This window comes from Talpa occidentalis, unplaced genomic scaffold, assembly GCF_014898055.3.
Source record: "Talpa occidentalis isolate TD23 unplaced genomic scaffold, MPIMG_talOcc4v2.1 talOcc4.7, whole genome shotgun sequence".
In the NCBI taxonomy this organism is placed as follows: Eukaryota; Metazoa; Chordata; class Mammalia; order Eulipotyphla; family Talpidae; genus Talpa; species Talpa occidentalis.
The window spans coordinates 65,101,370-65,386,323 of NW_023605083.1; the positions used below are offsets into that span (position 1 = coordinate 65,101,370).

General features: G+C 47.6%; 6 protein-coding genes and 1 long non-coding RNA gene across 31 annotated transcripts; 4 read left to right on the top strand and 3 right to left on the bottom strand.

Moving 5' to 3' along the window:
* Positions 1-5,785: 5,785 nt before the first annotated feature.
* On the top strand, positions 5,786-8,912 carry LOC119231432 (alpha-1-acid glycoprotein-like). Its single transcript, XM_054688595.1, has 6 exons — positions 5,786-5,899; positions 6,228-6,370; positions 6,547-6,748; positions 7,323-7,446; positions 7,590-7,693; positions 8,775-8,912. The coding sequence occupies exons 1-6, from the start codon at positions 5,786-5,788 to the stop codon at positions 8,847-8,849; spliced, it is 762 nt and encodes a 253-aa protein (XP_054544570.1). The 3' UTR covers positions 8,850-8,912.
* A 2,756-nt stretch (positions 8,913-11,668) lies between these two features.
* Positions 11,669-61,468, bottom strand: AKNA (AT-hook transcription factor). Of its 2 annotated transcripts, none has more exons than XM_037495414.2 (22): positions 61,430-61,468; positions 45,472-45,856; positions 41,000-42,066; positions 38,945-39,019; positions 33,839-33,995; positions 32,937-33,088; positions 30,970-31,029; positions 28,966-29,093; positions 28,268-28,475; positions 27,381-27,535; positions 27,150-27,302; positions 26,060-26,306; positions 24,984-25,090; positions 24,035-24,246; positions 22,158-22,320; positions 19,118-19,294; positions 18,400-18,515; positions 17,649-17,795; positions 16,089-16,184; positions 14,708-14,824; positions 14,289-14,481; positions 11,669-12,788 (listed from the first exon to the last, which is right to left on the bottom strand). In XM_037495414.2, exons 2-22 carry the CDS (start codon positions 45,737-45,739, stop codon positions 12,527-12,529), a joined length of 4,260 nt encoding a protein of 1,419 aa, XP_037351311.1. In that variant the 5' UTR covers positions 45,740-45,856; positions 61,430-61,468; the 3' UTR covers positions 11,669-12,526. The 2 variants fall into 2 exon arrangements, with proteins under 2 accessions (XP_037351311.1, XP_037351310.1); XM_037495413.2 differs by lacking the exon at positions 61,430-61,468 and adding an exon at positions 51,382-51,571.
* Positions 61,469-65,316: 3,848 nt separating this feature from the next.
* On the bottom strand, positions 65,317-144,515 carry WHRN (whirlin). 5 transcript variants are annotated; one of them, XM_054689386.1, is made up of 13 exons: positions 143,898-144,515; positions 119,687-119,908; positions 113,241-113,366; positions 85,135-85,337; positions 83,992-84,028; positions 82,668-82,877; positions 81,691-81,900; positions 79,051-79,083; positions 71,214-71,285; positions 69,188-69,725; positions 67,101-67,282; positions 66,454-66,576; positions 65,317-66,165 (listed from the first exon to the last, which is right to left on the bottom strand). In XM_054689386.1, exons 1-13 carry the CDS (start codon positions 144,513-144,515, stop codon positions 65,983-65,985), a joined length of 2,757 nt encoding a protein of 918 aa, XP_054545361.1. In that variant the 3' UTR covers positions 65,317-65,982. The 5 variants fall into 5 exon arrangements, with proteins under 5 accessions (XP_054545361.1, XP_054545362.1, XP_054545360.1 ...); XM_054689387.1 differs by having other exon boundaries at positions 67,101-67,279; positions 82,668-82,880; XM_054689385.1 differs by having other exon boundaries at positions 82,668-82,880.
* A 963-nt stretch (positions 144,516-145,478) lies between these two features.
* Positions 145,479-160,663, top strand: LOC119231306 (uncharacterized). Of its 2 annotated transcripts, none has more exons than XR_005121903.2 (3): positions 145,479-145,519; positions 147,299-147,701; positions 160,410-160,663. It is a non-coding gene; the product is annotated as an uncharacterized LOC119231306 (long non-coding RNA). The 2 variants fall into 2 exon arrangements; XR_005121902.2 differs by lacking the exon at positions 160,410-160,663 and adding an exon at positions 159,179-159,813.
* A 20,270-nt stretch (positions 160,664-180,933) lies between these two features.
* On the top strand, positions 180,934-188,791 carry ATP6V1G1 (ATPase H+ transporting V1 subunit G1). Its single transcript, XM_037493655.2, has 3 exons — positions 180,934-181,104; positions 185,473-185,573; positions 187,983-188,791. Exons 1-3 carry the CDS (start codon positions 181,023-181,025, stop codon positions 188,154-188,156), a joined length of 357 nt encoding a protein of 118 aa, XP_037349552.1. The 5' UTR covers positions 180,934-181,022; the 3' UTR covers positions 188,157-188,791.
* Positions 188,792-196,026: 7,235 nt separating this feature from the next.
* Positions 196,027-225,473, top strand: TMEM268 (transmembrane protein 268). Of its 12 annotated transcripts, none has more exons than XM_037492028.2 (10): positions 196,027-196,188; positions 197,739-197,842; positions 204,115-204,303; positions 209,388-209,497; positions 211,977-212,084; positions 213,675-213,824; positions 216,037-216,147; positions 218,415-218,495; positions 219,588-219,776; positions 222,776-225,473. In XM_037492028.2, the coding sequence occupies exons 3-10, from the start codon at positions 204,195-204,197 to the stop codon at positions 222,953-222,955; spliced, it is 1,038 nt and encodes a 345-aa protein (XP_037347925.1). In that variant the 5' UTR covers positions 196,027-196,188; positions 197,739-197,842; positions 204,115-204,194; the 3' UTR covers positions 222,956-225,473. The 12 variants fall into 12 exon arrangements, with proteins under 12 accessions (XP_037347925.1, XP_054544635.1, XP_037347930.1 ...); XM_054688660.1 differs by lacking the exon at positions 196,027-196,188 and adding an exon at positions 196,841-196,871; XM_037492027.2 differs by lacking the exon at positions 196,027-196,188 and adding an exon at positions 196,950-197,009.
* Positions 225,474-226,102: 629 nt separating this feature from the next.
* On the bottom strand, positions 226,103-239,777 carry TEX48 (testis expressed 48). 8 transcript variants are annotated; one of them, XM_054688663.1, is made up of 8 exons: positions 239,693-239,776; positions 238,890-239,204; positions 233,922-234,011; positions 233,601-233,717; positions 231,228-231,341; positions 228,673-228,719; positions 227,082-227,206; positions 226,106-226,282 (listed from the first exon to the last, which is right to left on the bottom strand). In XM_054688663.1, the coding sequence occupies exons 2-8, from the start codon at positions 239,164-239,166 to the stop codon at positions 226,195-226,197; spliced, it is 858 nt and encodes a 285-aa protein (XP_054544638.1). In that variant the 5' UTR covers positions 239,167-239,204; positions 239,693-239,776; the 3' UTR covers positions 226,106-226,194. The 8 variants fall into 8 exon arrangements, with proteins under 8 accessions (XP_054544642.1, XP_054544638.1, XP_054544643.1 ...); XM_054688665.1 differs by having other exon boundaries at positions 226,240-226,496; positions 227,069-227,206; XM_054688664.1 differs by having other exon boundaries at positions 226,240-226,496; positions 239,693-239,774.
* Positions 239,778-284,954: the final 45,177 nt, after the last annotated feature.

The following is a 284,954-nucleotide window of genomic DNA, read 5'->3' on the forward strand; positions in this document are numbered from 1 at the left end:
CCCGGAGCCGTTCGCTCACCGCCGCGGCGAATCCTGCAGGGTTCTCCACAGCTCCCGTTCACGGGGTGTGGTGGCTGAAATAGTTCCTTTCCACGCACAGTCCCGCTTGCTGCGTCCGTTTTTCTTGTTGGCCATTTTGGTTTGTTGTTTCCTCCTCTCTGCCGGTCGGAGAGTGCTGCCTCTGTGGGCGGGGGAGGGGAGCAGGGTTCTGCGCTTCCCTCCCTTCTGGTCCTCTTTTATGGCCACTTTCTTCTTCGGGCAGTTTGCTGGCGTCACCCGTTTATCTTCCGTGTCCCGGTTCTCACTGGGACCTGCCGCTTTTCCTCCCTATTCACTTTTTTTAATGGGAGATCTTACTCGCAGCGTCTCCTCGCCGCCATGTTGCTCCGCCCCCCCCCGTTATATATATTTAAAATACTATGAGAAAATAAGAAATCCAATCCATAATAAATAAAACTAAAGGAACAATAAGGAGTTTTTCCCTTAAGCTTTTGTTCAAAAGTTGAAGCCTTGGGCCTCTCCGGTGGCGCAGTGGTTGAGCGCTGGGTTGCGAAGCTGCCCGCAGCCTCTGCCTGATTGAACTGATTTAATCCTCTGAACAACCCAGTGAACTAGAAGCTATTATTCTCTCCATTTTGCAGGTAGGGAAATTGAGGGGCAGAGTTGCTAAACAACTTGCCCAAAGTCACACAGTCAGTAAGTGGTAGAGCCAGGACAATGTTCGAACCAATCTGACAACCTTCTGGTCAATTTTCTGTCTCTTTCCTGCCAAACTTCTCTTGATATTGTCAGGGTTAGTGGAGATTTGGGCTGGGGGTGAGTGGCTACCCAGAATCTCAATCCACAGAATTAGGAAAACATCCCTGAAATGTAAGAAAATAGAAGATAATTGTCAGGGTAGTGCTGAACACGCTTGGAGGCACAACTTGTATTACCTCTTTGCAGGGAGAGTAAGACCCCAGAGGCAGCCAGAAGGACAGTGAGAATGAGGACTTTGGAGGAACAGTGAGGACAACCTCAGCCAGTGGATGGCGCTCATAGCCACTTTGTTGATACAAAGGGTGGCTTTCTAGACTCCACACCCCTCAAGTCAACTCTAGAGTAGAAGGTGGAGATTTTAAAACTCCACCCGCAAGGGCAGGCTGATGGGGAAAAGGGCAGACCTAAGGCTTTTGACTGTTAAACTGCTGGGGCTTGGGCAGTTGAACCACCGGGGAAGAGGGGTGTCTGAGAGAAGCTGCCAGCTTGCCACTGATGGCTTGGACCTTGGTCTCTGCTCAGCAGAGAGCAGAGAGCATTATGTCCATTTGTGAAGATTCAACGAACTGTAAAGTTCAAATGTGTACATTTTATTTTAACGTCAATGAAGTTGATTTAAAAAAAAAACTCCAAATCAGAAAAAAAAAAAAACCTTGACAAAAAAATCAATAAATAATGATTACGATGTTGCACAAATTTGCAGGTGTTCAAATAAGTCTTTCTTATTGGGGTCTGACACTCAGCATCTGGCCACATGCCAGCCTGTGAATTCTCTCCCTCTCTCCCTCCCTTTTTCTCACTGTGTAAATAAATCCTGTTGTTGTTTCACACTGTGTCTACTTTGGGCTTGTATCTGCAGTTATACACTGGCATTCAGCTGTGGGGTGAGGAAGCACCAACCAGGTCACGCCCCTGCCCCGTTGTGGTCAGTGTCAGGAGGACTGCCTCTGCGAAGAGGCTCTGCGCTTATCACTGCAAGTGCAGCTGCCTTTTTTTTTTTTTTTTTTTTTTTGGTGGGACCCTCGCCAGTGGCCAGGGATTCAGGGATTGAACTGGCTCTGTAGAGGCTGCGGGCAGCCTCGCAGCCCAGCGCACTCAACCGCTGCGCCACCAGGGGAGGCCCTGCAAGTGCAGCCTTCTGTTCTTGTTCTCTCTACTCCCAATTCTCTGGCCACCGAAAGAGGTTTTTTCCTGCACCAAATAATTCTGTCACTGCAGAGAACACCTGGTGTCCTGCAATTCAATTCTGTTCTGACAGTAACTGGAGAAAGGACCAGATCCTGCAAAGGGAAGGCACAATACCACAAGATCACCCCAAGTTTGGAGACCAGTATGAAGTCCAGCTTGTCACTTGTGCTTCTGTGACCTGCTATAAATCAGAGGTGCCCAATCCTTCAGGCTTTGTCATTTGTTAGCACAACTGAAAGAACTCAGGAAAGCTGTTTTCATACAAGATCAACAGTTTATTATAAAACAATTCAGGCCAGGAACAGTCAAGTAGAGGAGGGGCATAAGGCAGGGTATGTAGGAAGGTCTGTGGAGGCCCCAGAACCTGTCCAGGTGTGTCCCTCCCCACTCACATCTACATGGTCCCCAACCTGGACCCTGGAAATTAGGATTTTTATGGAGGCGTCATTACGTAGGCCTGGTTGGTTAAACCATTGGCTGTCGATGATTGAATCAACCTCCCATCCCTCTCCCCTCCCCAGAGGTTGGAGGTGAGACTGAAAGTTGCAACCCTGTAATCACAGGGTGGGTTCCCCTGGTAACCAGTTCCCAATCTGAGGCTGCCCCAAAGCACTGGGCCCCGTCCATGCCCAGCAATAACCTCATTATTACACAAAAAGACACAATAGTTGTAAAGATCCCTAGGATTTTAGTAGCTGTGTGTTGCAAACAATACTAGAGATCAAAGCTATATTTCCCATCACACTCCGCAGCTTGAGGGGTCACTTCTGGAGGCCTGCAGGTTAGGCCAGAGCTAGAGGCTCTGGACAAAAGAAGTTGAGTCCTGCTCTGGGTCGGCCCTTGGCCCACTCACCTCCCCCTAGCATCTCTGCCCACAAGCAAATGGAGGCCCACAGACCAGGGCTCAATACCCAGGGGGTGGCCATCAAAAGCACTTAAATAAAGCCGACTTGAACATTTTTAGTTCTGAAGATTTATTTAATGAATTCAGGCTTGTTCAAATATTTCATAAACGGGAAACTCTTCCCAATGTGAGCAGTAAAGCTCTAGCTTAGCTGCCAACGTCAAGTCATTTTTCTGTCTTCCATCTACCTCCCAACACATTTGAGTGCTTCCCAAGATTTAATGTGGCCAAATGTTCCTCAGCCATCATGTGTAACGCTTGTAAACACTGCCTATGTCTAACTGGGGAGGCCCTCCCCAATCCTATGTTGTAAGAAAGTGGACTTTTGGCATGATTGTGAAACAAGGGTTAATATCGCAAGAGTTTGTTGTCTCTGTTAAGAGAAGCGTGAGAATATTAACATGTCTTTCCTCTTACCTCTAAATCTCCCCAAATCCTCCCCGATCTCTAAAACAGTGTCCACCTCCTGTATCAGCGGTAGGGAACCCACAGAGCCCCAGGACACTTGATACAGTGGTTTGTTTTTTCAGGGGTAAAGTGGACGATGTGACACATGGTTCTCCAGGGGTCTGAATGGTGTTGGCGGTGAGAAAGCATGTTTAAGGTTTTGGGTCACTTAGCACCAGATCCCAAGTGGCAGAAGTGCTCACATGTTATTTAATAAACTGTGTGTGGGTGTGTGTGTTGTTGGGGTGAAGGGAGGTGGACCTTCTCAAGCTCTGGGCTCTGAGTGCGAGCCGCATTTGACCAAGTGTGGCGCTGTCCCCAAACAACCCTCTGCCTTCCTTGAATACACAGCACCTTGGATCTGCCCCCACCCCCACCAGGCCTCACCAGGACCATGGCAAGGGCTTCCAACTGCCTCTCAGATCCACGTTTCTATTTCTACCTTCTCTTATCCTCACTGCAGACATGGAGCCAAGCAGATGCTTCCCCTTCTACCCTACTTAAAACTTACCTATTTCTCCTTGAACACCCAGAGTTCACTGCCAACTCTTCAGCCTGGCACAGACGCTTTGCAGGCTTGAATACTCCAATCTCTCCGACATCAGTGTGGGTCATCCCTGACACCATCACACACTCCAGCTACAGACATTCCCAGTCCTTCCTGCACCTCTTGCTCATTTGCAATCTTTCCTCTCAAAAGACTCTAATTGTTTCTTCAAGAATCAAGTTAGAGTAATGCATATTCAAAAAAGTAACGGAGCTTGCAAAAATAATGAAAAAAAAAAAAAAGACATTCCAGTGTTGATAAGAATGTGGAGAAAGACTTATTTGAACACCTGCAAATTTGTGCAACATCAGAAAACATTATTTATTGATTTATTTGGGCAAGTTTTTTTTTCTGATTTGGAGACTTTTTAAATCAACTTCGTTGAGGTATAAAATAAAATGTACACATTTGAACTTTACAGTTCATCGAATCTTCACAAATAGACATGCAGGTGTAAATGCCATCATAATGAAAATATAGAACAATGCCATCCACTTCAGAAAGTTCCTTTGAGCCTTTTGCAGTCAAATTTGCTCTCCTCACCCCAGGCAACCTCTGACATGATTATCTTTATAGATGAATTGGGACTATTCTATAGCTTCATGTAAATGGAATCATATAGTATGTGCTCTGTGCAGACTGACTTTTGCTCAGCATGTTTTTGATTTATTCATGTTACCTGCATCTCATTGATTCATTCCTTTTCATTGCTGAGTAATATTCCATCGAATGAAAAGCCACCACATACTTTCCTTTTTCCTATTCGTGGATATTTGAATGGTTTCTAGGTTCCTATTTTGAAAAATGCTCAAGTCTTATGAAAGGCATACTCTTCTTCTCTTAAATGGATTGGCAATTTTAAAGGCATGTCATACTCTCTGACATGAGACTTCAAGTGGGGTATCAGTATAAAACGCTACAGACAACTGTAGCTCATAAAGCTGGAAAAGTAAAATAAAAAGCTATAAAGAGAGGATAGAATTAAGTAGGTTAGAATATTTGGGATGTGATAAGGTTTATAAATCCATTAAATGACAGCTACCAACTAGGCTGAACCATGAGAAATTATTCAAAACATGCAATAAATAAGAATACAAAATGGTCAGCATGCCATGAATATGTTCTGAAAATATTTATTTGGATGCATAAAGATTTGACCTTCCCCCTGTGGTGTAGAAATGCAAATGGGCAGTGGAATTATTGATTCCAAAGTAATTACTGAATGCCCACTATGTGCTGGGCACTGTTTCAACATTGGGAACACATTGGGAAGAAGAGAGACAAGCTCCCTACTTGCATGCTGGGGGTGGAGATGCAAGGTTTTAACGTCCTGTTTAGATGTAGGGAGATGGTTCCAGTGATACACTTACTAGACATAGATGTCACCTGAGATGCTCTCCTCTTTCGGAAATGTCCCTGCCTGCAGGGTAGCTGAGACCCCCTGAACTTTGGCTCTTCCATGGTTGCACACTAAGTTGGAGTAGACTCCATATTTGCCCTCACCCTCCAAACTCTCCCCTACCCCACACCCCACATGGATACCACACTAGCCTGGGAACTAAGGTGACTTCAACTTTTGATTGGTGGCTCTATCTGCTCAGGTGTGGGTACTTTGGAAAAGGAAGTGGATGAAAACCTGTGCAATTGCTTTGCAGTTCCTGGATTGAAATCCAGACATGTTAATTGATACCCTCCAGTCCACGCCCACCTTGGCTCTGAATAGACAGACCTTTGTGCCCTAGACACCCCTCCAGGTCAGGGACCCAAATTACACTTGGACTGGGAGACTTTGGAGGATGGAGAAAAGGTTTTGTACAAGGTATTTTCCAAACTGGATTGTGTCCAACAAGGTCCTGAGATCCCGCCCACAGCTCCCTACAAAAGTCCCTGCACCCTCCAGCCGCCAGTGCTGCCTAGCTGCAGGTGCCTCTCATATCAGCATGGTGCTGCCCTGGGCCCTCACTGTCCTGAGCCTCCTTCCTCTGCTGAGTGCCCAGAGCCCAGAATGTGCCAACTTCACGGCGAAGCCCATCACCAATGTCACTTTGGACTGGGTGAGTGCCTGCGCACCATTTGCTGATGGTCTGTGCCCTCTCCTGGGTCCTGGGGTGCAGTTCTGATCCACAGGTAGAAGTTAGAGGCAATTCATGACCCCCAAAATCAGTGGCCCCATTGCAATTTCTTAGGGAACACTGAGCTAAGCACAGAGGGGCCACCCGGGCTGGGTGGGTGGTGTTGCATGGAGCAGGTTCTTGGATATCCATTCCCCACCTGGAGCCCTGTCTTCCTGTTTGCAAAATGGAGGGACATCAGCCTAAGACTCGCCGCAGCTGAGCATCCAGGACTCAGGTCCAGCCTCCATCACCCCTGGCTTCTCCCCAGCTCTCTGGCAAGTGGTTCTATGTTGCCGCGATATTCCGCAAGCCTGAGGTCAATCAGTCAGCTAAAATGGTCCGCTCGGCCTTCTTCTACTTTGCCCCCAACCAGATGGAGGACAAGATATACACCAGAGAGTACCAGACCATGTAAGATTCCCACAGCCCCTCTTCCAGTCCCAGTTGCTGACTTGAACGTTCCTCCCTTTTCCTGCAGGGGGAGGGATGACTGTAATGGCCACCTGACTCTTGCCCCAATGTCTGATGTGCAATGGTCCACTTCTCCCTGACTGTCTTACTGCTTTTCTCCCTGTTGCCTGGCCTAGTGGGGACCACTGCATTTACAACAGTAGCCACTTGATGGTCCAGCGGAAGAATGGGACCGTGGTCAGAGAAGGTAAGGGTCAGGGCGAGGATAGGGGTGGTTTGGAGGGAGGGTGGACCAGTCTAAGAAGGGGCCCCGACAACAAGGTCCTGAAGGCTTTGGGCACAGAGAACACAGGACAGACGCCCATGCTGCACACACCTGTCAGTAATAACTGCACATTTTGAACTCTTGCTGTGTGCCAGGCACTGTTGGAAATTCTTCACAGCAATGAACCCACTGAATTCTCACCTGCAGCCCTAGGAGAACATTACAGTGATCCGACGAGGAATTGGAGATACAGACCTCAAGTGGTTTCCCCTGCACCACACACTTGGAATTAGGGCTAGGATTCAAATCCAGGGCTGACTCCAGACCTGTCTGTCTCTCAACTGCTTTCCCCTTTGGGAGCTAAGGGTGGTGACTTCACCCAGCCCCACTATCACCACCAGAGGGCACCCAGTGGGAGCACAGGAATGCTGACTTAGCTGGCAGGCCTTAGGCCCCTGCTGGGGCCTCACCTCCTCTAGATGGCCAGAGGGCCCTGACAGGTGGTTTCCGGGAGGCTCCTATGATTCCCCATACTACTCAAATGCTCAGGTCAGGCCTGGCACACAGCAGGAGCTGGGCTATGTGGCCAGAGCCTTCAACAATGGGGTCTGTGCCACCCTGGGCACCCCAAGGTGTCCTCGCCTCTGATACATGATTCACTATGACCGCTGGCCCTGATCTCACCAGACACTTTCTCCTCCAGAAAATGGCACAGCATCTTTTGCCTACCTGCTGCTCAGCAAGAACTCCAGGAGCTTCATGTTTTCTGCTCATCCACAAGATAAGCAGAAAATGGCCCTGTCCATCTTTGGTAGGTATTCCTCAAGCTCCCATCCCACACTGGCCTTGGCCCACAACCACCTCTTCCTGGGGTTGGCCCTAAGAACACCTACCCTTCCTGGCCTTCCTCAAGGATCCCAGCACCCTCAGCCAGCCCCTTGCTCCTTCCTGCAGCTGACAAGCCCCAATTGAGCGAGGAGCAGCTGAATGAGTTCCATGAAGTCATGGAGTGCATGGGCATGCACAAGTCAGAGATCATTCCCACAGATGAGAAAAAGGTGAGTGCAAGGAGCACTGACAGTGCTGCCAGGGTAGCCCATTGGCCCAGGGAGGGAAAGCTGGCACCCAGGGTTGCACAGCAAGACCGATGTCCTGCTCTGAAACACCCTCTTGCTGCCGGGACAGTTGATCTTCGCAGAGGCCACAGGGTGGACTAGAATCCAGGAGGGAAAAGGCAGTGGGAACCTGAAAGAATGCTGGATGAGGTGGGGAATGTGAGAGGCTACCAGGAGGGGGCAGCACAGCCAAGGAGCTGCAGTGGGAATTTGGGGAAGAGACTCACACAGGGAATTCTCACTGATGACTGCTGCCACATCCTAGTTTCTCATACTCCTACTGAGGGAATGGAAACTGGTGTTTACCAAACTGCAGCAAATCCAGGTCACCATCCTGACATTTGTTCTGAGTGTTATCTGTGTAACAGTCTCCTTAACATTTTCTTTAATCCTGTGTTTATGTTTTGAACCTGTATAAGGTTTTCCTTGCTCCTATTCAGAACAATACTCTGAAATCACAGCACTGATAAGCAGTTTCCACTTACATGGAACTACTTCATGATTATGAAAATGAGAAGAGCTTCCTCAGCTTTGCCCCTAAGGTCATCTCCCTTGACTGCCGTGGCACCCCTCATCTCCTTGCTCCCAGGAACCCTTGGAAAGGCTTATGAACCCAGGCCCTGGAGTTGGTCGCCTGGCCTGCAGCCTGCCCCTCCACCCACTGGCTGGGAGCCTAGGACAGGCCACGTGGCTGCCCCAACACTCAGTGGCATCATCTGCAAAATGGGGACGTTGTGAGGGATTCAGGAGACAGGGCGAAATGCTTGGCAGTTACATGCTCAGGAAGTGCCAGCCATTCTAAAGGGTTGAGCCCCCATTGTGGAGGTGAAGAAGCTGAGGCTCAGAGAGGGAAAGTGACTCACTCCAGGTCACACAGCAAGGAAGCAGCAAATCCTGGTTTGCCGCCCTGGATGGCCAGTGCCATTGTCCTGAGCTCAGTAACTGCGGCAGGAGTTACTGAGTTACTCCTGCCGCAGCCCCTCGCCTCCCACCTATGGTGTTTCCTTCTCCCACTACCTTCTAGGATCAGTGTGGGCCGCTGGAGAAGCAGCACGAGGAAGAGAGGAAGAAGGAGCAGGAGGGGGCCAAAGAAGAGTGAGCACTGGGTTAGAACATCCGGGAATTTGGGGGTCATTCCCAGCCCCTTGCCCCACTCTTTGTACCTCAGTTCTTTCCTTCAGATGTATCAGTAAAGTCTACATTTGGCAATTGCTGGAGGTCATTTGCGCATTCACTTATACATTCACTTGTTTTTTCATTCATGATGAAGCAGCCCCCAGTTGAGCCTTGGCCGATCATGGGATGAGACCCTTCCCCTGGCTTGTAACGCCCAGCACATGGGGGGGCTGGATGATACACTTGTGCTGTGGGAGCCCAGCTGGACAAGGTTCCTTCTGCGGTGGGGAAATCTTAGAAGGCTTCCTGGAAGGGGCATCTAAATCAGTCTCCTAAGATTAGTGATGCTGGTGTGCATTGTTAGTTTAGCCCTTGAACCAACACAGGTTCTTGTGCCAGGAAGCTGTGAAAAGAATTTGCAGACAAATTAGATAAGGAGAGAAACTTTCAGAAAGTATATTTAAAAGAAAAAAGCAAGGACTGCAGCTTTGCTGAACTTGGGAGGGGCAAAGATGCCCTTGTGGGCCTGTGTCTAGGGGTGTTTAAACCTTTTGTTTCTCTATTCTGACATCTCATCTTCCTACTTCATGATTGGCTCTTTCTCCTAGTGGCCCTAGTCCTGTGGGCAGATGTGCTGATTTTCCTAGCTCTTATCTTAGAGTTTCTCTTTTTACCTCCCCTGTCCAAGGTTTCTTAAAATTTACTACCCTTATCTCAGAAGAGTCTGAGATAGTGCTGTCCCTGAAGCTGGCTCATTAACCCTAACTTGCCCCGGGACTCATTAGGAGCTTAATAATACCTGCTGTTCTTACTATAAGCCAGGTATCTAAGAGAAAAAGTTTAGGGAACGTCTAGGTAGATGCTGAAGTTGATGTGGCTAAGGGATGGCGAGAACTGAAGCACATGGGCCATTTCTGAGGGACCCTACTGCACGCCTCACCTTGGCCATCTGCCTGCCGGGGAAGGCATGGCTGACAGGTGGCTGCTGTGAGCACCTTGACAAGAGTGGGCAGGGGAGATTGGGAGGACTCGGGACCTCATCTTTCTATGAAAGGTTCTCGGGTGTCCACCAGGAAGGAGGGTTAGAGACCTAGGGGTTATGTTGGCCCCGAGAAACCGGGTGACATCCTGCAAATAGGTTTGGAGCCCTTGACATGAGCCATGTGAGGCAAGTCCACGGAGAGGCATAAGCAGTACTGAGCGCCTGAAGCCAGGGATCCAGCAAAGAAGGGGGCCTCCTTCCAGACCCTGGGGTTTTGGGATTTGTGGCTGTGTGAAGGGAGCAGCACCACTGAGGTAAGAACAAACACATTAAGTGAATGTTGGTACTTGGGCAGCTCCACACGTGAGCGGCCTGAGCCACCCAGAGCAACTGGATGATGACTGGCACCAGTGCCCAGTCCCGTGACTCAGGTCAGCACCCTGTGTCTCCCCTATAAGGCCAGGCTGCCCAGACCCAACTCCATACCCTTTGCTCAAAGCTGGGGTGACTGCTCTGTGCAGGGGTAAGGAATACAAGGTACTCAGGCTGTTTTTCCAGCAGCCTCTACAGCTGCCACCTGCGGCCTTGTTTTCCTCCCAGGTCGCATGACCTGCACGTGATACCCTGTTAATGCAAAAAGCACTTGGAGCACGAGCACAGGCATGTGCCCCTATGGTTACCCACACCCAGGCCAGGCTGAGCAGCAGAGGGCACTGGGTGCGTGCATATATAAAACTGGACACCTGGGCCAAGAGGGCGAGGGATAAAAGGGGAGATTTGCAGGGACTCAGTTGCTACCTCTCTGCCTACCTGTCTGGTTCCCTGCTTCAGCTTTAAGGGCCTGTCAAATCTACTGAGGGCTCCAAAATTCTTTTTTCATCTGCCTAAATCAGCAATGAATCTACCCCACCAAGGCATGGGGTATCTTTTCGAAGCTGGGGGCCATGCTGGGCCTCATCTCAGTTCCCCCTTGTGACATCCCCAGAATATGAGCTGAGCCTTTTGGTCCCAGAGAAGGGGCTACACCAGGAGGCTCAGCTCCTACCAGGAATCATCCCCATGAGGGTTTCTTTCAGCAGCTGCCCTGTGCAACTCCGAGAAGTACCAGCTGAAAAGTGTCCTGGGTGGCCGGGTGAATTAGAGGAAAATTAGAGGAGTGGGCATATTAGAGGAAAAGCAGATGGAAAAAAAAGTTGGGGAGAAAAGCTTCATGGAGGTTTGGGAAGAGAAACAAAAAGGAGTGACAGTGAAAAACCTTCCTGGAAGCTTAGAAAGGGAACAGAAGAAAAGAGTTGGGAGAAAAAACTCCATGGAGGTTTAGGAGGAGAAATAAGTCAGAGAAAAAACTTGATGGTTTAGGAAAACTGAAGAAAAAGGAGTTGGGAGGAAAACACTTCATGGAGGTATAGGAAGAGAAACCTGGAACAAGAAGATGGGCTGGGGAGATGCCATGGGCTGTTCTGGAAGACATTCCTGTCAATAAGACCCATACCAGGAGGGTTGGGGTGCAGGCTGTGGGGAGCACGCTGGGTCCAGTGCTCGGTAAAGGCAGCTGTTTGCTGGAAAAGAAGACCTAGGGAGTCCAGGCTTGCGGCTCTGCAAACACTTGCTGTTTCTCATGTCTCTGGTCTCAGTGTGAAGGGTTTTGGTTCTGAGATAGGCAGGACGGGATGCTGGGGAAAGAGAAGCCAGCCGAGGGGGGCAGGCAGGGTCTGGAAAAGAGCCCTCAATGGCTCCCCCTGGTGAGGGCTTGGCTAAGCATCCACCTTCTCCCTGACAGGATTTAGAAACCTAAGTCCATGACACATGCCACAGGTGTGGGCGAGTTTGGGAATGATTTTTTGTAGCCTTTTCTTTATTTCAGATCAACAGTTACTTCATTTGTCCTCATAACGAAAATAGAACTTTAAATGCTTCAAATATACAAACATCACTGATGCACACACATTCTAGAAAATGCTGAGGTCCGTACTGCTAGGGGCTGGGGGAGCAGGAGAAGGCTGGCCTCATGTCCACAGATCGGGTGGCAGGTAGCTGGCCATTCACCAGATTCCACAGGTGTCCCAGGGGCAGGCCTGGGGGCTCAGGATGAGGTACCGAGGGGGACTATGGGGAAGGCCTCTCCCACTGTGGAGAAGCCTGGAGCATATCCTGAGGCCCGATATCCCAGTGGCCTCAAAATGGCCTACAGACCACCAGTCTCCAGGAGAACATTCCCACCGCAGAAACTCTTACTCTGGAGTGGCTGGTCATAGGCAGGGGTTCGGTTTGTGCCAGCGACCCTGGTCTTTCCCTTCTTATCTGACCTCCTGAGGAGGCTCCCAGACCAGGAAAGCTTGCATTAAAAAAACTGTCCATTTGTACATAAAATACACATTATTAGCAGGAGGTGGGCTGTGGAGGAGGACTAGATAAGACTCCCAGATATTGCATCAGGACAGAGGCGGCGATATCCCGGCACCCCCTCCAGGTGCTGGCCCCTGGGAAGTTACTTCCCTTGATAACTGGATGTCCCTCCATTAGGAAAATCGAGACCAGGCAGGACACCCCCTCCTCATGAGGCGTCTGGGGGGCCTTCGGGAGAGGCTCCGGCCAGCTCCTGGCCTGGGGAACAGCAGTGGCCTGCCCAACACCTGGTCATAGGTGCCATCTGAGGCTGCCCCCTCTGAGCCTGTGAATCAGAAGAGGCAGGAGCCGCGCAGGCCGCGGGCAAGCCGCAGGTCTGCAGACAGGGAGCGGCTCATCTTCTTGGTGGTGGAGCGGACACTCTCGGCAGCCTGCACTGCTTGGCTCAGGGCCTTGTTGAGCTCCCTCAGGTCCTCCAGGTCCAGCTGGATGGAGCGCCGGTGAGTCCTGGACGGCCGAGAGGAAGCTGTGGGGGGCCACTCTGCGGCCTGCTGGGCTGAGGGGGCTGAGGTAGATCCAGGGGGCACGAAGTACCTGAGGAGAAGAGCAAGCATGTCCGTCACCATGGAAGGGCTGGGTGGAGCCACAAGCATCACTTTGGAACCTACCCTGTTCCAAGCCAACATGGGCCCCTGACCCCTACCCTGGTCTCAGCTTCTTTATCTCTATAATGGGGAGGAGTAACTGCATTTCTGAGCACCTGACCCAGCACAGGTGCTCAAAGTAGCCAGCTCAATCTACCAGTTTAATGAATATTTATTGACCAAAAACATGTGCCAACCACGGTGTTAGGCCCTGGGGTTATCCTGGTTACCCAACTAACATGCATCCCACCACCCTGTTGGTGCTGCTAATCTGAAAGCCAGACCTTCTGTAGGCCAGGATTACCCCAGGCTCTACAGCAAACCCCCTTCCTCAGGCCGCAATGCATGGGGTCCCATTTGCCAAGGGGAGCACTGAGGAACAGAACAGGGCCCTGCAGGAGTGGGAAAGGCTGACTGCACTCATTCAGGAGAGCAGCAGGTAGAAGGGTGTCCTTTCCAGCCTGGACCTGCAGGAATGAGGGGGTGCTGCCTGAAAGTGCTGGGGAGACTAGCTGACAGCCCATGGCTAGAAAGCCTCTGGGGCAGGGGCTAGAAGACAGATGGCCAGCAGGTGGCAGCACAGGCCAGTTAGCGTTCAAGCACTGCCTCAGCCACTGAGCATGCTCAGTCCTATTGATGGGCAGCTGGAGGAACTTCAGAGTGTTATGCCCCAATTCAAGCAGCATTTGGTGGATCTGGGTTCCTGGCTACATTCTGTGTACTAAGGGCTTTCCATGCACTGTTCCCTTACTCTTTACCACACCCCATTTCCCAGAGGGAAACACAGGCACAGAGGAGCACAGTGACCTGGCCAAGGTTACGTGGCTACCTCAGGCAGGTCTGTGACACCAAAGCCCAGGGCTTTCCCCTCCCCCACAGCCACTGCTGATTGCTGAAGACAGCAATCTGGTAAATTCTGTCCCTGGATCTGAGCCCAGAGGGATATGGAATAGCCTCATGAGAGGTAAAAGATCCCGTGGCCAGTGTGGACACTGAACGTTCTCCTGGGTCACTGAATTCCAGCTTCGCCCCCTCCTCCCCCTGCCCCTGAGAGGAGCACAGGCAGGAGTCCCCACCTCAGATGCCTGAGCCTGCAGAAGCGACTCCTACCTGCTGTGGAGGAAGGCTCATTAACCAGCTGCCTGGTTCACAATACCCACAAAGAAATGGATGATGGTTAGGGACCTAGATCTCCTGAGGCTGACCTCCCAGAGGACAGGGCCCTGACCAACTCCTTCACAGCTAGGCTGAGCACTCTCCCTGACACACAGGGAACATTCAGGGTTTGTTGAGTGACCACCCAGTGTCGGGCTTGAACTGCTCATTATGCACAAGGGGGAAACACGGGAGTACACAGCGCCTGGGTTCTCAGCTGCCTGACACAGGCCTGAATGCTAAGTATCAAGCAATTAAGATGGAGCAGCTGGGAGGCCAGAAGGAAGGTTCTTACATGGTGGCTGATGGGTAGGGCATGACGGGAACTGAGGAGACGTAGGCAAAGGCGGGAGGGGCTGGTGTCGAGGGTGCAGCTGCCAGATACCACAGTCCAGGGGCTGGCCGGGGCGGTGACCCTGCTCGCTTGTTCCTCTGCTTGGGGCTGGATGTTGCAGATGCATTTTTTTTCATGGTGGCCTTCTCTGTCCCTGTCAGGGAGGGACACCAGACAGAATGACCACATGGGAAGATGTCGCAGAGAATAGGAGCCCCCCACCCCGCCCCACCTCCCTGTTACAGCTGGACACGCTGGCCGTGTGGGGTGGGTCTTGCTTTAAGAAACTGTCCGGTTGGCTCTGTTCAGGCTGGTTGGACCTGCCCGGGCCCCGAACTCCGCATACAAGAGAGCTGAGGGAAGAACCGAGTTGTCCCTACCAGAGGTGGCTGAGTCCAGGCTGGCTCCCTCTAAGGGGGACCCAACTAGACCACACAGGGGACATCGCAGGGTATCAGTGAGAGTTGGTGCCAGGGGGTCCCTGGGTGCAGCACCACCTGGAAGAGGAGGGGGAGATGTCAGAAGAGAACTGTCTAAATCTCTGCAGTCCTCTGAGCAGGAAAACTTGAGGCTCCAGGAGGTTGAGGGATTTCCTGGGTCTCGGAGCTGGGCAGCTGCTGTCCTCTGGCTCTGGCCATTGCTCCACAGGGAGACAAGCCCCTTCCCCAGGTGGGAGTGGCCCCCATGCCCCTGCCCTGGGCACCAGGAGTTCCTCAGAGCCTAGGTTAGCAGGAGGAGGGTCGGCATCCTTCTTGTCTTCCTGCACAAATCCTCAGCACCACATCTGGGTGAGTTCCAGGCGGATCTGCTGCTTCAGGCCTCAGCTTGGACACCACTTCCTCTGGAAACCTCCTACCTCATCCTCCCTCACCCTCGGCTGAGTTAGGTGCTGCCAGTCCTGTTCTGTGCTTCTGTGTCTCAAGTGGGCCACTCTGCCTTGTCACTGTAGCTGAGCAGTCCTTTGGGACAGGCCCAGCATGGGAAAAGCCTGGCTAGATGGATGGATGGATGGATGTTGGGACTCAAGCAAGGCAGAATGACACGGTGGTAAGGAGGCAGGGCTCTGGAGTCACAAAGACCTCTAGAGGCAGTCCTGCCTCTATCACTTGTAAGTTGTGTGTCCTTAGGCACAAAATGGGCAAAATAATAAAATGGGTAAAACCTATTTAGAGTTGTGCAGACTGACGTCTGTAAAACCCTTAGCATGATGCTCTGTATACAGTAAGGGCTTAATAAATGATGGTTCTTCATCACTGCCTGAAATGGCCTCAGATCACCTCTAAACCTTCCATTAAATGTGGAGCCTCAGGCTCAGAAGAGAAACTGACCTACGATCCACAGTGGAACCAACCTAGAACTGGGTGTTCCTATTCTCAGGCCGCTGCTCTTCCCACGACTCCTCCTTGTTGGTTTGGGGGAAAGGAGAGGCGTGGAGGGAGGATGGAGGGGAGATGAGACATCATCACCAATGCCAGCCCCCTGTGCCAGCACCCCCTTGTCAGGCTACTTCAGGAACTTCTTAAATTCCATCCATGGGTTCTATGTGTCAAGGCCAAGGAGGTGGCTTCAGGCAACATCACCTGGAGCAACATGTGTGACAGGATATCCTGGGAAGGCTGACAAGTCCAGAAAAATCCACTTCTCGTCTATACCTTTGCCCCACCACTGAGCTCAGGGCTATCCCACGTCTGGCCCAACTGCACCCTCCCTGAGTGAAGGCGGCCTCCCTGTCCTGACCACTTCTCCAGGTACCCCCTTTACCTGCATCCTGGGTCCTAACGGGTCGGCTGTGGGTACAAGAGACTGTGCCACTGCCTCTTGGGACAGTTTTGGGGGTCAGAACATGGTACTCCTGGCCTGGGGAGGAAAACAGAACAGGTAGTGTCAGCCCTCTGCATGGATGCATTGGGGAGGTCTTAGTATAATGCTCTCTTTTCTCCAGATGGTTTTGAGTCATTCATTCTCTCATACACACACACTTGTGCAAATACAAAATGTCAATTGTGCACAAATATGTACATGTGTGTATAACACACACAAATGAAAACCTATTTGTCTTTAAAAAGCTGTCCAGACTCCGATGTCATCTCAGATCCTGCTTAGTTGCCAGCTGCCTAGGTCTTGACACTGAGGAACAATTAATAAATCCGTGCTCAGTTAGGATTTGAAAGACGGCCTGGAAGCACCTGCAAGCAATGAGCAAGTCCGATGGTGGCCCCAACCTGTCTTGCTGGAGGGATGGGAATGGCTAGGGGCTTTGGCATTTCTGCCCTGTGCTCTGGGTGGGGACAGTCAGTGTGGGATTCCAGGATTGGTGGGAGGACTGTGTGGCAACCAACCCTGCTGCATTCTGACCAGTGCCCCGCAGATACAAAGCCCTCCATACTGCCGGGTCCTCACCCAGTCCGCCATGCTGTCTTATCCCTCCCGGAGTCTCAGATGAGACCTTCACAGGGTGGGTTTAGTGCAGCGGTTACTTTGGCAAATGCGTCAAATAAGACCTTCAGAATGTGGCCTGATAATGATCTTTTCTCCTGCGACAGTGCAGGGTTCCCGCCTGGCACTTGGTGTGTTGCACGGGCCCCGTGGGCTGGCTGCTGTCTCAACTTTGCTCCTCGGCCCTGCCAGCTCCAGCAGGGCCAACGTGTGTCTCTGGTTTCCGGCCTTGTCCCCAGCACTTAGCCATGTGGATGTGAGGTTAACTGCCCTCACTCCCAGGGAGGTATGGCTGGGAGTCACGCCTGCAATTTACTTACTCACTATGATCACATGCCCACTATAATTGCTTGTTCGTTGCTGTCCCCTTTGCTAAGCTGTCAGGTTCCTGGAAGTAGGAGCCGTATCCATATTTCTCTTAATGCTGAGGGCTTTGAAATTCTATGTGTCACCTCAAACCTTACTGTGTGCTGGGTGCCCAGTTCATAAGACACAGGGGCCCCCCGGGGAATCGGGCCTGAAGAGGGGGAGGCCAGGAGCAAGTGATACAGATTCCACAGTCACCCTGTAGCTCAGGTCCTGCCACCAGCAGGCGCTTTTTTGACCTCTTTATGATCGACCAGTTGATGTACTAAGTACCCGCACGTGGGCCCCAGAAGGGCAGGCGATGGAAACTCTTTGCCGAATGAATGTTTAGATGAATGAATGCACTGAGATTCATGAAGATTCCATGGAAGCATGGAAGATTCTGATGTCTTTCGTACCACGGAACAGTGGAAAGGATGCTGTTTGAATGGTCCAGGGGCTAATAGAAAAGGCCACTCATGGCAGAACACCAGGGCGCTGGGGCCACCCGTGCCCTCTCTCTCCACCCCCTCTACCCACCTGTGTACTGGCCCAAGAAGGTAACCCTGTCTGGCCGTCCAGCGCTGCCCACTCCTCTCTTTCTGTCCCAAGTTGCCTGTGGACTGTCCTCGGCGGTCCTGCTCTTCTCAGAGAATAGCCGGGGAGAGGCTGGCTCAGATTCAGAACCTAGAGTTGAAATAGGGGGCATAAGTGAGGCTGGGGAGGGGGGCATTGCACAGCTCCGGGAGTCAGCATAGCACAAGTTCAGGCTCTGAGGGTTTTAATCCCAGGCCTACCCTTTAGTAACAACAGCTGACACATTCAGAATCCAGCGGTGGCCAAGCTCTGGCCTATATGCTTTGTGCGTGCCACGTCATGCAGCCTCATGGCAATCCCAGGAGGAGGCTGCTATGACTACTGGCTGGTAGATGTCCCTTCAACTGCTCAGCAGGGAAGCAACTGCAGTCACATAGCCAAGAGGAAGTGGAGCTGGTGCTGAACCCGCTACTGACTCCAGAGCTGTGTTCTTCTGGCAAATCCCTGCACTGTGGGCCTTGGTGTCTGTCTGTAGAATGTGGATCATGTGACCCACCTTGCAGTGAAGACTAAGGGAGGTGATGCAGACACAAAGGCCTCACAGATACAGCGGCTGCTATTGGAAGGGTGCCGGGCTTCGGAGCCCTACAGCTGCCTAAACAGACATAAGCCTTTCCACATTTCCTCCAAGGCTGTTACTGTGGTCCCTGACGACAGGTGTGGCCTCCAGAAACCAGCCCTGGCAGGCACTTACTCAGGGACAGTCGGGGCACATCCCGAGGCATCGAAGAAGACCTGGCTCGCCGCCTTCCTGTAGGGACAGCTTTTTCTGCACCTCCAGGCTCGCCAGACAACCTCTCTGTGGATTTACTAGCAAAAGAGAAAGATGATGTCACTGCAAGAGGCTTCACAGGACCTTTAAAGATGATGAGTGAGAAGGCCAAGCTGGAGTGAAGCTCATAGCATAATGGGGGGCGGGTGGCAGAGAAGCCAAAACCTCAGACTCTGGAGTTGGGAGTCACAGAAAACGACTCTGAGCCTCTCTGATTCCGTTTTCTTGTGTGTTAAATGAAGATGATAGCAACTGCCTCGGAGGGTTGTTGGAGGCATTGAGACTTGTCCAGAAAATGCTTAGCCAAATATCTCCAGAAGTTTGTTGATCGCATGTAATCCCCATGCCTGACTGCAGAGTGCATGGGGGAGAGGGTGAGCATCCTGGAACTTTCCCAGCTCTTCAGAGGGTGGTCAGGTTAGGAACATTCATTGTACCATGCTTCATTAACATGTATTGAATATAGCCTTGGTACATCAGATGTTACACAGTTAAAAAAAAAAAAAAACCCTAAGTGAATGAACTACTGAAGGAGTGAGCATGTGCCCGGCTCCAGGAGTCTGGGGCAAGCCAGAAGCCGCCAAGTCTTCCTCCTGTGCTGCCACCAGGGCACGTGGGTGGGAATCTTGGGGTCACGCACCTGCCATAGTGGGTGCTCCAAGCAGCTGAGGCATCTGCTGGCCGGTCCCGGGCCCGGGTGGGGCGGTCAAAGGTGGACACTGGGCGTGTCGGGCTGCTTTGGGGTGACCAATGCAGACTGTCCTCCAGCCGCAGGCGGAGCCGAGACACCTCCTCTTGCAGTTCTCGGATGGCCTGGCTGCAGTGGGAATGGAGACAGGAACAGATGCCGATAAACAGGGGGGTACCTGATGCAGCAGCTTGAGCCCCTTTCTAGCAGGCACAGGGCCCAACTGCTGTTACTTAATTTCAAAATGCCCGGTGTGTCCACTTTTCTCCCTAGGCATCTCAGCACCTCTCTGAGTTCATGTACTTGCACGCTGAGCAAAGCAGAACTTCCCTTGACTTTCCCATACTAACACAGGGCCTCTGAGCAGCTGTTCTGAAACACTCATGACAAATTCTCAAGCTAGAGATGAGGGTGCAAAATAAAGAGGGCACCGGCTATGATTCTGCTTTAAAGATAGAATTCTTAGCCCCAGGCTACCCTCCCCCCTGCCCCCCTACCATGGTCTGTAAAACTCCGTTAGTCCGGGTATCTTCACTGCCTTCCTCAGCCCCTCCCCTCTGCTCCTGACAGAACAGTCTCCCGACAGCGAGCCACTGGCAGGCAAGGAACAGACTTCCGCATCTCATGCCTCAAGACCTTACCCCTCAGAGAGGCTCCGCACATTATTGAACTGGACTCCAGACTCCACGAGGGAGCAGGAAGGGGCAGGGCATGGAGACAGGACAAGGAGACATCACAGTCATTGCCAACACACACTATGTGTAGGTGGGAAGACACGGGGTGCTATTGGCAAGGTTGTCCTACTCCTGGTGAAATCCCCAAACACAGCCACCCCGATGGCAATGTGTCTCAGCAAGCCACCAGCACCCAGGGAGAAAACACGGTCTGCATTTCTTTCCAACCAGTTGCCAAATCTCTAGCATCTCCACCTGCAGGCATGGCTGATACGGGGCAGACCACCCTGTCCACAACACCCCACCTGCAATCCCCCTACCCACGGAGTGCCAGAGTCTGGGCCCAGCATGGTGTCCTCTGAGCTGATGCAGGCTCTACATCTAGTCCTTCTGGGGAGGGGGTCCCCTTGGGGCTGGTTCTTGCCTCGTGGCCCCTGGGCTTGTGGGAGGCTGTCTCCTGGCACCACCTGCAGCTCTCAGGTGAGTGAGTCAGGGAGCAGGCGACTTCTCTGGCTAAGCCCCAGTGTGGTGTGCTCTGCGCGTCCAAGCGGGTTCCCTTGGCGATCCCCAGGGAGACGCATGTGGGGTTTCCAAGGCACACTTGAGAGTGGAGGATCAGGAGAGGCAGGGCTCCCTTCCCATTAACCCACGCAGGGCTAGGTAGCAGCTTGGCGCTGCATGTGAGCTTCCTGGCCCTGGCCAGAGATCACTCATTAAGGGCCCAGGACTTGGAACAGCCACTTGGGTGGCACTTGCTCCTTCTGGGTGGTTTCTATCAAGAGCTTCATTCTTTGGTGCCAGTTGGGACATAAAATCCATCTTTCCCTACAAACTGGCCACCACGTCCTTTGTGGATTTCTCATCTCCTCATAGCATCCACCTGGCTGGCCAGCCAGAAATCTGAGAAACCTTTCCTTCCATGAACAGTCCCTAAAGCTGAGGAACTCGCAAGTCCTATGGGCCCGAAGCCTAAGTATCTTTTCTCAAATGCATCTGCTCCGGCCTACATTCTCCCCCTCCCAGTGGCCATAGAACTTTTTATAAAACCTGGGGGCTTTGTGGTGGTGCAAGGAATTAAGTCTTAGCACTATGAAGCTATCTGCAGCCACTGCAGCACAAGTTCAATCCCTGGCCAGGGAGCTACCCACATGGTGCAGCAGACCTCTCCTGTCTCGCCCGCTGCTCCTCTTGGCAGGGTATTTCAGTAGATCCACCTGTTCTGCCCCTCACTCCGTTTCTGGTGAATCCTCTCACCCTCCCCTACACCTCTGGCCTACACTATAGCTCTTGTATGCATAAATAAATCTTTAAAAAAAAAAAAAGCCACAAACCTTACCACACCACCACCACCACCCCCCGCCCCCCTGCCTTCACTGTCCTCAGGTGAGTCTTCACGCCTTCATAAATATTCAGCAAGCACCTCTGAGACAAGCCACCTTCCAAACCTCTGACCAGAGTTCAAGGCCCTCCAAGATCTCTCCAGGTCCACTTCCTCCAGGGAGTCCTCCCTGAAACCTCTGAGCTAGATGCCCCTTCTCTGCTCCCAGAGTCCTTTGGGCTTTGCCACTTTGTGCTTGTCACCCTGGGTGTGAGCACCTGTCGCTCTGTTCCTCTTACAAGACAGTGATCCTTACAAGGCAACTAGTGTGTTCCCATGGCCTGGGTACTACAGGCACATTGACGTCACAGGGGACTGCAGTGCATTTATTAAACTCGGCCTTGGAAGCCAAATGCCAGCAGCTCAACCCAGCTCTGCACATGACAAACACCCTCACAACTGCAACAGGCTTAGGAGGCCCAGACTGGTGACTGCAGCGCAGTCATCTTGTGCATTCAGGGACAGACATCCCAATCCTGTAAAAGCACCTGATTACTGGCCACAAGCCACTCAGAAGATGAGGACCAAGCAGCCTATTTTGCCATTTGTGTTCAACCAAGCAAGAAACAACTTCCTTAGAACTATACTTGGATTAAAAAGAGAAGAATTGGAAAAACACAGTTCATATAATGCATGAACTGCAGAAAACATGTCCCTGTGAAAACATTTGCCTGCCCTGTCTTGGAAGGGACATGCAGGGAGCAGGGAGAGGTCTCAGCGCCAAAGGTGAACCTCTAGCTCATTTCTCAGTAACTGGAAAAGTGTCCTCAGAGCCCAGATCAATGAGGCCCCACAGAGGCACCCTGAGCTGGAAGGCAAGATGTGTGGGTTGGTCTGGTGCCACCACCAGATCTGAGTGCCAGCAGGCCCTGCCTCGCTCGGGCACCGCTCTCCTGCCTGGGATGAGCTCGACTCCCTGGCGTCCAAGTATGCGACTTACTCTCGCCCTGATCTGGTGAAGAGGAAGCCAGGAGTGGTCTCTGCTGGTCCATGGGGCAGGGCTGCATGGGCTGGGATGTCTGGGATCGAGGCGGTGGGAGGGCTGACGGTCCTGCTGGCAGGGTGCTGTTCAGAAATCCGCTTTTGTCTCTCAAACTCTGAACCTTGGGACAGTTCGGGAGGCAAAAAGAGAGCCAAGTGAGTTTACAAAAAGAAACACCCTCAAAGCATGAACTATGGACAGTGGCTGGCTGAGGTCACGAAATTCCTTATGAGGTCAAGGACCCATTGACCTCAAAACCAGAAGACATGGATTTTGCTGGAAGCTTAGGGTGTTAAGCAGGGCCTGCAGAACTGCTCCCCGTCCTGGCATCAGACCCAGCACCCCATCCTGAGAGTTCATTGTTTTTTCACTCTCCCCCCATTCCCGACTTGATCCTGCATCTTACTGATCTGTGCTGGGACCAACTCTGATCCTCCCCTGCCTCTGAAATTGCAGTCACACCTTTGCCTTTGTCTATTTCGGGGAGGGCATCCCCAGCTCTTTCAATGGGAGGAGACACCAGAGGTTAAAAATCTGGTTTGGGCACGAAAACCAGTGAGGCCTTGGTACTGCTGAAGCAATAAATCAAGGAACATCCTATAGATACCTGGAACAATCCAAATGAACCGCCCGAAAAGTATGCTGAGTGAAAATACCACTCCCCAAACTTATATATCCTATGACTCCACGGATACAACATTCTTGAAATGACAAAGTTAGAGGTAAAAACAGTGCCGTGTCTCCAGGTGCTGAGGAAGAGTGTAGGTAGTGGGGGGGTACATGGGTACATGTCCAAAAGGCAACAGGAAGGAACCTGCAGTAGAATGTTCTGTCTTGACTGTATCGATGTCGATAACATCTGCCAGATGTTATCAGAACTGGGTGAGGGGGATCTGGAATCTCTGCCTGTGACTTCTCACAACTACATGTGATCTACAGTGATCTCAAGATAAAAACTTTAATCAAAAATATGAGGATGACAAACTAGAAAAAGAGGCAAAGCTAACCTCAGGTGCTAGAAGTCAAGCAGTGAAGGTTCACTGGTCCCCACAGGGGGGTCTGGATGCTATTCATGTAGGGTTTCTGGGCCTGTGTTCACTTTGCAAAAATTCACCGACTTAATGTTCCTGTACATTGGTTTGCTTTACTTCCCTAAAAAGTTCACATTTTTTTAAAGGTGAAAAATGGTATCAGAGTTTATAGACCAGAGGTGTTTGTGATACAATTTTAAGTGGGGACAAAAAGGTTATCAAGCATTCATGTATGATAGGATCCCATCTCTGTTCTAAGATTATGTACATGTACATGACTGGCACACAAAATGGCTCACAGGTATTACACCAAAAGGCCAGTATAGGGCCTCCCCGGTGGCGCAGCGGTTGAGCGCTGGGTTGCGAAGCTGCCCGCAGCCTCTGCGGCACCAGTTCAATCCCTGGCTGCTCCCCGGCCACTGGAGGAGGGTCCCACATGGCGCGCAGACCTCTCCTGCCGCCGCTGCTCCCCTCAGCAGTGTACTTCGGTCCTTCTGCCTGCTCTGCTCCCCGCTCTGGCTCTGGTGGATTCTCTCACCCTCCTGCGCTTCTGACTATACCCAGAGCTTGTATAAATAAATAAATGAATCTTTAAAAAAAAAAAAAAAGGCCAGTATAATCGTTTCCAGTGTATTTTTTCTTTGTTCTCTTTTGTTGACTTTGTAACTTCCAACTTTCCTATAATGAACCTTCTAGTATTTTATATTTAAAGGGTAATGCAAGTTTTTCTGTTGGGTTTTTTTTTTTTTAAACGAATACAATTGGTCACCTAAGGTTCTGGCCAACCCAGAAGTATCCACTCACCCATCTCTGTAGCTAGCGTCGGCTCTGGGGGGAAGCTGGGTGTCTTCTGCGGGAGAGGACTGCCCCGGGCGGAGAGGTGCCTCTGGGCTCGGCTTCTGGGTGTGCTGGGCTCAGTGACTCTTCTGGGGACCCGAGGACCCCTGGTCTGGGGGTGGGAGGCTCTTTCCCGGGGCACAGAATCCGTGAAGGGCTGGGCTAATATCCCTGGGGTGCTGCGGTACCAAGGAGAGACTCATTCAGATCACAGAGAGAGGGGCTATGGCCTCGGAGCCCCTCCACACAGAAGCCAATGAGTTCTTGACCTTTTCGACATCACCCTGTGTGCACGATATTTCTGAGGATGCACCCCACTACACCTGCATTTCTTAAACTGCAGAGCAGTGCACCTGCCCACCCATATCCACAAAATAATAAAGTTCAATTTTGTTTTTAAGGCCTATGAAGAGAAATAGAATTTCTATCCATTCTTCCCAAGCAGCCCTGGGTTGGCACATGGGCTTCCCAAGGGGGCTTTGGAGGTCACCACTTTACATGGTTTCTCTGCCTCCCTTTTCTGTGTTCCCTGCCCCGTCTCCCTTCCCCTTGGGTTCCAGCCCAGCCCCTACCTCAGGTAGCTGCCCAATTGCCCTTTATCCTTGTCTTCTGCTCATCTCACTCCACCCTGCCATAGTTCTTATTCATTCACCATCCACCTGTTCATTTGTCCAAGTATTTATTTCCCAATCTGCTGTTAATTGGCTGGGTGACACTGGGCAAGTCGCTTGCCCTCTCTGAGCCTCCTTTCCCCTCCATCAATAACATGGGGGTGAGGAACCATGGTTGAGGGGATGAAGTGAGGTCTCTGAGAGTGGCCATACCATCACCCCCACTCTGGGGTTCACAGCAGTTGGATCAGCAAGCTATCCCTGGTGTGGGACACTGGGGGACTATAGTAGGGTCCCCAGGGTACCTGATGTGGGAGAGCCGGTGCTCTGGGGTCTGGGTGAGGGGTGACACTCTGCTGGTTTCTGAGCCCACAAAGCCACTGTCTGTCTCCGGGGATGCCATCCAGGTCTCCTGAAAGAGGCAGAGTCCCTTTAAGTCTGAGGAATGTGTACAGGGCATTCTGGGAAGCCCATGGCATCCTGGCCTGGGCCCCACATTCCAGAGCCTCACAGATGGAGTCTGGCCAGCTCCTAACAGCCAGGCCAGGATGTGAGGGTCCTTGGGTCCTCAGGCCCGGGCAGGGCCTCCGCGGCCCAAGGGGACACCCCAGAACATCCTGTGAGGAGTGGGAGCCAGGGTCCTTGGAAGAGAGACAGTTTTCTTGAGCCAGGAATAGACAGAGCAGGAGAAAGCATTCCCGTTACAGGATCAGGATTCTCAAGTCCACATGTCTTCTGGCTTGGGCCTGGAATGTCACGGTCCTATCTGACTACAGAAATGCCAGGCCCAATGAATTGGGAAAATAAAACCCATCATGCATGCACCTCCTACAGCCAGGGTCTAGTGTCAGGCACAAGGAACCCCAACACAGCCACACAGGTGCCTGCTCTCCAGCTCACAGCCCGCTGCAGATTCCTTACAATGGCCCACTAGGACTATAGAGGGTTGTGTGTGAGTATGTGTGTGTGTGTACACACACATGCAGACACACACATTATTCTACAGAAGGCTGCCCAGCACGTCACATTTACACAGTAACTGGTCACCTCTGCATCCATTTAAAAACTACTGCTGTAACAGCACACAGGGCCTGGCGTGGTCAAAAAGACCCCAGCTATGCTATGCAGCTCTAGAAACATAGGCAATTGTTGCTCAGGAGGAACCAGAGCTCCTGGTAGGAGTGGGGAACTAGGGGAAGAGTTACAGCCAAGAGGTGATACTGGGCACAAGTCCTGAATGCTGGGCAGGACTGTGACTGGCAGGGATGGGAGCAGGTGTTTGGAAGGGAATGGCATGAGCAAAGGCCCAGAGGTAGAAAGCTCTGGAAGATGCAGGGAGTGGCCCTGAGGCCCCAAGCCCAGGCCTCCTGCAGACACTTACTTCCAGCTGGGGCCTGCCAGTGTGGTGCAGAGACTTCTGTGGAGGGTGCTCAGAGATGCCACTTCCCTCTAGGCTGGTGAGACTGCTCTTGTGCGACCCTGAGGACTTGGTGCCCTGAGGGTGGGGTGGCCTGCCAGGGCCTGGGGGAGTGGCCTCTGCCTTGCCCAGGCCTGATGGGTGCCGGTCTCTGATGCCAGGTGTGTGGAAACCCAGTGGATTCACAGATGCCATCTGCTCCATGGTCTCCCTGGCAGGGAAGGAGAGACATGTCAACCCTGAGCCCTGGCACAGGCCAAGCAGCCCAGACTTGGGAGCCAAGCAGGGCACAGCACAAGCTTGGGAGTCAGGCTCCCTGGGGGCCCACTCTGATCCTGCCACCCTTTAGCTGTGTGATCCTGGGCAAAGCCCCTCCCCTCTCTGAATCTCACTTTTCTCAACGATAGGATGGGGATGCCAACAAAATTACACCCAGTCACCATGGTGGAAATAGTGTAGAAACAACCAAGCTTTGGGAATTTGCAATAACATCTCTCCTACTTCAGTTATTTCCATAAACTTCCCTCTACTAAGAAAGACCGACACTATTACAAGTAAAGGCTAACTTGGAAAATAAAAGAGGAAAACGTATTTGACATGGATTGTTACTGGTTAAAGGGGCTGCTGAGGGTGTCTTCCCTCAGTGAGTTCATGGTCTAGTTTTCCTGTTTATTTTCTAAGTTCATTTCTACCTGTGATTTGTAATACTGCTCCTCAATTTTAAAATAGTGACGTTAAGTCTTCTGAGTAGAGCAAAATTTATGGAAATGGCGTTAAAAACATAAGAGCACTGAGACTTTCTCCTTGACCTTCTTAGAAGGTCTAAGATGGAAAAGGAGAATTATGCTGCATCTGTCCTGCTGAAAGCCGGGTTCCACATCCCCCGAAGCCATTTCCAGTGCTGTCACAGGTGTACCTTCCTCACCTGGAGAAGCCGAGCTAAGTGGCTGGAAAGCCGTTTCTAAGCTGCAGTGGGCTATCTACACCCAGGACAATTAGCACCCCTGTGATTTGGGAGGTGGTATGGGACAAGGGGAGGGACTCAGCGACATACTCAAGAAGGGGCCCGTGACCTCTCTCAGCCTGCACCACAGGGAGGGCACTGGCCTCGGCTTTCGCTGGAGTGGGAGCTGCTCTGTCCTCCGTGCAGACCTGCTCCTCCTCCTCCAGCCTCATGGCTTCTGGAAGGGACTTCACACTGAGGTACCTGCAGAGGAGCACACAGAGGCTGTGACCTCGGCCCAGGGAGAGCCAGCACCCTGGCCTCACTGCTGGGGACACCCACCGCTCCAGCAGGCCATGGAAGCCTTGCTCCATCTGCAGCTCCTTGCATCTGAGGGGGGCTGGGAGGCCCAGTGTCCTGTCTCCCACCTCACTGCTGGCAGAGCTCATCTCCGGGTTCATGTGTGATGGGCGGGGGTCCGTGCAGGTGGCGTCGGACTGGGGGCCAGAAAGGCAGGGAGACACTCAGCAGATAACTAAACACCATTTTTTAAGCACCTGTTTCATGCTAGGCTCATGCTGGGGGCTGGAGTAAGAAATAGGTTAGACTCCTTAACTCCACCCTCCACCCCACCCACCCAAACTCCACCCGTCCCGAACTCCACCTGTGCAGGATGCCAGGGCTGGGTGGCTTGATGAGCCTTACGGTCACACTTTGCTTAGCAACATGTCGGTCAAGGATGGGCAGCTTAAACCCCACATATGACCGAGGTCCCAGTGGGCTGCACCTTCCAGCCTCAGTGCGTGGGAGGTGCCAGCTAGGTCTGTGCCAGGACACTCTAGGGTGTTCACCTTCACATAATCATCTAACACACTTCTCGGAATGTATTCCTATCACTCAGCAACATGTGACTGTACTGGCTGCCATCAACTGAGCACCTACTATGTGCCAGACACTGCAGACCTCACCTCACAATCTCATCAGCACAACCAGTTAACCCATTCTCCAGACAGGTAACTGAGGATTTATAACACATAATTTGTTCAACTAGACAGAAAACTCCCTGAGGGCAGAAGTTGCCTATTCATTGCTATTTCCCACTGAGTTCCCACCTTCTGTCACGGGTCCTGGCATAGGAAACACACATCATGACTACAAAGTGAAGAAATCAGTGAGTGGAGAAATGACGGAAGGAAGGAGAAGACCAACGTGGTTGGGCAGAGAGGTACCTCAGAGCAGAGGGTCTGGGTGATTGGCGTGGGGCCGTGTGCCGAAGGAGAGGGTGGGCACCTTGGCTGGTAGGGGCAGGGTGTGACTGGGGGGCTCCCCAGAGGCAGGTCTGACCCGGCTCCCTCGGGGGCCTGCTGGCTCTGGTCCATGTGGTCCTGCAGTTCTTCTAGACGAATTCCCAGCTGGAATATCTCTGCCTCCAGCTCCCTGGAATGGGGAAACATCAGCACCAAGAGCCTGGGATGGCAGCCACGTGAGGTAGGTCAGAGAGGCCATGTTTCATAGAGGGGGCCCCAGAGAATGTCCATAGGTGGAGTCCATGAACATCATCATGTAGATTATGCAAGAACTTGAAATAAACAAGATGAAAGTGGATTCCACTGGTAATCAGCAGACCTGAGCCCTGGTCCCCCCAGATTCCACCCCCACACTGCCAACAGGCTATGTACCTGAGCTAATCCCTTTGCCTTCTGCCTCAGTTTCCCTATTCTCCAAGCTCTTCTCTCCAAGGTCACTTTCCATTGCAGAGATTCCAAAGGGACACAAATAGCCTTCCAGTATCCCCGCCCTTGGATATGTTGTTAATTGGGACAGGATTTCTCCCTGGCCCCTAGTGTACAAATTATGAGGACAGAGCATGGCCTCCCCCTACAGGCCTGCCTCATCTGTCCTCCAGGCCTCCCTCCCCAGTGTGTACCTGCCAGGATCAAATTGCCCAGGAGTTCCCGTGGAGCCGGCTGGCTGCTGGGCCAGTTGCTGGTCCTTGCAGGCCTTCAGGTATTCTTCCTCCAGGGCCGCATGGGCAGCCTTTAGCAACTGGAAACCCTGAAACCAGAGCAGACCAAGAGGACCTGAGTACCAGCCCCTGGGGGGTTTCGTCCCTGCAGACACAGTGGACAGAACAGCTTAAGGGGGGCCATGGGGCTCACCCTGGGTCTACAGAGTCCTCGGGGTCCCTGAATAGGGACCCTCTGGGGCCTGCCTGTCCTGGCAGAGCTCTCAGCCATCAGACTGACACAGCAGACACAGCAGACACACAACCCTAGCACCAGCCCCTCCTGGGTAGACCTATAAGAACCCCAATGTTCCATGGCAGTTATAGCATCAAATACTCTCACTATGTCCCCTTAAGGACCTAGTACTTGAGAGATATGGATCCTCATTCTTGATTTGCAAAATTTGGGATTACTAATTCTTACAGACTATCAGCACAGATGATGTTTTCTATCATCGGTAATAACTAGCAGTTATATAGCATGAAGGTTCTGAGCTAAAGCACTTTGCATTATCCATTTAACGTCAACATAGTCATAAAGAGAGGGGGTGATTTATCACCTTCATTTAACGAGGAGGAAACTGAGGCACAGAAAGGTTATTTTAAGTTGGTGATGGTCACACAGTGAGTGAGCAAGTATAGAGGCAGGATCTGAACCCAGGCCCTCTAACTCCAGAGCTCATGGCTTAACTAGACCCCATAGTAAACAAAATAACACCTTACACGTGCCTAAAACCACAGGCGGTGGGGACACTATCCCTGGTTAGCATTTTCCCCACCCGACTCTACGCTGATGGCAGAGTTGAGTCGCCAAACTTCCAACAGTTCCCAACCTCCTTGGATATGGGGGGTTTGGGACAGAGAGGAAGAAAATGAATGGGGTCAATTTTTAAGGTCCTCGGCATCCACTCAGCGAGAAAGTGTAATCCGTATACACTTTGCACTTGGAAATTGTAAGCGATAGGCGCATAACAACATAGGGAAGACTCACACCATAGTCTTTTTGTTACAAACCAGGCTGTTGCCTTTGCCCCTCCAGGCCTCCCTTAGCTCTTCTCCCCACCAGGCTCTGTGCCTTGAGCACCAGCCGGGCTCCCTGCCCACTGGTCTCCCCGGGATCTATCGGGTGGGGTGCCACTGAGAGGGCCCAGGGTCACAGAGGAGAGACCTGTAGGGAGGGAACAGACCCCAGCAGGCGATGGTCTCTGGGCTCCCCTGCTCTTTGTCAGGCTCCCCAGGCTGCCCACACCCCTACTCACGGCCCCTTCCTGCAGCCCCCCACTCCCGGCTTTGAAAGCTCCACCTACTTCCTGGGACCCTGGTGAAGCAGAAACCTAAATTTTATACATGACTTTAGTTACCTAGAAATACCAATGCCGAAAAGGAAATAAGTCAATGTTAGGGTTCCCTCTTGTCCCTGATGTTCAAGTTTTAGACAGTTACTTTTATAATAGAGAAAATATGAAAGAGAAGGGCTCTTTCTGGTTGCCTAGGGACAGGGGTCCCGGCGGAAGCAGTATGAAACAGAGATCACCACCCTGGGCCTGGGAATCAGGCAGCCAAACTGCTGCCGCCTGCTAGTTGTGTGACCTCTGAACCATCTTTCTGGGCTTCAGTTCCATCCCAATTAAATGGGGGTGATGGCTTAACTGCCTCCCTGAGTTTTAATAGTGATACAATGAAATCATGTACCCCCAGGGCTGACCAGTGCCTGGCACCCCATTATCATTACTTAACAGGTGGGAACTATTGGTTTGAAGCATCATTATCATGGAAAGCTAAGCAGGGCTGTTTATTCTAAAAGGAGACACTGTGCCTGGGATTTTTTTGGTCTGTATTGTAGCAAAGGAGGCTTCAGAGACTCCACTACTGGAGACAGAGCAGCTGTCTGGTGGTTACAAGAGCATCTCCTGAAGTGGGCAGTACCTTGAGTTGGTCCCGGGGTGTGAGCCGTCCTGCCTGCATCAGGTCTACAAAAGACTCCACCTGGATGTGGGCGTGGAAAAAACACTCCGTTAATGCAGACACCGGAAGATGAACACTGCAGACTCCCACACTGAGCCACAGTCACATGTTGGCAAGAGGAGCTGGGTTTCACCTCAGGATGTGGGTTTTCTGCCAAGCGTAGGAAGGTGGGTGCCAGAAACCAACTCCACCACCGGCTTTGGCAATTACTGGGAAGAATCAAAGTGGAATCTCCAGGAATTTATCAACAGCAAAGCACAGTTCACTTGTGTGTATAAGACCTATGAGGCAGGATATTTACTGCGGTATAGTAGGGGGGTGGGGTAGTGGACTCTAGGTAACAGTCTAAATGCCGTGCTGTGGAATAGTATGCGGTCACAAAGAGAAGGAAGGCACAGGTGTATGTTCTTATGTATATGCACTTCCAAGACCAACTTTTTGGTGTCAAGTCAAGGTACAGGACAGTGCTTCTAGTATGGTACCATCTGTACAAAATACAGAGGAAATGAAAAAGGAAAAATACAATTTGCTTGTACCGTTGTATTGCTTAATATCACGTTGGTCAATGAGAACAAATGTACAAAGGTGGCCCCAAGAGGCTATACCCTCGAGTCTATTTTATATTTTGTTTATCATGCTAAGTCTTTGAAATCCGGAAAGTGTTTTATACTTACAACACATCACAGGCAGACATGCCATGACAAGTACTCTTAACCACCTTGACCAGACCTTAATTTATAATATACAGAACAGGGAAAATCTCTCCAGTTTCAGGACCAAGAATGGTGGTGATAAAAGGGAACTAAGTACCTGTCCATTCTACCACATGGATGAGTCTGGAAAATATGTGAAATGAATGAAACCAGACACAAAAGGACAAATAATACATGAATCCATTATATGAAAAGTCCAGACTAAGCAAACCCAGAGAGACAAAGGTAGGGGCTGAGGAAAGGGGATTGGAGAGTGATTAATCAGTGGATATGGGGCTTCTTATTAGGTGATGAAAAAGCTTTAAAGTTGATCACGGGGACTGTTGTACCCCCCTGAATATGGTAAAAATCACTGACACACTCTTCAAGACTTTTCTTTCTAAGCTTACACTGTGAAAGGATGAATTATATGGTAGATGAATTTTGACTCAATAAAGCTGTTACCAAAAGAAAGAAGCAAAATCCTGGTGTTTCTCTGCGGGAATATTTTATGGATACGGGACTGCATATGTCACATTTTTGCATTGGCAACTAGGAAGCTCAAAGCCAAACATGCATTGGTAAAGTGCTCGGGGTCCAACAGAACATCTGGCTTACTAACTTCACCCTAAATTCATTTTACTTATTTTTCCTTCCGTACTTCCCCTTTGCTCCAGTTTTCTCACTTCCATTTTCAGGATGTGGTTGTAATGCATGTTTTTTAAGCCACCTTGAAGCTCTTTTGGAATAAAGCCAAATGTGTAGTTATAAACAGACTTGCAAACAATTCAGTTACTTTGGCTCTTTGATGAAAATATAAAGGCCCTTTGAGAGAGAAGGGAGACTTGATTTCTGTCATGAAATGAACTAAGAAAGTGAGGTGACTTATTCTAAAGTGGAAAAGCAGAGTGAAGGTTCTGGTACCATCCAGAACCTTGAAAGAGCTGGATCTTACCCAGGAATCAACCAGAAGACACTCAAGCACAGCTAGAGAATCTGATGGCACACAATACCAACAAGAGGAGGAAACTAGTACTGGGCAACAAGTAGGTGGCTAGAGCTGAGTGGCCTCTGTCACCAGGGAAGAGGCTCATGTTTTCAAGGTTGCCAAGTTAACTCTGACACGGGAGTGACAGACAAGTGAGCCCTACAGAGAGCCTTTCATTTAAGCAGGCTGAGGCAATGCTCTCCCCAGAGAAGTAACATCTCCCCTGGCAAAGGTGGGGGTCCACTCACCTTGGCCAGGAACTGACTGGCCTGAGAAGCTAGTGCTTGGGTACGCTCAGTGAAGGGCTGGTCCTTGGCAATGCCTTGGTTCTCTGGAAGCCACATTGGGGTGGCCACGTTGATGGGTGAGGTGATCAGGTCTCCATGAGCTGATGGACAGCCTGGAATATACAGACAATGAATTTTGGGGCCAACAACAGTCTCCCCGGGGCTGAGACTGAAGCTGAACCATAAAACCACCACCACCACCACCAAGTGGCAGCTTGGTCATTCCACTCCATCATCACGCTGTCCCCAGAAAGTGGCTGGGTAGTATCATCCCCACTTAAAGGGGAGAACAAGGTCACATTTTCCTCGGATCGTACAGCTGGAGCCAAGCCTGGCCAATGGGCTCTAGGCAACGGTTTTGGCTCCAAAACAGAAAGAGGTGGGTTCAAAATCCCAGCCCTGCCCCTGGTAGCAGCATGTGCTCCAGCTCATCCTCATGGCTCCAAGTCTGGGTCCCCTTAACTGTCAATGGGGTAACATCAGAGTATGCTCACCAAGTTGAGGTTTGGAGTCACTGAGATCACGAGTGACAAGGTTGGGCGCAGGACCTGGCCCCATATGGGCTCCACGGTGACAATGCCGTCACACAACTCGCCCAAGTTCACCCAGTTGCTAAGTAACCGAGCCAGGGCTCCACCCAGGCCACTCTGCCTCAAAGCAATGGGGGGGGGGGCGGGGGGAGGGGGAATGGGATGGGACCCTTTCCACATTGCATTTGATCTTTTCAAGTCCAAAGGCAGAGGGAGGGGTCTCACCTCCCTCCCTCTCCTGACCTAAAGCCAGTACCATCAGCAGGGTCAACAAGCACCCCCAGAGCAGACAGAGGCACAAGTGTCCTCCAGCCACCACCTCTCCCTACTCACCTGAGGACTCTGAGGCCTGTGGGGTCTCAGCAGGGCCTGACCACCGCTCCACAGAGTGGGGCTGCGGGATGGTAAAGGACATGACCTTGGTCCCTTGGGGTACAGTGCCCAGGTGGATGCTGTGGCTTGGCTGAGGTGGGTCCGAGTACAGGTTCACCTGTTGGGGAGGGGAGGCAAGGGCAGAGTCAACTGAGAGCCAAATCAGATCTCACCTTCATTCACACCATCATTGAGTCGCTCAACAAACAAGCCTTATAAAAATAAATGCTAACTTTTAGTGGAGCTCTTGGGTAGGGACCAAACATTGGGAGAAGGGTTTACACTCCCTAGTATTCTCTAGCCATACCCAAAGGGAGACAAGGCAGGGACCATTGTCCCCATTTTACAGAAGAGGAAACTGAGATTCAGAGAGGTTAAGTCACTCAAAATCTTCAGTTGATACTTTTTGGGCTGAGGTTTATAAACCTACTTGGACCCCAAATTCTATGGCTTTCTATATTAATTACCATGAAAATAATATAACTTTATAACTCACGTAATAATTCATATTATTATTTACTAATAAAATTATTTCCAGTAATTATCATCTTGATAAAAACAGCACTGAATGGCCATTCGAGTCAAAGAGCAGGAAAGTGAATGAACTAATGTTAGTTGCAGCAGATCCCCCCTCATTCAAGGATGGATTTCCTATGATGAGTAGCCCAGGGCCTGAGAGAGAAGTCTGGAGTCAGGCAGATGACCAAGGAAGACCATTCGAAACTCAGCATTGGGCCATGATCCGGAGCCGGGGCTGGCAAGCTATGGTCTGCTTCTGTGAATAAGGTTTTATTTTACAAGGCCGTGCTCATTTGTTTACATACTGTCCGTGGAGGCTTTCAAGCTCCAACAGCAGGGAGGAGTGGTTACCACAGAGACTGTATGACCTACAAAGCTGAAAATATTCACTCTCTGGCAACCAACAGAGAAAGATTGCTGATCCCTGGCTTCGCCTGTGAGTTCCGCAGAGCCTGGGTCCATTTCCAGGCACTACCACTGCCCACCTTTGAGTCCCAGAGCAGCTGACCAACCTCTTTGTGCATAAAGTGTATTTGATAAACAGCAGCCATCACCTTCAGGTTCATCATCCCTGTCATCACTGTCTCCTTCCTCCCCATCATTATCTCCATCATCAGCAGATTTATTACCATTATCATCATCACCATTGTCATTTGTGTGACCACTGTGGAGACAGGTCCCTGGAACAGCTACCTCTCTCTGGTGCCTCAGTGCCCCTGCCCTTCATGATGTCAGGCATCTTATCTTACTGCCCCTGCTGCTCCCAGGTGAGAGCAGTGGGCAATTTTGGATAAGCCTGGTCGAGGAAGCCCCTTAGTTCTCAGGCAGGCATCCTCTTCCTGCTTAAATTGCTCTTCACGTCCTGATTATGTCAGAAAAATCTCCAAAGTGAGGGACAATGGCCCAGCTTGCCTTGCCCCCCCCCCCCCACCTCTCCCTGCCTCTCTCAGGCCCAGCCTGGAGGAGAACAAAGCTGGATTTTAATAATCCCCTGCCATCTGCTCAGTCCTGCCTGTGGGGGCTTGCCCACCAGCACCCTCTCCTCCCGAGGTGACCCAAATCCTGGGGAGGCCCAGTCACCTGCGTGCTTCCCCTGCTCAGCTCCAACCCTCCCCTAGCTTCAGCCCAACCTGGGGAGCTCCAGGAAGAGACCCCATGTGGCAGGGATCAAAGAGTTTAACTGCAGAGGCTCAGAGCTGGAAACGGGGGAGATAGACAACTGCAAGCCTTCAGGGGACCTGTCTCTGGGCACTGCTAGGGAACCCCCTAGAGGCCAAGAGCCCCCCTTTCAAGCCAGGGTGTCCCACAGAGCTCCCTGGGGCTGGATGAGCTTCTGGGGGGGCGGCGGGTAATCAGGAGTCTGTGAGGGAGGCAGGCCAGTGCCTGGGAAGTACTGGGTTAAGGAGTAACTGCTCTCAGCACAGATGGGTCTCCAGCCTTTGAAATGCTAATGGGCCCTGTGAATGGGGCAGAAGGGGAGGGAGTGAATAGGGAGTGCTCCCCAACTCCTCCAAACACATACTCCCACCTCTCCCCCTCCCCCCAACTCCACCAGGGACGCCTCAGGACCCACTGGTGGCCATCAGAACACATACTTTAGGAAAGGCAGTTTTATGTCATTTCGCTAACTCTGAGGTACGTTCTGGTCTCCTCTGCCCCCCTGGGTCCCCCTGCAGCAGATGGGGGCGAGGGGCTGGGGGAAAGCATGGGCATCAAGGGGGTGAGATCACTGCAAACTCTGGCCAGACACTGCCAGAGCACAGAGCTGCCAGGCAGTGACTCAACCAGCTCTAGCTTCCAGCCCCATGGCCCCCTAGTCCCTCAGCCGGGCCCCTGGCTCGGCCCCCATCCCCAGCTGGGATCCAGTGATGCTCCCAGGCCAGACTGAGACTCCAGGGTTAACCTCCTCAGCTACAGAACCTGGAATCTACTTGTTGAGTGATCTTGAGAAAATTACCGAGCCTCTCTGTGCTTCAGTTTCCCCAAAGCTAAGTTACTTGAGAGCGTGATCAGTGAGTATCACTTATTACTATGGTTATCACCACTACAGCACCATCACTCTGCCTAATCCCTATGCCTCCACCACAGACTGCCCGGGCCCTCCAGGCCCACCCAGGCATGGGAAATGGAGCACCCACTCTGGAATCAGTGGGTTTAATCCCGTAAACTTTTCATCCTTTACCAGTGTGAGATGTTGAGTGAAAGCCATCTGAGTGAGCCTCAGTTTCCCCTTGTTAAGAAGATCAGATGAGGTGACCTGGTAGTACACGCTGCCTGGGGCCTGGCAGCATTTCACTGTCCTCTTCCTGGGGGCTCTGAGCTAAGTGAGGGGTTTAGCAGGCCCCTGGGAGGGGAGGCCACGCCCCTCCAGCTCAGCCTGAGGGAGCAGTAGTGCTGAGCAGGAAGGCTCTAGGTCTCCCAAGTCTTTGGGGTGTGGAGTCTCCAAGGGTCCTGGTTAGAGCGACAAGCCCCAGCCAGCTGAGCCCCGTGTCCTCAGCAGGGTGGATGGTGAGCCCTGCCTGTGCTGTTCCTCTAGGTGGTTGTTAGACGGGGGAGCCAGGAGAGTGTCAGCCTGCTTCTGAAAGAGTCCAGCTGACCTGTGCTCAGCCTTCTTTTGAGAACCCTCAGGCCAGGGGCCAATTGGGAGAGAGTGGCTGACGCTGACCCACTGCAGCCTCCTGTGCTGCACACACACGAGACAGTGGTCTGAGTCTCCACCGTCTCCTTGTGTCACCCTTGCCTGTGCGTGTACTGACACACGGGGGCCCAGTAACCTTCCTATTAAAGCCACTGCTCTCTTCCTATTAAAACTACTGCTCCTAGTATATTTCAGTCTCTCTGCCTGTTCTGTTCCCCACTCTGTCTCTGGTGAATCCTCTCACTCCCCACACCTCTGGCCTGTGCTCCAGTTCTTGTATGTATAAATAAATAAATCTTTAAAAACAAACAAACAAACAAACTACTGCTCCTAGTGTTCCCCGACTCTTAGGAAGCACTTGCCAGGTGCCCGGTATGTACTTTCCTTATACCAATCCGTTCCCTTAAATGGGTAAAGGAGGGAGGGAGGGAGGAGATGGTCTGAGCCTTTGTCTCCCACCAAGACCTTCTACAGCCTCTGACCCCTGGGGTCCCAATCCCACAATCTATAAGAGAGGGAAACTGGGGGCCTGGACCTGCAACCAGCTCCTTTCTTCTCAAACCTAGCAGGAGTCGGCAGCCATGAGGATGTAGTTTCTCCAGAGGTTGTCTCACCAAGCCCCTCTACTGAGTCTCCACCATTGTCTCCTCATGTCTCTCTCTAACCAGGGCGCTGGAGAAACCACACCCCAAAGACTTGGGAGACCTAGAGGCTTCCTGCTCAGCACTGCTGCTTCCTCAGGCACTGTCTCCCAACTCCCCCAGACCCTTCTGCCCCTGACTCAGGCTCAGCAGTAATGGAAGCTGGAAGGCATCAGACATCGGTAGGGTCAGAGGTTTCCAGGAAGAAGGGTAGATTAACCCCCTTTTACATTCGTGCTCAAGGAGGCCAGGCTGGAAGGGACTATCTGCGTCAGAAGCAGGTATGGGGACACAGGACACCATCAGCTCAAAGGCTGAGTCCAGAGAGTCAAGGTCATTACCCAAGGTCACGGAAGGACCTTGTGGTTGAACAAAAACCCCAGGTCTTCAGTGGCGCCAACTGAAGCTGGGATGTGTCATTTCTGGGGCGCCAGCCCCACACCTCCACACACCCGCCCATCTCTCACACAGGAGAACTCCGAGAACGGGGTCCCTACATTTTCTCAGTATGGCTGCACCTAGGGAAGTGGAAGCACCTCAAGATAGCTGGAGCAGGTCCCTGAGAGGAGGCTGAAGGAAAGGGAGGTGCATGCCCCTGCAGCTCAGCCCCTACCCCTCCTCCAGTGCTGCTTGATGGTGCAAGAGGGGGTAGGCGAAGCAGGAAGTCACAGTGGCTGCAACAGGTCCCACTTCCTGCCTCACCTCAGAAAAGGGGAAGGCCCCAAGCATACAATTTATGGCCTCCTCCCAAGTCAGAGTGGGGGCCAGGCCTGGTAGGGGTAGATGGGTGACCCCCCTCACACTACCCCTGCTACACACTCAGTCTTCAGTCAGCAGTAAAGAAGAGCATGTGGGGAAGGTGGTGGGGAAGGAGAAGGGGCTGAGCAGAAAGGCTGTGCTACTCCCTGCAGGCTCAGAGAGCTCAAGGGACTGCCTTAAAGTCACACAACTGGGGAATAATGGAGTCAGCAGTTGAACTATTTGGGTCTAACCCCACATGTGGCTCATCTCGAAGGAGGAAGGTTCTGGTAAAATTCCTGGGCACCCTGGACTCTAGGATTCAAGGACATCGAATTTCATCAATGGTATGGAGACTGAGCCCAGAGAGTCAAGGTCATTACCCAAGGTCACACAGGGACCCTGTGGTTGAACAAAAACCCCAGATCCATAGGAGGCAGTGGCCCCAAGACTTTGGGATGTGTTTCTGGGATCCCAGTCCCGTACTTTTACACTGCCCACTCCCCCCCCTCCTCCCCCGGCCCCGGGTACCTTGGCCCCAAGGCGCAGCTGGTCGATGGTGTTCTCAGCCTCAGCATACTTGGTGAGGAGCTTGTGGTAATCCTCCTGCAGAGAGGGAAAGCAACACAGTCACAAGGCCAAGCTCCTTGCTGGGAGAACGCTTGCAGGGAGCCCATTCCCCAAAGGGGTCTTCTGGGCTCCTCAGATTAAGAGCTAAAGGAAGCAGACCCCTCCATGATCACCTGCAGTGCAGACCCCCATGGCCAAATTCTGGGGTGTCAGAGGACAACTCCTCTACCACCTCCTGCCATCTGGGGACCCTGGGTCAGCTGACCTTGATGCACAACTTCCACCGTGCAGGACCGCAACTATTGTCTGGACTCCGTCCCACTGCTGGCATCTCCCACTGCTCTATACCCAGTGCAAAATGTTCTATAAGCATTTTTTTTAAAGATTTATTTATACAAGAACGGGGTACAGGCCAGATGCATGGGAGGGTGAGAGGATTCACCAGAGACAGAGCAGGGAACAGAACAGGCAGACTGATGAAATACACTGCTGAGGGGAGCAGTGGGAGAGACAGGAGAGGTCTGCTGCACCATGTGGGATTCTCGCCGGCCGACTGGCCGGGATCGAACCAGCGCTGCAGAGGCTGCGGACAGCTTCACAGCACAACTCAACTGCCTGTGCCACCAGGGGAGGCCCCTGTAAGCATTTTTTAACAGCAGCTTGAATGAACAACCTAAGGGTCTCTTGGTAGAAAACTAGAAGGCTTGAAAATCACAGATGTATCTGGTGAAATTCCTACCTGCCTTAAGTAAAACTGAAGAGCTTCATAAAAACAAGTCATTATAGGGGACAAGCAAAAGTAAATGTCCTTAGTCATCTTTGAAGGATGCTAGGGAGCGAAGACATTGCTCTGAAAACTGGTCATTAGGAGAGAAGCAAGCATTTCTCCCGTCTCACCCACTTGAACAAGACCTTGGTAATCAAGTAGGTGATGAGGAGAGGTTTTCTTTATAGAAGATTTTCAGCAAATAAATGCAGAAAAAATGAGAGCATTAGGATACTGGCCTTTTGTTACCCCCATAAAGGGCTGGCTGGAGGGAGATGGCCACATGTGACCCCTCATGTTGCCCATGGGAAACCAGGGGCACCACCAGTGAAGGAACCACCAGTGATGTGCCCTTGCCAACCCCCCAACCCCCCATTAGCTCATCATCTGGAGGGGAAATAAACAGATGGTTACAATGCAAAAAAGCCTCTCACTCTAAACCTGCCCCATGCAGGACAGGAAGGAAGACATGAAGATGCCAGGGGTATAGCAGCAGAGTTCAGAATATGGGAAACTCTGCAGCATGGAACTGGTTTCCTCTGCAAATAAATAAATGACAAGGATGAAAGAGATTTGAAAAAGAAAAAAAAAGTGGGAGAAACTTGAAAGGCACATGGACTGAATGCAAGATAGAAGCCACGTTTGGATCCTGCTTCAAAAAACTGAAACAAACAGGCCATTTATGAGGCGCATGGGAGATCTGAGCACGGACCGGATAGGGGATAATAGTAAGGCGCTGGTGTCCACTTTTGAGGACGATGACGCGATTGTGGTCACGTTAAGACAGACTCCTTATTCCACCAACACTAGAATATTTTGGGGTAAATGATTTACGTGCCTGAAATTTGATTCAAAATATTCCAGCAGGATGAGTGGGAAAGGGGTAGATAAAAAGGGGTAGATAAAAAGGCCATAGATAAAAAGGGGCTGGGTGGTGGGGATGGGTGGTGGAAGTCAGGTGGTGGGTATGCGGTGAGGGGTGGGTTCATCACATTATATTCTCTCTTGAATACGTTCTGGATTTTTTTTCTAGAAGGAGTTAAACAGACATGGACTATCGTTGCAGCTTGAGGGCAATCACTATTCCTTTTGAGCAAAGGGTTTGGGATTATTTTAACCGCTGGGGGTACTACCCGCCTCCACCAGCAGGGGGCTCCTGGCTCAGCCCTAGGGCCCCCCAACCACTGTGGCCTCCAACCTAGGCCAACAGGTGCCTTGATGCGCTGCCTATAGCAATGAGTCACATTCACCTGGAGCTGAAGGACCAGTCTGGTGGCTTGTTCAGGCGTCTGGAATTCCTGGGGTACCTTGGTGACAGGGTGGGCAGGAGGTGGGTCTTTTCCCAGGCAGGTTTCCCCGCTGCTCAAGAGTACCTCCCGCACAATCTCAGCGGGCGATTTGAAGATTAGTGGCTTGGTGGGGCCTTGAGGCCTGCTGTGGCCCCTGGCCTTGGGGGGTCGGTAGCTCTCATCTTTGGGGAACCTCACCCGGGGTCCCACCTTGGATAAATCAGGGAGTGGGTGGTTCAGCCGCCCCCGGCCATACTTGGGGACATCAGAAGCTGAGTGGCTAGCCAGAGTGGTTCCCTGCCTGGGTGGCAGCCTGCCCTGACGAATTTGTCTGGGTCGAGGATGATTCTGAGGGCTGATGGAGCCGGTGAATCGGGAAGGGAGAGGCTTAGGTGATATCCGTGTCCGCTTCCAGGCTTGGTCCCCAGACTGAGGGCAGGAGAGGCTGGTAGTTTCTCTCCTCCATATATCTGCAGGACTCTCGGGACTCTGGGTTGGGGATGCTGAGGAGTCCTGGAATTCCGTGGCAGTTGCCAGAGTAACGCTTCCTCCATTTCTGTCATCTAGGTTTAGGAGGTGGTGACTGGGACTCGGTGGTAAAGTTTCTGCCAGAGCAGCAGGCTGGGGGACATCGGTCTCTTCTTCCCAGGTAGAACCAAGGCTGTCGCAAGGGTTGTCGAGGCTCACAGTTCCACTGCTCCAGGACCTTGCAAAACTGAGGTCAACAGTTGGGTTGACCTCAGAATGTTCTGAAAGTTTGTCTCCATTGGCTTGTTTGCCAGAGGCCACTCGGTCTGTGGTCTGACCCCATCCCACGGTCCTGGGGCTGCCGTTTTCACTGTCCCCCGAGCCAAGGTAAGTCTCATACCCCAACCTGGGGGGGCTACCTCCAGTTTCTTCAGTCTCATTATCTCTGAGGGTCTCAACTGGCTCGTCTTCAGTCATGTCTGGTTGAGGATCCTGCTGAGGGAGCCAGTGGGGAGGCGAGCAGGAACTTCCTGGGCTGTCCACATCCTCTGGTTCGAACTCTGGGAAGACAGTCATAGTTTAGCAGAGACCAGGCCTGGGCTTACTTTGTAACATTACCCAAGTCATTGTACCTCCTGGACTTTCATTCCCTCATCATGTGGTGGTAACAGGAATCCCAGTAACCCCGCCCCGCCCCCCAATTTGGCCAACACCTCCCAGTTGTTTTCAAAGGTTTTTTTTTTTTTTAAAGATTTTATTTCTGTGTATGCATACAAAAACTGGGGGGTAGGACCTCCCTGGTGGCGCAGCGGTTGAGCGCTGGGTTGCGAAGCTGCCCACAGCCTCTGCAGCGCCGGTTCAATCCCCGGTCACCGGGGATATTATTAACAATAATATTTGACTCATGGCACGCAGACTCTCCTGCTGCCCGCTGCTCCCCTCAGCAGTGTATTTCATCAGTTTGCCTGTTCTGCTTCCCGCTCCGGCTCTGGTAAATTCTCTCACCCTCCTGCGTTTCTGACTGTACCCAGTGCTTGTATAAATAAAAATAAATAAATCTTTAAAAACAAAAAATGGGGTGTAGGTCAGAGGTTTTGCGGGGGGTGAAAGGATTCACCAGACACAGAGTGGAGAGCAGAACAGGCAGATCTACTGAAATACACTGCTGAGGGGAGCAGCGGAAAAGACAGAGTCTGCTGTGCCATGTGGGTTAGCTCCCTCACTGGGGACCATACTTGTGCTGCAGTAGCTGCTGATAGCTTGATAGCGCTGAGACTTTAACTTCTGCACCACCACGGAGGCCCTGTTTTCAAAATTCAAACCTCAAACCCAGTTGTCCTATTTCAGCAAATAGCAATATTGTTCCGTCCAGTCTCATAAAGCAAAAACCTGGGAGGCATCCTTGCCCCTTCTCTCCCTAAACCCCATGATTCGATCAGTCACCAAATGCTGTCATGATTGCCTCTTGTAAGAGCTCTCAAACTCACTTGCTCCTCTAAAGTCCAGCATCACCTTTACCCAAGCCCACCTCCTCTTCTGTTTGGATTACTGCAGTAGCCACTTAATCATCAACTCAATGTTCACCCTCATCTGAAAATTCATCAGTATCTTCCTATATTATTTCTAAGACAGCTGAACCTTTGATGTAGTCTGAAGGTTCTCTCTACCTCCGCCCCCTATTAACTCTCCTGATTCATCTCTCTCCTGCAGTTTTTCTCTAGTCTAACTGAGCCACATTTTTCTCCAACCACAGGACTTTTCCACATGCTGATCTCTCTGTCAGGATCCTATCTCCCTCACTTTGTCTACTTCCTCCTATTTGCCCTCCAGGCATTAGCCAGACCCTGACTTCATCAAGGAAGTCTTCCCAGATCTCCCTAATTGAGTCAAATTTTCCCTTTATAAGCTCTCTTAGGGCTGGATACTTTGACTTTGTCATACTTATCACAGCTACAGTTCTCCATTTATTCCATGAATGTTTGTTGCATTCATATTTTTCTCCCCTACTGTGCTGCAAATTCCATGAGGGCTAGCACACCCTCTGTTTTTGTTCACTATTGTATTTGCAAAGTGGGTGCTCAATAATATTTGACTGAATTGGGAAAAAATAAAAAAGGGAAGGGAGCAAGGGAAGACAAGGTTTGCAAAATTCCTAGGAAATGAATAGTTGCTATTATTATTACACAGTTGGGGTTCAAGAAACATGCACCCATTCATCTATTTATTCATCTATATACTCATCCATCCATCATCTACTCACCCATTGATCAAACTCTTTTCAATCGTCCATATATTCAGACCCATCTACCCACCCACTCATCTATCCATCACCCATCCATCCATCCATCCATCTATCTTGCTATTCACCCACCCACTCACCCATCTATCACCCACTCATCCATCTAGCCATCTACCTATGCACCCATCCTTACCTGTTCATCTCCCACTCACCCATCTACCCACCTATCTAAACACCCACTTACCCGTCCATCACTTATTTACCCATCATTCACACACCCACCCATTACCCATTCACCCCTTCATCCATCCATCTATATAGTCAATGTTTATTGAGCACCTACTCTGTCCTAGACTTTGGCGTAGATCCAAAGTTTGATGAGACACAGTCTAAGTAGTGCCAAGCACAAACTCTCTGCTCTGGACAGATGCACCTTTATCATAACCCCTATCTGCTCCCTGCCTCAGCACCTCTACATCTAAGATCACTCAGGGGTTCACAGCAGTTCTGGATCTAGAACCCAGGTCCCAACCATGCAGGGGAGTTTGTCCTTACAACTGGGGGTAATGCTACATGGGGGAAAGAGAGTGGGCTTTGAAGCTAGGGACCCCAGCTCCTCTCTGGGGCCATGGGCTGCCAGCTGCCCCTCTAGCAGTGCTTACTCACACTGGAAGCTGCCTCTCCCAACAGGCAGAGGGTGGTGAGGTGGAAAGGAGACACAGCAGCTCCCTGCCCAGGCTGTGCCAGGCACACAGTAAGGACCCAGGACATGGTAGCTAGTGGCTGTTGCATCACAGGTGGGGTTACCATGAGACCTCAGGAAGTGATGCCTCTGTCCTTTCATCCCAGTGCCTCCCCGTCACCACTCCCTGGAGGAGACCTTAGAAATGGCTCCTGGAAGGGTAGCTGTGGATGAACCTTGCCTTAAATGGATCTGGCCTGAGGACCTTGGGGTCATGGCACAGTTACTACCTGCTGAATGGTCTCCTCAGGCACTTGCCTGAGTCACAGAATCCTAAGACAGTAGCATTTCATTCCTGTCTTCTCAATGGAATTATCACTCTCATCTCAGAGAGGGGGAAACCAAGGTTCAGAGAGAGGGACTTTTGTCTAAATTGGTCTCTATGCAAAGGGAGCCTGTTACTGTAGAACACCAGGGATGCCACCAATCCCTCTGTCAATGGGATTAAGAGGAAATGGGCCCCTCCATTTAAATTACCAAGGATAATAATAAATCAAGTGTGTGGAGACGTACCAGTGGCGTCCGTCTCTGTATTATTTATAATAGCAAAAACTAGAAGTTACCTAAATGCCCCACAGTAAGAGACTAGCCCAACAAATTAGACTATCCACTCCATGGAATTCTCTTCAGGCATCACGAAGGACTTAAAGGCTGTTTGACAAGCTGGGGAAGTGTGTCTATTAAGTTACATTATGCTTGTGTCTATGAAGCTACCAAAAAAGGTTACAATACAGTCTGCAGAATCCTGTTGCACATTTGTGTTCTATTTGTGTGTGTGTGTGTGTGTGCAGATATCTAGAAAACTGTTTTAAATTTTTCCTCTTTTTGCTTAAATTTTCTGTCATGAGCAGTATTTCATTTAAATCTTTGAAAATTTTAAGTTATGAACTTCATTGAGATTTTAATTTAAAAAATTTCTAAATTTCCCTCCCACTTTCCACCTCCCACCAGGAGCTGTTTGGGGGTGCTGGGTGGTAGTCTCACCCTCTCCTGTAGACTCAGACTCGGAATCCTGGTGCCCCTCAGGCTGAGGGTGCTGGTTCCACTCCAGTGACTGCAGGTGCTGCTGGGCCCGGCGAAAATCCTCCAGGAGCTCAGGGCTGCTGGTGTTGGGAAAGGGCCTTTCTTCTCCCCAGCTGCTTGTGCCACAGCCACTGGGATCCTTGTCCTCGTCCACCCAGGCCCAGCGCCGCCGGGGCGCCTTCCCCAGGCCTGGCTCGGCCCAGTGGACTTCTGTCCCCGAGCTGGCCATCGGGCCTGGCCTGCACTTCACCTGGGCCACTTCATCTTCAGGAGAAAGACGCACTGGCCACTGTGAGCACCAGAGTCACCGCTGGTTCCTCTCAGCTCCCGCCATCCTACCTGTGGCCTATGAGGGGCACAATCAAGGGACAATATCAATTCTCATGACCCTCTTTTCTTCAGAACAATAAGTTACCAGCAGAAACTGTGGATTCAGACAGCCCTGGTATAGCTCTGGGCTCCACTCGGTGGAAGTTGTGTGACTTTGGGCAAGTCACTGTCTATTATCTTCGGTAGAATAGATAATTCCCCTCTCTCTCAAAGAGTTTTGGAAAATTACCTGAGGTACGAGGGAAAGAGCCCAGCAGCCAGCACACCGGCAAGTGTTCGAGGGAGCTAGTGTTGGCTACCATGTGCCAGGCTCTGCTTGTGGGCTCCAGGGCACAGGCCCTGCTCCTGTGAGAACAGAGAGCCCAAGAGGAAGCAAACACCAGCACCTGCAAACCAAGGTGAGAAGTGATGGGAAAGCACAGGCCCAAGGGTTGCAGTGCAGACCTCAGACGTGAGCGAAGGTCCCCTGTAGAAACCACGTCCTCTGGGACCCTTCCCTGATCACCCTCATGTGAGTGGGTGATCTAAATGGCACAGTTACTACCTGCTGAATGGTCTCCTCAGGCACTGGCCAGCCCCCATGGGAGTGGGGGGAGGTGAAAGGAGCATTTCAGTATCCAGAAGAACTGGAAACAGGGACTCAAATACATGTACACACACATTCATAGCTGCACACTCACAATGGCCAAAAGTGGAGATGACCCAGAGGCACCAGCGGTGAATGGATAAGGAGTTTGTGGTGGACGCCCACAATGGAGTCATTTTCAGCCGAGAAAAGGAATGATGGGCTGGCGCGTACTGTGACGAGGGGGACCCTCACGACCACCATGCTAAGTGAAAGACCCCAAAGTCCCAAACAGCAAGATCCCATTGATAGGAAATAACAGAGAAATCCAGAGAGAGAGAAAGCAGATGGGTGGGCAATGAGAGCTGGAGCAGGGGGCAGGGAGGGACTGCTTAATGGGCACAGGTTTCCTTTTGGGGTGATAAAAATGTGTTGGAACAAGACAGAGCTGGTCGCTGCATCGCTGCACAGGATTATGAATCTCCTAAATACCATTGAATTGTTCGCTTTAAAAGGTTAATCTTATGTTCTATGAAATGCATCTCCAAAAAAAAGAAAAAAAAAATGAAGAAAAATACTCTGGGCAGGTATACAGCCTGGTGAGGGGGGCGGGAGGTGACACAGAGGTGGCCTCCCAATGGCTGTGGTACTGGGGAGAGGGGCTGGGAACTTTCACACCAGAGTATGGGTAAGGATGGCGGTGGCCAGACCCAGGGGGGCTCTTGGGTCCTGTTCAGGCATTCAAGGAGTATCCCAGGCACAGGAGAGCACTAAGAGGTGTGGTTAGAAGCTCTCTCTGGCTGCTGAGGGAGCGTGAGCCAGGAGAGAGGAGGTGGGCTGCAGAGAGCCCTGTGGCAGGGGAAGGATGCTGGAAAAAGGCTCCTCCCTGCCTGCCTTCTAGCCTTCCCTCCTTTCCCACCCTCCTGCAATAGCCAGCACCCCTAAGTGCCTCCTCAGTGCCAAGCACCAGGCTGAAAGCCACAGCATGGTTCTGCCCTAGGAGACCTCCAGGAGCACAAAGACCTTGCTCTACAGGTGGGAAAAGTGAGGTCCAGGGATGGAAGGGGCCTTGGTCAAAGCCACACAGAAGTCAGGACAACACTGAGGTAAAAAGTCACCTTGCAGCCTGGCTGAGGATCTTCCCTCCTCACTGTGGAGATCACAGAGCAGAACTCTGTCCCTCCCGGGACAGACATGTCTGTGTTTGTCCCTGCAGCCTCGTGAGCGCTTGGGTCTTGGTCAGAACCTTGATTTGCACGGTTGAGAAAAGTCAGCAGGCAGCTATTTCTGGACAGAAAGTTCCCCAGGGAACGGCGTGGTCCAGGAAAGGCCGACTTCTCAAAGGCTGACTTCTCAAAGGACAGGGAATAACATTCTCCCCGCTCTGGCTGCAAGCCCTGCTCCTCGGCTGGGGGCTCCAGGACCTCCATTTTCTCCCCCCCCCCATTAATCTTCCTGGCTCTCCCCAGAATTCTTCCAGATAGCTCTGAGCTGCACCAGAATTCCCACCAGCTCCTGTACCCACTCTGCAGCCTGAGCTAGAAGCTTTCCCTACATGTTCTCCCTCGTTCCAAACAGATAAGTAGAAAACCTTTTTCTAATTAGAAAACTGAGCTCAGCATGGAACAGTGACTTGCTCAAGATCACCCAGCTGGTGAGAGACAGCAGGTTTTAAAAAAACCATTAGGTTTGGTCTAGTGGTCTCCAATTTTTTTATTACTAGTCTCACCAAAAAAATACATTTGTACAACCACCCAAAATATATATTTTTTATGTTTGTACATGTGCATCTTCATGCTAATCCATTACATAATAGAAAAAAATCCAAAATGAGTTCCTTAAAAGTTATGATAAAAATATTTAAAAGAGAAGCTCTAGTCCTTCTTTCCTTTACCCTTTGGGGGACCATCATTCCTGTTAGAAATCCCTGCCAGTGGGTCTTAAACTGGAGAGCTCCAGTGAATCCTCTTAAGAATGCAGATTCCTAGGTTGACCCAAGATCCAGACTCAGCGGCCCTGGGACAGGGCCTAGGAGCCTGCATTTTAAACCAGCACTTTAATGTTGCCTAGGCCTTCTCATGCCTGCTAACATGGCAGGTGTGGTTTGTGCTAAAAGTTGTTGCTCTGCTCTTTCTAAACCTCCACCAAGGATGGGGATGGGGGAGGTGTGTGGTTTTGTGACTTTTTAAAGGGTTTTTTCTGGCTGTGCATCAGAGCAGCGGGCCCAATCACAGAGGCCTCTGGGTGCACAAAGAGGAACGTTCTGTCTCCTGAAATGAGTCAGGCGTCACAGAAATCTTACTGTGACCAGGGGAGCTGCAATTTAGAGACAGCTGCGGTCACAGACTGCAGTTCTGTGCCTGCTCCCCAGGCCCCCGAACCTGGGAGCCTTTCTTGAGCAAGGCTCTGTCTTCCACAAAGCTAAGCCCTCAGTGCCAGGGAGCCCGGGGCCAGTCAGCCAGTCAACAAACAGGCATGTGTGCCAAACATATGCCAAGCTCAGCTGGGCCAAGGACACGCGCTCTCAGGGCTGCCATGAAAGAGAAGCAGGTTGGGTGTCCAGAGACCAGGTTCTGGACTTGATGCTGTTGCTTGTCACAGTGAACCACTGGGCTTAAGTTCTTACTGTAAAATAGAGAAAAGACTACAGGGTAGGGCCCTTTTTGGATGATGTGGGAAGTAGGGGATGGTCTAAATGAACTTTGAGGTTCCTGGCTGGCTTCTGAGGACAACAGCTTCGGAACCAAGATTCCATTTCAGAGGAACAAAGATATATATGCAGCAGATCCTCAAGTAATGTTTTGTTCCAAAGTTGATGAAAAAAGGAAAACCCCAGACAAAGAGATTCAGGGAGGTAGATGGTACAGATGACGGTTTCGAAGAACCTATCGACGATATTAAGTGAGGGTTTATTTCATAGAGTGTCTAGTGGGTGCAAATTAACTTTTCAAAAACCTGTGGTTTCCCGCTCTGTGCAACACACTATACAAGACACAAGAAATGAGTAAAGATGTCGCGAAATTCAAGTGGGGAGACACAATATTGAAGGATTTTGCTGTAGAAGGAAGCATTAAGCTGGGCTTAAGGATGGAGTGTATGGGGAGGAGAATGGCATTCCACGCTGAGGGAACAGCATAGGCAAAGGCACAGAGTTCTGAAAATATGAACAGAACTTGATGGAGAGCTATGGGCTGGGGTCCTTCAATGACAGCCCACGTCAGATTCCATTAGAGCAGCAAGGCTGGGATACATGATGTTCCCAGCATGGATGCTGAGGTCTCAGTCAGGGGAGCCAGGGTCGCACTGAGTCCCCACATGGGCTTAGTGGTCAGACTCAGCCCTGGGGAAACTGACCCCATGAGGAACTACCAACTACTCAAGCCTTCTCTTATACATCGCCCTCTAGCTCCAGCCCCTTGTCCCAGTTCTCTCTGGGACAAGAGGCTACAAAACAAGAGGCTACAAGATTCTTGTCTCTTCCCTCAGTTCCTGAGCTGGTCAGCCACTCCCAGGGGATTTCTCTGCCCACTCAGCAGCTCTGAAACTGGGGGCTCCTCTCTTTGTGCTCAGTCTCCCAGGTCGCCCTCTGCCAGCTGCAACCATGCAGCCCACCTCTGCCTCCACGTATGTTCTGAAGTCCCTTTCCATCCAGGACTATCCAGGATGTCCCTCTGCTCCCAACCTGACCCTAACACTGCCCAGATTTGGAATGAGTCAGAGAGAGCTGGTCAGCTCTCCCAAGACCTTGCAGGCAGGAAAGGAGGCCCAGGAATTTAAACCCTGGGTACATGGACTCTGAAACCAAGTAGATTGATTTGTGAAGCCTGTGGGAGTTTTAAAACAAGATAGAGGTTCTGGGCTGTTCTTGAACTCAGTTCTAAACCAGGCCCCCCCGCCCTGACCAGCAGACAGGGCACAGACCTGATGTTCTGAAGGGAACGGTTCCCCTGGTTGTGCAGAAACTGTTAGGGGGAAAAGGATGTCCCAAAGCAAATTCCATATAGGCTTTGTGGACTCCACCCCCACCCCAGGCCAAAGCCAAAGACACTGGGAACTCCAAATCCCATCACCACCAAAGGGAAGGTGGCTGGGACCTGAGGGTGGGGTTAAGCAGCCAGGTGGATATAAAAGGCAGACACGTGGGCTTTGGGGGGCTCTCCATTTTGGCTCTCGGCCAGCTCGTAGCGTCCGGCCAGCTCTGAGAGTGACTTTGGGTTTCCAGGTCGTCGGATCGGGTAGGACGCATTAAAGACTTTATTTCCCTATTTTCTCCCTGAGTTGTACATTTTCCTTATTTCTTTTTCTCTTGTAAATAAACCTTTTATTAACCCTTTTGCGTGTGTCTGTAGTAGAGTATTCATAAGTCCCTTTAAAGCGCGCGGGTGAGGACCCACAGCCAGGAACCCGTTTAATATCGGGGTTGCTCTATAACAAAACTAGTCTCACAAGGAAGCACAAGCCACTCCCCACCCCAGATGTACTCCTTCCTGCCCCAGCATTAGGGGCCCGAGGAGAAAGGAAAGATACCCCAGTGGCTCTGGACTCGCCCCACCACCTGAATGCTGAGCTGGGTCTGCCAGATGCCCCTGGCTCCCCTCTGTGCCTTCGGAGGCAGAAGGGTCACCCTAGCAGGGACCCCCTCCTGCCTCCAGGTCTGCACCTCATCTTGTTATCTCTGAGGCCCCTTTCAGCCTGTGGGATTAAATCTGTCTGGCAGATGCGGACACCCGGGAACAAGGAGGGGCCCACACTTGTCCAAGTTCACAGAGATTAGAATCAGAGCTGGGACTGGAATCTGAGTTTGGAAAAAATCTCCCTATAACCCGCCCGTGCCCTGGCCGGGCTCTCCGAAGCTGAGAGGAGTAAGCGCAGCTGCAACTTCCTGGCTGGGCTGGTCCAGTCGCTCAGTGCTATCCCAGGGAGGCTGTGACTGGCCAGAGGGCGGCCGGCCTCCCCCACCCGCCTTGCTCCCTTACCTCTCTCCAGCTCCACCGCCATCCGGCTGGCCTGATCAGGGGGCCTGCGTGTGAGGTCTTTGTTCCAAACCTGGGGAGCCCCCTGCCTCCATGGCGCCCTGGCCCGCCTCCAGGCTGCTCTGCCAGCCCGAGTCGCTGCTCACAGACAAGCATCTCTCCCCACCTCTCCCCGCCCCGCTGTGGCTGAGGCGGCCTAGCCTAGGCAGGAAGCGCCCAGCCTGATTTCCTACAAGTGTTTTGTTGAAAGGAGGGGGTATGTCTACCCACAGAGCCGAGTGAGCAGGAGGAGCTTAACCCCTTGCAGGCCCTCTGCAGGCCTGCACTGCCCAGGAAAGGGCTCAGACACTCCCCACGTAGGGACTGGACCATCTCAGACAAAGCATAGATTGGGAAGAATGGAGTCCAGTGAAGGTCAGAGGCTCAACCAAGGTCACACAGTATGTTGAGCCTGGAAGGAGGCCTTCAGCAGCCTCCACCCTCTGGGGGCGGTCTCTAAACTCTAAGCCATGACCTTAGCCTAGGCTCCGTCCCTTACTAGGCCTCACTGCCCATCTGTAGGATGGGGAATGATGGGCACTGGCTAGAAGCTTGCTGGGAGCCCTGTCAGCTCTGATTCTCTGTTCTGTCTGCCAATATGTGACCCAACAGCTGAGGGAGGCTGCAAGGATTCTTGCTGTTCCATCCACTGTGATCTCGCCTCAAGCTGAGTCTGCAGCCAACATGGGATTCTCTAGGCAGCAGGGCGATGGGAAATTGTCTGACCAGGTGAATGGCCCCTGTTGTTCCCAGAGTTCTTCAGTGGCCAAGCTGCCTCTTCCCAGCCTCCCTCATCTTGTTCATTCATTTGACAGACACTTACTGGGAACCCACTATGAGCTGGGGATAATGCAAGGCATGACAGGCCAAGGACCTACTGCACACTACTAGAGACACAGTGAGCAAACAAGGAGAGTTGTGAACAAGATGGAGAAGGCTGGGGTGGAGAGATGACCTTACCCTAGGCTGCTTTTGGTAATGCTGATGCCCAGGGCTCACCCCAAACCAGCAGAAACAGTCTCTGGGCACCAGCAATATTTAAAGTATGCCAGGTAGCTGGATGTGTGGCCCTGGTAAAGAATCCACAGGTCAGAGTAATGGGTTGGGGAGGAGGGTTTGGGGGTGGTTAGGAAGGTCTCCATGAAAATATCTATTGCACAAGAAATCAGAAGCAAGTAAAGGGGAAGACAGGCTGGCAACAGAATATTCTGGCAGGGCTTGTGTAAAGGGCAGGGAGGGAGCCAGCAGGATTTTCCCTAAAACCAAAGTTCCATATGCAAGAGCAGAGTGAGCCAAGTGGGAGAGCAGGGGTGGGGTAGAGGTGTGGGGAGTAAGGGGTGGGGGTTACCATCAGAGGGCAGCACAGGGCCCAGTCACCAGGTGTATGACCCCCAACTCTGGCCCTCCCCAGGGTCCAGAGATTCTGATTCAGAAAACAAAAGGGAAGAGGAAAAACTCAGACTTCTATTTGACCCTAAAACCCTCCTGGTGATCCCGAAAACAGTCAAATTTGGGAACCACCAGTGTAGTAAAGAAAAATGAACCTTAGGGGCAATATACACTCAAGTTCAAAGGCTAGCACCACCTCTTGCTAACCCTGTGACCTTTGAGGCTTCACCTCCCCGAGCCTCAGTTTCTTCATCTGTACAATGGGGACAAGATGAGTAGCCACTCGGAGCCGCTGTGGAGATCCAATAAGGTGAACCCTGCAAAGAGCAGCATGAGGGCCTGGAACACCAATACACGGAGGGGCTTCCCAGGGTCGGCTTGTGAGTATCTGGCAAAGCCAGAGCTACAAGCAGGGGCCCCCATCCCAGTCATTACCCCACCCCTCTACCCCCTTCCCTGCCTTTTACTCATGGGGGTCTCCCCGCAGCCCCTAGCCCCGGGTGGAGCAGCGCCAAGCCCTAATGACGTCCCTTCCCTGCCAGCTCTGGTGACCATGTGGGCCATTGTGTGTGGGGCGGGCTCCCCTGACACCCCGTCACTCACTCATCCTCCCTCCCTGGTCATTAAAACCCAGCCAGCACTTCCATCAAAGCCAGGTGGCTGCCGCTACCAGGCACGCCCCATGGCCTCTGGATAACCCCAAACCCATCTTAGGGGCAGCTGCATAACACCTAGGAAGACAGCCCTCAGTGCACTCTGCTCCATCTCCTTGCCCCCATCCTCCCAGCCTGTGCTGGTGCGGTGTGCCCCCCTACCCCTCCAGGGCATGGCATCTCTACCACAGCCAACTTCCACTGAGCTAAAGCAGTATGGCCAAAACTGAGTTCACACTACCAACACCCTCCAAACTCAGGCCTCCCTAGTTTGGCCCATGTTTCACCCAAGTGTGCCAGCCAGAATGGACCATGATCCTGGACACTTCCTGCTCCCTTGCACCCCATAGCCATCTCTTCTAGTTTAATTGCCTACCTCTCACCCCAGTCTGTGCTACCTCTGTGCCACCTCCCCATGTGGCCTCTTGCAGCAGCCTCTGCTGAAAAGGTCCCAGGACCTTCCACTCCACCCCCACCTCCCCACCAGCACAGCAAAGGGATCGTTTCCAAACACAGTCCCACTGTGCTCAGGACACAGACAGCTGCCAGGTGCTCTGAGAAAGAAGGTGAAGCTGCATGGTCTGCTGGCTACTCCGGCCTCTCCCCCCTCCTCCCTCATTACTTCTCCCTCCTCCCCTTCAGCAGGCTCCTGCACTCAGGCGCCTGCTGTTCCTGGGACAAATGCCCTGCTGTGCTCCCCACATCACAGCACCCTACTTCTCCCTGTTAACTCCCAGGCACCCCACAGATCTCAGCCCCGTGTGCCCACCTTGGGGATACCCCATTTATTATTATACTTAGCATGGGGTTACCTGACCAACATCTGTCTCCCTGACAATTGGAAGCCCTGTGAAGCACCCCCATTCAATCCCCCGTGCCCAACATAGGCCCTGACACAGTTGAAATGTAATAAATGTAAGCTGGTGACCCAGTGAATCTAGTCAGTTGCCCAGGCCTGGCTTGTGGCCCTCACAACAACCACCCAGTGAGGCTGGTGTGACATCTCTGCTTTACAGCTCGGTAAACTGAGGCCTTGAGAGCCCAGACAACGTGTCCATGGTCACAGCTGGAAAGTGCTGACCAAGAGTCAAAGACACAAAGGCCCAGCTCTTTACACCCATGCTTGCCTGCTTGCTGCACACACCTTTGCGGCCTGCGAGTAGCCTTGGCCAGTGGGTCACACAGGTGTGGAAATGAGGACCAGAGATGGGGACGACAACAAAACAGCAAAATAATAATGATGATGATGATAATGATAAATGAAAAAAAAAAAATGAACAAACGAAACCCCAGAAACAGTGGCCCCCACTGCCAGTGTGTGAATGCTCTGCCAGAAAGAGCCTGGTGAGGCTGTGTCTGCCCACCCCCGCCAGGCCAGTTCTCCTCATGTGAGCCCAGCAAGCTCTGCCACATTGCCTCCAGGCCCCTGGGTCCCGATGCTCTAACACCGCACTGGTGACTTCTCATCCACTCTTTCACTGCCCTTTCTCCCCTCCCTTCCTTCCTCCCTCCCCATCGTTCTTGAGTCCCTAATTGCTCAGCGCATTAACCAGACAGGAAGCCAAGTCTGTTTTGCTTCATCTTCCGGCCCAGCCCAGGGCATGGCCCAGGCCCAGGACCGGCATCACTTGTTGATGTCATGAGCCCTGACTGTCACTCCTTCACATGATGTCCTGAGGTTCAGGGACAGAGCGGGGCCAGGCTCCTCAGCCATCCTGAAGGGAGACTGGGGCTAACAGCATCAGGATTCTCGGGGGGCTATGGCTGTTTCATCCTCTGCCCCTCCTTGAGCTGTGACATCTCCCTTCCCAGGGACAGAAATGAAAATCATCCTACGGTCACCCAGCCCTCCTGCATGAGTTGCTGAATTGACACCTACAGTTAAAATCCACATGGCGTGTGGGTGAAGGGATACAGCAGAGGATTTTAAAGAAGCTCAAGAACTTGGGTTCTCTGACTCCACCTGCCCACAAGGCAGAAGTGCCGTGCTGCTGGGAGGCTGCTGGGCGCAGTAATTTAGGGTAGGTGGGCTTTGAGGATAGTCAGAATCTCTTTTGAAAGCTGTGTGGCTTTGGGCAAGTCACCTAACCGCTCTGAACCTTACACTCCTTAGGTGTAAAAGGCGGGGATACTGACTGTACAGAATTCTTGGGGTGATAAACGAGGCTATGTGCCTGAAGTCCTCAGCCCCGCACCCAACCAGCACAGAGCTCATGAATACATGACTTTGGCCCTAGCTGTAAAAAATGCCCATATGGCCTGCTCCCTGCAGGGCTGAGTTTCATTTTCTTGGCTCCGGGGCACTCCTAACATCAGTCACAGCTTTAGCTTTTGGTCCCCTACACAAAAAGAGAGAGTTAGCCCTCCCAAGTGGCGAGAACACTGCCATCTCCCTTGAGGCTCCCCTATGGCCCCCAAGCCCACTCCCTAAACCTAGCTAGAAAATGTGTCCCCACCCTGAATAGGTAAGGAAGGGAAAAAACAACTTTCTCAGTAAACTGAAACATAACTTAGGAGGAGGGTGTGGCCGTATTGAAATACACACACATACACACACACACACTCAAATTCATGTCTCATGAAGAGTCAAACCAAATGTGCTGGGACCAGGAGTGCTAACCACAAAACTCTACTGAGCACCTATTCTGTGTCACAAACCCTGGAAAGGCCTTTCATGCATTTGAATCTCATGATTTCATCCTCACGCCAAGCCAAGGAAGGAAGGTGGGTTTGAACCAAACTGGCAGAATCTAGACAGAAGCTCTGATCACTTCGCAAGTGAACCAACAGTAGGTGTAAGGTTGACAACCTCAGTGCCCAATGACAGTGACCACTGAAATGAAGGATATTTCCACTCAAATATTATGTAGCTATAATCAGTCATCCTGTAGAACATGAAGTGGTGAAATGATGACAGGTTGAATGGACAAGCCAGTTAAAAAATAATATACATCTAGCTTGAGCCATTAAAGACAAAAACCAGTAAAATATGATGGAAGGGAAGGAGGGAGGAAGAGCAGCAAGAAGGGACCGGTGCTCCAAATGTGTACAGTAATTATCACCAGGTAGTAGAGGCATTTCCCTTATGTATATTTTCTAAAAATAACCATTGTTTTAAAAATAAGAGTAAAACAGGGCCTCCCTGGTGGCGCAAGAGTTAAGATGCAACCGATGAAGCAATCCGCAGTCACTGCAGCATGAGTTCGATTACCGGGCCAGCCAGGAAGCAACCCACACGGTACAGCAGACCTCTCCTGACTCGCCCGCTGCTCCCCTCAGCAGTGTACTTCAGTCAGTCTGCCTGTTCTATTCCCCACTCTGTCTCTGGTGAATCCTCTCACTCCCACACCTCTGGTCTGTACCCCAGCTCTTGTATACATAAATAAGTAAATCTTAAAAAAAATCATGAATCTCTTAAAAAAAATAAGAGTAAAACAAACTTATTATCTTAAAAAAATAAAAAAAAAAAGTAGTGCTCCCTGTGTAGTGCTCCCTCTTGTGGAGTCCTGGACACGGCCTGCCTTGCTCTCCCTGTTAGGGGGAAAAGGATGTCCTAAAGCTAATTCCATACAGGCTTTGCATGGAAAGCTAGACCAAAGCCATCAGGACATTGGGAAAGACAAATCCCATCACCACCAAAGGGAAGGTTGCTGGGACCTGAGGGTGGAGTTAAGCAGCCAGGTTTGGTATAAAACCAGACACATGGGCTTGGTGGGGGGGGGGGGGGTGTTCCCTTTTTGGCTCTCTGCCAGCTCGCAGCGCTCGGCCAGCTCTCAGAGTGCTAGGTCGGCAAATCAGGTAGGACACATTAAAGACTTTATTTGCCTCTTTTCTCCCTGAGTTGTACATTTCCTCATTTCCCTTTCCCTTGTAAATAAACCTTTTATTAACCTTTTGTGTGTGCCTATAGTGGAGTATTAATAAGTCCCTTTTAAGCGCACGGGTGAGGACCCACAGCCAGGGAACCCATTTTATATCGGGGCTGCTCCGTAACATCCCCACCTATACAGCTGGGCCCAGAGGCTGAGCTATTTGAGGCTCTTTGTAGCTCAGATGCCCTGACCCACCCCACAGCTATCTTCTTCACTTTATACCTAGACCCTGGTACTAGGTGTTCTTTCCTGCACCTGCAGTCACTGTGCAATAGGCAGGAATATGTGAAATCTCATAATCAGGCATTTAACAGATAAGGAAAGGCCCAGTGGGGTTGCACAACTTGCCTCAAGTCACACCGCACATGAGGGACAGAGTTAGTTCTACCTCCACAAGTAAAGCATTATTCACCAAATGATTCACTGATTTAGGGTGACTGGGTACAGCCTCCTGGACCCAGAGCCCCCCTCCCAGTCCTTGCTCCTTGGCGGTGGTCTCAAGACTCAGAGATGACTGACAGTTGGGTATCCTGCTCTGGCTTTGACCCTCCCCTAGAACAGGTTCAGCAGAGAACTACTGGTAAGGATCTAGAGGCCTGAGGGGGCCACTTGGGGAACAGGGGGTCTCTCCTGGCAATTGAGCTGCAGTTTGGCTGGCATTTGGCAAGGAAGTATAAAGCCAAGACAGGACTGTGGGTCAGGATGGAGAAGAAATCAGGGAATTAAAAACATAGGGGATAGGGGCAGAAAGTCCTGGATCTAGATCTGGTAAGTGACTTTCAACGATTCCAGACTTTAATGCCCAGCCTCAGACTGAGGATAACGCTTTCCTCAGGAATGTGCATGTGAAGTGGCGGGAATAATATTGGCTCACCTCTGCACCTAGGAGGTGCTCAGAAAATGAGGGTGGGGGTTGCTGGTGGCGGGTTCTGTAAGCCTCCTTCTGGCTCCATGATCAGCTAGCACCTCTTCCTAGTTGCCCTGCCCACACGCACACCTCCCCTCCAGATAAATCTTAGAGCATCATTCTGGCCCAGCCTTTCCCTACTTAAAAGTCATTGAGGGGGCCTCCCCTGGTGGTGCAGGTGGTTGAGTGCCGAGCTGTGAAGCTGTCCTCAGCCTCTGTAGCGCCGGTTCGATCCCAGCCAGGCAGCGAGGGCCCCACATGACGCTGCAGACCTTTCCTGCCTTGCCCGCTGCTCCCCTCAGCAGGTATTTTGTCAGTCTGCCTGTTCTGTTCCCTGCTCTGTCTCTGGTGAATCCTCTCACCCCTCCTGCGCATCTGGCTTACCCTGGTTCTTGTGTAAATAAATAAATAAATCTTTAAAAAAAAAAAATCATTGAGAGCTGTCATTTCATTTTTGCCTGGAATTAAAGCTCCAGAATTGTTCCCAAATCAGGGGGCTGCGCATTCCGCCCCTCACACCACAGGCTGGTAAACTCATCTGAGTTTCCTTTCCTTTCCCACAATTCAGGGGAGAGGCACTGGGGTGCAGGACTTCTGGGCTGGCTCCTCTGGGATGCCTTTTATCGTCAGGGGTGATGGACAGAACAAGGCCAGCCTGCCATCCCTGAGAACCCTCATGCACAGCTCTCTTAACAAATGAAAGAAAGTGGGCCTCCCTGGTGGCTCAAGGAGTTAAGCCTCAGCATTATGAAGCTATCCACAGCCACTGCAGCACAACCTCAGCCAGGGAGCTGACCCCCTCAGCAGTGTATTTCAGTCAATCCACCTGTTCTGTTCCCACTCTGTCTCTGGCGAACCCTCTCACGCCTTGCACCTACACCTCTGGCCTGTACCCCAGTCTTGTATGCATAAATAAATCTTTAAAAGAAAATGAAAGAAAGTAAAGACCTGACTGGGAGCACTGACTGATCCCCAGTGGTGCAAATATCCTGCTCCTGGCCCACTTCAAGCCACCAACACGCTAGGACACAGCCCAGCAGGGCCAGAGGTGCACACCGTGAACTCTCACCAGGTAACACACTGCAAATCCCAAAGTAAAGACTGCTAACGTTAGAGATCTGTGTGATCCCTGGGGAGTGATTGAATTTTCCAAGCTTGAGGCTTCAAATTGTAAATAAGGACAACAATTACCCAACCTAGGCAAAGAGGTGTTGACCAACAACAATGCAATGAGCACCTACTGGGCTTGAGGATGCGGGGGTGAATGGTGATGATACAGACAAGAGCTCCTGCCTTTACTCATTGCAGTAAAAGCCCTGGCACAGTAGCCGCCATGTGGGCGCTCGATAACCATAGGCTGTCATTACCAATGGTATTGTGGTTATTCCTTCCTTTCTCCGAGCCTTAGTTTTCTTGTCTCCAAACTTAGAATGCGATCTGAGCAAAACTTTCTATGACTATAAGGCAGTGGCATTGAAGTGGGCATTGCTACGCCCATTTTACAGAGGGGAAAATTGAGGCATGCTGAACTGAAACTGGATTGGGTGCTTAAACCCAGCTCTTCTACTCGGGTTTCCAGATTAGTTCCCTCTGAGGAAACATAAAAAGGTCCTGGCTTTTTGGCTGGTGACAAAGCTGGATGCTATAAAAATACTTTCTTTTCCTCCTCATAGGGGTAAACTGAAATGTCCTTTGCATGCACCAGTTTCCTAAATACCCTCTCTGCATGACAGCCTCGGTGCCAGCACCATTCCCAGGCTCTCTGGAAACCACAACCTTGGTGCCTCTGTCGAGTGTGCAAGGAGGTGGGAGCTGATGAAATCCCCACGCAAGAAACAGCCCAAGTCACATGTTTTAAATGCAAACTGCTAGATTTTGAGAAGCAAAATCCTTCCTGTAGCACAACTGAGACATTCCCTGAAAATGAGCCCAAATAGTCCCCCAAACACCATATGGTTCATCCCCCTATTGATAAAAGACTTCAGCCCCCCTCAATTGGAGAGTTGGAGCAGAAACTGTTTTCTGATGAAACAAACCCAACAGCCAAAAAAGAAAACCCAACTCCAGGGGAGGTGCCTGGAAAATTCTTTTGGGAAGTCCCTGCATGTGTCTAACCTCAGTCTTTCATGCTTCAGTTTCAGCCTTTTCTTCTCATTCTGTTCCAGAGGACGGGAACAATGTCTCCTTTCACTGTACCCTGTCTCAACTTCTCTTCACAAGCCCAAAGCAGGGCAGCTTTGTTATCAGCAACTAATCTTTCCAACTTTCTCACCCAGAAGCAGGATTTCAACGTAGCTATGACCATTCTACCAGTCATTTCTTTCAACAAACGCCGAAGAAAGGAGCAGGGAAGAGTTTCCTCCAAAGTCGGCATCATAAGTAGGCTCGGCCCTGCCAGTGTCAGCCCCATCACAATGTGGTGAGGCCAGTTCTGCGCTTCCCTGCTGTGCACCCTTGGGCAACCCGCGCCCCCTCTCTGGTCCTCAGTCTTCCCATCTGTATACAAAGACGGAACTGGTCTTATTACAGCAAAGTCCGTTCCTTTCCTGCCACCGCTGCAGCTGTCCTTCCCCACGCTGGCCCTAGCTTCCCACCCCTCCCCCTACCAAAAAGAGGAAAAGAAACTTGCGTTTTGCGTCTGGGGAGGGCGCACGGCTCCGAGAGGCTCCAAGTCGTCAGGCTGCGCGGATTGTTGCCGGGTGAGCGAATCTCACACAAATCCCAGGACGGCGAAGTCCCACCTCCCGGGTAACCACAGCTACTCCGGCCACGCCTCCAGTCAAACACAGCCCGAGGCCCCGCCAAGGACCACCCCCGGCTTCCCTGGGGACTCCTCTCCACCCAGCGACCAGCTCCAGCCCCGAGACCGGGAGAAAAAAGCCAACGCCCCCATTGTGTGGAGGTGGAGACTGAGGCTGGAGGGCGAGCAGGGCGGAGCCCCTCGCCGCCGGGGTTTGAGCTGCCCTGCTGGCGGGTCCACTGTTCCTTCCCGTGCCCCGCGGGCCGATCTGTCCACTTCCAGAGCGCGTGGGGCTCCCACGTGTGAGCGAACGAAAGCAACGCCCACCTGGTGGACCGGAACGCATCGGCGTTGTCCACTCGCCTCCCCATTCCCCCGGCGGAGAAACTGAGACCCAGCGCGGGGCTGGGATCAGCCCAGGACCCACCGCGAGCCCCTCCCCACGCCTCACCTGCCGGCGCCGCGCGCGGTGGTTTCCTGGAGTTGAGCGGCAAACAAAGGCCTCCAATCGGCGCTTGGGGCGGGGCGGCGACGCTTTGCCTTAGTCCCCAAGACTGGCCTGTGGCGGGCGGGGCGCCTCGGGAAGTTCCACCAATAGCAGAGAAGAGGTCTCCTGCGGCCCGCCCCCCAAGGATTTAGACCCGACTCCCCGACTGCGACTCTCAAAGCTGAGGCTGCAGCTCTCTGCTCTAGTGCATGCGGTGCAGACTGTTGACTGAGGCCCGGAGTTAGGACACTTGTTAAGTGTCTTAAGACTCTGTGTTAAGTGTTAAGACACCGTGGCACAGAGCCACAGGAAGCAAGAAATCACCAACTTTCATAGCTGAACCGGACCGCTTCATCACTGTAGCAATAAACGCGAGCGCTGAAGCATTAGGCACTGTCGTAAACTCTTAGATTCCATCCTTTCCTATGAAATACGTATTATCATCACTCCCCAAGTTGATTCTAGTCCAACCCACCGTTTGACAAACAGGGACACCCAGGGTCAGAGAGAAACAAGAACTGGTCCAAGTTCCTGCAGTGAATACACAACAAAAATAACCCTTTGTCCACTGACAGTGCAGCGGGCAGGATAGCGAAGGACAGCGGTATAAGGTGTCACACTGGCCAAGGATCTCACCCCAGTTCTGCCATTGGACTTCAGGCAAGGGGGACTCACTACTCCTGGCTCACAGGGTTGTTGAAAGTGGTGAATAGGGGCCTCCCTGGTGGCGCAGGGGGTTGAGATGCAACCTATGAAGCTATCCGCAGCCACTGCAGCACGAGTCAATCTGCCACCAGGGAGCTGCCCACTGGTGCAGCAGACCTCTCCTGTCTCACCCCCTGCTCCCCTCAGCAGTGAATTTTGGTCAGTCTGCCTGTTCTGTTCCCTACTCTCTCTGGTGAATCCTCTCACCCTCCACACCTCTGACCTGTACCCCGGTGCTCGAATGCATAAATAAATGAATCTTAGAAAAAAGAAAGTAGTGAGTAAGCATTGCACTAAGTCCATAAGAAATAAATCATGCCACTAATTCAAAGAGCCCCTCCACAATCCAATTCACAGGGGTTTCATCAGCCTGAGAGAGGAAGTGACTTGCGACCAGACCCTTACCCAGCATGTTACAGCCCAGTTCTTTCTCTTCTTGGAAAAAACCTCTTCCCGGTTCCCCAGGTTGCAGGTTACTCCACACACACACACAACAGTAGTCATAGTAACAGCTTCTATGCAGTAAAGGCCTCCTCTGTGCCAGAGGCACAGCCGGCAATTTAAATTAATACTATGTTACCCATTTAAAGATGGGGAAACTGAAGCTCAGAGAGGTTAAGTGACTTATCAAGGTCACACAGCTAAGGCAGAGTAAAGTGGAATTTGATCCTGGGTGTCGAACTTTGATCTGTGCCCCCTTCTCTATCCTTGTACTCCCCACATTGGGTTACTCTACCCCTTAACCCTCTTCCTACTAAGCAGAAGGGGTTCTGTATTACTTGAAGGCCAACTTGGCACTTGCTTGATTAGTCTAGAAAACCTCACCCTCTTCCTGCCTTCCTCTTCTTTTAGCAGCAGACCCTGAGAATCTCGCTGTGCCACCCCACCCCAGTTCTGATGTTGCCCAGATGTTGGTGCCACAGATCATGTGGCCATGATCAACCTCTGTCACCTCCCTCCCTTAATATTCAAAGCTGTCTTAGCCAAGCTATTGGGTCCCTTCCAGAAACACCAGGACACATGCTTGTCCGGGGTTGTATGTTGCGGACCTCAGACAACTGTGGGTCCAAATTTGACCACCACTTACTAGCTATGCAACTTTGGGCAAGCAATTTTCCCTTATCTGTGCCCACTTGAAAAGGAATTTTTTTTTTTTAGGTTTAAAATTCCACTGGGAGGGGGACCCTCACCCACAATGGGCCAGAATCAGGACCAGGAATTCCAGAAGCAAAACTTCTGGAAATTAATTTTCCTACCTTTTGAGAATACAAACTTGGAGCTCTGGGCAGCACTGCTAGAGCCTTCTGTTCCTTAAGGTTGGACCAAGCAGGGAGATGGCTGGGTCAAGGCAGGTCAATGACCACCTGCCCAAGTTCATAGTCAGTGAGTGACTGGCCTGAAACTCACACAGCAAGCCGGGGTAGAGGAAAACCTCTCTATTCAGAATAGATGCACAAGGATCTGGGCCTGGACAAGGTGTGTCCATAGGGCCACAGGCCTCTTTCGTCCGCACCATCTGCCATCACCCTTGGGCTGCCTCTGAACCTGGGGCCAGAGCTCACACACAGCATCCCAAATTCTTGAGAGGCAAGTAGCACGATCCCCACTGCATCCATTTCTGGTGACTGCTGTAAGGAATTTCCACCAACTCACAGCTGACAACACAAATTTATTCTCCGACAAAGGCAGGTGAGAAGTGCGCAGTCAGTCTTGCCGTGCCTAAGTCAGCAGGGCCGATTTCTCCATTTCCTTGCCGTCTTCAACTTCTAGAGGCCTGGATCTCCTGGCTCGTGGTCCCTGCACTTTCAAAGCCTGGCCCTCCAGCCTCTGCCCCATCCCTACAGCTCTTTTCCTCTTCTGTGTCACCTCTCCTTCCACCTTCCTCTCACCAGGCCCTTTAGGATTACACTGGGCTCTCCACTGGGTTAAACCAGTGTAACCTCCCCACCTAAATGCCTCAGTCATGGCGCAAAGTCCCTTTGCCATAGAAAGAAAGTCACATTCACAGGGTCAGGAATTGGAACCTGGATATTTTGGGGGGGCGGGGGGGAGAGGTCATTGTTCAATTGGCCGCACCCATTTTATGAACTGAGACCTTGAGGCTCAGAAAAGCAAAATCACTTGCCCATGAACATGTGGGATTCTGATGCCAGGAGATGTGGGCCTGGCAAAGCCCTCCTGCAATTAGCTAGGTTATTCCCTGCGGGCAAATTAGGACTGGGAAGGATGCAGAGTCCCCTGGGAGGGGTGGGACACTCAGGGATGTGGCTGCTTCAGAGGTGAAATGGAATCTGGGTTCTGGCCTGTCTTCCCAGGGCTGAAGCGGGATCCTGATGAGAACAGTTAAGAGCTGGAGCTGGTGCAGGTCTGTGGAATCAACTGTCCCCTAACCCACCATGGCAGACCCTGGGACACAGAGCCAGGCAAGGCATTACTCCTCAACCTTGCCTTGCCCCAGAGGAACCGGGGGAAGTAGGAAATTGGCACTGGGTTTGGCACGGAGGCTACGGAGTGGTCTTTTTTGCCACCTTTCTCCTCATCCCCTCCCCATGCTTTTGCTTCAAACACTGACTGCCCTTGCCTCTGAAATAGACTGACCTGTACAGGAGGAGCGGACAGAGATCGGGAAATTATGGCCTCCCCACCAGGCCTTGTTCTGAGAGTGGCAGCAATGAAAGACCTGTCCTCTTGCTCTGAGTGTGGACAACACCAGGCCTAACTCACATGCCAGGAAACACACACACACACACACACACACACACACACACACACACACAGAATCAGTCTCCCTGTGAGCACTTCCCTAAGGAGTCACTGGCATACCAATCCTCACTTCAGAGTCAGCTTCTAAGACAGGCCTATTCTCTGTATCTTAAAATACACAGCACACTGTGCACCCCATCCCACCCCATATCCCCCAACTGTGTGTTCCTATCTGAAAGCATTAACTGTGAAGAACCACTGATAAAGACACTCCAGGATGTGGTGTGGCCCAAGTGAGGTCCCAAACCCTCCAGGCAGCCTTGTGTCCCAGCCTGTACTTGGAGGACAGCAGTAGAGGACACTGGTGTCCAGTGCTCTGTCCTACCCACCCCACGCGGAACCCCTGCCACACATGGAGGTCACACGCACGCTGGCCCCTAACCTTGTTCAGATTTCTTTATTGAAAAATTAAAGTCATAAGCTCTGTATATAAATACACTGACGCTGCTGGTCACCTGCAAGGCCTCTGGGAAAGGTTGGGGTGTGTGGGAAGCTGGGTCCTTGGGAAATAAATATTGTGAGGGGTAAGGAATCAGGAGGAAAGGGAATATGGGGGGATAGTGCTTGATGCTTATTTGTGGCACTAAAGGTCCTGCAAGATGCCCCCCTGATGGGGGCCAGGCCCACGAATTCTTCTGTGACCTCACTCCAGAAAAAGGCTCAGGTATCTGGGATTGGGCAGGTCCTAACAGATGGGTGGGGGGGGGGCACCAATGCCCCCTACATCCAACCTGGGATAACAGGCCCTGGCAGGCCTCAGTAAACATGTCAAGACACAGGTACCCTGTCCTTCATCTTCACACAACCTACAGTAGTATTGAGCGCCTACTGAGTACAGGGCAGCATACAAGATCCAGGCCTGACCCCTGTTTGCTTCTCCCGACTCTCTTCTACAGGTCTGGTCCGTGGGTCGGGAGGGAGTGGGGGTACATCTTCCTGCTACCCTGGCCATGCAGCCCCAGGCCCTCAAGGAGCTTAACGGTGCTAGGAGGGAGGAGGGACTGTGACCAAGGGCCGGGCAGCAGTGGGAGGCCCTCGGGCCTCGGCCCCTAGAGCATCACATTGAACTCGGTGACCAGGAAGTCGATGTAGTTCCGCTCCTTGGTCTTGAAGGCCTCTGCGATGATGCGTGCGGCCTCGCGATGCTCCTTGCCCCGCAGGGTCAGCCCGTTCACCTCCAGGATCACGTGGCCCACCTTGAGTTGCCCACAGTTGTGGGCCGAGCCACCTCGCTGCAGGGGGCGAGACACAGGGCACTTGGGGCATCTCAGGGCGCAGCCAGCTAGGCTCTGACCACCCACTGGTCAGGCCAGGCCTGACACTCCCAAGCAGGCAGCTGCAACCTGAATGTCCATTGCCTTGATCAGGAAAACTGAGGCTAAGCTATAGTAAGGGCGATCTGAGCCCGGGTCCGCCCTTGGGTGCATTGTCACCTCTGGGGCTTGAAAACCCCAGGGATGCTGAGAAAGGGGCCATCGAGGGAAGGGAGGGATGATCAGGCAGGGCCCTAGGGGATGTACCTGGATTGTGACGATCCTAGGCAGGGGCTGGCGGGTGTTGGCACCACCCTCGATGGCCATGCCCAGAGTGGCTGCACTCTTCGTCACGCGGACCAGGGTAGATGTGGGTTCCAGGAGTCCAGGCTGTGGATGTGTGGAAGGAGACACTGACTCAGGCCTTCTCAGCGGCAGGTCTGGCCAGGGGGTGGGATTGGACTGGCCATGACATGCCTCTGGGTCAGAGGGGCTCAGACCCCAACCCCATGTTGGGTGCCTTGAATGGGCCAGGTGCAAAGCTACAGTTGGGATCCTCATCTTGTTCATTCTACAAATCGACCAGCGGCTCAGGAGTTTAAGTGGCTTCTCAAGGTTGCCTGATGGTGGCACCAGGATCTGAATCCAGGCCTGGCTGCCTCAACTACCAGACCACGTTAGAGCAGAACTTAAAGGTTCTCAAGACCAACCTTTAGCACTTGGCTTGCCAGTGTCAGTGGAGAAGGCCTCCAGAATCCTAATGCTGTGGTCTTTCTGGACACGCACGTCTCTTCAGTGATGGGGACTCACTGTGTCTGTGGCCACTCATCAAGCTGAACTATGGTGGGGGGCCTGCCGCTCTCTCTTGGGGGCCTGTCTTTCCCTCAGCTGTTTGCACCCTCCTCTGTGCTCACCGGCTTGGTGGCCCCCTCTGGAGTCCTCTCATTCTGATGTGGTTCCTTGCTGCTCCTGCTCTTGGCGGATGCCATCTGTCTGCCTCGGCCCGGGGCGCTGGCCTCTGCCTCGCCTGCGTCCACACCACTGTCCTCGCTGAGGGTCTGCCCACTGTCTGAGAGTTGGGAGAGCGTAGAGGCTGCTGGAAGATGGCGACAAGAGAAGAATATGGTTTATACAGCTGGAGTCAGGGGGAGCTTCCTGGAGGAGGTGATAGGTACATAGGCGAGACACCCAGGCAGAGATGGAGAAGGAATGAAGGGATCCTGGGGCTGGAGAGCTGAGAGACTTCCCATCACCCTTCCACCTACTGAGACCTGTGCTTGCCAGTGTCAGTGGAGAAGGCCTCCAGAATCCTAATGCAGTGGCCCCAAGGCCACCACTTCCAGGACGTCTACACTGAGTAGCCCAGCATACTGATTAATGGGATAAACCCAGCCCACGGAGGAGGGCTTTTGTTTTTTAATTCACCTAATACTGTCAAATCTTACAGATGGACAAATACATTCAAATTAGGAGATTTCACATAAAAGTTAAATTTCTAATGTCTAGAGAAAAAAAAAATGGGAGGTCTGCCAGGCCAGGTCTGTATCCCTACATGACCAGGATGGGTCCGAGCTGAGTGGTGGGCAGATGCCCTCTGGTTCATGGCTAAACTCAAGCTGCTTCACTATGTGCTTAAGTAATGGCCTGAGTTTGAGGCCCTGGGTAAAGGGCACACACTCGAGTCTGGCAGATTGCTAGACAAGTCAGGTCTGAATCCTTCCTAAACAGCTGTGCACCCCTGGGCAATTTACACAGCCTCTCTGAGCCTCCATGGTCTTGTTCTAACACAGGAACAATGATGCCCAGCCATGAAGACTAACACGCACGATGTCTGGAATGAAGGTGTCCCAAGAACAGAGATAGCTAGGCTGCCTGGGTCCATAATTACTGTCTTGTGCCTCAGTTTCTTCATCTGTGAAAAGGGGGTAATAATAGCACCAGCCTCGTCAGGCTGTTTGGAGGATTAGGTGAGTTACTGACCCAGCCCAAGGAAAGAAGTGTAGGACCCTATTGCTCTGATCAGTGTGTCCAGCCCAGTGCCGGGTCTAGAGGTAGGACCAGGGATTGCGACAACTCAGTTTCTCTCCAAAAGCTGCCTGCTCTCTGTTCAGCTGCCTGCCCTCACTAAGCCACTGGGCACAGGACCCTGTACTCTGCATCCTAGTCTGCCCCCTGCTGGTCACACAGCAGGCACTGTTAACGTCTCCTGTCCTGGCCTCCCCCTCCCTGGCCACAGCAGGGCCTAGTGTATTACTGTGGCCACAAGATGGCAACAGATTCCAGCAAAATGAACCCAATTCACCAGTTAAGAGGAGCGGGAGACCCAGAAGCTGCTGAGGGCACAGGCAGGCTTTCAGGGAGCCTAAGCTGGATCTCCCCCCCTCCCCTCCTCAGCTGGACAGCCATTGGAAACTTGGGGCTACTGCCTCAGGCTGGCTTCCAGGTGTCTCAAAGGTCCATCCTGTCCCTTAATTCTGCAGCTGCTGTGTCAGAAGATCCCAAGGACCCAGAGACTGCAATTTCAACTACCTCCTTTCCTTAGTACCTGAAGGCAGAAATGACAGAAATCATGTTGCCCTCCACAAACTTAATTTTATTGGGAAGACAGTTAGGTGAATGCAGGGTAACCAGGGTTGGGGGTGGGCACTGGAGGAGCGAGCTGGCGGGGCTGCCACTGTGTCCTACCCAGTGACCTGTGTCCTACAATGGGAAAGGAGCCTAGATAGGCACACATCTGTCCAGTCACCTGTCCACAGTCACTGTCCACAGTTGTCCAGCCAGAAAATGGCAGAGCCAGAATTCAAGTCCAACCCTGACTCCAAAGCCCTTCAGTGGGGCTCAGGACCCCGCCCCAGTCACTCCGACTCTGGGCTAGAAGGCCCTTCCTTAGGCAAGCACAGGGTCCCACCTTCACTGTGTCAATGGGTGGATGGACTCAGGGGCCGGGGACCCCAGGGTCTCACAGCTCCCCCTCCAGCCCCCAGCGCCACTGGGTACTCACTGCGTGTCTGGGGCAGTGCCCTCACTTCGTTCACGTCGGGCTCGCTGTCGGGGCGGTGAACCTCCACCATGACAAAGTGCTGGTTTGTGCCAGTCTGGTCTGGGCGGCCAGAGGGGGAGGGTGGTGGAAGGCAGCAGCCTCCAGTCGGCGAGGCCTCAGCAGGGGGGCTTTTCAGGTGCGGGGGTGACTGGACTCTTGGGAAGGGGCCAATGGGGTGCTGGTTGACCAGGGCCAGGTGTGCATCCAGCGGCCTCTTGGAGCCGGAGTTGGCTGGCGAGACAGAGGCGTAGATGGGGGAGGAGGGAGAGTCCTGTGCAGAGGAGGCCCCACAGGCAGGTGGGGTGCCCACTGGAGGGCTGCAGTTCTGGGGTGCAGAGAAGACGATGCCCGAGTGCAAAGACGCGGAAGAAGGCGGCTGGAGGTCTTCTCTCCCCGGCTTCCTGGTCTGGGCGAGCAGGCGGTCATGGCCGGGGCCCAGAGGTGGTGCAGGTGGTGGCTTGAAGCCAGGCAACCCCTCAGAGGTGGACTTGACATCATCCTGCCAAAAGACCCAACAGGAATAGAAGGAGTCTGAGCCCATTGTGGCTGGAAGAGCGGAGACGGCAGCTGAGCAGGCCAGGCCCCAGCTGGAATTCTGTCCTCGCTCCCTTGGCTCTTAGCTGAGCTGCTCTGAATAATGCAGGGCCCGAGTGGAAAACTTCTCCTAGCATCTCAGCCGCTGATAAGCATCTGGATCTTGGCGGGCGTCTCTGGGGAGGGCACCGTTACCTTTGGGAACCGAAGTTCCTGGCATCAGCCAGACTTGTCACGGGGAGCAAGACTTAATTAGAGGTGGGATGCAGAGGATGGAAAAACAAAAGGGAGGCCTTTTGTCTTTGACTTTCCTTTTGGGGGCATTATTTGGGCTTCTTGAGAAGGGGCGTCTAGAAGGAGTGAGAATCAACAGGACAGAGGCCGGGGTGCTGTGTGGCCGTGCACAAGGCACAGCATGTCTCAAGTGTGCCTTTGGGCTCGAGGAAAGCTGTGCCCACCCAGCCCAGCTGATGTGGGAGGGGAGGGTTACAATGCCTTAGCGAAGGACTCTGCAGCTGCTCGGGTGAGTAGCAGCAGCGGACGCTATTCCCCTCAGTCTGAGCCCACATGCAACACCAGCATGGCCCCGATGATGCTGTTTCAAATGCTTTATTTACATGAGCTCTGTTTCCCTTGGCCACAGACTTACAGGATAAATAATCCCATTACCACCCCACTTTATTTTTTAAGATTTATTTTTATTTATTTATGCAAAGAAGAACTTGGGTGTATGCTAGAGGTGCAGAATGTGAGAGGATTCACCAGAGACAGAGTGGGGAACAGAACAGGCAGACTGACTGAAACACACTGCTGAGGGGAGCAGCAGGCGAGACAGGAGAGATCTACTGAACCATGTGGGTCAGCTCCCTAGCCGGGGATTGAGCTCTTGCTGCAGTGCCTGGCGATAGAGTGATAGCACTGAGACTTTAACCCCTGAGCCACCAGGAAGGCCCACCACCCCACTTTATAGTTGGGAAAACCAAGGCACAGAGAGGTTGAGAAACTTGCTCAAAGTCACACAGTTAGTGGGAGAGGTGGGATGTGAACCCAGGCAATGGGGTCCTGAGCCCAGGTCATTCGAATATCACTGGGGTACAAATCACAATGTAGCTGCTCAGGCTGCATTCCTAGCGCCATCCCAAAGCCTCTTAGGGGAGTCTTGCCACGTGCCCCAGATGTCAGCATCAACTGTGAAAACCTCATTCAGATAACATATCAAAAACAAACACCAACCTGGCCAACAGTCAAACAGGTTGACAGCTCCACTTAAGATCTCCAGAACCAGCCATCCTGGCCTCCGCTGGAGACAGCAGTGTCACACCCGTGCACAGGTCTGAGGCCGGGTCTAAGAGCTCACAGGGAGGGTCTCTGGCCCTCCCCAAGGAGCCAGACCTCAGGCTTCAGGTAGACAGCACAGAGCAAAACCCCAGGAAAGGGCCAGAGAGAGTCTTACCAGTGAGACATCTGGGAGGGTGCTGCTATTGCCCTGAACAGCCTCACCAGTCTCCTCCAGGTCCAGAGTATTCTAGAAATGGAGAGGAAAACAATGGGAGGAAATATAAGCTGAGAGGAGAAAAAATGGTTTGCTCTGTAGGGCACCAAAATCTATGGGTCCAGCAACACCTTCACGTGATTTATGTGACTCATGACAAGCCACATTCCAGCAGAATTCACTTAAGGCCATAAAATTCATGTCAATTTTCCTGTTGCCCATTTTGAAATCAGTCTTTCTCTGAGACTGCCTGGGCCTCCCCTGGACTATTTGGTGATACTATGGGGTGTCTCCAGCCTTGTCTGGAAATTCTTTCAACCCCTTCCCCTCCACTGCTCGCTGTCAGAATCCCAGAAAGGTGTGGAATGGCAAGATGCAAATGAGAAGTGGATGGAGAAAGTCTCCTGATTTTAGTGGTTTCCACCCTGAAGAGGGTGGTGAAGGTTTAAATGGGCCTTATTTTGCACAAATGCCCGTTTCTCTCCTCCTTCCCTAACTCACCAGAAGCTTAGTGCTCCCTCAACTGACACTGAGCTGCTACCTCTAGGCCATTTCTGGGAAGCCAAGCAGTACTGCCATCTAAACTGGGCTCTTAAGGGCTCAGTTGCCATTTCTCCCCACCCCATTGAGGCCTGGATCATAAGTTTCCCCGACAAATACCAAGTCTCAAAGACAGCAATCAATACAGACACCCTCAAACCTCTGGATTGACCAGGCACTGGGAACACAGAGGGGGTGAAATACCACCCCTGCTTGCACCAACAAGCAGGAGTCTTTGAAGAGAGTGAGGGAACACAGGCATATAAAGCAAGCAGGGAGGGGTTATCAAGGAAGGCTTCCTGGAGGAGGGGGCACTGTATAAAGCTGAGTTTTATAGGTGAGCTGAGTAAGAGGGAATGATGAATGTATCAGAGGGAAGAGCATGCATAAAACGGGAAGGACAGAGGATGTTTGGGAATCTTCCAGCAGCTCCACGTGAGTCAATCGGGGAGCTTCTTGGACTTGAGCCTGGGGGCAGTGGGTTGCTATGGAGACATGGTCAAATTTCTCTTCAGTGACTATCCCCTTTGCTCACTTCCTTTCCAGCCATGCTGAAGCAATGCAGACATGTCAGGGCCTTTGCACTGACAGTCCCCTTTGCCTAGAATATTCTTCCCCTTGGGCATCCATAAGGCATAGCCTCATGTGCCCTCACCTCCTTCATAACCTTATTCAAAAAACACCCCCTACTCAGACAATCTCCACTCCCCACGCTGTTTTATTTCCCCCCTTTGTATGGATCAATATTCAGAAGACAGGATGTGATCCTTGAAACCTAAGTCAGATAATGCCTCTTCCCAGCTCATAACCCTGCAGGGTCTTTCCATCTTACTTGGAGGGAGTTCCAAATCCTACACTCGTGGCACCTACTGACTGGGCCCTTTCTTACTATTCCTCCAACAGAGGGAGGAATATTCCTGCTGCCCCAGGACCTTTGCACTGACAGCTTCCTGCCTCACAGTGCTCCTCTCTCATTCCCTCACTTCATTTAGTTCTGACCTCAGGAAGGCCTTCCTGGAGCATCCCTGTCTAAAAAAGTATGCAAATACGCATACCCTTCCCACAAACCCACCTCTGGCTACTCCAACCCTACTTCATTTTCTGTATGACTTTCAGCATAGCCTGCCGCGAGATGGGCCTGCTCGCTGTCTTGCTCCCCCTAGGAGAGCCCCATGGACAGGAATTGTGATGGCAGGCCCCTCCTCCAGCCTCAGTGTTCAGGACAGTGGCTGCTAGGTGTTTACTAAGCCAATTCATGAGCCCAGTAGTCTCTCTGGCCTGACAGGGTGAAGGCCTGAGCAGGCAGTCGGGCAAGGTGGCAATGGCAAGGCATCCTGAAAAGCAGGAGAGTTGCTCGGACAAGAGTGAGGCAGCAAGTGGGGTGTGAAGGTGCCCCACAACGCCGTACCCCTAGGGTAGACACCGCCAGGTCACTCCACACTGATTCCGGCTTGAATGTCCTGGAAGCGTGAAGATTGGGAGGCAAGCAGAGGGCATGGGGTCACGAAGGCCTGTCAAGGGAACCCACTGACCAACAAGATGCTGGGTGCTCCTGATCTGGAAACCTTCTGTGCCACCCTCTGCCTCCCATTCCCTCCAACCCTATCTCCTGCAACCAGCCCTGCTTCACGAAAGGACGCTGCCAACAGCCCTAGTCATGCCAAGACAGCAGAGGTCCCCGGAGAGAGGCGCTCTCCCCCACTGACCAATGGCATCAGTCGGGTTTCCTCGAGGTCCTGCCCAGCTCTGCCACTTACAGCTGAGGGATGGTGGGCAAATCTGAGTCTCAGTTTCTTCAGCTGCAAAATGGGATAAGAGCAGTACTTGCCTCATGGGGCTGATGTACTGACCTAGAACCTGGCACAGTCTTTGAAGGGAGTGGCAGGACCTTGCACATGTCAGCAACCGGATGACTGCCAACATGCCAGCCAGTGGAGACACCTCAGTGGGGAAGAAACCGCAGCACTCCCGTACACTCCAAAACCCTCATGAGTCCAGAGCTCCCTGGACATGGTCCAGCTGGCCACACAGACCGCTCAGGTCAGGATGGGTAGTAAGCCGGGGCCGCTTAGTGCAAGCACTTCCCAAGACTGGGCAAAGTTCTGGCCACACCCCAGAGGGGCCTGAGGCCTGGTTGGGGAGGGGAGGCCACAGCGTTCACATGGAGCCACTGCCCCCTGCCCAGGCATTCAACCTGCAGGGACCCTGGAGGCTCCGGTGACAGTCCCTGATGAGACCAAGGTTACTGGATTTTGCCCTGGTCTGGCATGCCAGGAGCTCTCAGTGTTCATTTAGTTGCTCTGCAAGCATTAACCAGGCAGCTTTGGCTGATGAGGAAAACTCACAGGGATACAAAGATGAGCAGGTCCATGTGTCCCCAACATCCAGCAGAAGGCCATGCACACAGCAGCTGCCCACAAACTCCTGTTCAGAATCACTGATGGTGCTGGCAGTTGTAAGAGGGCCCACGGGAGGGGGAGAGGAAGGATCCAGAACCTGGCAACACAAGCACGTCTTTGCTATGCACTATAGGGTGGTAGGACTTTATCTTGGAAAGGAGATCAGAGAACTAAAATCTGGGGATCGAGGGGGCTACTGAGTGTCAGGTCCCTGCCAGGCAAATGCCATGATCATTTTGATTCTCCCAAAGACCTCAGTCAAGAAACACTGACTGTGTTCCCTGGCTCATCTTTTACATTTAAGCTCAGAGAGGGAAGTGACTTGCCCCAAGTCACACAGCCATTCTTCATCCAATCAGGCTTCTTGCCCAGATCAGGGTGACCCCTAAGCCCAAACGGTCCTACCTGGGACCCAGAATTGGATAGGGTCTGGGTACTATAAGAACCAGAGGGTCATGGAATCAAAAGTCTGCTTTTACTGGCATTCCAGAACTGACGGAAGGCTGGGATGGGAGGTGGGGATGGTGAAGGTGGTGCGGGGACAAATATCTAGCTCTGAGAGGGAGGCCTGAAGTGGAGCAAATGGCAGACGGGCCGGAGCCCAGCCCTGCCACACTCCATCTGCTAAATCCAGACGCTCAGGAGCCCCGAGTCCTGAGCCATGTTCCTTGTGCATCTGAAATAGCTGCAGACAGCAGGTTAAGAACCCAGGGGATGTGTCAGCAGAAACCCTCGAGGAGGCTTCGAGAGAAGGACCAAGGTCAGAGCTCACACAGGAGTGGCCCCCATGTCCTGGCCACCCCCACCCTTATCCCTGAGGGCCTCCTCCCCTTGTACCCTTTGAAGTCAGAGCCCAACTGAGGGTTAGTCCTGGAGGTTCAGTGAGTCCTGTAAGGGGGGACCCTTCACCTGCTCCATAGCTGAGATGACCGGGGCTCAGAGAGGGAAGGCCCCCTGCCCAAGGTCACACCACAAGGGCGGGCAGGAAGCTGCCACCATTGTGCGCCCCTCTCTTTCCTCAAGTCTGGGGAGGTTTAGAAACCCCTCTCCTTTCAGAGGAAAGAACCCATTGATGTCTGAGTTGGCTCAGTTAGGACCTGAATATCTCAGGAGTCTGGGGGGACAAAATAAAATGAAATGCTAAGGTGTGGTTTCTGGTGTGGAATTTTGGAAGGCCTCCTGCAGCCCAGGGGAGCAAGCAAGATGGCCCACCTCAGCAAGATAAGGCCCCTTCTCCCTCCCCTCCCCCAAAGCCCAGTTCCCAGGCTGTTCTAGGCCTCCATGCCTTATTCCATAAAGGTGCTATTTTCGGCTCTTTGTTCTTGCTTTTTCATTCCTATGTCAGGACAACAGAATCCCTTCACCACTGCCCTAAATGCACAAGAGGCCGGAAGTTGCCCTTCTGTATGTGGGGAAACTGAGGCATGAGTCACAGAGACTTTTGGAGGGTCACCTTGATTTCTTCCTTGGGGCTGCTGAGAGAAAGCAAGAGGACGTAGGGAGGGAGGTTAGAAACCACAGAGTGAGGATAACAAGAGCGAAAGAGAAGGGAAAGGATCTGGGAGAAAGATGGAAGCAGAGAACAAAGAGAGAGAAGGAAGGATAAGAGCAAGGCCAGGAATGGTGGTGAGGTCACCTCAGGGAAGATGAAGTGATGGGGAGTCAGACTGCAACATGAGCCTGGTAGAGTCCTAACCTTCTGAGGAGCTGCCTGGGGTTCAGCCATAGGAGCCTCAGGAGATCATGGGGTCACCTATGACCTATGACAGCCGTGCTGGGGAGACAGGATGGTCTGAGCCCCAACCTCTGTAGGCACCAGTGTGATATCCTTTCCAGGTTCCCGTATACCCCACACCTGCAAGTCCACTCTGGTTTGCAGTGGATCTTCACACAACCCACAGAAGGTGGGGCAGATCAGCGCAGTGTACAGATGCAGAAAGTGAGGCTCCAAACGCTTAAATCACCTGCCGAAGAAGACATGGCTACTAGCTGGGAGATCCAATCCTGGCCCATGGGACCCCAAATCCTGTGCATGCAAACCCTTCCAGCATAGCCTGCTCATACTAGATGAAGAATTCAAGCAATGTAGGCAGATCTTTCTTTCACTCATCTCTCCAGCTGACATCTTTATTGGGGGAGGGGGGCAGGATATTGTTTGGCAGCCACAAAGCCTACCCAGCGCTGACTCTCTATTATACAAATGGGAAATAAACACAATCAGCTGATGGAGAAGGCTGCAGCTGATTTCCTGTGATCGATTGTGTCTGGCTTGAGGGGAGACGGCTGCAGAATAAGGCAGTTTTAACCTGTGGTGGATAAACGTGCAGCCAGGTCCAGGAATTTGGGCTAAATGGAAAACTGGCTTCATTTAGGGCAACTGTCTGGGGCATCTGGGTCACCAGAGCCTGACACCTGCAGTCTAAATGCCAGGGCAAGAGACATTTTCCAACCGTGTGGGAGGAGAATGTTTAGAAGGTCAGAGCGCTAGAGATAACCAGGAGGGTTGCTAGGGAGTGTGGTTTCAATTCAGTGTCTGCTCCACATTCCCTGGGTCAGCACTGGGACACAGGAGAAAGATGGCGTCCCTGCCTGCACCCCACCAGCTCTCCCTGTTCACTTAGGAAGACACTTTTGAAGGGTTAAAGCGACGCAGCAGGCATTTGATGGCCATAGCAAAGGCCCATGAGCTCTGGAGGGGAGGGTCGCTGGCCGTGAGAAAGACATGTCTTGGGCAGTTGCACAGCAGACTGTCAGGGGCTCCATGTTACTCAGCATTACCACAGCAGAGGCTTGCTAACAAGCAGTGGGAGCGTGGGCCAGAGGCTGGCGTTCAGTGTGAATAAATGTTCCCTGGAGCTCTCTCTCTGAAGGAAGCTGTGGGCCTTGCTCAAGTACTCGGGGAAGGGATGTGAACACAGTTGACTCTCCTGCTGTGCCTTCCTGGCAATACTTTCCAGCATTTCCCAGCCCAGAAGATTTTCAGGGTAGAGGAGATGGAGACTAATGGTGGGAGAAGGGCTTTTCCAAGGACACACTGCCTGGAGGAAAAATATGGAACTCCTGACCCCAAACATGGGGCCAGGTGCCTGACACTCCCACAGGAAGGGCTTCCAAAAGGAGGAGATTTCTGTCCAGCAGCCCCACATGTAGGCAGCTTGGGGTGTCCAGCCTGAGATCTGCTGTGTTATGTGCAGGGAGGGGACAGGCCAGGGCTGACCAGGCAGCAGGAAGAGCTGGTGCCGCAGAGGCCATCATCCCATCTCTTAGCATCTCTCTGCATAGCCTTCCAGGGGATGAACCCGCACATCTCTGTGCATACCCACTCTATCTATTCTCAAAATTTGGGGCATCCTATTAAATTCCACTAAGTTAGACCATGTCAGCCCTATTCCAACCTGCCAGTGGCTCCCAACTCACCCTGAGTCCCCATCAAAGTCCTTAGCATACAGCCTGCCACTGCCTTCCAGCACTCACTCCTCTCTAGCCATGGCCTTTGGGCCTTGGCGCAGACTCTCCAGGCATGCTCTGCCTCAGGACCTTTGCACTTGCTGTTCCCAGTTTGAATGGCTCGATCATAGACAGAGTCTATGGTATCTCCCTGTGGGCACAGCTCTCTTCCTGACTTCTCCCAAGTCTCCACTCAGGTGCCAGTTCTGACCACCCAGATCCTTCCCCACATTCCCCCACTTCTTTATTTTTCGCCTTAGCACTTTTCACTTAACACATGGCGTATTCCAGTTATTTATCTTATATACTATCTGCCATCCCTTTTGTGTCCTAAAGTCCATCGTGGTAAGGATTTCTTTGTTTGCCACTGTATTCCCAGCACCTAGAACTCTACATAGCACATGACGAACATAACACAGAAGGAAGGGAAGGAGGGAAGAGGAGACAGATAGACAGAAGGACAGAGCGGTGATGCTAACGAACAGCTGGTGAGCTCCTTCCAGGAGGAACTGCAACCAGCCTGCTGAGGTCACAGCACCAGCGCAGAGGCAAGCAGGCCTGGGTTTGGATCCTGACTCCACCAGTCACGAGCTGAGCGACCCTGAGTAAGTCACTTCTCTGTCTGAGCTTCAGTTTTCTTCTCTGCAAATTGGGGACCATATTTCACTGGGAGGGTGAAAAGAGAAGTGGAAAGCATGCCACAGCCCCAGGCAGAAGGCTCCACAAAGGCCAGCGACTGTTACTATGGAGAAAGGCTCAGTTTCTTAGTGTGGGCCAGGCCTGTGCTGGCTCTAGGGAGGCAATGGTGACTCCAGAAACTCCAGACACAGTCAATGCCACCAAGAAGTCTGTGGGCAAGGGGCATCATGGTCAGTGTACAGATTATTAGAATATAATGGGGCTGGAACAGTGACTAAGGAAAGCCCAGGGAGCTGGAGGAGCCAGAGACTAAAAGTCATCCCCCTGGAGAGGATCTGGGAAGTCTTCTCGGAAGAGGTGGCATCTAAGCGACGGGCTGAAGTCCACACAGGAAGACAGCCAGGCCTTGTGAAGGAAGAACAACACCCCAGACAGAGTCTATGGTATCTGCAAAGGCCAAGAGGTCTCAACAGCTTCACATCAAAGAACTTATCACCCTCATTTTACAGACCCTAGAGCTGAGCTCAGATAAGTGAAACCACTTTCTGAGATCACAGAGCAAGGGAGTGGCAGAGTTGGGATTTGAACAGAAAACATTCTTACTCCAGAGCCTGAGAAAACCTGGAGAATCGGCCAACAGGAGAGACAGAGAATACCAAGAAGAACCCCATGTCCCCACCAAGGCTGGGTGTGGATGTAAGGGGTGGCAGCCCCCTACCTCCATCCCTGACTAAGTGGAGCCCACATTTCCCACCCGGCAGGAAGGACGGTACCTCCATCAGGTCTATAAGCCACAGCAGCCGCTCCTGGGGAGGAAGGGTGGACAAAAGGCAAAAAGAAAAATGCATCAAATAAATATCAGGGCTGGGGTGGGCACGGCAACCCCCCTCCCCCAACACACACGTGCACGCACACGAAGTCCAAATACACAGTGAGTGCCTGTTCTTTTTACTTTGAATGCTTTGGGCAGGAATAAAGCAGGGATGGGGAGACACCACCCATGGCTAGGACCAGCACTCCTGCATGGAAGGAATCCAGGGGTACCCACAAAAATGTACTTGTCCTTCGGAGGAGCCTTCAGGTTACTTGGGGGTAACCCTGGGACTTTCCAGCAACTGGGGCTGGGGCCATGATTCCCATTTGGTGAATGGAAAAACTGAGGCTCAGAGAAGGGAAGTGACTTGTTCAAGATCACACCTGCTCATGAGAGGCAGAGCCTGAGGGAGGACCCTGTTCAGAAGACCTGGATTTCAGAGAAGCCCAAGTCCTGGGGGCAGGAAGATGAGTCTGGGGAATGGAGCTCTGTGCTGTGCATGTGGAAGGCACCAGGGTGCAAAGAAGATTGAGGGAGAATGTCAGTGTCAGTTCAGTGCTTTCCAGAAGTTTCCAAGCCCTGGATAGGAATGCTCAGGGTGGTTTCCCAATCAGGTTAGGGCAGGGCAGAGGACACACCTGTTTAGGCGTGGACAACATTTCTGGGAGGCTGGCCCCAGTGGAGTCCCTTGGGTCCCCTGGGTGCTCTCTCATTCAGTCCTCACAAGCTGGGGAAAGAGGCATCACTGCCCCAATGCAAGTGGGGAAACTGAGGCACCAAGGGATGATGTGATCTTCTTTTTATACTGCCTCTCCTGTCTGTACAACATTCTCTTAGGATCCCCTCCAGGATTCCCCAGGACTGACCCATTCTCACCTGATGTGCATGTGCTACCTGGCCGGCCAGATTCCCAGAGCGCTGTTCACGTCTCAGAAGCTTGGGGACTCCTCCCATCTGTGCCCTACAACTTCCTACTCAAAGTCATCCCATGACCTTTCTGAGGTCTGCTTTCCTGTGTGACCCATCCACAGAGAGGGGGGTGCCTCCAGCAGTACAGGGTCAAGTGCCAGGGCAGGGACCTAGAAGCAGCCCTCCTTGGGCAGACCCCTGGGCTGGGACTCCTGCCTGGAGCAGGCATCATAGCTACCCTGACAAAAGACCTGTCCTCAGGGCTTCAGGCTGCTGCAGCCAGAGCCAGCAAGCACTTTGGACCACTTTACCCATGTGGAAACCAAGGCCCAGAGAGGCCAGGACTTAAAGCTAGCTCTGTTGTCTCCCAGGTTAGAACACAACCATCCCGCCCCTAGATCTCTCATCTCTGGTCCTAAAGGGACCACCCCAGAATTAGTCTGCAGTACTTGGGGATTCAGAGGTGGCCTGTGGCTTTTTGAAGACTCCCAATAGGCATTTTCAAGACTGATCTCAGTGGAGCGGGAACAGAGAGGAAGAGTCCCTCAGGCCAGGGCCCTGAAGCCAGCTCAGCACTACGGTGCCACACTGAAGTGTGGGCACAGAGCCAACAGTGCCGGGGTGGGGGGGGGCAGCCTTCTTCCTGCCTCAGGTGATGTGCTGTCCCACAGTGTAACATCACCTCCACTCCAGCCACATCTGGAGCCCTAGAAGAATTCACCGCAGCTTCCCAGCTCACCCCAGGAAGGCATAAGGACTCTTGGATAATGAAGGTGACTCAAGATGGTCATAGTAGAAAGTTGAGCAGTTCCCCAGGAGCTCAGCGCCCCAACATTGAAAAATGAGTCACGCTGGGAGGTGGGGTCTGCTTCCTGGTGCCTGGTGGCTCCAAACTCCTCTCTGCCACTAACTAGCTGTGTCTGCAACCAGGGACATCCTTGCACTCCCCGAGCCTGTGCTCTTCCCTGTCCGGCAGGACAGCGGTCTGTTCCAAGTTTAACTGAGATTCCACCATCACAGCTCCCAGTGCAGTATTTGGAAGCAACAGTGCTTAAGAAAAGTGACTCCCCTACTTTTCCACAGGACAGTGGGGATGAGTGATTCCAAGACAGGAAAGGTTCCCCTGACTCTCAAGCTCCGGGCTCTTCCCACTGCAACAATGGTAATAACTGTGCTCTCCCGTGATGGATAACAGGGCAATCCCCTGCCCTTTCCTTGTAGAACTCTTTTGGAACTAATTTGCCCCCAGGCATTCTGGGGGTCTAATGACACCCTGAGAAGGACAGCTGGGGTTGGGAGAGAAGATCTATCTTTTCTGGGGAGCTGGGAGGTCTGAATCACCACGACTACCATAAATGCAGTCAAGGCTTCTCATGGATCCTCCTCTGATTGTCACTATTTTTCCTGTTTGTCTCATTCCCTGTGTTTCTCACTTTTCTCTCCCAGCCCAGCACCCCAGACTGTGAGCATAGGAGGCAGTGTCCCATCTGTCACCCCTTGTCTCCCAAAGCCCCTGCCTGGCATGCAGTAGGCACTTGGCAATTTTTACAGGTGAAAAAACGGAGGCTCAGAAAGCCAGATACAGAGCCCGGAAGTGGTGGTGCTGGGGTTCGGACCCAGATTAGCCTCATTCCAACATCTTAATTCCCCTGCTGGCCTTCAAGCCAAGAACGGGGCAGGAACAGCTCACCCTAGCCGAGCTGATGGTGGTGGAGGTGCCATGGCTGCCGGTGGATGAGCCAGTGTCGCTGTAGGAGACCATGGAGTAGGTGTCCCCCGCCCCGGGGCCTGGGGGCTGCCGTGCCTTCATGGACTCAATCTCCCGCCTCAGCACCAGGTGGTCGAAGCGGTCCAGGTCTTGTGGGGAGATGGTGCCTCTCACCTCAGATAAGAGCGAGAACTGGAGGCCGGGGAGTGAGGGGGGAGCAGGCTGTCAGCAGGTAGCCAATCAGCAGGTGGGTGAACCCCTCTCCCCGCAATGACCGGCATGCTGACTTGACCCCTGGCCTCCCCGTAGCCCCCACCCCAGCTCCCCATGGTCCTAGAAGGTCTGCACCTCTGTCTGGGATGCTGGGCCATATCCTCTGAGAGCTGCCTCCCCCTCACCTCTCAGCACACACATGACTGAGCTCCCTGAATGCCCCACAGAGCCCCTGGCTGTGCCTGCCAGTTCGAAAACCCTTCTGCCCACTTCCCACTAGGTCAGCATTCCTGTCTTCCCAAACTAACCACTCCTTGGATGTGGATTTAATCCCTCCTTCCTTCGTGCTGCTTCTAAACCTGAGACTCCCACCTGGAGCCTGGCTCTGAAAGGCCTCAGCACACTGGCCCCCCAGGGGTCTGTTAAATGACTGACAGGCTCCATCCACATTCATGTATGCCTCCAGGCTGGGGGGGCCTGGGCAGGGCTTGTCAACAGCCACTTGGGTGATTGTAAATATGTTCCCAGCATCGGACGCCACTGTGTTTGGGCCTCTGTCATGCTCATTGACTCTCCCCAAGAGCCTGTGGACTTCCCCAGGGCAGGGGGCTGTCGTGGTCCCCAGCTCAGGGTGAAGTTTAAGCTTGAGCCTTGTGGGTTCTCAGTAAAGGAGTGGGGAACTGACGGAAGCAGGGGAGGATGTGGAGCCTCCCAAAAAGGCCCTGCCCAGGGAGGGGTGCAGGAACCTTGGCATGGGTGTTGAGCAGCTCGAACAGGGCCATGACCAGGGCCTCCACGGAGATGCTGCCGCCGCGGTACTCCTCCAGGTAGTAGGCCATGGTGGCGCGCTCCTGCTCCGTCAGCAGCTGCCGTGCCTGCTCCTCCAGCAGCACACGGGTCTGGTTCCCCAGGCTGCTCAGTGTCACCTGCGAGCCGGCGGGTCCCTTGTAAAATCCCTGCTAAAAGACAGGAAGATGGAGGCCTGGGAGCCAGCGACCACCCTGGAGAGGGATGAGGAGGTCCCCCGAGGCCTGGGCCACCAGGGACAGCTGCAGGAGACCTAACCATGTGTCTCCACATATGTGGCCTTGACGGTTGCCAAGAGCTGTATTTGCTTACCCAGCACATCTACCTGTGTTATTGCCTCAGTTCCTTGTAACCCAGAGTCAAGCACTGTTACTAGGGTTCTCTCATCATTCCTTAGGCGCTGCTATCTTTCTTGGTAAACTAGGGATAATAGTAACTTTATTTCTCAAATAAGCTCAGATCTGTACAAAGACCCTCCTCTCTCCCCCAGCACTGCCTCTGTCTAATCTGCTGTGTCTGAGGCCCCATGGGCTCTCCCCTTTGGTCCCCACTGCCACTCCCTATCACCCATGAAGAGCTGCCAGTTGCTCTCACAAAAACACAAATCACCTGTGTTGCCCCCCAACTAAAAAGCCTTTCAACTGCATCTCATTGTTTTAGGTTAGAAGCCAAGACTCACATGGCCCATATGATCTGGCTGTCCCCCTTGTTATCCTGTTCCCACCCACCCCACTACTGTCAATGCAACCCCCACCACACTCCTTTCTTCCAGCAAGCCAGGCCTCTCCTACCTCAGGGTGCTGGCACTTGCTGGGCCCTCTGACTCGGTCACAGCCCTCCTGCTCCTGTCCTGGCTAACCTCTAGTCCATATCCAGTTCACAGCCCAAATGTTACATCTTTGCCTCAGAGAGCCTCTGCCCTGTCTCTGCACTGAAATTAGGTGTCTATTCTCTCACGGTATCCAGTACCTTGCCTCCATGCCCGGACCACCTTTCGTGATTCTGTAATTGTGTAGGTCTGCTTTGTTTGTGAGTCTCCTTCCCTGGCTGTGACCTCTGTGAGGGCAGGGCCGCCCTGTTCTGCTCATTACATCAACCTCCGATGGGAGGGCGCCCGGTCTTGGTGGCTCTTCTGGGACTGTATGGACCCACCATGAAGAGAGTCAGCAGGCCCCCAGAGGCAACAAGGTCACGCTTGGCCCAGCCCAGAGCACCCTCTGTACGAGCTCTGAAGAATTCCCCCAGGGACAGAGCGCACCCTACCTTGTTTGTCCCTTCTGTCTTAGGAGCCCCAGGAAACCTACAAAGAAAGATAAGCATGTTCAGCCGTGAGTCTGAGCAGTTCAAGCAAACAAGAGTGGGGGAAAGACCAGATTGGAACAAGGCTTTGAGAGAATCTCAGCTCCACTCACTGGGGCTACTCCAGGAAATGAAACCCCAGACAGAGGGGCTTCCCACTTCACGACTAACCATTAACCATGTAGACAGAAGGTCTAAAACCAGGCAAAGAGGTGGGGAAGGGGCATTTTGAGTTGTTTCCAACCACAGGAGCAGGCAGTGAGAGGAGAGCATAAAAGGCAACTGAGATGGGGTCAGGGTCAGGCCAAGCCCAGGAGGGCATGGAGATGCCCAGATGTGACTCCCAGGTGCCCTCAAGCCCTGCCCCATTTTCCTGAAAAGCATAGGCTCAAGCTGCCAGAATTCCTGGTTTTAAAGAAGCAGCCAGAAATCCTGTGTTTTTATGGGAAACCTAATGCCTTTTTAAACGTTGGCAGCTATTTAAAAAATGCATAATACTGTTCAGGTGGAAGGAAGGAAGAAAAATAGGAAGGAAAAGAAGACAAGAGGGTAGGAGAGGAAGAAAGAGGAGGGAGGAGGAAGGGAGAAGGAGAATGAGAACAAGAAACAGCTGCTCTGGGGTGTGTCTGGCCCCAGGAGCCACCAACCAGTCTGAGATTGCTGATGAAAACCCACAGAGGACACCTTACATTATCAGCAACTACACAGCCGCGTGGCCACTCAAATTTACTCTAGGTGTAATCTCCAAGACCCTTTCACAGAACTGGAATGGGGGCAGAGGTCATGCTCTCCAGTTTCCAGATAAAACAAAGGTCAAAGAATTAAGTGACTTAGGAGTTAAGGGCCAATAAGTTAAAAACTTTGCCTGCTGGCAAAGAAGAAACGTGTTGGAGCAGGCAGTTCAGCTTTCTATGGGAAACTGAGGCAAAGACAGGAGAAGGGATGTGTGCAAGGTCATGTGTGCAAATGAAAGGGACCCTGGTGCTGGGCCCCCAGGCTCTAAAAGCCAGTGGAATCTTTACAGATGAGGACATGGTGGAGGGACAGAGAGGGCCATGGCTGGTTTTCAGAAATGACCCTGGGGCTCAGCAAGTAGTGTAGCCAGACCCTGCTGAGTTCATGGCAGCATCCCCAATCCGGGAACTGGCAATCCACTTGGTCTCATCCACAGTGGTACGGGCGTGGGGCAGCCTCCCGACATCCTTCACCGTCAGGATGAGGTGCTGGGATGACTTGAGCAGCTTGACGGCCTCATCATGCAGGATGTTGAGAAAGCTCCGTCCATTCACCTCTAGAATTTGGTCCCCAACCTGCCAAGACCACCACACAATACAGTTACCTGGATGCCAACTCATGTCCAAGACTCATGCTTCAGAGCCCTGATTCCAGTTCTCTTCCTGGCCAGCCTTCCAAGGAGGTCACCAAGACTCAGAGAGGTTATGTGGATGCCTGAGGGTCACACAGCAAGTCAGCAGCAGAGCCAGCCTTCCAATCCTGAGCTCATGTTCCTGTGACTATAACGGCCACCTTCCCTCCACCTAGCAATGACTTTGAGGGGTGGTCTCTAAGGAGATTCCCAAGGATCCCCTTGTCTGTTAAATAACTCATATCTGAGACTGGGGCAGGAGTTGGGGGAGGAAATGAGGGTAAGGGGAGGTAAGAAGCATAAAGACATGTCCATTCTGTTCCTTCTATGTTGTAGATACTTTTACCTCAAGCATGCATCTTTACATTTTTAAAATGTAAGCAACATATTCATTTCCTCAAGAAAAAGGGAATAAACAAGAAAAGTATCCTCCCTTTAAAGCAATAATATACAGCTTGAATTCTTGCAAGCAAGTGGTTTTATTTTATAACATAATAACACTTTTTTAAATGTGAGGATAAAAAATAGAGGGGGGAAACTAGACTCCCAATAACAATCAATATGTGACAAAAGCAGGAGAGGCTGGAGGAGAGGCTGAGGGTGAGATGGGGCATGTTCCTCTTCCTTCCACATGGGGCAGGAGACAGGCCCAGGGCCAGGGAGGGAATGCCCAGAGTCACAGCCACCTTGGCCTTCAAGGGCAGCCTTTTAATGATCATTCCCAACTGCTTTCTTCCTCCCCAGTTCCCCAGCCAGTGGGTGCACAGACTCAGCCCCCCAGGGGGGAACTTTCCAAATGAAAATTTCAGAATGGTGGGCCAAATGGGAATGTGGAAGAAAAGGAGGAGAAAAGATGTGGAAGAAAAGGAGGAGAAAAAATCAGTTCCTGATTTTTCTTTAACACCTCACCTGCCATTGGGGAGATTCCAGTACAGAAAGGGGTTTAAAAATTCCAGCTTCCCATCTCCCCCTGCACCAGCTTTGAGGGGCTCAGAGAAGGCCTGCTATTTCTGTACCCCCACCAAGCACTCGGCACTTTTACTGCACACCCACTAGGTCAGCCGACCACGCTGCCCCCAAGCTGCTCGGAGTGTAAGGTGGGCCCGCTTTTACACTATAATTGGTTTTCTCATCCATACTGTGTCCTCAGGGTCCAGCACACAGCAGGCATTCAAAAAAATTCACAAATGAAAGAAAAGCCAGGTGTCTATCTCTAGCTCCAGCCCCGTCTCTGCCATAGCCCAGTGGGGACTGGCACACACACTGGCCTGGAGTCCCCACTTTGAGCCACTATTGACCAGCTGCTTACATTATCAGCAACTACGCAGCCGCGTGGCCACTCAAATTTACCCTAGGTGTAATCTCCAAGACCCTTTCACAGATCTGGAATGGGGGCAGAGGTCATGCTCTCCAGTTTCCAGATAAAACAAAGGTCAAAGAATTAAGTACTAGGTAGGTGCACTAGGTACCTAGATCGTCCCTTTACATATTTTGTTTATTTAATGTCCTCAACATTCTATAAAGTAGGAGCACTGCTGTCCCATCTCACCAGGGAGAAAAGAAAGGCTCAGAGAGGTTGGCAAATAGCTGGTGGTCACAGAGCCCGAGAAGAGGACAGCTAGGATGCAGCCCCAGGTCAGGCTGGCCTCAAGGCAGAAGCGCTGCAGTCGGGAGCTCTGCCTGGGAACACAAGGTATCACTTAGAATCTGTTGGTTCAAAGCCACTGAGCTGCTGTGCCCCCAGTCCTGCCTGCAGCACCCAGATCGGAAGGCCCGCCCCCCAAATCAACTCTGCCTTTATTCTCCCAAGTAGATCCTTCTGTGAGTCCCACACAAGTTGACCACCCCCGCCACAGCCTGGTTCTAGAACCAGCACCTGCCTCTGGTGCCTGAACATCTACACTGGCCACAGACCTAGCACCCGATTAATTTTTCCTCATCGTTATGCTTTCATGACATCCCTCTCTAATGTAAAACCTCCAACGACATCACCACCACAACCACTACCACCCCTCACTGCCCAATCCAGGAGGCAGCAAAGCACTATGGTTAAGAGTTTCAAAGACTGCCAGACCCAAGTTCAAGTCTGGTTCTGCTACTTCCGTGCTGTGTGACCTCAAGAGAATCCCCCAATAGCTTTTGTGCCTCAGTTTCCTTAGGTGTAAAGTAAAAGGGGCTGCTAGCTAGGATTGTCCTTGTCCAAATTTCTCCAGTCAGTGGCATGTTCTCCAATGGCATTCCCTTTACCTGTGCCACCATCTCATCTATCATCCTTTCTCTGTCTGCATCTTTGAGACCCTAGTGAAGAAATGGGGTTCCTGAAAAGGTAAGCAGCTCCAGCTGTTCTTGGCAAGAAACCAAAAGGAAATTCAAAATCTGGCTCAGGGGTTGGCACACAGCAAGTGCTCAGTTAATGCTGATCCCTGAAGGGGTGGGCTGTGCCACTTGCCCTCGCCTCAGACCCCCCTCCCGCCCACCCTCCTGGCTGGCTTCCCAGAGGCCAGAAAGCAGAGCTGTGACAAAGGAGCGCCTCCCCATGCTCTGGACTTTCTGACACCAGAGAAGAATGCCTGTCCGCAGGGCCTGGGCACCCAAGCCATTAAATGGCCTCCCCGGGCAGTGACTCCCTCCTGCCCTCTGCCCAGTGGAGTCCTCCCTACTGCCACGTGCCCAGCTGCCACCCACAGCCCTGGACTACATCAGATTACTCCATTTTCTTAAGTATCCCTTCAATAGCTTTCCCTTTTGTTAAGCCAAGGGGACCCATTTTAACCTTCCCCACATACTTAATTTCATTCCAGCAGTTTAATGAAAGGAATGAGCCTCCAAGAGACCATTTGAGAGGTTGTCCTTTTATGTGCAAGCCTGGGGAGGGACAATGCAATGCCATAAGCATCTACCTGGCCCTCCTCGGGGAGGCGGGGCATAGGGTGGAGGCTGCCAAGTAGAATAAATGACACCTGCTTACACTTGATTTTCAAATAAATGACAGATACTTTGAAAATATTTGTCCCAAATGCTTATGGACGTAAGTATACTTAAAAAAAATTGTTTACTTGGCATTTCAAATTTTAGTGGGCATTCTGTGTTTTTTATTCATTATTTAAGGCCAGTTAAATTTAGCAACGCTAGGGTGAGGGCAATGATGTTGGGCGGTGGAGGGTGCTGATTTAGTGCTTCCCAAACTGCTGCTCTCTCAGCCTCACTCCCACTCACCTCCCCTTTCCCTTTGGATTATGCCCTGTGAGATAGGAAGTGGCAGCTTTAAAGATCTTGATCTGGCTCTTACCCCCAAATAAAACAACCACCTAAGAACTGTATTTGCTTACTGAGTGACATGTCACTTTCTCCCACCCACTGAAGTCAGCTCTGAGTTACGCAACATGTGGGTGAACAGGCACAAAGTGACAGGCAAGGACTCTGTGATTGTCAGGGCCTTCCCAGGGGTCTGCCACAGATGGGGAGGTGGAGGCCAGGGATGAGCTGAGGGCCACAAAGTCTAAAAACCGGCATGCCCCCAACTCATCCGAGCACCCCCCCTGCCCCAGAGAAAGGAGAGACAGGTGCCAAGTGTGATGGAGTGTCTAATATTGCTCAGCTTATAGCCGGGTGCCGAGGGGGAGGACATGGGAGGATAAACAAATAAAGGTGTTTTTATAGTATTTGTCACCGAGGGCGGCCTATTTATCATGGGTGATGGAGGAGCAGAGGGCCCCAGGAATGCCCTTCATTTTAAGGTGGAGGAACGATACCTCCATCATCCACAGTGATCAAGCGCAGGCTCAGATAGGGGACGCCCTGAGGACAGCGTGAAGGGAATTCAACAGGATACTGATTGCTGCTGAACTTCACCAACCACCAGGGGATCCACTGGTGGGAACCCACTTCCTTTGCATCTGAGGTGGACACAGGAGCACTGGGAGGAGGCTCTTGGAGCAAAGGAGAGTGCTGGGCAGGCCTGGAGGCGAGCAGAGGGGGTGACTCTTACTCCTGACCCCCAGTGACTACTCTAGGTCATCCCTCCCTCAAAACTGGAATAAGACCACCAACTGCTAAAGTGTTGTGTGGACTACAGGAGGGTCCTTTGGTGTGAGGTTATGAGCACAGACTCCAGGGGTCTAATTCCAGACTCTGCTGCTTACCGGGTGTGTGACCTTTGGTCACTTCCCAACCCTCTCTGTGCCTTACATTCTCTGGAAAATGGGGGCAGCATCAGTACCTACCTCATAGGTCTTAAGATTAACTGAGTTAATAGCTCTTCACTGTATCCCCAGCACCTAAAACAGATCTGGCACATGGCAGTTGCTCAATGACTATTTACTGAACAGACACATGTAAAGCAGGTGAAATGGCTACCTTGCAAACATAAGTGCCCGGTAAATGTTAGCTGCAGTTCCGAGACACCGTGGTTACCTCCGCCGTCCCCCATCAACCAGCCTGCGCGATCCTGAGTGTCTCAAAGCCATATCCTCCACCTTTCCACCTGCCTCCTCCCCATCCTCCCAGCTCTTCCGTAACTTCTCAGCCCCTGGCTTCCTGCTTTGCACACATTAGGTGCTCTATTTATACCTGGTGAAGGGAACTGAAAACAAATGAACCAAAAGAATCATGGCTGAATGGCAGCAGCTCCATACTGGCTCACCAGGGGTGGTCGGGAGAGAAGCTGCCAACAGCACGATGGGTGTGCTGAGCGGGGAGGTGCCAGCCACACCAGCTGGCAAAGCCCATGTCAGGGCTCTCTGTACCACCTTCCCAAGGTTTTATTGAAATGGATTTTGTGGCTTCAGATGAGGCTCCTGCTGATTATAGCATTACTACAATGAAAATTCAAATTCCATTAAAGAGTTTTATTGCAATTATGAATCTTTAATGGTCTTCCATGTCAGGTATGAAATTTAATGGGCTTTTTTTTCTTTTTTTTTTGGTACAGTGAGCAATGCAGTTTTAATGACACGACATTTGATTTTCCCACCAGTTCAGAAGTCAATAAACCTTGTCTATAAAAAAAAAAAAAAAAGCAAGGTAATTGCCAAGAAGATTCAGGAAGCAAGCTGGGGGCAAGAGTTGGGTCTGGGTAAGCAGAATCTCATCTGAATTCCATCCAAAATGCCACAGGTGGAACTGACAAAGCTGATGCCTGTTGACTTCCAGTATAGTCTCTGCTTCATTCTGGTTCCTTCATCAGACTGTGGCACCCCCTTGTTAGTATTTGTTTATGCAGGATATGGGCAGCTCCCAGGGAGGGCCTGCTCTAACCTCTAGGTCACCAACAGGAAAAATGAGGCCCACAGAGGGGAATGAACTTGTCCAAGGTCATACTCTGCGACAAGGTCAGAGCAAGGGCAGAGAAGTCATTTCTGAGTTCTTTCCACAGGAGAGTCTGGATTCTAAGTAAACAGGTCAGAGCAATTACAAAGGTCAAGCCCAAGTGCCTCTTGTGGCCAGTAACCTTGTATAATTTGCTCTAAACAAAATAAGCAAACCCGAAATGGTGTATATCCTGTCTGATAGATGAGAGTAGTGAAACTCAGAGGGGTGAAGTGACTTGCTGAAGGATACCCAGCAAGCAAGTAGCAGAGCAGGATTAGAAGCCAGTCCAAGAGCTGTTCTGAGCCTCAGACTTGAATCTGCCACTCAGCATTTCAATTCAAATGAGCAACATCCAAAAGAACTCAAAACAGCAACATCCAAAAGAACTTTCTGCAACAGTGGAAATGTTCTAGAACCATAATGTCCAATACAGTAGTCACAGCTATTTACATTTGAATTAATTAAAATTTAACAAAACAAGAAATTCACTTTCCTAAATCACACTCACTCTGTTTCAATGGCCACAGAAAACTGGTCACTGCTGCTCTGAACAGTCCAGCTTTAACTCTGCTTCCCCAGACTGAAGCCTGACTTTCTTCCCTCTCCTGTAGGGCTCCCCATCTCAGCACTCAAGCCTCAATTCTAGGAATCCACTGGATCTATCATCAGGACCAAAGGATTTTGCCTTCCCCTCCAAAAGGACCTCAAACTCCCCTCCATCTCCACTAACCCACCCTGATTCCAGCCAACACAGACTCTCATTTGGTGTCTTCACAAGCCTCCCTGCTTTAGCCCTGGCCACTCCCTCCCATGGCATTTAATTTTATGTGTCCACTTGCCTGAGCTAAAGGGCGCTCAAAGAACTGGTAAAACATTCCTTTGGGTGTTTCAGTGAGTTGCCTCTGGACAGCCTCTGAATTGGTGGACTGAACAATGAAGGTCACCCTCACCAATGTCCCTTCCAGTCCACGGGGGTCTGCAGAGAACAAACAAGCACAAAAGGGAGAATTCCCTCTCTGCTTGAGCTGCAACGTTGACCTTGGCTCTCAGGCCTTAAAACTTAGGTTGTGGTTCAGGGGCCTTTGGACTTGATCTCACATCATCGGCTCCCCTGTTTTTCGGGCCTTTGGACTGAATCATACCACTGGCTTTCCTGGGTCTCCAACCTACAGATGACAGAGGTGGGAATTCTTAGCTTCCATAATCTTGTCAGCCAATTCCTGCAATAAATCTCATGTCTGTCCACATCTATGTTTATCTTTTTCTATCTGTATCTATCCTATTGATTCTATTTCTCTGGAGAAGCTGGAATAATACATTGCTCAATGTAGCAGGGTATCAATTTCAACTGCAAAGCTGATGTTTTCATACCTTCCGCAAAACCCCCCAGTGACCCCAAGCTCCCTAACCTACCTGGCCTGAGAGGGGTCTTGCCTTGCTCATCCATCTCACGTTTCTCTTCCCCAGCTTTTCCCACTCCTCCTGCACTTGCCATCTCTTAGTTCTACAAACAAAAGGAGTCCTCCCTTGCCTAGGAGTCTGGGGGTCTGGGGGCCTTTGAGATTGCCTTTAAGAGGTATTCTCTCACCATCCCCTCTGAAGCTGGTGTTCCTAGTGTAACAGGGTGGTCCCCAGGAAAGGGGGAGGTTCCAGGTTTTCGCCCCACCCAAAAGGAGGGTGTAGCTGAGCAGGGATTGAATGAGCTTTAGAGGAGACTGAGGAAGGAAGGAAGCAGGATGGAGAACCAGAAGGAGACCTGGATGAGGCGCATGGAGCCGAGAGACACATGAAGAAACTGCACTTGCCTTTTGGTTGTGGACTGGGTGATACAGATGTGGCTGAGAGACCCGTGGGGAGGTGATAATGGCGGTTTTTGTCTTGATTTTGATTTTGCTCTTTTCCTTCCAGACTGGTTGTTTCTGATCCTTTTCTGTGGGTCCCCACTGGAAGATGCTTTAGACTTGTGGCAGGCTTTGGGGCCTTGCTCTGGGCCAACCCTGCTTGGGTGGACTTTTACCCATGAGGGGACGGTTAACTTTGGGTACTTGATTTAGAAACTATATTCTTTGCCTTTTCTGTATCGTTTACTGATTGTATTAAAGTTCCTTTTCATTAAAGTCGCATATGTTTTTTGCTGATGAGGCAGATGGCAGAACCTATTTAGAGCAGGCAGGTTTGCGGGTCTGGGGTGCCCCTCTCCCTGCCCTGTAACACTAGAACAACCATTTCCTCCCCCGGTACCCCCAGCACTCTTCCAGCTTTCATTGTGGTTTTGAGATTCATCTATAAGCATTGAGTTCAAGGTCAGTGGGTGACAACACCTTGCATGGCATGTGGGAGGCACCCAACCAATGCCTGCTGGAATCATTGAACATGTGAATAAATGAATGCGTGAGTGAGCAAGCATACAAACAAGCAAGCCCTTCCTCTTGGCCCTCAGTTTCTGCAGACAGGCAGGAAACATTTTTTGTTTGTGTAAAGGTTTCATCTGACAAGGCCAGGGCATCTTAGGAGGCTGGGTGCTTGCTGCCAGCTCTGCACGCTGCAGCAGGGGAAGCATGTCTGATTTTTTCAATCAAATAGAAGTCAAAGAGGTATAAATACAAGCCACAATTCTGTTTTGGCTGGATTTACACTCTGAGAAATGGTGCACATTTATGAAGCCCCTCATTTTGGAAGATAGGAAATTGGGGGGAAGGGTAGAGATGTCAAGGCCTCTCAGTTGGTCAGGGCAAAGCTGGCCAGGGACCCAGCCATCTCACCCGTTCTGTGCTGATCTACAAATTACAAAAAAAAAAAAAAAAAAAAAAAAAAGGTATAAAAATGGCCCTGGGCCTCCCCTGGTGGAGCAGCGGTTGAGTGCTGGGCTGAGAGGCTGCCCGCAGCCTCTGCAGTGCCGGTTCATTCCCCAGCAGCCAGCGAGGGTCCCACAAAAAAAAAAAAAAAAGAAAAAAAGAAAAGGAAAGGCCCTTCAGCATATGAAAAGACATTTAATTTCACTTGTCATAATAGAGTTGGAAAACAAAGTGCCATCAAGATGCCATTTCTTACCCATCAGATTGGAAACAATGAAAAATGATGGCACCTGTCAGTGAGCTATGGGGAAGTGGCAGGGCTTCTTGCCACACAGGCTGGTAAGAATGCAGGGCAGACAGCACTTAAGAAGTGAAGTTGGGGAGCCTTTCTGGTGATGCAAGGGGTTAAGACTCAGCTCTATGAAGCTATCTGCAGTCACTGCAACACAAGTTCGATCCCCGGCCAGGGAGCTAGCCACATGACACAGCAGACCTCTCCTGTCTCACCCACTGCTCCCCTCAGCAGTGTATTTCAGTAGATCTGCCTATTCTGCTCCCCACTCAGTCCCTGCTGAATCCTCTCATCCCCTGTACCTCTGGCCTGTACCCCAGCTCGTGTATACATAAATAAAACTTAAAAAAAAAAAAAGAAGTGGAATTGGCCAGAATGGAAACAACTATACACAATCCTGCATCTGGTTGGGGACATGTCCTGAGAAATGCATCGTTAGGCAGTGTCACTGCTTGAACTTCAGAGTGTAATTACACACGCCTGGATGGGATGGCCTCCTACACACCCAGGTTACATGATGTATACAGCCTCTCGGGACCACTGTCATAGATGTGGTCTGTCGGTGACTGAAATGCCATTAAACAGATGTGTGATGGGATGTGTTTACCTTTTGACCCAGAAATCCCACTTTTAGAAGCTCACCCTGAACGCACACTTCCAAAAGTAATAAATAAATAGGCACAGAGTTATTCACTGCAGCATTGTTTGTGATCTTAAAAATATCGAAAACAGCCCAAATACCCATACAAAGGAGAGCAGTTGAATAAAGTATGGTACAGCCACACAGTGGAATACTATGAAGCTATAAAAAAGTGACAAAGATTTCTATGCACTGTCAGGAAATGACTTCAGGATACTAAATTTTTAAAAAGTAAGTGCAGAATATCTACAGCTTGCTACTCTTTGAATAAGAAAGGTAGTACTTGCCTTTTATCTTTGTATCTGTTTATTTCTCTTTTTGCAAAAAGAAACAGGAATAAAACAGAAATAGTTTAGTTACCTGCAAGGAATGAATGGGAATGGACAAAAAAGATGCGAGAGATAAGGTACCCTGAGAATATCTTTTTGTACAATATTGATGTTTCAGTTACTCAAAAAAGTAAAAGTGAATTGATAAAGATGCAGGAAAACACTACTGATTTGCAAGAGAGAAACAAATGAATCTATTTCAAATGGATAACAGAACTAAGCTGAAGGGGAAAAAGAAATAACTAACCCAAGGAACACAGTGCTTTGACAATAAACTCTTAATTTATTTTTTAAATTAAAAATTATTTAATTATGATAGTATTAGTTAACAACATTGTATAGGTTACAGGTGAACAGTTTCTCACTTCATTAACTCTATATATCACACCATCCCTGCCACCAAATATTTACTTACCACCCAGCACCAACCAATTGGCCCCACTACCTATTAGAGCACCCTCCTCTCTGTATCCCTCTTGCTCCTCTTCCCCTCTGGTAACTCTGTTGTCAGAGTCTAAGGATTTGTTTGTTCACTTGGTTTATTTCTTTATATTCCACAAATAAGTAAAATCATCTACTATTTTGTCTCTCTCCTTCTGGTTTATTCCACTAAACATATCTTCTTAAGGTCCATCCATGTTATGACAAATGCACAGATTTTATTATTTTGAAGGCTGAGTAGTATTCTATTGTGTATGTATACCACATCTTCTGTATCCAATAATTCGTTGTTGGGCACTTGGGTAGTTTTCATATCTTGGCTATTGTGAATAGTACTGCAATAAACACAGGGTACATGTATCTTTTTGAATAAGGGTCTTTATATTCTTCAGGTAAATATTCAGAAGTGAAGTTACTAGATTATACGGTGGTTCTATGTTTAATTTTTGGAGGAGCCTCTCTATTGTTTTCCACAGTGACTGCACCAATGTAAATTGGTACATTCCCACCAAAAGTACATGAAGGTTCATTTTTCTGTAAAACTTCACCAACTTTTATTGTTTTTTTTGACTTTTTGATAATAGCCATTTTAACCACTGTGAGGTAAAATCTCATTATGGCTTACATTTGTATTTCCTTATTGATAAATGATATGGATTATCTTTTCATGTGTCTTTTGACCATCCGTATGTCTTCTTGGTGAAATGACCATATAGATCCTCTGTCCATTTTTAATTGTTTTGTATGATTTTTTTGTTGTTGCTGAGTTGGATGAGTTTATTATTTTGTGTATTAGCCCTTTGTTTGACATGTTTTGCAAATGGCTTCTCCCATTCAGTAGGCTGCCATTTTCATTTCAACAATGGTTGTGCCAAAGCTTTTTAGTTTGATGTAATTCCATTTGTCTATATTCTCTTTTGTTTCTCTTGATGCAGGTGGTAACTCCAAAAAGACATTACTAAGGCCAATGCTAAGGAGCTTGTCACCTGTTTTCTTCTATGTATTTTATGGTTTCAGGTCTTACTTTCAAGTCTGTAATCCATTTTGAATTAATTTTAGTATATGGTGTAAGATGGTGGTCTAGTTTCATTCTTTTGCTTGTGGTTGTCCAATGTTCCAACCACCATTGATTAAGGAATTTTTCCTTTCTCCATTGAATGCTCTTAGCTCCTTTGTCATAGATTAGTTGTTCATATGTTGTTTTATTTCTAGGCTCTAACTTCTATTCCATTAATCTGTATTCCTATTTTTGTATTGATTTTTTTTTATTTTTTACATCATTGTTCATTTTGAAACAATATTTGCTTCCCCCACCCCCTCAGGTGTAGTCCCCATAGAGACTTCCCCAATGCACCCATGCACCATCACCTCAACCCCTGTGCTACTCCCTCCCTTCCTCTGATTCCTCTCCCTCCTCCTCCTCTGCAGGATGTCTCTGATTTATAATTGTCCATTTTTCCTTTGTTGTGTTTTTACTGTTATTATTTTTTTTACACTGATGTTTTATTTGGTTCCCCTATATTCCTGCTTATAAGTGAAACCATCTGATATTTTTCTTTTTCCTTCTGGCTTATTCCATTGAGTATAATTCCTTCTAGTTCCATCCACGTTGCTGTGAATGGCATGGGTTTATCTTTTTGATTGCTGAGTAATATTCCATTGTGTATATGTACCACATCTTCTTGATCCAGTCATCTATTTTTGGGCATTTGGGTTGTTTCCAGGTTTTACCTATTGAAAATAGTGCTGCAATAAACATAGGGGTACAGGTGTTCTTTTGAATCAATGTTTTTGTGTCCTTTGGGTAGATCCCTAGTAGTGGAATTGCCAGGTTGTATGGTAGCTCCATACAGCTTTCCACAGTGGTTGGACCAGTTTGCACTCCCACCAGCAATGTAGGAGAGTTTGTTTTTCACCACATCCTCACCAACATTTGTTGTTGCTTGTTTGTTTTTTTGATATGTGCCATTCTTACTGGTGTAAGGTGGTATCTCAGGTATGGTTTTAATTTACATTTCCCTGATTATAAGGGATGTTGAACATTTTTTCATATGTCTGTTGGCCACTTGCATTTCCTCTTTGGAGAAATGTCTTTTATGTTCTGCCCATTTCTTGACTGGATTGTTTATTTTGTTTTTGTTGAGTCATGTGAGTTCTTTGTATATCTTTTTTTTAAAGATTTATTTATTTATGCATACAATAACTGGGGTATAGGCCAGAGGCATGGGGGGTGGGAGGATCCACCAGAGACAGAGTGGGGAACAGAACAGGCAGATTAACTGATATACACTGCTGAGAGGAGCGGCAGGCGAGATAGGAGAGGTCTGCTGAGCCATGTGGGTTGCTCCCTGGCCGGGATCGAACTCATGCTTCAGTGGCTGCGGATTGCTTCATAGGTTGCGTCTTAACCCCTTGCGCCACCATATCTTTGTGATCAGTCCCTTATAAGTTGACACTGGAGTGCAAAGATTTTTTTTCCCAATCAGTGGGGTGTCTCTCTGTTTTGGTTAATGTCTCTTTTGCTGTGCAGAAACTTTTCAGTTTGATGTAATCCCAGGCGTAATAAACTCTTAATTTAAAGACAAACAAATTGGAAATTCAACTCGGTAGGTTTGCTTTCACAGTGGTAGGCATGTCACAATTCTGACACTACTTTTATGTCTTGTAAGATTGGGCAAATGAGTAATTATATTAAGCCATCCAGACAATAACCAAGTACTTCCTAAGGGCCAGCACTAAGCTAGTTGTTGGGGATTGTGTATATACTGTCATAGTTTCCTATAGCTGCTGTGACAAATGATCACAAACTTAGTGGCTTTGAAGAACACGAGTATATGATCCTACAGTTCTAGAGGTCAGAAGTCCAAAGTGAATTTCACAAGGGTAAGATTAAGATGTCAGCAGAGCTGAGTTCCTTCTTGAGGCTCCTGGGCACAAACCATTTCCTAAGTGTGGGATTATCTACATTTTCTGCAGTGGACATGCTTTATTTTCACATTCAGTTTTCTAATGTTCTCTAAAAGCTCCTCCTCTGATGTGGTTTTCAATCGTGTTAAAGAGATCAGGGGGGGAAATGTGCCAAAATGGTCATGGGTGTCACCTCTGAATGGTGAGTTCCAGCAAATTTAATTTCAAGCTCTTTAATCATTTTCTGTGCTTTCCAGATTGTAAATGAAGACTACATAGTTGAGGGCAAAAAGGAAAAAAAAATCAGAAGGAGAAATATAAACATTGGGGGAAAATGATAAGACACCAACACCTCCTTGTACTCTTGGGAGTCTGGGGAAGCACGGGCCTGGGTGCTTGGCTGCTTTGTTGTTCTGCCCTAGAGAAGAATCTTCTTTATACCATCCTGTCCAATGCATGCCTCTTAGTAATTTGGGATAAGCCATTCCTGTGCCCCGCTGGGCTCAGCAGCTGGCTGGCACGATAGATGTGCAGGCGGTTTAAGCTCTTTGGGAAAGATCCTTTGAGATTTCTCTCATTTGTTGCTCTTTCTAAAACCTTATTTCAATTGGAAGCAACTAAATGCCTGACTTCAAGGGAATGGTTAGGTAAATCATAATTCAGCCACAAGATGGAATATTATCATGCAGCTATTACAAATTGCACTGATGGTAAGTTTTTAATGACAAGGGAAAATGCAAGCAAAAAACATGAGATGCAAATAGTTCATGCTATATAGTATCAATCATGTGATAACACCCAGAAAAAGCTACATCAAGATCCTAACCAATAGAAACCACTCAAAGTCCATCAGCTCACAAATATTAAAGTGATATAGGCCACCACACAGTGCCAGGTGGAGGAAGCCAGACACAGATGCCACATATTCTATGATCCACTGATGTGAACTGTCCAAAATAGACAAATCTATAGAAACAGAAATGAGGAGGGACTGCTTTTTTGGGGGGGAGGACTGATGAAAATGTTCTGAAATTAGGTAGTGTTGATGGTTGCCTAATGTGGAGGTGCCAAAACTCACTGATTTGCAGACTTTAAAAGGGTGAGGTTAATGATATGTGAATTATATCTCAAAAAAAGATGCTAATAATGACTGGCTCTGGTAGGCTGGGGGTCTGAGTTTAAATATCCAAAAATGGATATTTTTGGAAAATAATACCTGGACCCTCAAACCCCTCCTACGTCACCATGCTTAGAGGAAACTCAAACTAGCTCTGTGAAATGATGGCAGGTAGGGGCCCAGGCAGACGAGGGGCCCCCAGCCAGCAGCCAACAGCAACCTGGAGGCATGAGAGGAAGTAAGCCCCCTGAAGACTCCAGGGTCAGACTTTGAGGATTCCAGTTGCAGCCTGAGACTGCATGGAGCCAGGGTCAGCCACCGCTGCTGTGCCCTGAGCACTTTCTGACCCACAGAACCCGGAGCTCTTTCATACCTCTAAGTTTGGGGAGGTTGTATAGTCATAACAACTCCAACACTGCTGAATCTGAACCTGCACTTGACAAAGTCCTCAATGACTCACATGCAGGGTCATTGCCCCATATGGTGACTGACCCCTCTCAAAGCCCTCTCCCACACCAGGGCCTGAGGACATGCTCACTGATATTTATTTCACTTATGAAACACAGAAAAAGCAAACCACGCACATCGACAGGAAGACATTGAACTTGGAAATGCCACTCTTGAAGCCACAAGGGCAACCAATCACCTTCCCATGTAAGTCAGCTGCTGCTCAGCACATCCAGACCTCGCTAAGCTAGTTGGGGACAAGGGATGACAAGGAACTCACACAGCCAGCCCCTACCGACCATCCCACGGGGGACAAAACAGGTGCCAGGGTCCTGGATACCTGAATAAATGCTCTCACCTCTGCCAGCGACCTGGGCAAGTCTCTGATGGGCCTCCCCTTGGAAACTAAGTGTTTCTCCTTTTGGCAGCAGCCTGCCTGGGAGCAATTACTGCCTGCACAGGGGCTCCTTCAAAGGCCAGGCAGTAGGACTAAACAACTTGAATGTTTGCAATTTTTTAAACACCCATTTGGAGGCCAGTTCAGAAACCCAGCTAAGACAGCATTTGAAGGCAGGATTGACAACAGCATAGCATCGGAGCAGACCTGAGTGGGGGCGGGGGAGGTGGGGGAGCTGAAATAGTTGCCCAGCAGGTGCCAGATTTTTCAAGAAAGAAATCACCTTCCAGCTCCTTGGGAAAGATGTTCATCATCAGTGTGGATTCATTGGTCACCTGCATTTCAGAAGCTACTGCAGGCCAGTCTCAGCATACATGCGTGTGCATATGAAAGTCCATGAGAGCTCCCCTTTGGGGGTGCTTATCGTGTGCTAGGCATCCGGCTTTCCTGGCATGTGGCTCCCGCCATCCTGACAGGGTAGTACATAAGTGTGGCTGCTGCCATGATTATTGACCCGGGAAGGGAAGCGAGATGCCAGCTCTGAGGTTCCTGGCTCATGAGCCCCTGCCTAGGATTGAGACAAGGTCCCTCCACCCCAGAGGGAGGCAGCCCCAAGGAAAAGCCTTCAGAGGGGGCCCTGTTCCCTCAAGGGACTCAGTAAGGGCACAAAACAAGTCGTTCAAGTTGGAGCTTAGCAATGATATGAAAGTCGTTCTCCCACCTCTGACTGAAAGAGCCGGGGGGTCCTTGAGGCCCCAAAGCAATCAGGGGCTGCTTCATCATGATTTCTTCATTCCTCCCAAGCAGAATGCATGGGGGCCAGAGCTGTGTGCAGTGAGGAGTGGGAAGGAACAGCCTCAGGGTGATTCCGTCTGGGAGGGGCAAGACAAGACGTCTCCTCCCCCAGGAAGCAGGCCCCATCTCCGAAAGTGGGGTAGAGGAGGCATTCAGATGGCTGCCCTGGCCAGCCCTCAGATGTGACCTTGCAATGACCACTCCTACCTTCTGAGTCTCGTTTTTCTCATCCACAAACAGACCCAATGCCAGTTACCTTACTGAGTTATACCAAAAACCAGAAATAATTTTCAAAACCCAGTGTCTTTTGAACACAATCATCTGTGCTAAGTGCTTTACAGAGATTCTCTGGCTACACTCTTAGCGTTCCTAGAGGTATTAGCAGCCCAGCTCTGCAGATGAGGAAACTGAGTCCAGGGAGATGAAGTGACATAGCTGCTAATTCAGACTCCAAAGTACCTGCAAGTAACCACCAGGTGACACCGTCCTGCATGCCCAGGGTGGAAAGGCAGCTGCTATTGTTATTATTATTAGTTTCCCCACAAATAACACGTCTTTGCTGAAGTATGGCTTTGGGCACACATTCTTACTGAATTAATCTTAAAAGCTGAGCTGGGTCCATGCGGCCAGGCGGGATGGCTCACCTCCAGCCATCGTGGGCTCAGTAAGTTTTCTCCCCTGTAGCGTCCAATTGCAGCTACCCCAGCACAGGCACTTCTGCCACCCGAGTAATTAAGCAAAGCCAGCATGCAAGATCTAGATTATTTGCTGTATTTGGGAGGAAAAAGAGCACTGGATCTGGAGGTGGAGCAACACAGAAAAGCCCTTCCCAACGTCAAGTAAGAACTGCTTACGGATCCAAGGATCTGACTCCTGCACTCAGTCCTCCTGGTCGGCACCTGCATTTGAATTGCCAAGTCTCTGCCAACTAAAAACAAGCTTTGGGGCAAGTTCCTCCTCAATATGGGGGTGATGACAATCAGAACCTCCTCGTGGGGCTGTAACGAGGACAGAACAAGATGATTCAGAAGTACTGGATGGGACTAGGAGTAGTCAATAGACAGGTGCTATTGTGCCACTGTTATTAAGCAGACTTCAGGGATATGGGGGAGGGGGTGCGGGGGGTGGATATGAGCACACATACCACATACTAAGAGAAAAAACCTGAAGTAAGGAATTATCCACTCCTCTCTCACCTCCAGGGAGCAGTAAACTCAAACTGCCCAGTCTTCCAAAGAAGCACTTTGCAATGAGACAACCCCTCTAAGTTCCACAAGAGCCACTGGAGTTGGTGAAGGAGAGGGTGAGGGGAACAGGACTTCTGTGACTAAGCTTTGAACCCACCTGAGTTTCATCTCCAGCTCTTCTACCTACTGGCTCTGTGACCTTGGGTGGGTTACTTAACCTCTCTGGGCCTCAGTTGCCCAGCTCTAAAATGGAGATGATACTTCCTCCACACAGGTTGCTAGAACTAAATAACTTGGTGCAGGCCCAGCACTCACTAGGTACCCTGCATGGCACAGAGGGAGCACTCCTCACATGCTGGTGATTACTATCACCATTAGAAATAACTAGAAGACTGCCCTGCTCTCATTTTCTTCCATATGGCTCCTTACCATCATCATCATCACTACCCTCCTGTTATTGTACCTTGTGCCATATACCAGGCTTTTACTCTAACACATTCTGAATGGCCAGAAGAATCCTCCAGGCTCCAAATCCAAATGCAGAATGTGCGTAACCACCAGACCGCATGGGAGGGCTGAGGGTCTGGCTGCCAAGAGCCGGCAGCCCCCTTTTCTTCTCAATCACACAAGTTCAGGCTAACAGGGGAGTTCTGGAATCCAGCTCCATCTCAGCAATACCACTTCATGCTGTGTGACCTTGAGCAGGTAACAACTTCTCTGAGGCTCATTTTGCTCATCTTTCAGTGAAGGATGTTTTGGCAAATGTTTAGGGATTCAAGGTGGACCATAAAAGGTGCCCAGCCTAGAACAATCACTAGTGGATTTAGTCATAACCATTTCTCTCACCGAGGCTCAGCCAGAGTTCTCCCAGGGTCAGGGGGCACCTTCTGTCTCCACTCTTACTTCCCCATTCAACACATCCAGCCTTTACGTAATCACATTATAAGGACTCATGGATTTTTATTTTGCTCTCCTTTAGCCACTGGAGCTTTTACAGGTGAGCTTCAGACATATCTGATGTGCTGATAAGATTTTACTTTCTGGTACCACAGGATACCCCAGATTCACCCCACATCTTCCCTGCCCTAGACCTGGAATCAACCACATCTACAAAGCATCCTGGTTCCCTTAATTTGGAGAACAGTATTTAAAAACTACAATCTGGGTGCTAGGTATACCCATTTTTATTGGGGTATCCCTACCTCTAGCCCTTCTCCATGGAGAGAACAAAGAACTAGGTGTATGTATGCTAACTCACATGTACACATCTATACTTATTTATGTATTTGCACATGTATGTATTTTAAATTAATCTATTCCTCTGAATAATCCAGAAATATTAGTGGGTCACTAAGCCATACTTCTGCTTTCCTTACTTGTAACTTTTTCTGAGTAAGAATCTGGCTCTCACTATTTAAAATATAGTTTACTGGTTTTTTTTTTTCAACCCTACTATACAAATGAAGTAGTTCTGGAATTCCTAATCCATATCATTTTGAGAAAAAAATTGCCAACTGGAGTGCAGTGTTTGTGTACTGCCTTACAGGATCCGTCAAAACAAAATTTCTCAAAATTGCTTTGATCAGCTGCTTTCTTCTCTACTCCCGTTCAATGTGGTTCTGTGACTCATTTGTAATACAGTTAGATTCCTTCGTCTTCATTTGTCTCAGCCTGCATCCCATCCATCCCCACACATTCTGTTTCATTTTTCAAAATTTGTATATAGTAAATTTCACTCCGGTATAGAGATTTTGACAAATGCACAGTCATATATCTGTCACCCCAGTTCCATAAAAAAACATTTCCTAGATCTTTTGTCCATGTTGAGTTCTTTATATGGCCTTAATACAAGCCCTTTGTCAGAAATATGATTAGAAACTATTTTCTTCTACAAATCTGTGGCTTGCCTTTTCATTCTCCAAAAGTATCTTTTTGTAGAGTGAAAGTTTTTAATCTTGATAAAGTCCAATTTGTCAATCTTTTCTTTCATGGACCACAGTTTTAGTGACATATCTAAAAGCTCTGCCTCACCCAAGGTCACACACATTTTCTCCTATATATTTTCCTGGAAGTATTATGGTTTTATATTTTACTTTTCAGTCCATGATCCACTTTGAATTAGTTTTCATATAAGTTGTAAGGTTCAGGTTGGGATTCATTTGTTGGCACACAGACATCCAAATGTTCCAGCACCATTTGCCGAAAGGACTATGCTTTCACCATTGAATTGCCTTTGCATTTTTGCAAAAATCAGGTATATTTGTGTGGGTTTATTTTTGGAGTCTGTTCTATTCCAATGATCTATATTCCTATCCTTTCACTAGTATGACTCTATCCTGCTTACCTGTAGCTTTATAGTATGACTGGAAACAAGGCACTGAGTCCTCCCACTGTGTTTGTTTCAGAGTTGTTTCAGCTCCTCTTCTTTATCTTTTCATTTGAAAAATTTAGAATAAGCTTGTAAATGTCTACAAAACTTACTTGGATTGGAACTGGGATTGCACTGAATCTAGATCAAGTCAGGGAGACCGACATCTTAACACTGAGTCTCCCTATCTATGAACACCAGCATCTCCCCATTTATTTCGGTCTTTTTTATTTTATAGTTTTCATCACACAAACACTGCACATATTTTTCATTTTAAGGCAATTCTCTAATGTACATTGTTTTTATTAATTTTCAATTCCAGCTGTTGATTGCTAACCTATAAAATATGATTGGTTTTGTACTTGATTTCATATGCTGACTATATCCTTTTACTTGCTAAATGTACTTTTCAGTTCTAGGAGCTTTTTGGTATAATTTTCTATGTACACTGTCAGTGTCTGTAAATAGAATCATTTCTTCTTTTCAGGTCTATAAATGTTTCATTTCCTTTCATTGCCTTATTACATTGACTACAACTCCTAGTATGATACTGGATAGGATTGCTGGAACGAGACATTTTTGCTTTATTTTAATCTTATTAGAGGAAAGGGTAGTTTTTCATCATTCATATATAGTTGCAGACTTTTGTAGATGCCCTTTGTATCAGGTTAAAGATGACTGCTACTTTTGATGAGAGCTTTTTATAATAAAATGGACATTGAATTTTGTTAAATTCTTTTTCTGATCACGTAATTTTTTTCCTTTAGTCTGGGCATTACATTAATTTTTCAAATTGAATCAGTCTCGCAATTCCTTGGCTTGAACCACTTGAACACAAAATATATTCATTTATAGGTTGGGGAATTTGATTTGATCATTTTTGTTGAAGGAGTTTTGCATCTTTTGTTCACAAAGAATCATGGTCAGTCATATTCTTAGAGTATGTTTGTTCGGTCTTGACATTGGACATGATGCTGGACTTCAAAATGAGTTAGGGATTTTTTCTCTCATCTTTTATTTTTAAGAAGAAATGGCATATTTCTTCCTTAAATGTTTCAAAGAGTTTATTAGTGAAAGATCTGGGCCTGAGCTTGCTTTTGGGAATGGTGTTTAACTACAAATCCAATTTCCTTGACACAATTTCAGGTTACCTATTTTTCTTTCTTGAGTGTTAGTAGTTTGTGCCTTTCAAGAAATTGACCCATTCGTCTGAATTGTAGAACTTATAGACAGATTTATTTGTAAAATGCCATATTGTCTATAATTTTTTGAACTGTCAAGGACTATATACATATTGAAACAATATTTTTTCATCTTCACTAGGACTAACTAAAATCAGTCACAACCCTGGATTAAAACATTCTTAAAGGACCTCCCTGGTGGTGCAAAGGGTTAAGCGTCAGCACTATGAAAATTTGCCAGCCACTGCAGCATGAGTTCAATGCCCACTTAGGGAGCTGACTCACATGGGGCAGCAGACCTCTCCTGTTTCGTCCACTGCTCCCCTCAGCAGTGTATTTCAGTACATCCACCTGTTCTGCTCCCCACTCTGTCTCTGGTGAATCCATTCACCCCCCGCACCTCTGGCCTATACCCCAGTTCTTGTATGCATAAATAAATAAACCTTTAAAAAATTAAAAAAAAAATACTAGACTAAAGAACCCTTGTTAACCAAGTAATAATATATAGTAGTCACACCCTTGGCCCCACCAACAATAAGGAGAAGGCAGCCTTGGAGGGTTTGTCAGGCTGTTCCCCTCTCCCAGCAGAATTATTTCAGAGAAGCCTGGAGCCACTGTCAGCAGACAAGTTCAAAGTGCCAGATATTGAAGGGGCTCTGCAGAGACCTTCCCGTGACCGTCAGCCAGACCGGGGCCCTCCCTCTGGCTCTCAGTCTCCCTATATGTAAAAATGGCAAGCTGGACCCAGGATTGTATGTACAGTGGTTGCTGCTGTGCCTACCCCCCCACTAGAGAGGAACTGAGGGCAGTACCCAATGCGCACAGGGCGCCTGTGATGAGCAAACCTCACTATCAGCCCAGCTGCCACTCAGCTTCCTTCTGCATGCAGACAGGTGTCTCTGAGGGAATGAAAGGGTGTGATGGCTCAGGTCACATTCCCGGTGAGCATATAAACCACGGACTTTGTAGTAGGATTCATTCCTCCAGCACAAACGCTGGTGCTGTGCTGTGTTCAGGCCTGGATACGAACGAAACAGAGGCTGAGATCAGAGCCGTGGGAGCAGAAACCCCTGGCTCAGGCGTGCCTCGGCCATGGTCATGCTTTTATTCAAGAACTCTTTCCCAAATGCCTGCTAGGAGCCAGCTGTTGTCTTGAGCAGGGAGATGCGTCGTGTCCAGAACACTCAGTGTTTGCCCCATGTAGTCGCGATGTAGGGGAAGAGTTAGTCATTAAATAAAGACTTCAGTTTAGGATGCGATTAGGAGCTCCTACCTTCCTGGACTGTCCTGAGGTTTACAGACAAACATTAGATCACTTTTCCTTTGTTGGTGTCAGCGAAGGGGTGCTGGCTCAGTCTAGGAGGACTCATGGGGAAACAGATACTGGCAAAAGCCAGACCTCGGAGGGGTCAGCCCCAGCCCCGTCAACTGCCCACTGAAGTTGACACAGAGTGTGAGCTGCTGCAGGAGGGGCCCAGCACACTCGACAGACATAGAGCAGTGTAACTTCAATAAAAAACAATAACAATAGGGCCTCCCCAGTGGCGCAGCGGTTGAGTGCTGGGTTGCGAAGCTTCCCGCAGCCTCTGCAGCGCCAGTTCGATCCCCGGCTGTTCCCTGGCCACCGGAGGAGGGTCCCACATGGCGCGCAGACCTCTCCTGCCGCCCGCTGCTCCCCTCAGCAGTGTACTTCAGTCTGCCTGCTCTGCTCCCCACTCTGGCTCTGGTGAATTCTCTCACCCACCAGTGCTTCTGACTATACCCAGTGCTTGTATAAATAAATAAAAATAAATCTTAAAAAAAAAAAAGAATTTATCTCCCTTAAAAAAAAATAATAACAATTAAAGGAAATAGTATAGCCACTTGTCCTCATGATTGCTGAGACATGTATGGTACACCAGACAGAGCCCACCCTGTAGCCGCAAGCAACACAGTGGTGACCCCAGGAGTGTGATATTACGGGAACAGAGAGCTGCTCCAAGGAGCCCCAGTAACAACACGGGCCCTCCACTCTGGGATGATGCGAGGTGCTGGGCTTGGCGGGATCCAGGACAACCATGGGGTTCACAGCCTTGGTGGTTTTTGTATGTCCTTCTGTTTCCTGTCTTTGAAATCGTTTGATATTTGGTCACAGAGGGGTACTAAGGAGGTGATATAGCAAAGTGCATACCTTCGGAGGGCCTGAAGGCTAGGATCCAAATTCCTGTGAGATCTGGAGCAAGTTACTGCAACGCTCTGAGCCTTAAATGGCGCTACTAATGCCCACCATAGGGAGGTTTAATTTTTTTTAAGATTTATTTATTTATTTATATAAGCACTGGGTACAGTCAGAAGCACGGGAGGGTGAGAGAACCCACCAGAGCCAGTGCGGAGAGCAGAACAGGCAGACCGATGAAGCACACTGCTGAGGGGAGCAGTGGGCGGCAGGAGAGGTCTGCGCGCCATGTGGGACCCTCGCCTGGTGGCCGGGGATCCAACCGGTGCTGCAGAGGCTGTGAGCAGCTTCACAACCCAGCACTCAACCACTGCGCCACCAGGGAGGCCCTATAGGGAGGTTTAAATAAGAGTGTTTCTAAAGTGTTTAGCACAGTGCTTGATTCATAATAACTAGCTAATAAAGGCAACTGCTATCATCATTATTATTTTTAAATGTCAGTCAATCTCCACTGTCCTTAAAGAAACAAGATTTTATGATCTATTCTTCAGCGGGCTTTGAGGCTGTGGGGCAGGTGTAAAGGGATAAGAGCTCTAAGATAAATGCTGAAGGGCGTGTCAACCCTTACCTCCAGAGTGGGAGAAGTCCTTATCCCCAAGTGGTCCCCAGGGTAAAAGCAGGCCCTGCCTAACCTCCTCCTGAAAGTTCTCCCTGCAACAGGGTTGACCTGCCCTTCCCCTGGGCTCCCAGGGGTCTCGGGGGCTAAGTGAGCGGCAGGAAGCCAGGAAAGGCAGCATTTTCACCCCGGGAAACCTGCACAGCAGCAAGAAGCCCTATTTACAAATAAAGCCTGTTCTTGGCTCCTCCACCCACACAGCCAAACCCCTTTATTCCATTTCAATGTGCCTAATTCCACTGAAAGTGCATTGGCAATAAACGGAATTAATCAGTCCTGGATGCCCATGTGAATGTAGGCAGGTGTTAGCGTATCCCGGGGACCTTGGAGGGGAAAATAATGGCAGGGAATATAAAATGCTTTACTGCAGTGGGGACTGAGGATGGAAAGGACTTTACCGAAGGCAGGCATTTTATGAGCAAATAAAGCCTTTGCCTGCCACAGAGAGGTGAACTAAAGTGACTGGGAAACTTCTTTGGAATATTTTTCCCCTGCCTTGTTTCAAAATAGAATTCGTTTATTTGTTGCTATTTTCATGATTATAAAAGTAATGCTCGCTCCATCCGGATACTGAATAAGGATGTAAAGAACAAAGTAGAAATCATTCATAAGGTTGCCACCTCGACATAACCATAGTTGACATTTTGGTAGAGGTGGGACTAGTTGTTTCTCTGCGCATATTTTCACATACATATGACATAACAATGAATTAGATATGCAGTTTTACAACCTGTGTTTCCCACTTAATAATAGACCGTGGGCATCCTTCCATATTAATAGCAGTAGATCTCTCGCATCACCTTTTCATGCCTGCAGAGCTTTAGGTAAGTTACACACCCTGTGTGATTTGAAACTGTCCTCATGGTCAGCAAAGGCCAGCACCTTCATCCTACAAGGATTTAGGCATTCAGCCACACTGATGTCTCCTTGACCCAAGCACAGTTCTTTCCCACCTCAGGGACTTAGCATTTGCTGCTCTTTCTGCCTGATATTCTCATTTCCTCTTTTAGATAATTTTCTTCTCTTTTTTCAAATTCCAATGGAAATATTTCCTCCTCCAGGAAGCCTTCCCAGATAACCAATACCGGGGTTGGGTTCCCCTTTTGTGCACTCACTTGGTTTCATGTGCTTCACCATAGTGGTATCTGTCACAATTATAATTCAGCAAACAACTGTATAATATCTCTCCTTGCTTTTTCATTAGAAAGTAAAAGACTGTGTCCGTCTTGCTCAGCTTAGAAGCTTCAGTGCCTGGCAAGCCCAGTGCCTGGCACACAGGAGTGATCAGTATACATTCGCTGACTAAGCAAAGGGAAGGGGAGCAGGGGCAGCATGGACACCTGCATGTAATGCCCATATCCTTCTTCCTTCCATACCAAAAAGGGGCCTGCCAGAGTGTGACCTGTGTGGGCATCTCCTTGTGGATATGGGAACCTGTAGTGATGGAGAATGGAGAAAGTTCCTGGTGCCTGGGCACCTGTAGCTCTCTCTGTCCAGGAAGATGTGCAAATCTATGAGAAAGTCTTGTAGATCATCTAACCCAACCGTTCAATTGCTCTCTGGCCAAGCAGGGAGAGCTAGATGCAGAGAGGGGGAAAAACATGTCTATCCTCACTCAGCTCATGAGTGCCAGAGCCTCGGGTTCATGCCCTCCCCTATGCGAGGCAACCCCTATCTCCGCGGGACTGGTTCAAATTCCAGATCTGGTATTAGAAAGAATTTGACCTTTAATACAATGAGACTCAGTTTCTTCAGCTGTAAAATGGGGACATAACACCCATATTGCCACTGGAAGGCAGCGGGGCCTAGTGGTTAATACATGGCCTTAGAGTGTGCCTGTGGGGGTTGAACTCCCTGCTGTAGCACTTCTTAGTTGACAATTCTGGACGAGTTGCTTAGCATTGCTCCTGAATCTGCCACCTGTAATGTTAGGAATAGGAACATTCCGTTTTCATATGTTGCAAAAAATAGATAAAATAACAATTGTGAAGCATTTAGTACATCCCAGACATAGTAACTGCTTAGTAAATGGATAACAAGATAATAAGAGCTAATACCTGTCAGTAATGAGGAAAAGATAGGGGGAGGTGGGGGAGAGAGAGGGAGGGGGAGAGAGAAGGGAGACACCACTTTCAGTATCACCCAACATAGTCTCTCAGCAAGACCAATGGAAAATTGCTCCCAGGTCTCAGAAAGAGGAACAACTAGGCCCCTCAAACACAGATGGCCTATTTTCATCCAACAAATTTTCATCCTACCGACCAGCTTCCCTTTTTCATTGGCTGCCAGGAAACTGAAAGTCCAATCTGTGTCCTGCGTGTGGCTGGGTTTGCAGCCCCTCACAGCAGTGTTCGGGGTGGGGGGAATCCTCCCCCTAGCTTCTCTTTCCCTCCACCCCTATTTATTTTCTCCAAATTTTCCCATTTGTTCATTTAAAAAGCATCTGTGTTCATTTAAAAACTCTGTTTAGGAATGGCCTGCAATCTTTTTTGAATTTTTTTGGGGTAAAAGAAACAGAACTACAACTGCATCCAGACTAAATTCAATGTGGTAGGCTGGACTGGACAGTATCCTAAAACAGAAAAAGGACCTCAGTGGAAAAGAGACCAATTCTGAATTACACTTGTAGTTTAACAGTGTGGTCCAGTGTTAATTTCTTAGTCTTGACAAGTGCACCTTGGCCATGTAAGATGTGAAATTAGAGATAAATGGATAAAGGACATGGGAACTCTCTCTAAAATTATTCCAAAACAGCACATTTATTAAACCAAATCCACACAGAAAATACTACGAGACTGTTTCCTCTCAGAGTCCCAATAAAGTATCTTTACTGCTGAGATCACAGCATGGAGACCAACCCAGAGCAGAGAAGAGTCCACCAGGCCCACCAGCACCCGTGCGCCTCTGTTACCCACCAGCAGGCTCGGGGGCCAGACAGCTGTCGAACCAGAATCCCTGCTCCTGGATGGAAATCCGGTTGGGCCTCTTACTGGCCATAAGGCTCTCTGAGTCTCAGCACACCTGTGAAGCAGGCTAACAGAAGAACCTGCTTTCACAGGAGTGCTGTGAGGTTGAAATAGTTTAATGACAGGAGAGTCAGGGGCCTCAGTCAGCCAGGGGCTGTCACAGAAGGCCACAGACTGGGGGGCTTCCATCAAAGCTTATTTCTCAAAGTTTGGAGACTGGACGTCTGAGAAGTTGCAGGTTTCTCATTACGTCCTCAAGTGACAGACCCGGCAGAATGCTCTCTAGACACATGCACTGACCCCACCCTTAAGGCCCCACCCTCAGGACTAAGTCACCTCCCAAGGCCCTGCCTCCAGTACCACCAAACAAACTCCACAGTGCAGGGTTTCAACTTAAGAACTGAGCGGGGGGAGGGGCAGTACACAAATGTTCTGTGCATGACACAGACACTCAATCAGTGAACCTCATTATTAATGCCACTGTGAATCTTTCCTTTTTTCATTTTTTAAATAATCCTGAGAAAGAAATGTTACTTATTTTGATTATCTGGGAAAGAAAGGGCAGCTCAGTCAGGTAGAAGGACTCTCCAAGGTCACAGGGTTATTAAAACAAAAGCAGCAAGGCCAAGATGTGAGGCCAGACTTCCTGACTCCACACCCAGAGCTCAAGTCACTGTACCACATTCCTCAAAGAACCAGGCAGACCCCGGGGCCCTCTACCACTCCAGTTGCCTGCCCCAGGGACAGAATGGGGTGGCATTCAAAACCCTGTGCTAGAAAGACTCAATCTCAATCTCGTGCTTCATTCGGGCCTCACATGTAGCATCCCACCTAGCACCTGTGGTCAAACCCCATGCTCCTTCAGGAACTCCCCCTTTTTCCCCAGCCCCTTTACCCATTATCACCTCCCTCATCCTGCAAGACCCAGGTCAAATGCACCTGTGGCCATTGGTCCCTGCTCCCTATCACTGACCCTGGACACCCAGCCCCAGGTTTAGCCCAAACACAGTCGTCCTTTTTTTAGGTGATCTGGGTCCTGGTCCAGTGTCCTTGTGGGCAGACCCCTTCACCATCACCTCCCCCCAAGCTCTGAGTAAGTTCCTGGCACTGCCTGGCAGGCAGTACAACGTGGCTGTTTAGGCGGGGGCTTTAGATTTCAGATTGCCTGGGCTCTGATCCTGCTCTGCCGCCGTGGGCTGTGTGACGGTGGGAGTCTGTTTAATCTCCCTAGGCCTCAGTTCCCCTGGCTGGAAAATGTAGGTGATAACAAGCCATCCCACAGGGTAGCATGAGGGTTCAGGGGAATGACAGGCGTGAAGTTGATTATGAAGACCGAGCATACAGTTAGCCCTCTTTAAAATCTGAGTTAATGTTATTTCAATAATTGCTGGTTGCCCTGGACTGAATGCCAGCCCTGGAGCAGCCCAGTGCAACTCCCACCCAGTTCTCAGCTTTCTCTCCTCTTCCTTCTCCATGCACCATAATAAACCCTCAAGTCAAGGCCATCATAGGCCATCAGCATGTTTGCAAAATAGCAGCCATCAAGAGCCGGGCTGGCCCGCTGCCCAGCACCACGTGGGAGGCTGCCCTGCACTGAGGAGAGCTGGAGAGTTCAGGGGAGGGGGGGAGTGGGGGGGGTGGCAGAGGGGAATATCTCCTGCCTCTCTCCCAGAGCTGTGAATTTGAGGCACTCAGGGAGGACTCCCGGGTGGGGTGCTGTAAACACTGCTGGAAGTCCAACAGAATCAGCTGTAAAGAGTTCCACAGGCATAGATCTGTCCCGCCCTCACCCCCAAGCATGTATCCCTAGCACCCCATCCCCTCTGTGGGAACCAGGTCCTCACCTTGAGCCCACTGCTCTCTGCTTCAGAGTCCGGGTCCACACCCGTGATATAAATGCCCAGGCCATACTCGGCTCCCCCTCGGATGGTGAGGCCCAGGGATCGTCCATCTCCCAGCACCAGGTTAACCTGCAAGAGGGAGAAGAGACAGCATTTGAGGACCTGGAGGAAAACTTCTGGGGGCAGCAGGCTGCCAAGTCCCATCCCATACCCTGAAGAGCATAGAGAGTCAGGCCTGCAATAGCTTCTAGAACAGTCTGCCCCAGCTCTGACTTGTCGACTTCCATAGCCTGAACAGGCTGTGCAGATGTGGGCAGGCACAAGTATTCCGCACTAACCGAGTCCCCTCTCTGAGCCAGGCCACAGGGCCCCCGGGGACCAGCTGAGGCCTCTGCACTGATGGCATCGCAGCCCACTCCTGCTCCCTTCACGTTGTTACCAGGCTGATCCCAGGGCACAGAATCACTGTTGTGACCATACACTTGCAGCTTCAAACAGCACAGACTTATTATCTTAAGGTTCTGGAGGTCAGAATGATGGTCGCTGCTGTCCTTCCAGAGGTGCTCATAGAGAATCACCTTTGCCCTCTCCAGAGGCCACCTGCATTCTTCAGCTCATGCTCCCTTCCACCACCTTTAAAGCCACAAGGGAGCATCTTCTAATCACATCACCTTTTCCTGTTGCTGATCCTTCTGCCTCCTTCCTCAAAGGGCACTGAGATGATGTGGGCCCACCTGGTTAATCCAGGAGAACCTTCCCACCTCGGGAGGCTTAACTGGCTCTCATGGGGAGTCCCTCTGGCCATGGAAGGTGTTAAGTTAACAGACTCCAGGGAGGAGGTGGTAGATGCCTTGTGGTCTTGGAGGGGTCATTCTGTCCCCTATGAAGGAGGTGACACAGGCACACTCCTGTAAGCCTCAGGCAAAGCCTCTTAGAAACATGGCTGCCAAAGCCTAAAGACTGAGCCAGGAAAGGGGAAGGAGATGAATGTGCTAGGAGCAGCAGCTCATACAGGAGCTCAGAACCTAGCAGAACAGGCTCCCCTGGAGCCACCTCTGGGTGCTGTTTGGCTGGAGTATGAAGAGAAAGTGGGGAGGCATGAGGTTGGTCTACAGGGATAGGAGGTGTAAGTCAAGCCCGGAAGTCAGAGCTTTAGGCAGGAGAGTCTGACAGATATGGATTTTAGTAAGACTATTGGGGAGGGGGAGCTACAGAGAGAACGTTGTTCTTAGATACTTCCTGAGAGGTTACAAGGGTGGAGGAGGCAGGGCTAAGCCAGCAGGAGGTCAGTGGCAGCTCTAGTCTCCACACCCCTCTGTGTGCAGCAAATGGATCCCCTTTCTCCACGCTGTGCCCTCAGGGCTTGAACAAACCACCCCTGGCCTGGGGCCTACATGCCAAGGCTCAGTGACCCAGAGTCAGTCCCACCCCCACCTAGTCCCTCTAGCTCCAGGGCAGAAGATGAGGTGGGGATGGGGATGGAAAGGAGGCCAGGAACACACAGATGGCCTGGTCTTCTTCGGCAGCCCTCTCTGAATACTAAGGATGGAAACAAAGCTCTCGCCAGCCCGCCACCTCCCCATAAATCCTTTACATGGGAATAAAATGGAATCTTTATCAGAACTGTAACAACAGTCCTATCAACCAAGGGTAATCAGACTCTATCACTTGCTGGAAATTCAACCAGCGTTTGACAGGATGCAAAATTCATGTGTGGAAAGGACACTACGATGTGAGCGGCAGCCTGGCACCATGAAAGAAGCCCCCCCCCCACCCCCCGCCACCACGAGCAGTATAACCGTGACCCTAATGACAGTTCACTAAATGACCTACTAGCCTTAAAAGGAAAGGAAAGCCTATCGTGTGGAGGCTAAGTGAAGTGAAGCAGTCACAGAAAGACAAAGGTTGTCTTTTTTCTCATATGAGGTACCTGGAGTGGTCCTATCCAGAAAGAGGAGTGCTGGATACCAGGGGCTGGAGGGAAGAGGAATGAGGGATTGTCATTACAAATGTTTCGTTTTTGGACATGATGAAAAGAGCTGTGGAGACTGATTACCCAGCAAAATGAATGTGCTTTCTACCACTGAGCCAGACACTGAAAGATGGTCAAGATACACTTTATGGTATGTGTATTTTGCCATAATTTAAACAAAAAAATTTAGAAGATTTTAATTCTACCACCTCACTCCTAAGCCATTTCTCCAGGTTTTCAAGATGGGAAGGCCATGGGAGGTCACAGTCCATCTACTCTAGTTCACCAAAAAGGAACCCCAAAGTCTAAAGCTGAGGACCTGCCAACCTAGATGAGTGTCACCTCCTTCTGGGGGAAGCAGAGGAGGCAGGGATGGAGGACATGCCTTTTTCTTCCTGGAGTATGAGGGGTCAGGCACCAGCCCCTAGCGCCACAGGACAGGTATCCAGGTCATAACAAAAATGCCAACTTGGGAAGCAGGGTCAGGTTCTGGGTGCAAAGAACAGGGTGTGCATGGGTCTGATCAAACACAACTTACATTCACACCCAGCAAACGTTTGTTGATCCTGTACCATGAACTGAGCCTGGGTTTTCATTCAGTCACTCAGGTCATAAATATTTACCAACTGTTGTGCCAGGCACTATAGGTATACCAGGGCACAGAATCAGAATCCTTACCTCCATGGAGGTCACCCAGTGTGGGGAGACTGGGCTTAATCACTGTCTCCATTTTAGAGAAGGAGACCAAGGCTCAGAGAGGTATGTGACTTCTCCAAGGTCACACAGTCAACAAGTGGCAGAGCCAGGATTTGAACCAGGCAGTCTGGTTTCACTGTCTTACCATCCCTGCCACACTGATGCTCTCCCGTTTAGCCTCTGCATCAAATGTATTCTGCTCTATTATGGCTATAGGGGCAGAGGGTTTGCCCAGCATGGGAAGCTGGAGCAGTGAGCACCCCTGCTCCCTGTTCTCTGAGGATGAGGCAGTGACTTGAGCGTGAGAAGCTCTGATTCCCAGAGTCACATATGTTCTGCCCTCTGTTCCTTCCTTCAGTCTCACGAAATGATTCTCATACTTCAGAGTGTAGAAAAGCAGTTCCAGGAAAGGCTACCAAAGTGAAACCAGTTTCAGTGGACAATCTAGGGGGTTTCCCAGGTACTTTTGCTACATGGGTGATTTTTACATCTCTGTTGCCATAAGAACTCATTTTGTTAGCGGAACAGCCCAGGCCCTGGTGCTGCCTGTCACCACAGAGGACAGTAAGCAAAGACAGCAAATGAATCGATAAATGCTTTGATTTTTTTCAGCTCCCTCAGATCAGCTCCTGGTCACTGATCTGAGAGAACGGTGGACATAGCACCCTGAAGAAAGTGCTCTGCCATCTCACCCCGAAATGCCCTTTTCTTCCTCCCTAGGCCCCTATCAATTTCCCTAAAAGGCATGTCTCCACTGGAGCTGAGTTAGGATTTGGGAGTCTGTTCAGCACTATCTGGAATATGAGAAGATGAAACCAGGCCACTGGAGAGAAGAGAGTCAGGTCCACGGAGTTGGAAGTGAGAGTTCCAGAGATATTGCCCCCATGCTCCCCCCAAAAACAGGCAAATGGGGGTTTCCAACATGAAAATAGTCTGCAGTCTGCATAGAGGGTAGAAGGATGAGATCTGCATTCTTACTATTTCCTCTCTCCTGAGGTACCTGGGTCTTCCTGGGAATATGATTCAGTCTCTGCCTTTTGTCTTCCCACACTGTACTCTGAGACCCTCCAGAGGGCACAGTATCTCCTCCCCACCCTCCCACCCACTTCAGTCCAGCCACAAGGCCCTTACTTCTAAGCCTTGAAGATGAGGGCTCACTCCTACCTCAGGGCCTTTGCATGTGCTGTCCTTGCTGCCTGGGACTTTGAAGCCCCAAAATGGTACAAAGAGGCTCCTTCCTCTCTAGGTTTTAGGTCAGAAGTCATCTCCTCAGAGTGGCGTCATCCCTGACCATCTCATCTGAAGCAGTGCCTCCCTCCCATCATTCTCTATCTGCTGTCCTGGCTTTTATTTCCTCCCATCAATCTTCACTACCTCAGTTATCTTGCTCACACATGCTCATTTCTGGATTATTATCTCACTCCTCCATGACCTTCAAACTCACTGGCAGGTTCCCCAGGGCAGGGTTTCATCTCTCTTGTCCATTTCTCTCTATTTCCACCTCCCAGGACCGTGTCAGGCACACCACAGGTGCTCACGGAGTATAGGGAGACTCTGAATGGATTCTGATTGCTGCAGGGCTCTCAGGATCTCAGATTCCGCATCCATTAAATGCAGACAAGGACTCCTACCCGTGGGGTGGCCATGAGGATCCGGGATGATGGTGTGAGCAGAGGCCAGCAGGCAGCCACATGCAGCAAGGTCTCCATCAGTCATAATTACCACTCAGCATCAAGCCTTGTGCAGGGAAGGGACTTCAGGAAATGATAAAGCAAGTTCCCGCCCAACCCTGGAAGACCCGCCTTGAAAATGACTCCAACACCACAGGCAGCTCCAGATTGCCAAAAAGCAGCGTCACCTCTGACCCCGCCAGCTCAGCCACCTTGACCCTGCCAGCCAGGCAGGCTCAGGCCTCGCTTCCCAACTAGCTACCCCGCTGCCTCTTGTCTGGCACAGAAGCTGCCGCCTTCTCTGCAGTGTCCAGCATTATCGACGTTTGAGCAAAGAACACAAAACACATTAAATAAATGTTACAGTCTTATTGACAGAAAAGGAGAGATGAGAAAGACTCTTCTGAGGGAAGGCGCTTGGCTCAGAGCCCCCAAGCTATGTGGCCTCTGGGCTGGAGGTGCAGAGGTCCTCAAACACCAAGGAGCTGTTTTCAAGAATTACATTCTTGGTCTCAGGGGCAACCATGGGGCAAAAGGCAAACAGTATCCAGAGCAAAGTTTAAAACACCAAGGGGCTGCCTCTCAGTCCTTTTTTTTTCCCCCCAGGAAATAGCCAAGGACTGGGGGGTAAGCAGGGTTCTCTAGGGGCTATCTATTAAAGTCCCTGTCCACCTTCTTCAGGTCACAACACACCAAAGTGCTTTGGGTAACCACCCCTCCCCCACGGGCTATAGTCTTGGTGATCCTGTCAATCAAGTGCTCCCTCCTGGGACCTTAACTTAAGGAGAGGGCCACACCCTTCCAGGAAAACCTTATTTTGCAGTAGGTGACCAGGACAAATTCCTGTTGCTTACAGCCCAAGACCCACAGTGCAGAAGGCTTCCTGTAGCGCCCTGGCTCCCAGCATCTGCGTGTGTCCTGTGTCTGGGTCTGAATCACTAAGAAGCTGTATCCCATCTAAATGTATATTTAAAAAAAAAAAATTACACTATTTTTTTTCAGATAATGCTGGTTTACAACACTGTATATGATTTAGGGGCACACGTTCATACCTCTTAAGATGTAAATTATGGGCCTCTCTGGTGGCAAAAGGGGTTCAGCGTCGGCACTATGAAGATTTTGCCAGCCACTGCAGCACCAGTTCGATGCCCATTTAGGGAGCTGACTCACATGATGCAGCAGACCTCTCCTGATTCACTCGGGGCTCCCCTTAGCAGTGTGTTTTAGTCAGTCTGTTCTGTTCCCCACTCTGTCTCTGGTGAATCCTCTCACCCCCTGCACCTCTGGCCTACACCCCAATTCTTGTATGCATAAATAAATAAAAGAAATCTTTTACAAAATGTATATTACCACACCACAGCACCAAGCCCCCATAATCTTCTACCATAGTCCAGTAGGCCCCCTCCCCTTTGAGTCTTCACCCTCTCTCCCTTGTCTGCTGGCAGTCTCAACACTGCAGTCAGATTTCTAGGGTTTGTTTTGATTTAGTTCTGTCAGTTCCTTTGTTTCTTTATAGTCCACACATGAGTAAAATCATCTGGTATTTGTCTTTCTCCATCTGACCTATTTCATAGCCATAATCCCTTCCAGCTCTATCCATGTTGTCAAAAATGGCAAGATTTCATCTTTTTTATAGAGCATATTTAATTTAAAAGGAAGCTCTGGGCTTTCTCTCTTCCCTCTTCAATTCTCTATAGAGTGGGTGTGCCCCCCCCACCCATCAGAAGGGGGCAATATCCGAGATGATGAGGATAGTGGAGGGGATCTGGGTCCCAGAATGAGGCAGGCACAGAGCTGCCTACTGTCCTAGACAGTGCCCTCTATTCTGCCAGCAGGAGAAATTGACCTGTGTTATTTAATTCACAGTATTTGGCCCTTGTGTTGCAGTAGTTTAGCCTGCATCATAATATACACTGCACAGTCAGAAAGAAAGTAAAAGGAAAGCCGATCACTGGGGACTTGAGGGAGAGAAAGAGGACAGAGCCCCCACGGAACCAGGCCCCTTCTTCTAGACTCTAAGAAGCTGTCCTGGATTAGAACTGGCAAGGAGAATGGGGTCTCAGAGCCCAGCCTCTCTCCACCAGCTGATGCCATGGGGTCAGGCAGCTCACCTTTTTCTCATCCCCGCCTTGCAGGAGGTGCAGGTTGCTCCTCCGGTCCCCCTCTCTCTGCCTCAGTGCGCTGCTGCCATGGGGCTGGGGCAGGCTGGAGGGCGGGGAGATGCTGCGGCCCTGGGGGTCCACCCAGGTGTAGATGTGGTTGGTGATGTAGCCCCCTGGGACACGCCCTGCTGAGTACACTGACAGCACCAGCTTCTTGGAGCCCTTGAGAGCCTACAGAGAGAGGGACACATGAGTTAGCAAAAAGGAACACCTGCCCATTTCCCAGAACTTGACCCTACACTTGGAGGAGGTCAGTCCCCAAGTCCTTTTCTTTTTCTAACCCTCAGTTAGATGGAGACAAGGACATCTGTCCCACCTCCATCTTGAAATGGCTCAAACACAGGAAATTTGATCTCCCAGCATACCTCTGCTGAGCAGCTAGAGACTATCATCCTTAACAACACCTGACTGGCATCCGGGGACTTGGCTCTGAGGGGTCCCACCATTCCCTGACTAGTGGGGTCCCTGTGGCTAGACTGTGTGTGCACACTGTGCGGCTTATGCTGAACACCTGGGTCTGGAATGTGGGCACAGTCGGAGGGATCCTACGTGACCAGTCCCAGTAAAAGGCCATGGGCATCCTGGGCAGGGAACATGTCACATGTGTTGTCACAGTCCAGGGATGGGGGGGATCGAGTACCTCTTGTGTGCTGGCATGGGGAGAGGGCTGGAAGCTTGAGACTGCTGTCCCCCAGACCACCCCACATGCCTTTCCCCAGGGCTCATTTTGAAGTGTGTCCTTTCACTGTAAGAGATCTCAGCCATGTGCTGAGTACAGCTATATGGGCAACCTCTGAGTCCCTCTATGTCACAGACGTGGGGGTGTTCCTGGCAACCCTTATTAGATCCCAAACAAGAGAGTTAAGAGAGAAAACATTAACAGTAGAGATTCCTTAGCATCCAGAAGGGTCTGGATGTGTCAGACACTGCAGAATATCTGCTATGCTTTAGCTCCTGAAATCCTCAAGGAAGCCAGTCTTGTGGGGGAGGGATCCTTTGGTGCTGGTGAAGAAACAGAGGGGAGCTGCCTGTCCACACACTGAGGAAGATATCCCTCTCACATGGCAACTAATTTTGAGTAGAGAGACCACTTTCCTTTACATTTCCAGCCTGAGGATGGAAGGACCACAAGAAGAGCTAAGTCCAAGGTGTGCTCTGGGTGGAAGCAGAGATCAGCCATGTTGCTCTCCCACAATGCACCTGGAGCAGAATGAAGTCAGGTTAAAAGCAAGCACCTCCCCCAACGGGGGAAACTTGAGTAAACAGAGTACCTACACTTACAAAGATTCACATTGCCTTTAAAATTACATTAAAATCATTACAAGGAGGTTGTGATGCCTTGGATATGTGATATATTTTAATATTAAGTGGTGTCAAAGGATAGAAAACATGTCTGATAGTATGATCTCAATTATGTTAAGAGAAAAATCACATAGGAAAAAAACATAACAGAAGAGAGGTGTGCCAAGATACCAGTCTTGCTTCTGGCCAGGGAGGCAGGAGTATGGTGATTATTGTTAGGTTCTTCCTGTTTTCCAATGTTTTTCAAATGTTCTAGAATGAGGGTATATTGCTTTCAACATCAGAAAACATCGCCATGCCTAAAAGGAGAGGGGAACTACGCTTTGCTGTAAGTTCCCCCAAACTTGCCTGAATCTGCTGCATTTGGTTCCACTGACTACCCAGTACTCTTGATAGACTTAAGGGGGTCAAGGGCTGAACTTCCAAGGACAGTGGGTCGCCCAGCGGGGCAGGCACTGCCCGAGGACACTCTGACATTTGAACCTCTCCTGGAGGAGGAACAGCAAGTGGGAGGCACCTGCTCCCTCAATTCCACGGCTTAATGCCAGTCCCCGGAGGAGGGATAATGAGAGGATGGCAGCGTTCCAAAATTCTGCTTTTAAAAACGACTTTGAGAAGATGAGCAGGGGAAGATTTACAGTGTTCTTTTAGCGTTCCTTGGGACTCCCCTGATAGAACAGTTAGAGGGGAAATCTCCGCTGAGTTTGAGATGCAGGATGGGGAGGCAAAGACCAAGTGGGCTTCTGCAGAGCAAGTGGGGAAGTGGGTCACAGGGCACCAGCGGCATCACAGAGGCCTCAAAGGCCATTGCACCTGCCAGAGATCTTCCTGACGCCCCCTCCTCTATGAAGGCGCTGGTTTGCAATGGCTCTGACCTGACCGGCCTCTTCTCTGCAACCTCCCTAGACAAACTATGAGTCTGAGCCCCATTGTTCATTGGACAAGGGTTTGCTAAGGGCCTACTATGTGCAAAGCCTGGGGAAAACAAAGAGGGCAACGTCTCCTGACACTTGCAGCCTGGTACACAGTAGGTCATCATGATGCCCGCAACTTAGTATGAGACAAAGCTTCACCTAGCACACAGTAGGTCCCCATGATGCCTGCAGCCGAGTGAGAGATGAGTCTTTGTGTGGCGCACAATGGGTCCTCAGAAAAGGTTGACTTGATTAGGTGAGAAAGAAAGTAAACATGACCTTCAAAGAAGCCATAACATCCACAGGCATCACCTTACTCATCTGATCTGAAAGGTTAAGTTTGAAAGGAACAAAGGGTTGTGAGTGGAAAGAACACAGGCTGTGGAGTCCTGCAGAATGGGATGTAAGTTGCACTTCTGTCTTGGGCCAGCTGCTTCCCTGCTCCAAGCTACACACGTGAAGGAACAGTGCCCACCTCTCAGGATTGGGTGGATTCAAGGAGACCACACAAGGGAGCTCTAGAGCCTTTGCACACAGTAGGAGCTCAGCAAGCCCTGCCACCCGCTCTCCTCTTTCCAGAGCATCTGGATTGAGAAGGAACACTTGGTGCAGAAAAGCATAGTCCGAGTTCAAAAAGAAGGTGGGGAGTGATTGAAAAGCATTGCACGGAGCCCAATCTGTATTCTGAGTCGCCGGCAATAGTGGAATTCTCTTGGTCAGTTCTATAAATAGGCAAGCGGCAACCTTGAGCCTGGAGAGGAGGTTAATGCCTTTGATGAGAACACCACCGTGAGCTGGTGCTGGAGAGGGCCCAGGAGGTCAAAGAGTCTCCCACCTGCTGCCTGCCCCCAATATTTCACAGGGTGGGGGGCCCTGTTAGCCAAAAAGGAAAGGCACAGGGAGGGTACAGCTATGAGAGGCCCAGTCCAGATGCAGAAGCCCACTCTGGGCAGGCTGCGTCCCCTCTATACCTGCGCCCCCCCAGCCCATGGGACCAGGGAACCTGAGAGTCACTCAAGCTTAGAACACTCAGGAGGCTGAGACTGGCGCTTTGGAGGAATAAATACGGGCTTTTAGTGGGTCTTGGAGAGCAAGCAAGAGTGTCATCATCCCCTGCCACCGTGTTTTTCTGGCAAAAGTGAAAAACACAAGATTCTCGAGACAGCACTTCCAACTCTGCAGTGCTCAGAACTCAAGGAGTGTGTGTGTGTGTGTGTGTGTGTGTGTGTGTGTGTGTGTGCGTGTATGTGTTTCAGGGAGGAGGAGGTTAGTCTAAGGCAGTCCTCCCCTTCTTACTGTCTCCTTGTCTCCATGTTTATGAACAGCCACTAGCTTATTTGTAAGGGTGGACTGAAAAGGAGTCATTTCCTCCAGTGAGTTGGTGACAGTCACCCTGCTCGCCTTCCACCAGCCTTGCGCACCGGCTGGCCACTGCCACCTTGAGCCCTGAGGCTCAGGCCAGGGAGGGGTTGTGCACCTGGCCGGGTTGTGCACCCACCGGGTTAGGTGCACCAGGCCATTCATTCTCAAAAGAATCAGCCACTTCCCTCACCAAAGTAGCCTTGGAAGCAAGCAGCCTCCGGCAGTGGGGCAGACTCCAAAAGCATTTGGCTGCCCTCAGACCCAGACAGGCCCTCGCAGAGCCTCTGGCTGGCTGGATGACCAGGGCTCCGGCCTCCTCTCACTGGGCCTTGCTTCTGCACCTGGCAGGGAGCAGGTCGGACACACTGGTTGCTAATGTCTCTCTGGTGCAGGCTGCTTTTAGAAGGACACGCTACACTTACCCTCACGGGGGTCACAGGTCGCGGCAGTGAAGAGACAGGGGCCTGGGGCAAAGCAAGAGCAGACTCCAGGCAGGCATGGAGCCTGGACCCAACTCCTGGCCTGGGAAACTATCCTCAGTTTCCCTCATTGACACACTCAGAACCACGCTGAACTGGTTGCTACTAGACTCGGAACCTGATCCAGACAGAACCTGGGGGCACTGAGACTCCATCTCAACAGGACCCAACAGGGTTTAAGAAAACACTAGAAGGGCAGATAGTGGGGAGGGTGTCTCAGATGTGGCAGGAGCACACTCCAGCTCAGCATTGTCGTGGGTAGCAGGGGGCCTTCAGAGGGGCCTGAGGGCTGGAGAGACACCCCTCCAGAGGGACTAGGGCCGGAGTCCCTGTTCTTTGCAGGCAGCTGCCTGCTAAATGGCACCCAATAACGACCTTCACATACCCTGCATTCTCCACCAGTATATGTTGTGTGGGCAACATCTGTCAACCACACCTCTTTCCTGCTGTGGCAACCTGCAGAATTAGCCAGACTCCTGAAGTACTTGCTTATTAGCTGTGCCACCTCCCACACGTTACTGAACCTCTCTGTTGATGTTTCTCTCCTGTGAAAGAAAGATCACAATCCTACTCTATTAGCACAGTGCTTATCACTCGGGAATTTGCTGAGCCAGGGTTAAAAAGAAAGATCTAGGGGAGTCCACTGCAGGCACGTGCTCCCATGCTGGTCCCCCAGTGTTTGTGGAGAAACTCAACCTGGGGGTTGGCTTGCATCCTACCAAGTCAGATCATTGAAGAATCTCAATCTGACCCAACAGATGGCATCACTAAGATTCTATCCATCACCAGATGACTATTCAGGCAGCACGTTATGATTATGGAAATGTAAATTATATGTGTATGTCTTCAAACTTAATAACTTGCTACTTGGATTAATGCTCTCAGGAGGCAAATTTGCCTCACTCAGCTCTTCAGCGGCAACACTGAAACCTCAAAATCACAGACAAGGCTGACATGATTCTCTGCTGGCCAGAGGACTGACAAACAGCCTGGAAAGAGTCAGAAAGGCAGGGGACTGGAGCTGTGTGCTAAAATGGCAGATGGGACTGTGCTCCTGGACTCAAAAGCATGCACCACGGGGCAAGCAAGAAGAGGACCTCAAGGTCACAAGCCTTTCAGACTATTGTCCGGAGGGGCGTGTACAGAAGAAGTGTTCCGGAAAATTCTCCAGTGAGAATTCATGATGAGTCATCCAGCTTTATTTCAGGGCACAGACCTCAAGGGGCAAGTTTTCTCAGGAACAGAGACGGGAAGGGGAACTGGACTGAGACTCAGGTTCATGATGGGAGGAGGGAATAGGACGAGGTTCACCTGCCCTCCCAAGTCCCACCTTGTGTGGCTGGGGCTTTAGGATCAGCCACACTGGGCACCAATCCTGGCTGTGCTGTTGACTTGCTGTGTGACACAGAACCAATCATATAACCTCTCTGATCTTGTTCCTGCCTTTAAAATGCATATGCTGTGAGGATTATTGAAGACAGTCTAAACTGTCTATATAGTGTATGGCACACAGCGGGTACTAAATGTCTATCAATTCCTTTCCTGAGTCTACCAGCTCCTCCCAAACATGAGCCCCAGAAATTCTCTGTATGTCTAATCTACATGGACACGAAGATAAGAGCAACTCTCACCTCTTCTTTCCCTCTTTCCACCTTGTCATAGAAGACCCCTCTTCCATTAATCCATACTCCCTCATATCTGCCCCATCTCTGGCATTCAGCCCCTTTCCCACCACCTCCAGGAAGCCTTCCTAGATAGTGACTGACTGCTCCTCACAGACCAGACTGGTAGGTTCTGCATTACTTTGACACATCCTGTCTCCAAGACTAAAAGACAAGTTCCTTGAGGCATAGCGCATGTTGTTTTCTTTATGATCTCTCCCTGCTCCTTCTCACTCATTCATTTGTACATTCATTCATTCACCCATTCATTCATTCAATCGGGCATTTACTGAGCTTTCCATAAGCCAGAGAGTCCTCAGGAATCTGCTCAAATTAGGCCACAGGAAGAAAAGTGGACTAGACTGGCTCAGGTGATCCTGGGTCCCCATCCCGAGCTTCTCCACTCGCCTGAGTGCATACACACTCGGCATATATGGGATTTGGAGAGAGAAGCAGGAGGGGGGGCTGTGATGAGCCCTAGTTCTGGAGCCAGGCTGCAGGTATTCCATTCCCAGCTCTGCCACCTGCCCACAGCAACCGCAGGCAAGTTACTTCACCATCTGTGCCCCAGTTCCCCAGGCATAAGATGGGATAATAGTGGTATTATCTCATGGGGCAGTTGTGAGGATCAAATTAGTTGAAATACATAAAGTATTTAGTGCCTGGAAGATAGGTGTGGGTATTATTATTATCGTAGAGAACCCAGAGTGGCAGTCTCGACCTTCCCCGCCAGGGCGGCTACATTTTAGTATCCAGCTCCCTACATCATACAAATGTGTGGATGCACATGAACAAAAATATTCATGTCTGATATCTAAGTACATTGACTGATACTTAACAGTTTCATCATCATTTTTCATGTAAAAATGTGTATTTTGAAGATCTGTCCATACCACTCAATTAAGCTCATTTCATCCAGCCCCCCAAAGCATTCCCTGGCAGAGACGTACCAACAAGAAACTCCCACTGCCCTTTTTTGCCAACTCTAACAATGGCACGATGAACATATTAATATGCATCTGCTCACTAGACTAGAGAAAAGTGGAATTCCTGAGACAGTAGGCAGGGTGGTCATGCTTTCCTTGGGAGGGTGTCCTTCCCAGTTGTTGTTCCTCCAATTGCCTGCAGGGTGCAGCCCTGTGCCATCTGGGTCTACTTAGGCCAATTCACCCCAGGTTGGGCTTGTAAAGGAAACTTCTGAGGAGTGTAGTGGGGGGCGGGGCAGGAAGAAGGGTCTTTCATATGGTGTTTTCCCAAAGCAGCACTCAGTGGGGTGAAGGGATCCACCCTCCTTCAGGTTTTCTTCCACAGACTACAAGAGGCAAATCTTGTTCCATCTATGGAAAAAAGTATTGCAAAGAGCTAAATTAAAAAGCTGTCTTAGAGGCAGGGATCCTACCCCTCTGCAAGAATTTTTTAGTGGGAGATATTTTCACTAGAAAGCCATCCCCAAACCAAGTTCCGCCTCTTCCTGTCTATGAGACTTTAGACGATTTACTTAAGCCCTCTGGGCCTCAGCGTCTCACCCATTAAATGGAGTCACTGACACTCCCCTCCCGGAGTGACAGGCAGGCTGAATGAAGATAGGCCAGAGATTTCACACAAGCATCCTGAGCCAGGCAGGGGCACTGCAGGGGCTCAGCCAATGGTGGGTAGGAGTCCTGGTGACAGCAAAGCTACAGCGATGACCACATCGCTTATTCTTCCTATTGCAGAGGTGATGAAAGAGACTCTAGGTGGGGGCGTGTCTCATGGACTTCACGAGGATAAATAAGAGGCAGAACCTGGGTTTGAATCTTGGACTCTCTCTAGTAGTGCCTCTCTCATCAGTGGCTCAAGGGGTTCAGATAACACAAGGCCAAGCTGACAACTGGGCCTCATAGGATGGTTGAGGACAGGGTCTGAGGAACGGATGTGGGACTACAGGCTGTAAGCAAGCCAGAGCTCCTGGACTTGAGCCCCAAGCTGGAGTCATGGGGAGCCACCCAGGCTGGAAAGGCCCTCCCCACTCAGCCCCACTCTAAGGAAGACAGACATCAGCAACGTGATCTCTGCCCAGTGGCATATTTTAATGTCATGAGAAAGTAAAGCCCTAATTAGTAGCTCTGTCTTCAGAGCTGCTTCGCTCTGCATCATGTTTTTATGTGTGTTAATTACCTCTTACAGGGACCACTAACTGCAATGGCTTCCCAGCCTCCTCCCCCAAGACTCCAAATTCAGTCTACAGGGCAGCCAGAGTATCCTTTAAGAATGCAAGTGGAGGGACTCCCTGGAGGCACAGGGGTTAAAGATTCGAACTATCAAGCTATTACCAGCCACTGCAGCAGGGTTCTATCCCTGGCAAGGAGCTGACCCACATAGCACAGCAGACCTCTCCTGCCTCCAGCTGCTCCCCTCAGCAGTGTATTCCAGTAGATCCGCCTGTTCTGCTCCCCTCTCTGTCTCTGGTGAATCCTCTCACCTTCTGCAACTCTGACCTACACCCCAATTCTTGCATGCATAAATAAATAAAAAATAAATCTTTTTCTTTTTAAAAGAATGCAAGTAGACACTGCCTCTTCTCTGCCCCCAAACTCTCCCAGTGCTTCTGATATAAAATGTAAGCTCCTGTTGGCTGGCGAGCCTCATCTTCTGCCATCAGACCTTTCTTAAAATATCAAGTGCTCCCAGTTATTTGCAAGTGCTGCTCCCTATATATATCTCAACATACTTATATACCAGACTTCTTCACTTACATCTTTTCCAACATGAAATAAACATGAAGAAAAGCAAGGTAACTTCCTATTGAAGTTGACCACCAAGAAGGGATTTTGCTTCTTGTGAAATTTCAGTGAGTTCTCTAGGCAAATCTAAAGAATGTATTCATTTCCTTTTTGCCTTGGTTGCTAGGAAGCTCAGAATTTCATTTAAATATGAAATACTATTACTATTAAATACAACACACACATACTCTGCCCAATATGGGATTTCTGATCTTTCTGCCTTTTCATGGTGTGCTCTTTAGATTATATTACTCAATTATTCTTGAAATAGAAATATTAACTATAAATATATGAAAAAAGATGTAAATGGGATATGCTGAGTTAAGAAGGTTTTAAATCCCACCTATCACATAAGAAGTGCTCAATAAAATAATTTCCAGATGGATGAATGAGTGCTAAAGTATATCTCAAGGATTAGATAGTTTCTCCAAGCAGTAGGAGGGAGAGGATTTTTTCACAGATGCTTAGACAATGACTCTGCTTTCTCATCCAACTTCTCTCCTTCCAACGCCAGCTACTGCTGACTTTGGTCTAAGCATGCATGTTATTTATAAACACCCACTTAAACAAAAGCCCAAATATTATTAGTCTATATTCTTTGGGAATGTTGAGATGAGCAGGTAGTGGTGTGTTTAAGAATCCACTCAATGAATTCTTGAATGGGGGCTTTGTGGTGATGTCCCTGACACCTGTGTGCCCATCGGGAAGCCAGGAACTGGGGCAAAGCTGGCCCACGATGAGGGCCATCTGCTCTGTCTCTTTGTGACCACCTGACCTGCTTGGGCTTCTGCATCCTGGACTGCAGAGCAGCTGTGTGAGCCCATCCAAGCCCCCATCCCTGAAATGCAGTGTAACAGAAGAATCAGGAGGCAATACATGTGCAAAACAAAAATGAAAGGAAGCTGGGTGATGAAAGCACCGAGGAAAGGTGAATTCCCAGAAATAAAGGCCTGGGAGATGGCAGAGAAATGGTGAAGTAGGACAATGGGAGCAACTGTGGCTTCTTTCCCCCTCTGAATTTTCTTTAAAGCTGTTTAAATTCGCCTTTAATTTGGGTCTTATAGAGGAGATTTTAAGAAATCAAGCCTTGGTGTTTCTCTCTCTCTCTCTCTCTCTCTCTCTCTCTCTCTCTCTCTCTCATTTGACCTTCTCCAAAGGCTCAGTAAAGATACAGAAGGAAATCTTTGCTCTCAGGCTGGGGCTGGAGACGCTGGGATCCAGGAACAGGGACCTGACATTTTAAAGTTCCTGTTCTCCACTATCCTCCTTTCTAATGGCTGGTGAGTTAAGACTGTGTGAAAAGGAAAAACACCAACAATCAAAGAAAGGGGGAAAAAAATGTTGAGAAACGGTCTGAGAAATTTGCAAGAGAGTGACAGAGTGTCCATCCTTTTGCAAAACTCATAAAATGAAGACAGAGCAGATTCCAGAGATATTGATTTCTTTTTAATGCAATTCTTCAATTATCCACTAAGCCTAGCTTTTACTAGCATAGCTTATAATTTAAGTAAATTGCTTTACACATGTTCTTTTAAATTTTGTCTCTTATTTCTTTTCTTTTTTTCTTTAAGAAAGAACTAACAAGATTCTAGGGGTCATAAATATAATCACTCAAGATGGAGGTCACATGGAGTGTTTGGTTGTCTAGAATCAATGTCCACAGCACATCCATCCATCAGGAAATTGTTTGTATCAATATCATTTTCTCAGTTCACGATGCACATGGATGGGTGCATTCTCCTTCCAGACTCTCCATTCCTGTCCTTCCTCACGTTCTTTGTGGTCTCAGCTATAAAGGGGAGGGGCTTCCAATTTAACTCACCCCCAGACTAAAGAATTCAAATTCCAGGTGGATGAATCAACCATCTAACAACCTACTCAGCAGATGGCAAAGAGAAAAAGACTGGATTTAATGCCATAGAAATAAAAAATGCTGATAATTAAATGGGCACAGGACATTAATAATCAAGTTATACACCAAAAATAAATTATGTATGTATGTGTATATATAGCTATTCAAACAACACGTTTGCAAAGGAGTTCAACCTCGCTATTTAAATTATGTAAATTAGAACATGATACTTATTTGTCTATCAGATTGGCAAAAATGGAAAAGAAATATAATATCCAGCGTTAGCAAGGCTGGGGAATATGAGGCATCTCACACACCGCTAATCTTGGTAGGAAGGGCCGCTTGAAAACAAACCTTTCCCAAAAGCAACTGGGCTACAGTTAACAAAGCTTTAACAATATGCCCATTCCCTGACCAATGCCACCTCCAGAAAGACAGCCAAAGGAACTGTGAGAGATGCTCTTGAAGATTCACAGGCAGGTGTTCTGCTCCCTGCTCTGTCTCTGGTGAATCCTCTCATTCCCCCGACACACACTCCTGGCCTACACCCCAGTTCTTCTACACATAAATAAATAAAATAAATCTTTAGAAAAAGATTCACAGGCAGGGATGTTTAAAGCAGCAATATGGCTCTTGTTGAAAAAACAAACAGAAGAAAGTAACCAAATAAAAAGAACCAAACAAACAGAAGTAACCAAATAAATCATGTCCCCCTTTGCTATATTATACAGTCATTAAAAAGCATGTTCTAGAAACATTTATCAAGGTGGGAAAACAGTCACTGGTGAGGAAGCAGGCTTAATGACTGTGTTTAGAACGGCAGTTTTGGAGAAAATTCCCAATACAGAAGTCCACACATAGGCACCTGGAGGGCTGGGAAGCCAGGAATCCAATTGTCAGTGGTGATTTTCTCTGGATGGAGGGGGTTAGCAATGATTTTAGTTTTTTTCCTTTGTGTTTTTCTGGGGTTTCTACATTTTCTAAATTGAGTCCGTGTCTCTTAGGTCATTCACACACACACACACACATTTCCTCTTAAAAGCCCAGACAGATGCCCCTGCGCTTCAAGTTTCCTATGAACCCAACAAATGGGCCTTTCATTTGTCCAGTCTGTGACAGGGTTGACAGCCGCAGGCCTTTTACATGAGGCCCAGAAAATCCAGTTCTGACCCTGCCCACACAGCAGACAGTGTGGATGGATTCAGCGACGCCACCATTCAATGAGATTTCTGACTTCATTTGTCACAGGTTTACCCTAATGGGGATAGAGTTGAGGTGACAGTTATCTAATTTGGGAATGTCCAGAGATAATGTCCAAAATAAAAAACAGACAAAGGCTGGGGCCTGGTGAGGAAGCTGGGGGTAGGGGGTGGGGAAGAGCAGACCCAGGGTTCTCTCTGTCCCTAAAGTGTAGTCAGTAAAATGCACAGAGCTTGCCCAAACAGGGCAGGTGACTATGGCCTGAGCTGTCTGGTTCCTCGTGGGTTGTCTCGTTCAATGGCAGCAAGGCCACTCCCATAAGGAAAAAATCAGGGTAGAAACATCCATTTCCTGAGCCCCTGCTCTGGCCAGGACTATGCTGGGCCTCACACCCAGCTTTTCCTTCAGAAGTAGCCAAGAGCATGGACGAAAGTGATGTGCTCTGGAGGCAGGGCACCTAGGTTCACAGGCGGTCCTGCCACCTCCCACCTGGGTGAGTGTGGTGGTCACTCTCCCTTCCCAATGTCCCTTCCTCTCCTGGGGGCTGTGGTGAAGAGGAGGGCAGAGCTCCTGGGGGCACACAGGAGACCCTCCAGATGGTACTATTTATTAGTGTGCTGGGTATTATAAGCTTGTCATCATCTGTGTTCTGTATTCTATACCAGGAAGAGCCTCCTCTAGTAGGACAATGACTCCAACCCGGCAGACTGAACACAGTAGGAAATTATTAAATGACCAGATTAATAACCAAAGCAATCTCAAATGAAGGGCAGAAGGGGAACGCTATATTTTTGTTAGCAATTTTTCTGCAATTCCAAAATTAGTGAATAAAAAATGGAAATAATTATAAAAAAATAATAAATGTCCAGGTTTAATAGCTGTGCCTAATGCTTTCACACGTCAGTTGTCTGACCCATATTAGAGATGAGGACACTAAAAGAGGAGCTCGGTCACCTGCCTGCCATGTGACTCCTGTTCCATCACAGTCTTACTGAAGAGGATGTTGGGCATCAGTGAGGTTAAGAAGCTGGTTCAAGGGCCCACAGGTACCAAGGGACAGAGCCAGGCTTCCAACCCAGAGCGTCTGGCTCCAGAGCCCAGGCTCAGGCCTCCTGGGATGTCACTCTCTCTGGTGATGGGGCTCAGGACACCTCTCCTCAGATCAAGAAACCCTGGGTTTAAACTCTTGCTCTGCTATTTTCTGTCTTTGTGACAACAGGAAAGTGCCAAACTGCAATTTTGAAAAATGAAGTGATAAAAGTTGTACAGGCCTGGAACCTGATAGGGTAGGTGGGAGGTTTAAACAGGTTTAAAATGATGCAGAAAGCATCATTATTGTGAGCCCTCAAAACAAAGGTTGCCACGTTCCCAGAGCAACAAATTAAAGAAAACACTAGGAAACATGCAATCTGTGCCAGGACAGATGCAAAGCAGTCCCCTCCAGGGGGGAGCTCAGGGAAGCAACAGGTTTCCCACAGACGGGGGACCTTCACAATGGTTGGGGAAGGGGATGTGGTCAAACAGGAGAAAGATGAATCAATGCCTTGTTTCAGGAGAGGCCATGTTGCTCATCTGGCCAAATGTGGACTATACTCGGAGAATAGCTGAGAAAAGATCGGCCTGTGGGTAAAAGATAATTAGATAGTGGGCAGCCTGAAAATCAGGTTGAGGTTCTCAAAATCTGCCCTGCAGGCTCCCAGTTCCATTGCAAGGCTTCAGGCAAATTTAGAAAGTTCTTCCTGCCTCCACGTGGGAGAATGGACAGGTGGGTATGTAATAGGGTGGTCCCCAGGAAAAGGGGAGGTTGCAGATGAGCAAGACAGGAGACAGTGAGGCTGCTGCAGCAGGCAGAGGTGCAGGTGGAGGGTGGTGTGAGACATGCCTGCCGGGGAGAGGTCAGGAAAAGAGGGCCTGTGTGATCCCCACAGTGAGACATGGAGCAAAGGAGCAAGTCAAAGTTACAAACTTGGGAAACGTCCATGATTTGAGGGTAAGAGAAGGCGCCACCAGTGGGTCAGAGATGAGCCCAGGCTTCCAGGGCGAATACAGGCGGCCCTTGATACTGGGGAGGAACCGGAAGATAAATAAAAACCCAAATGAACCAAAATGAGGTACATCTCCTGCTCAGGGACAAGGCAAGCCGCTGGGGGAAGATATTGGAGGGCAGAGAGAAAGAAATTTAAGGCGGTCTGTACATCTTGACCTTGACAGCAGACTTGACATCTCAGGATTAGAAGGACTTGGGGGTAGAGAAGGGGTGAGAGGTGGAAACCTGGAAAAGGTTTGGGGTCCCTGAGCAGAAGAGGAGGGAGGAAGAGGGGGAGAGAGAGAGAGAGACAGAGAGAGAGAGAGAGAACTTGCACAGCAGTGGTGGTGCACTGAGTAAAGGTCATGCTGATCCTGGCACACCAAAGGAACCCAGGCCCCCCATGGGGACCTAGAGGGAAGTGGCAGGATGAAACCCCTCCCCCAGTGACTTCTGAGTGAAGTTTCCCTACCTCCACGGGAAGTTAATTCAGAGAGCTGGACTACTTTTCTTTTCTTTTCTTAATCAGAACCCTCTTAATGAAGAGGAGCACACCATTTTAGAGTGCTTCAAATAAATTACAGGGTTTTTTTTTCAAAGTGCAAATGCCCATGTTGTCAAATCACCACTTTACCTGCATTAATTGCTCTAATGGGTTCTAGAAAAAGCCACCTCCACTCCCTGCTCATCAGAGCCCCCCGGGAGTCCTTGGGTGGTGGTGGGGGGGGGGAAGGATGCCAGGGAACAAGGATGGGGATGCAGCCTGTACACACTGGCCTTTGAGTTACGCCTCTGTCTTCTCTCCCCACATTTTCAAGGGATGTCGGGCTCACAATTCTATTCAACCACTGGGATTTAGGACAGCTGTGAAACGAAAATGCAGATGCCAAAATCCAGATGCCCAAATCCATAGGAGCAGTTACATTATAAAAGAGACTCTGTGTATGTGGGAATATTGACTACATTTAGTAAATGACTCTGCAGTTCAGAGCTATGAGGAATCACAAGGGCCCTGAGTCCTAGCACGTTCTTCCAAAGGCAGTTTTTTTTTTTTTTTAAACTAAGCAGGCACAACTGAAGAGTTTCAAGCCAAGTGCATGCAGTCGATAACATTTTTCATCCCAATGCTTGCAGCGGGACCTCCGTGGCTATATGTTTCCCACTCTGGATATGCAACAGCTAACAATTACCTGTTTGTGAGGACGATGAGCCAGGTTCAAGGGAAATGCAAAGGGCACTACTCAAGGTCACAGCCACATAATGCAGCAACACTGTCGGACAAACCCAGATCCCACTCCAAAGCCAGCTCTAAACTCTTGTGCAGGAAGGTCAGACCTCCCTTCCCTCAATTTTCCAACATATCAGCTGCCCTTGCACATCTGTATTAGTGTTCCAAGACAGCTGAGGATGGGAACAGGGTCCATCTCTCTGGTCAAGTGTTCATGTGGCTATGTGGGGGACTGTGTAGTGGCCGGACAGGGACAGGAGCAGGAGCTCTATGATCGGAGCAGACGGGTGAAGGAGGAGTCCTGGAGCCCTCGGTGGCTTTCGCAGGCTTTTATTGGGATTTATCAGGCACATGGCAGGCAAGGGTGCGGGGGGTGGGGGGGGGGGGGTGGGGTCAGAAGGTTGGCAGGCCACCCAGCCCCCAGTGAGTCTTCACTCTTTCTGGGCTCTCCAGCGTTCTCTCGTGGCCTCTACGTCTCCGCTCCTTTCGCTCTTTCTCTTTGTTGTTCTACTCACTCTGCTCTGTGGTTCTCTTCCTGCTTTTTCTTCTCCTGGTCTGGTCTGGTCTTCTGGTGTCCCTGTGATACCTCCCTTATAAGCCCAGTCTCTCAGCCCAGGCGAATCCCATCTACATATGCCCACACCCTACTCCAGGTGCCCGCCATCAGGCATGTAGTCAGGACCGCAAGGATCCATCATCATTCCTAATGGTGGGAGGGCAGAAAAGCCTGACACTTTACTTACCCTTCAGACTGCCACCCCCAACTTAAAGGAAGACTCTGCTTCCCAAACCTCAATGTAGTGAAACCTTGCCTCAGGGACTGGTTATTCTCAGGCAAGCTACATTTACGAATGGCTACTCCTACGGCCCCGACACCCCAGTATTTGGAAGCACCCCTTCAGATGTCACTTTATTATTCCTTCCTGTAGTCTGCAGCTTTAGAATCTGTTAAAGAGGACATCTTGCAACCTGCTTACAGAGAGCGAGATATATATATATATATATATATATATATGCTTTGCATTCAAAGTGGAGAGGATGCTGATATTACAAGAACTCAGGTAGAGAGGAAAAATAACTATGAAACTGGCTGCCAGCTGAAGCAAAACCACAGCCAATTCAGCAGAAGGAACACAAGTTCTCAAAGGGGGAAGGAGGCAAAGGGGTTGGGACTAAAGAGGAAGAAAAAATAAGCCCATTTATGCAGTCTCGGCAGAGAATACAGCAGCTTTTAAACATAGTTGTGATTAGCAGGCACTTGGCTTCCACCTGAAATGTTGGGGCTTCCTGAAACCTGTTTATTTGTTAACAAAAAGCCAGAAGGTAGAGAGCACCCAAAATTGGTTCATTGATTGTTTCAGAATGCATAAATGATTCTATTTTAGAAACACCAACATAGAGGCTATGGAAATAACCCACTTCTGGGAATTTGCTCTCAAAATTAAGAGCATAATGACAAATCAAGTAACTGAAGGGTCTCAAGGGCTGGGTAGATAGAGACTAGAGAAGATGGGAAGAAGAGCTGTCGCCCACCCAGGCACAGACCACATTAGTACAGGTTTTTCTAAGTATCAGATGCTTTCGCATCTTTGAAATCATTTGACCCCCCACTGCCATCCTGGGAAGAAGGCAGGTAGGAGGTGACTCTGCTATTTCACAGTTCACAGACTGGGGCTCAGAGACATCATGTGAGCTGCCCAGAGCCACATAGTCATCTCTACGTGCAGGGTAAGTAAAGTATCAGGCTTTTCCACCCTCCTCCCATTAGGTTAAATACATGCCTGATGGTGGACACCTGGAGTGGGGTGTGGCCATGCATAGGTGGGTACACCTGGGCTGAGAGACTGGGCTTATAAGGGCAGTGTCACGGGGATGCCAGCAGAGAGAAAGAGAAGAGAGAATGAAGCCACGAGAGAATGCTGGAGAGCCCAGAAAGAATGAAGATTCGCCGGGAGCTCAGGAGGCTTGGCAGCCCCCCGGCACCCCTCCTTGCCGTGTACCTGGGAAACGCAATAAAAGCCTGAAAAGGCCATCGAAGGCTCCAGGATTTCTTCATCCATCTGCTTGAATCATAAAGAACCTGCACTGTGCAAATCCTGCCGCTACACCATAGGAAAGCACTAGAGCCCCTGGCTCACCTCGATTTTTCCATCTACTGGAAAGATGTGGACTTTCACACTTAGCATCCAGGGAATCCTGAGCTCACCAGCCCCGCAGTGGGAATAAGCTCATTCCACTCAGTAGCAAGTATGCACATATTAGTGCACCTAGGATATGCCACGCATTGAGGGGGTGCTGGGATATTGGAGCCAGCAACACAGACCAAACCTTGATCTCGTGGAGGGGAGAAGGCCGGGAAGGTGGATGATAAACACTGTAGGGTAAGAAAATGTCAGGCTTTTCTGCCCTCCCGCCATCAGGACAGATGATGGATCCTTGCGGTCCTGAATGCATGCCTGATGGCGGGCACCTGGAGTAGGGTGTGGGCATAGGTAGACGGGATTCACCTGGGCTAAGACTGGGTTTTTAAGGGCGGCGTCACGGGGATGCCAGCAGAAGCCAAAGAGAAGCCGAGAGAGAAGCAAAGAAGCAGAAGCAGAGAGCCCAGAGAGTGCGGATTTGCTCAGGTCTGGGAGGACTGCCAGCCTCCCGGCCCCCCAGCACCCCTGCCTGCCGTGTAGCTGGTAATCCCAATAAAAGCCTGCAAAACCACTGAGGACTCTGACTCCTCCTTTACCCGTTCTGCATGGGATCCTAGAAAACCTGCCCTGTGCCCATTCCTGTCCTTACAAACACACAGTGAGATGTCCTTCCAGCAGTGACAAGTGTGATTCAGGAAGTGAAAGCAGGGTAAGGCGATGGCAGGTGGGTGCTACTTTGAAGCAGGTGGCAGCCATGTGGAGGCAGGTTGGTGTCATAGCACTTTAAACACCAGGCGACCTGCAGCCAGGGGTGGATCCATTCCCTCCCCAGCCCAGGCATGGCTCCCCAGGAACCAGTTCACCTCTGATTTGCAAGTACTAGCCACAGTCCTGGTGTGGGAAACATGGCTCAGAGCAAAGGGCTGGGCTAAAAGATGTCCCTTTCCCTCCATGCCTGGACAGCAAACTTCCTATTTAGTGAAATGAAGCCTCTGGATGGTTCTTAAAAGAATCGCAAATGTCAGGCACAAAATGTGAAGGCTGCCTGCCTTCCTGAAGGGCAGCTGGCATTGTCTTCCAGGAGGCTGGTGACAGGGGAGACAGGGAGGAAAGGCAGGAGGGCCATTTAGTTCCTAATCCCAAGGGTAGCTCTGGGCTAGTCAAGTTCACCTCCAAGAGCATTATACCCCTCCTGGCCTCCCTGCCTCTCCTGACTGCAGTAAGCACTCACTAATGCCAGCCTCCTCTCTTCCCCATAAAACACAGGTGTGCCAGCGCCACGTGCCACCTCCTGCAGCTGACACTAGGGGTGCCTGGGAAATAAATGGCAGCCTGATTCTTGCTCTTTGCACCCTTTCCGCCTACTGTGCTGTAAAAGTAAAATAGGAATGTCTGCAGCACAGGAATTTTTAAAAAGCAGCCCCCACCCTGGGGCTCAATTAGAAGTCTGAGTGAGCTCAGCGTTCACATCAGATTCTTGCTTGAGGATTTAAAAGGAAAAGGAAAAGGAAGAAAAAGAATGGGTTTTGAAAGATGTGTATTTCAGCCTCCAGCCATTAAATGCCATTCCTCCTAATCAGTTTTTCTAGATCATGCTGGGCACTAGTCTGTGGTCCATGAGCAGTGGAGACTGAACACTTCCCTGCCAGGTCATCAGAGAGCCTTGCTGGAAAGTCAACTGGAGCCTAATCCCCCCGTGTACACCTGCTCCAGTGCAAAGCCCACTGCAGGGCTGAGGCGTGGGGTGGGGTTGATGACCCTGAGGAGATGCACATGAGCTGTGAGCAGTCATATAAGGGGCTGCATGCACTTGACAGGGGTGGCCACGCTGTGTGCCTTGTGGCTGCAGCAGGCGGAGGCGGGAAGCAACATCACACACAAAATCCAATTGGCTGGGTTAAAGGACCATACTTATCTTTGCAGTTCTGTCCAAATGATGAATCTGTGGCAGGTAATAAACAAGGCCAGGTTTGTGGGAAGAGGAGGGGTGATAGAAAAACAAGAAGAGCGGGGATGAATTTATATCTCTTTATGTCCAGCTTCAAGTCAGGAGGCAGAAATGTTCTAGCATAAAAACATCAGTTCTGAAAAAAACAAATAAAGGCATTCTCTTTCACCCTACAAAATGCTGCCTTGGTTGGAACCGAGAACAACCAGTGGAAGAAGTATTTTGTCCCGCCTAGGCAGCACAATTTTCAAAACCTTGAGCATTAGCTTGAATCAAATAAATACATGAGACTAAATTAAAGAAATGGACTCTCAGCATATTGTATCACACTCTGCATTCAGCAACAAAACATCTATTCCATAAAGGGTTTATTAATAGTGAGATTTCAACATATCATTGCTGGTAGGACTCACAGGACCCAAGAATAAGCATAGTGCTGGAGAAAAACCTCAACTTTTTTTGTGCATATTCAAATGCATGGCTTCCAAACTGGAATACAGGGGTGAGACACCAAGTTGGGAGAAGGTGCAGTTCAGATATGAGGATTGAAATGGTGACAATCTGTGATGGTTTCAGCTAACCTCGGGAAAATGACAAATGTGTGTCATTTCAAAGTTGCCGGACCAACTACAATGACATATATTAACATGGACCAAATACAATGACATATATTAACATGGCCAGATTCTTCCAGGGGTTATGATGCAGAGAAAGGGGGGGGAATGCTGATGCTAATTAGATGAAAGGGCTGGCCACTGTTCTTAACTTCTGGAACATTTCAAATTCTCATCTGCTCCTTAGATGCACCTGTGGGGATGCTGAGACTGTAATGAAGCTGTTTAACTTTTATCGAGATGAAACACACACATACCTACACGCATCCCAGCAGTACCTGGATGCCCTGCATTAATCTACCTGCAGAATCAAGACGGCAGAAAGCAAGCGGGTAAATGAATTTGATTTTGAGTGTTCCCCTGGTGAAGCCGTGCGTGCCTCAATCCTATTGTCCTTTGCTCATTTACTCTGGAAAAGCACCAGGGTTGGTGTTCTTGAGTCGAGGGATAATAGTCGAGTTCTTGTTGGTACAGTGTGTAACCCATCAATTTCCTGATTTAGTAGGAAGAGTGCCAAGACTCCTGTCTCCAGTCCTTAGCCAACTTTCTTTACTCAACCTTAAATGAAAGCAATTCCAAAAGAACAAGAAAACATCGTATTAAACATTCTAAATGCCATCTGTGTAGCAAATTCCAGCTCAGACTGTCTGAGCTGGAAGGGACCTTGGGCAGGCCCTGGCCCACCCATCATAGGACACGGAGTGGGTCAGTGACTGGCTGAAGGTCACACAGCAAGTGTGTGGCAGAGCCCAATGCAGTATCCCAAGTGGCTAATTTATCAGAGCATTTTTGGCTGAAAATCTTTCAAAGGGCTACTTTTTTTATTATGATTAGTTTGGCTCCTGCTCATTCAAGACAGATTTTTCAAAACTCAAACGTTTCAACATAATTGCAAATAGTAAATGGCTTGCTCTATCTGGACCTGTCACTGCTGATTTTGTAAACAGGCTTCAAGAGAAGGATGGGAGCCCCACCGGGCAGAGGAAAAAATCCTTGCTGAACTGCCCTCGGTAACAAGGGATGCTTGATTTGTCAGAGAGAGAATGAAAAAATTTTTTCCATGTTTGATCATCTCTTTTAAAAGCTGTTTACTGGGAGGAGGTGACCCTCTCTGATTCATAAACTCTTAAATAACTTAATTCTTAAACTTTCACTTTCTTTTTATTATACACTCATACACACAGGCATGTAGACTCACACTCACAAGCACATAAACAATTACACTCTCCTTTGGGAAGTTCAGAGGGTCCCCCCATTCCTTCCTCCTGTGAAGTAAATAAAAAGATTTTAAGAGTGTAAACACATCTTCTCAAGAGGCAAGACCTGGAAACAATCTATGTGCCATTTACTGGATAAATGGAGAAAGATATGGCATACACACATACACACACACATACACACAATGGAATATTACTCAATCATAAAAATGAAGGACAATAAGGATGAACCTGAAGGACATTATAGTAAGGGAAATAAGTCAGAGACAGAAAGATAAATACACTATAATCTCACTTATCTGTGGAATCTAAAAAGCCAAACTCACAGAAACAGAAAATAGTCTGGTGGTTACTAGGGTCTAGGATGTGGGGAAATGAGAGTCTGTCAGTCAAAGGGCACAAACTTCCAGTTATAAGATGGTAAATTCTGGAGATCTAAGGTTCAGCCTGGAGAATATAGTTAATACTGTATCACATACTTGAAATTTACCTAGAGGTAAGTGTTTTTAACACACACACACACACACACACACACACACACACACACACCCCTAGGGTGACGAATATGCTAAGCAGCTTGATTGTGATAATCATTTTACAATGTATAGATGTATCAAATCACCATATTGTACACTTTAAGCATACCCAATTTTGTCAGTCACACAGCAATAAAGCTAGGAGAAGATAAATAAGTAAACAACATAAAATTGAAAAGAAAACACATCTCTACTAAATGCACTGTAGCATCCCAGAAGAGAAAAGGGACATAAATAGAGGAACTGGTGCGATGTGAATACAGTCTAAAGTTCACTTAATGGGAACATACCTTTCCCATAAAATCCCCAACACAGTGCCCTGGAGCACTATAGCTTATAAAGACATCTGGGCAGGAGAAATCCCAACTGGGGACTGTTTGTACCTAGTAGAGATGCCAGGGCCTCTTCTTGCCTTCAAAGAAGGGACTAACACCCTAATTTTATGGAAGTGTGTCAACAGCTCTCCAGGTGTGCTTTTATTTTTTTTAAAGATTTTATTTATTTATTTTGGCAAAGAAGACCTGGGGTGTAGGCCAGAGTTGCAGGGAGTGAGAGGATTCACCAGGGACCACATGGGGAGCAAAGCTGGCAGATTTATGAAACACACTGCTGAGGGGAGCAGAGGGCAGAGACGGGAGAGGTCTGCCGTGCCATATGTGGGTTAGCTCTCTGGCCTGATCGAACTCAGGCCGTTGAGGCGATAGCACTGAGACTTAACCCCTAGGCCACCAGGGAGGTCCCAGGTGTGCTTTTAAATAGTCCCTGAAACTTCCTGCCATGTGCTTGGGATGGAGGAGTAGGAAGGGGGCTGCCCAGGCCACAGAGACTAGGCTCTGCCTTCTCCATTTTAAATTCCAGCCTTGGAAAGCCCACCTCCTCCCCCCAGGAGTGAAGGTGACACACAGCTGCACTTGTTCTGCCAGTTTTGTTTCCGAAGGATCCAAAGGCATGTGTCTCGGGCAGGCTCTGCATCTGGCATTGCCGAAGGGCAGTTCCTTCTGCCTTAGCAGATGCCCCTGGAAGAAAAACAAGCCTTTGGAAGGGGGCTGCTGGGCACACAGGCTCCCAAGCGTCCCAGGACAGCTCTGCTCCCATCAAGCTCTCCCTTGCCTGCAATGATTAGTTCTGAGGCTTTCAGAACTGTGCCAGGATGAGCTGGGTTTTACGCTGTAAGCAACATGAGTATTAAAGGAGCCAAGGCCTGGGGTTGCTGTGTCCCCAGGTACCAGCTCCTCAGTGTAGTTCGGGGTCATTCAGACAGAAGATCCAGGGCATGATGAATGGACTAGATGGGGGAGAACTGATCTGAAACTCAGCCAGGCAGCTCCAGCCTGTGGTGTGACTGAGTCTGGAATGTGAAGTGAAGGGAAAGTCGGTGTTTTTAATGTGCAGGTTACCTGAGGCCTTTGCAAAGTCTATCATCCTGTGATGATTAAGTTACCGGAGTCTTTCCAGATAGCCGCTAAAATGGAATCCACGCTTATAAATGATCATTTGGATCAAGTATTTTTAGAGTATAAATTTATCATCTGGGAACTCTAGACCTTTGTGGGCCAAAGGCTAATGGACTATTTCTTTATAATTACCAGGCATGTCCGATAAAGGGAAAAGATTGATGTTGGGAGGAAGACAAGAAATCAGCTTTTGACTCTGTGGCCCCTCTCCCCATTTCAACAATATAAACCCATCAGCCTTTTCCCAAAAGCAGCAAGTAAGTTTCCATACTCCTCAGGGGCCTCCCTGAGAAACAGATAGGTTGGGGAGTGAATGAGGGAAGACAAGATCTGAGAGGAGGTCATCCAGTTCCAGGTAAATAGTAAGGGGGTGGGCTCAAGACACACCTGGCCATTGGTCACTAAACAGCACACATGAAATAGCCGCGGCCTCCGCAGCCTAAAAGTTTCCCAGGAGCCACAGGCCCTGGGCTGGAGTTCAAAACACCTGCACAGAGAATGAAGCAGGTGCAGCACAGAGGAGGAAAGCAGGTTCATGGGGGGCCCAAAGCCTTGGGAAGCATTTTCCCTGCAGAAGCAGAGGGTGTCATTGATTTTTCCCCCTCAACCTCTTCAACTTTTGCACACAAAGTGGGAGTGGGAGGAGGTGAATCCTTCAATCCACACTAGAGCAAATGCTAGCCATCTCATAATGCAACTGGTTTTCAACAGTCCTGGGCGTGAGATGAGCAAACAGGCACATTCCTCAAAACAGCAAGGTTAAATCCCTAGGACTTGTGCCATGAGTTCTTTTGTCAATTAACAGACACTATAAGTAACAACTATTCTCAAGGGGTAGGGGACATATTTCCAACAAGGTTAGGGACACTTATCTGGTCCAGTTGCCCCATTTTCCAAGTGAAGAACCAAAGGTTCTGAGAAGTCAAGTGACTTGCCCCAAGATACACAGACTGGTTCAAAACAGCAGGGGCAGGCCAGGGTTCTGGGGAACACCAGAACAGCCTCCTCCCCCCACTTCGGAATTAAAACTTTGTTTCAGGGGCAAAAGACTATAGAATAATGAGAATAACATCAGTAGATGCAAAAGCCACCCACTGGTTACTAACCACATGCCAAGGGGAGACCTCTCTTTCAATGCTCAGAGGAATCCACAGCTCTTTTCACACTTTTTTTTTTGTAACCATACATCTGCAAATACAGAATCCGATAATTCTGTCTCTCCTATTTTACATTCCTCACTAAGGCAGAATCCTGCTCTGTTTTGCCCATGACTATATCCCCGGTGGGTGGCATTTATTTGCTCAAGAAACTAGATGTTCCTTTTTTCATGAAAGAAACACTTTCATGAAAAATGGGGCCCAGAAAGGCCGAGTGATTTTCCTAAGGACGCACAGCACGCATGTAACACCACTGTGAGGAGCTGTGTCACTCTGCCCCATACAACTCCCCAAACCAGAGCCCTACCTTGACCGCCTCAGCGTGGGTCACTCGGGCCAGGGATTTGTCGTTGACACGCAGAATCTGGTCCCCAACTCGCAGCCCTTCCTTCTCAGCCAGAGAGCCCGGCTCCACCAGCGACACATAGATCCCCACGCCATGCTCCGCGCCCCCGCGGATGCTGAAGCCCAAGCCCTCGTGGGCCTTGGCGCGCCGCAGGCTCACCAGGCGCACCTCCCCTGGCCCCGCGCCGTCGGGGCCGCCCCAAGAGGGCTGCCTGTAGGGGGTACCGGCGGGCAGGTAGAGGCCCTCGGCCGTGTATTGGTCGAAGAGCAGCTGGTCGGAGCGCGGGATGACCAGCCGCAGCATGGGCAGCAGGCGCCGCTTGACCGGGCTGTCCAGCAGGACTCGCAGAGTGCGCACCAGGTCGAAGACGTTGCGGCGCGCGTGGTACGCGTTCAGGCAGTGCGTGAACTGCTCCCGCTCCGCCTCGCTCAGCAGCGCCGTCAGCGCCTGGTGCAGCTGGCGCACGTTGGCAGACAGCAGCCGCAGCCCCGCGCCCCCGCCGCCGCCCGCCCCGGCCGCGGAGCCCAGCGAGCCGGTGCAGGACGAGCTCACCGACAGGCCGTCCAGCTGCGCGTTCATCTCCCCGCCGAGGCTCGGGCGGATCGGGGGCTCGCGGAGGGGCGACAGCTGCGCTCGCTGGCCCTGGCGCGACAGCTGGATCGCGCGGGGCGCGCAGATCGTGGCCGGAGTCTGGATGGGGCGCGTGGGGGAAGGAGGAGGCGCAGCGGCTCGGGCTGGATCCCGGGAGGCGTGAAGACGGCGGCGGCTGGAGTCGGGGTTTGGGGGGCGCAGACACAGGGGGTAAATCCTAGGGGGGCCACGGAGACCGCTGCTGGAGTACCCAGCGCGCGAGGCTGAGGGGGTCGCGCAACTGGAGTCCGCGGGGCGCAGAGACGGCGGCTGGAGTCCAGAGGACACAGAGACGGCGGCTGGAGTCCCGGCAAGCGGGAGGCGGCGGCGGGGTCCCCGGGGACGAGGAGTTGGCGGCGGGAGCCCGGAGGTCGCGGAGACGGCAGCCGGAGGCCGGGGGGACGCGCAGGGAGCCGCTACATTCTGGAGGGCACCGAGACGGCGAGCGACTGGAGTGGGGGGCGAGCAAAGCCGACCGCCCCGTCATACCATTCCCAGGGCTCCCCCCAACCGGGTCGCCCGTTCCTCTCGGGCTGGGGGACCCCAAAGTCATAAGTTGGGGTGAGGGTCGCTCTGGTCAGAGCCCCCCGAATCGCACCCGGTGGAGCCGCGCGGGCGTCCGCCAGGGGGTGCGGGGCATGTCCGGGGCAGCCCCGGGATGCAGCAGCCCGGGGACCCCGGCGCCCCTGCGCCACCCGGGCGCAGACGGAGCCGCGCGGCCGCAAGCCCGTACTTTGCGAACTGTTGAGCAGCCCCGGGCCGAGTCTTCCAGCGAGTTCCGACGCCTTCGCCGTCGCCAGCCCAGCCTTGGCCCCGCCCCCTCGCACCTCCCCCTCTCCCGCCCCCTCCCCCTGCGGGCTCTTCAGGAAATGACGTCCCGCCTCGCGCCTGTCGGTTGCCTGGAGACGGGGTGAAACAGTCCAGCCCGGGCAAAGAAAGGGGTGAAAGCGAAGGTAGGGTTAGGAGGCGCCCCGGGGTCAGGGAGAGCCCACCTGGCTTCTCTAGGGGGGTCAGGTGGTGGGTGCCTCGAAAACTGAGCGATCTTAGCAGGTGCATCAAGATCACTGTAGAGCAGTTACCCAACTAGCTAATTCACAGTTATGGGGGACACTAGCCAACTTTTTGTCTGTGAAATACTGAACGCTTTTAAGGCTCGGTTTTCCTGCCATGAAACGTTGCCCTCCCCACTTGCACTCAGAGACATACAAGTTTAAGTGTTTATGAGGACGGTTGTTGGGCAAGTAATATATATTAGCATGTATTGCTGCTTTCAGGAGCTAATACCTTTTCAAGGTTAGGTCAAACAGACCCCTGCCTGCTCTCCAGTAGGCAGGAAAATGCACACACACCAATAAGTGCACATGGAACTGGTGGTTGAATTGTATCAACGTCAAGGTTCTGGTCGTGATCGGGTCAACATCTGGGGAAACTGATGTTGGAATGTATGTGTATTATTCCTTACAACTGCTTGTGGGTCTTCAATTATCATATAAACGTGTGTGTGTGTGTGTGTGTGTGCAATCAACTGGGGAAAATGTGCTCAATGCTTTCCCATCCCAGGACAAAATGTTCTGGAACATACTCCAGCCTGTGACTTGGAGTCTTTCATCTCACCCTTTACCCGCCACTTCCCCAAGTACAATCTAAATCAGTCGCTGCACTTTTGTTCAAGGGTGACTTCCAAAGGAACACAATGATAACCACAAACATACAAACATCACAAAAACAAACTTCACAAACATCCCTTCTGACCCAAAATGCCTCTCCTAAACCATTCTACTATAAAAAGTTATCTTTTCCCTCAAAATATTCTGGAATCACCATTCCAGAATCATCTATCTGACTTCTATCTGGGGAGGGAGAAATGGGGTGTCACCAGAAGGTATAGATATATTTGATCTGGATCCAGAAAGATAGAGCGTGCTTTTATTCATTTACTTATTTGGTCACTTCCTAGTCAATATTTTCTAGCACCTATTCTGTTCTGGGTCATATGCTGGGTGATGGAGACCCTGGTTCAAAACAGGAAATCTCTGACTTCAAGGAGGTGACTATTTAGCAGGGGAAAAAGTCTGTGTAAACAAAGAGTTTAAACCACCAATGTGTTTAGTGGGGTAATGATTGAGAAAGCCTAAGTTTATGGAAGGAGAAAATGGAAAGAACTTTATCCATCAAAGAGTGACTCTCCCTAAGGAGAATGATCTTTTCTTTTTCAGATCCAGGGAACCAATACTGTTAGCTTATGCATTCCTAAAACTGAGGTTAGGAATTGAAGCTATATTTTCTCCCCAAATCTTCAATTTTCTTTTCATCGCTAACCTAAAAGAGACCTAGGTTAAATTAATGCCCAAAGAATGTATTTCAAAGGGTGTTTAAAATAGCCAGTTAAGCTACTTTTGGATATCTTTCTTACAGCTCTAAGTTTAATAGTTAATAAAGTGTATCCTTCTTCCTCCTTCTTAACTGTTATCTTAACTGGAATCTTTGATGCAACTAGCTAAAGATATTTCAGGGAAAAAAATCAATCTCCTCCACCCCCAAAATATATTAATGGCATACCTCAAAATGCCATCAAGCAGGGCTTAATTATATGCAGTACAAGTTTTCTGCAAATGTATTTCATGCTTAGCTTTCACTTAGTTTGTGTTCTAATTATAATTACTGTGATTGGCTTGATAAATGCTTCTCAGGAGCTAAGATCCTCATTCCCAACATTTTATTTTTGTGCAAAGGATGTTTGTGAAAAGGTGCTTTGCCTTGGCAGCCGAAACTACGTTGCACGCACATCTTCGTGGAAAAAGAATCACTTTCTTCTGCAAGCATCACAGACCATCTGGGGTGCTGTGTTGTTTAATTTCATCAAGCTGATGTGGGAGAATAGACAAGTGCAAGCTCCTGGAAAAAGAACTTGTTGGGGTTTCTTCCATCCATCTTGCATAACCAGCTCCGGATCAGTTTGCACCGTGCCCCCTTGGAGGAGAGGAAGTGTGTAACTGCTCAAACCTCCAGAATCTTATTTCATGTCTGAAGATGTGTTTGTCATTCAGAAATAAGCTCTTGGAAACCCAAGATGCCTGAGCTCCCACGGGCTGCACTGCCTACAGCCTCCTAGACCTGGAAGAAAACCCTGAGAACGTGAGTAGACCTGGCTTCGGTTACACACTGCCCTCTTCAGAGGGAAAATATTATTCTCCTGTGTCTGCTGCAGGCTTGCCTTTGCTTTCCTCACTAAAGCCACTTTTCACAGTTCGTATTACTCCCCAACTCTGATGAAACCATGCCCTTCCCCTATGGCTGTTCCTGGAGATTTGAATTCACTGGAGTAGTTGAAAGGCTGGAGGGAAGAAGGGTGAATTGTATTAACTCACATGGGTTTTCTATCAAATTGGGCTTTTCTTCATTGTTTGTTTCAACCAAAAGGTACAAACGTATTGAGTTGCACTCTGAATATCAGGCAGAAAATCATTATTCAGCCTCACATCTTCCCTTCAAGAGTTGGGTGGTCTACCACAAATGGTTCCCTGTCATCTTTAAAACGGGGTTCTAAGTCTTTCCTATCTCCCCAGAGGGTGGCTGCAAATACCATGTTCTGCATGGTAAGTGAAAGCATGCTGTAACTCATAGAGCACCATAAAGTTGTTATTTTTTCTCCTCTTTTTTAGGGCAATCTTAAAAAGCCTTCTACTATCTCATAGTCATTTGGAGTTTCTCTTAGAAAGCAATAGAGATTAATTTAAATGGAGATGCCTTTTCCATGGGACATATAAAAATATGTTTATTTAGTTTATTTAGCTCATATTTATTCAGTGTCAGATACTGTTTCAAACACTTAGATACTAAATTCTCCCAATGACTCTGTAAAGAGAGATACCACCACCATCTCTATCACCGCCATCACCATCATCCTGGGAAAGCAGAGAGGAAACTGAGATGCAGGGACATAACTATTCCCCCAGGGTACAGAAGTAATTCATGAAAGATTTGGGATTTGAACCCAGGAGCCTGGCTCCAGAGTTCTTACTCAACCACAGTGATGAACAGTCTCCTCCATGTTTGATTCAAAGATGCTAAAAGTTCCCAGGTGGGAATGAAATGAAGGCCACATTTTCTCTAGAGTTGTATTGGGAATGTCAGAAGTTAAAAAAAAAACAAGCAATATACTACTGATTGCTGGCTGGTAAGCTGGCATTTTGTGATGGGGAGAATGAGCAGGGTTTGGATAAAGAAGATGTTATCAAGAGAGATGGCGATGGAAAGGCTTGGGCAACCCAGGGACTCAGCCTGGATATTCTTAGCTACCAGGTTGTCGTGGGGAATCTTTCTCAGCTCTGGGATCCCTAGAGAAAGGAGGTTAGCAACCAGGATTGTCACTTCTGCTCCAGGACCACAGCCTGTCTCTTTCCTGTATTGTCAGTGGGAACAGTATCAGCAGAGAAAATGGAAGTGCTCATTGTATAACTAATAGATAATGCAGACACTATTGATGGAAATGCAGGGAGCTAGAGAGATAAGAAAAAGAGAAACACAAAAACGTTAGGGAAAGAGAGAGATACACATCTTTGTTCTGCTGGAGTCTACTCTTCAAAGAATCTAGGTCATGGTCATTGAGAATCAGGTGATGTTTGTGCTGGAAGGGCATTGGAATATAAAGTTGGTCTCCAAGTTCAAATCCCATCTCTGGTACAGGCTGCCCATGTGACCTTGGGCAAGTCAGGGAGAACTTCTTTGCCTGGGTGCCCTTTCTTATAAAATGGGGGCAATGGCATTGTCATCAGTGTAACTATGAATGTTGATTGTGTTCATGCATGCAAAGAGCTTATCACCCTCCTGGTATATGTCATGGCTCCCACAATGCTTGTTCTTACCACATGGGACCCCTCAAGAATAGAGCCATAACTCCTCTAGCTCTCTGTGCCAATACTCAGGGTAAGCACATAGTAGGCACTCAGTTTATTTGTTAAACAAATCCTTAGCTCCCTCTCCTATCCTTGTGTGACAGATAGGACAATTTAGGGCCAGAGGAGGTGGCTGTGTTGCCCATAGTCCCTACCAGAAGCCAGTGGTACCTGTCCCAGGCTCTCTCATTAATAACTAAAAGAAAACTTTAGTGAAGGCTTACAGAGGGCTAGGCACTTTGAAGCCATCCTTGCTTTTAATCTTTGCAACAGTGCTATGAAACAATTATGACCCCAATTTATAGATGGGGAAACTGAGTGTCAGGACTATGAGGTGGTTTTCCCAAAGCTGCTTCTATTTACCACCCACCTGTTAATCTACTTCACAGTTGCATTGTACCTGTATTAAGACAGGTAGGACAGATGCTGACTTCTCTCACACATCTTTGGGGAAATAACAAACTATAATAATTTCATTAATAAAATTGCAGGGACCCCTTTTGTGAGCTGTAAAGAGGCAGAACAGTGGAAGTGACCTTATCCAGCATGCTGTGTTGTAATCTGATCACTCCGAAGTCTGGAACACCTTCTTTAATTGGGGCCTTATATGTTGATTACAGTGGGACACACATACCATGCATCAGCTTGGTTCCAATTAGAGAAGTAAAAATATCCTAAAAAATATCCTCAATATGCACCCACCACACAGTTAACTGGGACATCCATTCATGCATTTGCACCACGCGTGGGTTAGTTCATCATTCAAACTTCGCTTAGCTTCTCCTTGTTCTGCCAGGCAGTGGTGTAGGGATTCAGTAGCAACCAGACCAGCCAGGTTCTTGCCTTCCTTGAGCTGATGCTCCCAAGCTGCTGTGCTGCGTGTATCAAACACTCGTGGGTGGCTGGACAGAAGCATCATGAGCTCGGAAGTGAGGATCCTAGATAGACCTCCCTTCTGGCTTTCCCTTCTTTGAACCCTGACCCCCACCCCTGCTAGTATTGCAGCACAGGGATCAGTATACTACAGAGAATCTCGGTGAAATAATTCCTTCTAATGTAACCTTGCAGGTCACCTCTCTGAGCCTCAGTTTCTTCTCTTACAAAAAAAAAAAAAAAGCGCTATTAAAAGGCCTCTCTGGTGGCACAGGGGTTAAGTCTCAGCACTATGAAGCTATCTGTAACCACTGCAGTATGAGTTTGATCCCTGGCCAAGGAGCTGACCCATATGGTGCAGCAGACCTCTCCTGTCTCACCCACTGCTCCCCTCAGCAGTGTATTTCAGTCAATCTGCCTGTTCTGTTCCCACTCTGTCTTTGGCCTATACCCCAGTTCTTGTATGCATAAATAACTAAATCTTTGAGAGAGAGAGAGAGAGAGAGAGAGAGAGAGAGAGAGAGAGAGCTATTAAAAAGGGCTATAAAACAGAAGTAGTTGGAAGACTAATGGCATGGAAAGCACATCCACCAGGGCAGCTCAGGGTTGCCATGAAAATTGCTTTGATAAAATATCTCTTTAGCTTTGCTTGTCTGTATAGATCCTGCAAGACATTTTTTTCTTAATAGTGAGGTGCCTGAATTTCTATCTAATTGCCTCATTTCCTCATTCCTCCTCAAGATAGCTTTTTGTTTGTTTTTACTTTTAGCTTCAGCAGATTTTGAAAATGAATGCTGCTGTCCAGACTAGAAGGTATGCAGTTGGCCAAGTACTTTCTCTCTGTGCCTCTCTGTCCTCAGTTGTACCATGAGGGGTGTGGGGCCAGAGATCTGCAGGCCTGTAATTCTAAGAAGTATGTTTGTGTGTTCTATGCAGAGGAGGCGGAAGGCAAGGAAAGATGAAAATGAGGGGGAGCCTTGAAGCGTTTCCGGGGGGTTCTGGGCAGATTTCGATTTCGAATTCTGTCCCTGGCTCCATGGCTGGCAGATGATCCTTCCTCTGACTGGTTTGAGGATCTTAATGTCTTTTTGCCTCCAGGGTTCAGATAGCAGCTAATGATGTGTGATACTTGGAAGATGAGTAGGGTGGGTCACCACGTGGTCAGAGATGGGAAGGACACTTCAGGCAGAAGGAACAGCATAACCAGAGACATGGAGGCAGAAAAGAGTGCAGTGTGTACAGGAAACTTCCAGCAAGTTCCACAGAGTTTGGATTCAGCGAGTATGTGGCCAGAGATTGGGCTGGTGAGGATTGGGCAGGGGTGAATCAGGAGAGACCCAGAATGCTGGGCTAGGCAATTTTGACAGTGCTCTGAAAGCCACAGAGAGCCAGCGATGTGCAGGTGCAGGCTCTGAATCTTCCTGAAGACACATCAGCACCTTCCCTAACAGATCTCAAAGATTTGTAGGAACACCTGCACTCCCTCAAGAATCCTCAGCAAGGTGGGGGGGCACTCTTTCAGCAGCATGACAGACACCAGAGTTTGCTCAAACTATATCTGAGCCTCTGAGATGTACCAAATCATAGGCTGTTTATGTTGAAGGGACTTGCAAAATCCAGGACTGCCATTTCTCACACCTCAGTCTCATGTGGGTTGGCAGGGTGTGTGGCAGGCATCAGATTCAGGCTGACCTCAGTGCAATTTCTGGTTCTTTCACTTGCTGTCAGGTAAGACCTCGAGCTAGTGACTGCTCTTTCTGTTTCCTCATCCATTAACTGCAGAAGATGAAGGATGCAGTGAGCATCAATGCAACTGGATATGCCAAGCACTCAGCAGACACTGTGTGTATTGGCTTGCTGTCATAGCAGGGTACCACAGACTGGGCAACTTAGCCACCCAGTATTTTCTCACAGCCAAGGCTATAAGTCTGAGATCCAGGTGCCAGCAGTGTTTGTTTCTCCCAAGGCCTCACTCTGAGGCCTGTAGATGGCTGTCTTGTCTCTGCGTCTTCACGTGGTATTCTTTCTCACTGTGTCCTAATATCCTCTTTCTGCGGAGCATGCAGACCATATTGGATTAGGGTTCAACCTAAAGATATCATTTTAACTTAATGGCTTCTTTAAAAGACCTTACCTCTAAATATAGTTACAGCCTGATATACTGGAGGGTGGGCATGGGGATAGAACTTCAACATAGGAATTTTGCAATTTAGCCATAGCAGTGTATTCTCAACTCACACTGGTGACATCTTCTTCTACCTCTCACGGACAAAAATCCTGATGTCCCGTGGCAGGCCTGATTCTCAGCCTCTCCTAACTATTCATGACAATGTGTTTGTCTCATCAATAACCTTCCAGAAGGATGTGCATTCACAACTGGCTTTGTAAATGACAACGACAACAGCGGTCCTGATGCTATCCCAACACTACTGGAATATGCCTAATGAATCAGTTGAATAAACTCTCTTTAATTTAATCTGATGGCAGTAATTTTCTGGAACATACCATTACAAGGGAGCAATATGATCTCCAGGGCTTTTTGATGCCTAATTAAAAAGCACTGTAGCAAGGAGATTGCAGTTACATCTCAGAACCACATAGTTCTGATTAAGAGTTGGAGGAAATGAGGTTTTTTTTTTTTTTGGTTTTTTTTTTTTTTTTTTTTTTTTAACTGAACTGTGAGAAAGTTGGGCAGGTGGCACAAGGAGACCATGAACTATGCAGGTCATGTGGGAGAAGGCTTTGTGTTATCCTGCTTTGGTTTTTGAGCTTTTTTGTTTTGTTGCTTTTCAGAAAAAGTCAAGGTCATCCCACTGGCTGGCAGTCCTCTTTCCTTGTAGGTGAGGGACCTGACTGTGGGCTGAGATGGTCACTGGCTGAGGAATTTCAGGGAAAGCTAACCCATTTTCAATATTAATTCAGCAGCACCTTCTTCAAGCATTTGTAGGGCATAAATATCTCTAACTGTGGTTTCTTGACTTGAGGCTTGTGCGTTAGTGCATCTATGAAGTCCCTGGAATTGTGCACAGTATTTTTTGCACTTGTGTGTATCAATGTTTTATTTTTCAAATTCTGTGACCCAAAAAGGTAAAGACCTCCTTATTCTAAGTAATACTTGCTTCCACTTATTGAGAGCTTACTGTGTGTCAAGTACATTATGTCCCTTTCTTCATTTAACACTCATGCCAACTCTAGGCTCATTCCTATTCAATAGTTAAGGAAATTGAGGCAAGGAGGCTGAATAATTGAGGATTTAAGAGGAAGAATATGCATTTCATCCATCCATCCAACAAACATTTTCTGAATATATACTGCCATTCATTATTCAAAGAACTGGAGATGTAGTTGAAAATAAAGCAAAGGGCCTCCCTGGTGGCTCAGGGGGTTAAGTCTCAGCACTAAGAAGCTATCCGCAGCCTCTACAGCATGAATTCCATCCTCAGCCAGGGAGCTGACCGACATGGTGCAGCAGACCTCTCCTGACTTGCCCGCTGCTCCCCTCAGGAGTGTATTTCAGACAATCTGCCTGTTCTGCTCCCCACTCTCTCTCTCTGGTGAATCCTCACACCCCTGCACCTCTGGCCTGTGCCCCAGTTCCTGTATGCATAGATAAATAAAAGCGAATCTTTAAAATAAATAAATAATGCTATCATGGGTTGAAAATATCCCCCCCAATTCTACCTCCTCAGACTTCAGAATGTGACCTCATTTGGAACTAGGGTCTTTGCAGATTTATAATAATTAAGTGTCCTGCGATGAGATCACTTTGAATTTAAGATGGGTCCCCAATCCAGTGAGTGGTGTTCTTAGGAGAAGGAGATTTGACACAAAGACACATGGAAGACAGGGCCAAGTGAACACAGAGGCAGAGATTGGAGTTAAGTGGCCAGAAACCAAGTACTAGGAGAGAGACATGTGTCTGATCCTCCCTTAGATCTCCCAGAAGGAAACAACCCTGCCAAGGTCTTGATATTGGCAATGATTCAGGGACTCTGGGTGCTAAACTATGAAAGAATAAGTTTCTGCTATTTTAAGTCACCAGTTCATGGTAATCTGTCGTGGCAACCCTAGGAAACTAATATACAGTGCTGATAATGACTTAAAATTGCTGTATTTCAAGTGTTGTATCATCCAACTCTCTCCATTCTAGATATAGGAAACTGGAGTTAAAAGATACAGGATGTGTCATCTAAGGGCCTAAGCTAAGATAGGAGATGAAGGAGGGACTAAAACTGGAGCATCATGGGGTAGGCACAGCATTGAGAATGCAGACCTCAGCTACGGATCTGGGTTGGGACCCAGAACCTGTGCCTCACAAGCTTCCAGGTGATTCCAGCCTTGATGGACACTCACCTGAGCAGCAGATCCAGATTCAGGATTCTGGCTCTGAGATCCAGTTCCGCTACTGCCTCACCGTGGAGCCTGGCAGTGAGGGGCTTAATTGCTTCACTTTTCAGGTCTGAGTAAACTGGGCATGGTCATATCCACCCACCTCAAATTAAATGAGGTACACGGAGGATACAAGGCTTTGCAGTCTAAAGTGGGATGCCCACGGGGGGTTTTCAGGGCCATTTTTCTTTCTCTGACTCTCCGTGTCATTCACATAAAGGCAGCCTAGACCCATGATTAAGAACAAAACACAGACCGTAGAGCCAGACTGATGTTGGGTCGAATCCCAACTCAGCCGCCTCAAAAGCCTCGGTTGCCACAATGTGTAAAATGAATCTATTTTCTATATATGGCCATTTTGAGGATTCAGTGAGATAAGACATGTAATAGGCTAACACAGTGCCCCTCCTCACATCATTAGTCCTCAATAAATACCATATAACTAGAATGTTGATGAATTTAGTTATGCATCTATTTATCATTATTAGTGAGATTATGAAATTACAGACACTCTTATATAAGCCCTAAAGACAGCAAGCACACGTGAAGATAAACAGTGTCAGGGTAAGTGAAGTAACTTATGTCTGACCTTTCCACAGCTCCTCTCAAGGAGCTGCCCAGGAAGGAGGTCCAAGCTCCTGACCCTTGCCCTAGAAGGGGAGGTAGAGAATTACAATACAAATAAGTGGGTGCTCAAATACAGCACAGAGGGGGCACCTAATCCAATGTGGAGGCTGGAAGCGGGGAAGGCTTGCTGGAGGAGTCTGCCTGGGCTAAGCCACAAAGGAGAAGGCAGGGGAACCAGCTGGGGAGGCTTCCTGGAAATGAAGCCTAACACCTTCCTGCATTTTCAAGAATGAGGGGGAGTCTACCCCACGGAGAAGGCAGAGTGCTAATCTCACCAAGGCTGTTGTTTCTCTTGCAGAAACCCCATTCAAGCAATAAATTTCAGAAACGATATCTGACCTCCCTGGTTATCAGGGAATTACAGATTAAAATAACAAGATGTCGTACCCACCAGGTTGGCAAGAAAAAGAAAGAAAAGATCTGACATTACCAAGTATTGGCAAGAGTGTGATGCCAGAGGAAACTGCCTCCAGGGCTGGTGGGAGTGTAAATTGGCATGACCACTTGGTAGACTCCTTGGCAACACCTGGTAGATTTGGGGAGATGCCCAATCTATAACCCAACTGCTTTGTAGCATGACAGATTCCCTGCAGGAACTGGCAAAATGTGTCAGCTAGTTTCTGCTACATAACAAATAGCCTAGAATGCCGCATCTTAAAGGACATATATGTAACTCACATTTCTATGGGTAGCTGGACAGTTGTTCTGGTCTGGCCCAGACTAACTGCCTCTGCTGGACTTTTCCACGTAGGACTGGTCAAATGGAGGGTTGACCAGCTGTGTGGTGCAGGATGGGTTCAATCACATCTGTGATCTGATGACTGTTGTCTGGGGTGATTATAGCAAAGTCATGATTAGCCTTTTTACCTGGTATGGCTGATGCCCCTAGTGAATGTCCCTAACAGATGGATGCTGCAATCTCACATGATGTACTGCAGGATGAACTGATAACATGGGTAGGGAAAAGCCTTAGAGACTTAATTCTTTTTCTTTTTAATGGTGACAGTCTTGATGAAATATTCACATAACATACAACTCAGCCACTTGATCCTAAATATATTCAGAGTAATGAAATCATCACCACAATCAAGCTAGAGCATATTCAGCCACACCCAAAAAAAATTCCATGGGGATCCTTTAACCATCAATCGCATAAGTCCCTGAGTTCTAAGGAACCACCAAACTATTTTCTGTCTCTAGAGATTTGCTTATTCTGGACACCTCTATGAATAGAATAATATAATATTTGCCTTTCTGTGATTGATTCCTTTCTGGTAGTCACACATGGCCCTTAGCTAGTAGCTGTATCTCTCCAATCTCTGCCTCTCTCTGCTTTTAAGGACACAGGTATCTGGATAGGGCCCACCCTAAATCCAGGGTGATTCCTGTCTAGATCTGTAACAAATGATCTGCAAAGACCCCATTTTCAAGAAAGGTCACCTTCTGAGTTTCCCAATAGACATGGATCAAGATGGAGGGGGAGGGCAGGACACACTATTCAACCATCTACAGGGGTAAGGGAGGTGGGGTCCTCTGGGACTTGGCTCCATGGTTCCTCTACACAGATGCCTCTCAGCACCCCGGTCTCAGCCCTAACATTGCTGACATTGCTGCCCAGTGTCAGGAGACAAATGTCTCCCCAGCACCTGGGATTACACTAAGCCTCCAATGCAAGTACTGTAAAAATAAGTTAATTAAGAATAAATCTCATTGCCTTTACAACTTTCAAATTGGTGGCTGTCTACAACAATTGAGTGTATGAAGACAATTATTTCTAAAAGTTCTTGTAATTTCCCAGATGTTGTGGCTTCTCTTCGGAGCAGCAGCCCTGGGCAGCTTTGAGGAGCAAGATACCAAGTCCCGTCAAGGGAGTGTTGAGTATGCTTCTCTCTTGCTGAGGGCTGCCCCAGAGTTGGCATGGTGATGTGCTGACAGTGGGCCCAGAAATGTGTGGTCCCATCAGACTGTGTGCTCTGGAAGGGCAGAGACCATGTCTGATTCCTTTGTGCCCACATAGAAGTCTCCAGCACACAGTGCTTGCTCAGTTGTCTTTGGTCAGCTTTCCCATAAAAGGACCCTGAGACGAAGGGTCGTGAACATGTCATTTATTAAGCAAATGTCATGGGGACCCCATTAAAGAGTAGGAGAGGCAGCTAGAGAAGATGAGGGTGGGGGGCGGCAAGCAGAGCCAGGGCTGGGGAGCAGAGTGGGGCACTCAGGGTGCAAAATACGTGGCTGTTTCTGCATGAGCCTGTAAGGAAGGGTCTCCTTTTAACCCTGGCCCCGCTTGCCTCACCCACCTCACCCTCTAAGCAAGAAGGTGATCGTGACCACACCCCTCAAAGGGCAGCTTCCACCTGACTGTGAGGGAGCCTGGAGTGTAGGTTGTACTTCATTGTCTCCTGGTCCAGGGCCAGGGACCAGGGCTTTTTGTTTCTCTGACTCCACTCCTCAGTCACTGCCTAAAGGTGCCCTGGGATTGAGGAACCTGTCAATTCCCCAGGACAGTCCTAAAATGAGCCCTCGGTGTTGGCTGCTGGAAGGATAGGCATGTCTAAGGAGGGGGCATAGGATGCTAGAAGGGAGAAGATGGTGTAGGGCACAGAAACAGTAAGACGGGATCTGGGCTGGGCACTGGTGACATAACTCTTGGGTGTGCGTTGAGTAAATGACTGAAAGAAGGAAGAAACTTGTGAGGGGATTAACAATTGAACAAATAAATGAATGCTTTGAAAGCTGAGAATGCCCTTAAAAATCCTGTCCTTCACCCAACTCCCAGCCCCTCCCACTCAGCCTGTGGACTACACAGAACGTTAATGTTTATTGACTGTTTGGTGGCAAGCATCGTGGCAGACTTTCTTGTAGCAACGTCCATCACTTCTTATGAGGGCACTTCCCATCACCAGCAGATACAGAGAAAGCCCCGTGCTGCTAGTGGCTAACAGAGCAGCAAAAAAAGAGAGAGGAGCTTGTCCCTCCCTTCCCCCAGGAGCAGACCCTGAGACAGGGGAAGGAGATCAAGAATGAAGTCACTGGCTTATCAGTGCCCTCACTGGAGGGGTCTTGCCCTCCAAGCCCTCCATCCTGCCTATTAACTAGGGTTCCTGAAAGCGGCCCAGCATATTGTATCACCATTTAAATCCCATCACATCTCCCTGCTGACTCTCATTACATTCCAAAATATTTATTCATTTGATGGCGCAGAATAATTGCCTTGGTCCCCAGCCTCTGTGACTGGCAATGAAAAGCAGGAGATAATTTCCATCCTTTCCTGGCTCCCCTGCCGCTAGGGGAGAAGTGGTAGTGCCGTCAGTCCTGGGAACAACATGAGACTCTGCCCAGCCCTAGTACCACTTTCACCCCCGTACCACTTTTCCCGCCCACACTCTAATTTTCTATCACAGGCATCATCATTTTCTTAGCAACCCAAGCTTAAGACTCAGGTCATCTATCAATGCATGCAATCATTAACAGAACACTTACTTTTGGGCTATGGTTTGTACTAAGCCCCAATCCTACCCTGTAGTCATGTGTATGAGTATGTAGTTGTATGGCCATGAGTATGTGCACAGTGTGCAGCATTGCACTAGATCTAAATAAATGTTTGTTAAATGGTCAAATGGATAGATGGATAGAGGAATGGATGGGTGGGTGCATGAATGAATAGACAGATGGATGGTTGGGTAGGTAGATGGGTGGTCAGATGAACAGATTGGGAGGGAAGGAGAGAGGGATGGATGAAGGGAGGTAAGGAGGGGGAGAAAGAATGATGGACTCTGTTGGTGATGCCTCTTGAGTGTCATGTACTCTTTCCTTGTGATTCCATAGGGCTGAACTTGATCCTGCACCTTCTCCACCCTGGCTGTGTCCTAGGTCTAGCTAATCAGACTATTCCGAACTTCTGACCACAGAAATGGATTTCAGACAGCACATGGAGCACGAGTCAGATCAGAGCCCTTCCTGAGACTTTTTGGTTGGCACCAACAGTAGACTATCTCTTTTCCTTAGGTTGCCAAGCTGCTAGGATGTTTATTTAAGGCTTCTGGAGACTTTTACTTGCCACAAGAAGAAAGCCCGCCAAGTATAGGTAGATGAGAGGTGTGAGAAGGGAAAAAGAGAGGAAGAGGAAGACAGCCACGTGGGGATATAATTTAAGCCTCCCCCAGCTCCAGTGTGGGAAGCTGAACTCTTGGACTTTGCAGTACATGAACCAATGAATGCACTTTCTTGACTTAAGAAAGTTTGAGGGCCTCCCCAGTGGCGCAGCGGTTGAGTGCTGGGTTGCGAAGCTGCCTGCAGCCTTTGCAGCACCGGTTCAATCCCCGGCCACCGGGCGAGGGTCCCACATGGCGCGCAGACCTCTCCTGCCGCCCGCTGCTCCCCTCAGCAGTGTACTTCATCTGTCTGCCTGTTCTGCTCTCTGCTCTGGCTCTGGTGAATTCTCTCACCCTCCCGACTTCTGACTGTACCCAGTGCTTGTATTAAATAAATAAATAAATCTTAAAAAAAAAAAAAAAAGAAAGTTTGAGGTGTATTTCTTTTACCTGTAACCATGGAATCTTGCCAGTGGTTACTTGTCAGTAGCCAAAATAATCTTGTCAAGGTAGAATGAACTGGTGAATAAATGAGAGAATTCATGATTGAGTGAATGTAAATATTAAACTAGTCAATATTTTTTCCTCCCTTGAGAGGTAGACCTGCAAATATAGGGTTTTAATTAGATGTTCCTGGTGTCCACTCGAGCCTATCTGATTGTCTCTACTATGTCTGGTATTGACTCTAACTCTGGGATTGTAAATGAAAAGTGACTAGGAGAAAACAGCCCGCTGAAATTAATGAATTTCTGGAGCAGACATTCAACTCTGGTCATAGATTCCAGACTCTTAGAGATATCGAAAAGGAAGCCTGAAACTAGTACAAAGAACATTTAAAATTCTCCCAGTGACTTCTCCCCTACCCTCCCTGTTCCCTTGAGAACAAAGCAGTGAGAGCAGTAGCCATGTAAATCTGATCTGATCATACACACATCTCCTCCTGACCCTCTTCCCTTATCTTTCAGGATCTTCTTTCCATCCAGAACTTTTCAAGGGCTCCTCAATGATTGACAGCAAGCACTGCCTGGGGGTTCATAGGATGCTTTTCAGATGAGGGGGTGCTTGAGCTGCATTCTGTGGACTGGGAAGTATCCAAGTCCAAGAGGTGGGTAAGAGCTCTAGACATGGAATGGTAAATTCAGGGCAGGTACAGGAAATAGGAGTGGCCAGAGAGGAAGTTGGCGACTCTGCAGAAACTACTTCATAAACCTTATTATAAATCCAGAATTTGTGTGTTTCCTTAATCATTGAATTGTAATGTCCAGAACAGGGCATTTCTCTAATTGCTTCATGTGATTGCTCCTGAGTATGGTATTTCTTGCTCCTGAGGTTCTTTTAAACACTTGCAAGCCTCCACGGAAGATCAACTTAGGGTCTTTTAAATAGGGTGGGGTCCCCACTGTGAATTTGTATCAAGAACCTCAAATGATATAGATGCTCACTAAAATTTGCAAACTGCCCCTACAGTTGATAGGAATTTATGCCCATGTATGTTTTCCTCCAATTCAAGTGCTCCTTCTGTCTCATGCTCTAAGTTTTTGCAGGCACACAGCCTCTGCTCTCCCAGAGGACTCCAGATCACCTCCTCCTCACCCTACAACTCTTTTTGCTTATTAAAAACTCACCCTGGACTACTAGTCCTCACCCAAGGATCATTATTCAGTTGCTTACCTCCTATACCTGGGAACATAGGAATACATCAATTTGTAAATGCAGGAAAAGTACAGGGCTCCGAGTAATTGCCTATGCATCTTTGTGAAAGCAAAAGCTGCCTGGGCATTTGGAAGGCAGCCCTTGCCTGTTTTAAAGAAATAGCATTCCAAATGGCAACCAATAGACCAGCATGCGTACAGCACTTAGCATCCGGGAGCCCTTATTCGCCCTCATCTTTTTACAATTCAGTAAGCTCAGTGTTCTAAGCTTATACAACTCAGTATTCTCACTCCCTTCCTCCTTTTTTTAAGATGAGGCAATGGATAGTGAAATTGGCTATGAGGCATGAAAAAACATAAATAGCTAAGCCTGCATTCGAAGTCAGCTTTGTGGAAGGAAGAGGTTGCTTTGAATTCCAGATCTCATTTAGGTCATGACAGAGTGAATATCTGACCTCTTTTTTCAAGGCAAGCACGAATTTTAGCCACACAGTGCTATTAAAAAAAGCCAAACAAACAACAACAAAAATCCAGTCACCTGAGAGACATTACAGAAGGCATTCCAGCAGGAGCCAGCAGGCTACTAGAAAAATTATGTAAAGGAGCGCCTGCTCAGGGGGTGGGCACCCTTACAAATTTTGAGGTCCCTTCCCCATCTGGTGGTTTCTGAAGAGCTGGTGTCTAAACTCACACTTAGAACACCAGTGCTCATAGAGGGGAGGTGAGAGATGAAGGAGCCTCTTTTCTGTCTGCTTAATGACTAATTCAGCATTTTTCAATCACTGGACTATTCCACAGGTGTGGGGCAAAACTTTCATCATTATGTAAAATTGTTTTTGTTTTAGTGGAGAAAAAATGCCATTCCATATTGTCTGCCAGATGAAAAACTGAGTGGTGGCAGGATGGAGAGCAGAGCTGGGCCCTCCTCCCTCTGCTCTCCAAGGACACATTCAATGTAAACCTGAATTTTGTGAATGACAAGTGTTGTGGTATAAACCATATCAATTAAACTTATATTCTGTATGCAAAATCTGAAATCAGGCACAGTCTCCTAGATTGAGAAAGATGCAATGAAGGGTCATTTCCAAACTGGAGAGGCATTGGGATGAACTGTGTACAAGGCTGATGCCATTGAGTCGTAGTTACAGCTTTTTAGCAGGTCAACTAAAGGACCCATTATCCTTGATCAGGACCTATCTTGCATCATGGGGCCTCTTCCAGAACCCACTCCCTTGTGTTTCGCTGATAAGTACTAAGGAGCAAAGGGCAACTTCAAGCCAATTCCAACAGTCATTGTCATTGTCTAGAACCTAGAAGGACTTGGCCTCAAGAGCAGCACAGTCCATAGAAATACGAGTGAATGACTTGCATGATTTTAGCTTTTCTAGCAGGCAGATGAAAAGAAGTAATAAGGAACAGGCAAAGTTAATTTTAATAACATTTGTTATTGAACCCAATAGATATATCCAGGCTATTATTTCAACGTGTGATCAATAGGAAAAATTATTTTTAAATATTATACACACTTTTTACTAAGATTTCAAATATGTGTTTTACAGTTAGGGTGTCTCTCAATGTAGGATGGCCACACTTCAAATGCTCAATAGCCTCACAGGGCTAGCTGTGGCTGCAGTGGCCCACATAGAGGTCAGGGGATTAAAATGCTTACTTGGTAAAGGCGCTTGGTAAGGAGAGTGTGGGGAGGCCTGGCTCATTCCAGAAAATGGGGTGATAACTGCCTCCTTTATTTTTTTATTTTTTTTAAAGAATACTTATTTATGCATACAAGAACTGGGATGTAAGCCAGAGGTGGGGGGCGGGGGGGGGGGAGAGGGGGTTGTGAGAGGATTCACCAGAGACAGGTGGGGAGCAGAACAAGCAGATCTACTGAGGTGAGCAGTGGGCAAGGCAGGAGAGGTCTGCTGTACCATGTGGGGATCAAACTCATGCTACGGTGGCTGGTGATAGCTTGGCTGGTGATAGCTTAATAGCACTGTCTTTAACCTCTGTGCCACCATAATTGCCTCCTTTAATAATGCTCTAGAATGTTCTTCCACTCTGGCAAAAGCTGTCCCATAACACTGCCCCCTGTATCTTATGGTGTTGACTTGGGATCTTTCCAAGCAGTCTGCCCTAAACTCCAGTATTCAAAGATAACTTCTCACACAAGAAGACTGCCTGTATTGGACAACCCAGAGTCAGTTAACCAACTTTTCTGATTAAACTCCCCATTTGTAGAATGGTGATAGAAACTACCAGGAAGATAAAATGAGGCATCCGATGTTGAATGCTATAATTCATGATATGAGTGGTTAAAGTGACACTCTTCAGGGCCTAGTGGCACAGGCTTAAAGTCTCAGTGCTAACAAGTGGATTTCAGTAGATCCACCTATTCTGCTCCCTACTTTGTCTCTGATGAATCCTCTCACCCCCTCCACCTCCACACCTCTGGCCTACACCCCAGTTCTTGTATGCATCTGTAAATAAAATAAATCTTTTTAAAAAATTACATTCTTCAGCCATATCCCTGTGAGGATGTCTGTATGTATGATTTTATATTCCATTTTACCTTCAAAGCAGGAATTTGAACTTAAAGCAAAAAGCAACCTAAACCAACTAACTAAAATGCACTACATATGACTGTTGAATCTCCATTGACTTAAATCCAAATTTTCTAAGTTTAACTGAGAAGTGACTCAATCTCCAGACAATAGCTATGTCCCCCACCTCCCAAACTACCCCCCAAACTACTACCACCACCACACTAAAACAAACAGAAACCCAGTGAGTCACTTCTAACTGGTCCGATGGTTTCTCTGGTCCTTCCAGTTTGCCACCTGGCCCTAACCACAGAGCCCAGTCCAGATTCCCTACCCCCATCAGAGGGAACCACTAAGGGAGGAAAAAAATGCATGTGTCTCAGAGGGAGTCATCAGCCAAATCATCATTTTTTTATGAAAATAGAACTCATGAGTTTATTTTACAGAATGTGCAAAAAAGAATAATTTCAAGGAACTTCCAAGCTGCCAGCACAGGGCAGTCTGTCCCCAATCAATTACCACAACATGTGTAGGTGCCCTGATTGAATATTTGCTTAAAGGAAATTGTCCAAAGTGAGAATATATTCAACAGCCTATTCCACTCTTTTCTGCTCAGAATCAGATTATTTCCCCCTCAATTGAATGATAGACTATTATCATGGGCCTGGGAAAAGATTTGAGGCTACTAAATGTGGATGTCAAACAATATTTCACTCTATGCAATTTAATGAAGAGCAATCAGAATAGCTATTTTCCATCTCCTTGGCTTAAACAACCAAAGGCATATCTTAAGGACTAGTCTACTATGCTCCAGTGGAAAATGCCATAGACTTTGGAGTGGGGTAGACCTTGTTCCTATCCTACTTTTGCTCCTTACACTGTATCTTAGTTTTTCCATCAGTAAAATAGAGATAATCATGGCAGTCCAACTAGATGTACAAAGTTGTTACAGGGCAGGGTGAGGGGCACCCCAGGACCCCAAGCCTGCCTAATTTAACTAGGTTCTGCCATCCACTGCATCAAGACAAAGGGAAAAGGGAAATAATAAAGTTTCCAAATCAAGCACCCAAAGTTACTCATCTCCTCGTGGGTAAATGCCCAAACAGGCTTGGCCCAAAGCAGGACCTCTGAGGCCCAAAAGTCTGCTCCAAGTCTAAAACACCTTCTGGTGGGGACCCATAGAAAAGGGACAGAAGGGGCACAGCACATCTGGAAGGAAAAGAGCAAAATCAAAATGAAAATCAAAGCTGCCATTGTGAACCTCCCCACAGGTCTCTCGCCCACATCTTTCAACCAGTCCAGGACCAAAAATTAAGTGCAGCTTCTTCAGATGTCTGTCTGCTCCATGTGCCTCTTCCAGGTCTCCTTCTGGCTCTCCATCCTGCTTCCCTCCTTCTCCCGTCTCTTCTCCAGCTTCTCCTCCTCCCTACTCAGCAACACCCTTCCTTGGGTGTGCAGGGAACTTAGCACATCCCCTTCCCCTGGGGACCACCCTATAACAAGGTCATATAAGTAACTCCTTGGCACTTAGAAAGTGTTCAATTCATACTTTCCCTTTCTTGTTGGCAAGCCAGCATTCCCCTCCCCAAATGATAGTTTAGGTAATTGCTGGGCAATTTCCAAATGGGACAGCAGATGACATGTGTTGACTCTGTATGAATCACGACCAACTATATTGCAGCAGCCCTAGAAATGTCCCCACTGCTGGTGGTCAATTATCAAACCACCTTTAGACAAGAGGACTTTCTGCGTGTCTCTAAATTAGTGGTAAGATCCTATCAGTGCTTATGACTGTAATGTCAACCTGTTCTTAGAGGCAGAACGATCAATCAGAAAATAATGAGGAATTAATGAGAGCTGTATGTGAAGATGTGCATGCATTTCTGATAAACTCCTTGGAATAAAAATTCCAGCAGTAGAATAGTTGGTTAGCAAAGATGACATATTTTAAAGCCTTCAGAACATATTGTAAAAATGAGCTCAGAAATATTCCACCAGCAGCGAATGAAAGTGCCCCTTTCTTACAATGTCATTAAAACCAAGAATTGCCATTTTTCTTATTTACTAATACAGAACATGAGATAGTACAATGTTTCATTTGCAAGACTTTGTTGGACATTTTTTTCCAACATTTTTTGTATGTTTATTAGCCATTTGCATTTATTCTTTTTTGCTTATATTTCTAGTCTCATGTTCTTTGGAAGTTGTTCCTGATTGCTTGATAAAAGATCTTTGTAATATAGACAGATTAACTTTTGTCATGTATATAACAACTGGTCCCCCCTCCATGTGTTATTTGACTTTTAAGGTTTATTATGTTTTTCAAAATTGTCTAAAAAGTAATGAGCAACCATTTATTCATCCAATAAACATTTGCTGAATGCCATTTATATGCCAGGCACTGAGCCAGACAGTGATATTGAAGGAGAAAAAAAGTCCAAATCTCTGCTCCCAAGAAATCATAGTCTACTGGGGAATAGGCATTTTAAAAAATGCCATCAACACAGTATAATGGTTGCTGTGGCCAAGGGAGGCACCAGGGGCTGTGGAAGCAGAGTAAGGGCATCCCACCCTGTTGGGTGAGAAGGGAGAGAATGAGGGAAAGCTTCGTGGAACGTGGTGACATTAGAGGTGAGTCTCAATAAGCCAGAGCAAGTGTGGCATGCCAGGAAGAGGAAGGAACATAGCAAAGGTCCCAAGGCATCAGAGGCTTGGTCTTTTCAGAGATTCCAAAATTCAGAATGACTAGAGTATGCGATATAATGGAGTAGGAGGAGATTCATTCAAGGAAAGAGATTTGATAGCAATGAAGGTGGACCTATTGGCAAAGGCCAGATCATAAAGTCCTTTGAGGGCCTCCCTGGTGGCGCTAGGGTTAAAAGTCTCAGCAGTATCAAACTATCATCAGCCACCGAGGCATGAGTTTGATGCCTAGTCAGGGAGCTAACCCACATGACACAGTAGACTTCTCCTGTCTCGCCTGCTGCTCCCCTCAGCAGTGTATTTCAGTGAATCTGCTTGTTTTGCTCCCCACTGTCTCTGGTGAATCCTCTCACACACATCCCCACCCCTACCCTGCACCTCTGGCCTACACCCTAGCTCTTCTATGCAAAAATAAATAAATTAAATCTTTTTTTTTTTTTTTAAAGATTTCTCCATCCTGTTGTTCATATGGTTTGGGGGAGGGAGTGACCTCCCCTTTCCACTCCAGGCCTGCTTTGTTCTGGGATGTCCAGAGGACAATGAGATTCCACCCACAGGCTTTCAGGGTGCAGTGGCTAAGCTGGCAGTGGCCTGGAGCCACATTAGAAGGTCCTGGCCAAGACCAAAGCCCCCTCAAAGAAAACAGGACCAGGGCGGTTGAACGATTCCCCAGGCACTGAGTCAGATACCACTGGGCTACTGTCACGCTAGTAAATTCCCTTTTTTCTTAAACCACATTATAACTAAGTAATTCCAATTCTTATCATTTCTTCCCCCAGGCAACCATCACTACCCCCCTCATGAACCCTGCGCCTCCCCACCCCCTCTCAGAGCCTGCTATCTGCAGCCTTGTCCTCCATCTAGGAATGCAAATTTCAGAAACCAGTAGGCCCAAGGCATGTCTGCGAGGAGCGAGCCAAGTTTGATAATGAATTTGTGTGCACTGCTTGAGCCATTCCATCATTATTCAAAAACCCATTCAATGTTTTTCTCCAGTGATAATAAGTACACTGCTCTTGGTATTGTCTGTCACCAGCTAAATGATAGCGATAGTTCTGCTTAGCATCTTGATAAACTTACGTTCTGGGAATGATGCCTCTCAGAGGAGACTGACCGAGCAGGGCCACAGATGTATATGAGCTGAATGTGCTCACAGCAGCTAGAAAGTGGGGAACCTGCTCCCTTGGAGGTCTGTACCTCTTTATAGTTAGAGATTCCTGGCTGCTGGAGGCTTTTTCGTTCCTTTTGGGGTGGAGGTTGCCCTCTGGGATTGGCATCTCCAATGTAGGCAGCAGGCTAGCTGGGAAATAGGGAGATTGGCAGTATATTGAGTATGCTCAGATCTTGAATGAGTATGCTCAGATCTTGGATGAGTATGCTCAGATCTTGGTCCAACACCTGCTTCTTTAGAATTTCCTAAGGAGCTTTCTGAAAGTCTAAATTCCAGTCTCCATCCCCTGCAAGATCCTGAGTTTGTAGGTCTCACATAAGCAACCCTGCTATTTACCAAATTCTGTGATTTTAAAGGCTAGCCAAGTGGGAGAATCTTAGGCATGTGATGTCTGGAGGCCAGAACCATCTCCTTCCACTTCCCTGGGATCTCCCGTTTGGCCCCATAGTTTCTCCTCGCCTGGACTCATTGCCCTTTACTACAACTCTCTGCCTCTGTGTGCTTCCTAAAGTTACCTTTGTGCCATCAGGCACTGCAGGGACAATAGTAAACACCACCAATCTAGGCCATTGAGTCTCCACTTAAGGAACTAGAGAAGCCTGGTGGGTTTTTCTAAGATCACATTAGTACAAGGTTTAACTAGGGTGCAAACTGGTGGGTAGGGTGGTAGGGAGGGGCTGAACAGGGAAAACTCTCCTGGGTTTCACACACTCTGAATTATGGGGGTGGGCGCTATCCTCCAAACAGTTTACTCTTCCTCCCAAGACTTTAGTACCAGCCTTCTCCCCATCCTGGGCAGTAGGAAGGAGGGAGGGCCAGGGCTTTTCTCAGTCCCCCCAGCTCCACGAACCAGCTTTTAACTCTGCAGGGGATGCTTGGATTTTAACAGGTAGCTCACCTGGCTCTGGCATTTATAAGAAAACTTCCTTCCCCTTTCCCAGGGCGGGGTGAATCTGAATGGTGGAGATCTAGGTGATGGGGATCTACATGATGGGGAAGGATCCACCCAGCTACTTCCCTCTACCCTTGCTCCCAGTGTTCCCCATATCCACACAGCCACTCACTCAGAATCAGTTTTTTCAGTCCAGTGTGTCAGCAAGAATGAGTGATGGAGCGAGCCCACAGGCCACTGTTCACAGGAAGAGGACGGTGAGTGGCTGTGAGACGCTCCTTCCAGGTGTGCTGGGAGACAGAATAATAACAACCTTCGATCTGACCTCTTAACAATGGAATAGATGGAGTCAGCAACCACAGGGGAATTCCTGGTCATCAGGTGCCCTGGGTGCTCAGCCCAGTCAGTTACAATTTACTGTAGGACCCTGGCTCCTGGTTTGCCCACAGGTAACTGGAAGCCGTTGTCCCGGGACATTTTTTTTTTTTTTAGATTTATTTATTTATGCGTACAAGAACTGGGGCATAGCCTAGAGGTGTGTGTGTGTGTGAAAGGATTCACCAGAGACAGAGTGGGGAACAGAACAGGCAGACTGACTGAAATACACTGCTGAGGGGAGCAGCAGGCAAGGCAGGAGAGGTCTGCTGTGCCATGTGGATCACCCCCAGGGGATCAAATTCGTGTTGCAGTTGTTAGGGGGAAAGGATGTCCTGAGCTAATTCCATGCAGGCTTTATGGACTCCACCCCCACTCCAGACCAAAGCCATCAAGACATTGGGAAAGATAAATCCTATCACCACCAAAGGGAGGGTGGCTGGGACCTGCGGGTGGAGTTAAGCAGCCAGGTTTGGTATAAAAACCAAACACGTGGGCCTTGGGGGGCTCGCTCGCTCTCTCGCACTCTCTCTCTCTCTCTCTCTCTCTCTCTCTCTCTCTCCTCCTGGCTTCACGGCTCCTGGCTTGCGGCCAGATCTCAGAGTGCCATTTGGGATTCCAGATCCGTGAGTCGGGTAGGATGCATTTAAAACTTTGTCTCCCACTTTTCTCCCTGAGTTGTACATTTCCTCATTTGCCCTTCCCTTGTCAGTAAACCTTTTATTAACCTTTCATGTGTGCCTGCAGTAGAGTATTGATAAGTCCTTTTAAGCACGCGGGTGAGGACCCACAGTCAGGCTGCCCTATAACACAGTGGCTGCAGACAGCTTCATAGTGCTTCACCTTAACCCCTTGCGCCACCAGGGAGACCCCTGCCCCGGATATTTGAGATGGGGCTTCCAAATCTCAATATTGCAGAAACTTTCAGGATGCAATATAAACCAAACACTCTATCTGAGACTAATGAACACATTTATGCAAAATGATCAACATAGTCCCACAACACTCAGTCATTGACAAAGAATTCCTGATCTATGGGCTCTATTTGTTCAATGAGTTTATGAAACACTTTTCTTCCAAACTCTCCCCTCCCATGCTCTCCATAAAACCAAACCACTTTTTCCTTTTGGTTGTCGTTGATTCTCAAAACATTCATGGAGAGCTATCCATCTTCAAGGGGAAGTGCTGTGTTCCTGGGGTGGGGGTGGGGGACACCTCTTGTCCTCTCTGTAAGAAGGGTGTGGACAGTGGAGATGCAGCGGCACTGAGGAATTGACCCCCCCACACACACATATACACACCCTCACCCCACCCCTTACAACCCAGTTCTTGTATGCATAAATAAATATAAATAAAATCTTTTTTAAGAAAAGGAATAGGAGATCTCTCTGGAGAGTCAGGACCCTGGGCTGGGCAAACAGAAAAAGCTCTGGACCTCATTTCTCCCTGAATCCCACCTTTGCTGAGTACCCCTGTGATGGACACAAAGCCTTCAGGGCTCTGCAGAGGGTGGCTCCATGGATTACACACCACAGACAGGCCAGAAGGCCTGTGGCCCTGTGCATGGGCGTGCCGAGGCTCTGGGGACTTTTTCTAAGAAGCTGTCTGGGCTGCTCAAAAAGAAAAGGCAGTACCGGATGGTCTCACTCATAGCAGAAATCTAGAAAACTTAAATAAGGGACCAGGAAAATGAATAACTATAAGAAAGTGAAAATCAAAATCAACAAAAAAACTATGAACCAGAGACACTCTATGGGGGGTGGGAGGCGGGGAGGGGAGGGATTGGGGTCAAAATAAGGGGGTTACAATTGTATGGGGAATATAAAAATAAAATTTATTAAAAAAAAAAAAAAAAGAAAAGGCAGGCCCCAGAGGGAGCTATTTAGGCCAAGCCCCAGCAAGACTTGATACCCAATCTTACTTGTAGTCTCAGGCTCTCACCAAAATGCAATTTTAACCCAATCATTCTGACTGGGGAGTTCCCGGTCAGGGTTAGTAAAGTTTGCTGCCCAAGAAGTCTCCTTGCCTTCCTTGGGGAAGGTGGCTTTGGCTGAAATAGACTTTTTTTTCTTTTGCTAATAATCTTGTCCTGCCCTCTTTCTGCCATAAAACATGCCCCTTTGCATGACCTCTCTGGATGCCGGTCTCCTTGCTGGATGGGATGCCGCCCACTCGTGAGTCCTTGAGCAAAAACCAGTTAGCTCTTTGAGTTTGTTCAGATGAAGCTTGTTTTTTAACAGACTCCATTGCCAGGACAATCAATCAGTTCTGCTTTAATGGGACATGTACCTAAACAACATGGTGCCATGTGAAACTGCACATCACAAACTTCAGGGCTTAATGGGGGGCATGGGGGTGACAGCAAACATGTCGAAACATTGTCAGTGACACTTTACAAACTCGGAAGATAAGAACCTGATGAAAATGGTAGTGCTGTTTTGCACATATTACATGGTTAAGATATACTGAACTAATCTTATTTTCACAAATAAATATTCTTCATATTCATAAGAAATATGACCCTTTATCTTGAGACAGTCCTGATGTTTGCTTGCAAAAGTGGGGGAGGTCGTAGCTGGTGAGGTATGGCGAGGTGGTGAGAGGAGGGTTATTTGAAATCAAAGAGAGCTGTAGGTATGGCTTCTAATGGAGACCAAGGCAGATGGGAACTTGCAAGTGAGCATGTGTGCATTTTGTAGATTCCTCCTGATAATGTTGAATTTAACTGGAGGCCTTTGATCCTGGAAAACAACAATAGCTAAAGAAACCCTCTCATTTTTTGTATCTCAGAAGCAGCTTATGGCAAGCCACCCCATTTTCTGTGTGATTTAACTAAGATTAGTGGTGACCTCCTAATTAACCTATTTTTTTAAAGATTTTTAAATTTATTTATGCATAAAAGAACTGGGGTACAGGTCAGAGGGGCAGGTGTGTGTGTGAGAGAGAGAGGATTTGTTACAGGGCAGGGAGAAGGGCACCCCTCAATCCAGCAAACTTGCCTGCTCTAAATAGGTTCTGCCATCCACCATATCAACACAAAAACATGAGACTTTAATGAAAAGGAACTTTAATACAATTACTAAATAATACAGGAAAGGCAAAGAATATAGTTTCTAAATCAAGCACCCAAAGTTACCCGTCCCCTTGTGGGTAAAAGTCCACCCAAGCAGGATTGGCCCAGAGCAAGGCCCCAAAGTCTGTAACAAGTCTAAAGCATCTTCCAGTGGGGACCCACAGAAAAGGATCAGCAACAACCAGACAAGTCTGGAAGGAAAAGAGCAAAATCAAAATCAAGAAAAAAACCGCCATTGTCACCTCCCTACGGGTCTCTCGCCCACATCTGTTTCAACCAGTCCATGACCAAAAGGCAAGTGTAGTTCCTTCACATGTCTCTTGGCTCCATGTTCCTCCTCCAGGTCTCCTTCTGGCTCCATCCTGCTTCCTTCCTTCCTTGTCTCCTCTGCAGCTTCTTCTCTCCCTGCTCATCTCCACCCTCCTTTTGGGTGGGGCAGGAAAACTGGAACCTCCCCTTTTCCTGTTACAAGACTCACCACAGAGTGGGGAACAGAACAGGTGGATTGACTGAAAAACACTGCTGAAGGGAGCAGCAGGCAAGCAGGAGAGGTCTGCTGTATCATATGGGTTAGTTCCCTGGTCCGGGGTGGTGGTGGGGGGTATCGAACTCATGCTGCAGTGGCTGCAGATAGCTTCATAGTGCTGTGCTTAACCCCTTGCGCCACCAGGGAGGCCCCCTACTTAACCTTTCATAAAGTTCAACACAGACCTACCAAATTCCCAATCTCAATGAATGATTAGCTGAGTGGTTATGTTCTGCTGATGATAAGGACAGATTCTTGTCAACAAAACTGTGGTTTAAGAGTGTCTCCTTCCCCCAGGCCCTTGAGCTTTGGTGCACCCTCATCTGAGCCTGCAGGTAGCTCAGCCTAAAGGGCGCTCCAGGGACTCTACTCTGAGCTACCCTGCCCATCACTCCCTTTCACCCTTTCTGTAACAGATCCTGACCCCAAAGGGCAGACCCTTTGACTGCTAGACAAAGGATACACCAGAGAGAGCCCTGGGTGTGATTAGACTAGGCAAGGCTTGTGAGAGGATGTTCTCGAACACCCACTAGTACCCAGCCCAAGGGTAGGAATCTGGGCTGACTCCTTGAGGGGAGCCCCAGACCAGTTTTTTAAGCAGTTTTCAAAGATATTATCTCCTCTTTTGAGGCCTCTTGATCCTCCCTAGCAGGGTGTTCCAGCTCTGGCTTTCATAAGTCTAGAGATCAGGGCTCTTCATAAGACGGTGGAATGTCCCATATGCCTAGAAGAAGGTCGTTAGTTAAGGACACACAAAGCATGAGTAGAAAAATGTGTAAGTTAGAACAAAGGGGCCTAAGTAGGGTGATTAGAGAAAAATGCAATCTCTTGGATATCCGTTGTGTCTTCCCAGATGCAGAACCCTTGGGCAGGTGGGTGGCTAGTGACAGGTCTCACCTGTTCGTCTCTGTTTCTCAGCCCTATTTCACTCCCATGCCCTTCTTTCTAGCCTTGTTTACTTCTCTCCATGAAGGTGAAATACTTCTGTCTGGTCCTTGAGATGCCTGCGGATCTCAGGGTGGGAGCATGCTCCCTGTTGCAATAGTCCCTCCCCACCTGCACTAAACATGCCAAATAATTTCTCTCCTTGCCTCAGTCCAGATCTGTTTTTCATTTGACACAGTGGGTTCAGGTGGGTGCAGTTTACTGCCTTCATTTGAGATTCTTACTGGTGAAATATAAGTACATTATGCCCAAATTGCTCTCCACCACATCAGTTGCATTGGAACAAATTTGCATTTTCAAAACGAAGAACAGACTGAGATGTCAGGCCTAGACATTCTGAATCTCAGCAGTGGACAAAGCTTATTCATCTACCAGGGTCTCAGTTACATGATAGTTCTTGTTAAACCTATGGAAAGAGAGATGTGGGGTTAGTATTTTGGTAATACTTTCGACCCCTTGCAAAAGCCTATGACATTTCCAGCATCACTCATCCTCATCTCTGTCTTCAAGAAAAGTCTTTCTTCATGGAGTTTCTTTAAAATTGACCTCATGTTCATAAAAATCATAGAATTTTAAGGTGGGAAGGGATTTAAAAATCACTTAGTCCATTGCCTTCACCTTACAAAGAAGGAAAATGATGTTATCATGGTGAACTTCTCAGGGCGGGCCCTGGGCCAGATGTATATGGGGACTCAGGTACTCAGGAGGATCAAAAAGCAATACATGTTCTTGTATGCATAAATAAACAAATCTTTAAAAAAAAAAAGGAAAAAAAAGCAATACAAACCTGAAAGAGGGGGCGGGGCTTGCTTAATGTCTTTTAAATTACACTAACTGGCCTAAGGTTTCTCTACATTCCTTATCAAACAACAACTGTTTTTGATCCTGTTAGGGGGAAAGGATGTCCTGAGCTAATTCCATGCAGGCTTTGTGGACCCCACCCCCACTCCAGACCAAAGCCATCAAGACATTGGGAAAGACAAATCCCATCACCACCAAAGGGAAGGTGGCTGGGACCTGAGGGTGGAGTTAAGCAGCCAGGTTTGGTATAAAAACCAGACACGTGGGCCTTGGGGGGCTCGCTCTCTCACTCGCCTCCTGGCTTGCGGCCAGCTCTCAGAGTGCCATTTGGGATTCCAGATCAGCCGATCGGGCAGGACGCATTTAAAACTTTGTCTCCCACTTTTCTCTCTGAGTTGTACATTTCCTCATTTGCCCTTCCCTTGTCAATAAACCTTTTATTAACCTTTCGTGTGTGCCTGCAGTAGAGTATTGATAAGTCCTTTTAAGTGCGCGGGTGAGGACCCACAGTCAGGCACCCCGTTTTGTATCGGGGCTGCCCTATAACAATCCTACCCTCTAGATGTTTCCTGACTCAATAAGTAAGTTAATAAATAAATAAGTAAAGTAACTATGTGCTCAAAGAAGACTGAATTGAACCCTTCATATTTTTTTGTTGATTTTTTTTGTCCATAGCACAGTAGATGATGTGGATTATAAATTGTCAGACTACATGCTTATGTCTATATGTGACTAAATGTGATTTAGATTAAAATGTGATTCATCTGGGAGTATTTTTTATCTACCAAAGACAGAAACAAGCACAGTGGGGAAAAGTAAAAATGTCTCAGCTTTATTAGAAGAAACTTATGAGCTTGCCTAGGGTCCCCATGGTGACCACAGGACAGGAACTGTGTGGAGATGCCAGTACCTGTAGGAGATCTTAGGGACAGGGTCGATCTGTGTCTACTGACAACAGATTATGTAGCAGATTGCTCAGCACATGGTACTTTATTTAATCTCACAAGTATCTACAAGGTGGTTAATATCCCGTTTTAGAACCGAGCAAACAGGCTTAGAGGCTCTAAGCCATTTACTGAAGACTACACAGAACTGATCTGGATTTGAGTGTATCTGACCCTGAAACCTCTGTGAGTTAGAATTTTTAAGATTGTGAGGATCACTGTGCAGGGGAGTTATCAAAGTGTTATAGGGTTTGTGGGGGGTCTTCTCACTGAATCTGTTACAGGGCACAGAGAGGGGCACTCTAGGCCCAGCAGCACACCTGTCTGCTCTAAATAGGTTCTGCCATCCACCGCAACAACACAAAAACATATGAGACTTTAATGAAAAGGAACTTTAATACAATTACTAAGCAATACAGGGAAGGCAAAGAATATAGTTTCTAAATCAAGCACCCAAAGTTACCCGTCCCCTGTGGGTAAAAGTCCACCCAAACAAGAGAGGCCCAGAGCAAGGCCTGAATGCCGGCCACAAGTCTAAAGCATCTTCCAGTGGGGACCCACAGAAAAGGATCAGAAAAAAACAGACAAGTCTGGAAGGAAAAGACCAAAATCAAAATGAAGACAAAAGCTGCCATTGTCACCTCCCCACGGATCTCTCACCCACATCTGTGTCACCCAGTCCACAGCCAAAAGGCAAGCGCAATTTCTTCATGTGTCTCTCGGCTCTATGTGCCTCGTCTAGGTCTCCTTCTGGCTCTCCATCCTGCTTCCTTCCTTCCTCTCCTCTCCAGCTTCTTTTTCTTCTCTTTAGCTCCACCTCCTTTGGAGGGGTGGGGGCAGGGAACCTGGAACTTCCCTTTTTCCTGGGGATTACCCTGTTACAGTTCTAAGCCAAAACTTGTGAGACAGAGTTACTGGAAGGAAATCAGGTTTAATCAGGTGCTGGCAAACCTGAGGACTTGGGGGACTATTGTCACAAAGGCCATCCTCCCGCAGCAGACCTCTCCTGCCTAACCCGTTGCTCCCCTCAGCAGTGTATTTCAGTAGATCCAGCTGTTCTGCTCCCCACTCTGTCTCTGGTGAATCCTCTCACCCCTGCCCCCTGTACTCCTGGCCTATGCCCCAGTTCTTGTATGCATAAATAAATAAATCTTTGAAAAAAGGCTATCCTCCCCCAAATTGAGGAGAAGCAGGGGTTTATTTGGGAGAGTAGAAAGGAATGAGATTAGTCCTGAGTCAGCAGGATTTCAGAGAAATAGGCAAGCAAGGTTTTTCAGGAACTGCATTCAAGCTCCTTTGTATTCCAATTTCCGTCTTGACTAGATCTGTCAGGCCTGGCTGGTGTGCATTTCGCTACGGTAAAGAGGTCGTTGGTTTAGCAACTTGTCTTACCTTTACCTCCATCTTGGTCTCAGCTAGTTTTGCCTGGTTTTCTGGTTTTGTCTGCAAGAAAAGATAAAAAAGGAGCAGAGCAAGGATGAACAATACAAGGACGAGGAGCTTTTCATTATCAGGCTGGTGACAAAAGTGCTCAGAGAATGAGCACACCCAAGAGGAGAGCACCAGTGGGCTTGTAGGATGGCCACCAGCCTCCCTCAGGATCAGAGTCTACCGTTCCCAGCATCCAACTCATCGGGTGCTGTTTTCTTTTTCCTACTTTATTTTTTTTTTCTTGCCAACCGAGTCAAACAAAAATGAAAAAATCAGATTGTGTTTTAATCATAATCATGTACAAAGTGGAGTTCTGCTTAACTGTGGTGGCTGTCTTGGGTCAAGGTTTAGTCCTGGCATAATCAATTGTGTCTGGTGGTTAATGTGGGGTCTCTGGGAAGCAGACCCTGAAGCAAGGATTTGGATACAAATTTTTGTTTGGAGGGTGCAGGGTAGAATGGGAATTTAGAGGGTCTTCTGACTTTGGCCTTGTCACAGGTAAGCAAGGGAGTCATCTGTAAAAGTGAGTCAGGTGAACAGAGAGCCTGATCTAAATTATGTGGGTAGAATGGTTCTTTAAGGTAAGTCATTTCCAGGAACATAAAAGGATGGGAGAATTTTGGAAAACAAAGGTTAGGGGATGTCCGAACTGTTATTATTTTCCAGGACTCAGAAAACACTCAACATTGTCAAGTTCAATTACACTACATGCCTTGTCTATTAAAAAAAAAAAAAAACTACACACACACACACACACAGAGGCAACAAGAAAAATCTTTTCTAAAGACAAATGGGAAAGCTGAGGAATAAATATTGCCCAGGCAGATCCTGTGAATAGATTGAAAGAGCAGGTGAATGCTTTCACAGGCAAGGAGCAAGGTCTGCGTAAGTTCCTGGGTCTTGAAAATAAGGCTTTTCTTTTCCCTGGTTACAGGGAGAGCACTTCTCACATGTGTCTTATGATCTATAGAAGGTCAGAGGTCAAAGGGTCCTTTTGGCACCTGCTATTTCTCAAATCAGCTTACAATGTTCAATACACCAAAATGCCATATTTGGAGGGGCGGTGTGTGTCACAAGTAGCAACACACGACTAACTGGATTCATCAGAGGTTAGATATTATAATATTTGAGAATACCATCTTAGCCTCTGTAATTATTTGTAGTATAAATCAAGGGACCCCAAAGGTTAACTGTTAACTGACAGCCCCCAAACAGAGAAAATGGGTGAGCCAAGAGTAGGAAGGCATCTTCCAGGAGGTCCCGTGTGGTGGGGGCGAGGACTTAGCTCCTCCATGAGTTGCTCATGAGTCACGATTTCAGGCCTTCGCCCTGAATTTTGTCACAGAACTACTTGACCCCAAGGAGCCTTCAAATGAATTAGAGTCAGGTGCTTCCTTATTCTAGGACTGTGCAGGCTGGATTTTAGTATAGTCTTACTTCCCTGTGCAGTGAACAAGCTGTTCAACCAGCTGCAGTGACCCTGCAAAGAGTATCAGGAGCAGTAACTTTACTTGAAGGGCACTTCTGTTAACTAAGTACCCAAGGCTGGTGAATAAACGCAAAAGGTCCATTATTTTTTGTTGAGAAGTCACTACCACAGGGGTTCAGGCATGTGTGTTTTTATGAGTAGGGAGGATCTGGCAAGATAACCGCATGTTTAATTTAATCCTCATAATAACCTATTATTTTATTAACTCTATTATTAATATATGAGGAGCCTGATGCTCACAGATTAATTTGGTCAGCACATAAAATGACAGAGCTGAGATCTGAAGCCGGCTGTCCAGTTTCCTTAGTCAAGGCAAGGAAAGACCCTTCTCTTAGTCACTGCCGATGTGAGGCCTCTAAGTATCACTGTTGCTCCTTCGTCTTGTTTGGGGCTGAACAAACACACCTCAGAAGGGGCTTAGTCTCTTTTTTTTTTTTTTAAGCCGTGATACTGCCTTCCCCCTGAGGGTCAAGGCCTGATATCCACCCTGTACCCTTGAGATGACTTTATGACTCTTTGCTCTGACCTGCTGACTCAAGACTTCAAGGCTTCTTATGGAGGACTTCACCCCCTTTTCCCAGTTATTGTGGGACATTTCCCATGGGTACACAAGTTCTGACAACAAACACCCACTCAGATAATCAGAAAATCCAAACCAGTCTGAAAATTTCAGAGGACAAATTGTTTAGTGTTTCTTTACACAAAAAAACTTTTGAAATGCTGTGAGAAAAAAATTTCTGGCATTTGTGGGTATTTATATTTGAGGAAGCTGGCTGTTGGAGGAACCCTGATGTGAAGATTTTTGTAAGCCAAGGACCAGGTTTGTAAATCAAACAATTACCCCCTGTTGAGATAAAACAGCAGTGTCCATTTCCTGGCACTCACTATAGAAACTGTGCAAGGGTTTCACATCTATTATCTTTCTCTCTCTCTCTCCCTCTCTTTCTCTCTAACAGCTTTTTTCTCCGATATAACACATACTGTGTTATTCACCTTTTTAAAGTGTGCAATTCAGTGGCTTAAGTATGTTCACAAGGCTGTGCAACCATCACTACTATCTAATTGCAATTCAGTGGCTTAAGTATGTTCACAAGGCTGTGCAACCATCACTACTATCTAATTCCAGAACATTTCCATATTCCAAACTCCTGTATCAGTTTGAAATCATTCGTTATTCTCTCTCTCCCCAGTCCCTGGTGAGCCATTAATCTATTTTTTATCTTTAGAGGTTTGCCTTTTCTGGGCATTTCTTATAAGTGGAACGGGACAATATGTGATTTCTTGTGCCTGGCTTCTTTCACTTACATGTTACCAAGGTCTATCGCTAGTGCTGCATATATCAGTATTTTATTCCCTTTCACGACCAAATATTTCACCGTACATCTATGCTACATCTGTTTATCTACTCATCAGTTGATGGATTTGGGGGTTGTTTCCATTTTTGGCTACCACCTCATTTAATATTCATCCATTCTTTGAATTTTGTGTTGTCTTCCTTTGCGTGAGTGTTTTCTAGAACATCAAAAATAAATCTCTCCAAGAATCCACTGAGTAGACTTAAAAGTTCCAGAGACTAGTCAAATACTGATTCTTATATCAAAAGAAGATGGGTTCTGGATTTTAGCTTTCTTCCCAATCCTGCCCCTAACCACAGTCAAATGTTCTGAGCCACAAATCCAGCTCCTTCTTGAATGCAGAGATACCTTTATTAAGAAAAGTTTTGGTATTTTTATGTTCTCGGCACTTGAACTCTTAAGAGATCATCTGGTCCTTTTTACATACCACAGGATTGTTGCAGAAATGCACCGTAGGCAGTTATTTCACTCTGCAGCCCTGGCTAGATTCTAATGCCCTCTCTGACAGTTAACAGAGGTGTGACTTCCTACTTAGCCTCTCTAGGCTTCCATTAAATCGCTGAAGAATGGGGTTAATAACTACTTCAAAACTTCTGTAAGAAGTCAAGTGTTCAGACAGTGCCTATCATATTGTAAACTCAAACACTGGCTCAGCTACAGTGGTATTGTTACTCCTCTCCCATTCCACACACACTGGTCCTTTTCTCTTAAACACCCTCAACCCCCTACAGCCAACCACAGCTACACCGCCAGGCCCCACTGTCCTTTCCTGGCTAACTTCCCATTCTTCTGATCTCACTTTAAATCCCACTTCCTTGTGTTACAGGGCATGGAGAAGTGTGTCCCAGCACTTGGGCCTGACTTCACAGGCACATCACATTGTTATAGGGCAGCCCCGATATTGGGTTGCCTGTCTGTGGGGTTACAAAGCCTGTATGGAATTAGCTTTAGGACATCCTTTCCCCCCTAACAACATCACCCTCTCCTTGTTTGAGCACCCTGCATTTCCCCTTCATTTCATGATCAGTTTGCAATTTTCTTTTTACCTTAGTCTTTCTGTCCATAAATGTTTGCTTTATCAGGGGCTTTGTTTCTCTTGCTCTCTGCCACATCCTCAGTGCCAACAGTGGTCTAGAATAACCCAGGCACTCATCAAATATTTATTGAAAGCAGCTCCATCCTTATACCTCACAACTGGGTTCCAGCAGGAAAGCCTCCTCCCCTCATATCACACTCTTTACTAGTGGGCTGATTCTCTCATCTTCCTCCACAAGTAACCTAGCAAGAACTTTGCGAACTTGCTCGCTAGTATACACATTGTAAATTGAGGGATTAGTGCAGTGATGACGTGGCAAGGTGACCACGAGGAAAGAACCAGCGATCTAGCAGAGACCAAGCTGCTGAACCACGGTTTAGCGGCTAAAGGAGAGGACGAGGAAGGCCGACCCTGTGCGGGCGCAGGCGGAGTTCAGGGGCTCTGCTCTCTCCCTCCTCTGCCCCGCCCCATCCCGGCCGAGTCGCCGAACCGCAAACGCAGTCGGCTGACGCCGCGCGGCGGGGTCACGTGACTGGGCGGGGCGCCAGCGCGCAGGCGCAGATCTTGGGTGGCTGGGTCAGCTGACCCCAGGGGACAATCGGGCTGATTTAGGCCGCTTGCCTGGGCCTCACGGTCGCCGCCGCCATGGCCAGTCAGTCGCAGGGCATCCAGCAGCTCCTGCAGGCCGAGAAGCGGGCCGCCGAGAAGGTGTCCGAGGCTCGCAAACGTGAGTTTGGGGACTGTGGCGGCCGAGCTTGGCGCGAGTGCAGAGAACGCGGCTAGGCCGCGGGAGGTAGTGGGTGGCCGAGGCCCGAAAAACTCCTGGGTGGGGCGAGGGTTACAGATGTTGCAACCTGTGTGTTTCGAAGTTTTCAGGAACCGAAGCTCCGGCAGGATTGTAGGTCGAGTGGAAGAGGCGTTGCGGGGTATTCGATCGGGGGTGGGGACAATAATGGGTGGGTCTCCTTTGTGGTGTGTCTGGAGGCTCGTAAAATGGAGTCTTGAGACCGAACTCGTTCTGGCCCCCGCCCAATTCCTCTTTGGGTTGCCTTGTCTCAGGGAAAGGAGCTAAATCTACACCATTGCTTCGTTTGAAACGTACAGACCTCCTTGCCACTTTTCTCTCCCTCCTTAGCCACGTTTAGTCAGTGGCCAAGGTTTATGTATGTTCACTTTTCTCCATCTGTACTGCCAGCATCATAATTCAGGAAACCAAGTTCTCTGAGGTACCTAGACCAGGCTAGTTTGTCAGTTCCCCTCCACCACAACCCTAAAATTGAGGCCAGTATGTTGCAAGTACAGTCTCCGTACAACTGTGGTCTCCATCTTCAGGGTATTAAAGTTCCTGTGAAGGAAGCAGATACTGGATAGATAGGTTAAGGGGAGAGCTGGTGTTGAGAAATGTTAGGCTGGTAAAGGATTTAACAGGTGGCTTAATCTAGATTGCTGAAAGGAAGGCAGCCACCTCCTCCTGTCCAGTCCATTCTCCTTCAGTCATGCTTCTGAAGTGTAAATATGACTTCCCATTGACTTTCTGCCAATAAACGTTTAGTGCCTGAAGAATAAAGCCCGAATTCCTTCATGAAGTGTCGTTTTTTGTTTTGCTTTCTGCCCTGATCTCACAAGTACTGTCTTTCAGACATAACGAAACCATTGTGATTCCTCAAAGGCACCTTTCTTGATATCACATGCAAGGTTTGCATATTTGTTTTCTCTGATTGGAAGAGCCTTTTCCCAGTTTTCTCTCTTTGTTTTCTCTTAATCCTTCAAATGTCAAAATTTAGGCATTCGTTTTTCCAGGAAGCCTACTCTGATATGACCTCCTTCAGAGTAGGCTAGGAGTCCTTCCCAAGTGCTTATTTCTGTCATGGCAGTGCAGTAATTATTTCTTTATATGGTTCAGTCACTAGACTAAGCTGGAGGACAGGGACTAGTCAAATTTATGTATTTAGTTTCCTATCTAGTGAGATGTGTCTATCCCTGTTTTATAGATGGGGAAAACATGGCTGGAGTGAAATGATTTGACCATGGCATAGCTGCCCTTAAAGGCGTCCTTTCCCTTGCAAGACTGAAATACCAAGATATATTCATTTTAGTCATTCCTTGGTGTTTTCTCTTAGTATGAGACTTAGACTTTTATCCCCCATCCAAATAGATTTCAAGCATGACTTCTGTACTTTACAGTTAGGAGTTGTATGAGACACTGTATTTCATAGGAAAAGTTTTTTTTCTTTTTGAAGATTTATTTATTTATGCCTACAAGAACTGGGGTAGAAACTTAGAAGTCATCCTGGAAACACCCTATCAAACATATATTGAGAAATAGTCTGTGAGGAACAGAGAACTGGGGTACATGCCAGAGGGGCAGGGAGTGAGAGGATTCACCAAAGACAGAGTGGAGAACGTATCAGGTGGACTAACTGAAATACACTGCTGAGGAGAGCAGTGGGCGACACAGGAGAGGTCTGCTGCACCATGTGGGTAATTCCCTGGCTGGGGATCGAACTCGTGCTGCAGTGGTTGGAAATAGCTTCATAGTGCTGCGACTTAACCCCTTGCACCACCATGAGGGATTAGTGCAGTGATGAAGGCCCCAGGGAGCTGGGGGAGCTTCTATTCTTGCTGTGGTGACTGGAAAGTTCTCTGTTCCTTACAGACTATTTCTCAATATGTCCTTGATAGGGTATTTCCAGGATGACTTCTGAGTTTGTCCTGTGATGGCTGGCTCATTAGTAACAGAAGTTGTATCTGTTGGAAAGCATGTGAGACTATTTGGGCTAGCACCGGAACAAGTACCTGGAATATAGTAAGAATAATTGGGTGCCTCGGAGATAGGGGTCATTTTTTGTTCCTTTCTTTATCCTGTGAATCCTGGTGCAGGGTCTTATGTGTCTCAGGCAGCTATTACACATCTACTGAGTGAATTTGTTTTAAAAGAGTGAGTTTATGATTTTATATGCATTTCAGAATTTGCAGTCATTAGGAACAGAAGTGTTGAGAAGGGCTACAATTTGGAAAAAATGATTGCCTTTCTTGAGCTATGATTATGGTTGACTTGCCCATGAAGTAGTCAAATGTGCTAGCTCATATTTTTCATAAATCACTATTTGGGACTATAAAAATAAAATACTTATGTTATGGATTTCATTGGCATGAAAGAGACTACTGGATCCCATGTAAGATCCATGGGAGGGGCCTCCCCCGTGGCGCAGCGGTTGAGCGCTGGGTTGCGAAGCTGCCTGCAGCCTCTGTAGCGCCGGTTCGATCACCGGCTGCTCCCCGGCCACCGGAGGAGGGTCCCGCATGGCGCGCAGACCTCTCCTGCCACCCGCTGCCTCCCTCAGCAGTGTACTTCGGTCCTTCTGCCTGCTCTGCTCCCTGCTCTGGCTCTGGTGAATTCTCTCACCTTCCCGCGCTTCTGACTATACCCAGTGCTTGTATAAATAAATAAATAAATCTTTAAAAAAAAAAAATGAAAAAATGTTAAAAAAAAAAAGATCCATGGGAAATAAGGTTCAAAAGAAATATGATTTCCTGTTCAAATATTTTTGATTTTTAGAAAAGCCTGCAAAAATTGAACTTCGAAGATGGTGACTGGCAGGCAGAGAAGGGAATTATCTCAAATAATTGAGGAAGCTGTGGGAGTTGGGACTGAGCAGGAGAGTGATATTGTGAAATTATGTGTAGCTATGGCATAATGTTCTAGCCAGAAATGTTAGTTGTAAATTGTTGCTTTGAAAAAGATATTTGGCCTTGAAACAGGAATATAGCTGATGTGGATAGCATATGGAGGGTTGGGGTAGAGGTTGTGGACAGCAGTAGGCCCTAAATTTACTGGAGCAAATATGCACCTGCAGAAATAGTCCATGGGATGTTGTGTGTGTGTTATGGAGTCATGATGCATCCAAAAATCCTGTTATTAATCAAGAGGTAGAAGATTAAATTCAACTTCATCCACATGGGTTGAGTAGGTACTGGGAAAGGAATATACAATGAAGTGTAACAAAACTTGTATTTGCACGATGTATTTTGCTCTGAAGTAAACAAATGCTTAGACTGATCATGTAGGACCTCCTGAAAACTTTGGTTGGTGAGGAGAGAATTAAAGCAAAGCATATGTGTTGGTTGGTCTTGTGGTCTGTTTCCATATAGACTTTGATAGAACCGAGAGGATTTTTCCTGCTCTATGTTAAACTTACAAAAATCAGAATATCTTGGGCCTCTGGTGGCACAGTTAAAGTCTCAGCGCTATCAAGCTATAGTTAGTCGCTGAGGCATGAGTTCAGTCCCCAGCCAGGGAGCTACCCACATGGTGCAGCACACCTCTCCAGTCTCGTGCACTATTCCCCTCAGCAGTGTATTTCAGTAGATCCACCTGTTCTGCTCCCCACTGTGTCTCTGGTGAATCCTGTCACCCCTGCACCTCTGGTCTACACCCCAATTCTTGTATGGATAAATAAATAAAAATAAATCTTTTTTTAAAAAATCAGAGTTTCAGTGTCTTCTCACTTTTTGAATGCTTGTGCCTCCTCACTGTCCAGTGCTCCCTATTCAGATTTCTGTCAGTGCAGTACTTTCATTTCTTATTTCCTTGTGAACAGGCATGGATGGTTTTTTAGTTTCTAATACATCACTCGTGTTACATTTAGGGTGAGGTCCCTTGGGTACATATTAGCTTCTAAACTGAGCTGCGCTTGCAATCAGCAGCATACTTAGGTGTTTACTTCTTGGGAAGAGGAAGCGTTCCCCAGATGGCTAATGTCATCCATTTTGTGCTGGTTCTAAGTAATTGAGATTGAGAGAATATTCTGACATATTCCAGTTTTTTTCCATCACTTTATACAGTCTATGGAGTGTTGGGTTCCCCCCCCCCCCCCCCCCAGTTATTTCCTAGTGAATTAGTTAAGTACAACCTGTAGGAGGCAAGATTATACTATTAGGTAGCTGAATTCCCGCTTTCCCATGCATGTCTCTTGGGATTGTATCTTAAAACTTTTTTCGGTGTTTACTGTTAGAATTTACCGTCTCAGTATCTGCTTCCTCTTCTACTTGTGTTTTAACCACTTCCTGATACAGCTCTTTGATTTGAAAACAGGAAAGAACCGGAGGCTGAAGCAGGCCAAAGAAGAAGCTCAGGCCGAGATTGAACAGTATCGCCTGCAGAGGGAGAAGGAATTCAAGGCCAAGGAAGCTGCGGTGGGCCCGGTTTATTCTCATTGCTGCCTTAATTTCCCTCTTCTCTTCCTCCCTTCATGCTTTCACTATATCCAGCATAGCTTGGAGATTCTCATTCTGACCAAATTTTGAAGAGTTGGTTATTGTATGTTTTATTGGAGTCTTAGGGTGATCCATTTTTTAACATTGAGTACTGGTTGTCACATGGTTGTTTAACAAACGTTTATTTAATGGTTAACATGTATCAGGGCCTCTGCTCTCAGGGCTGGAGGACTAGCTGTCCACAGAAATGAACATGGTTCCTGCCCTCATGGAGCTTACTTATTTTACCATGCGGTGGGGGACTTAGTAATAAAAAGGAAGTCTTGCAAACTTGCACCTATGAAAAAGACTGTGATGGTCACAAACATACATCACAGGGAGCCCTGCTGTAGTATAGTATAGACACTTACTGATAGTCCAGGTAAGACTACAATGCTTATGATGCAATGGTATAGAAATATAGAGAATGCAAAGGAATCAGGTAAAATTCCGGGAAGGGGAAAGTGTGGAGGGGGCTTCGTAGAGAAATTTGTCAGGGCTCTTTGATAGTGGGAACAGAAAACAGTTTAAACTAGTTCAAGCAAGATGGCATTTCTTGGCCTGAATATAATAAAAACCCAAGTGGAAGGCTATCTTTCTTTCAATCCAGGAGCTTAAATAAAGCCGCCAGGACTCTGGTTTACACTCTGGCCTCCACTGGTTCCACACTCATATCCTCCCAGGTCCATGCCCCAATCTGAGCAGTACATAGCAAAAGTTTCATTTACCTTTGCACTGGGCAGTGACAAGGCTGTTAAAATGTTTCTCTGACTTGAACTGGTGCAGGAAATTGTCAGCCTGCCCACACACTGTGTGATAACTCTTGTGTCCAGGGAGCCATCTCATCTCCCTATTTTATATCTGCGCTGCAGTTGCTTATAGAGACAGTGTTGAATTATAAATTTCCACTCTTGCGTTTTTCTGGCTGTATTCCATTTTAGCATCTTCAGATTTGCAGCAGCTTACTGGAGCTTGGTATATAATTTGTTTTCATGAAATAGAGGTAGTAGGTTTTTTTATCCCCCTGAATAGGGGTTATGGCTATTAAAAATAGGAGTTAACAACTGAGCCAACTATTCTGAAATGTCCTGGGATATTCTATACTATGAAGAGTTACACCATAGTATGAAGAATTCTGAGTTTAAATTCAGAAAACTTGGGTTTGAGGTTTTGCAATTCAAAAAACTTGAATTTAAATTTTCATTCTGACATGAGCTCTTTGAGCTTCCTTATCTCTGAAAAGGGGTGTAATAGCTCATAGGTTGTGGGGAACAGGTAATGTGAGAGAATGTTTTGTAAACTGTAACATGTTACACAAATAAGAAGGGATCTAGTTGTCAACATACATAAATGTATATAAAATAAGGAAAGAGCAAGTTAGGTGATATAAAGGGTTATACGCACAAAAGTAATGTCCTCAGGAATAGGTCAGGTACTATTAAGTAGACACCGCAGTTAACAAAAAGCCAACCATAATATGCAGACTATAGAAGGTAAAATTCACCTGTTAGCGTGTTAAACTGTGAATGGAGACTGAAGGGATAAGCCAAGCATACAATAAGAAATTCTAACAACGAGAGGTTAGTTTCCCTCTCACCCAGACCTGCAAATCCGTGCCAGCGATGGATACTGCCTACAGTTTTTGGGTATCGTGATAGAATATTTGTATGTGAGAGAACAGATTATAATTATCTATAATAATGGTAAATCTTCTTTACCATTATCTATAAAATGGTAAATATTCTGCTGAACTTAAGTGCTGAAACATTAACTAGTAATGATGAAACTATATTCCTCATAAATTGCATCCTTCTTGTGTTTTAATTTTTTAAGACACTCTATCTCTCCCTTTTATAATCATATATGGAAACATGTGTCTCACCACATTGATATCATTATGTGCCTTGCTTTTTCCCCCTTAAACTGCCTATTTCTCTATACATAGCTGCGTTAGCTTTCCTGATGGCTGGAATGTTCTCTGGTACAGATCTACCATAATTTCTTTAACAACCAGTCCTCAGTCCTTAGGTCTTTAGGGTCATTCCAACCTTTGATTAAGGCTATGTGTTAGACTCTAGAGAGAGGTCATTATATTACTTCCCTGGGACAATCTCCTTGCTGTGAAGGACTGTACACTTAACCTGTTGATACTGTTGTAAGGTTCGCTGCGTTGGTGCATGTTCTCATTAATTCTGCAAGATGCTGACTTCCCATGTGCTTTTCATTCATGAAGTTGTACTGCTAGTGCTGCTGATTAATATTCTTTGCTAAGACCAGCTTTTGCCACAAATAAAGTTGCCTACTTAATGTTCCTGGCTGACATTCCCTGTCATTGCTTCCTGACTCCAGGCTCTGGGATCCCATGGCAGTTGCAGCACTGAAGTGGAGAAGGAGACCCAGGAGAAGATGACCATCCTCCAGGCCTACTTCCAGCAAAACAGGGATGAAGTTCTAGATAACCTTTTGGCCTTTGTCTGTGATATCAAGCCAGAAATCCATCAAAACTATCGCATAAATGGATAAGGGAGAAGAAAGAAGTGCCTGTTCCATGGATTGGCATTTTAGATGCCATTTTAGATCCTGGAATATGAAGCTCTAGCAAGGCTTGAGTTATATTCTTCTGTAAAGGCATTAAATTATTTCCATATATTATATAGTCGGTCCCTTCACTTTTTGAGGAACAGCAAATCTAGCTTCTTTGTACAGATTTAGAGCTTATCCAAAGATTTCATCTTTTTACCTCATATTTTTTAGAAATTTGATGGATAGGCATTGTCTGTTTTCCTATGCTATTAACTCAAGCAACATATATATCAAAACTGACTTTTTCTTTCTTAGATGTAGTTAAAAAGAAGTTTTGTTATTTTTTTTTAAAGAAAGAAAGGGATTAAATATTATTTTCCCTAATGCTTTCTTGAAGGTCAGGGGCTTTATCTATGAAAAAGTAGTAAATAGTTATTTGTAACCTGTGTGAAGCAGCACCAAGCCTTACCGTAGTCCTTTCTGGCTAAGGCTTAGAACAGTGAATAACTAGTATAATTGTTTTATCTGCTTTTAGTTTCTCTTAATCAAAATTACTAGAAGATAGAATTCAAGAACTTGTTACATGTTATTACTTGGTGTACTCAGTCATTTAAAAGTAAAGACTCTTTGTCATGTGTTTTTCCCCTTGTGATTTGTATTTTTTGATACTGCAAAGTGCACTTTTATCATACATTCTGCAGTTTCACTGAGGAAATGAAATTAACACATGAATCACACATTCGCTCATGTACTTAGAAAATATTTGTGGTGTGTGTCTTAGGAAGGAAATCACAAGTGATTGTACCCAAAAACTGTTTTGAAAATAGCAGGCAACAGTTAAGTTTGCCTTTCTCTAGGGTACCTTATGCTGGGGCAGCCTTGTGTGAGTTGTCAAGCATATTTCCTTCCTGGTGGGCTACATGATATGCTTTATACCTATAATGGCTTCATACTAACACTTAAGAGTTAGATGTCCATGACCTTGTGACTGCAGAATAATTTCTGATTGAGTTGAATGAGAACATGATGTGATTTTCTTGCTTGTTCTGAAACAGTATGAGAGAATCAGATAGTCTTTTAAAAAGTCCTGTATTTTATTACTCCAAGTGGGTTGATCTCGGGCCACTGCTGTTCCTTTTTATAGTAGAAATCCTCATAAGAGTTTTCTATGCAGGTTTGCTTTTTTTTTAAACTGGTGAGACACTCTAATCAGGCTTGCCACTCCTTTGGAACTACTTATGAAGGTCACCAGTGATGTCTGCTCTCTATTTGACCTTCAGTGCCATTTGACAGGGTAGATTATTTCTTTTTGCACCATTTTCGTGGCTCCATCCTGCAGTGGTATGCTATCTTGCCTCTCAGTTGTTGGGTGATTTCTTCTCCCAAGCATTTGTTCTTTTATGTCTTACATGCATTCCCTTGGTAAGACCATGTACACTTCATGGCTTGAAATACAGTCTATATTAGGGGCCTCCCCGGTGGCACAAGGGATTAAGTCTCAGCACTATGAAGCCACTGCAGCACGAGTTTGATCCCTGGACAGGGAGCTACCCACATGGCACAGCAGATCTCTCTGTCTCTCCCGCTGCTCCCCTCAGCAGTGTATTTCAGTCAGTCTGCCTGTTGTTTCCCAGCTCTGTCTCTGGTGAATCCTCTCACCCCCACACCTCTGGCCTGTACCCCAGTTCTTGTATTTATAAATAAATCTTAAACTGTATTAAAGGTTCAAATTTATATCTCCATCTTACTCTCTCCTGAAATCTAGAGTTTTCATATTGCTGATTTGATAGTTTGATAATGGGTATGCAGTAAACATCTCCATCTTATGTTCCAAACAATACCTAGTTTTGTTAGGGCTTCACTTCTAGCCTTTGCTGCAAATACAGATTTCCCAAGTGAGGACCACGAAGAAGCAATTTTGGATTCACTGGTCTAGCCCTGGTATTTGATCTGATTGCCACCGATATTTTCACTCTGGATTAACAGGTTTGTACTTGTTTATATGATTGCTTGATTCTTCCTGGCCAAGCAGCTGAGTATTGCGTAAGCCATAGAAACAACAGGGAAGTATTTCAAAAGGAGTGTGACGTAGGGCCCGTGGAGAGGACGAGATTTGAGAAGCTTGGTCTTCCGGGAGAGAGGCACCTAAGTGGTTTGAAGAGTGAACTGAATGTGAAGTGGATGAATGGGAAACCTCTGGCTGAGAAGGGGTGAGCGAGTGGTGGCCGATGCAGGGGATGGTTTAAAGGAAATGATAGCAGGTTTAAATGCTGGTGGGAAAGGGGATAAGAGAGACTGGACAATGTCTTCAGTGTGGATGCCATCCCTAAGGAATCTGGGAGCCGTGAAATCCAGGGCACAGGCAGAAGAATTTACTTGGCAGTTCTCAACCTTCAAGTCTATTTCTGAGGCCGGGACTAGGATTTTTAAAAATCTTTGGGAATTCTAAAGGGAGGGACTTCCACTATGGCCTAACATGAGAAACCCTTGAGTGGATTTTGACCCCTAAAGCAGATACATTGTTGCAGATTTCTTTCCATTTGAGCATAAAGAAGGACTTGTACGTGACTGTACTATATGCAGAGTGTATTTGGGAGAGAGAAAAAACGTGGTAAGAAGTAGAAGTGAACATCTGGGCCTCAATGGGAGGGTTTTTTTCATCTGCTGGAGAGATGTTTAACCGTGTCCCTGGTCTCTTCCTGCTCACTGTGCCAGCAGTATCTCACCAGATATGACCACCAAAAATGTCTCCAGAAGCTCTCCCTGGGGACTCAAACCACCCACAGTTGAGAATCACTACTCTACAGCAAAGATTGAATTTTAAAAAATAAAGCACCACACATGATGCTTGGGACATTCTGGCAGCTTGGCAATTTTTTCCTAATTTTCTGAAAGTTGTCCTTTTCTCATCCTAATCATCCTTGATTATAAGTCTAATAATCACTGTATTGGTCTGGATAGGATAGGCTCTGAAATCTGGGTGTCACACAGCGAAAGGTTGTTTACTTTTTTTTCTTTAGATTTATTTATACATACAAGAACTGGGGTACATGCCAGAGGTATAGGGGGTGAGAGGATTCACCAGAGACAGTGGGGAACAGCTAGGCAGGTTGACCGAAGTACACTACTGAGGGGAGCAGCGGGCGGGTCAGGAGAGGTCTGCTGCCCCTTGTGGGTAGCTCCCTGGCCGGGGATCGAACTGGTGCTGCAGTGGCTGCGGATAGCTACATAGGCTGTGTCTCAACCCTTTGCGCCACCAGGGAGGCCCCAAAGGGTTGTTTTTCACAGATCATGCAGGGATCACTTCCATTTCATGGCTCTGCCTTCTCATCACATGGTTTCCCCGTTTGCAGAGGCAAGGAAAGAAAAAGTGAGCAAATGTGCACCAGCTCTTAGATGCTGAGATGGCTCGTGACACTCATTCTCAGCATAGTCCTGTGGGCCAACTTAACTGTAAGGCAGGTGAAGTAGGGGAGCCCACCAGTATTTGGTGAGTAAAAAACACCTGTGCTACCATTGCCATCCATGCCACTTCGTGTTTTAAGGACTTTTGCGTTTATATTAACTAATCCTCATTGCAACTCTATTTCAGGGGTTATGAACTTAATGGATCAGCCCCATGTGTAGTGGTAGAGCCAAGATGTGGATCAACTGTCTGGCTCAGCATCTGGCTAAACCACTGTATGTGCAGTACTGGCCTTTGGCTGTACACCTGTGACCTGTCCCACCCATGCGACTCTGTCTCCCAAATCCTGGAGTGACTGCTCTGGGCAATTTCATGTCCTGTGCACCCACTGTCTGGAGGGAAGAATGCCCCTACTACCAGCACATTTGGTGCCATAGCTCACTGGAAGGCAGAAAACTGAGCCGGACCCTGTGTGTAACATACAAGTTCCCTAAGAGTTACCACTTGCGCTTGTGGGTGGAAAAAAAATCCCCTGAAGTTCCAAAACATGAAGTAGCTTGGCAGAGGCCACACACTGAATCTCCATGTTTCTAGCAGACAGGCCTGCTATGTGCCAGGTACTTTATGTGCACAAACCAGAGCCCTGCAGATGAGGCATGTGATCCACTTTCAGAGATGGGAAAGCTGAGTCCCAGAGAGGCTCCAAGACTTCAAGGTCTGAGAGCAAGGAAGGGACACAAAGAATGGGGCAGTGCAAAGATTGCAAGGGCAGCTGAGCTGTGCCCTGCCTCCAGGCTTTTTCTGAGGACTCTGAAGGAACTCACTACTCAGAGCACCTTCCCCTCTGCTCCCACCACTCCCTGTAAAACTCCAGAGCCCACAACTAATATTCTGCATCTTCTGGCACTTTTGGTCAGAAGTCAGTGAAAGCCTATAGCAGGTAGGAAGGACATGCTTTGATGGGTCTTGCCTGCCCCTTGTTTTCCACCTTTATTTTGTTCTCCTTCAGGGACAGTCTTCTTCAGGGACAGTTCTCCTTCAGGGACAGATATCAGAGTGTTTCTCCTGATCTCACATCACTTCAGTGACTCTGAAATTATTGGAAAAGCTTTTGCAAGGGCAGACAATGCAAGTTTTGCTTCTCTTCCCTCCCCCCTTCTCTCTACAGGCAGGCAGGTCCTAAGAGGTTTTAAAGTCACAGCGTTAATTAGGGGGACAAAGCCTGCATTTGAACCTGGGGCTGACTGACTCCAGCCTGAACTGCTGTGATTCAGTTCAACGTGTTCAGGCCATGACAACGTTTCAAGCAGGGGAAGCACGTAATTGATTGAAAGATTTGCCCAGGGGCTTGGGGAGAGGCAATGGTATGCTGCGATCCTTGACACATTTGGCCTTTACAACATCTATGTCTCTGGCTTAAACCTTTCTAATGACAGAGTAGTTCCCGGGTCAATGTGCATTCAAGGGGATATAGCTCACTGAGTTTGGGGTGATGATTTAAAGGGATGAGTGGGCCTGGAGGTCAGGGGACAGGCAACCCTTTATTTTTCTACTTGACAAGACTATTTACAAAAGGAAGAATGGCAGCATTCCGGAGCAGGTGACGATGGTTAAAGGTAAGACAAGGAGAGAAGTGGTTCAGAGAGCATGACTGGGTTGTCTCTCTGAAGAGGTTTTTTTTTAAAAGAGACTGGACAGGGCCTCCCCTGTGGCACAGTGGGTTGAGCGCAGCGCTGTGAAGCTGTCTGCAGCCTCTGCAGTGCTGGTTCGATTCCCGGCCTGCCCGGGGAGAAACCCACAAGGCTCGGCAGACCACTCCTGCCTTTCCTGCTGCTCCGCTCAGCAGTGTTTTCAGTCCGTCTGCCTGTTCTGTTCCCTGCTCTGTCTCTGATGAATCCTCTCACCCTCCCGCACTTCTGGCCTGTACCCCAGTTCTCATATAAATAAATCTTTAAAAAAAAAAAAAGACTGGACAGTCAAACGTTTGATTGCTTTCAATTACATACTGTTCCCTTCTCTCCCCAACCAGGTATGAATCTCCCTCTTCTGACCTGCCCCATTTTATCCCCATCGTACCTGTCTATGGCACCTGTCATTCTTTACCCAGATCGAAACAGATCCCTGAACCCAAGGTAGACTGTGAGGCTTCCTGACAGGAATTCAGAGCATTTCTGGTTTTGACCCAGTTTCCTAACAAACAGCACATGACTTATCTTGTTCCCTATGTGCTCCTGACACGGTCAGCTGTGTCTTTTGTCTCAAGCTTGTTCTTCTGTATTGGGCGATATGACTTCCAGGAGTTGAAATTGATGGAACATTTAGCAATGGAACATTCTATGGCCCATGCTTTGGAAAATAAATTCAAAAATAGCTCAAATTTAGTAACATCAACTTCGCAGCCAGGAGCAATTCAAGGTGTTTTATATGCAAAAGCTAATTCTGCTACCTCTTTCTAAAGTATTATAATTCCCATTTACGAATGAGGAAACTGACACACAGAGATTAAAGTCACTTGCCCAATATCACAGGGTTAATTAGTGGCAAAGCCTGGACTTGAACCTGGATCTCTCTGACTTTCAGGCTGAACTGTTGCAAGATTTAGTTCAATTCTTCAGGTCATAGCAATGTTTCGAGCCTCTAAAAGTTTCTCAAAGCTTAGAGGGTTTCTAAAAGCTTACAATTGGCAGACCTGTTCCAAAAAACAAGATCTTTTCATACACTCTTCAGTGGTCCTGGAGGGACTGCCCATGGACTGCCAGACTAGAAGACTCATATGAAGTTTCTCCCCTTTCATGTCCTACAGGATGCCAGATAGTGCTGGCAGCTCACCCCAGCCACGGGTTGGTAAATCCCTTGCAAACACAGCTGGACATGGTGCAACTGCTGAGTAAGTGTGATTTGCTTGGGATTTGTGGTTATTGAGATTTTATGTAGCCGAAGCCCTGATTTCATTAATACCCACTCATTCACCATTTCAGAGGCATTTAACAATTAGTGGGGAATGGGGTGCTGGGGGACTTGCTAGGAGCATGAGCAGCAACAGTCCTAAAGGTTTATTCTCTTTGGGACAGCCAACAATGACCCTACCGTGGGAGAGGTATAGTTGTAGGTTAAACAAGTGGAACTATGAGAACGGGGAATTGGCCTAGGCTCAGGGCAGGAAAGAATTCCCAGAAGAAGGACCCTTTCAGCTGAGATCTGGGTGGGGATGATCTTCCTTCCAGGTGAAGGGGAATGGCAACCACAGAGAACTGGAAGTGAGAGAGACCATGAGTTATAGGGGGGAACTGAGAGAAGTTCTATGTTCTTAGACTTGGGGTTTTTAAGGGTTGAGGGAGAGTGGGTGAAGGTGAGTAAGGGTAGGCTGGGGGTGGGGAGGATTTTGGGCCCACCACCTAAAACCTTGTGAATCCATCCAGATCACTGCCGAAGTCTGCTTTCCAGACTTTTCTAGAATTTTACTAAGTAGTACTCATCTTCTGAATTTTATTCACCTTTCTCCCTTCTACACAGACTCTACTCCCTCATGCCACAGTGCCAGGCTTTGGCATGTGCTGAAGTTTCAAAGATGCAAAAGGCACACATCTTGCTACCCAAGAATGAAAGTCACTTTTACCAGCACTTTCCTCCTAGCAGTTCATCACCCCATTTACTTCTTAGGGTCTCTCACTTTAGCAGGTACTGTTATCCTTTTTCTACAAATGAAGGGTGAATGGTGGGGCTGAGTCAGCCAGTTCCAAAGGCCTGTGTCTTCTATGTCACCCCAGGAAAGGAGACTGATGTGTCATGCTGGAGTGACTGGCAGTGATAGTGCAGAGTGAAGGCAGCCTGGCAGAAGGGCAGGAGTAGGATAACTTATTTCATGGAGGAGATAGGCCTTGTTGGATTTCTAGACACGATGGCCAGGCCACCATCAAGGGATTCCTTTCAACATCCTATCAACAGTTTGTAAAGCTCCAACATCCCGTGTGTCTCTGGCTCATATGCCCCCACATGTTTTTTGGAAATTAGGCAACTAAATGGGGATCTTGTGTGTCCCGCTTCAGTACAGCCCAGTAAGATGCCGGGCACTTAACAGTACCCAGTGTCCATCTGTTGATGAATAAACGAATGAACCTCATTGTTAACAGTGGAAGCTGAGATCTTGGCTGGCCTGGCGCCTGGGCGGTGTCTGCTGTCCAGTTCCTCAATCACTGCTGCCTCCCACCAGCCTTCCTTCCGCCTCTGTATCTGGCGGAGCACGAATTCAGTTAAGCCTTGTGGTCTGAGAGGTTCCCAGAAATTTGGCAATATCTGTTGAAATTAAAAATGCACCACATTCTGACTCAGCAAGTCCAGTTGGAGAAACACAGGCAGCCGCAGGCAGGCAGCACCGTGGCTCTGACCAGCCCAGCAAGCCTGTGAGCAAAGTAGGAACCCCCTACTTTTCCAACAGAGGGAAGGGGCAGAGGAAAGAAAGCTCCTTCCTATGTGTGGAGGTTGATGCACCCCTAAAAAGAAACAAGCCAGATCCTAGAGTTCAGGCTTGAGGTGAATGCCAAGGGACTCTGTTGAATGAAAAAGCAGAGCAGCATGGGCTCCCTTTCCACGAACACACACGTGAGCGCACGTGCCCCACACGGACAGGTCAGTATTTCCCGCGGGAGCTGCACAGACTTCTCACTGTGTACCCCTCGGAACCCCGGGGTGACGCCGGCTGGGGTGGCAAACAGAATCTAGTGGGATGTCGGGGTATGTTACGTGTCTGGGAGCTGCGAACACTTGACACAGATCATCTCATTAAAGCTTACACAACCCCATGAACTAGTTGTAATGATCTGTTGTTTTGTAACAGAAAACTAAGGTGCAGAGAGGTTAAATAATTGACCGAAGACGACAGTAAAAGTGGAGGGTCGTGACTGCGAGCGAGCGCCGGGAGTCTGACCCCCACGCCTATGCGCTTACGCCGCAACACAAAGCCCTTGTAATTTTTCATGCAGAAAAACCCCCTTGGGAAATCTCTGATCCCAAATGTTGCCTCATCCCCGGGTCCCATGACTGCCGGACGAGGGCTGGACCTCCGGGGTACGCTCGCTCAGATGACCCGGAGCCCGAGGCCAAGAGGGGGGCGGGAACTCGTCCGCGGCCGGCCGGGGCGCGGGGGCCGCGCGCCCCAGCATCTATGCACGTGGTCGGGGAGGCGGGGGCGCTGCCCGGCGTCCCAGGAGGGCGCCGGGATGACGAAAGGCGGTTCCCAGCTGGGCTCCGACGCGGCCCGGGAGGCGGCTTTCCGCTGGGCCCCGAGGCGAGCCGGGCGGCGGCTCCTCCAGGTGGGGTGACCGCGCGGGGCGCCCGGACGGGGAGCGCGGCGCGCGGCGGCGGCGCAGAGGGCGGGTGGCGCCCCCGACTTTGCGCGTCCGGGGCGGCGGCGGGGACGCGGCGGTGAGTGTGCCCGGTGAGTGTGCCCGGTGAGTGTGCGCGGTGCGGGTGCGCGCCCGGGTGTCCGCGCGCGGGCCGGGGCGGCCGTGAGCCGGGGCTCGAGGCGCGCGGATCCCGCGCTGCGCAGCCGCCTGGGCCCCTCGGCGTCTGCCTGGGCCTGGGGTGGGCGCCGCGGGCCGCGTCCTGGCTCCTCGGTGCGCCGTGGGCCCCCTTCCCTGCGGGTTGTGCGTGGAGCTGTTCTTGAGGGCTCCCTTAAGCCGGAGACCCGGACAAGGGGTGATTTTGGGGGTGGGGTGAGGGAACCCCCAAGCAGCAGACCCTAGCGGAGGACTTGAGCACGGAGCTAGCTTAGGGCAAAACACAGGGCTCAGGCAAGGGTAGAGGGGCCATCCCGGCTGAGCCCGCTTCTGTTCTGGGTCAGTCCTGGACTGACTTCTCGACCTTGAAGAGTTCACTTTCGTTTCTGGGTCTTAATTTCCTCATCTGTGAAGTGGAGAGCTTGGATCCATTATCTTTCAAGGGGTTTCTACCCCAAAACTTATGTGATAGGCCGCCCCCCCTTAGGACCTCTTGTTGGGACTTTCCAGCTTAACAAAAGTAAAAGTTGGCTTGTGAAAACTGTGGGATCTGCGCCCCACCGCATCCCTGGTCCCTCCAGGCCGTGAGTGAGGCCCACGGTTCCTAGGAAAACTGGGTACTCAGAGTCTGCAGAAATGGAGACTTTTGCCATCAGTTCTTAAAGACTACTTCTTCTGCAGGGCTGGGAACTCTGCTAAAAAAAGAGGAATAACTGGAAGGCCTGCTTAAAATGTAGAATCAGCGAAGGGAACCAGGGAAACTCAGAGAAGCTGGCAGATGACTGGTGAGTTACAGGAGGCTTGGGGCTGTGCTCACTCCCTAGCTCCGGCTCCACCCGGTGTCATCACTCCTGCTGCCCCCCTACGACTGGGGCAGGGCTGATGGGCACGGGAAGGGCTGGCAGGTAGTGAGTGGGTCAGCCACCCTCCTTGGTCAGTCTTGCTAACACTGCTCTGCCCTTTGCAGCCTCCAGGTTGGGGGAGGGGCTTGCAGTGAGGTCAGAGATGACCCTATTGGGTCCATCCTGGCTTCTGCCTGTACCTCTCTCCCTAGTTGGCAGGCCTTCAGTCACTTCCACCTTTGCCACGCCAGGTGGAGCCTCCTTTCCTGCTGCAGAAAGCCTCCTGAAGAGCCCTCCTCCACCCCTAGGTACTGTCCTCCCCCTCTGACTACCTTCTTTCATCAGTGTCTGTTTCCATCAGTTTACCTTTTCCACCAGGTGTGGATCCCCACCAGGCAGAACTGAACAAGAACTTAAAGCTTTATTTCTGGTTTTACACGTTTTTAGGGAATGTCTGTGGACATTAATGTCTCTTTAAGCCTCATAACAACAAGGGTAACAATAAAGGTACCCTTATTACATCCATTTTCCTGTATAGAAACTGAGGCAGAGAGCAGAAATTTGCTCCAGGTCACCCTGGTGGGAAGTGCCTGGACCGTGCAGTTTATTTATTATAGTGAATAATATATTCACTATTATTATTATTTTCTCACTACCATCCATTATATGCCCTTGATCCTTTCTCCCTCCTTTCTCTCTCTTAACCTCAGAAACCTCACTCCTTTTATTAATGTCTGATAGTTTTTATAAGTATTTTACTTTGTGGAATCATCTGCTATGTAAATGTTTAATATTTGTCTTTGTTATTCTCACTTGCCTTACACATAGTATGATCTTGAACTCAATCCATTTGGCTGTCAATGGCAGCATTTCTCTTTCCTGATGATGGAGTAGTATTCCACAGTGTGGCTATGCCACACCTTCTTGACCCAATCTTCTGTGCATGGGCCAGTGCAGGTTACTTTTAGTCATGACACTAAAGAGCCCCTGGTGAATGAGTGGATTCCCCCTGACTATGGGAGGCAAATTGGGCCAACTGGGGTGAGGGACTTCTTCCCAAATTCAATGCCTAATTGTTGGATTTTGCAATTAGGAACTTCTGAGAAGTCTGGAAGTATATCTGTGCAGCTTGTGGGCCTTCCCTCCTGCCTGGAGCAGGGAGGGTGGGATCCTAGAGAGACTTTCTGAGACTCCAGTACAGCTTCTCAGGGCTACAACCTACCTAGTTTCTGGGTTCCTTGTGTGCAAAGTGGGTCTAAGGATTGCATTTGCCTTGTGGGCTTAGGACATGATCAGATGAGTCAACAAAGGGCTTTAGTGATTGTCAAGTACAGGATAGATACCCTTAGGCCTCTTACAAAGTAAGAGAAGTAAGGGCTGATATGGGCAATACTTGGACTGCCCCTGTGGGCAGTGAGCTAGTAAGGGATGTTCTCTGTCCTCCCAGTGTTTCATAACAGCGTCTTAGGTGCCCCCTGGAAGTTCTCACTTGCTCATACCTGAGGAATGGAGTCTCCCTCAATCTACTCATTTTAAAAAGTAGTTTAGGAACCAGCTCAGAAATCTGAGTCCCTAGGCTCCCGGGCATGAGAATTACCTGCTGGGTCTCTGTCCCAGATGGCTTGGGTTCACCTGCTTACTGTGCAGCTTCTGGCCACCCCATCCTATCCAGGTCACATCACATGTTTGACCTTTGGGTTTTTTCCTGTTTAATGGGACCAACCTGTGAGGGAAGGGGCCTATGTGTGAGCAGGGATGTCATGCTGGTATTTCCTTCCGCACCCCCACAGCAGCTGTGCCAGGTGGGTCTCCCTCAACCCCCTTTGTACATTTGGGCAGCAAGGCCCACCTTCACAGCGAGTTAACCTTGACAGCTGATGTCACAGAACATGTGTGACAGAGCAATGGATTCAAGCCCAGGTTCTTTGGCGCTAAAGTCCTTATTCATCTCATAACACTTTGCTAAGTTCTGGCCTTGGAGCCTGGCACAAGGCAGGTGTGTGATAATTGTTAGCAAAAGATTTGCTTTCATATGTTCTTAGTTGGAGGTGGGGATGAGGGTAGTCCCAAGTGATCTCTGGGAGCTTAAAGTCAGGACCAGCTTCAGGTGTGTGCACTTTGCTCAGTCACTCACGGCCCCCCACTTAGGAAGTTCCCCTACTTGGTACTCTGCTGTCACCATCTTAGAATACTTTATCATTTTAAAAACAAGGGGCTCCTGTCTTCACTGCACTGACCCCCCCCCAAATTATGTAACTGGCTTTTTTTTTTAATTTTAAGTGATACTGGTTTATAGGTTTCATGTGTACAGTCTTTTAAATTAAAATCTGTGTATAATACACTAAGTTCACCACTGAAGTTTAATTCTATTTTTCACCATACACTTGGCCCCTTTTATCTGATTCACCCGTCCCATTCTATCTATGAAACTGGACCACCATCTCACACAATACACAAAAGTTAATTAAAAAATGGACTGAAACAAAAGCAAAAGTAAACAAATAGGACTACATCAAACTAAAAAGTTTCTGCTAAATGAAAGAAACCATCATTAAAACAAGGTAGTCTGAAAAAATTTAAATAATAAAGGCAGTCTATTGATTGCTTAGAAATCACTATTTTGCTCTTATAGTCTAAGAGTTTGTTTTATTTAGTTCATTCCTTTGTTTTTTAAAATTATATATATATATCTCATATATGAGTGAAATAATATGGTGTTTGTCTTTCTTCATCTGACTTATTTCACTAAGCTTAATACCCTCTAGGTATATCAAATTGCAAATGGCAAAATAGTTTTCTTTTTTAATAGCTGAGTAGTATTCCATTGTGTGTATATACCATATCTTGTTTATCCAGTCATTGCCTATGGACACTTATGTTGTTTTCAATTATTATTTTTTTAAAGATTTATTTATATATGCACACAAGAGCCAGGGTATAGGCCAGAGATGGGAGGGCGGGGGTGGTGAGAGAATTCACCAGAGACAGAGTGGGGAACAGAAGAACAGGCAGACTGACTGAAATACACTGCTGAGGGGAGCAGCAGGTGAGACAGGAGAGGTCTGCTACACCATGTGGGTTGCTCCCTGGCTGGCCGGGGATCGAACTCGTGCTGCAGAGACTGCGGATTGCTTCATAGTGCGGAGCTTAACCCCTTGTGCCACCAGGAAGGCCCCTGTTTTTAATTCTTGGCTATTGTGAATAATGCTATGATGAACTTGGGGGATATGCTTTGATATGCTTTGGATAAATACCCAGAAGTGGGACAGCTGGATCATATAGATTTCTGTTCTTAATTTTTTGAGAAATTTCCATCCTGCTTTCAATAATGGCTGCACCAATTTACATTCTCACAGATAGTATATGAAGAGTCCCTTTTCTCCACTCCTTACCAACACTTGTTTCTTATCTTTTTGATACTAGCCATTCTTACAGGTGTGAGGTGATATCTCCTTGATGTTTTAATTACTTTCTCTAATAATGAGAGCTGTTAATGAACATCTTTCATGTGTCTATTGGCCAGCTGCTTTGAAGAAGTATCTAGTCAGATCCTCTGCCCATTTTTTAATTGGGTTGTTTTGTTGTTGTTTTTATTTTTAATTATTTATTTTTAAAGATTTATTTTATTTATTCATGCATATAAGAGCTGGGGTATAGGCTAGAGGTGGGGGGGGTGTTGAAAGGATTCACCAGAGACAGAGTGGGGAGCAGAACAGGTGCATTGACTGAAATACACTGTTGAGGGGAGCAACGGGTGAGCCAGGAGAGGTCTGCTGCACCACGTGGGCAGCTCCCTGGCCGAGGATGAAACTGGTGCTGCAGTGGCTGCTGAGAGTAGCTGCATAGTGCTGAGACTTAACAACCCTTGTGCCATCAGGGAGGCCCTGTCATTGTTGAGTTTTATGAGTTATTTATATACCTTAGACATTAACTCTTGTTGGGATATAAATTGCAAATATCTTCCCACACTCAGTAGACTCCCTTTATTGTTTAAATTTTTTCAGACTACCTTTTGTTTTAATAATGGTTTCTTTCATTTAGCAGAAACTTTTTAGTTTGATGTAGTCCTATTTGTTTACTTTTGCTTTTGTTTCAGTCCATTTTTTAATTAACTTTTGTGTATTGTGTGAGACGGTGGTCTAGTTTCTTTCTTTTGCATGTGGCTGCCCAGTTTTCCCAACACCATTTATTAAAGTGACTTTCTTTGCTTTATTTTATATTCCTAGCTCCTTAGCCATAAATTAGTTGTTTCTCTCTCTGTATGTAAATAGATAAATAGATAGATAGATAGAAGATAGATAGATAGACAGATATAGATATATAGGTTTATTTCTGGGTTCTTGCTTCTGTTCTATTGATCTATATGTCTGTTTTTATTTCAATGTCATGCTGATTTGATTACTGTAGATTTGTACTATAATTTGAAGTCAGGGAGCATGTATTTCTATTTTGTTTTCCTCAGCATAGTTTTTAGGTGTTTGGCATTTTTTGTATTTTCAAATACAAATACAAATACATTGAATCTGCATGTAGTTCTTGGTAAAATGGTCATTTTAACAATGTTGATTTTTCCAATCCACAAACATGGAATATCTTTGCTTTTTTTCATTTCTTCAATTTCTTTCAGTAATGTTTTACAATTTAAATTGTGCAGCTCTTTTACTTCCTTGGTTAATTTTATTCTCATGTATTTTATTCTTCTTGGTACAATTGTAAATCCGTTTGTTGCTTTAATTTCTCTTTCTGATGGTTCATTACTTATATATAGAACTGCCACCAATTTTTGAATATTGATTTTGTAGCCTGCAACTTTACTGTATTCATTATTTCTGGTATTTTTTTGTGGAGTCTTTTGAGATAATATATATTACATATTTCATATAATATATATATGGTCCTATTTAAAGTACTGAGAGAAAAGCAGTGTGGTAAAGATGTGTGAGTCAGATTTCTACACTTAGGGTGTCTGGCATCAAGCAAATGGATACCGGCTGGCCGCTTCTTATCCTCACCAGCTTGGGGAGTCCTGGCTGCCAAAGACAATTCTAGTGAACTTACCAAGATAGTTAGCAAGACTGGTGTGTCATCTCAGGATGTAGGCATGGTTTTCCTTGGCAAGGGGTAATTTTTAGGCTCAGATGGACACATAACAGATAGTGTCCAGCTGGAGCGTGAAGCACTGGAGACTCAGTTTTGGCATCAAGGAGATACTTAGGAAGAAAATTTCTGCTTTTGTTGATGAAGGTGTCTGAGAATTGTTCCTCTACGCTGTCACTAACCTGGCTCTGGAGGCTTTGGATCTCTTAGAGCTAAGTGCCAGGAAGATATTTTGTACCCCTTGTTCTTTTCCTTTTCTCCTTATGGATAGACAGGGACTATATAACTGACAGTATTTCCATTTTAGCTTTGGTCACCTGGAAACTCAAAAACAAATTCCTGGCTCAGGCACAGCAACTATGTTAAACCTCAAAACAATCACGATGAGAACTAGTATTTATGGGATGCATCCTTTGTTCCAGATGCTATTATCTGTCCTTTATATGTATTATTCTTTCAATTCTGTGCAACAGCCTTTCCTGTGGGGAAGATTTCTTTATATGAAGGGAACCACTTGCTTTTAGTTACATAACTAGTAGGTTATAGACCTGACCTTTAAGCCTGTTAGACTGACCCTGGAGTCCATGTTCTTGAACACAAACCCTCACCACCTTGCCTAGGAACCCTGACTCCCTGCATATCTGGGTATTTCGGTTCTATATGGTTGTCACTTTTTTTCCCTTGGCATTTATATTTTCTAACATCCTGATTTCTGTCATTTATATTTTGCAATGTCTTCTGGAAAGCTACTTGAGATCCCTTGTATAAATAAGGCTTCCCAAATTGAATATACCTATTTGGTGCCTGCTCACCTGCACACCTCAGTAAAGGAATGGAAATCCCAGATGCCTGGTAGTGGGGCCTGTGCAGCTCCAGAGTTCTCATGGGTGTCTGGATGTAATGAGCTGTAGAAGAACCAAGACCTCAGTCAAAGCCCTGGAGGTCCTCTTCCTCACCCCTTCTGGGAATGTTCCTTGACGTGATCGGAAAGACCAAAGTCAGCAGAAGGACTCCTGGCTCCCTCTGACCTTGTGATGACACTTTGGACTTCGAGAGCTCCAGGAACCCAGCCTACCTAGGCCTGGGCCTAAAGTACTTTCTTGTGCTGTTTACTGAAGGGAAATGAAGACGAGCTGGCTGCTCCAGAATGAAGTGCAACTTCGAGAAGGGGAAGTAGAAATCCAGCTGGCTCTTGGCTATGGCTTGTGAACCACAGATGAACCCCAGCATGTCAGCCAGCCCACTGCCCACCGCCTCTCCTGGATGGAGTGCTCTGCCGGGGGGCAGTCCTCCTGGCTGGGGACAAGGTAAATGCATGACCCTTGATCCCCCCATCTTTCCCTCACCCCCTTCTAGGATGCTGATCTGGACTTATAGTATGACTGATGGGAGGTGAGTGGAGGGCCCCAGAAATGCCTTTAGATAAGGTTGGGCATTTTGGGGAATATACTTCCAGGTCAGTTTCTGTCATCTCTAGCCATTTCTCTATGTCACCAGCTTCTTAGATCAAGCCACTGTCACCCTCTGCTTGGATCCCTGCTCTTGCTTCCTAGCTCATTTCTTCTCCTCCTTGCCTCTTTCATCCATTCCTACATGATTTCCAGAGAGATCTTTGGAAATGCACATCTGCCATGTCACTTTCTACTTCAGTGGCTCCCACTGGGCGTAGCATAAAGAGCTATCATTCACCAGCTTGTGAGGCCTCCCATGTGTCTCCTACAGTCCCTGTCATGCTGTCCTGCCTCAGGGCCTTTGCATCTGCTGTTTCTTCTGCCTGTCAGGCCTTTTCCTTTGCTTAATATCCCCGCATCTTTCAGAGCTCAGTTTGAACATCCTTCTCATGAGGAATTCTCTTTTGATGCCTCAGTTAATTCAGGGTGCTCTAATACATTCCTGCTTCTTCCCAAAGCTTATTACAGCCTATATTAAATATCACCTGTGTGATTAAGTGTTGCATGTTCAGCTTCCTTACTAGAATGTTATCTCCGGAAGGGCAGGGGCTCTGTGTTTTCTTGTTCATCCCCTTATCTCTAGTACCCAGCATGGGGCTTGGCCCATAGTCGATGCTCAGTAAGCATTTTGTTCACTGTATGAATGACTGGACATGGGCCAGGGGAGACAGCATTGGGAACTAGGGGACCCATGGAATGTGGATAATGATGATTTGAAAACAAGCGTTTCTTTAATTACTACTGTTACTAGGAAAGCAATGTATGGTGCACACTTATCCCAGTAGAATGAAATTAAGTGAAATAATTTTCCTTCAGAACTTTAAAGGCTTTGCTTCATGGGTTTTTGGCAAGTCAGTTCTTGCTCCTTAATAGGAAATTGTTCCCACCCATTCCTCCCTCTCCCCCCCTCAACCCCCTTCACCAAGCACACACAATGGCTTGGTATCAGGTCGTTTTACTGTCCTTTTTTTAGAAGATTTATTTTCATGTATACATACAAGAACTGGGGTGTAGGCCAGAAGTGCAGGGGGTGAGAGGATTCCCCAGAGACAGAGTGGGGAGCAGAACAGGGGATCTACTGAAATATACTGCTGAGGGGAGCAGTGGGTGAGACAGGAAAGTTCTGCTGCAGCATGTGGGTAGCTCCCTGGTGGTGCTGCAGTGGCTGCTGATAGCGTGATAGTGCTGACTTTAACCCCTGCACCACCGGGGAAGCCCTAGGCCGTTTTTCTTAGTCTTAGAAAAACAAGTATTTCTAAGTGGAGAACTTGCTGTTCTCACTTAAAAGAACAGATGAGAGAGATTATTGCCAAGAATCTGGCAACTCTTGGTTTGAAAGGCAAGCATAGACACTGTATGAAGTCTTCGCATTGCTCAAACCAGCACTTTTCTCAGCGTGCGGAGAGTCAGGCTAAGTGGTTCTGGTTCCGGTTCTCCAGTCCTGGGGTCCACTTCAATGTGGGCTTTCTATTGACAGCAAGTTAGAGGCCTTATCAGCTTTTCTGCCTTATCTTGTGCTGTTTTCTCTCCTGCTTCTCTGTCTTCTTTTATTTCCCCTGGTGACATGGGCAAGCAGTTAGCCTTGTAGAGCCTCTGTCTCCTTTTCCATAATAAGGGCATCCACCTTTTAGGGTCCTGGGGGCTTAAGTGAAGTCATCCTCTTGAAGCCTAAGTCCTGTGCCAGGAGCTTCAAGAAGCTGTTTCTTGTTTCATTTGCTTTTATTTCCTTTTCGGCTAGTTTTCCTCATTTGCTTATTTTTAAATTTATAGTTTTATCTTTTGGCATTTTGTTCTTATGAAACCACCTTCAATCCTTTCTGGAACAAGGTGTCAAGCAACGTTCTTCAGTGTCACTTGTGAGTACCAATCAGCTTGCTTTTAAAGTATGATGACAAGAGCCATCAGTTGTGCCAGGTACATTTTGGGCCAAGAGTTTGCGTTCATCATCTTAAAGCCCACGGCAGTGGATATGATCACCCTCTATGTGAGGAAACAAGCCGGTAGTAGGGATTCAGATGGTTTCTTCCAAGGTCACCCTATTGGAAAGGGTTCTATCCAACTCTGCTTTTCTTACCTCCCCACCCTGCCTCCATACCCCTAGGTCCTTGCCAAAAAACAGGACAGTGGAGGAAGCAAAATAAAGTACTCTTTGGTAGGGGATAGATTTCTGTGTTACTCTTTGGATTATAGGTGATGTCCCAGGGTATTGAAAGGCCCTATCAGAGACCTGAGTTTTATTGTATTAATTCACTTAGCCACTAAACATGCATCTAGTGCCTACTGTATGCCAGGCACTGAACTAAGCACAGGGAATTTAGCAATGTGCAAAACCAGTGTGGAAGTATATAATCTGATGGGGAAGATGGACTTTAATCAAGTAATTGCCTACATATGTAATCAGATCATTGTATACAAATGTACTTATCTTTATGAACATGAAGGAGAAGAGGCAGTTATGAACAGGTTTAGCAGGATTTGACCTGTTAAGGGTTCAGAGTGTCAGGGAAGACTCCCTGGGAAAGTGATTCATGGAGTAGTATACAAATAATGAGTAGAATTAGCAAGGTAAAGTGAAGTGGCAATGTTCTCAGGAGAGGAACGGCATATGCAAAGGTCCTGTGGTAGGAGAGAACACTCCATGTTCAAGGAACACAGAAGCTGGTATGGGAAGACACAGAAGGAGGCCAAGTGGCTCAAGGTGAACTTGGCAGGAAGCCATTTTTCTCAGGGCTGGGGCAACATGGTAAGGACTCTGGCTCTGGTCAGCAGAGCACTTGGAAGCTACAGAAAGTTTTATGGCAAGATTCATATCTGATTTGCTCTCTGCCCTCTGTGTGGAGACTCAGCATAGGAGAGAAGGGTAGGTTTGGAGACACTAAGGAGGCTATTGCGGGGGTACAAGCCCAGCTTTTCTGGCTGCAGGTAGGATTGTGATAAAGATGTCAAGAGGTACATGGAGTCAGGAGAGATTTTGTCCACCCAGTTGATGGGGTGCGATGGTGGGGGTGGAGAAGATGGGTGGGCCAGGAATTCCAAGGAAGGTCAAGCTGGTTATTTTTCTCTGAAGATTTAGGCGTTTCCCAGTTAGGTTCTGAGTGGAGAAGATCTTTGGGGCAGCAGGTGACATATTTATAGTAAACCCTTCAGTCATGACTGATTTTCTAAGCTATGGCCACAGAGAATATGCCAAAATATCCATTCTCCAGCCTTGCATAGCCGAACCCTGGGATTCTAGAATCTTAGGGCTCCCACCTGCTTGTCATGGTGGAAGCAGATTGAGATTGTTAGGTTCAGAGTTTGCTATGCAGAACTGAAGGTGGATTTGGCTCCATTCGGCTGCCATTCCTCCCAGACCCAAAGGCTGGCCTCTGCAGGCTGCGGTGCAGCTTCATCACAGCCGGCAGGGCTAAGGTGTTCCAGCTGTGGTGACCAGCCTGGGTTGATGGGGTGTGTTTTTTTCGGTTCCTCTGAACTAGACTTTAAAAAGTTGAATGAGTCACAGCTGTAACGCATGTCCAGGTGTTTGTTTTCTGTCTCTGTGAACAGTACCTCAAACACAGTAGCTTATAAAATGCACACATATTCTCTTATAGGTCTTTATTCTCTTGTAGGCCTGTCTGGCCACCCTTTCATCCAGTTATTCACACATATCATTAAGTGCTGACTCAGTGCTCAGTATGGTAGGGGATAGAAGAGAGTGCCCACTCTGTGCTTGGCATTTAGCTGGGCACTCAGTCCTACGGAGGAGAGCGACACGCAGGCCTGGCTGCGCTGCCTGTAGTTGGGCCTCAGTGAGGCTAGGCCATGTGGCTGGGGAAGTCTGATGCGGGCACCTGAGCTGAAGCCAGTGTTGTCAGGGCGGCGTTCCTGCAGGAGGCTTGGGCCAGAATTAGTTTCTTTTCCTTTCCTGGTGTCTCTGGCTGCCATGGGCCTGGCTTGGTCCCATGCCTCCATTTCCAAAGCTGGCAACACTCAGCTCCCCGCGCTTTCCTTCCAGTGACATCTTCCCTGACTCTTCTGCCTCCTCTTCCACTTTTCAGGACACTGTGATCACATGTGCTACCCTCCCCACCCTCCAGGATAACCTTCCTTTTTAAGGCCAGTTGATTAGCTGTCTTAATTCTCCTTTGCCTTGGAAGGTAATATTCACAAGTCTGGGGAGTAGGGCGGGGACATCTTTGGGGTTTTATTGTTATGTCTACACAGTCAGTCATCTCTTTTTTAGCCTCGGAGCCCAGTGGGAGTGCCAGTTACTCAGCTGAGCTGACTTTGCAGTCCTCGCCCACCTGATGTGGACCCCAGGCCTCTGTAAATATCTGCTGCATCATCTCCTCCATGTAGTTACCTGTTGAGTCTCTGTTTGAATATATCTTTTTTTTTAAGATTTTTAAAAAATTTATTTATACAAGAACTGGGGTACAGGCCAGATGCGAGGGACAGTGAGAGGATTCACCAGACAGAGCAGGGAGCAGAACAGGCAGACTGACGAAATACACCGCTGAGGGGAGCAGCGGGTGAGATAGGAGAGGTCTACCGCACCATGTGGGTTTCTCCCTGGCCGGCTGGGATTGAACTGGCACTGCAGAGGCTGCGGACAGCTTCACAGAGCAGCGCTCAACCACCTGCGCCACCAGGGAGGCCCTGTTTGAATATCTCTTGTGATGGGTAACTCACTACTTCCCATTCCTCATGTGCCAGCTCTCATTCTGAGGAATTTCTTCCTTGTATGGTCTTGCATTGTATACTGCGAGCTTCCATGCTATGGCTCCAGTTGTGTCTTCTGGGGACTTTTCTGTCAAGTCCAGTCCTTCTCCCCATAGGGATTTGAGGATGGCCACTGTGTCTGTCCTCGCTGTGAGGAGCTTTTTGTGGCCAGAGGAGGTGACACCATCAGACTCTGAGCCCATCCACAGTAGGTCTCGCTGCTGGTCTGCTTTCAGAGCTCCACAATGGCCAGGTCCTCACAGTCCTCCGCATCGACAACACCTGCACACCCATCTCCTTCGATCTCGGAGCAGCAGAAGAGCAACTGCAGACCTGGGGCATTCAGGTGAGTGCCGGTTTTATTGAGTTCCCTGCCATCTTTCATTCTGTCCATCAGCCCACCTGTCTATCCATCCTTTCGTCCAGTTACTCACAAAATATTTATTAAGCACTTACTCTGTACTTGATAGGATAGGGGATAAAAGGAAAATATACTAGAAATTCTCTCCAGTGAGTTCACTGAACAGATGTGGGTTCCCTTTCTGTACCTGGCACTTTGCTGGGCACTAAGTACTACAGAATCGTCTCTGTAACTGATCCTGCTGTGACAGGACCACTTAATACTACTTACACGCCGAGTGGCTTTCAAAACGTACATGTATTTTTTACTGGTCTCTATAGGGGAGAAAATGGGGGAGAGGTTCATGTGTTACATGAACCAGGGCAGCCTGGTGTTGGTGCTGTAGTGGAGGAAAGCACAAGGCATTGAAGACATTTCTAGGAGATACACTCATGCGGGCAGTGATTGTGAAAGCTGCTCAGAGGAGCGGACACTTAATCTGGGATCTTGAAGGAAAAGTAGGAGTTTGCTGGTGGGCAGAAGGCAGGGCCTGTATGCAGAGAGGGAACTGCATGTGCAGTTGAATTCCTTAGCTGAAGATGTGGTACCTGCAAACATGGTGATGTGAAGTGCAGCCTTCACAGATCCATGGATCTGGGTGCACATCTAGCTCTGCCACTCACTGCCTGTGTCACTTTGGGGAAGTGAGTCAACCTTCCTAACTCAAGTTCATTATCTGTAAACAAGGACAATATTAATCCCTGTTACGTAAGATTTTTATGAGGATTAAGTGAAATGATGCTTGAGGGGTACCTGCACCTGTCTGTGGCACATGGTAGACATGAATCAATTGTTGTTGTTGCTGTTACTAAGTACCCAGGGGTGTGGTTCTCTTTCTCTCCAAAACCCCCACATGACTAGGCCTTCCTCTGCATTGCCCAGGGAAGATTAATTGCAGATGGAAGAGACTGCAAATTTTATTCCAAGAATTTGAGAGCTTACTTCTTTGAGCACTGGTGGTGTTTATTTTTTTTTAAGGATTCATTTTATTTATTTATACATACAAGAGCTGGAGTGTAGGCCAGAGGTGTGTGTGGGGGGGAGGTGAGAGGATTCTCCAGAGTCAGAGTGAGGAGCAGAACAGGTGAATCTGCTGAAATACACTGCTGAGGGGAGCAGTGGGTGAGACACAAGAGATCTGCTGGGTCATGTGGGTCAGCTCCCTGGCTGGGGATCGAACTCGTGCTTGCAGTGGCTGGCTATAGCTTTATAGTGCTGAGACTTAACCCCTTACATCACCAGCGAGGCCCTGCAGTGGTGTTTAAAACATTTTCTCACCGTTAAAGGCATACCTTGTAGACTGACAGTGCTGACCCAGCATACCATGTCACATTGCAGCTGCTCATGTCCCCATGTTCCCTCTCATTCTTTGTACACAACATTTTTCTTAGAGAGTTGTCTTCCTGTTGTTATTTTTTTAAGTGGTAATCAGTTTACAAATTATTCTCCCATGTTCCTAAACATTATCCTTAATGGTTACAATCTATTTCCTTAGGCATTCTACCCACATGAGGACCTGATGTTCTAGAATTTTTTGGGGCAGGAAGATGCGAATTTTCAGTGCTTTGTGCTGTATTAAAAGCCATCAATCCTGCACGACTGGTAGCCGTACCTGCATATTGAGGGTTCTCTCTGGACACCCCACCCCCACTCCCAGGCTAGTGTATACATGTGGGATACAGGTGGGATAGACACACAGATCTAAGTATGACATAACTGACTGTGGTAGGCAGAACAAAGGTCCCCCAAAGATGTCCATGTGTTACACATGTCGCTGATGGGGATATGTTCTGAGGCATTAGCGATTTCTTCGGTATGCAAACTTCTTATGCAGTTGTGCAAACCTAGACGGTGGAGCCTCCCACACCTGAGGCTGTATGGTGCAGCACACTGGGACCTCCATTGTAAATGGGGTCAGGCCTTGAGCTTGACTGTATACTTACTGTAAAATGCATATATAAGCCTTGTCTTGGTTGACAGGCATAACAGGCATAACACAAGGTGAGTATTCTTATTCTCCTCATCTTACACAGGTGGAAACTGAGGCTCAGAGAAGTGGGGTACTTGTTCCAGGTCACACAGCACACGAGTGTGAACTGGCTGACTCCAGAACCTGGTGGGCCTTAGCTATTGGGCACCCCTGGTCTGCGGCGAGGTACTGAGCCTCGGGCGCGGGGTCCCTCTCCAGGGTGTCCTTCTGGATCTTCATCTCCTGGAGCTGTCCTTCCTTCTCTGAGTGAGAAGGGCATCCTGTGGTTTCTATCCAGAGCTCTGAGCTCCTCATTCCACCCTTTGGGATGGCCCAGAATGTGCCTGACCCCTCTTCCATGTGATAGTCATATGAGCTAGAAATGACATGCTTGCTGTGGAGGGAGGAGGGGTGTGCTTCTCCACGACCAAAAGATCTCTCTCGGGTGCCTGGCAGGTCCCGGCCGACCAGTACAGGAGCCTGGCTGAGAGTGCCCTCTTGGAGCCGCAAGTGAGAAGATACATCATCTACAACTCCAGGCCTATGCGGCTGGCCTTTGCTGTGGTAAGGAGGGCGATGGGCTTGCACGCTGACCGTGCTGTGTCCCACGCCACTGCTGAATGCTGTCCTGTTCTGGAGCCTGGTTGGGCATGGAGGCTCAGCCGCCTGGGGGAGAGCAGTGCACGCAGACCTGCATGAGAGGAAACTGACGGGAGAGAGTTGTAACCAGGTCCCTTAAGGGAAGGGAGCAGAACCAGGGCTCCCTACGGGCAGCGCTTGGGATCGGGAATCTGCTGGCTCACCCGGGCTCTGGACTTAGCATCTGGCCTTGGTCAATACTTTTGGAGATTCCTTAAAAGCCTAAAAGTAGAAATACCATATGATCCAGCAATGCCACACCTAGTTATTTATCCAAAGAATATGAAAACTCTAATTTGGAAAGATCTTTGTACCCCGATGTTCCCAGCAGCAGTAGTCCCAATAGCCAGGACATGGAAACAACCTAAATACCCACTGATGGAAGAGTGGATAAAGAAGTTTTAGTGTATACATGCAATGGACTACTACTCAGCTGCTAAAAAGATAAAATCATGCCTTTGCGATAATATGAATGGAACTTGAAGTGATTGCACTAAGTGAAATAAGTCAGAAAGATAAAGACAATTGCTGGATGGTTTCTCTCCTAGGTGGGATCTAAAGAACCAAAGTGAGCAAGCTAACAAAATAACCTGTAGACTGTGAAAGCTATGGTGGATACTGGAGGGGAAGGGGAGATGGGGCGGGAGGAACAGGTAGAGGGGTGGATCTGACAGTGTGAATGACACTAGGCTTTTCATGATGGGTCTGGAGAGGCACCTGCACTTACACATGATAGAGGCGAGAAGCTGTGCTGCTGGAACTTCCATAGTACTGTAAACCGGTGTAAGTGGTTTACAATAAAATTGTGTTAAAAAAAAATTGTGTTAACAAAAGACTTTTCTCTTCTCTGGGATTTGCTTTCCTCATCTGTTCAACAGAAAGTCTCACTTCTGTGTGTGTGTGTTTATACACACACATATAAACACATGCATACACTTAAACACACATAAACATACATGGCAGAGCCAGTATTTGAATTCAGGCTGTTGAGCTTCAGCATCTGTGCTTTTAATTTTAACCACTATGATTTGCTGATTCTCTGTATGTAATGGTCGAAAAACACCCTTAGCTCTCTTGTCCTGATTCTAGGGAAGGGACAGGCATGGCAGCTGGATTTATTGATCCCCTAGTAAGTCCTAGGCTGCTACACATTACCTAATTAACTCTTAAACAGCTCTGTGAAGTATGTGTTATTAGCTCCATTTTACAGATGAGAAAACTGAGGCTAGGAGGTGTTACAACTTGTCCTGTCAAAGGATCAACATAGGCTTCTGATTCAAATTTATCTCACTCCCAAGATCCTCCCTTTTCTGTTTTATTTAAAGTCAGGGTGAGCAAGGATTCAGACCAGCTCTTCTAACCTTTTCTGCCTTTCCTCCAGATCCCAGTCAGTCTCTCACAGGCCCTGTGAGCTGTAAGAAGTGCCTATGGAGTGTCCAGAGGTGTCCCTCTGGATAGAGCAGCTTTGTTCCAGGGCTGGGTTCCTGAGCAGGCTTTTTCTCTGGCTTTTTGCAGGTTTTCTATGTGGTGGTGTGGGCCAACATCTACTCCACCAGTCAGATGTTTGCCCTGGGGAACCACTGGGTGGGCGTGCTGCTCGTCACCCTGGCCGCGGTGAGCCTGACCCTGACTCTCGTGGTCATCTTCGAGAGAGAGCAGAGAAAGGTGAGGCATCTGGAGACCACACTTGCATTCCCTCCAGGCTGGCTTTGCGGGGAGATAATTCCAAGTCAGATTTTTCTCTTTTATCTGCTTCAGAGAATGAATATTCACACTGGCCCATGTGCCCAGTGACTGAAAGAAATCAAGTCATGTGTGATTAAGTCCTTTGCTGTCTAGTTCCTGCAGGCAGTTTTTCTGGAAGCAAGTTGTGTCTTGACAGAGAGTCTGAGAAGAGGGCTGAGAGGGGAAGGCACCCGTAGCCAACATTCCCAGGCACTTTGCGTCTCCTGAGCCCCTTCATGGACCTCCTCCCTACTTGGATGCTCACAACAGTCCTAGGGGGAGGGGGCTGCTTAGTTCATCTTTCAGCACAAGGTGCCTGAGGCTGGGGGTGCAGCCATTGACTGTCATGTCTCATTTAATACCAACAATAGCCTTTGAGGCAGAGAGTGAGAGGCCAGAGTTAGGGTAACTTTTCCTGGACCCCACCACGAGTAACAGAACCTGGGTTTACAGCCTGAGCCCTCTGACACCTGATCTTCACAACTAACAATGATTCGGCCTTACTTCTTAGCATACAGTCCACTAATTGATCCCTCAGCATCTGTCTGTTGTTACTTACTGAGCAATTCACGTTCATGGTTTGTCTATTAAGTGCCCTACAGATAGATGTTAACTCACCACACCCCTTGGTACATCTCTGGGTAGCAGCGCTTACCCTCATTTGACAGATGAGGAACCCCAGGCTCAGAAGGCTGAGGGCATAGCAAAGGTCATGCTGCTGATAATGGCAGAGCTGGAATTCAAGGCAAGGATGCTCAGATTCCGGGCCAGATTGTCAGCCGTATGGGTAGTCTGCGGCTGCTGTAACAAATTACCATAAACACCGTGACTTCCAAACAATACACATTTACCGTTGAACAGTTCTATAGGTTAGAAACTCCTGGAGCCTCGAGGGGACTGTCTGTTTTCTTGCCTTTTCCAGTGCCTAGAGGCCACCTGGTTCCTTGGCTTGGGGCCTTTTCCCCCGTCTTCAAAGCCAGGTATGGAGGGTGGTTCACATCTCTGATTCCCGTGGTTACATTGGGCTGCCTGGACAATCTCCCTATTTTAAGGCCAATGTATTGGTAGCGTTAATTCCATCTGCAGCCGTAATTCACCTTTGTCATGGAATGTAGCATCACAGGTTCTGGAGTGTAGAATCAGGCATCTTCAGGGGGCATTCTTCTGCTTACCATGCTGTCTCTCTCTTTCCAACAGGAAGCTGGCTGCACCTGGCATAGAGCTGGGCTTTGAGGTCTTTTGCAAACACTCTGTGCTCACCTGACTCAAGGGGAGGGCTGGATGATGGGAAATGTGGTCAGGGTTTGGAGAAGGAATTCCATTTATAGCCTGTGTTCACAGGAACAAATAGGAGCTTTATGGCTTAATCATTCTGAAAGGATCTTTGTTGGACTTTGAGATGAGGCTGACAAAATAGTGCCGCCCTTGGGCTCGGTTAAGGCTTTCATGGCCCTTGTGTTTGGCCTATAAAAAATAAATTGAGCTGGCAGCTCTTGCTGCAAGAAATTTCTCTTGGGGACGGGAAAAAGCCATGTTGTGCTGTAACAGGAGCAAGCAAGATGTCTGGACCTGGTAGGTGCTTCAAGGATAAGGATGGCATCAGTGCAGGCAGGGTGGGGGGGCCTGCTGCCTGCCCCTCTCCCATCCTCCTTGTGGGCCAGGCGTTGTGCCAGGTATTTTGGGAAGGAAGTGCCTCAGAGACAGATTAGATGTTTTACTTACACGGTGTGCTCAAACCTATCCAACCTCCCTCCCCAGTAAATGTTAGGACATCCTGTTCCCATGGTGTCCCAGCACTGGGTCAAGTGCTCATGCATAATCTCATTGAAATCTACCACAGTCCTAAGAGGCAGGAACACTTTCCATTTTTATTGTACAACTGAAGAAGGCAAAACTCAGCAGAGGGACATGACTTGTCCAGGGCCATACAGCCTGGAAGGAGCAGGGCTGGGCCCACCCAGGGCTGTCTGACATTACTGAATAGACTGTCCCAGCAACCTCACAATCCCATTTTAAAAGGGAGTAAGTGACATGTCTCAATGACAGGTATCATTCCATGTTATCAGGATGGGCAGTGTGTGGTTATTGCCTGTGGTACAAGAGCTCTCGGGCAGTGTGGGCTCTGGCCACAGGACTGGCATTTGCCTCGCAGGCCAACACCAACACAGACCTCAGGCTGGCAGCTGCCAATGGAGCCCTTCTGAGACATCGGGTGCTGCTGGGGGTGACAGACACAGTGGAAGGCTGCCAGAGCGTGATTCAGGTACGGGGTTTCAGAGAGACCTTCCCTGCAGGGCCCCCTTTGGTCTGGGCTCATGGGAAGGGCAGCCCCATGTTCTCCCAGTTGGCAAAATATCTCTCAGAGTCAGCCCTGCCCTCCTCCCTCTTTGCTCCTGTGTTTCTTCCTGGAAACACCCCTCTGGGCAGTAACCACAGCTTTGAACCTCCCTAGGGGGCAGGGCTGAAAGGAGAGCGCAACCAGCCCGCTCTGCATGTGCAGACAGGTGGGCCTCCGCTGTGCTCGAGCCCTTGGTTGGGTGCCCAGAGGCCTGGATGAGATCCCTGGAGAGGTAGGCAGACCCCAGGGGCCTTGTCCACAGCACTCAGTTGTTTCTCAGTTATGAGGTCTTAGGTGACAACGTCACACAGTGGGTCTGGGATGCTGCGAGGCCTAGCAGAAGCAGAGGCGCCAGGGCTGGACCTGCAGGTGGGATCTGGGAAGAAGCTTCTTGCATGTAAGACCTGTGTATAGCACAGATGTTTAATTGAGGATCTACTATGTGCCAAACATGTTCTAGGTGCCTAGGCTGCAGCAGAGAACATGTTGATAATTGTCTTCACGGAGGCTAGCACCCCTGAGATGGGGTAGGATGAAAGGGAATCTTGTCCCACCCCAAGGGTGAACTTGAGGGCATTGCATGACTTCTGGCAGTTCAAGTGTGACATCATCAACTGAGGGATCCTTGAATCTTGGAGCCTTTGAAATGCCTTTTGTCTCTGAGTCCTCTCTATCCATTACCACATGGCATGAGTTGAGTACACAGATGGATGGATGACTCATGAATGGATACATCTTCCAAAAACCATTGAGTTCTTTCAGTTTCCAAGTTGTCTCTTGGTTTCTTTTCTTTCTTTTTTTTTTTTTTTGGCATAGAAAGAACTGGGGTGTAGGTCAGAGATGCAGGGGATGAGAGGATTTGCCAGAGACAGAGTGGGGAGCAGATTTACTAAAATACACTGCTGAGGGGAGCAGCAGGTGAGACAGGAGAGGTCTGCTGTGCAATGTGGGTTAGCTCCCTTGTTGGGGATCAAACTCAGGCTGTGGTGGTAATAGCACTGAGACTTAATCCCTAGGCCACCAGGGAGGCCCTCCAAGTTGTCTCTTGTGAGAAGATGATGCAATATCTTGGATTGCCTTTAAAATCATTATGAATGGGGTAGGGTAGGGAATGGAGGTGTTTGAGGTGAATGATGGGTGAGGGTAGAGATAAAACAAGAAGAACAATCTCATAATAACTGTTGAACCAAGATGGTGGGTAGCTGGGAGTTAGTGATTTTCTTTGCTCTGGTTTTGTGTACATTTGGAAAATTTCATAAGAAACTTAAAAGAAATTCATTGAAAAAATTCTCCTTGGGGTCTCCCCTGGTAGCGCAGGCAATTGAGCTGGCACTGCAGACCTCTCCTGTCTCGCCCGCTGCTTCCCTCAGCAGTATATTTTGTCAGTCTGCCTGTTCTGTTCCCTGCTCTGTCTCGGGTGAATCCTCTCACCCTCCTGTGCATCTGTCCTGTATCCCGGTTCTTGTATAAATAAATAAATCTTAAAAAAAAAAAAAGAAAAAATTCCCCCTAGGGATGAGAGAGCAGTAGAGCCTAGTTGACAAGAGGTATGTGATGTTGGGTCTTGATGGTCAGTCACTGGGAGGAGGGAGGTCTGGTGTCCAGAGGTAGCAGTCAGTGGATGGAGGGAGGCCATCAGGGTCCTGCAGAACCTGAGTTGTGATGTGTGGAGGGCCCTACACGGTGCTGGAATGTGTGAGCATGGCTAAACTTGCCTGATAAACTTCACTGACCCTTTGGGGACTGTTGTTAGTGAGGCAGATGGGAATAAACTATTCCCTGCTCCTCCCAGCACCCAAAGTAATGAACTCTGACCTGACATGGACAGTGAGAATGACAGCTCTGAGGGGTTCACTCAGTTGCATGTTGGGTTCCAGTCAAGGGCATCCCAGTCCCTGAGGATGAAGGCAGTACCCCAGATGGATGCATGAAGTACAATAGGATTTGGAGTCCATTTTGAACAGGGTTTGATATTCTCTAAATTTGCACACAACATCATTTTCTACCAATCGGTCATACAATGGAGACTTAGTTCTGCGTGGGCACTCTGGGAGAGAGCGTTCCTGACGGACCACAATAAATCTGGTTGTGCTCAGAATGGCGGGGCTCCAGCAGGAAGGCAGGACAGGGCTGAGGGCTTCCAGGCATGGAGAGTTCAAGGTGGGGCTGGCTCAGGCTTCTTCTCTCCTCAGCTCTGGTTTGTCTACTTCGACCTGGAGAACTGTGTGCAGTATTTGTCTGACCATGTTCAAGAAATGAAGACCAGCCAAGAGGTGAGATACCTTAAATGAAAACACAAAATTAACAAAATAAACCAGGAGGCCAAATTGTATAGATTACATCACCTCTACTTTGGAAAAATGTCTAAGAAGTTACACGGAATTAGGGATTAGGGATTATTTTTGCCTAGGGAATTATGACTCTTTTTCTCCTATGCATTTTCTACTGGCCATATATTTATCTATAATAACAATGATAGTAATAATAAAGATCCCGAGTGAGGAAATTATCATGTAGTTAGATAATATCTAATATCTCTTTTTTTTAAAAGATTTATTTTATTTTATTTATACGAGCACTGGGTACAGTCAGAAGCACAGGAGGGTGAGAGGATTCACCAGAGCCAGAGCGGGGAGCAGAACAGGCAGACTGACGAAGTACACTGCTGAGGGGAGCAGTGGGTGGCAGGAGAGGTCTGCGCGCCATGTGGGACCCTCGCCCAGCAGCTGGGGATTGAATGGGCGCTGCAAAGGCTGCGGGCAGCTTTGCAACCCAGTGCTCAACCGCTGTGCCACCGGGGAGGCCCTGATAATATCTCTTATTCAAAATGTCTTTCTATTACTTATGAAGGTAAGAGAGCTCTTGACCTGGTTCTACAGATGAGGAAACTGAGGTTCTCAGAAGTTCTATTGCTGCTAATGGTGCCGGTTGGTGATCCCCAAGCCATAGGATCAGCCTTTTCCTGGTTCCCCGGAAGGGCTTTATTGGGTCTTAAAGTCAGTATTCTAGTTTAGCCCTGAACCTGGTCTGTTAGTTCCTGTGTGGCTTTGGCCAAGGCCTCTGAGCTTCAGTTTGCTCATTTGCAATGTGTGGGTGAAGACACCCACATTTCAAACTGCTTTAAGAGCAAATGAGAGCAAGAAGGGAAAAAGTGCTCAAGAAGCTACTCGAAGGTCCATACTTCTGGTGGGAAATCTTCTGATCTCACCTAGGTAGCTCAGTTGCAGATTCTCCTGAGGTCAGCATCCAACTCTAGATGGATCTGTGTAACTTTTGTGGATTGCAGCTCACAGAGCCACTTGGCCTCCCTGACATGTCCCAGCTTAGGGCACCACCGAGCCCCCTCTCTGTTGTTTGTTTTGCAGTCCTTGCTGAGAAGTAGATTGAGCCAGATATGTGTTGTCATGGAGACTGGAGTGGACCCCATAACAACAGTGGAGGGGCCTGAGAACCTGGTGGAGGAAGCACCTCTCCTGCCCAGGAGTCCACATCCCAGGGAGAGGCCACTCTTGCAGACTGAGCTTCGCCAGCTCATTCCTGAGGCCGAGCCAGAGGTAACAGACACTTCAGCCAGTCAAGACCACTCTCCTGTTTAGAGTATTTGTGGAGCGTATGTGTGAGTGCTTTAAGTTCTAGATTTCTGAGAACATGGTTCTATTGAGATGGTAGGAACCTTCTTCTAGCCTACTTGTTTTTAATGTATTTTTCCCTCATCCTAATATTGAAAAACAATTATAGATTCTTTTTATACTTATTGGGTCCCCCAACCCCAATTTTTGATATCTAGAATATTCTATTTGGTAGTTTGATAGATGCGTGTGGGTGGATTATAGCCTACCTAGTGGGTGGATTATAGCCTACCTAGCCATGAACATGTTGATGAATATGTGGGTCACTTTCAATCTATCAATCTGTTATCTACCCATCTAGCCACTTAAATGGCAGTGGGATATTTAAATCTCATGTAAGTCTCTGTGGGGTTCTAGTTTCTGTGGCCCCAGAGTTCTGCTGGTTATGGGCAAAGGCTGGTATTCCAGAAAGCTGATAATGCGGTTTGCAGCTGTGTTACACTATTCTTACCACGAGGGAAGAGCCACTGTCTGGGAGACATGCACTTAAATCTTTTGTTTTCAGCCAATATATATGGGAACTAAGGACACAATCAGTCCAGACTCTCCCTTTTGCACTGGTGGGGTGTAGGGAGCCTGGAAGCAGGACTATTAAAAGAGCAGATGATAAATATATTAATGTCTTCATTTGAATCTCACTGACTTTTCTTTTAAATAGCAGAAGAGATTGATAAGGTCACATACTTTATTGTGGCATGGATGTCTGCGTTTATGTGAAACAGCCCATTAAATATGATGGGTCTTTTAAATTATTTTTTCAAATTCATTCAAACCAATAGTAATACAATTTCCTGCTATGAATATCAAGTTTCAGTGTATGTGCACATGTTTTTTTAAAGAAGCTGTGCTTGTAACTTAGCTGGGGAAAATACAAGAAGTACCATGAGCCAGACCATCCTATTTCAGTTGGAGCCCAGTGTCTGTGAAAGTCAGAGTAATGATTATGATGACCTCTTATATTTTAACAGATTTTTAATCATGCATAAAATTCCATAGCCTACCTTCTGAGCTATGGGTTATTTCCTCTTCTTCCTTGATCAGTGAAATGAGGTTCCAAGATTAGCTGACTTGCCCAAGGTCACAGAACAAGGGAGAAAGCAGCAAAGTCAAGGACAAAAGCCACCCTAATGATTCTAACTAGGCAAATTTTCTTGCTTCTTATGCTATTGATTTTAGAGCAATGGACAAGAAGCCCTGTCTTAGTGAGTAGTAGACTGAAGTTTTCAGTATTTTCTAGCACAAAGGACAACTCAAAACAAGCACTGATCCTATAGAATGAGGTAGGGTGTCTGCTTTGTTGAATGATGATGAACCTTTATTGAACCCTAGGTCCTGGATTACCTGTCCATTGCTTCCTTTAATTCTCACTCCAGCTCAACTGGATAGATGCTATGATCTCCCCTTGTACTGAGGAGGAAAAGAGCCCAGCAAGGTGAACTGGCCTGCTCAGGGTCAGCCACATAGTGGCTGAGCTGAAATTCCCACCTGGCCCTTCTTAATGCCTGTTCTTAATAATGGACTCTGCTGACACCAACAGCTTGGATGTCACCCTACATTGTGTTTTGTTACATTCAGACTGGACACATGTGTTATGGAGGACCTCACTGCACACTACAGAATGGAGGAATTTTCCCTCTAATTCCAACTGCCAGACCCAAATATGAAACTTTAGACACTAATTGTTTTAGATTTTGCATTAAATCCAATTAAATTTTATTTTTACCTTTTCACTTTTTTCATTGCAATAAGATATACATTTACCACCATGACCAATTTTTAGAGTATAATTCAGTAACATTAAGTGTTTTTTTAATTTTTGTATAGACATTACCTTCTATCTTCAGAACTTTTTCATTTTCCCAAAACCAAAACTCCACTTCCATTAAACACAAACTTCCCCTTTCCCATCCCCTAGCCCCTGGAAAGCACCATTCTACTGTTTTTTTTTTTTTAACTCAGATTTTGCACTTTATTTTACTTTTAAATTCTACTATAAAATATTTTTTTTAAAGATTTATTTTTATTTATTTATGCATACAAGAGTTGGGGTCTAGGCCAGAGGTGTGGGGGTGCGTGGTAAGAGCATTCACCTGAGACAGAGTGGGGAGCAGAATAGCCGGATCTACTGAAATACTGTGTTGAGGGGAGCAGCGGGCAAGACAGGAGAGGTCTGCTGTGCCATGTGGGTCAGCTGCCTGGGATCGAACTCATGCCGCTTGATAGCACTGAGACTTAACCCCTGCGCCACCAGGGAGGCCCTACTATGAAATATTGAGCATAGGTAGATGCCAGTCTGACATTCAGATTTTTGGTAAGGCAATTTTGTGGTGCCACTGGAAATCGAACCCTGTGCATGTAAGGCAGATTGTACCAATATACTTTGTGTCTCAATGAATTTACTACCCTAGGTGCCTCATATAAGTGAAATCATTTCAGTATTTGTCTTTTTGTGATAAGTCCAATTTTTATAAACAAACTCACATTCGGAAAACTTACCTAAAGAAACCATCAGGTACTTACATATGTTGAAAACTTGCCTCCATTCTAGTGATTTTCTTCAAGTATATTATCTTGATCTCATGTGATCTCTAGAATCACAGACATTTGAAAGTAGAAATAGTGTGTGTGTACATGTGTTTGGCTGGCAGAAGCTGGTGGGAATTTTTCTGGTGTGTTGCGGCCCTGCAACTCTTTTGCTCATGTTGTTAGCAGCTATCAGCAGTTAGGTTTCCCACCGTGGGAACAGGAAAAGGAAGCTGCAGGAGCCCCAGGGCAAACATCTTCCAAGAGCACCAGGCAAGACCTGGCTCCAGGGTCTTCCTGGAGACAATCACTGCTGGTCCAAGGTTGTGAGGACTCATAGACTTCCCCTCAGGCAGTATGCATGCCTCTGTGACCCTCACTCTACTACCCTGCTCTTTCAGGAAATGGCCCAGCAGCTGTTGGCAGTGTTTGGTGGCTACTACACCCGGCTCCTGGTGACCTCCCAGCTCCCCCAGTCTGCGGGTACACGGCACACAGACTCTCCGAGGGTTCCCTGCCCCTGTCAACTCATAGAAGCCCACATCCTGGGTCCAGGGTGCTGCCCGTTCCTGGTCAGGTGACCTAGGGACTAAGGTCCTCCTCTTCCTCTGAGACTGAAGGTGAGACATGGGGAGGCCTCAGGAGCCTTAGGTGGCTGGTGCCAGCCCTGCTGAGAAGAGAAGCCTCTGGGGCACTCCGCAAGGTGTCAGCATAGGGGTGTTGTGCAACCCCCGGATTCTGCACAGAAAAGCTGTGGGCACCGCACCCTGACTGCAGGCCTTTTCAGAAAGTGCTGGTGACCCTGCTGGACCCACTTCAAGCTCCTCTCTGTTCTGCTTTGAACCATGGGCAGGATGATGGAAGAGCCTCTCTCCGGTCCCTTCATGTTTGGAGAGCCCAAGAAATGTGAAGGCAACCAGACTGGGCCAAACTGGTGTCCACGACTTGGTCTCTGGCGATGCTCCCATTCCCATCATGTCAGATGGAGAAACTGAGGCTCCCAGGGGACACAGCACTTTGTGGTATTGCTTTGAGCCTCAGACGGCCTGTCCCCAACTGGAAGAAAGGAAGCAAATTCTCAGAATTTCTTCATTTTTAAGCTTTTCTTCCTATTTGATGATGAATGGAGGCTTCTGTACTTGTTTAATCTGCAATCCTGCAAGCTCCAGGAGACAGAAACAAGAAACAAATGGCAGATGACTACCATTAGAGGGTTGGGAGAAGACTGGTCCTGTCTGATTTTACTCATTTAGAGGCATGTGTGCTTGTGATTGTGGTTTTATCCTTCAAATGTAGAGCCATCCTCCTGTTGTCTGACATGAACTCTATCCAAGATTGAAGCCTAATCTGTACCTTGTGATTTCCATCACAAGCTCAGAGGTTTCTAGGTTCTTTGCTCCTAAATCTGTTTAAGGACCCATCTCACTCTTCTATTGGTCCAAGTCCAACAGCCCTGCTCTGGCATGTAGTCTCCCCAACTCCCAAGACCTGGCCTGCATCTGTAATTTTGGCTTCATCGCCTACAGAACTCCTTCATAAATTGAAATGTTCCTGGACTTTGTTGGACTCCTATGCATGCTTCAAAGCCCAGAATTACTTGCTCCCCCTCCAGGAAATTATTAGTAACTATCCCTGCTATGCTCTGTTTTTTTTAAATTCCTGGAGTAGCTGCTGCCTTTACTGATATTTTTTGTTATTAATTCTATTTTCCTGTCCACATGCCAATTTTTCTAGTAGATTATAAGCTCCTCAAGGATGCAGAATATGCCTTCTGGTTTTTGTGCATGACTTGGATCGGCCATGTGGATTGATTACTTTGTTATCCCCATAGTAGCTTTTACAAATTATTCTCCATACTCACTTGTATAAGGTTGGCTCATAACTGGGTTCTTCTGATCTGCCACTTCTAACTATATGACTTTGGCTGGTCCTCAGTTTACCCATCTATATACTTGGGTAGATTGTATAGATTATGGGTGATTCTTAATGGCCCTTCCAAAGTTATGGAAATTTCTAGCTTTTTATGTACCATTCTGTCCACTGGCCTATCTTTCTGTTATGCCTTCTTCTACATGTAGGAAGGTCCTAGGGCCCCACGCTCTGAAATGTTCCACACTAGATACACCTTGGATGGAAGGTGCATCCAAGGTGCATAGAACACTTGGATGGAACACTAGCCTAGTAGCAGGATACCTGGGTTTTCATTTCCTATCTGCTGCTTCCTAGATGTGTGACCTTGGCTAGGTTACTTAACCTCTCTGAATATCAGTTCACTCCCTTATAAAATGGATCTGGGGAACATAAAACATAGGAATATGAGTGACTTGTCATGTAAGAGAGGAGTCAAACTATTTGCTCTCTCTGGACCAGAAGAGAAATCACATGTGTAGACCAGCCCTTGAAATGGCCGTTTAAAACATTTCTCTTTTGTCAGTTCTGAGGGTGGATTTGCTCAATGAGAATTATTCATGAAGACAGTCACTGTCTTACTTCTTTGCCACAGAGGAAATGAGGGCTATGAGTGTAGATGTGCACATTTATCATCCAACCATAACGCCCTGGGAAGTATAACAGTGGAATAAAGATGTGTGTGTAAAATAACAAAGCGGCAGGTTCTCAATTTTAAGGTTTACTTAAGAGCCTTGATGTATTCTTTCCTGCCTTTTCCTCTCTAGATTTTCTGATCGTCTCCCCAGCTGGTGAGGCAGTCAGTGTGCGCCCACCAGGTATATTTTTTGGTACCTGTGCCTCAGTTTCCTCATTTATGACCTTGGCCTTGTCTGTTTGAGAATCAGTTTCTACCCCAGATTTTCAGGGTTAATGACAGAATTGGTGACAGGGAGATGGCCCTGGGTCCCAAGATGGGAGTGAAAGAAGTAGCTTAGTTTGTTTTCTGGGGCCACATTTATTCAAATCCAGGGTCCACCTAGGAGCAGCGTCCTTCCACCCTTTGGGTCTCACTCCTCACCTGTGGAATGGGGTATAAGAGTGCCTACCAGGCAGGTTATTGTGAAGATGCAATGATATCAAAACTATAAAATGCTTGCTACAGAATGTGAGGGGCTTGAGTTTCAAGCTGGAAGAAGAGCTCAATAAATGGTTGCTATTTTTTTAAAAAATCTCACCGTGTCTTGTATCTAGTGGGTACTCGGCATATGTCGTTGTAGTACGTCGTTAACAGTCAATGTTTATTCAGTCTGCACCAGACCTCACTTAGTCCAGCAGCACAGGGCATATGTACGAGAGTAAAGATTCCCATCAAGTCTCTCTGAAATTTAGTACTGGAAGACAGTCTCACCAGCAAGGGAAGAGCAAGCTGGTAACCTTGGGCCCAATGCTCACCCTCTCTGTTCCTCTTGTACCTCCATTTCCTTGTCTGTTAAGAAGGGGTGGTGATACTAACAGGGATTAACTATGGTGATACATGCAAAGCCCCAGGCTTGGGCCATAGTTCGGTCAAGGGAGGGCGCCACCGGTCACAGCTTTTCCTCCCCAGAGGCTTTCTGTCTGTGTCTGCTAGTCTAAGTTTTGACTTACATTGATCAAATGCATATCCCTGGAATTTTCTAACTGATGAGATCAACTATGATGTCTTTTCTTAGGCTCATGAGGCTTCTTTGGGACCTCCCCTATGAACGGGGGCTGGTTGCCAGGAGAACAAGCCATGTGATCAGAGGGTTGGCATGTTTAGTTCCTGCACTGTCAAGTTCACTCACTTTACAGGAGATGCCAGTTCTGATTGTTCCACTTTCACGGGAAGTGTGACAGGGGAGGGGAAAAGAAGGAGGAAAGGACTTGCCCTGTGATGCAACCAAAGACTTTAATTGGCGGCAGCTCCTTCCACGGTGACTTTCAGGAGCTGGAGTGACTTGCTGGAGGCACAGGGATGGCTCAGACATCTTCTCCTCCTGGGGGGAGTTTCCGAATCAGTCCTCATGGCTTGGGCTCACCGCCCTACCCTCCTAGTGCCACGCTGGCAGCTGTGCAGCCTCAGACACGTGCGTGAGGGCTGCCCCTAGAAGGCTCAGGGCCTCCCATGAGGGCAGGCCTTCATCGCCCAATTGGGAGAGTGCTGTAGCTGTCTCTTCTTAAAAAAATATGTGCGAAAATCTCTGTTCAAATCTGAAAGAGTGAGGAAAATATTTATCCTGGGCATAGGTTTTGAGTTACACATAAATAAAATCTTGGTCATATCCCACTCAGGGATTGTTCACATCATAATGGCTTTGAAAAAAAAAAATTCTGCTTGCTTGGGTTAAACAATTGAGATGTGAGGATCTACATGTTACTTCAGCACAGCTTAGCTGATCCTGATTAATGTCCTTATAATTACCATGTGTTGAGGGCCTTCTTCCTTGGAACCATATTCTAGCTACTTACATATGTTGCCTCATTTCATCCTTTTAACAACCTGAAAAGCAGGTAGTGTCTTATTATCCTCATCTTGCACAGAAGGCTGCTGAGTTTCAGAGAAATTGGTTCAGTGACCAACTCAAGCCCAATAAGTGGCTTATTAATTGGTAAGAAGGATGAAAGCCAGTGAATTTGGTATCTCATATCTAATTCTATTAACTAATAGATAACAGGCTGTATTATAAGTTTCACTCCCAAAAGCTGATAGAAATCTGAGGGGTACCCTCAGACAGAGGTCCAGAGAAATACTCAAGTATTCTTGCCAATTACCACACACTCACATCTGGAACCTACTCAAAGACCGTGGATGACGCTCTGGACATGCTCTCGGTTCTTGGGAGTAAGAAGAGATCGTAGATGACCCATTGCTGTCCTTGCAGCAGCAACAACAGAGGATCTTTGACGCCATGTTTTGGTTGCTGTGGGAAGAGGAAAGGGCACTGGGCATCTGGCAGTCCCAACCCCAGGAGCCCATTATTGTTTAAGCAGTGGGTCACACTGGGCCAGCCTCTCTGCGGGTATCACACCCCTCCCCTCTCTCAAGCCTCTGTAGTTCTCTGAAGACAGGAGATAAGGTCCACCTACTTGGGCCTACCTGTCCTTCTTTTTCTGTCCAAATTTCTCTTACCCATGGAAATGTGCCTCCACTCTGCCAGTGTTTACCTGTAGGGATACCTTGCTGAGTCAGCAGGTCTTGGAGTCTGCCACAGCTCTCCGGGAAGGAGTGTTTGCTAAATGGATGTTAGACTGTGACTAGTCCCTTTTCTGCTGGGAAAGTGCTCGTCCCTTTTCTGCTGGGTCCTTGGCAGTAGAACCCTAGTACACTCAGCAGCAGCCACAGATAAGCCCGTGTTTAGAAGTCAGATTTTCCTTCTGCTTCTCAGGCATGGTCTCGGGCTAATTGTGCAATCTCTTTGAACCTCACTTTTCTATCTGGATGATGGGAATGGTAGCAGCCCCCTTTTAGAAGATGAACTACACAAAATGATTAACTACATAAAGTGATGGCAGTGCCCAAAAGGGCTGGCCCAATCCTCACTCTCCTTTCCTTTACCTTCATGTAGCTTGGTGGTTCCAGTGCATTCCCACGGGGCCAGGTCCCAAGGGAACATGGTAATGCAGCTCAGCCTGGCTGCTTCAGGCCATTCCTATTTAAATACCCCTCCTCCACTGTATTCTTCTTGTGTTATGTTCTAGCACATACTGAAATTTGCTTTCATGTGTAAATTCTGTATTTCCTCTGGTGAACCACACAACTCAGGGAGTCAGTCTCCTTGGCTGTCTGCTGCATGCCCAGTGCAGGGCATAGAGTGAGCAGATAATACATGCTGTGGAATCATTGGGTGAGCCTGTAACTTTGGTTAAACAGACGGTGTCACCAAGGGATGAGGAATCGTTTTTGTTCCAGGAACATCACAGGTGGACGCTGCTCTCCTCCTCAGTGCCCAGCCCACTGATGGCTTTAAGGATGACTGGTAGGTTTGCTTTTGACCACTCCTTCCCCACCCTGTCCAATCAAACCTATTTCTCCTCCCATTTCCCTATTTTTGGGTCAGAGCCCACTGTTTATGTCTGGAGTCAGAGATCGGATGTCTGGAGTCAGAGATCGGAACCCTCTGCTCATCCTGCTCCCTGCCTCCTCCTTCATTCAATCGTTTATCAAGGCATTTTGATTCTGTATCATAAATATTCTGTGTTTTCTGCCACCCTCTTTCCCACTGCCCTTACTGAAGTTGGGGGGCAGAGGTTTAACTGGATGGCAAAGGTAGGGAGGAGGGAAGGCTCTGCTGATCCCCTCTCTAGTCTGATTCCCTCGGTCCATAAAGCCACGCTGTCTTCCATGTCTATCAGGTTGGCTGTGGTGCCCACCTCAGGCATCTCTTACCCTTCTTGGAATAGTAGGTCCACTGGGGCATGTTCTTCTCATGGATTCTAGAAGCAGGAGAGAGCAAACCCACTGAGGTCACACTTCTAAGCCCGGACTGGTGCCCCTTCTGCTAGATTTCCATTGGTCAAAGCAATGGACTTTTTTAGAGACAGAGCCCAAGTAGGCGGAATGTCCACTCCAAGAAGATAGGGCAAAGAAGGGTGAAGAAAAGGCCAATATATTGCTCTGACACCAGTTTATATCATTACCATACCCACTTTACAGATGGAGAAACTGAGGCACAGAACATTGTTTTGCTCTCAGCATAGGTGACACAGTTAGTATTGGCAGAATGAGGATGTTGCTGAGACTGGAGCATTTTCAACATTTGGGCTGATGCTGTCAGATTGTTTAACTATTGACATACACCGATTTAGTTTCTTTTCTGCTAGAAGGGGGATGCTGGTGTACTCCCTGCTGCTGTCACCTCTCCTTCCTGTTAGTTCCCCAAAAAGGAATCTAATCATGAACAAATTGAAGGGCATCCTGTATGACAGTTGTGTCCTCAGAAACGTGAAGCTTAGGAAAATAAAGACAAACTGTCCCAGATTAAGAGAGACTAAAGCTATATGCCAGCTACATGGAATTCATGATCTTGGATGAGATCCTAGACCAGGCAAAAAAAAAAAAAAAAAAAAATCAGTGTAAGATATTTTGGGGGAAATTGATGAAATTTGAGTGGCATTATATTAATGCAGAATTTCTTGCTTTTGGAAACTGTGCCTTAGTTACGTAACAGTATCCCGGTTCTAGGAAATTCACACTGAAATATTTAGGGGCAAAGGGACAGGGTCACCCAACCCATACTCAGATGGTTAGAAGAGAGAAATCGGGAGCGAGAGGAAAGCAGTGGTGAAGCAGGTGGAGGAGAGAGCAACAATTGGTGCGTCTGGGTAATAAAATGTCAATAGGAGCCCTTTGTACTATTCTAGCAAATTTTCTGTAAGTTTGACATTAGTTCAAAATTAAAAATAAAGCTATACAAAAGATTAAAAATAATGTTTTGGGTTAGCTGGTTGGGTCAATATATTTAAAAGCGTCCAGACATTGTCCCCAAGAAATTCTCCTTGGTAAGGCCCTGGGGGAAAAAAGGAGAGACAGGTGCTGAGATGTCAGCAAAGAGTTTAATTGGCAGCAGCTCCTCCCACGGTGAATTTTTCAGGAGCTGGAGTGACTTGCTGGCACAGGGATGGCTCAGACATCTTCTCCTCCTGGGGGGAGTTTCCGAATCAGTCCTCATGGCCCCGGGCTCACTGCCCTACCCTCCTAGTGCCATGCCGGCAGCTGTGCAGCCTTGGACTCGTGTGTGGGGCCGGGCTTAGAAGGCTCAGGGCCTCCCAATGAGGCACCGCTGGTATGGCCAGTGTTCCTGGGAATATCGGTTTAGGTTTCTCTTGTAAAAACGTCTTTCTGAATTGTGAGTCTTCAGAGCTGAAGGAAGAAGAGAAATGTGCTGGATTGGGGGATCTGCTTGGACCAGGATGGACAGTCCTGCTTTTGTCCCTGCCTCCTGGATCCCAGCCTGAGCTGCCTGAGTCCTTTGTAACAGGGAGAAGTTTCTGTAAGTAAGTTCTGCATTGGTAATCTATTGGGGCAGTTAGTGGCCTGGGAAGTAGAATTTGATCCATCCGGGTTCTGACTCTAACTCATGGGCTGGTAGACTTTTAGAAAGTCCCTTCCCTGTGGGCCTCAGCCTTCTCTGTACAAAGAGATGTGGACTTTAAACTATGTTCTGTGGAGTCCCTTGGGGTGAGGAGGGGAAAGGAAGAGGGTGGGTGAGTTAACAGGGCTCCCAACCTCCACCCTCCATTTAAGTACAGCAGGACCCCTTAGATCTTTTAGTCAGAATTTGTATGCAATTTTGATTGCAGGGAGGGTTTAACTTGAGGGAGAATTCTAAAATCACTGAGCGGGGTGATCCTTAATTTTCGACAGCTGGCCTCAGGCGTGGTTGGCAGCTGTGTGAAATCATCCAGGCTCAGCACTGGTGCCCAGCATTGCAGCTGCATTTCTTTCTGATCTGTGCCACTGGCCTGCATTGGGCTTCCATCTTTCTCTGGCCCATTCCAACCCAAATGGACTCCATGGGGTCACAAGTACTTCCTGGCATTGTTCAGGGTGTATACCTGGCTGGGTTCAGGGCAACAACAGAGAACAAAGCTGATGGGGATTCTGCCCTCCTGTAATTTACTGTCTAGTGGCTGAAGCTGATTTAGTGAAACAATCACACAAAATACACATGTAAGACTGTGCCCCAGGGCTCAGAAGGAAAGTTTGGATGTGTGTTCTGTCCTCCCAGACCTGTTGCTGGGAAGCTCATGCGGATGGGTCTTAGACCCCTGCACTCTCCAGTGTGCTCTAGGATAAGACTGCACCTCCCCAGAGGGCGTGTTTCTGTCTCTCCTGTCACCCCGCTTAGCTCAGCTCGAATATCAGTGGGGTTTGGTTGTCAGGATGAGGCTCCCTCCCCTGGGGGTTGCTGGTCCACGTTGGTGTCCCAGTTTGGGACTCACGCTCAAACTCGTAGCTGCTGCTGAAGGAGTCCTCTTCTGCATAGATTATGGGTTTTCCTGTGTTGGCGAGCTTGGGATTCTGTCTGCCGCGTTCATTCTTCTGAAGCTGCAAACCTGGCAATGATAATTCCATTCATGTGGGGAGGCTGGGAGGAGATGGTGGAAGTGAAGGTATCTTGCCAACTCAGGCAGTGTGTACAGGCAGAGGGGGGGTGGTGATGGTGGTTATGGGGTGGGGAGTCCCTGGCCTCTCCATTGTTAAGTGATACAGCACTGTATTCTATGTTCGCTCTTTTTTTATTGATTCTTTTTAAACCATGAGGTTTGCTTTGTACTGTTTATAAATGTACTGCATAGCTGTTACAGAAAAGCTAGGAAATAGGGAAGAATAGGAGAGAGGGGAAAATGGCCCAAGCATTCCTCCCTTCGATATTATCCCGGTTCCATACTTTTCCTATGAATATTTTTACACAGTCCATCACATCCTAGGTGTTAACATATTTATTTCTACCCTGCATGTTATATCAAAAACATTTTCTAATGTCACTATGTTTGTGAAGTAATGGTTGTGTAGTAGTCTATTTTCTGGGTAATTCAAGGTTTAGCCAACGAAATTCTATAGTTGAGTGTTTAGACTGTTGTCAAATTTCACTACTTCTGTGATGAACACTGTTGCATGTAAGGCTTTGCTTTGATATACTTTCAGGTCCCGAAAAGTATAACATGGGATTTTATCAACACTCTGCTGTGTCCTGGGATAGAGTGATTAGCTCTGCCCCTTTCTGGCAGCAGGCTTTCTCCCTGCCTCTGATTTCAGATCTGCAAAAGAAAACATCCATTTTGGATAATCATGTCCACTTTTAGAGTTAACTATAGGGATTAAATAACATCATTTTACTAGTGTGTAAGCTCTAAAACCATAGGGATTTATCAGGTCACGGCTGGGTCCTGAGTGTCTAGATGGTGCCTTTATGTAAGGGGGGCTCAGTAATTAACATTAATGTATTGGAAAAGAGGTGATCATTTTAAAGGTTCTTGGTTTTTATTGTGAAACTACTTCCAGGAAAGGTATTTTAAAGACTCCCACTACAGATTTTGGGCAAAATATGCCATGTTTGTTGGCACTGAACTGTGTCATCTCTCAGTGGGATGGTGCCAGAGGCCCTGCCAGTCCCTGCTCCCTGCCAGTCCCTGCTCCCTGCTCCCTGATGTTCCTGTCAGCCCTCCCTCATCCTGACAATCATGATGCTCTTTTTTATCTGTTGGAAATTGCTGACTTTGACCTCCCTGCCCCTCATCTTCTAGTCTCCCCCACTATGACCTTTTGATCATCAAGGATGTCATTACAAATATGTCTTCTCTCTGTCTGTCTCTTTGACACAGCAGCCTCAGAGGCCACCAGTTCCAGAAGCCCTGGCTAAAGGTAGAAAGGGATGACTGATAGATACTATGTTTTTCATGAATAAGAAATGCACTTTTATTTTGTAAACCACTGAGATTTTAAAACTCACTTTAATATTCTAGCCTATCCTAGCCTGACATGCACTCATATTGCCTCCCTTTGTCGAGGGCTTGTTTTGGATCAGACCCTCATATTTTTACCTCATTTAATCTTCCTAGTGATCCTGGAGGTGATGCTTTATTGTAAACATCCCCATTTTATAGGTGATCACACTGAAACTCAAAGTGAGAGGTTAAGCGATTTGGTAATTCTGGGGCTGGACTGATTCAAACCAGCCTCAGCCCCAAAGGCAGAGATCTTATCACTAACTTCATGGTTTTTAGGCAAGTGCTTGTCAGACTATAATGTACATGCACATTTACCTGGGGTTCATGCTGAGATGAAGGTTTCTGCTCCGTAGGTCTGGTAGGTCTAAAAGTCCTAGGTGACACTAATATTGCTGATAATTGAAGTATCAGTACTTTAGGCTCTGGACTTTATTGGTTTGGTTGCTTAGGCCCTCAAGCCCCACCTTCTTTCAGGTTGGAATTATTGCTCAAAAGCTGAAGGAGGGCCTCCCCTGGCAGCGCAGTGGTTGAGCGCTGGGCTGCGAAGATGCCCGCAGCCTCTGCAGCGCCGGTTCGATCCCCAGCCACTGGAGAGGGTCCCACATGGCACGCAGACTGCCGCTCCCGCTGCTCCCCTCAGCAGTGTATTTTGTCACTCTGCCTGTTCTATTTTCCGCTCTGGCTCTGGTGAATTCTCTCACCCTCCCACGCTTCTGATTGTACCCAGTGCTTGTATAAATAAATAAATAAATCTTTAAAAATATATATTAAAAAAAAAAGCTGAAGGAAATCTGAGGAGTATGTCAGCAGGAGGGGACTGAGAAGTGAGGTCTCGCGAGGTCAGGCAGGGTGTCTGGCGCCTACCGGTCAGTGTCTGGTGTTCTTGGGTTTGACTGGAGGTGTTGGAATCATCCATATCTCGGGGCTCCTTACAGTCTCTGCAGCACAAGCAGAAGATCTTTGAGGCCAGGCTTTTGTGGGCTGTAGGGGGGAAAGCAATGAGACGTGGGTTCTGGGCCTGAATTCCAGATGCCCATTGGAAATTTACTCAAATGGGGGCCAGCCTCTCCCAAGGTGCAATAGCCTCCCCTCACCCAAATCTTTTATAGCAGCAGGTCCAGGCTCTTTTGCTTATTGTCACCATCTTTTAAAGCCATTTCTTCTTATTTTATACAGATTTCTTACCCATGGGAAGGAGTTGAAGTCCTAGTCTGCCAGGTTTGCCTGCAGGGGGCCTTGTTGAATCTGCCGATCTTGAATATGAGCCCACTTCCCCTAAATAAACATAAGACTATGGCTGAAAAATGCCAGCCCTTTACCTAGCTCTCCAGAGAGTGTCCTACTATGACAGAATCCCAGCTAGTGCGGACGTGCACGTAGGTAGTTTCAGCTCTTATGTAGGTGTGTGTTCTACCCCATTCTAGGTGCCCGTTTTTAGTCTATTTCTTCAACCTCATGATTATCATGTGAAAAATGCAGAAGTAAAGGTCTGCATCTATGATAAATATCTCCTGTGGTGCTAAGTCCACAGTGACTGCCCAGTCAGTGGCATTCCATACGCTCCCTGCTCTTCTGTTGTGTCTCACTGGCTTCACGGTGAACCAGATTAGGAAGAGTCTTGATATTTAAGCCTGGTTCTGCCAGTAACTTGCTGCATGGCTTTGGGTAAGTTCATATTTTTCTCTGTGTCTCAGGCTTCTCAGTAGTAAGAGGAAGTTAGGCTAGATAGTCTTTCTGAGGATCTTTATAGTACTGATGGTCCAGAATTATAAGGTCTTGTGTTTGTCCCAAACTTCTCTGTTCATGTACCAGCTTTTTCCAGGTCTCTGGACTTCCTATCCTCACTCCCCTGTCTGTGGCAACAAGCTCCCCCACCCCCTTTAGGAAATTCTCATTATGGCATTGGTTAGGTATCCCTCACAATCCCGAGTCAGCTGCCTCACTTAGGGGAGAAAATATTTGCACATCATACATAGAACAAGGAGCTAATACCCAGTATCTACAAGGAATTCATACAACACAATAAAACAAAGAACCCCCCAAAAAAAAAACAGGCAAAGAAGCTAAATAGCCACTTCTCCACAGAAGACACACAAATGGTCTATAGGCACATGTAGAACTGTTCAACATCACTGTCATCAGGGAAATACAAACAAAACCACTATGAGATACCACCTCACTCCAGTGAGAATGGCCTTATCATAAAAACCAGAATCAAGATGTGGAGTAAAAGAAACACTCATACACTGTTGATGGAACTGCAAACAGGTCCAGTCCCTGTGGAAAACAGTATGGAGTTTCTCAATATATTAAACATAGGTATACCATATGATTCCGTAATTCCACTCCTTGGCATTTACCCAAAGAATGCTAAAACACTAATTTAAAGAAACATATGAAATACATGCACTCTTGTGTTCATTGCCACACAATTTACAAAGGCCAAGTTATGGGAAAAGCTGAAGTGCCCAATGACAGATGAGTGGATTAAAATAAGATACACAGTATACACAGTTGAATACTATTCAGCTATCAAAAAGATGAACTTCTGCTGTTTGTAACAAACTATAGAAATGATCCCTGAAAGTATAGTCTTACTTCTGCTATTTGTGACAACGTGGATGGAATTAGAAGGGTTATGCTAAGTGAGGTAAACCAGAGGGAGAAAGGAAAATACTGATTGATTTCACTCACATGAATACAGAGAAACAAAACAAAGGAACTGACAGAACTAAACCAACACAAAATCTTGAAATGACCGCAGAATTGAGGCACTAGAAGGGGAGGAGGTGAAAACAAGGAGGGGAGAGGTCCTGATGATATACAATAAAGGAATAGGGGTGCTCTGGGTGGGTGGGGCGTGGTGATGTACATCTAAGGAGGTGTGAACCTAGTCCTCGGAATCATATATAGTGCTGTAAACCAATGTTACTGCAAATCAATAAGTTAATTAATGTAAAAAAAACCTGCTTTACATATGTACTCTCACTGTATGTGGCTATCTTAATACATGGCTAGCTTTCCCCAGCTGACTGAGAATTACAATGGCCCTCTGGCTAACTTTCAATGTTAAAAATAAGAGGGTTTCGAGAAAGAGAGAAACCAAAACACCAGACAGTCAACAGAAGACATCTTTGGTTGGTATACTCTGCCCAGAAAGAAAGGGGAAAAAAGCTCACTCCCACACAAATCTTCTGAAACCTACTTCTTCACATCTTTCTCCACCCAACTTTATCCTTACTACTTACTTACACTTCTATTCCTTCCCTGACTGCCTGTATAAACTTTCATCATGGCATATTTCTCTAAAAAAGAAACTCAACATTGCATATCATCCCCTTAAATGCCTGAACCAGAGGTGGATCCATAGAGGGTGAACTTCAACCCTGGGTGAGAGTTGAATATTTTCAATCATCCCAGACTTGAGAATGATGAACGTTGCTGTGTGTCAGGATTCTGTTGTTTATTCTGTTACTTGTTTCCCTGGATTCTCATATTTGTACCAAAAGAATTCACTTTACTGTCGACCTTCTACAATGGGGAAAATTATAGAAAAAAAACCCAGAAGATTTAATGATACATTGTCACATAGGTCTTTAAAAAATGAATTTGAGAAGATAAGAAAAATAGGAAAGTATCTCATGAAAATATGTCAAAAGTCTTTTTCTTTGTGGTAGATTGGGCAAAATTTTAAAATTGAGAAAATAAATCAAGATGAATAAATAGGAGATTCAGTGGACTCGAGGATACTTTTCAAGAACATTTTAGGGTAGACCAGCAGCTTACACAAATGGAGCCTTCTTTATGTTTTTTGCAAAGTGCTCTGAGATGAAAGCGGGGCCTTACATATAATAAATAAGAATGGGGAATGCCAACTTAGATCTCCTGATCACTTTCAAAGATCTTAAAAAGTTAACTAGAAATCAAAATAACCTTCTGAATTTTTGCATAAAATAGCTGGCAACTGAAGTAAAAATAAGACCCAAAGATCCTGGTTCTTAAAGCACATGGGATGTGTATTGAAGGACATTGTATTTACTGCTAACAGAAAGGTCATCAGAGGAACCCATGTTCTATGATAGCAGAAGGACAGCTGTCCAGGCCTGTCCAGTGATGCCATCTGAGGAGACCTTGGCATTCAACTTTCCTTCCTCTAAACTCCCAATGGAATTACCTATAAACACAGAGGTACAACAGTGTCCGCATAATGATGTGGTTTGTTTCCAATATGGAAACTAGACTCTCTGAAGCCAACTGAAACTAAGACTAATTGTTCTGTGAACACTTGGACCACTCCAAGTTTGGGGCTTCCCAGCACCCTCAGGGGACCATGGCTTCTCACACAGGATACATAAGCACAGCTCAAGGTGCTCATTTCAACCTTTAACAACAGAGTAAGTACAATTCACCCCTGGGGAATGATGACCAATTGAAAACCCTTTGCTCAAGTAGTTTTGGATAAGTGCAATGCCTTTGAGTTTGATTTTGGCTAATCAGGGGCCTATGCACCATCGCTAACACTTCATATTGTACCTTGATGAATACTACAGGTGAGGTTAATTATATTAAAACCCAAAGAAAAGACAACCTGGCTAAGGTAGACCCAGGCAATCATTTGAAATTTATTTTCTTGCTCGTGCCTGTGATTCATGGGTGCCTCCAGATCCTTCTTAAAGTAATTTAAATCATTATGGTTTGTCCCATAGCCACTCAGTGGCTATTGTTACAGAGTCAAATACTTTTATGCAGCTACTGGCCCAATAGACAATTCCACAGATGATTCAGAGAAAAACAAGAAGACAAGAGGCTGATGGATACTCAAAATGAGCATCAGATTTCTGTAGGAGGGAAAATGGAAGTGTGTCTCTAAGGAAATCCATACAGCAGTAAAGAACTGAACAACCCCAGAGGCTCTTGGTTGAGGGAGAACTGAATTGGGGAGGCTGAGAATAAAAGAAGTTCCCGTACTCCTAAGAAAAGATTGATTGTGCTGAAAGCATGGCAACAGGTCGTCACCAGAACTAATTTTAAACCCATTTTATCTAAGAATGAAACTGCCTAGTTGATTATTCCCCCGCCCCTCACCCCACCCCCCGTCTACCAAGTATCACACACTGGTGTAGTAACTCCCTGCAGTTGACGGTCTACCTTTCCCAAGTCCCCTGCCTCTGAATACCGCTGCCCACTCACTGTGTACCTCCCCAGACCCGCCAGATCAGCCACTAGCTTGCTCAGCGACTGTCAAAGAAGCGTCGTAGCTCTTTGACCAGAAAGTTTTTGTGTACATGTTAAATGGACTTGTTCCTTCTAAAGCAGCTTACATCTTGTAAATATATTGAGGCTCATCCCATATCAGCAGTGCAGCAGAAAATTTTCATCATAGGTTTGTCTGACTCTAGGGCTGATGCTTTCCACATTTTTATTACACTCATCATTTTCTTGAGAAAAAGAATAGAACGACTTTCTTCTCTGAGGGTTGGTAGCATAGAACTTTGAACTTTGAGCCCTCGTCAGAAAGGAAAGATCTTGTGGGAAGAGCAATGTATCAGTTGCAAGCATATTCTTTAAGGTATAATTCTTACTAACTCTAAAATGTAAAGAATTTAACTTCCTCAAGACTCAGTTTTTCTTATCTGTGAAATGGGGATGACAATAAGAGTTTCCACGCTAAAGGTAATTGTGAGGACAAGTAATGATGGAAAGTGCTTGGCACAGCTGTCTGACACATTGTGTTCACTCAGTAAACATCAGTGTTAAGGTTGACAAAAATGTAGTCATGATGCTGGTGGGGTGAGGCGTTTCTCGCACTACCAGTGTTATCCTCTAGATGGAAGCAGGAGCCAAAGAAAAGGGCAACTGGGTTATCCCCAGATTGCTGTGACCTTTGGGTCTCCAGTGACCCGGCAGCATTTCTACCAGGAGAAAGATCATACAGGAAGCATTCTGGAGCTGGAGGAATCCTTAGGTATCATTCAGTACAGGTGGGGAGACTGGGACCCAGAGAGAAACAGAAGGGTCAAGGTAAGGGGTGAGGTGTTAGCTACTTGCTATAGCCGAGTGGAAAAGTGTCCAGGAGTGATGGAGGCTTTGTCCCTTTAAATACAGAAAGAGTACCCCACCTGCTCTGAGGTCTCACCTTTGAGCCTCACTCACCTGCAGCTGGCAGAGCAGAGAGGAGGTTGTCTGTGATGTCACAGAGCTGGGAGCCAGGGAATGTTGGGGGCAGAGGCAGGAAGGATGCAGGGGATTTGCTGAACCCTTCTCTAGTGGTGCTGCCCTCTATCCATGATGCCATGCTGCCTGTCAAGCTGTCCTCTAGGGCACTGGAAACGTCCTGGCGCCTCTGGTGAATATGTCTCAGGGTTGGGCTAGAAGGAGGCAGTGTGGACCAGCTCTGGACGCAGAGACCTGATCTACTTTCTCTTAACATCAGCTGGGTGATCGTATTTCACATCTTGGTTTCTTCCTCTGCAAAATGGGAATAATAAAAATATTAATTACATGTCATATATATATATTAGGATTACATGAGATCAGGTAGATAAGCATTTAACACATAGTGCTTAGATGTAGCAATGTTCAAGTAATGGTTGTTAATAATATGTCCAAAAACAAAGTGACATTTTTTTTCCAACCTGTCTTTCAGAAAAAGGGGAATTGCTTTATATTTGATATCTTTCACTTTTTGGGGTATTCTTTACATTCCTTCATTTAGGACAACCCAAGTATGATTCAGGAAAACAAAACTAAGCTAAAATGTTTTCAACTACTGCTATCTTTGGATGTGTAACAGAGGTCACACAATACAAAAGAATCAAAGAAGTAAAATTCAGTGCAATTTGCAAAGCCATTGGTTGGGGATGGGGTGGAAGGGTGAGTAGGGGTTGAGGTGAGGGTGGGTGGCACTTTACCATCCTAAGTATTTGATGGGGGTAAGGTGGTCCTTTGAAACTCACTTGACAGAAAGCATTTTAAGTGGTAATCCTGAAGGTTCTCAATTCTGGCTGCAAATGAGATTCACAAAGTGTTTCAAAAAACCTACCGCCACCCTGGGGCCCAACTCTGGGTAAGTTAGAATCCTTGGGGGTGGAGCATGGAACCTGGGCATCATCTTTTTTTTTTTTTTTAAACAAAGCTTTCTAGGTAAATTTCATGTGTAATCAAGACAGAATTACAGAATTACATTGTGCAGATCACAAATCACACACTTAAGTAGTGATTTTCAGCTCAGGCTGCACTGAGGATTACAGAAGAGTTTTTATTTTTTTATTTTTTTTTTTTAAATAAATTTTATTGTTATATTCCCCATACAATTGCAGCCCCCCCATTCTGACCCCAATCCCTCCCCTCCCACCCCCGCCCCCCTAAAAGTGTCTCTGGTTCATAGTTTTTTGTTGATTTTGATTTTCACTTTCTTATAGTTATTCATTTTCCTGGTCCCTTATTTAAGTTTTCTAGATTCCTGCTATGAGTGAGACCATCCGGTATTTTTCTTTTTCTTTTTGGCTTATTTCGCTGAGCATGATCCCTTCCAGCGCCATCCATGTTGCTGCAAATTGCATGTGTTTATCTTTTTTGAATGCTGAGTAATATTCCATGGTATATATGTACCACATCTTCTTGATCCAGTCATCTATTTTTGGGCATTTGGGTTGTTTCCAAAGCTTAGCTATTGTAAACAGTGCTGCTATAAACATAGGGGTGCAGGTGTTCTTTGGAATTGATGTTTCTGTGTCCTTTGGGTAAATACCTAGGAGTGGAATTGCTGGATCATATGGAAGCTCTATGTTTAGTAGGTCCAGAAATCTCCATACAGCTTTCCACAGTGGTTGGACCATTTTGCACTCCCACCAACAGTGCAGAAGAGTTCCTTTTTCTCCACACCCTCGCCAACATTTGTTGTTGCTAGTTTTTTTAATATGTGCCATTCTCACTGGTGTAAGATGGTATCTCATGGTAGTTTTGATTTGCATTTCCCTGATGACAAGTGATGTTGAACATTTTTTCATATGCCTGTTGGCCATTTGCATTTCCTCTTCAGAGATGTTTCTTTTAAGCTCTTACAGAAGAGTTTTTAAAAAGCTTTATCCAACCCCTTCTCCAGGCCAGTAAATCACTGTTTCTGAACACAAGAAGGCTGCCCAGGTGATTTTATTTGCCATTTTTTTAAATTGTTATGCAGGTGACATAAAGCGCTGTCTAAGCCTGAGATGTCCAGGATGTCTTTGATACATTTATATATAGCAATATGATGACTGCAGTGAGTGTAGCTAACACTTTTATCACATCACATCATTATCTCTTTTTTGTGTGGAGAACAATTAAGATCGAGTTTCTTAGCAACTTTGCAGCTTATAGTACAGCATGATTTTAATTCACAGCCAGCTTTGAGAACCACTAACCTATGGAACACATTTAAGAGAACTAAATTTTCTTGATATGATGTGAATGGATTCTTGTAACTTTTTGGGAACAGAACTACATGTGAATTCAAAAGCACTATTTTTTGAATAACTTTAGAAATGAAGATTACATACTCTTAACACCTGTTATAAGAGAAAATTGAAGATGTTGATGTTGAAGATGTATGTGAAATGTTTGAGTGAAATTGTTTCAGAACGTGTGAGAGTGAGGCTAGTAATACTTCTATATTATATTTTATATAATAGCCATTGCAAATTCAGGTCATGCTGTTGAAAATAGAGCTTAATTATTTTACCTAAATGCTTACATATTCAAGCTGACCAGAATGCTTAAAAAAGAAAAATCTTTACATGGGGAAAATGGGGCATTGCTTTCCCATTTGGGAAAGCATAAATGGAATGATTGCTTCTTTCCTCTTGGGTCTGGTGTAAAAGACTAGTCAGCAGGTCTCTACTATTTCCGGTCCAGGTAAAGAAAAATGAAATCTTCAACTAAGGCAGTGGCTTACGGTGAATGGGTGATATTTAAATCTGATTCCATCATGTATGGACTCTGGAGTCACACTGCCTAGGGGAAAAGCCTGCCATGGTCATGACCTCCAACCCTCAAATTTCTTCACCTTTAGAACTGGAGCAATAATAAAATGAGAATATTAAAAAGATGTGAGGCATGAATTAGAACAGCATGGAAAGCTGTAGGTATCGAGGTGCTTGGCAGAGAGTAGTCGTCAGTCCAGATTGCTGGGGTTGCATCTTCTGCTCTTTACACTTTAGAAGAGTGAATTTTATAGTACACGCATTATATCTCAATAAAGCTATCATTCTTTAAAAATGGAATGTAAAAACAATCCAATAAGAAAATAAGAAAAAGACATGGAGACGTTTCATTTCACCAAGGATGTAGGGATAACTAATAAGCACATGAAAAGATGTTCCCCATCATTAGCCATTAGGCACAGACACATTAAAATCACAATGAGAGAGCAGACCATGCTTATTAGAATGGCCATCATAAAAAATAATGAAAAAAGCCCTGGGAAGGATACACAAATGGGATCACTCATCCACTGCTGGGGTGACTCTAAAAGTCAGACTGGAAGACAGTTTGCCACATTCACCTAAAACTCAAAATGGATTTGCCATCCAATCCATCAGTTGCACTCTTGGGCATGGATTCCACAGAAATGAGAAGTTATTTCCATAAAAATTGAGCATAAATGCTCATATTAATTTCACTTGTAATAGCCCCAAACTGAAAACTGTGTCTCCTAATGGGCAAATAAACAAACTGTGGTACCTCCATATAATGGGTCATGGCCCAGCAGAAAAGGAACCATTGATACATGTAAAATTTGGATGAACCTCAAGGAAATTATGTTGGGGGGGGGGCGGTATCGTTAATAAGAGACATGCTGTATGTTTCCGTTTATGTAACCTTCCTGAAATGACATCATTACAGAGAAAGAGAACAGATTGGTGGTTTCCAATCTGTCAATGGGGGTCAAGATTATGGGGTGTGGCTACAAAGCATTCTGGTGGTGGGGAAGTCTTGTGATGGCAGTTACATGAAGCCACATGTGGGATAAAATCACCTACAGCTACATACACATGCACACACACACACACATGCACAAGTGAGTACATATGTAACTGGTGAACTTTGAATAAGCTTTGCGGGTTGCACCAGTGTTAAATTTCCTGGGTTTTGTCTTATAAGATAGTGATACAAAAAATTAACAGTGGGGAGTCTGGCTGAAGGGTTCATAAGAACATCTTCACACATTTCTTTGTAACTTCCTGAGAATTTGAAACAATTTCAAAATGAAGTTTTTGCCAAAAACTTTTATCTAGCTTTGTCCAAACAAGTGACACCTTTTTAGTCCTTCAGTTATGGAAAGGGAGAAGCCTCAGGTGCTACAAACTGTTACTGATGTTCCTTTATAACAACAGGAAAATGGTCTCAAGCACATTATTTTGTTCTTATATGTAGGGAATTAAACAATGGTAGAAATAATAGACAAAAATCAGAATGGTATGTGACTGAAAGGATTTCAGAAATAAATAAAAAAGAAATAAAATGCTGACGTGCTGGACAGCATTTTGTCTATGGCCTATATGACAAATGTTACGAAATGAATTTATCTTTCCTTAAGAAACTCAGGGACAAGCGTAATTTTGGACACAAACTCATCTCTTGTTCACACCTTTTGAGCAGGAAATTTGGTTTATTCTTTTAAAGGATTTCAGACTCTCAATTTCCAGGAATCCTAAACCCTGGACTCCCTTCAAGGGTGTTTCTCAAATAAAGCCCTTTTGTGACTCTTACATAATTGATACTTAAGAACCTTTTGGAAAAATCCTCCTCTGCAATCTCACATTCTAAAATGAGGCTTGACTTTTGGATTGCTTCTAAATAAAAACATTTTTCGATTACACTGGAGACAAAGAAAGAAAATTTCCAGTGTAAATTTGAGACTTGTGAGAAAATGGAGAGAATAAAAGTTTCACTGTTCTCAGTGAAGGTTTTGGTTTTGAAATTTTGTCACATTGGCTTACTTCTGAGTGTGGTGGGGGTGCTGAGGAAGGAAGGTAAATACTGTCACCAGTCATTTAATTTGTCACTTATTACTCAGATCTGACATCAAAGGCAAAGACTGCGCAGCAGGAAGCAAAACCCAGCTCACTGTAGATGCCATGTTCTAGGAGACTATCTCTGAACTTCTATGGTTTCTCTGAGTAATTATTGAATCGTCTCTTTGTTACAGTGGAACTTCACAGTGACAGTCTTGGCTGTGGAGCAGAGCCAGAGAACATCCTTCTGGGCCTCTAGGGTGCCAGTGGAAAGGGCTTAGTTTCCAAAGGGGCGGTGTAGCCCCCTTGACAAAGACCCTCTCACCTGAGAGGGGGGAACCTGGCGAAGGTCCTCTCTCAGGAACTCCCGGTGGACAGTCCCTCTGAGGGCTGAATTTGTTCTCCTCCCTCCTCCATGGGGGAGAGTAGGTAAAGACACAGGAGCCACAGGCCGTGGAGGCAGGGGACACAGAGACCCCATTCCTCTCAGGGATGCAGCTTCCTTTTTACTAAGTCATCTGGTAGCTTGAGGCCCAAAAGGTTCCTCACCCTTCGGTACATTCAGGCTTCTGTTTTTCACACTTAGGGCAAATCATTCCCCTTTCTGAGTCTCCTTGGGTCAACTCGAAAGGGGACTCACAATTCCCGCCTTGCCCAGGTCAAGAACCACTGGCAGGTGGGAAGCTGCCGTTGCACCGTGTGGTGTATTGTGGACGGACATCCGTGCCATCCCCAAAGCCACGGTAGGGTCCTGAGTAGCTACCCACTCCGTGCTTTGTGAGCACTGGTGTTTGCCAAGCTCCACCATTTTACCTGCCTGAGATGCTGGGTGAGGATGGGAATGGGGTGATTTGACTGAATGATAAATAGGCAAGCTTGAGTCTAACTCTTTTTTTTTTTACTCTAAACAGCAATGCTGTTTATTTAATAGTATATCTCCTTACCTGGCACATGGATCCCAGCACAGTGCCATATTTACGTGAAAGGATGGTGCACAAATATATTTTATTGGGATTTGAGTAAAAATCTATTTTTTTACTGACTTGTAGTTTGACTTGTTTTTTTTTTTATTGACTTGTTTTTCGAAAGGAGTAAATAAAGGGAATGTAGAGAACATACTCTTGGATGGTGCCAAGTGCCAAGAAAATAGAAAAGTATGTTATGAAGCAAAGGCCAAATTCGTAGAGAGAAAATATTAAGAAACAGTTGAGAAAGAGATTCTATTTTTCCCTAATCAGTATATTTACCTACATTTATCTACATCCCTTCTTCCGATACTTTCTCTGTTGATAGTCAAAGGAGCACCCTTAGAGGTCCTGGTGCAGCCATGCAGCAGACAGCAGCTTTTCCATCTCTATCATCTATCTGACCTCCTGGTTGGAGACCACAGACTCCAGGCTCCATCCTTTTCACAAGTCTTCACTTAGCCTTGTAACTTATTTCAAGACAGTTTGCCAACTTCCCAGATATATGAAAGAGATCATATCTAAAGATTCTTCTGATGAAAGCATTAAAAAGTGAAATTCAACATTCTTAGAAGCCAGTAATTAAGGCAAATCCTCTGACTTTGGCAGAAATACTGGAATGGGTGGGAGAGTCGCTGGGCTTCTTCCCTGAAGTCAATTAAATGCTGTGGATTGTGGGATTTCTGGGACCACCTTCCCCAGACATAGACAAGAATCATTTTAAGGGAAATCAGCCTTTATGAGTGTTAACTGTGTGCCAGGCACTGCCCTAGGTGCTTTGTCTTGGAGCAACTGCCTGGAATGAAATCCCAGATCACATAGTGATCTTGGGCATGTAATATGACTTCTTTGAGACTTGGTGTATCCACCTGAAGGGACACTGCAATGAAATTGTAACATCTAACTTTCAGGGATTTTTAAAGATTTATTGAGACATTGAAGTCTACTTCTAGGGATAAACACTCAATTCTTAATGTTTCTGATTTTTTTGTTGTTATTCATTTCATACGAAAATCCAGGGCAACTGTGAATTTCATGGCAGATGAGTGTTCTGCTGGCCCAAAATTTCATTTTGATTTAATTCTCCTCTCCCCCAACAAGGGGACAATAATACTTGAAATTTAAAGTAAGAAGATTTCTGAGTAGTAAATGAGTTTGATTTATAAATGTATAATAATTTTGACCACAAATCAAATATCAATGATTTCAAAGTAGATCAAGACAAAGTCATAGACATAGGCTTACTTTGGAAGAAGAGGTTCTTTATCTAGATTATGGACATGACTTTCACTCTCTAACATTTGAAATTGTGGTGATATTGACCCAACCTACAAGGGAATAGGTGAGGTGCTGTGCCAAGTAAGGAAGGTGAGTCAGTGCCAGATCATGTACTAGAAGACTGTGGGCCCCAAATTCCTATTGCCTGGGGACATAGTGGTTGTGACACTGTAGGCGTGTTTATTTTTATTTAAAAAAAGATTGATTGATTTTTGCATAGAAGAACTGGGGTGTAGGCCAGAGGTGCAAAGGGTGAGAGGATTCACTAGAGATATAGTGGGGAGCAGAATCAGTGGATTTACTGAAATATACTGCTGAGGGGAGCAGCAGGTGAGACAGGAGAGGTCTGCTGCACCATATGTGGGTTAGCTTCCTTGCCAGGGATTGAACTCAGCCCATGGTGGTAATCATTCTGAGACTTTTTTTTTCTTTTTTTCTTTTTTTAAAGATTTCTTTATTTATATAAGCACTGGGTACAGTCAGAAGCGCAGGAGGGTGAAAGAACTCACCAGAGCCAGAGCGGGGAACAGAACAGGCAGACTGATAAAATACATTGCTAAGGGGAGCAGTGGGTGCGGCAGGAGAGGTCTGTCGCGCCATGTGGAACCCTCTCTGGGGGCCGGGGATCGAACCGGTGCTGACAGCGACTGCGGGCATCTTCGCAACCCAGGGCTCCACCACTGTGCCACCAGGGGAGGGCCAATCGTTCTGAGACTTAACACCTAGACCATCAGGGAGGCCCTAGATATGTTTATATACACAAACACGATGGGTCACATTCACCTACAGTATTCAGTCCAGTAACATGTTTGTGTCTTGGGAGCCATGGGCTCCCAAGATAGCCTAAGTGTGTAGCAGGTTCTTCCATCTCGGTGTATAATTACACCCTCTGATGCTTGCACAACAACACCATCACCTAGGGATGCATAAGCAATGCCTGACTATAGTTTCTTTGATCACAAAACTGTAAAGTTTTATAAGACTTAGTGAAGGTCTTAGACTGAAAGCCAGAGTTCTTTCCCTCTCTGTAAAGTGCACATATGGGCTGTATATTTGATAGTGGTAAATTGAAAGGTTTTTGATCTCTAGTTCCATTCCAAATAGGGCCACATAAATATTGCCTGGCTGGATCTTGAATATCTGACAGCTCCCTTCTCAAATCTTTGACACAGCTTCCTTGCAGCACAATTAGATCTTTGTTCTCAAACCACAAGACGTGCCTGAGGGTGTAGCTAAAGTCAGCTTCAGAAGTTTCAAGACTCCTGATACAGGCAATTCTTTTTTTCCCTGACAAATCAATAATGACTTTTTATTACATCTTAAAGATATATCACCAATAGTTCTGAGAAATCATCCAGTATCTTGCTATTTCTATAGCTGGACAACTTAAATCATACTCATCAGCCTGATGAATTATTAATTTTTCAGATACATAATTACCATCCCCCAAATCCTGATATCACTGTTTTTAACTGTTGTGGCTTGCTGAATTTGATACAAGTTCAAGCTTGTTTCCTTCAAGAATTAACTCATCTTTCTGGGCTGATAATGGTCAACAAGCAATGCCTGGTTTCATCCAAACTCTGCAAGAAGTTTCAGATGTCAACAAGAGACCCATTCTCCTGAATAACAATGTTGACCGGGAAGTAAGCACAGGCAGACCTCACCTTATATAGGAAGCGCAGTGTAACACCTTGGCTGCATGAGATTATTCTGCAGGTGACTACAGAGACCTAGTGGTAGCCAGTTCCTGTCTATTTCCCTACCCTTTCTCAACCCAGAGCCTCTTCTCTTTCATTCCACAGAAACTGAGTGTGACACTGATGTGACTGAAGCCCCTCTGTAGGTGCCTCTGGGGCCCTTCACAGTCACCGTGAGTCCCCTTCAGCGGGATGTCAATCTTTTCTAGGATGTCGACAGTCTGATGGCCAAAAATGTCTTCATTCTCATAGTAGAAGTGGCAAAGAGAGACAGCCAAGTCTATGTAAACTGAGAAGCAGACACAAGAGAACTTGAGTAGATCTGTTTATCGGAACAGGTTTGTGCCAGTGTTTTCCCTGACACTGAATCTTTTATTCACTAAATCTTTTCAGACTAAAGGGGGAATGTCACTTGGGTGTGTAAATAAGTAGATTTTTGCCAGCATCTGGTGGAAGGTCAGCACCTTTGGAACATCCATTCTATGGTTCCGGAAAGGAAAGAGCTACGATGGGCTTAAGAGACCAGGCAAACCAACCCTCTCTCTCTTTTAACCCCACCATACATGCTAGAATGCTAGGTGTCAAGATGGGAAGAGTTTTCCCAAGGTTACAAGTTGAGACCCTGGTTGAACAGTGATATGGGTCTAGGTCTGTTTGATCTAAAACTTATTTGAACGTGCAGCAAAAACTACTAATTGTTTTCCAATTTCCATCCTCCTCTTCCCCATTAATACTAGAGTCTCCAATTTGTGGCCCAGTTCATACCTATCTGAAGAAAAAAATAGAAGACTATTTTCTAGTCGTTTTTGTAGTAGATGTGGCTATGAGACAAAGTTCTGGCCAATGACAAATAAGCAATAGTGTCCTGTGGAAATATTCTTTTATACTTCTTCCATTCTGTTGGCTGGAATATGGAGGTGATGGCTGGAGTTCAAGCAGCTATCTTGGATTATGAGGTTGGAGGTACATTTTAAGGATGGTGGAACATCCAAATAGCAGGATTCTGAATACTTGACTGTGCAGAACACTATCAGCATTAGAATGCCCACTTCTGAGCTTTTCTTATGAGACAATAAAATGTATGTGTCTCACAGCTGTTATTTTTTGAAAATTTATATTGTCAATTATATCTGGACCTCTTCTTTACTGCCACTACACCACCTCTACCTCCAAATCAATTGTCTTGCTTTTAAGAGTATAGAAATTATTTCTTGGGAGTTCTGGTGGGGGGTGGTGAGGCAAGATCCTTCTAGATAAAGAGGTGCTCTCTGTGTCTCACTAGCAGATTTATATCCCAAGAGGGAAGGACCATGACCAATTTTTCTCAGCATAGGACATAGAAGAAACTGGTAATTGTCAGATCTTATACCAGTTATTTATTGCCTCAATAATGCTGAGTAACAAGTGCAGAACCCTACATTCTTGTAGAAATGTCTAAATATTGCTCATGTGTCTGGGGTGGTCACCCAGGCAGTTTTGCTGATGTTGGCTGGACTTGGTCACTCATTTGGGGAGTTGGCAGGCTGTTGAATAAGCTGGGTGGTCTTGGCTGGGACAACTGTGGTGACTTGACTCTATTTCACTTGTCTCTCATATCCCAGCAGCAGGCTTGCCCAAGACAACAGAAGAGACTACAAGTGATGAGTGGTGACATGCAGGTTATTTTTCTTGCCTCTGTGTGTGCCACTCCTGCCAACAACCCAATGGTGAAAGCCAGTCCCAGAGGCAGACCCAGAGACAGAGTGGGAGGGCAGTAAACTGTTACATGGCAAAGACTTGGGTTCAGGGTGGCTGGGGACATGGGACTCTTTACTGGATCCAATCTATTACAGATGGTTGACTGAATGAATGGAGGATCAGTGGAGAGAGAGAGAGAAGGAAAAAAAAAGCCTAGAGGGGGATGACGTTGTATTCACTGTGTCCAATCTAAGGGAAAAGGAGACACTAGAGAGAAGTTTCCTGTCTCCAGTGCTCTTGGGGTTTGGGTCATCTGGGGCCATCTTGGCTCGGGGACTGCCCATGGCCCATGGGGAATTAAAACTTTGGCGCAGACACGGGCTGTGGGTGTTCATATTACGATTGCTTCTGTGCTGGGGAATCTTTGCTTCTGATTGAGTCATTGTGAAAGGCTTCATAAGCTTTACTTAATGATTGGGAAGAGTCTATTTTGGAGACAAGAAGCCTTTTCAGAGAGAGATAATTCATAACATGAAGACAGTTGTGCTGTGGCCTGAGAACTGAATCAGGAAGCAAGGGACCTGAATTTCAGTCCTCCTGCCCCTGCCAAGTAAGAAAATAATACCAGAAAGATGAGCTTCTCTTGGGCAATTTTTAAGTCCTACAGTACTTATCAGTAAGAGAGAAGGCTCCCCCCACCTCTACCCTCATCAACAGATGTTTTAAAGAATGCATTTTCTCCCTTCCTTCATGGTCCTTTGAATTCCTGATAATATGTACTTTTTAAGAAGATGAATTTAGTAATGTTGCACTGACAAATTTAGTAATTTTTGTTTTCGTTAAATTGATTGAAGATCCTTTATCATTAATTGTTTCAAATACTTTCACAATAATACTTAAGTATCTCTGTAAGTCATAAAATGATGACTAGTGTAAAAATTAAACTCATTAAACAAGTAGTGTGAAAGTTAAACATCGTTCATGTGAAAGTTAATCATGATTGAAATTTCATAATCGTCAATGCAAAAATTTAGCAGTAAGAGTCATCAGATTTTTTCTTAAAGATGAAAAAAAAAGCTCAATTTGTTTTGATGGTGTTAGATGAACAACTCACTTGGTCATTTCCTTCTGTTGCAGATTCTGGCAATTTTCCCAAATCTTCAATACAAAGTAAATGCTCTGTTTATTGGCTTAAATTCAAGGAAAATTAGATTCACTTACTTGATCTGCACATATTGCTAATCTTTCAGGGTCAAGCTTCAGGGCATCAAACCAGACTCATTTCTGCGGGGGGGTGAATTCTGGAAGCCAAGGATGCAGCTTTCTTGATTCTTTCTGGTCCTTCTCCCATCTTTCAATTATGGGCCATACCAAGGCCTGGAAGAACAAAAAGACTTGTTTATGTGAGTTTCAGGGAACCACCAGGAACCCAAGATCCTTATCTTGGTTCTTTACACATTGCATGGGATCACCCCCTTCCATCCCACAGAGCTCCTGTCTCTTTAAAGGGTGTCTTGCCAGTTCCTAGATGCCCTAACTCAAAACAGATTTCTCTGTTTTCAGAAGAAAGAAAAATATGTTATATAAGGATACCCCAGGGGAAAGTGGAATAACAGCTATTTTGCTTCCTATCACTTGAGTATACTCAATCTAACCCTCTTAAGTTTGCTAAAAAGGATCTTGGGCCTGTCTCACTCTGTCTCAATCCTTTTATCCCTTCCTCCAAGGCATGCAATGAAATATTGAAGAGCTGTCTTCTTTGCTGGGTGCATAGTTTGTGATTTCACTTCATAGTGAATACGTGATGGGTATTGACTTCAGGCGCTGACAGCTTTGAGATGGTCAGGATCCCTGAGAATGCCTCAAATCTTCCAGCTATAACTTAGAAAGATTGGGCCCAGAGGTTCTGCTTTTGTCACTTTGATTCACAAGGGACAAGGATAACTGCCTGCAGGTAGAATGACAGCCACTAACACAGGAGATGATCTTGAGATTCACCTGCTGATTCTTCGTGTCAATACCTTGCAGATGGAGGCTCTCTTTCCACAGAAACAACACTCCCTACCTTGTCAACGATGGTCAAGACTGGGGATGCCCCTGATATCAAGATTCACACCGACGTCTGTGTCTGTATCTTAATTTCTTCCAAATAGGATAAAAATGACCCTGTCCCCCACTCTATTGGCTTGAAAGACATCCTGGGTGCTAGAATTTAGAATAAGTTTTCAGGGACACTAAAATCCTGTGTTTTTTTATTGGACCTTATAGAATCATTTTAATCATTTTCCCTTCTCTGATATCACTTTCCCCATTGCTAAAACTGATATCCATGTAGTATTACCCCAGGAACTTGGAAAAGGCTGAAAGGAGAGAGGTCCCTGGCCTCTGGCACAGGCTTCAAGCAGAATGGTTTCATTCTTGTCGATTTTATAAATTGAGGGTACATGTAAGATTGTGTTTAAACAAAGGGTTCCAATCTTGCAAAAGAACCTTGAACTCTTCTCCCCTGCCTTTTGCAAATGAGGTCCATACTTGATCTCTGAGAACTTCAGTTCTTAAACACTCCCAGAGACTTTTGTGGCGGTGGTGAGGGAACATAATTCCCCCAACTCTTCCATGGCCCTGACATCTCAGTCACAAATGGACTTTTTCAATATATTTGTTTGTCCTCTTTAATATGCGAACCTTTCTGTGGTTGTTGGCCCTGGTTTGAACCCCTGAATAAACCCCACATAGTGATTAGTCTTGGCAGTGGATTCATTTAGTCCAAGTTCAAAAAAGACCGATGTACCAACATGTACAGTCACTTAATGGTGGGATCAGTCCTGGGAAATACCTGCCAGGTGATGTCTTTTTCTTGTGAGTGACATGGAATGTGTAGCTTCCTTCATACCTGGGCTATATGAGATCACCTCTGGCACCTCTGTTGTATACATGGTTTATAATTGACCGAAACATGGTTTAGCAACGCACGCCAGATACCATGGTGTCCGTTTATAATCGATTTGCATTTTTCAAATTGTCCTTTTGTCTGTTATCACATGATATGAGGAAGCTGATTCGATTTAGAGATTATGTTTTAGGTGTAATAACCTAAATGACAGTCTTTGTGTCTGTATTAATCAGGTTTTGGGGTGTTTTTGTTTGTTTAATAATGCGATATAGTCAATAACCCTCTTTAAAATTGCCACTGGTTGATGGTGAGATATATATCTATCTCTCTCTCTCTCTCTATATATATACACGTTTCTTACTCAGAAATATGCAGAATTAGCTCATGCACCCCTGTGGGGCTTAGGTTGGATCAACAGGGCTTGGCTCTAGGTTGAGGGTCAGTTTCAGTCTGCTTCACACGTCTTTTATTCTAGGACCTAAACTGAAGTGTCAAAACTACTTTCACACTGTCTTCATCACAGCAAATAGCAGAACAAATGAGGTGAGCAGAAACACGTGATGTGTCTTAGGGCTGTGGCTTGGAACTGATAGTCTGTCACTTCCAGCCATGTCCCGTCCCGTTGACTAAGTCCTATGGGTGCTGTTAATGGACTCTGGATATATACGTACTTCTTCTACTCAGAGATAATGCCAAGTCACAAGGCAAAAAAGAATATGTAGCCCTAATGATTGTTACAGGGAAGGGAAGAAGTGGAATAGTAATCCAGTCCACCACAGTGGCACCTGTTAGGTTCACTTACTGGGGGTACTGGGGAGCAGTGCAGAGACAGGCAACCACTTCCCAGAGGAGCTCAAATGAGGTATTTCAGGCGAGCACGTGTTCTACCACTCCTCCCAGTCTGAACACAGGAGGCTAAGCAGTGGCTTTCAATATGAGCTCCAATTAGAAAATCACAATGAGGGCCTCCCCTGGTGGTGCAGGCAGTTGAGCGCTGCGCTGTGAAGCAGTCCTCAGCCTCTGCAGCGCCGATTCAATCCCGGCCGGCTGGTGAGGGTCCCACAGGGTGCAGCAGACCTCTCCTGTCTCCCTGCTGCTCCCCTCAGCAGTGTATTTCCATCCGTCTGCCTGTTCTGTTCCCTGCTCTGTCTCTGGTGAATCCTCTCACCTTCCTGCGCATCTGCCCTGTACCCGGGTTCTTACATAAAAATAAATGAATAAATCATTAAAAAAAAAAAGAAATAAAGAAAATTACAATGATATATACCCCAGAAGGGAGGTATGATTTCAGGCAGACTGTTTCCCACAATGCAACTTTATGTACAAATTGGAGTGTTGGCTGCAGCAAGTCACATTCAAGTGATGACCTCTTTTAATTTTTTTTTTAAAGATTTATTTATTTTTATACAAGAACCGAGGTACAGGCCAGATGTGCAGGAGGATGAGAGGATTCACCAGAGACAGAGCGGGGAACAGAACAGGCAGCCTGATGAACTACACCGCTGAGGGGGGCAGCGGGCGCTACAGGAGAGGTCTGCAGCACCATGTGGGACTCTCACCAGCCGGCCGGCTGGGATCAAACCCATGCTGCAGAGGCCGCGGATAGCTTCACAGTGCTGCACTCAACTACCTGTGCCACCAGGGAGGCCCTCTTTTAATTTTTTTAAGCTAGGAATTCTAATGAGGGCAGATTTTGTGGATTATGTTGGTTTGCCTTATATTTATTCTCAGGAAGGAGGCTGAGCTCTGACTTGACTGTGTCACCATCACAATCTGCCTACAATAATGCCACTCAAACAGGAGAAAAAGGAGTGAAAATAGAATCCAGGTGAGAACTCATGGCAGATGCTGCTGAGCCAGGGTCCTCTTTCCTGCTGGATTCTCGTGTACCTGTGCTTTTGTCAACAAAAAGCACCACGCCAATGCGTCATTGGGAGGGAAATCTCTCTGTCATCTTTGTCCTCAAAGGAAATGTCCACAGGCCACAGACAGAGAGTATCTCTGCTGACAGATCTCTAGGGAGAGGGGCGAGGCAGTGGAATGAAGATGGTGTTTATCAGGGAGGATGTAAGTTCCAGTCCCAGCCCCTCAGGCTACCTCCTGTTTGACCTCAGGAAGTTGTTTTCATTTCTCTGCTCTCCCTTTCCCCATCCATGATGGGAGATGTGGGTTTTAGTTCTGACTTGTCTGTAGGACCCCAGACAAATTATTGGGATTTTCAGAACATTATGTACATCTGGTGAAATTGGGATAAATTTTCTCAAATGACTGGGCAAGAAAATGATCTGTAAACTCCAAAGTGACAGAGAAATGTAAAGGGGCTTTCTTCCGGGGTTCGTCTTTGAGTAGCCTTGGCTGAGGCAGGATTCTGCCTCCAAGGGAGTTTCTGGTGGACCTGGTAATGGCAGAGAACTGAATCCAGAAGCCTCGCAGTCCCTTCCTGCCTGCCTTTGATGTTTTTGCAAACTTTCTTCCCAGAGAAAGGGAAGAGGCCCTGTTATTAGTGAGTATGAGTATGCATGTGGGAAAAAACAAAACAAAACAAAACCCCACCACTTTCTAGCCTGGGCCTCTTCTGAATTTCTCTGCAGAGAGAAATCAGGGATGCCCCGAAATTGAGAATGTGCTAGAGGACCGAGACCAAGCTGCTCACAACACAGTTCTGTGACGGATGCTCAGTCATAACAGGACCCAGGAGATGCACAGAGCCCTGTCCTGCAGGCTGTTTGAAGGTCACATCAGTAGCTCCGTGCTGGTTAACAGCTCAGTGTCTTTGTTTGCGGGTTCCCTGCGTGGAGAGCATGATCAGCTGGGGATCCAAGTTCCCTGTTCCCACTGCTAGTTGGGCATCTGCACGACCCAACCTCTGACCCCTACCTCAGAGCCCCTCCTGGTGGGAAGCGACTTCTATACTTTCTTTTTGAAGTCTCCTTTATTGCTTGTTTTGCTTATGGTTTGTTATAAGGGACTAGCTGGCATAGAACACATGGGCCTCCCTGGTGGTGCAAGGGATTGTCAGTATTATGTAGCTATTGGTAGCCACTGCAGCATTGGTTCGATCCCTGGCCAGGGAGCTGATCCACATGGCTCAGCAGACCTCTCCTGTCTTGCCCGCTGCTCCCCTCAGCAGCATGTTTCAGTCGATTGGCCTGTTCTGCTCCCCACTCTGTCTCCGGTAAATCTTCTCACCTCCCAGCCACCTCCCCCACACCTCTGTCCTACACTCCAGCTCTTGTATGTATGCATAAATAAATAAAATAAATCTTATTTTTTTTTAAAGAAAACATAGCACTGGCCTGACCCTGGTCCAGTTGAATTACATATGGACCAGAGAGGAGCCTGTGACTCATCTTAGGGGCAAGAAGTGTTTGTTGTAATCCCCTGAGGTAGTGAAAGAAAAATGACTGCCCCTCTCCCCCTTGCCACTGCTCTCAGGTCGCAGGGCCCTTCAGCAGTGTGAAGGGAAGGGAAAGGATTTCTATGGAACTCCTGCTATGAGGTATTTGACCTCAGTTAAACCTCACTACACAGCTTTGGGAGGGAGGCATGTAACTACCCTCTATTTTGTAAGTGGGATTCAGGGAGGGGTGAGCACAGCTGAGGAGGAGGGCTCCAGTGGTCTTCTGGGGGCAGGGGAGGTAGAGGAGATGGGGAATGAATAGACCCTTGGCACTCCCTCTTTCAGCCCTCTGCCTTAAAAAGTATATGCTTTGGAGGATAAAGTGCCATTCCCACTCTCTGTGTCCTTAGGAAAATCCCCTTTTCTCTCTGGCCTCTCAGCTCCTGCTTCTATAAATAAAGTCCTGGGTATAAAGTCTCTTTGAGGTCAAGGATCCTATATTCCATGCCCTCTGAGTGTCCTCCTGAGCTCTCCCCAGCTCCAGCAGGCTGTCTCTCTTGCCAGAACACTGACATCCATTCCCAGGGGTCACTCCCACGACAACTGTGGGTGTTAGTAAGTCAGATGATCGAGTTACAACCCAGATGTTGCAGGAAAGGTAGAAATGACTTTGAAATGGACAAAAAGATGACTGGGTGTCTTCAGCGGAAAACTAGGTGTTTTTTCAACCTGTCGTTTTCGTTGCCTTTGAGCTATTTCAGAACTCTGTAAGTTGTAGATAACTGAGAACAATGCAAATGATTTTTGTCCATAGATACACAAATTATTATTTTTTTTCTGATGGAAATATGATCGGTTCACCACTTCCCCTGTGGAGTAAGCCACTTATGCACCTATTTGTTAAATTCATTTCAACATTTCCTATTGTTTATGTAGATGTGTGATTTTTGGAAACAATTATGATGTCTTACAGGTTCCCCCAGTAATTAATGAAGTAAGTAAGATCCTTGATACATGTTTACTTTATATTTATATAAAGTGTATTATATTACACCCTTTTAAAGAAAAGGTCCTTCAGCAATGTATAACTAATTACAACACGAGGCTGTTTGGTTTTATTGGTGGGTAAAGGGTTGAAGGTGGGAGTCATATAAACCTTTCTCTATACTTCCATCCTAGAGCTGTTCTTCTGGTACAAACTCCTACTAATATTCTGGCAACTTTAGTTTCCTAAAAGGGTGCCTCTTCTTTTTTAACTCCTCACTTCCAAGTTACCTTAAAAGTCTTACTAACTTACCATCTATATCTGTGTTCAGCTTTTTTTTTTTTAATTTTTTTTAAGATTTATTTATTTATTTATTTATATTTTATTTATACAAGCACTGGGTACAGTCAGAAGCGCTGGAGGGTGAGAGAATTCACCAGAGCCAGAGCGGGGAGCAGAGCAGGCAGAAGGACGGAAGTACACTGCTGAGGGGAGCAGCAGGCTGCAGAAGAGGTCTGCGCGCCATGTGGGACCCTCCTCTGGTGGCCGGGGAGCAGCCGGGGATCGAACCGGCGCCACAGAGGCCGCGGGCAGCTTCGCAACCCAGCGCTCAACCGCTGCGCCACCGGGGAGGCCCTGTCTGTGTTCAGCTTTGACCCATCATGCTTGGGGAGGGGAGAGGGATCTGAACACCTCTGGTGGGGCAATGGTGAGGACTTGGTTAAGACTCTCCTGTCTGAGGAACCTGAGCTATAGTCATTTTGTTATAGGACAGGGAGAGGGCAGCCCAAGCCCCGCAAACCTGCCTATTCTAAATGGGTTCTGCCATCCGCCGCATCAACACAAAACATAGGAGACTTTAATAGGAAGGATCTTTAATAAAACTAGGAAACAATACAGGTAAGGCAAAGAGTCTAGTTTCTAAATGAAGCACCCAAAGTTACCCGTCCCCTCGTGGGTAAAAGTCCATCCATATGGGATTGGCCCAGAGCAAGGCCCCAAAGCCTGCCACAAGTCTAAAGCATCTTCCAGTGGGGACCCACAGAAAAGGGTCACAAACAACCGGACAAGCCCGGAAGGAAAAGAGCAAAATCAACATCAAGATAAAAGCTGCCATTGTCACCTCCCCACGGGTCTCACCCACATCTGTGTCACCCAGTCCACGACCAAAAGACAAGCGCAGTTTCTTCACGTGTCTCTAGGCTCCATGTGCCTCTTCCAGGTCTCCTGGCTCCATCCTGCTTCCTTCCTCAGTCTCCTCTGCAGCTTCTCCTCTTCCTGCTCAGCTCCACCCTCCCTTGGGTGGGGCAGGGAACCTCCCCCTTTCCTGGGGACCACCCTGTTACAATTTCAGGTACTAACTGGAATGACCTTGTGTTTAGTCCATGGTTATTATTTATTTATTTATTTAGTTCATGGTTATTGATGAGACTTGGGTTCCTCCAGCCCAGGCCACTCTTCTCCCCTTTGTGAGGCTGGTGAAATATTCTACGACTTAAAGATGAAATCTGGGCCTGCAGAATTAAGCAGACCTGAATGCTGCCTGTTTATATGTCTTAGATCAGGTGGTGGGACTCTCTGAGGCCTCTAGTTTTTCCAGGAAAAAAAATCTTCTCCAGATTTCCTCCCTGGCCCCTTCCTGTTTAAAAATACATTTCCATCCATTCTGAGTTGAGTCCTACAACAACTCTTTGGGCCAGGCAGGAAAAGTATGATTATTCTCCAATTGACACAAGAGGGCTATGACTTCAGAGGGAAGAAGCGACTTGCCCATGGTGAACATGGCGGGGGAAGGACCAGAGCCAGGACCTGCAGTTTCTGCACCTCTCTCTCCCCTTCATTTTGGTCCCAGACTGCCAGCTTCCTCCAACCTTGGCTGTTTTAGATGTTTGTATTTTTGACTAAAGAGAAGGCACAGAGGATTCTGCTCCCCCTTCCCTTCTGCTAGGTCTGTTCTACTCTGATGTTAATGTTTGTTAGTTGTCCTTGAGATGCAAATAAAATGGGGTTGATTAACTTGAGTATTACCCTCTGGGCAGTGGGATCTTTGGAGTCTTCCTGTCTCTCTCCCTGGTAGTATCAGTTAGAATGCATTTGGCTACCAGAAAACTCAATTTACAGTGATCTAAAAATTTGGGTCTTTTTTGTCTCCCATAACAAGGAGTTTGGAGATGAAAGTGCAATATTACAATTAGAGATTAATATTACAATTAATATTGCAATTGTGATATTACAATTACAATTCTTTAGTTCTAGTTGACCAGTAAGGTAATCACTAGTTACAAGCCACACGTAGCTACTTGCATTTAGATTCATGAAAGTTGAGTAAAAATAAAAAGATTCAGTACCCCAGTCATGCCAGCCACATTTCAAGTGGCTAATGGCTGCAGTGTTGGGTGAGTATATAGAGAAAACACTTCCATCATTCCAGAAACTTCCACTAGACAGAGGCAAGATGGCTGTAGTTGCTCTACGTGTAGTGTGTGTGTTCAAAGAAAGAAGGAAAATAGAATGTGATGGTGGTGACCATTTTATTCAAGAAAAAAATACTTCTCTAGGATTCCTAGACTTTTACCAGTGTCTAATTTACTGTCTTGTGGCCTTCCTAGCTGCAAAGAAAGCTAGGAAAATAAGGTTCTGAAATAAGGTTGAGCACTTTGTGGCCTCCAACAGAGTTGAGGTTCTGATAGCATGAGAAGGGGGAAAGAACACTGGGTAGGTGACTCTATGGTGGGGAGAGGCTTCTGTTTTACTGGTCGTCTCTTCCCTGAGATCCATCCTCTGTTCATTCAGCCTTTAGGTTGTCTCTGATGCTGCCCTCGCCTATCCGCTTTCCCCAGCATCTCTTCTTCAATTTGCTCAAACAATAGCAGTGATCACTCAAGGCTTTTGTGTACTGCACACTTGACTAGAGGTTTGAGGGACTTAGATCTTAGGAACACGAATGACTTTATGCTAACATCTTACCAATTTGCTTGCACGCACTGTCATATTACCCTGCCATCCTGTTTGCTCTCTAACTCTCTCTACTTAGGCATTTGGGGGACCCTTTCCCTTAGGCCTCCAGTTCCTCTCCTTTTATTAAGTAGGACAATTTAAACTGAGACTACAGGCCTGGTGCACGGGGGCCTGTCTCCTTTTGTAAACCCAAAGACCCTGCGAAGCAACACAGTGGTCTTCAATGCCCCTCACCACTTTTACTAGTGCAGGAGAACCAGGGAAAGGCTTCAACACATCACTCTGTCCCTTTCTCTCTCCTTGCTGGCTTTGGACAGGAGGACACTACACAGATATATCTTCCCTTTGATAGAAATGATTTTGCCTGTCTTTCAGAGACAGAAACAACCGCAGTTAGTTTTGATTTTAAATAAAATTTCTTCTTCTATAGCATTCATACACAGCATTTGTATTAGTAAACATTGACAATGCAATCAAACATTTCAGCTAAGAACCAGGGGTTGACAGATCTTTGAAGAAACAGAACATAATACAGTGTTGTTTCTGGAGGCAGAGCTGCCCACAGGTCAGATCTGAGTACAAGTGACAGTCCTATCCCCGAGTGATGCTGGGCCGGTGTTCTTAAACTCTTTGCAACTGAGTTTCTCCATCTGTGATTGAGAGGGTGGATCAGCTGAGGATCCATAGACATTGCCCTATGGCCCCCACTGCAGCCACACACCTGCTTGTGCTAGCAAGCTCAGTCTAGTTTGCCAAACTGAAGGGCTTTCAACAAAACAAAAAGCAAGAAAAGTTATGTGGTAGAGATGGGATTAACCCCCCAAGCCTAACATACTTGTTAGGTTTCTTATCTAGCCTTTTACAGAAAAGATTGTACCCTGTCCTGGATTAGGTGGTCTCTGGAGGTTTTTCTAACTCTCAGTGTTAGAAGTCTGGGATCTGGGTACTCCAGATGCACAGGGCCTTGGGGATTCAGATAGTGACAGTGGCTTTCCTCATTTCTGGGGTCTCTGCATTCACGTATGAAAGGGGGCTGTGGGGGGGGCTGCAAGTGGGCATGACTAATCAGGGCCTGGAAGCTGCCAGACGATGACTTTACAGAAAACCTGCTGATGTGGACCGGGGAGATTCCCTCAGTAGGTGAGCAGCGGGCACGCACGTCAGATCCTGGAAACTAGGGGCAGAACATTCTGCCTTTCCAGCCGCAGCTTGTCTGCCCATCCGGAGCAGGCCTGGGGGGGTGGGGGTGGCTATTACCGGCATCTGGCAGCTCTGGGCCAGGATGGGGGTGGGAGAACTCGGAAGTGATGGGGATCAGTCTGGGGAAGATGAGTCAGATCGGCTCTCCTGGGATCTGGGAATGACGTGAGGTCTTGAATGACGTGAGGTCTTGAATTTTGCCCTGGGTGGAGGAATTTGTGGGCGAGACCTTTGAGTGGCCTCTCTGGCTCTGCTCTGGGGTCTGTGGAAGTGGCCCTATAGAAAGGCCCAGAAAGGGACCAGGGTCTTCATTTCTTCTCTTCAGTTCATTCACAGTGTCACTTTGGGCCAGTCACCTCACTTCTCTTAAACTCAGTGCTAGTCTGTAGACCTTTTTGGGTTGTGAAGAAAGCAAAAGAGGTATTCTATGGAAAATCAGTTACAGGTAGAAAAATACCAGCAGCCCTCAGAGTTTCAAATGGAGCTTTGATTTTTAGCTCTCGTTTCTTGAACACTCACCATGTGCCAGGCACTGGGGCAAGCCCAGGATGGACTTGATTCACTCAACCCTCACAACCAGACTCTTACACACCTGTCTTCACAAGGAGGTGATGTGGGCTCACGTGTCTTTTAAATTACAGATCTGGCTTGAATCGCTGGTCTGCACGATGCCATTTCTTTCTCCAATGAATTTTCAGGACCTGGTAAGGCCATAACCATGTGGCATGGAGGCTTTTTATGGGCACTGAGGATTCCTCACTCTTTCTTGGGAATGACCAATGTTACCTTAGACTGGCATTGTGTTTGCTGTCTCATAGCATTTTATCTGACAAATCACATAGTTGATTGTTCCTATTAAGCTCTTACCTGGAATATTTATATTAGACATTAGAAAAAAAGAAAAAAAGACAAATGTTCTCAGGAAGTAAGCACAAACACACAAGATCTCAATCCAGAATAAACCAATAACAACCACAGTAAAAAGAGTTAAGACAAACTGTCAGTGTCCTATTTTGTGTCATTAGAGGTTTCAAAATCCTTTGAGTTTATCTTCCCTCTTCCACTGCTATTTTTCATCTGTTCTGCCTGCATTCTGGGCAGTTATGGGGTGAAAGAATTTTAGAATTACAGATGTCCAGGCATATTTAAATAATTTTCCTTTTATGGAGTCATACCACAGAATTTTCCAACCACTTTTCCCCCATTTTCTTAGTCGAATTTTATAAACACCAGCTAAGGTCTGGAAACCATTCTATCTATAGTCCATATGAGGAAACAGAGGCCCGGAGAAGCTAAGTGACTAGCTTAGGATAATACAACTACCATTTGGCAGAGGCAGCATTTCTGAGACTCACTGTGTGTAGCCACCCCCTCTGGGAAAGGCAGCCCCCCCCCCTGATTTCATGGTGGATGGTATTAACAGCAGCAACCACCACAAACACGGACAGCTTTAATTTCATCTCCTCTTTCAAGGGGATGGCATTCTGGAGGACAGCCTTACACAAGAGGCATTTCTTACCTTTGCAGTTTTACAGATAAGGACTTAGAGGGGTGGGCACCTTGCCCAGGTTCACCCAGCCAATTAGAAGCAGAGGCAGAATTTGTACCCAGCTTTGCCTGACTCTAGAACCCGTTTATCTTGCTCTTTATCTTCTATGCCAACATCAACAATGCCAGGGAATAATTAAATGAGGAGGTGATGGGAGGATATAGCGTAACTGAGTTCCAAGCCCCTCTGGGATTTTATCTTGCTCACTGAAGAGCCAAAGAGACAGTCTGGTGAGTGACCTTACTGCAGGCTTGCTGATAAAGACCAAAGGCGTGTCTGGGCCCTCTGTCACCAGAGCATACCTATCAAGGCAACTAAGAGGTTGGTCCGGAGCCTTAGGAATGCCTGATGAGTGGGGCAGGTGAGGTGTGTGCAATAATGGATGTCCTTTCTCTGCTTTAATTTAGGATTCAGGAGTTACATATTAGGAGTTACATATAGTTAGCTCCTCCTGTATGCCTTGAACTCACAGCATGATGCCTATTTATGATTTCCATCTTGAAGAGTTGGGTATAGAGGCTGAGAGATGTGCTGCAGCAGTTTGCCTGAGATGACACAGCTGGAAAGGGCAGAGCTGGGATTTATCATGGTCTCTCGGGTACCAACTCACTCCGCCTGCTACCTTTTCATTCACTCTAGCATGCCTTAGTTTCAAGAGGCACTCACTGCCATATTTCTAACCTGATTTGTTCCAAGCCCAGCTTTTGAGAGAGTCCATACTGGGTCCAGACATGAGAAAACTCAGTTTCCAGAGATGCAGATGCTGCTGCCAGGTCAGTGTTCTGTGGGATCAGCCACTCCTGTCTTCTGGCTGAATCTCTTACTAGCATCTGTCTCTCCTGGGCAGGCTGTCCCCAGGATGATTCATGGTAGTGACAGCTAACAGGGGCAAGCTCTTCCTGCTCACTTTCATTCCCCGTCTGATATGGGAGGGACTCAAGTGCTTCATGGCTGCTGACCACTCCATGAGGGTCCCCGGGTTCTGTTCTAAGCTCTCCCTGTGACTGGTGAATGACTCTGGCTGCACAGCCTCCTTTTTCTGAACCTCAGCTGTCCCATTTCCCCTTGGAGACCATCTAAAGGACATTGCTGAGGTCTCTGGTTTTAGTATAAAATCCTTTTCCTCCTTTCTCTTTTAAAATTTGAACTATGTTTACAAATCTTGTTGCATGTTACAGAAACTCAAACAACTCTCAAACATTTTCTTGTTGCTGGGAGGAGAGAATTTTTCTTATGACAATGTCACCTGTTTAAATAGAATTGATTATTCATTCCTGTATTCCACCCTCCCGAAGTGGGGAAGAGAACACAGCTTTGAGATCACTACTTCTGATCCAGCACCAAGGCTCCCTGCCATGACCACTCGCTGAGTGCCAACAGCACATCAGACAAACACATGTATTTTTCCACTCAGGGGGCTGTATATTCCCATCACCAACCTCACCCCTTTTCCTTTCACCAGGGCCTCCCCTCTTGTACAATTTTGAGAGCTGTTTTAGGCAAAAGCCCGTTTTCTACCAGATAGCACTGCTTTTTTAGTGAATCAACTCTGGAAACAGCCCAGGGGGGAAAAAATGCTCTCTTGGCTTTGACAAATGTTTTATCTTTCCCCTTTTTAGTGATTTACTTCACAGATGTCCCTTTACCCATCACTCGCCTGCCCTGACCTCTGTGCTAGCTAGAAGCATGGTGATAGGACATCAAGCCTGGAATTGTGGCTTACCAGGCTGCAAGGAGAGCATCCAGGTTAAGGGTCTTTGGTTCCATTCTTGGGCTCTTTGTCCCAGTCGTCTGTACGGCATCACCCAGGCCAGATGGGGATGTTATCATCTCCTCTGAAGCATCAGCAATCGGCTGCTTTATGCCCAACTGAGCTCTGGAGGTTTGCAGAGAAACCTGAAGGTCTACTTATGTCCTCAGGGGGTATCCCCTGGAAACTAGCAGATTTGATTGAAAAAAAGTACAGAGTTGACCAAGAATGGTCGGCTGAGGTTGCACTGAAAGTGCTAACACACTGCCGGCCCTGCCCACAAAGCCTGGGGCTGTAGGCTTTTTCAGTTTTGTGTTAACCACCCAGGGCTTTGCAGAGCAAAATAAATAATGTAATTTGGTCTTAGGAGGTCACAAGATAGCTTGGTGAAATGCTGCTTTCATAGAGTCTCTGCTTTGCAAAAGAATACTTAATGATTCCTCATAATAGTTTCCTATTTCTTTGTAACAAATTACCCCCCAAACTAGCAGCTTAATATAGCAGTAAACATTGGTTATTTTTTACAGTTTCAGTGGGCCAGGAATTTGGGGGTGGCTATGTGGCATCAAGAGGCAATATTGGGGCCCCCTTGGTGGCGCAAGGGGTTAAGACGCATCACTATGAAGCTATCTGTAGCCACTGCAGCATGTTCGAGCCCTGGCCAGTTTGCTGACCCACATGGCACAGAAGACCTCTCCTGTCTTACCCGCTGCTCCCCTCAGCAGTGTATTTCAGTAGATCTGCCTGTTCTGCTCCCCACTCTCTCTCTGATAAATCCTCTCACCCCCCACATCTCTAGCCTGCACCCCAGATCTTATATGCATAAATAAAAATAAATAAATCTTTAAAATGAAAAGGCTATGTCCTCCCACCACAGCAGGGGAGACAGATTCATTAACCATTAGTGATGGGTTTGTGTTACCAGCTTTGATTATAAACAGGATTGTAAGAAATTATTATGAAATGTATTTTAAAAGCAAGAAGGCCTAAGGAAGCATGTAACTTGGGCATATCCAACCTGTCTTAAGAAACAAAACAATTCCAACACTTGGATCTAGGGATCTCTGCCTCATTGCAACCTCCCCGCTGCCTCTTCACCCAACAAGAAACCAGTTCCTTAAAGAAAGTCTTCATCAGTGCTGGTCATTTCTCTAGATCATTAAGCAATGTACAGCATTACTTTGCAGACTTCTATTTTTTATTTTTTTAAAGATTTATTTATTTATTTATGCAAAAACCAGAGTACAGGCCAGATGCGCGAGAGGGTAAGAGGATTCACCAGAGATAGAGTGGGGAACAGAACAGGCAGACTGACAAAATACACTGCTGAGGGGAGCAGTGGGTGAGACAGGAGAGGTCTGTCATGCCATGTGGGACCGTCACTGGCTGGCTGGGATCGAACTGGCGCTACAGATGCTGTAGACTGCAGAGGCTGCAGACAGCTTCACAGAGCTGCACTCAACCGCCTGCACCACCAGGGGAGGCCCTACTTTGCAGATTTTTAAATTCCGTTGAATGATGTCCCACTCCCTGTATTTTCTAAAAGCTGCTTTCTTTTTTCATGCAACATGATTTTTTTCATCAATATCCTTGTTCATCCTTTTTTTTTTTTTTTTTTTTTTTTTTTGGTGCTATATCATGTGGCTGGTTCAGAATTTATTCATTTTCCTATTGGTGGAAATTTGGGTTATTTACAATTTCTTTCAAATAATTGCAGGATCGTCTCCTTGCCCTGATGTTCCCAATACCCAAATACTAGCCCCCCAAATGGCTAGGAATTTTAGGTATGAGAAATGAGTTCTGCTCAAGCTGTATTAGCTGGTGGCTGCCCTTGTATCAATGATAGAGATGTTGCTGTTCAAAACGTGTTTTGTGGTATCCTTGTAACTATATGACTGAAGGGCATACAGGGACCCTAAACTGTTAAAGGGTGCACATTCTAAAAGGGTTTGACCATCTGTATGCACAATGGCAAAGAAAGCCTACTCTTAGTATGAAAGATCTTTAATTGTTGCAAGTGGGGAGGGGGAGAAAGAGAGGATTTCAAATAACAAACTCCACATAGAACTCCAAAAAGTACTAATTACCTGGTGAGCAAGTGCCCAGCCATCTAGGTTTGGCCTAAAGTGGGATGACTGAGACCCAAAGCACCAGGACAATTCCAAGTCCCATACTGGCAGGAACCACAAGAGAGGTCCCAGAGGGCTGGGCAGCAGGAGAGAACTGAAATTAAAGATGTGCCATACAGTCCACTACACGGTCACAATAATAGCTTCCGTCATCTCTGCCAGAGTCCCAGGAGCAACCTCACCACGTGTCTCTCGTCCAGTTTTCTCTCCTCCTCTTCATCCCGCCTCCTTCGTAAATTCACCTCCCTCCTTCTGAGCTGTCCCCATTCCTGGCTGCCTAGGAATCGAATCCAAGGTGGCTGCATCTAAGTGGGGCAGGGAAAATGGGACCCATTGACTGTGCTGTGATGCCCCTCCCCCTCCACGGAGATACATTCTGTAGTGTCCTTATTCTCTTATAGGGTGGCGCGCCCAGAGGAGCAGCTGAGTTGGCGACGATGAACTGAAGTGCTACGACCTGGAGTGTGGACAGGAGCCACTCAGGAATGTTTGCAGGGTCTAGTCCCAAACTCTCCTTGTCTTAAGGCAAAGACTCCATGACTAGTGTCACATCAGTCAGAATACTGATCCAAATGAGCCTATCAGTAACTGCGGCCACAGCCACCCTGTGCGGGGGTGGGGGGGGGGCACGTTATTGCTGAGACAGTCTTTCATGGGTCTGCCTTCATGGGAATACGTTCATTTCCACCAGCAGGCTCCTCGCCTCTGTGTTTTAGTGTCCTTGTCTGTCAAGAGTGAGTTATCCCATGTGATGAAGAAAGTCACAGTCCTGGAAACAGCCTCACTTATAGGCCCTGAGCTCCCACATGGCCTCCTTTTCCCATAGCCTAATTTTTGCTCGAGCGTTCCTGTTGGCAGTTGCTCCACCTAGATGCAGCCTCTCTAATGGAAAGCATGGCCCAAGCACTGTTTTGGAAATGAGAAGACCCAGGCATAAGCCCACTCCTTCTGCATTTTAGCTGTGTGATCTTTATTACTCTAACCTCTCTAAGCCTCAGCTTCCCCAACTGTAAATGTGGGAAAAGTCAGTTCTCTCTGCATTCTCCGTGAGGGTGCAAGGAGACAATGAAGCTGAAAGTGCTGGAGGAGCTGGGGTGGGTGGGGTAAGGGTGAGGGACTTGTCAGCTCTGGAGGCAGCACCTTCTGTTGTTCTCTTACTTTGTGTTTGTCTGCACCTGCTTCCCCACAGCATACTCTGGGCAACCTTTCCTGAGTTCGCACACTCCCAGCTTGTTCAAATTATCCCCCTTCCCCTGAATCTTTTGTTCTTCAAACTTCCCTAGTCCGTTCAAACATGACATTATGTGTCACATAGTTTCCAGAAAACAAAAGAAGATTTGGGGCTGTAAACTGCTTGAAAAGTGTAAAATGCCATATAATGGTATTGTCAATGAGAAGTCATTATGGTGACTTCTCTGTTGGAGACAGAGGTCACTGATGATTTCCATGTCCCTAACTCCAGGGACACCTTTCAGTACTCCTCTGACTTGATTTCGCACTTGACCACACCATTCCCTTGGGCATGCCACACTTCTAAGTTTCCTTCTAGTTCACTAGCAGCTCTCACTCAGTCTCTCTTACTGTCTGTCTTCATTAGACTAGTCCTTAAATGTCATGAGCCTTGGGGATATGTCCCTGCCCTCTATTCTACTCCCCCTTCACATCTCAAAAGTCCTCCAATATCATCTACTCCAATGGCATCAATTACCATTCATTCATATGCCGATAACTTCCAAGGTCATCCAGAAATTTCTCTCTTGAGTGCCAGCTCCATAGCTCAAATGCCTGCTAAGCATTTCAGTTTGGATGTCTGGTGAACATGTCATTCCCCATGAATTCTTCTCCCCATGCCAAACTTTCTCTTGCACGTATGTCTTGTATCAGTGAGAGCCACCCCCACCCTCCCAGTTGCCCAAATCTGAAACCTAGCAATCACTTTAAACTTCTTTCTTGCCTTCCACCCCACATGTAAGGAAGCGCCAAGTCCTTGTCTATACCACATGTTTTTCTATTTCCACTGCTACTACTTCTGTCTTGTAATCAACCACTTATTTATTGCAATAGGCATTTATCTAGTCTCTCAGTCTCCAGTATTCTCCACCTCTAATTCAATTTCTACACTGCAGTCAAAGAGGTCTTTCTTTGATCATGGGGATATCTGGTAGGATGGTTCACTCCAATCCTCCAAGTGCCCCCTCCCTGCTTTCGTTCCTCCACCCAAACCTGAGCTGTAGAGATGTTGTGGAAGGAGAAGGAAGTATGGAGGTGCTGAAGAACTAGCAGAGCACTGAGAAAACTCTGAGAAGGAAGGACATCCTGATTTGACATGAAACAGAGGCAAAGGGGGCAGGGAATCTCACGAGGGTCAGGCTCACCTCCTGGCCTTTCTTCTCTCCCATTCATTGCTTCAGGGTATCAGTGCCTTCTGGCACAGCTGAGACAGACAACTATGGGGCACCTGGGCTTATCACTGCAATCGAAGACTAAATTTATACATTGAAGTCCTAACGCCTAGAACCTCAGAGTGTGGCTATATTTGGAGACAGAATCTTTTAACAGATAATTATGTCATATACAGTCAGGACTAGTTTCTTTATGAGAAGAAGAAACTAGGACACAGACACGTACAGAGGAAAGAGCATATGAAGACACAGGAGAAGATGACTATCTTAAAGTCAGGGAGATATTCTCAGAAGAAGTCAGCCCTGCTGGACACCTTGATCTCAGACTTCCAACTTTTAGAGTTGTGAGAAAATACATTTCTTTTGTTTAAGTCACCCAATCTAGCCTGTGCAAGGTGATACAGAGGTGTGAAGATTGACGGGAAGAGATAGAGTTGTCATTATTCACAACTGCTACACTCATCTGTATAGAAAGTCAACTGAATCAGCAGGCTTTCTTTTATGAGGATTCAGCAAGATTGCTAGATCAACTACTAAAAACCAATAGCATGTCATCAAACCAGCATATATCAACCATAAAATAGAACAGAAAAAATAATGCCATTCATAGTAGCTGCAAAAATGGTATTCACTAGGAATCAGTTTATCAAGGAATGAACTTGCTATTTGTTAAACTTAGAAGAAAAATTTTAATTTGGTTGAAGGACTTGGAAATTTCAAATAAATGGAGAGCTATTTCAGGTTCAGGAGAGTATAACACTGTAAAGATGTCAATTTTCTTTGAATTAGTTCATAAATTTGATGCAATTACAATCAGAATTCCAGCTAGGTATGTTGAGAAAATTGACAGATTTATTTTGAATTTAAGAGTAAAGGTTCATGGATAGTGGAGCTTAACAGGAGGAGCTTGTCTTCTGTATTACAAGGTTGTAGTAGTAAAAGAATTAGGTGGCTCTGATGGAAGGACAGATAAATAGCCCAGTGAAAGGGTATAGAGCATTCAGAGACAGAGCAGGCATTTTTAAGGAACTTGATGCTAATAACTGTAGCTCCACCAATCAGTGTGAAAGGCCCCCTGACTTGCACACAGCTTTGGAAAATTGGCAGACTCTATATCAGATTACACCTGAATTCCTACTTTACCCAAAATAAAAAAGTAGACTCTAAAGAAGTAAGAGTTAATTGTTAAAGTTTAAACAAGATACTTGATTGAGTAAATGTAGAGGAAGATTTCCATAACCTCGGAGTGAGGACCTAGGACTTCAAACAAGAACCCCCCAAACAAACAAAATGTGAAAAATTAGTGAAATTTATTTTTAAATAACATTTATGATTTCTAATCAATAGAATGAGATAACCATTACTCAGTGAAAGGGATGACCTAAACATAGCAGTTGTCAACTGACTGGCAAAAATGAGCAAATTGGATAATGCCAAATATTGGCAGCAATGAGGGGGACGGGGGACCCTTGTGCACCATTCATGGGGTGTTGCCATTGAAGCAGTGGTTTTGGAGAGCCCCCAGGAAGAACGTGGTCAAGATTAAGTAGCCACACTGAAGCATTCAGCAATCTCACTGGTGAGCATCCCTGGCCCTCTAAGAGGTTCATAAGGAGACATGTTCCCGAAAGTTCATGCAGCGTTGCTTTTGGTAGCAGAACAATTAATGGAGGCATTTAGGGCACATCACCGGGGAATATCCTTCTAGCAACAACTAGCTCATGAAATATCTTACACATTGCTGAATTCCCATTGCTAGCATTTTATGTAAGATTAAACAATTTCTATGACCATATTTAAATTTGTCTTTATTTTATGGCACCTATAAGGTTTAGGTATCAAGTTTATAAAAACTTTATAAAATAGAACAGGTAATTTTCGTTCTTCATGCTGTTCTACAAAATAGCTGTTGTAACCTCATTTTATGTGTGCCTTGAAGGCTTGGTGAAACTGAATAGTAAAACCCTATTGCCTTAATCAGTAAGAAGTAAATCAAAGGGGGAAAAGAGAAGGAGGCACCCCTAAGGGTGGCTGAGCATATGTTCTGAGTGTAGGTCCAATTCCCACTACCTCCCAACACATGCAGGAGCAAGCAAACCCAGTTGGATCAAGTTATTCCCCTGCTCAGACTCTTCAGGGGCTTCCTGTTGCCCTCAGTAAAGGCCCCATTTTTGCTACATTCTTAGGTTTCTTGTATTCTGGCTCTGCCAGTCCTCCATCTTCCCTCCTGAACCAGGAAAATGTTGAAATGCATTAACTTTGATTTCATTCCTAGAGCTTTGATTAGAATATTGCTCTTTTCCCCCTATCCTCCCCTGTAGAACCCTTCTAGTTCCCAGCTCAGATACCATCTGTCCCAGGAAGCTCTCCAGACCTCTCCTACCTCTGACCTTAGGCTCAAAATGCCTGTTTTCTGTGCCTTTCTCTCCCTCATCTTCCCCCAACCTCAGCCCTTCCACCCCCATCTTTTGCTCTTAGCATCCCCTGATGGTTGTGGGCTCCAGCTAGACCCTGCTGGATGAACAAGAGCCTGAGACCCACAGAGTCACGTCATGCAAACAGCCTTCATTTATTAAACATGTGAAAACATGGAGTCAGTCTTTGCTGATTTTGAAGATTTTGAAGATAAAATCTTCCCTTTTTTATTGAGAAGATGATGGATCTTAAAGTTAAACATTTATTTCGGAGTGAGCTGGAGTTGCATGGATGAGGGAAAATGTAGCCCTCGCCCCACCCCCTTCTCTTAAAGTGTGAAGCTTATGGGAGAGAAGCACCTTCTTCCCCTGCTGCTCCTTGGCTGAGCTCCTTCAGTCACCAGTGAGGGTCTGAAGCCTTGAACTTCCTTTCATCACTTCTGCCTTCTCTTTGCCTTGAATGTACCTGCTGGAAAAATACCTGACCCTTCTTTGAGCCCCAGGAGCCTTCACCCCTTGCATGAGAGTCTGATAGTTGCCCAGGGATCTTGGAAAATAGCATTTCCTCCTGCATTATGGACATAGGGAAACTGAGATTGTAGAAGGGAAGGGGCTTGTCCAATCCACCTAGTGGGAGGCAGAGGCAGGTCTATCCACAGGGCTTTTGCAGCCAGGTGGAGACTCTTGGCATTGTGTGTTCTAGATCCAGGGGGACACAGGCCCCCCTCAGCTGTGCTGCCATCTTCCCTTTTTTATATCACTTGCTACAGACTGAATTGTTTTCCTCCTCCCCACCTCATAAGTGGAAGCCCTAATCACCCTCAGTGCAGCAGGTTTGGGAGGTAGGATCTTTTGTTATAGGCCTTCACCTGGGCCCTTTGCCTTCTAGGGAAAGAATTCACCAGAGAATGCCAGTTGTAGTGAATCAGGGAAGGCTTTATTAGAGAGACTCATACGTGAAGGAGCCAGTTCAGGGAAAGAAAATAAAGCCTGGCTCTCTGAAGCAAGTTAGGAGGAGATTTTTAAGATTTTTTTTTTTATTAATACAAGAGCTGGGGTACAGGCCAGAGGTGTGGGAGGGTGAGAGGATTCACCAGAGACAGAGCGGGGAACAGAACAGGCAGACAGACCGAAAACACTGCTGAGGGGAGCAGTGGTGAGACAGGAGAGGTCTGCCTCACCATGTGGGTTTCTCCCTGGCCTGCCAGGTATCGAACTGGCACTTCGGAGGCTGTGGACAGCTTCACAGCGATACACTCAACCCACTGCACCACCAGGAAGGCCCAGGAGGAGATATTTAAAGGGTAGGTCCGTGACGCAGGAAGTGGGGGGCATGGCATAGCTTGTTCTGGGTTGGGCTATGCCCAGGGATGGGCACAGGGTTATATTCTAACTGCACAAGTGGGCTCTCGGCTTTCTCCCTCCAGGGAGGAAGGATCTAAGGCTTTCCAGACTGCTCAGACAGGGTTTTCATTCCTGGTCAAATAGGACTTGGGGCAACTCATCCTACCAGCTCACAATTTATTTTACCTAGGCTGTCTGACTTTTGGGAATTAAGATTAAATGAGTTCATGAAGGTGGATTAGTGCCTTTATAAGCAGAGATACTGGAGAACTTGCTCTCTCTGCCCTGTGAGGGCAGCTAGGTGGTGATAGTCTGCAAGCTAGGAAGAGATCCCTCTCCAGAACCAGGCCATGCTGGCACCTGTTCTCAGACTTCCAGCTTCTAGAACTGAGAAAAGTAACTTCTGTTACAGCTACGCAGTCTGTGGTCTTTTTTTTTTTTTTTTTTTTATGGCAGCCAGAGCAAAGACAGCTCCCAAGTCCTCAAAGATCTGCTGTCCACCTCTTCTCTGCCTGCTGCATCTGCCCAAGACTCTGGCTCCTTTTATCCCCAAAAGCCTAAATATTGGTGTTTTCTGAGGTTTTTCCCTTTATTCCCTTTCTCCTTCTCTCTCCTGTTCTTCTTTCCTATTCTGACTTTTCATATTTGAAATTCTAGCCTCACTGTAGGTGACATGTCCATTTATTATTTCTCTCCTGACCCCTACTGAGCCTGTTCAACCACCTCTCAGACTTTCCTACTTGGATAACCCACTGCCAAGGATAGGAATTCTCCTTCTCAACCACCCAGAAACTCACATTCCCTCCTGCCTTCCTTATTACATTCTTACACATCCTCCCTTCAACTGTCCTGCTGCCTTGGGATACATTTGCAAGTCACCTAAGCCTGCACTCTGTCCCTCGGGACTGGAGAAGAGTGGGTGTGAGCTGCAGCCCTAGGGAGTAGTTAGCAAACCCGTTGAATAGTCAGAAAGCCAGAAAGCACAGCTCCTCCAGCCACAGGATTTGAATACCCTGCAGGAGGGGCCCCTGTGAGTCATGACTAGTAAACCACAGGGGCCCCACCTCTTGTGTTTTTCTTGGAACTGGGTGCGCGGGTGTGCGTTCTCTCACGAAGACTTCTGAAGTCCTGTGTCCCAAAAGGAGGATCACAGCTGATCTGTACAGAGAGCTCTGCAGTGTACAAAGCGATTTCACACCCCTAGTCTCACATCCATGCATGACCACCCCATGAGGCTGTCATCTTTAGTCAAGAGATGAAGAGGCTGAGTTCTGACAGTGGTTTGCCTTAGGTCATCGGCGGTAGGCATCCAAACCACAGCCCTAAACGTGGTCTCCCCTCCTACAGGTGGAGGAAGGAACATGCGCTGCCAGATCCTTGTCAGTCGGCCCCCCCTGTACATGAGGGATGTCGAGACTCAGCTAAGTGGGATGATTTGCTCAGGATCTGCAGCTTCCAAAGAGCCTAAATGTTGGTGTTTTTCTGAGATTTTGCCCCTGACTCCAGCAGCACTGTGCCAAGAGAGCAGGAAAGCTAGACACCTCTGAGCAGTCTTGAAAGGCTCTTCCAACATCTCTCCTCTGTCCTTTTTTCTGGACACCATACCCAACCAACTGGTTTACTGTCTTCCTCCTAATGGACCCAGTCAATGATTACAGACCAGCCTCCCTGGGGTTTTGGAAACTAGACTTTGCACAGAGGGCCAGCTCTTCCTTTACGGGAGCATTTTGGTAACTTGAACATTGCACCCCTCTCTCATTTCTACGTCTTTGTCCACAGCTTTCCTTTTGCTTGGAAACTTTTTCTGCCTGGTTGTGTGACCAACTTCTGCTCATTCATCAGGTATCAAATGTCACCTTCTCTGAGAACCCCAATGGCATCCCAGTGTCTGGGCTCCTACAAATCCTACCCCAGAGGGGCCCATGGCATTGCAGTTGCTTCTTTGTTGTGGGGGTCTCTGCCTCTCTCCTCCAATAGACTACAAGTTTACTTGATACATAATATAAAAAAAAGAAAATGGCTCCATGTGGAGTCGGGAGGCTGTAGATGGTTGGGATCCAGGCATGTCCAGACATCGCGGTTTGCGAGGATGTGCCAGCAACATCCAGCAGAGAAGAACTTGATACCCAGCGAGCACACCACAGACAGTGTGGGGTTAAAATCTTTCCAATCAGGGCTTGATACATGATTCACCAATCAGAGCCCACGCTGGCCGGAAACCCTCATTTGCAGATAGCAGAGAGCGTGGACCACCCAGTCCTTTGGAGGATAAGGAGCTTCTGGTACAGGCAGCGCCAAAGCACGGCCCGCTGAGCGCTCCCCTGAGTGTATCCCAGGTCTGTGACGAAGGCTGCAGTGCTAAAATCTGGGGCAAATGCTGGCAGGCTTCCAGCTGTCATCTGTCTACACTCTAAGGGCATGAGTGGGCCCTCTGGTCCACTATGGGATCCACAGTGAGTGTTTGACATACATTATGTGCCTCATACACTGTTAGTGTCTGAATAAGCCTGAGGGTAATTGGAAGTAGCCCCCTGGCCCTGGTTATCCCCTTTGCTTTCCCCAGCAGCCCTCTTGGTTGGCAGCTCCGCTTGCAGGGTGGCAAGAAGCAGGGCAGGAGCCTCCTGGGCGCTGCCCTTCTTCAGGGTGGGGAGGGGAAAGAGAGTGGGCCTCAGGTCAAGTGGACAAGGGTTCCCGAATTTGAACAAAGTGAGAATGAGTAGGAGACAGCCCTTAGGCCAGTGGTCCCCCTCAACTAGGGGTTGTCAGAAATATAGATTCTCTGCCTTCACCCTGGACCTACTGAGTCAGACATTGTAAGGGTGGGGCCTTGCCATCATCACTTTAACATGCCCTCCAGGTGTTAACATTTGAGAATGGTAATCAAAACAGTACTTAACCTTTCAGTTGAGAGCTGTTCTCCTGTTTCCTTGTGGGGAGAGGCACCAGGGAAGCCTTTGGCATCAGGGTGGAATAGCAAGGCCAAGGTCTATGTAGGGTCAGGAAAGACACTGAGCAGGTGTTCTAATATCCAGAAGACCGGGTAAAGGAGGAGTCAGGGTCCTCAGTGGTTTTTGCAGGTCTTTTATTGGGATTTACCTGGTACACAGCAGGCAAGGGTGCTGGCAGGCCTCCCAGCCCCCAGCAAATCCTCATTCTATCTGGGCTCTCCAGCCTTCTCTCTCTCTCTGGGCTTCTGCTGCTCTTGCTTCTCTTTCGGCTTCTGCTGGCGTCCTGGTGATGCCGCCCTTAAAAGCCCAGTCGAATCCCATCTACCTCCGCCCACACCCTACTCCAGGTGCCTGCCTTCAGGCATGCATTCAGGACTGCAGGGTTCCGTCATCTTCATCTATCCTAATGGCGGGAGGGCAGAAAAGCCTGATACCTTTCACCTTACCCTACAGTCTATTACACCAACTCCAATTTCTAGGTGTGTATTTGCATTTTCTTCTAGGTACTGTACTGCTCACAGCATCTTGGGTGACTCTATGGGCAGGAAGGGACAGGAGCAGGATCTCTATGATCTGAGAAGATGGGTGAAGGAGATCCTGGTGCCCTCAGTGGCTTTTGCAGGCTTCTATTGGGATTTACCAGGTACACAGCTGGCAAGGGGTGCCAGGGGGCAGGGAGGCTGGCAGACCTCCCAGCCCCCAGCAAGTCTTCAATCTTTCTGGGCTCTCTAGCCTTCTCTCATGGCCTCTGCTTTTCTTTTGCTCTTTTCACTTTCTTTGCTTCTCTGCTCTTCTGCTGGTGTCCCCATGATGCCGCCATTATAAGCCCAGTCTCTCAGACCAGGTGTACCCACTTACATATGCCCACAACCTACTCCAGGTGTCTGCCATCAGGCATGCATTCAGGACTGCAGATCCATCATAAATCCTAATGGTGGGAAGGCAGAAAAGCCTGATGCTTTTTCACTTACCCTACAGTGACATGGCGACTGAGGCTCAGGTAAAGCACTTGTTCAAGGAAGATCAGTGAACCGAAGGAGGTAGGCTTTGGAGTGGGATCTGATTTCTGGCATTCCTTTTTCTAAAGCATTTTGTCTCTCAGAATCTATGTTTTGTTGCCTATGAAATGGGAATATGGGTGTCCTGAGCCAGCAATAAGAGACCTGGTATGGAAGGAAAGTGTAAAGAGCCTCATGGAAAAAGCTGCAATAGAAGTGCATTGTCCTGCTGTTTAGTAGGGACGGGGCTCGACTAATTTAACCCTTCTGGTAATTTGGGAATTGCTGTTTTCAGACCCTTTCTGAAATATTGGAGAGAAGAAGGGATAGAATAGGAGGGGAGCCAGCTGCCTTTTTGCTCATGAATGCATTTTGGAGGAAGCTTTTTTCCTGTGTCTGATTTCAGCACGTTTATTGAGGACAGGTATGCAAGTCAGTGATCTGTGTCCTGGGATGTGCTGCACACCTGTTCTTTGCGAACTTTGCTGCATGTTAGAATTTCTGGGCAGCTTAAAAATAAATTCAGTGTCCTGACTCCAGGCTAGCTTTAGAGTCTCTGGATGGGGTCTGGCCTCCTCATGAAGATATGACTTCTGATAAGTTTTAAAAATAAAATTTAAGTGGAGATTTCATTTATTCAGCCCTGATCTTCCACCATCACATATCCCTCTTGTTGGGGAGAGGGGGTAAGAATGCCCTGAACAAACTCCACAATTTGGTTTTATGGACCCCACCCCCACCCTAGACCAAAGAGATCCGAGACACCAAGGACTACAAATCCCATAATGTCATCACCCCTGAAGGGAGGGCTGCTGGGAACTGAGGGTGGAGTTAAGCAGCCAGGTTTGGTATATAACCAGACATGTGGGCCTTCGGGGTCCTGGGTTTTTTGCTGGCTTTCAGCGAGCTATTGGGGTTCCAGCTCAGCAGAACTGGTAGGATGCGTTCATCAATTTATCTCTCTTCCTCCCTAAGTTATTTATCTCCCCTTTTTTTTGTAAGTAAACCCTTTATTATCCTTTGTGTGTACCTGCAGGTGAGTCTCATTATGAGCCCCTTTTAAGGACGCTGGTGAGGACCCACAGTCAGGCCAATCCATTTCACATTGGAGTTGTCCTGTAATACTCTGACCACAGCTGGGAAGGATTCCTGGCTCTTAACACTTGTGATTCTATTGATAATTCATATTAGACTAGATAATAGAGAATAACCCCCCCACCTCAGGGTTCTTAATTCAATCACAACCACGACTCCCTTTGACCATGTTTAAAAAAAAATAGTTCTGGGGCCAGTGATTAGAACATAGTTATCTTTTGGGGGGGGGGGCCCTTATTTGATCACAGGTGCTTAGCAATGTAAGGGCCAGGTAAGGGATAGCAATGTTAATCTCATCAAGTTCTAATAATTTAGGCTGACACTTCCTTGTGTGACCTTGGGCTGGTTACTTAACATCTCTGAAACTCAGTTTCCTTCTGTGTATAATAGTACCTATCTTATAGTACCTATCTTATAATACTGTTTGTGATAATTAATGAAATAAGTCAAAGAAAGTGCTTAGAATATTGTCTGGCATCTATTAAGCACTCAATAGGCATTATCTAAACTAGCTACAACCAAATCATCTTCACTTTACATGGCACAGAAAAATTGGCCATGTCAGGTGGCAAAGTCTGTTGCAGACACAGGGTTGTGCCTCAAGCCTGTGGATATTTCAGAGAAGGGAAGGCTTCTGTATGTTTCACAGGGGAAGAACAAAGTGTGAAGGTGGGTTCTCCAAGAAACATTTCAATTCAGTGATAGAAGTTTATCAGGCAGGTGTCTGACAAAGGCAGACCTCCTCCCCTGGGAGCTGTAGGTGACCCTGCACAGCCAACTTCCAACTCTATTGTGTGTGACTTTGCAAAGGGGCAGGGCTCAGGAAGGGATGGAGGGTCTTCTGGAAGCCTCTCTGGCTTCCTGTCCTCCTGCAGGAATGGGGCTGAGGGAGCTCCCTGTGCGGTGGGGTCATGAGGGCTGCTGCAAGAAATGCTTAGTCTGTTTCTTTTCACAGCTCTCATTCCCCCTTTTCCCAGAAACCACCGCTCTGTGGATAGTTGTTGGCCGAGCCATGAGATTTCACCAATGTAAAAGCAGAATCAGAAATGGCAGCTCCTGCTAGATCCCTGGGTTCTCATCCTGCATTTTACAGATGAGGAAACAGGCTCAGTGAGGTTCTGGCTTTGCCTGAGGCCCTAATGCAAATGTAATCCAGTGGGACTAGAAAACAATCACTAGAAACAATCACTTGGCTCCCAGAATAGCTTCTCCATCCCCCATTCCTCCTAGCACTGACATCTTAAATGTGGCTCCATTTCAGGAGGGCAAAAACAGAGCCTTCCTCTCAGCACCATAGTGGATTTCAACTCCCGCCAGGCCTTCTGTTAGGGGGAAAGGATGTCTGCGCTAATCCCAAACAGGCTTTGTGGACCCCACCCCCACTCCAGACCAAATCCATCAGGACATTGGGAAAGACAAATCCTGTCACCACCAAAGGGAAGGTGGCAGGGACCTGAGGGTGGAGTTAAGCAGCCAGGTTTGGTATAAAAAAGCAAAAAACGTGGGCCTCTCTCTCTCTCTCAATCTCTCTCTCTCTCTCTCTCTCTCTCTCTCTCTCTCTCTCTCTCTCTCTCTCTCTCTCTCTCTCTCCCCCCCTCACCTCCTGGCTTCACGGCTCCTGGCTGGCGGCCAGCTCTCAGAGTGCCATTTGGGATTCCCGATCGGTGGATCGGGTAGGACGCATCTAAAACTTTGTCTCCCACTTTTCTCCCTGAGTTGTACATTTCCTCATTTCCCCTTCCCTTGTAAATAAACCTTTTATTAACCTTTCGCGTGTGCCTGCAGTAGAGTATTGATAGTCCTTTTAAGCACGCGGGTGAGGACCCACAGTCAGGCAACCCGGTTTGTATTGGGGCTGCCCTATAACACTTCCATGGGCACTTGCGCAGCCACCACAGTCATCAAACTCTTTTCTGCCTTTGGAAATTTGTCCTTTCTGTTCCCCATGCCTGGATCCCCTTCTGTCTGCTCTGTTTGACTATGTCTTTTCCTTTGCATCTTCTCTCCCAGGGGGAATGTTCAGCGCACCTCCCTGCACCCAATGCCTGCTGCATCCTTCTCTCATGGCCTTCCTTTGGCCTCCTTTACTCAATCCCACATCACAGTCTGCTTGCATGGATTTGCTTGCTAATTGTCCGTGTCCCCTTTAGGCACTACATTGTCCCAGGAACAGGGATCCTGATATCATTCCACCATGGTGTCCACTTGGGCTTTGTGCTTGAAATATAACTGGGACTGAAGAATCATTGTTTGCTGCCCAGTGGGCAGAAGTTACTAAAAAATATTATGCAAATGAGTAAATAATTGCGAATAGTGCAAACTCCTGTGAGGGATGTTTCCAGCACAGTGTGTGTGGGGAAATGAGCTCTGCTGGAGTCTCCACTCAGGCACTTGTGCCCTGTGGGGTAGTAATTAGGGTTCCTCTAAAGCACCCCTTATCCTTTAGACCAAGGCAGGCCTCCCTGTCTTGTACTTTGATAGCACCCCAAACACTTTCTCCTTCACCCTTATTGTAATTATGCACAGTTGTGTAGTTCGCTTTGTTTTTATTGTGGTAAAATATGCACATTTTAACCTTTAGTGACATTTAGTACATTCACAGTGTTGCTCACCATCACCCCTGTCTTGTTCCAGAACTCTGAAGAAAAGTCCACACACTTGAAGCAGTCATTTGCCACCCCTCACCCTGCCCCACTTGATTGTCTCTGTGGAAAAATTCATATTTTGGGATGCAATTATTATTTTTTAAAATTTGTTTTCTATGTCATCATGTCCCTTTGGATAGGAATTGTGTCTGTCAAACAATTCCTTCCATATAAGTGGAAGAAACCAGTCCCAAAAGACCATAAATTATATAATTCTGTTTATCAGAAATTGTATAATTCTGTTCATTGGAAATGTCTGAAATAGTCTTGTCAGATTAGTGTTTGCCAGGCCCGGGGGAGGAGAGAGTGACTGCCTGGTTTACCTTTGCCATGCCCCTGATGCTTAAAAACATCCCTGGCATGACTGGAGGATGGTTTCCCTACTACACATGTGTGAGCTTGTTGGAGACAGACTGTATTAGAAAACCAGAGACATTTTCGCCCTTGCATTCAGTTCCTCCAGCTATTTCTTGTTAGCTCAAGTATTGCCTGAGGTCAGTTACTTGATGTCTTGAAGCATCAATTTCCTTATCTATAAAATGGGGTAATAACAATTCCTCAAAACGTTATACCTAGAGCTACTGTATAAATCTAGCAATTCACTCCTTAGATACACGCCCAAGAGAAGTGAAAACATTTCTCCACACTTGCATAAGAACTTGCAGATGAATATTCATAATAACTCCAGAGTGGAAGCAGCCTAAATGCGCAACAACAGATGAATGGATGAACAAAATGTGATATATCCATAAAATGAAATGTTAGTCATAAAAGAGAATGAAATACTGATACATGGAATAACATGGATGAACTTTGAAAGCATCAGGCTAAGTGGTAGAAACCAGTCCCAAAAGACCATAAATTTTATAATTCTGTTTGCTGGAAATGTCTGAAATAATCTTGTCTGTAGAAATAAAAATCAGATTAGTGTTTGCTAGGGCCTGGGAGAGGGAGTGACTGCTTAAATGGTAAAAGTTTCCTTTATGTATGATGAGAATGTTCTGGAATTGGATAGTGTGGTCATATAACATTGTGGATATACTGTGTACCACTGAATTTTATACTTTAGGTAAAATTATGTATTTTATGTAGTTTTACTGCAGTAAGAAAAAGCACACAGAATAACATATGTAGAAAAACCTTTTCATTTATTTTTATTTAAAAAAAAAAAAACCTGCACAAAATTGTATAAATAGAATAGTTATCTCTAGGGAAGAAGGAAGGAGAACAGGAACATTAGCAGGTAGTGAAGGAGATTCAATTGTATCTAACATTTTTTAAAAAAGATTTTTATTCATTTTTGTGTAGAAGAACTGGGATGTAGAGCAGAGGTGTGGGGGCGGTGAGAGGATTTATCAGAGACAGAGTAGGGAGCAGAACAGGCAGATCTACTGAAATACACTGCTGAGAGGAGCAGGGGGTACGACAGGAGAGGGCTGCTGTGCCATGTGGGTCAGCTCCCTGGCTGGGCATGGAACTCAGGCCCAAAGGTGGTAGCACTGAGATCTAACCCCTAAGCCATCTGGGAGGTCCTGTATCTGTAACATTTTATTGCCTTAAAATGCACTGAAATATATATATATATATATATATTTACATGTATACATATACATGGCAATATTAACATTTATTAAATTTGGTTTATTGTGTATTTATGTAATATTTTTCCTGAATGTTGGAGATATATCCTAACTGAAGGAAAAGAAATGTCCAGTGGTTTTGAAAACTGTTTCTGGGCAGCTAAAGTGTGAGTGCATCTTCTTTCCCATTGCACTCTGGGAGCAGGTGACTTAGGGAACAGAGAACATTAGGTATCGCTGTGTTTTTGCCTGGCTGCATCCCATTATTTTAGATTCTATTGAAATTAATGATGCAGGGATCTTATTTTTTTCCACACAGACCTGGGACTGACTCTGATCAATGAATTCCATCTTCTGGAGGCACAGTGATGGGCTGGGGGCTTTCATCTCAGATAATTGCTTTTTTCCTTTTGTTTGGCAAAAGACAGAATTTTCCTTTCAGGCCCAAACTATTCAATGATAAGGCAGTAAACTTGTTTTTTCAGTTTGCGATTTTTTAAATGAGTTAGTCCATCATCATTATAGGCAATTCTCCAATCTATAGAACCTCTCAGAGATGATGAAGTAGGAGAGGGAAGAAACTCGGGTGCTAATTTTAGATGTTACCGATTATGTTGCTGAACAAATACATTTGGGAGAGCATCCCTGGGGACCAGGCGGGAGGAGGTTGGGCTTTGTTTTTCTTGAATGAGAAATACCTCTGGGTCTTATTCTTTTTATCTGTAAAACAAAGTGCCCTCAATGTTGCAGAAGCACCTATGCAACAAAGTTAATAATAATTTAAAGAAAATTTAGTTAAATGTATATACCTAGCAACAAGTGCAATGCTGCTGTGATTGCCATTGTTCAGCTCTTTCCCCAAGGTCCCTTAAAGGATATATTGTCCACCAAGCACATTTTATATTTGAGGAAACTGAGGACCAATTTGGCAATAAGACTTTATCTGAAAAGTCTGTTTTACAATTTCAAAGGCAAATTTCTGTATGGTTAACTCATGAATTTACCTCATTCACCAAACTTGACTCAAATATCTATTCTCTAAAAAATGAAAAAGAAAGTTTCCTTCCAAGGACAGACATTCCCCACCAAAAAGATTTAATTTTTTTTTTATTTTTATATTCCCCATACAATTGCATCCCCCTTATTTTGACCCCAAACCTTCCTTTCCCCATGCATCCCCCGCCCCATAGTGTGTCTTTGGTTCATAGTGGTTTGTTGATTTTGATTTTTTCTTTTTTCCTGGTCCCTTATTTAAGTTTTCTAGATTCCTGCTATGAGTGAGGCCATCCGGTATTTTTCTTTTTCTTTCTGGCTTATTTTGCTGAACATGATCCCTTCCAGCTCCATCCATGTTGCTGCAAATTGCATGTGTTTATCTCCAAAAAGATTTTTTTCTATTGCATAATTGAGCTGTGAAAAGAACTCTGTATGTTAGAGTCAGAAAACCTGGTTCAAATTCTGCTTTGCTGAGTGCCAGTGTGGTGTTGGGCCAGTTACTCCTCTTGTTTGAGGCAGTTTCCTCCCTTATGAAAAGGATTCAGGATTCCCAAATCCTAGGGTTGTGACTTGGAACATGTTTCCTGTGTTTGAAAAACTGGTAGGAAGTTGGCATATGCATGAATTCAGGTAGCAACCCAGCCAGTGCTCACAGTGTCATATTGCCAGTGAAATCTAGCTTTTCTTAGTTCTACATATTAAGCATGTCTTCACAGTTCGGGGATTTTCTTCTTTAATTCTCATATAGCTCTGTAATGCAGATGCTATCATTTTCCTTTCTACTGATGGGAAACTCAAGGCACAGAGAGGTTAATAAGCTTGGTAAACATCAAAACTACTGAGGAGTCAGAATTAGTAACTGGGCCTGCTGGCGCCAGTGCTCCTGCATATAACCACAGAAATGTCATTCCTTTCTGATTTTGTGCCCATGAGCCATTTGCAAGTCAGTTGTATATCTTCAATAGATAAGCCCCAGATCCTTCTTATCTCAGTCCTAGAAATCATTGGACAGTCTTCATGAGATACCAAGGATTACTGGGGAAATATGCATCAAAAATTATCTAGAAAATGTCAGTCAAACCCCCAAGTTTCCTTCTCTGATAGAGATAACCTTGTTCAATTCCTGGCTCCTAGCAGGATGATTTCTAACAAAAGAGCTTATGTAAATACCACACTGTTTTAATTTGTATACTTTTGTTATAGTACTCTTTTTTTTTTTTAAAATATTTATTTATTTATTTATTTATACAAGCACTGGGCACAGTCAGAAGTGCAAGAGGGTGAGAGAATTCACCAGAGCCAGAACAGGGAACAGAACAGGCAGACAGACGAAAATACACTGCTGAGGGGAGCAGCAGGCGCGGCAGGAGAGGTCTGCGCACCATAGGGGACCCTCGCCTGGTGGCTGGGGATTGAACTGGAGCTACAGAGGCTGTGGGCAGCTTCGTAGCTCAGCTCTCAACCACTGCGCCACCAGGGGAGGCCCTAATTTGTATACTTTTGTGATGCATTTTGAAATCAGGAAGAGTAATGCCCCCCCCCCCCCCCCCCCCCCTCGCCTTTGTTCTTTGTCCACATCGCTTTGTTCTGAATAGTTTTTTGGTTCCATATGAATTTTAGGATGTTTTTCTTTCTTTTTAAAATATTTTGTATAATTCTTACATCATTTTTCATTTTTTGCACAATGTATGCATTTTCATTTTGGTTATTTCCCCATCCAAATGCACCCCCCCATTATTTTGACCCTAATTCTTCCTCTCCCTGCATCCCCCCCACCATAGAGTGTCTCTGGTTTATAGTTGCTTGTTGCTTTTGATTTTTATTTTGTATTAATTAGTCTTTTTCCTGGTCCCTTGTTTAGGATTCCTAAATTTCTGCTATGAGTGAGACCATCTGGTATTTTTCTTTTTCTTTCTGACTTATTTCGCTGAGCATGATCCCTTCTAGCTCCATCCGTGTTGCTGCAAACTGCATGTGTTTATCTTTTTTGATTGCTGAGTAATATTCCATTGTGTATATGTACCACGTCTTCTTGATCCAGTCATCTATTTTTGGGCATTTGGGTTGTTTCCATAGCTTAGTTATTGTAAATAGTGCTGCTATAAACATAGGGATGCAGGTGCCCTTTGGAATTAATGTTTCTGTGTCATTTGGGTAAATACATAGGAGTGGAATTGCTGGATCATATGGAAGCTCTATCTTTAGTAGGTTGAGGAATCTCCACCCAGCTCTCCATAGTGGTTGGACCAGTTTGCACTCCCACCAACACTTTTTTCTATCTGTGTAAAAAATACCATTGGGGTTTTGGTGGGGATTTCATTGAGTATAGATCTCCTTGGGTAGTATGGACTTTTTGACAATATTAAGTCTTCCAGCCA

Bases quoted from the DNA above. Each gene is read 5' to 3' on its own strand.
- AKNA (XM_037495414.2), bottom strand. From the start codon at position 45,739: ATGGCCAGCTCGGGGACAGAAGTCCACTGGGCCGAGCCAGGCCTGGGG. The intron at 22,321-24,034 runs GTGAGTGGATAC...AACTGTCCCAAG, and splicing joins GACGCTAGCTACAGAGATGG to GTTCAGAGTTTGAGAGACAA. The intron at 16,185-17,648 runs GTGGGTAGAGGG...TTTCCTCCCCAG, and splicing joins CTTCTTGGGCCAGTACACAG to GCCAGGAGTACCATGTTCTG.
- ATP6V1G1 (XM_037493655.2), top strand. From the start codon at position 181,023: ATGGCCAGTCAGTCGCAGGGCATCCAGCAGCTCCTGCAGGCCGAGAAG. The intron at 181,105-185,472 runs GTGAGTTTGGGG...ATTTGAAAACAG, and splicing joins GGTGTCCGAGGCTCGCAAAC to GAAAGAACCGGAGGCTGAAG. The intron at 185,574-187,982 runs GTGGGCCCGGTT...TCCTGACTCCAG, and splicing joins TCAAGGCCAAGGAAGCTGCG to GCTCTGGGATCCCATGGCAG.
- WHRN (XM_054689385.1), bottom strand. From the start codon at position 144,515: ATGAACGCGCAGCTGGACGGCCTGTCGGTGAGCTCGTCCTGCACCGGC. The intron at 119,909-143,897 runs GTAGGGCTCTGG...CTCTCTCTGTAG, and splicing joins CCCACGCTGAGGCGGTCAAG to GCTCTCAAGGGCTCCAAGAA. The intron at 81,901-82,667 runs GTTCCTGCACCC...CCCGGCCTCCAG, and splicing joins TGCTCAACACCCATGCCAAG to TTCTCGCTCTTATCTGAGGT.
- TEX48 (XM_054688663.1), bottom strand. From the start codon at position 239,166: ATGTTAAGAGAAAGTAGATCAGGTCTCTGCGTCCAGAGCTGGTCCACA. The intron at 227,207-228,672 runs GTAAGAGATGCC...CTCTTCCCACAG, and splicing joins GACCTACTATTCCAAGAAGG to CAACCAAAACATGGCGTCAA. The intron at 226,283-227,081 runs GTAGGTTCCAGA...AACTCCCCCCAG, and splicing joins GCGTCATCCACGGTCTTTGA to GAGGAGAAGATGTCTGAGCC.
- LOC119231432 (XM_054688595.1), top strand. From the start codon at position 5,786: ATGGTGCTGCCCTGGGCCCTCACTGTCCTGAGCCTCCTTCCTCTGCTG. The intron at 7,447-7,589 runs GTAGGTATTCCT...TCCTTCCTGCAG, and splicing joins AATGGCCCTGTCCATCTTTG to CTGACAAGCCCCAATTGAGC. The intron at 7,694-8,774 runs GTGAGTGCAAGG...ACTACCTTCTAG, and splicing joins TTCCCACAGATGAGAAAAAG to GATCAGTGTGGGCCGCTGGA.
- TMEM268 (XM_037492028.2), top strand. From the start codon at position 204,195: ATGGCTTGTGAACCACAGATGAACCCCAGCATGTCAGCCAGCCCACTG. The intron at 212,085-213,674 runs GTAAGGAGGGCG...GGCTTTTTGCAG, and splicing joins TGCGGCTGGCCTTTGCTGTG to GTTTTCTATGTGGTGGTGTG. The intron at 213,825-216,036 runs GTGAGGCATCTG...TTTGCCTCGCAG, and splicing joins TCGAGAGAGAGCAGAGAAAG to GCCAACACCAACACAGACCT.